The sequence below is a fragment of the Panthera tigris genome, chromosome D3 (genome assembly GCF_018350195.1).
Source record: "Panthera tigris isolate Pti1 chromosome D3, P.tigris_Pti1_mat1.1, whole genome shotgun sequence".
Taxonomy (NCBI): Eukaryota; Metazoa; Chordata; class Mammalia; order Carnivora; family Felidae; genus Panthera; species Panthera tigris.
The window spans coordinates 54,714,394-54,995,473 of record NC_056671.1 but is presented as its reverse complement, the minus strand read 5'-3'; the positions used below and the strand labels follow the sequence as shown (position 1 = coordinate 54,995,473).

Genomic DNA, 281,080 nt, shown 5'->3' with positions numbered 1-281,080 from the left:
ACTTTCTGGAGGTCAGAAAGCAAGCCAGCAAGAAAAAGACGGTGTGTTGTGCTTTCTGTAGAAATGATTTCTTCTAAGAAAATTACCTGTTAGAAGCAAGTAAATGAGCTAAAATCTAATCCTAATAACTAATAACAATAGTTAGCAATTAGTATTTATTTACTGAGAGCCAGGCTTTATTTTAGAATGCTTTCCTTGCATTATCTATTTAACCTTTTCAGTAAACTTATGAGGTATAAAGTGACATCTCATCTTACTAAAGACAAAACTGAAAAAGAGGGGAAATAGCTCACCCAAAGCCCTGAACTTGCGAGAAATCAAAGCTAGTTTGGATCAGGTCGGTCCTTTGTTCTTACCATGACTGCTCCCAACATTCTACTCAGAAGTGTATGGTAGTGTCCAATCTGCACCCAGGATCCTTATTCAGTTGCAGTTGCTGCCAATAAAACAATAAATCCACTTAAAATTGCAGTATGGGGGAGCCTGGGTGACTCAGGCAGTTAAGTGTCTGACTCTTGATTTTGGCTCAGGCCATGACCTCATGTTTCCTGGGATCAAGCTCTGTGCTGGGTTCTGTGCTCACAGCATGGAGCCTGCTTGTGATTCTCTCTCTCTCTCTCTCTCTCTCTCTCTTTCTCTCTCTCTACCCATTCCCCATTCACACGTGCTCATGTACTCTCTCTCTCTCTCTCTCAAGATAAATAAATAAATAAATAAAAATTGCAGTATGAACATCGAAAACAAACACATGCCAAACCTACAGTACTGTGTTCCCCTTTATTTCTAATACTTAGAAATGGAACCTTAGGAGCTTTCTAAATGTAGTTTTTCATATTTTTTCTCTATCTTCTTTACAATCTTTTTGTTCACCACATAGTTCATTATTCTTTTTCCTCCTGCTTCCCTACCTAGAAATTGACTTTGACTCTTTTATGTTGTTTCCTACAAAAACGCTGCCCTGCTTTCCTTTTAAGATCAACTGTCCCACATCTCTGTCTGATAATGTTAACTTCTTATAGCATCCACAATGGAGTATATCTTTGAACTGTCATGGAAAGAATTTTATTTTCCTGTGTAAATTCTACTTGCTTCTATGCCACATCCTTTTATCCTTCTTTCCCATGTCCAACAATGGCAAAAGGCCAGTTCTAGTTTATATAAAATGTATATTTGCCACCTGGTGCTTTTCCTGATTTAAAAAATCAGTTTCTCAACATGGTTTAAAATAATTTTTTTTTTATGGAGGCAATGTAGGTTCTTAGCAGAAACTTGGAAATGGTAAGGTATAATAACCTCTAGATTATTCAGTGACAGCTTTTAAATGCTACCTTAATCACAATGGTGAACATTAAGGAAGGTTTTTGCCAGATGAAATGGGAAGTTGAAGGTCACAGGAAGCTTGATATACTTAATAAAACTAACTTTGAGTTTCACAAGCATTAAATCAGATGGTTATGAACTATTTCCTTGAAAGATGGGGAGGAGATCATCAAAGACTCACATTTCACACAGCAGTCTTTTCCCACAGAAACTAATAAATCCTATGCTGAGTGGTCCCCGATAACTACAAATGCCAAGATGTGGCCGGTTTCCACCTCAGCGAACACGAACCAGCGAGGGTGTTCTTAGAATGGACTTTATCTACTGAAGAAACTTTGACCAGATCTGAATGTAATCAAAGAAAGAAGACCACAATTTCTCTAGTGTTTTACCTGTGTCCAATCCTGTCTTGGGTGGTTTCATACATTGTCATTTAATTGAAATCCCCTCAGTAACCTATTGAAGGTGCTGATACTGTTGTTTCTGTTTATGTAGATGACAGAACAGAGGCTTAAGATGCTACACTTGGTTGGCAAATAGAGGAATGAGGATTCAAATCACTGGAATCTAAAAAACAAACAAATGAAGAGACAAAGAGCAGAATCAGACCTCTAAATACAGAGAACAAACTTGGTTGTCAGAGGGGGGAAGGTGAGGGAATGGGCAACATGGGTGAAGGGGAGGGGAAGATACAGGCTTCCAGTTACAGAATGATTAAGTCACAAAGATAAAAGGCACAGCATAGGGAATACAGTCAATGGTATTATAATAGTGTTGTATAGGGTGACAGTGGTAGCTGCACTTGTGATGAGCACAGCATGACGTATAGAGATGTCAGATCACTATGTTGTACACCTGAATCCAATGTAATGTTGTATGTCAACTATACTCAAAAAAAAGTAAAAACAAAAACCAAATCGCTGCTCTATCCAACATTCAGCTGCCCCTCAGAAAACACAAGTGAGCCTCATTAACGATTGACACAGAAGGACCAAGCATTAAGTAAGTGCATGCAAACCAGAAATGTCTTTGTGTCCCCAAATACCAACTCTTTATCTTCATTGATCCTTAACATGGCAGAATAAGGTAGTTTTGTGTTGTTGTTGCTTTTTTTTACTCTTGACATAATATTAGTATTTTCTCCTAAAATGTAAATGTTCTAGAAACAGGTTACAGACTATTCTATATCAGTCATTGATGTTTTAGTACGAATACCTGTTTCAACTTCTTTCTGGAAGGCAACTTTGAATAGAGGAAAGTAAAAGGGGTGCATTATGGGTAGGTCGAAAACACACTTTAAATACCAAACTGTTAGCTCTGTATGGCTACCTTGTGGACAGAATATCAAGCACCTTCTCAATGGAATATTAGAAATATAAAGAATATTGTTCTAAGATACCATCATTTAGACTTCTTTATAGAATTTATTGTGTTTCCACAGTTCTAAACTTGATGGAGGAAATCCTTCCCGGTAGGTGGCTAACACTTGTCCAGTATGTTTTAAAAGGAAGTCCATGTGTCTCCTGTCACCTGGGTTTATTTTACCAAAGAGAAAATAGTTGTGATCTAACCTTTGGAAAACCTCCAGATTTCTATTTCTTTTCCAAGGAGCTTTCCGCTGTTTGTGAAAAGGAAAACTAAAGAGCCCAAGTCACTTACGTGTTATAAATAAATAAATAAATAAAATCCAAAACTGTAGTGATTCTTTTCACTCGTTTATCTCTAGTACGAGTATTAAGGTACTTTTCCTATGTCAACTAGTGTAAGAACAAAACCGTAACTAAAGGGAAAGACAGTGAGGAGCTTTTCAGCACTGGGAGAACAGTGTTTGATAGTATTTATTGCTTCATAAGTCAGTTTGGTAACCATAATTAATAATTAACGTTGTATCTCTAGACAACCTTTTTTTTTTCTATTTGGAGGGTTTTCTATGCTCTCCAAACACAGCTGATAAATGGAAAGCCCTGAAATCTACTTAATATCTAAAATATGCTTGTCTACAGTGGCAAGCAAGAAAGTGCTTACATATCCTATCTCTCAAGCCGTGGTGGAGGGTATTGTAGCTATGCTTCCTGCTCTGTCAGCTAAACCCACAGAAGATTAAATGCTATGTACATAAGAGCCAGTTAGCACAGGTCTGTCTCAGAGGCTGACAGGTGTTTCCATGAAATTTTGTCCCACCTGTCATAGTGCGCAGGGAAGCCGGCACCTGGCAAACTAATAAACAGCACACTCTTTAATTGCATTGAGATGGCACAAGCGGCAGCTGCTGCGGCCAACATTGTTAAGTAAACAACAGGTTTTGCACCTGCTGGAGCAAAATCCTGACCTTACTATGGTCAGTCATGTGACACCAGGTAACTCAGGCAGCCTGTCCTGACGACGCAAGTGGCCTAGGAGATCAGGAGCAGTCCATCTGCACTGATTCTTACCCTGGGTCATGTGATATTTGCCCCCCGGTTGCCTCCAGAGGTCATTTAATTCAGCCCCTTCATGTGAAAATCAGAATAATTATATTTGGCTTGTGGACAGTTCCTTTTAGTTCTTCCTTCCTTCCTCTGCCTTCTTTTGAGGATGATAATGAGAAAAAAATGACTTAGGTCTAATTTTCCATTTTCTATGTTATCAACAATACCTATTTACAGATCCAGAATGGAAGATGCCAGTCGGCCAGATGAACATTCTACCAGGGACTGCTCAAAGCTTTCAGACCATGACCAGAAACATGAGGCTGAGGCAAAATATATTTGTAAACAAATAGGACAGGCACCTTTTGCAAAAAGAGATCGTTTTCTCTGTTTTTAATGTTTTATTTATTTTTGAGAGGGAGAAAGAGAGAGAGAAAGAACAGGCAGGGGAGGGACAGAGAGAGGGAGACAGAGGATCGGAAGCCGGTTCCATGCTGACAGCAGACAGCACAAAGTGGGGGTCTAAACCATGAACTGTGAGATCATGACCTAAGCCAAAGTCAGATGCTTAACTGACTGAGCCACTTAAGCACCCTCAAAAGAGATAATTTTCAGTGTTTTATGACCTTGTATAGATATCCCTTTACTATGCACTGAGACTGGCCAGCTCAGTTTTTATCTGCTGACACAAGAGTGAAGTCACATTTAATTCTCCCTCCTACTGGATACTCCCCCTTACCCTCCACAAACACACATAGGCTACGCTGAGGTTTTTAGCAGACCTGTCCCAAGGCTTAGTGGCAACACAGGTCAGGCTTTAGGGAATACAGGCCAGAAAGTGGAACACAAACAGGGAATGGAGAAACATGGCCCCAAGGCATTTATGAGAATTTGACCCCTTGTTCACAACTTCCGTATGCTGTTGAAGTCTCTTGTAATGGATGAGGCATTGGTTTTGATTGAAACACACATGCGCGTCTAGGTGGGAAAACATAAACTACATAAGGCTATTTCATATGCCAAATCATTTGATTCTCTCAAACTCAGCATATTATATATGCTGAGCTCAGCATATTATTATATGCCATGTAATCCTCAGAAGTCTCTGACTTGACTATTTTCTGAAAACAGTAAAGGAAAAGGCTTTGGTTGATCAGAGAGGTAGTACATTTCCAACAAGTGAAACACAAAATAAGCAAAGCCTTGAGAAGGAAAGAAAAAAAGGAGTATTGTGAAGCATGGGTGAAAATACACGAGAACATGCGATGTGTTTGATTCTCCTATTTTAATCATCACAAGCACTCAGAAAAGTCAACCGCGTAGAACAAAGATCAGATGGGCCTGAAGGCAAGTGATCAAAAGTCCGTTTCATAGCCTAAAGCCAACAAAGTGTTTGCCTATAGCTTGTTTATGCATGTTGATCAAAAAGAATAATGCAATTGTGAGCTAGTCTAAGTTGGAGAACATTTCCAATGAGATAAATTAATTATTTATTACTATTGATTCGGGACATTTCTGCAAAATCAAAGTATATTTCTTTTTCCTTAACATTTCTAAGAATCTTGTAATAACTCCACAAAGTTGTTACTAAACCAAACAACATTTTTTAAATAGCATTCGTGAAGTAGCTGGTCCAGTTGCCATATCAAACACATGTATTCATATACTTAAAATAACATACAACTTATGTTCCTCATATATAATAAATGAAGCATAATGATAAGAATGTAAATTTTCATGTTTGGGCTCTCTGCTGGGTCATACTAACCACATTAGAAGCCTAGTAGTGTACAAATGGAGAGAAACAAACCCAGAAATGAATGGGGAAAGCTCTAGGGGCCTGTTGAACCCAATCTACTGAAGTTCCAAAGAACAATTAGATTATTTTATCCAATATTTATAGATTATAAAAGTGAAGTGTGAAGAAAAGAATGAAAAAAAAAATCACTCCAATTTTTTCCTCTTATTCCTTTTTTTAATGTTTTGTTTTTTAATGTTATTTAGTTTTGCAAGAGAGAGAGAGACAGAATCCAAAGCAGGCTCCAGGCTCTGAGTTGTCAACACAGAGCCCGACGCAGGGCTGGAACTCACGAACCATGAAATCATGGCCTGAGCCCCAGTCAGACACTTAACCGACTGAGCCCCCCAAGCACCCCTATCTTTTCTTTTAATGCAGCAACATCAAAAGGAAAACAGATATTTAAGATACAAAGGAGGGACCAGTTTCATGATTTGGATTATAGTCGGACAAGAGTAGCACTACTTATTCCTGAAATGTATTGACAAGTATTTGAAGTATATAAATAAAATTATACAATGAAAACTAAGTTTTCATAAATATGAAAGGAGGGCATCATGACACCTGAATCTTAGAGTTTTTGTGTCATGGGTTGTGAGTCTGAGAACATTATTTGGCCTGAGCTTTAGTGTTTTCATCTGTACAACAACAAAAACAAACTTACATTCAAGTAACTATTGTATGAAATAACTTGTAGGAATGACAATGAAAGCTGGGCGCTTACCTGTTCATCTCTCTAAGTGTACCAGTTTTTTAAACATAGATGTGGCTACATCTTTTCAAAACTAACAAAACAAATAAAACTTCTTAAAATCGATTGTTCCTTATATCAAAAAGCCTTAAAAAAAGTAAAAATAAAAACTTGGGGCACCTGGCCAGCTCAGTTGAAAGAGCACGCGACTCTTGACCTCAGGGTTGTGGGATCGAGCCCCATGTTGGGTATAAAGATTACTTAAAAATAAAATATTCAAAATAGAATAAATAAAAACGAAGGCAGAGATAAGTGATACTGCATGTGGGTGAGAAACGTAGATGGCAGGAAGGAGGGAACACTAAACATAGTTTTAGGAGAGGCTAATATCTATAGAGCAAAGAAAAATCACCTTTTGTGAGGAACAGGAAATGGTATGTTAAGGCTTTGTAGCCAAAATTTTGTCTTACATGCACTAGAACCTAAATCATTATTCAATTACAAATTTTATAAGTTGTGATGAGGTTTGATTTACCTGCAGTAAGTTGCACATTTAAAATATACAACTGAATGAGTTTTAACAATTGTGTATACTTATATAACTACCACCTTAATCAAAATATGGAGCATTTCTATTACTCAAAAAAGTTCTCTCATGCCAACAATCCCCTGCTCCCCTCGCATCCTCAATAGGCAAACAATGATCAAAATTCTGCAACTATATTTGATTTCACCTGTTATAGAGTTCTTTCTTTTTTTTGTTACAGACGTTCTTATAAATGGAAGCATGCAGTATATATATATATATATATATTTTAATTTTTTTTAACGTTTATTTATTTTTGAGACAGAGAGAGACAGAGCATGAACAGGGGAGGGGCAGAGAGAGGGAGACACAGAATCTGAAACAGGCTCCAGGCTCTGAGCTGTCAGCACAGAGCCCGACGCGGGGCTCGAACTCACAGACCGCGAGATCGTGACCTGAGCCGAAGTCGGCCGCTTAACCGACTGAGCCACCCAGGCGCCCCATATACTCTTTTATCATACTTTGCCCAACATGTTTGAAAGACTCATCTATGTGACTGTATCAGTATCTTACTTATTGTTATTGCTGACTAGTGTTCCATTGTATCAATATGCTGTAAATATTTTTCATCTATTAACAGACATTTGGATTGCTCCCAATTTTTTGGCTACTATGAGTAGGATGCTACAAATATTTAAATACAGTTATATGTGGACTGCATTTTCATTTAGGTTATCTAGTTTATTGGTATAAAGTTATTTTAATATTCATAATATTTCAAATTTTTAATTTTAAGTTTTCCTGCTTTCTTTGTTTTAATTGAGGACTATTAGGATTTCATTTTATCTCTCTCTGGGTTTTTTTTTGCCTTGTTTCTCTGACTTTGGTTCATTTGTTCGCTTGTTTTGTTTGTTTGTTTGTTTTTTAATGGATGAACCAGAGTTTATACTTCTAAGGCATTTACTCTAGTTAGGGTTATCAAAGAGCTCTCAAATAAAAGAAGGCTAATTTTCTGAGGCACTGGAGTTGGAAACTATGGCAATCCACTGTGATGGAGTATAGTATTTCATACACAAAATGAGCATCTTTCCACTTGCTCCTATGCTAGATATCACTGTATTGACTTGGCTCCAAATTCATCCACCTTCTGCTGCTCTTTAATAATATAGCTGACCTATAAATATTTTTCTTTTGTGAACTGACACCATGTTAAGCTTTGTCAGGTGAATATATTGGAGAGATACTGGAAGAGGAAGGTCTCCTTCCCGGGTTCCGATGTATCTTCTTTCCTCTAGGCTCCTGCACTGTGTGATTTCTCCAGCACCCAGCAGCCAGCAGTTCCCCTGGCATCCACAGGAGGTCCTATGGGTTCAGTAGTCAGTTCTCTGAGGGCAGCTTGCTCCATCACGACAGAGGGCAGAGTACCAGCAATTTCCACCAGTACAGCACCTTGGTGACTTCTCTGCCTTGCAATGACCTACACCATGCCATGAGTAACAAGTTTTGGATACTGGGTTCCAGGACTGGGTCTCTTCCTTGGGCTCTCTATCTTAGCCCTGGGTGTAAATGGAATAAGTAAAAAGTGTTCTTTTATTTCTCCCTAGACCCTCCCCTCACTACATTCTCTGTTAAAGGTAATAATACAGATTTAGCATGAGAGAAAAAAAAAAAAAAAAAAAAAACTCTGGGCCAGGTAGCTTGAAATCTGACTTGGTTTACTCTCCTGTTGGGTCCAGTTTCCAGCCCTGAGTTAATTCACAGACCCAGAGCCCCTGGATTGAAGAAAAATTCTGGTCCCCATGAAGAAGGATCCTGCACCATTGTTACAGCTGCATACTATAAATCTTTACTGAAGGCTTCCCGCAGGGACCTGTGGTCATTTACTAGAGGTATTGTGCATTCATGAACTGGAAATACCCAAACCTTTGGAGAATAACTGGACTTTGGCTCTGAATTGAAGGTAATACCTGGGGACCCAAAATGCCAATGTGGTCAGGTGATAGATGGAATATTAGCTCCAGTCCAATTTAAAATGATCCAAGTTAGTCCCTAGACCCATCTTGTGAGTATGTACCCAGCTCCTAAATGTAAAATTAGAAGAGAGACGTGCAATGGTCAGAATCCGTATATTGGCTCTCTGGTTCATAGAGTTGGGACCATTATTATATAAAGGACCAAGAGAAAGCCCTTGGAACTTCTCCCTCCCTACAAAGGTAGGATACCAGAAGCAACACTGCATCACTGGGGGAATTTCAGATATTAATGTCATCATCAGATATTTGAATGAAGCAAAAGTGGTGAAATCTGTAATATCCATATATTATTCCACAATTAAACCTGTAGAGAAATCAGGCAGACCTTGGAGAATGAATATAGATTTCTGTAAGCTTACTAAGGTGGTGATTTCAATGGAAGCTGCTATCCCAGACATAATATCTTCACTGGCACAGCATGGGTCTTACCACTCCATACGTAGCTATTCATGGTCAAGCCAGAAGTATACCTTCAGAGACCTCTCTTAGGTCTCCTGCTCTTGGAAGAAGTATGATCTGTAAAGATCTTGATCTTCTTGACATTCAGTAAAATACTGCATCGGTCTACTATATTGACGGTATTTGCATATTAGATGTAACCAACTGAAAGTAGCAAGGATATTAGATGCCTTAGTAAGATATATGCGAGCTAGAGGGGGCCATGTGGACAAAAATTTAGGGGCCACCTCAATGAAACTTCTGAGGGATCGGTGGTTTGGAGCACGTAGAGATACCTCGTTCAAGGTGAAAGATAAATTGCTGTACCTTACATCACCTGCCACGAGAAAAAGATACTCAGTAGGCCTTTTTAGATTTTGTTGGTAACTTATAATACATTTGAGTGCAGACCGCAATACATTTAGAGACTCGTCCATGAGACACCAGTTTGTGGTAAAGACGAGAGTCAGAGAAGGCTCTGGTACAAGCTCATTGTGCCGCCCAATCTCCTCTATCACTTTGGCCTTATGATTAAGCCTGTCTTATGGTACTCAGGAGCAAATAAGGCTGCTGCATGGAGACCCTGGCAAGAACCACAGGGGAAAACCACAGTGCGTATCTCTAAGATACTGGAATATCTGTATCTTCATCTATATACTTCTATACATCTATATAGACTTATAGCTATATCTAATAGAGATGACTACTCTTTTCTTCAAAAACAGATTCTTGTTCTGATTTTCTACTGAGCCTTGGTAGAGACTAAACACCTCAGAGTGGGACATCAGGTGACTGTGTGGGTGGAGTATACCTTCATGAACTAGGTTGTTGGAGCCACACAGCCCTAAGGTGGGAAACCAGCAGCCACAACAATCTATCATCAAGTGGAGATGGTATAAAAATTGTGTATAAGAGACTATGCTTGGGCAGGTCTAGAAGGTATGGGTAAGTTGCAGGAGGCGGTGGCATGGACTCCTTCAACATCAAGTAATGTTGCGTTGCCTCTCAAATTCATACCTGTGGCCTCCTGGGATATTTCCTATGACCGGTTGTCTGAAGGGGGGAAAAAAACACCTCAAGTCTGGTTTCCAAATGGGTCTTTACAAGATGATAGTTCTAATTTAAAGGGGATAAATACAGCATTTGAATCCCACAGGACATCCCACTAGAAGCCCTGAACGACATTAGTGACATTAGTGAAAGAAATCTTTACAAAGGACAGGACCTTGAGCAGTTCATCTGGTGTTCACTCTGTCTGGAGTGAGAGGGCCAGAAGTCCAAATCTATGTGATTCCTGAGCAGCTGCTAATGATTTGGCTGAAGGGTCAGGAACTTGGAAAGAATATAATTAGAACATTAATGACAAGTATTCCGGGGAAGAAGTTATGGATGGGGAGCAAGGGCTGTTGCAAGAAAGGCATGACATCCTACCCAGGTCCTTCTTTCCCCATCTCCCCTACTGAACCAAAGTGTTAAATGAGGCTGGATGGGGATAAGTCAATGTGGACAGCCTTAGAACACTAGACAGAAACTTTTGTATCTGGGGAAGGAAATGAAAGTTACCTTTCCTCTTGGCAGTTGGGCAGTGCTGGGCCCAGAATTACAGCTTAAAGGGAGACAGGTGCCCTGGGAAGGCCACCCTCATGCCACCCAAGGACAGTGTCTGCCTAACTGAGACACTGAGACTGAGGCATAACAAGAACCATTCCTGCAGGCATTTTTTGTTCTTCATATCTATCAATAAACTAGTTCTAAAATTTAAACACAAAGCCAAAGGAGCTAGAGTAGCTGAAACAATTCTGGAAGGGCAGGCAGGGATTGGAGGCATTTTGTTGGCTTTTTTCTTTAGCCTACTTTTAAGATTTTTCTCTATATCACTGGCTTTTCAGCAGTTTAACTAGGATGTGCCTGGATGTGGTTTTCTTTGTATTTATCCTGAATACGGGAGTTGTTATTTTCTTTTTAAATCAAATCTGGTCATTTTTATCCTATATTTGTTCAAATATTCTTTTCCCTTTCATTCTTTCTCTTGTTTTTTTTTCTCCTATTCCAATTATATGAATATTAACCTGCTTGATATTAGCTTATTGGGGTTCTGTTCTCACGGTTTTAATTTTTTTCTCTCTTTGCTTCCATTGGATGATTTCTGTTGGCCTGTTTTCAATTTCAATGGTCCTTATTTCTGTTTAGTCTGGTGTTAGCCCCCCTGCCCACCCCACCCCAGTAGATATTGTTATTCCAAATATATATTCATCAGTTCTCGGTTCTCCATTTGGTCTTTTTATAGGGCTTCAAATTATTTCCTGAAATTCTCTGTCTCTTCATTCACTGTATCTATGCTTTTCTAAGGATTTTTTAACATTTATTACAGTTATTTGAAAGTTTTGTTTGATCATTTCTATATCTTAATTATCTATATGTTTGTATTTTATGACCAATTTTTCTCATTAACTATGAGTTTTCCTGCTTTTTTGCATGTCTTTTTTATTGTATGTTGGGCAGTCCACCTAAAGACTGTGTGTGTATATTATTTGTTCCTTTTTTTGTATTAAAAAAGACCACTTTTTTTCTGTTAATGTTACATACCTAGGGTGATATAGGGTAAAAAGCTGTTCAACCTGATTTGGTCAAAGGCTGAGTTGGTTTGGAATGAGGTGGCTTTAATTCCTTTAGCAGAGCTTTGGAATTAGAACACCAGGAATTTAATAGATCTCTCTATCTCTCTCTGCTTGTCAGCCCCATTTCAAACAGCACTGATATATTTGATCTCATCATAATTTGACTTGGGTAGTAGTTGGTTATGACTTTGATTAGACTCCCTTCATCTCCGGCTTCAACTGGCTTGACACTGAGTTAGTTACAGTAGGATCCAAAACGCACAATACTGGAAGACCTAAAGACTTCATATCTGTGAAACCATGAGATTATGAGACCAGGAGGCTTCAAGACTATAGGAATGTGGATCATAAAGCTGCAGAGATTTTCCTCTTTTCAGCCCCACTCCCAGCTTCCCCTGACTCATCAGAATTCCTATGTAATAGCAATACTTGGTAGAAAGAATTGTCTCTGCTTTTGAAGCTCCGGCAGTTTCAAATCCAGCATGCTAGTACATGGGCATGTTAAAAGGTAGCTGGTTTCTTCTTTTTCCAAGCAAACACTGTGCAAGCTTGATCGTCTACCAGTCCTACTGCCTCCCTCAGCAACTGTCCTAACTACAAATACATGAGCTGTCTCTTTCTCACGTAGAAAGGGCTTGCTTCTCTGGACTTTAGTTCTTTTAGGTTTATTGGTATCCAAAGATCTTTACTAGCTTTAAAGAAATATATGATCTTAAAAAAAGGGGGGGTGGGGGAAAGGGAGTGCCGGGGTGGCTCAGTTGGTTAAGTGTCCGACTTCAGCTCAGCTCATGATCTCACGGTTTGTGGGTTCGAGCCCTGCATTGGGCTTTGTGCTGCCGGCTCAGGGCCTGGAGCCTGCTTTGGATTCTGTGTCTCCCTCTCTCTCTGCCCCTCCCTCGTTCACACTGTCTCTCTCTTTCTCTCAAAAAATAAATAAACATTGAAAAAAAATTTGTTGCTGTTGTTGCCTAGAGATGTCTTATTGTTTCAGTGAGAGTAAGGATTATCAAAAAAGACTATAGACATAGAGTGTCCATGCCTAAGCACAGAAAAATACCTTTATTAAGGTAAAGGTCAGATACTGAAACTAATAAAAGTTAATTTTTAAAAACAAAAAGCTATAAATCCCCCTACTTCCTTTTTAAGTATTTATGCTGAGAAGTAAAATTATCACTGATTTCAGACCCCAAAGGTAATCATTATTAACATTTTGGTGAACATAAGTTAAAATATTTCTCCCCTGGAATTTTTTGCTACTTCTTATATGGATATAGCCATATGTTCATATAATCATATCTATATATTTATTAAAAAATAGAATAATACAACACATATTGCTTTTAACTTGCTTTGCTCGCTATTACCTTCCAAATCAAAACATACAGATTTTTTTTCTTAATTGCTATGGAGAGAGCCATTGCACTGGTAAGCCATAATTTATAACAGTCCTCTACTGAGAACCTTTTATGTTGCCTCCACTTTTCACTGCCTTTAATATTCTTATAATTATATATTTAAACATTTCTAAAAGAAGGATTTCTAAGACATAAAATGTAGGTTTTAATAGATAAAAGGGCAGTTTTGTAAGTTCAAGGAATAAGGTGAAGCTATTGCATCTGATTTAATGTTCGAGCTATTTTTTTAATTTTCTTAAAATTTTTTTAATGTTTATTTTTGAGACAGACAGAGACAGAGCATGAGTGGGGGAGGGGCAGAGAGAGAGAGGGAGACACAGAATCTAAGGCAGGGTCCAGGCTCTGAGCTGTCAGAACAGAGCCCAACGTGGGAGTCAAACTCATGTACTGTGAGATCATGACCTGAGAAGAACTCTGATGCCCAACTGACTGAGCCACCAAGGCACCCCTTAATGTTCTAGCTTTCATGTCTTCTACCTAGTGGTTATTCATATAAATGCCTTAATCATTGTTTACAATAGCCTGTGGTTAAGCTTTCTTTTGGGCCAATTTTTTTGGTTTCTAAAATATTTAATACATAATCATAAATGCTTGAAATATTACAGTCAAGTGCAGTAGAAAGAACAGGGGCTTTATGAGGTGTATGTAGCCATGAATCCCCAGTGGGTGATGCACCTGCTGTGTGTAAAGTGGACATAGTGACAACTCTGTGTTTCACAGTTGTTGTGAGGAATAAAGGAGTATATTTGCAAGGCACTTAGACACTGCATAGGTATATACTCAGTAATTTGTAGAAACCATCACTATCTTTCTGGAACTGTTGATCCCAATGGAAAGAGGGTAAGGACCAGAAAAAATTAAATTGAAAAAATTAATTATTAACAACTAACATATGGCTAGAGATAAAAATCAGTGCAATAATACATAAGAAGGATAAATCAGGGTAATGACATGCCAATTTTACTTTTACATTTCTGAAGTGGTTAAAATCAATACCAAGGAAATTGGATTGAAATAATGGGTAATCAATTCCCTTCTTGAAAGGTAAGACCATCTTAAAAGGACTTGGATACAGAAAAGAAGTTTTAGGAAAAATATACTTTCAAAAGAGCAGAGTAAAGCTTTTGATCTCAGAGATAGAAAAAGCTGATGGCTGGGAAAATAGTAGACAATTTAAAAACAAATGATGTCCTTATATACGGGGTAGATTTGTTTACTAAATATCCAAATAAACAAACAAACAACCCCCGTTTCATATTGTACTGCTCAACTACAGAAAGCCAAACCAAACAAACAAATTGCATTCTTTCCCCTTTTTATAACATGGAATCAATCCAAATTTAAGTCCAATTTATAGACGTTTTCTGCCAAAATTACCAGGGCTCAGTGACTGTACTACACCCATCTTCCTATAGAGAGTGGAGTCACAATGGCTAGAGAAATGGATCCTCCTAAAATGAGGCCACGAGGGGAACACTCCCCTGGGACACCATATGACATGGTGAGATGAGAAGGAGCCTGACCTACCGGCCATCCCCTCTTAAGTAACAAAAACACCTGAGATATTCAATTCTCTGCTTCTGCCCATTGGAGCCTTTGCTCAACTGTTCCTGCCAAGCCCAGGAGAGAGAGGCCTTCTAAGCAAGGACTGACAGTCCCTGTCGACTGTCCTCTCTGACACATTCAGAATGTCAGCTATGATTTCCATTTCACCAACAGAGTAATTAATTGCAAATGGAGGGAACAAACTGAACTATGGGGAGAGATATGGGTAGCAACTCCACCCAGATCCCTTTAGTGGGAACAGGAGAAGGGTATCAGAATCTAGCTGTCTACTTTCACCAAATTTCCCCTTGCAAGTCCAGATACAGTGAAGTAGAGAATGGCGAGTGTTGCAAGGATCCACTAATGAGCCGGCAGTGCAGACAAGGCCTCTGCAAGCAAATGTTGTGCTCCCTCCCACTCAACCTCATTCTGTGCATGGAAAACACGGCAACCACCACTCAGTGACCGTGCTGTTACTGAATTTCTCTGTACATGAAGAATAAATAATAAATTAGCTGTAACCATGGAAATATGGCCTGATACTAAAAAAAAAAAGATTTTCTCTGCAAGGGTTAGCATGCACATTCTCTGTATTGCAAACTCTCCCCTCACTGAGTTTTTGATAACTCAGGAACAGGAGCTTTAAACCAAGCTAGATTTTATTCAGATTTCCTTGGGAGCCCTGTCTTACAGTGTTTGGGAAAGTTCTTCTTCTTTTTTTTTAATGTTTATTTTTGAGAGAGAGAGAGCATGCACACGAGCAGGGGAGGGGCAGAGAGAGGGAGACACAGAATCTGAAGCAAGCTCGGGGCTCTGAACTGTCAGCACAGAACCCGACATGGGGCTCGAACTCATGAATCGTGAGATCATGACCTGAGCTGAAGTTGGACACTTATTTGACTGAGCCACTCAGGCACCCCTGTTTGGGAAAGTTTTAACACAAAGCAGGGAGCATCATATTATCTCAATAAGTGTTGTTTTTAGGTCTCACCAGTAGGCTTGAGAAGAAACCCCATAATGAGAAAAATTGCACGGAAAACAGATCCACATACAGTCCACTGTTATTTGTTATTCAGGGATATACTTGCACAGTGTATGTGCTGTGCTTTTCTTCTTTACCTTACACTATCCATTAGCTGTCCTACCAGAGAATATACCAAAATTAAAAAGAAATGGATAGAGTTATATTTCATTAGGTGTCAAAGGTATGGTTAGCACAAAGATACCATCTTGAAAGAAAGTTACTGCATACCATTGTGCTAGGCAGGGAGGAAAGGTCAGGAACCTGAAAAGCCTCTACTTTTGTTCAAAACAAATCGGTGTATTGTTCTCATTAAGATTTTCTTTTTAATTATAAAATACTAACAGTTGTAGAACATCCTTAATTCATTTATTTGTTCATTCAACCAATCAACCACCATTCACTAAGTGTGTGTGTGTGTGTGTGTGTATACCCCGGATTATGCTAAGAGCTGAGAACTAGGACTAGGACACTCCCTGCCTTTCATGGTTCACAGCCCAGGAAAGGAACTGAGACTGACAGCCCTAGTGAGTTTCAAGCCCTGGACAATATTCAGGGATTGTGTCTTGCAGCAAACATGCAGGAGGTTTCTGAACTGTATTTTATAAATGAGGACACCGAGGCTCCGAGACGTGAAGCCATTTACTTGGGGACGTTCGGCTACTAAATAAAAAAGGGTGAGATGCAACCCAGTCCTTGTGACTCACGCTCTTCCCACTGTGCCACACTGCCTCTAAAGGGAGACACGAAGATGGGCATAGGACAGCCCAGGGGGAGATGGACAGCTGGGCAACACAATGCACTGTGTCTTCTGCCCTCTAAAACAGTACATGCAGGTTAATCAGAAGGAAAGTCAGTATTAGGCCTGCGTGTTTTTATATTTCTGCCTGACATTCCAGATAAAAGTCTTTAATTCTGAGCATCTTTGAGAACACAAAGCCTTGGAGCTCTGAAGCATTGATTCACTAAGTGCTTCTAATTAAATGGTTTAATAGGCAGTCCTTACACAGTAACAGTCATGAAAAATTTACATATGCTGTCAATGCCCCACCCCCTCACTCTCCGCAGATTCTGTCTTTTCCAAGAGCGAGTGGACTGTGCTCTCCCTGCCCCCCAGACTTCTGTATTTGTGCTCTCCTAGCTTCTTTGCTTCTAATCGAAATCCCTCTAAAGGCCAACATTAACAACCCACTTCTACTCCACTTTTCCCAGTTCTTTGTTCCTCTAGTATCTCCTCACTTCCCTCTATCTTCAACATCTGCCTCCCACCAACAACCCCCCCCCCCACCCTCCTCCCCAGCCCTGGAGGAAATTCAGTTCAATAAACATGTGAAAGTCTCTTCCATTTAAAAATAAAAAAGAAAGCAAAACAGAAACAGAACCAAAAACCCTCTTAACTTTCTATGAGCCCTTTTCTATTGTTGTCTTCCTTTTTTTTCTCAGTTCTGGGAAGTTTTGTCCATATATGCTGTGTTCAATTTCTCACATTTAACTCACTCCTCACCACTGGTGTTGTTGCCTCTGGCCATTCAAAAAAACCCAAACAAACAAACAAACAAACAAAAAACACCTCTGAATTATTGTAGAACTCTGTGTGTGTGTGTGTGTGTGTGTGTGTGTATAAAATGTATCACAAAATGCTTTGGAAAATCTCAACCCCATGATTCCAAATGTTCTGGACATCTTTAGATCCTGACTTCTTACTAGTGCTTTTAGCTGCGTATGATACTGCTGATAACTTGCCTTCTATGACATGTCTTTTTGCTCCTTTTTTACTCAAACCATCACTTCTTAGTCATATTTTGGAGTGCTTATGCATCCTGTCCCATTTGTGTAGGGGTTCCCTGAGTTCAGTCCTCAGACCATCAGTTTCTTCTCTCTACACGCTATCCAAGAACATTCTCATTGATTCTAATGTTATGAATAATTATAAGTTGATGACACTCTAATATTTAGGTTTTACAAAGCTTCAGAATCATTTGTTCATTTGCATACTACAATTACAGTTTTCATGTCTCACAAGCACATCAAAGACAATATGTATCAAGTTGAATTTTACACCATCTCCCTACATGGGTTCTCCCCCTTTGTTTGATAACCCAGCTCTTGATGCTATTCTACGGTCAACACTGAAAGCCAAGGGTTCCTGTGGTCTCATCCTTCCCTGTCCTTTATCCACCCCTTTTCCATAACACTCATCCTCTAAAGGGGTTCCCAAATCCTATTTAGTCTAGCTCTCAAATCTCCCCAATCTATCTCTTATTAATTCTGCTACCATCTCTTTCCTGAACTACCACAAGGTTCTCTATGAGCACCTCCGTCCTTACTTTTCTTGTTCTCTGCAGTGACAAGAGAGTAGTTTATCCAAAACATAAAACCAACCATGTCTCAGCATTGCTGAAAATCCCTCACCAGCTTACACCCACCTCTGGGATAAAGCCCAAACTCCTAAGTGAGGCACAGGAGGCCCTCCGGTCCCCACCTCCCGTATCCCTCTCCAGCCTCCACCCCATCACCAACCTTACTTGTACTTTATGCTCCAGCAACAATAAATTGCTTAAAATTTCCTGTCTATGCCATACTCTCATCTATCTTTATATTCTTCCTTTGCTTGGAATATTTATCTCCATTTTCTTTGCCTGGATAAGCTCTACTCAATATTCAAGTTTCAGATTCAGCATTGCTTCTCCAAAAGCGATTTTCACCCCCAAATCTAACCTAAGTGATAATTCTCTGTGCTCCAATAGCTACCCCTCTATCATAGTATGTATCACATTATTTTGAAATTTCTGCTTCAATGCCATCTTCTCATCTAAACTAAAACATCTTGAGTACACTGACCATTTGTAATTAGTTGCTTATTTTTGTAGCCTACCCCAAGGGCTTGCCTATAATAGGAGCTTTATGCTGAAATATCCATTAAAGCTTTGCTGAAATGTCCATGGCAGCTCTGCTCCTGAGGAATTTGTTTTTCTATGTTTTAGTTATTAAAAAATGAGTCTAGTTCTGTGGTCTAACTGAACCAGATGGAAGATTCACAACATTCCCAAAACAGCATACTGTTTCTTTGATTACTTTTAGAATAATCAAAAACATTGTGGCTGGTTTGCTATGAGTTTCCATTTTGGAATCTCTATTATTTCTTCTCAGGATTATTTTGAGATATCCCCAAAGATACCTAAGGCATAGTTCTCCAAGGGAGAAAACAACAACCACCACAGAACTTTATCCATTATTAATGCTTTGAGGGAAAACAAAGAACTTTACAATGAGTAATAGGCTAAAACATTATTGAGATAGCTCTCTAATATTTGCTACTATCCTTTTACTTCATAATTAAAGTATCCAGTTTAAGAATATCTAGAAATCTAGATGGTAGCTACTTCTTGGCTGAAAGTTTTCCATTCAGTGCCCAAACACACATAATATATATTCTTGAATTATAGGATTAGTATTATTTTATGTGACAGTGATTAGTGATTATTTTTAGAGTCTCAAATAATAAAACCTCATTTTTGTGATGATTAGAATTTTGCAAATGGTTTGCAGAGACATTATCCCATCTTTAAGAGAACGCTTTAGTAGATATTGATATACCTATTTTATAGCTGTAAAGCTGAGAGGCCATTGAGAATATTAAGCCAATGTATTTTATTCCCTCCATTGAGTCATATTTCTACGTGGTGTTCTGTCACTATAATTTCTAAAAAAGAAAAGGGATGAATGACCCACTGGGAAGAAAGAGGCCATCCTGTAGGGTAAAGCCACAGCAAAATGACTGAACAAGAGAAGAGTCCAGACTTTTTGGACCTGGGCAATTCCTGGGATGAAGAAGGATATACAGTGTTACAGCTGATAAAGAGACAAGATTCTCATGGCCTCCCTCTTTTTGAGATAAAAGTCCACAAACAAAATTGTTAGAAATGTTGGGGGGAAAGTCAGGGACAGAGGGGCTTTTGGCCAATTGACTAAGATTCTGAGAAAGACTTGTCTCCCAGATGAGCCTCTGCCCCGATTGGAGTTACGGGAAGGAAGGTCAGATACATCCCTAAAGAGGCTGTGCAGGTCTGAAGTTTCATCAAGGTTAACATGGGGCTGGGTCAGCAGAGAGGACTACCAAAGGTCATGGACCCACCAGCCACAGACCTCAGCTGTCGACATTTGCTAATCAGGTATGCAAGTGACACCTCTGGGAAAACATGATAAGAAACAGAGCACAACAAAAACTTGGGAACATATATAAGGACTCCATTATATCTCTCTACTATAGAATCACATATACCCCTCCTCCCAGATGCCCAGAAGCTATCTTAGAAAAGAGCAGGGGAAGAAGAAAGGAATTCTTTGGTTTGCAGATGGATTTTCATGCACAGTATTGAAGTATGATTCATAGAAGAAGAAAAAGTTGGATTTATGAAAAATTCCTACTCCGCCAAAGACATTATAGGATAATTAAAACACAAGCCATGGTTTTGGAGAAAATATTTCTGAACACAATTTGACAATGTACATGTATTGAAACTATATAAACAACCCTTAAACCTCAACAATAAACAGATAACTCAGTCAAAAAATGGACAAAAAAATCTGAACAGAGGAATTACCAAAGACCATATGGAGATGGCAAATAACCATATGAAAATACAAACATCAAATGCCATTAGGGCATTGTGAATTAAAACCACAAAATGCCATTATACATGTATTAGAATGGTTAAACTTCAAACCTGACAACACTAAACACTGGTGAGAATGCAGGGCAACAGCAATTCTCATTCATTACTGGTGGGAATGCAAAATGGTACTAGATTTTGGAAGATAGTTTGGCAAATTCTCATAAAGTTAAATGTAGCTTGACTATGTAATCTACCAATTATGCTCTTATTTACCCAACTGATATTTAAAATTTAGGTTCGCACAAAAACCTGCATGCAAATGTTTAGAGCAGCTTTATTCATAATCATCCAAACTGGAAGCAATGAAGATGTTATTTAATAGATGAATGGATAAACTATGGTACATCCATTCAATGCAATATTATTTGGTGATAAGAAGAGATGAGCTATCAAGCAAGATTCCTTTCAATTATATGACATCCTAGAAAATATATAACTATAGAGTCAGTACAAACATCAGTGGTTGCTAGGGGTTTGGGAGAGGAGAAAAAAGGTGAATAGGTGAAGTACAGGGTATATTTAGAGGAGTATAATTATTCTGTATTATACTGTAATGATGGATATATAACATGCATTTATCAAAATGCATAGAACAAAGAGTGACACTAATGTAAGCAAATTACAAAATAATTTATGAGGCCAGGGGATTTCAGGATAGTGTAATGTATGAAATAGGATATATATATATATAAATGTATATATGTAATATATGCAGGATATTACAAATGTGTAAAACAACTTCACTGATAAGGGTTGTAGGAAAAGGTGCTGACCTAAGTGACTTTGGAAATGAATGGTTTGTTAGACTAAAGGTAAGATGAACTTGCCTTGTACTCTAGTTGATAAAATTGCTTCCTATTTTGGCACAGGAATGCACTTCTGATACTGCTATACGTGTATACTGGAGCTGGCTATTAAATAAATGGATGGCAGATGGAGGGAGCCAGCTTTCTCACTGTAGAGTGAGAATTTAGAGATAAGCAAGGAGAAGAGACTAGGATGATCCATGGAATAATGGATTCGAATTGGAGGTATTACAACGAAGTTACATTTAACTTAATATAGAAATGGATACTTACCCGTAAAAAAATATTTTATATAGGTGCACATAAGTTAGAATACCCCCTTTTTTACATGCTCTAGAACCAATGACAACCCAACAGCAATGAGCACACCTACTGACTAGATCTTGGTTTCCAATACTATTCTCCAATAAAAGGAATAAAGATTCCTTGGAGAAATGGCTGATTCTAGGACTGGAGCAAAAAATATACAATATGAGCCTTCAGCAACTTTTAGTACCAAAAAGTAAGCAAATGCCCCCCATCCTCCCTGCCAAAAAAACAAAAACAAAATTCTACATTAATGTAAATATTCCAAAGGAATACAAGAGACAGCTAAAGGAGCTCCACAAGGCCAAAGCTGAAACAATTTGTGTAATAAAATAAATACAGTAGTACTGGATTATAATTTAAAATATAAAATAAATATCAATGAGTCCATACTGATATAAATAAATGATTGAATAAATACATAAATGGAGAAAAGAGACAAATCTCTCTTGAAATAATTTATATAGATACTCCAACTTCAAGAAGGATATAGTGAATTAACTTCACAGATGACATGACACTTTACATGGAAAACTCAAAAGACTCCACCAAAAAGCTGCTAAAACTGATACATGAATTCAGCAAAGTCACAGGATACTAAATGAATGTTGCATTCCTATACACCAATAATGAAGCAACAGAAAGAGAAATCAAGAAATCAGTCCCATTTACAGTTGCACCAAGAACCATAAAATACCTAGCAATAAACTTAACCAAAGATGGAAAAGATCTGTATGCTGAAAACTATGGAAAACTTATGAAAGAAATTGAAGAAAACACAAAGAAATGAAAAAACTTTCCATGCTCACTGATTGGAAGAACAAATATTGTTAAAATGTCAATACTACCCAAAACAATCTAAACAGTCAATGCAATCCCAATCAAAATTGCACCGACATTCTTCTCAAAGCTAGGATAAAGAATCCTAAAATTTGTATGGGACCACAAAAGATCCCAAATAGCCAAAGTAATGTTGAAAAAGAAAACCAAAGCGGGAGGCATCACAATCCCAGACTTTAGCCTCTACTACAAAGCTGTAATCATCAAGACAGTATGGTACTGGCACAAAAACAGACACATAGACCAATGGAATAGAATAGAAACCCCAGAATTGGACCCACAAATGTATGGCCAACTAATCTCTGACAAAGCAGGAAAGAGTATCCAATGGAAAGAAGAGTCTCTTTAGCAAATGGTGCCGGGAGAACTGGACAGCAACATGCAGAAGAATGAAATGGACACTTTCTTATACCATACACAAAAATAACCTCAAAATGGATGAAAGACCTAAATGTGAGACAGGAAACCATCAAAACTCTAGAAAACAGGCAACAACCTCTTTGACCTCAGCCACAGCAATTTCTTGCTTGACACGTCTCTGAAGGCAAGGGAAATAAAAGCTAAAATGAACTATTGGGACCTCATCAAGATAAAAAAAAAAAAAAACTTATGCATTGCAAAGGAAACAATAAAAAAAACTAAAAGGCAACTGACAGAATGGGAGAAGATATTTGCAAATGACATATCAGATAATAGGGTTAGTATCCAAAAATCTATAAAGAACTTAACAAACTTAATACCCAAAAAACAAATAATCCAATGAAGAAATGGGAAGAAGACATGAATAGACATGTTTCGAAAGAAGACATCCAGATAGCCAACAGACTCATGAAAAGATGCTCAACATCACTCATCATCAAGGAGATACAAATCAAAATCACATTGAGATACCACCTCACACCAGTCAGAGTGACTAAAATTAACAACTCAGGAAACAACATATGCTAGTGAGGATGTGGAGAAACAGGAACCCTCTTGCACTGTTGGTGGGAATGCAAACTGGTGCAGCCTCTCTGGAAAAGAGAGTGGAGTTTCCTCAAAAAATTAAAAAAATAGAACTACACTATGACCCAGCAATAGCACTACTAGGAACTTATCCAAAGGATACAGGAGTGCCGATTCATAGGGGCACATGTACCCCAATGTTTATAGCAGTGCTTTCAACAATAGCCAAATTATGGAAAGAGCCCAAATGTCCATCAACTGATGAATGGATAAAGAAGATGTGGTTTATATATACAATGGAATACTACTTGGCAATGAGAAAGAATGAAACCCTACCATTTGCAGCAACGTGGATGAAACTGGAGGGTATTATGTTAAGTGAAATAAGTCAGTCAGAGAAAGACAGGTATCATATGCTTTCACTCATGTGTGGAGCTTGAGAAACTTAGAAGACCATGGGGGAAGAGAAGGGGAAAAACAGTTTCAGACAGGGAGGCAAACCATAATAGACTCTTAAATACAGAGAAAAAACTGAGGGGTGATGGGGGTGGGGGGACAGGGAAAAATGGGCGATGGGCATTGAAGAGGGCATTTGCTGGGATGAGCACTGGGTGTTGTATGTAAGCGACGAATCACAGGAATCTACCCCCAAGACCAAGAGCACACTGTATATACACTATATGTTAACCAACTTGACAATACATTACATTAAAAAAAAGAAGAAGAAAAAAGGAAGAAGAATGTAGTGAATTGAATGCTGGCTTGACAAAAGATATATCTGCCTGGAATTTGTTAGTGTGATCTTATTTTGAAAAAAGGTCTTTGCAGATGTAATTATGTTAAGGATCTTAAGATGAAATCATCCTAGATTATCCAGGTGGGCCCTAAATCCAATAATAAATGTCTTTATAAGAAGAGGAGAAGACAGAAGACAGAGGAGAGGGCTCTGTGAGGATCACAGCAGAGATTGGCATTATGCTATTACAAGCCAAAGAATGCCTGGAGCTTGAAGATGCAGAAAAGGATTCTCCCCTAGAACTTTCTGAGGGACCCTGCTAACACCTTGATATCAGACTTCTGGCCTCTAACACTGTGAGAAAATAAATTTCTATTGTTTTAAGCCACCAACCTTGTCATAATTTGTTATGGAAAGAAACTAGCATTGGAAACTAACACAGATGGAGGCTCCTTTAGTGTTGTATTTGCAAAGTGACCACTTTTCAAAGAGTGTAGTACAGAAAGGAAAAAAAAATGACTAACTTTGTAGTAAAGAAACCCAACAAACACTACCTCAACCACATGATCAAGGTCAGCCTCAACAGTGATAAATCATGTTGATAGTGTTAACTCTTAATATTGTGTCATGAGAATGGCATTTTACCCCTGTTCTTTCTCCTCAAAACCCGTATCACCAGTCTAATCATGAAAAAGACATAAGACAAATTATTGCAGTGGGGATTTCTATAGAATACCTTACCAATTCTCTTCAATACTCTTACAGTCATCAAAAATTAGGAAAGTTCCAGGGAACTGTCACAGCCAACAGGAGCCTAAGAAGACATGATGACTAAATGTAATGTCAGAAAAAGACATTAGGTAAAATTAAAGAAATACTAGGGACTTTAGTTAATACTAATGCATATAGTTTCATTATAATGAATATACCATATAAAATCAGATGTTAATAATAGGGTAAAACTGAACACAAGGTATATGCAAATTCTATTGTCTACTTAATGTTTATATAAATCTAAAACTGTTCTAAAAAATAAAATCAATTACTGGGACGTCTGGCTGGCTCAGTCAGTAGAGTGTGCAACTCTTGATCTCAGGGTCATGAGTTTGAGCCCTATACTGGGTATAGTGATCACTTAAAAATAAATAAATAAACAATTATTTAAAAAAAATAAAATCCATTAAAAAAAAAAACCCTTCAAATAATTAGATCAGACTAAGATACCATGTTTGACTAAATTTAATTTCTGAACTTCCCTCAGCTACAACATAAAGACAATACATTTTAACCAAAAATAACACACTCTTCTTTCAAGCAAGCTACATTATGCTTATAGAAAATCCTGTTGAATATGTGAAGTAGTAAATTTCAGATAATCTGAGAAAGGCAGGCTGTATATTTCAGGAGGACAGTACAGAGAGAAACAGTGTGGACACAGAACATGCAAGATATATAGTGAAGACAATGAGTCAATTTCATTTCTGTAATGGTTCAAAGAACCATACTCAGGAATGAAATGAGAACAAAGTGAACTCAATTATTCACATCAAGAGAATATTTATTGCTGTGTCTTTTATGAGCTTTGCCCAGTGTCTTCTGGTCATTGTGGATCAAAAGCTTAAAGGTCTCACCTGTAATTTAAATTGTTATGGTTTGTTACTGTTTTATAATCTAAAGGCTAAGAAAAATGTAATTAGTTCACTTTACCACAGTAAATTTTTAACATTGCAGTAAGTATCCAATATCTGAAATATCCTCTTGCTTTCAAATTCTAACCATCAGTACTTATTTCAAAGCATGAATAGTAAAAGTAGAGAAGACAAAACTTAAAATTGTTTAAATTGCCTATTAGTAGTTACAAAGGTAAATATTATACAATTAACCAAAATCATGTTTAGTGATTAGCTGTGCAAATTCAAAAGTTAGTTGGAGGATATTATGACTATAATAATATTAACCCTATGAATGAAGTACAATAAAATTAACTCCATATTAAATGTATAGTATATGATTTCACATATATGTAAACAAAAATGGTACAAGATATCTAGAATAATACATATTTATTAAATGATGGCAATTTCCTTTCACTAAATATACACTTCTGGTTTTTACAAAAATAAATAATTACTTAACTCTAGTTGATTTAGCATAAGAGCTGATTACAAGCTAGAAAATAAATGAAAGCTAATAAACTTCACTTTTAACCAGCAGAACACATTTGCTTTTCAAGTAAGATGCTCTTCAGTTAAAAGACTAATATAAAATAATATTAAGTACATGAAAACTCATTCAGTGGATTTAATTTGTCAAAAATTTACCTTTATCCCTTGACTCAAATAGCCTATGGGGTGAACAGTCAGATAAATTATAAAGGCAAAATGAAAACACAGAAACCCAGGATCTGAAACTAAATTTAAAAAGCAAGGAAAAGGAAAAATATCATTTGTCAATGTGCGCCACTGTGAAATGAACTCCTTTCATATATTTGGAAATTCCCAGCCCATATGCTTTTCCCACAAGTTCAACAAATTATCCTCCTCAATGTAAGCTTACCTGTCAGAGGTATCCATATTATGGCTTTCACTGTCCATTTTTTTCCAGGAATTATTAACTTCTAAAAGAGATTATTAGAGTTACACTACCAGCCAGACTATAGTAAAAGCAGATGACAATCACATACTTCAAATCTCTAGACTATGTATATCAGAATCACCTGGGTTGCCCATTGCATATATGGATTCTTGAGTTCCATTCCTGATATACCAATTATGATGGCAGAGACTCAGAATCTATCTTATCAATGAGCATCCAAGTTGATTCTTGGCACACTAATACTTAAGACCTTTGCTTCATGCTAATATAATTGATTATAATGTAAGATAGTTGAATCACTGTATTATACACCTGAAACTAATGTTACACTATATGTTAACTAACTGGAATTTAAATAAAAACTTTTTTAAAAGGACATAAAACTAGTGAATAGGAACTAAAAGTGCTAACAAATAAAATATAAAGGTTTAATCAACTAACACCTGTATTTGTTTGTTCACAAAATTAAGTGAGAATATGTCTAAGAACAGCACAATACAAATTAAGTAATAGTGATAGGGATCAAATCCCAAATGTTTTAAGACTGGTTGAAGACAGTTTGCATTTAAAAATATGCTTCTTTCCTTCTTTTTTTCATTCTTAAGAAAAAGCAAAACAGTCTCATATTTGAACTGATTTTGAGATCAGAAAAATAAACAGTGCCATATTTATGGTATATAACTGATTGCTTTGTTTTTATTGTTATCCCAAACCATTATTTAAGCTTTGTCTTTGGTAATGATGGTTATACAGAGGAAAATAAAGCATGGTGAGGAGAAGAGAAGGAGGTGAGTGGGGAAGCCTATTTTATACAGGTGGTCGGCAAGCATTTAACCTTATAAACACATAGAAACACAAATTTTAATTGGTCTTAACACATTTCCTGTGATTTTTACTCAGTGTTAGTAGTCTCATCAGTGATATAAATAAATGTATATCAACCATTACACTAATAAATTTTTACACTAAATAAAGTCTTACACTAATAAATTTTGATTAATTGTTTTTCAAACAGCTCAGAAATGTAATTTAAACAAATATGTGCTAAGTTATTTTACATGTTCTTAATTTAAAAACATAAATCGCCTATGTTTCTAAAGTGGTCAATAGAAGTCAATCAAAAGTTTACCTCTTTTCAGTATGAAAGGAGTTAATTCCAAGAAGAAAGAAGGAAAAACAGATCTCAATATATCTTTGCAGTTACAGTCTTTCAAAATCAATATCTGACAGCAACAAGCCAAACAAAAAGGGTATCATAGAGACAAGAGTCCTAGGATATACACATACAAATTAAGTGAAAATCATGCATATCCCTCTAAACTCAAATGACAGCTTTGTTCAGAAAGTATCTTTACAGGAATAAAAGATTCCGAGACCCAAATCTCTACAACTGACCAATCCTTGCCCTACTCTCCAAATCCTCCAAAGTCCACTTCCCTGCTTCAGAATGAATAGCCCGTAGGCACCAGTTTATCTGTAGGATTTTCACAATTCCTGAAGGGTTTTCCATTTTGTCCTGTTCGGAGCAACCGTTGTAGGTCACCGTGGCTCAATCAGAATTTGAAATATGCCATTTTTCCCTATGAGTACTTTTTTTATTCATTTCCCTTTAGTTCTTAAATTACTTTTTGACATTGCCCTTTCAAAAACTTGATTTCATATTGGCTTCAACTGTGTGAGTTACTTTTCAATCAAAAGATATTTCCATTTTATATTTGTTTGACCCGGTTCTACTGGGGCTCCAAATTGCCTTGCTTTGTGTTGAGGCATCTCAACCTCTATCCTTTCCTGCATTCATGTCTTCTTTGGGAAAAACAACCCTGTTACAGCCCTGAAGACAATTCAAGTTTGCTTTACCCTCCTACCCAAATACAAGAAGGAGCCACCAGACCAGTTCTTATTGTATTTTCCTTCATTTTACAATAAATATTTTATAAGCTTTTCCAAAAAAAAATTATTGTTATGTCTATTCACTCTAACAATTAAAAAAATAGAGAGGGAAGAAAGATCATTTTCCTTATTCCAGCCACATCATGTATCCAGTGATAATATTTTGATGTGTATCTCTCCATTCTTACCTCAAGGTTTTGGCAAACCTCTGCAAATACTGATTTATATATTTGACCTTTACTCTTATTTGGTTTTCTAGATGTGGCTTGATTTCTAAAATTTATTTGCACCAGGATTGGGACTGTTCCTATATTGTTTTTTCTTTTTTTTTTTTTTTTCATGCTTTTGCATGTTTTCTTTTAAATCATACTCTTTGCTTCAGCTATTAGCTGACCTGCCAGTACCTTTTTGTCTAGCTATGCCCTATTGAACTGCAGCTGTCTGCCTTCTGGGGATGTCCAAATGTAATTTGGCCTCATCCTTAGCTTTTCTTTTCTCTGAGGGTTAAAAGTGACTGGATCCAACTCAGTGTACAGGTGTTAACGATTGCCACTGTGTGGCAAATGTCTCTTGCATAGGACTCCTGAAACATTAGCTTTAAGAGGCACTCTTATATAGCAAGAAAGAGGTTCCAGAATTTGTGGAACAAACAGGGTATATGGGGAAATTACTCATGTGGACCCAAAATGTCTTAGTGATGATCTATTGAAACGTTTTTCTATTATTTGATATAGTTTAGCTGGTCATTTTTAGAGCTAAATCATCACTCTTTCTTCAAGATAGGCTGATTTTTGCCCACGAATGTGTTCCTCAAGAGCAACTTTGCTGCTCAATTAGCTAGGTGAATGATATATGTAAAACAGATTGGGCAGCCACTGGGTGGCAGCAGAAATTTGAAAAATACACAGCATGAATGTATTTTCTTATTGTTTTATTCTATCTCTTACTGTTGTGCATACTAAAAGACAACATTAGCTTCCACAAAATGTCTTGCGATACATAAAATTCACTCACTTATTTCTCTAATGTAAACTAGCATATTCAACTATGAGAAAAAATATAAAACATTAAACCTTATGAGCCAATATTCTATGACTATAATATACATTTTTAATATTACTCAGGATGACTTTAGATGGACATGTTATTTTCCAAATAACTAAAAATTGGCATTACTTCTAAGAACTTTATAAAACTGCTAACAGAACTCTTACATACTCAAAGAAGAAAACTTGAAGAATTTACAAAAGACAAAGAAAAAAATTACTAAAAACTCCCAAATCTAAATTAATCATTGACAGTCACTATATATATGTATATAATATATACGTATATATTATATATACGTATATATTATATATGTATATGTTATATATAGTATATACATATATATCATATATACATATATACACACACACATAGTATTTTTTGACGTGTACTTTTTTTTTCAACAATAAAGTCTTTCTTTTTACATAATACTTTAAACTGCTGGGTTTTTTCATTTCATACAGTATGAATTATTTCCCCATGTCATTAAATATCTTTTACAATGTTGTATGTAGCAAATGAATAATATTCCCTCATATGGTTAGACTAGTTCATAAGCAATTTCTTCTGGTTAAGCATTTACCAATTATTTACCAATTTTTCTAACATTTACTCTTACAGACAACTGTCGCTAATTGAAAAGTCAAGATAGCGGATGTTTTTCAGGTTTCCGATGTTAAGTGGTAAATTAATATTTTATATAGGGAGAGATCCTGAACTGAGAGCGAATCAGAACCTTCTGATCAGCATTACTTGGACTGATCCTAAGTCAGAATGTCAAGTTTGAAGCCCAGACTTCTGGGATATTTATGTGAGCTATTTAAAAGCATACTAAAGTTTAGAACCACTGGCACTCTGATTCAAACTATATAGTCAGAGGATCTCAACAATAACATTAATAAGGAAGTGCACAAACTTGGGAGAAACATTTAAATTTCACTCGTCTCCATTTCTTCCCTTATTAAGGGGAAACGATGACATGTCCTAAGGTTGGAGTGATGTCAAGGGAATACTGGTGTTTATTGAGCCCATTTTCAACTTTAAAATGCAGGCTTTGGAGACACTATGGGCAAGAAAACCTTCTTTAAATACTAGAGATCATTTATTGTGACTGTTACAAGCAACAAACATTATGCTAAGCAATTTACACGTATTGCTATCCCTCATAGCAATATGGCCAGGTTGCTTTAATATGGTGCAATTCTTAACTACAGGTCCTAAAGTGGTATATGTGTTGTTTAGAGGTTTTGGAAGGAAATGTAGTAAAATGCTCCACCAGACAAAAACATCCCTGCTGACAGTTTCTTTAAAATGTATAGCTACTCACAACTAGAAGGGGGCTGTGGCAGAGAAGCACATTCTGATGTAGTTCACCCAAACTGACGTGGAGCTAGAACTGTGTGGTGTAAGAAGGGGGTCGGTTTGGGAGACAGAGAACCCTTTCCAGGTGACTTAATTTGTCTGACTTTACTTTTCTTCTCTGAAAATGGGCATCATACTACTTTCTTGGCTCTCAGAGGTGGCTTTCGTCCTGGCAAGGCACCAGATGATACAACACATGAGGCCCTTTTAATATCTTGCTTGGTGGACACGTAATCCAACGTTTTATGAGAAGCCTAATGACATGGGCAAGAGGAAAAGTAACTTATTTTAATCATTTACTAGGAAACTTACACTTTCTTCTCATGGCGGGCCTTTGGAAACAGCTGATCCCATCAGTCATGCAAAAATCTTGGTAAGTGCAAGGCGTAGGAAGTTGACTATTTGCCTTTAGTAAGAACCTCTCCTACTTAGAGGGCCATTTTGAGAATGAGAGAGACGTTAGTGTGAATTATCTACCAGAGCACAGTGAGACCTAGTGCCTTACATTTGCTCTTACCGATAACCCAAAGGCCTCTCCATCAGATATCCACTTGGCATGCTCCTCTACCTTCATACCTTCTTCAATTCTATACTTAAAAATAACCTTCTATATTAGTCACCTTGCGCGGCCACAACAAAAGATCATGGACTGGGTGGCCTAAACACAGAAGTTAATTTTCTTATGGTTTTGGAGGCTTAGAAGTTCGAGATGAAGGTTCTGGCTGATTTGGTCACTGGTGAGATTTCTTTTCCTGGATCGTACATGTCACTTCCTGCTATGTCTTTACATGGTGGGGAGTGGGGTGGAGAGAAAAAAACACTGATACCTTTTCTTATATGAACACTAAACCTATGGTATCAGGCCCCACCTTTATGACCTCATTTAATTGTAATTACCTCTTTATAATTCCTATCTCTATGACAGTCACATACGGGGTCAGGCCTTCGACATACGAATTTTGAGGGGAGACACAGTCCATACCATTTTCTCAGTGAGGAAATCTTCCCTGGGAACCCCGTATACATTTACAACTTCCACACCGCAATACTCCATGCCCTTACCATGATATACCGTCCTTTGTAACACATGCCATTTTCAAACCTACTATATATGTCATATATTTATCTCGTTGCTACCTGTCTCCCGACACAAGAATAAAAAGTTAGGAATTTTGACTGTTCATTTCAGGATTATAGCACCCATGATACAGCCTGGTACAGAGGAAGTCAACAATATAAATACTGCTGTGCACATGAATGGACTATCCTCCGTTATGCATGATGGAACCAGATAGAGAGACCAACATAGATGAGATACTACACCAGCTGTTCAGTAGGTCTCAGTTGTGTTACATAGACAAGGCTCAGTATGAGTGAATGGTAGCTCTCTATAAACTATAACTCAGGAAATGATTGCAAAAGAATGCAGAAATCTGTATTGTGCACAGTCAAGGGAGATATTTGTTTCTCATGCAGGAGCGAGCCTCTTCAGATTTGCATAAATCTATTTGCTGAACCATGGGTCAGGAAATCACATTTCCCATTATTAAAGTTATCATTCTTTCTTGGCCATATTTATATGAGCCAACTGCGAACCTTAAGAACAGGTCCAATCTATGTGCTGAAGTATGTTTTGAATATCCATCCTCACAGGCAAAGTAGACAAAGAAATATCCCATGACAATAGTTTAATAAATGACCATGTGTAAGAATAGCCAATTGTAAAGCCCAGGTTTTCCTTTCTGATAAATTAGTTTGATATTCACTTAAAAAAAAAAAAAAAAAAAGACATGATTTACTAGGTCTCGGCCAGAGAGCTTTCTAAGTCATCCAAAATTTTATTAAGCTTGCAAAGGTTTTTTTAAGCATCCCCTCATTAATTTGGATGTAAAATTATAGGAAAAATAACCTCAAGTTTAACTAGAAGATAACGTTCATTTTCCTGCTAAGGTCTAGTGACAAAACACTGTTAATGTACATCGCAACCTATTACTGCGACGGTGGAATCCAAAATGAAATGAGGAGACGCTGACTTACCTTGTCTGGTGAATCAAGCAGGGCACGAAATCACAATCCTGAAGCAAACCATACCATCTGTGTTGTTTTCTCCAGATGAGCCAAATTGGGTGACAGACCATTCTCCATACAAAGGAGATTTCCCTCTTTTTAGTTTTCTATTTTGTAAGAAAGCATAATTCCCCCAGTAGAAGATGCAGAAGAGTACTTTGCTTCCTGTATTGCCTAAATATCTTGACTCTGAACCTAAAGTAGTTAAGTTAAATTATGACTTCAGAGGAGATTTTTCTCTCCAAAACTTCCATTTGCTCAATTATTCTCCCATTCCACACCCAAGCGGTTCTGGAAAATAGGATGTTTCCTGGAAAAAATATATTTAAATGGCATTTTGTACTGGAATTAAAGTTACGTTTTTTTTAAATGGCATTTTCTGAGAAAATTCCTTTTATTTTATGACAGTGTTTTTTGATACAACTCTGAAGCACTAAAGTAATGCTTGGTAACTATTTTTCTTGAAGACTCAAGTCACCAGTAAAATCTTTTGTCCCCTATAATGCAGCACCTAGATGGGGTGATCAAACAAAACAAGTTTGCTCATCGTAGGTTGGGTAAATCTTGGCACCAAAAATGACCCAGTTGTTGGAATCCCCTTACAAGTACTGAGGGTCAAGGAGTACACTCTGCTTGTATTCAGTGAACCGACATACTCTCCGTAGGTAGAAAAGAAAGTTAAAGCATCTCTTTGGGGGAAATAACAAATTTCTCATACAATATACACTTATTAATGTATTACTTTGATATTTCATCAAATAATCACTTATTAACATACTTAAAATATTCGCTTGCCAGGTGGCTTTAAGAAAAATAGTATAAGAGTTGATCAAAGATGATTTTGTCCTCTGGGGAAGATGGTGAGTCAGACACTGAATAGGAATGTGAACAGCCCAAAGTCGTGCTCCTACCCTAGTGGCGTGAAAACATGCAGAGGGCAGAGGCCACTGGGAACTACTGAACAGGCTTCTCTGTATGGTAACAGCTACCACTATGTTCCCAGTTACAGGCTAGAAAGAATGAAGCAGTAGGATTCACTTATCCAGTCAATGTTTGCTTGGAAAAATATTGATATAGGTGAAGTTGATCTGTGGCACCATATATCCTGGTGTTATCTGTCGGCCGTCTCATCTATGCTCTTTCATTTTCCCCCGTGACCAAAACATTTCCCTCTTGTGATCACGAGCAATGTGGGAAGCTTTGATTTCTTACAAGTAGTAGATGAGGCACTGTGAATTTCCTGACTTCAATCCAAACCCGCAACTTACAGGTGCAAGACCCGCTCTTTGTTTTCTTATCCGAACTCCATTGAATAACATAAGTAGTCAAAAGCAATGTCTTCTCCCTTAAAAAAAGAATAGCCCACATTGCATCTCATATCAGGACACGGCAATTTTTTGCTGTAGTCCCTGTAATACAATTTGACTCTTGAATGTAGAAATGTGTGTCACATTGATCTAATAAAAGTATTAAAATGTCAATGACCACCAAGGACATCTGGTGCCACAAACTTGTTTCCATATGTCGTTAACTTTTACAAATCAACATTACCAACATCTAAACAAAATCCTAGATCCATGTAAGAAGGGCCTGGGGACAGAGCTCTAAAATGTGTAAAAGACTATACACGTTGCAGAAATCATTATCAGGCAGGACTGTGTCTTTAGTGATTAGCCCCATTCAGCAGAAATGATGGGGAGGCTGACAGGGAGGAGCATGCCCCCGCCCCCATACTATGTCAGGTGTGGGCAAGGGATGTTCCTCTGGAGGTTTTGTTCTCATCCAGCGGCAGCCCTGATTGGTTTCACCCACTTGGTTCTCTCTTCCCCACTGCACCTTGTACATGTCTTGATTATACTCTTGTCATATTAAAATTATTTTATCATCCTTCCCACCAGCCAGTACTTTTTTTAAGTTTGGGACCCTCTTATTTTTCTCAGAATCCCCAGTATATAGAAGTCTGCACAGTGGCCATCGCATCTCGTAGCAAATAAGAGGATAGGCTTTGGTCTCTGAGCAATGCTGTTATACTTCAGATTTTTGCTGTGTATTCTTTTCTTTAAACTCTTTAAGCCTCGGGTTTATTTATTATATGGTTATAATAACAGTGCCTACCTTAAAGAATTTTTCTAAGGATAAAGGTGATAATGTGCTTTGCAGCACTCCGTACTAGCATTTCACAAGTATTATCTACTATGTTTTTAAGTACAATCTGCCTTTCGGGAACAACTCTGGGAAATTGCTGTATTTGCTTAGTATACTGTTAGAACTCTAAAAGTTTATTTATATGAAGATAATTTGTGATATCTCTTTCATATTCAGACAATGAAGGCTAAAGACTTGGGAATGATTTATTGAAACATTAAGTCTAGGCAACCTATAATTAAAGTCTTCGAATACATTTTCTAGGATGTCTGTTCAATTGCCTTCTGCAGGAGAAAAAAAAAAGCCCAAATTGTTGTATCAACTTCTCTTCTGGCTAAGTTCTTTCAAAATAAAATACTTATCTTTGATGACAATGAAGCGTCTATGTGAAACTTGATGAATCACTGGGCAAATTACTTGTTCTCAGATAAGGCCTATGATGGATACAAATAAGTACTTCAGATGCTAAGAGCAATTTTTACTCAAACCAGGCCACACTAATATATTAGGAATAATAGAATATTTATATAAAAACTGTATAACCATACCAATTTTATGAGAATAAATGAGTCAAAACTATATAAGCATTCAGATCAGTTTCAATAAACATCGGCTTAAAACTCTGGACTGTTCAACTTTCTCTAATGAATTTTGAAATAAAGGATGCCTGTGGAGTAATGCAATGAAAATAAAAAAACTTCCACGTTAAATAAAATTAAGAAAGCACTTTGTAAATATTTTAAGGGAAAAAATAGGACAAAAAAAGGACTGCCATCTTTGTAGTGAAAATATCAGTTAGAATTATCCATTTTCCATTGACTTACTTGGATAAGTTGGACTTTCATTTTTATAAATGGAGGAAGCAGCATATTTTGTTCTTTTCTTCCCCCCTCCAAAAGTAAACATACTCTTTCGCCATCTGGTGGCCAAAGACAGCATTTTCCATGTAGATGAAAACAGCTGAACTCAAATTTAGCCAATCATGTTTAAAGCTTTCTGATTCATCTTACTGTAAAGATATGCGTATTTTTTTAACCAGCATAACTGACGCAATTTTGTTTGAATGATTCACAGCATTTTCTGCAAATAACTGTAGCTGTTAATATTCAATGCAAGATGAAAAAAATTAACCCAATTGTTTTAAAAAACAATTTGGAAAGTTAATTCATTTGGAAAGTTAAAATTAAAGACGGTAGTTAACAATTTGACCTGAATGTCTTTCAGTATAAAGAATTAGCAAGATCTTTAATGAAAACAAGGTCCAGATATATTTTTAAATGGTAAGCACAACAGATACTGTGAATTTCAAATAGGTTTCAGTTTTGGACAGTTTTAACAGTAGTTGGAACTGTATGTTGACAATTCACCAAACCAGAAAGGGTAGATAACTTAACAGTATGTGTTTTTCTTCCTCCCTATAATCTTAAGTGAAATTTCCAATGTATTTAACACATTTTATGTAACTGCATTTCATTAAAAAATTAAAAATGACAATGATTTACTGTTGAATTTCTTTATTTTCTCCAGAATATTTTAATATTGAAACCCAAATTGTTACTTTGAGAAAGGGATAAACAGAGAAACATGGAAGAGACAAACATTTCATTTAACTTATGGTATTGTGAGCAGTCACTTTTGTAGGCAACACTTTTTTCTTTGTAGAAAAGAAATAAAAAAACAAACAGCACCATTAAAGAATGCATGATCCCTGAATTCTAAACAAAACACTGTCTAAAAATTGTTTAAATGCTCGTTGCACTCAGTCACATTTAGTCAGGTATCAAAGCAAGCATAACAGTATTAAATTGTAGCAGTCTTACTGAACCAACTGCTCTCCCTTCTGAGGGTTTTACACACCTTTTCTGAGTTTTTCCTGTGGGAACAATATATTCTTTGGTAGAGGACTGAAGGAGGGTTTCTCTTTTCTGTATGCTGATAGAAAATGTCTGTATGTTCAGGGCCTTCGCCCCCAATCTGTGTTTGTCATGCATGTTATGTTTGGGTTGATTTCACATTTTGCTGTTACACTGTAGGAGTAATACCGCCTTTTTTTTATTTTTATTTTTTAAAAAGGCATTAAATGGCTAATGTCAAACAGATGTAAACATTCAGAATACTGACCAAAAAAAAAAACAAAAAAAAAAACCCCACACACACAAACACACATTTAAAAAAAAAACAAAAAATTGTACTGTACTGAAAATATGAATCAGATTAGGTTTCCAGGAAGCAGGGGGGAAAATACAGCAGTACAAGAAAATTATGGCAACCAAGTAAAGCACTTTTCTTTGAAACATTCATGAACAGTACAAATACAACAAAGTTTTTCTACAGTCTAAATTATTCTGCAACTATCAAATATAGTACAAAGCGAAATAGTATGTGCTATAAAAAAGCAGCTCCTTTAAATTATAGTAAAAATGCTTTTTGTTCGCTTTACAGTGACAAAGCATGAGGACTGAAGATTTTTATATTCAGTGACATTTTGGCTACATAGGCCCCTGACAGTCTGATGAGTTCCTTTTCTAGGACTCTTCACATTGTTCTCTAGAAACACAGAAAGACAGTGACTCTGGGCTCTGCATGCTCAGCGGGCGTTGGCGTCCACACTGGAGAGACGACGCAACCCTAAGCCTGGCTTCGGCTTCTCTACCCTGGCACCTCAACAGACCGAGAAGGAACTGGGAAACCAAGGCCACAGTAACTTCCTCTTTTGACATTGGGCGAGGGTTTAAAAATGGGGCTGCGGCGTCACGTATTCGGACTCTTGACTGCGTTACGGAGCACCATATGCACGAGCTTCTTGGGCTTTGAATGCTTATTTTGAGCGACTAAGAACATCTGAGATCTAGAAGTCATCTAAACCTGCTATAATAGCTCATCCCAGAAACACATACCACCATAAAGTCTTTGTAGCAACCAGGCTCAACCTCAGAGGTTTGTTTTCAAGTTTTTCTCCTTCAAACTAAGACCTTAGCAGAGAAATATTATATATAACTGTGGTGCTCTGGGTTCACCAACATTTCTGCTATTCTCACTTTGGAAAAGGAAAAATATTTTCATTTTGAAAATGAATTTGCATCAGAACGTTCTTATTAACATGCCCATTATCTACCTAAATGTTTTTATACACTTCAGGCATATGCATATCATAGAAGAGGGGGATTAGGGAATAGCCATTTTCTTCCTTCCCCTGCTCCAAAAGTGCTACTTAGGGAAATACATCCTTTGTGATAAAAAAAAAAAAAAATTACATGTTACATGTGCAAGTTCTATTCCTGATAGGGATATCATAGTGTCCAATAATCAGGATAATGCACACACTAACATTTGCACATTACACAATAACCATGTAGTAAATAACATACTACCTTTGCACATAGGCAGACACCTGTGGAAATCAGGAAACTAGTAACCTATTTACCTAATCCAAATACACTGGCTTGTGTGTGTGTGTGTGTGTGTGTGTGTGTATACATATATATGTGTATGTATATATATATATATATATATATATATATATATATATACATACACATATATGTGTATATATATATATAAGTGGACACTTGTAAAATATCTGACCCACATTGTACTTCTGAATTTTTCCTTCCATCATTATTTTAGCCCAAAGATATCAACTTTTCAGTTATATAAACCATATGTGAACACAGCGAAGATAAACTGGGGCAAAAAAGAGAAAGGGCACAGAAAAAATACCCTCTTTGGACCTGGGTGACTGAATCCATGCCCGATCAACAATCAATTCTCCCAAACTATGTGAAAAATCACCTACTGTGTGAAAAATCAAAACATACAGAAGGACACTTTATTCCCAGTAACTTGCAGGCAGTATTCCACAAAGATGGAACTGATAATGAGCTCAGCATCACTTCAGGCTCAACTGTATGTCGTATACAGAGTGCAAAGCTTTATAGAATGAAGTGTCTTTCAACACTGTGCCAGTTACTGATGTAGTGATTTTGAATCTGCTGGTGTGGACAGTACCTGACCAAAAGAGCGGCAACTGGATCTGGAAAGAGTTGGCATACAAGTGTCTCCGTTTTAGGGGTGCCCTTCTGTGAGACTAGAGCATGCTTTTCTGAACCAAGATACTACTGCAGGCCAAGCAGCCCACAGAGAGGACGTCACCCAAACACAACCTGGTGCAGAGTGGACTAAGTAAGGATCCACTGGAACTTACCCTGCCTTCCCTGGACCGGCTGGTTAAGTGCACCTGCTAATTTCTCAGTCATGAAACTTTGTTCCTTTCAGTGTGGAAAAACAGAAGCACAAGTACTGAAGCACCAAATCTCAGCCACGGAGGCAGACCCTTCTTTGCTTTTCTTTCTTTTTAAGTATCTTTCACTATTAGCAATTTCTTAATAAATGTGACGTCTGCATCACCTAACAAAATTTGGCAACATCACAATAATAAATATGGAGGAAAAAAATACATGTACCATAGTGGAATACTATTAAAAAAAACCACAAGTGTTCTTTCTCCCCCCCCCCCACCCCCCAGGAATGTAATCTCTGCTCATTCCAGGTAATTTTTAAGACACGTTTTTAAGGGAATGTCAGAAGTTTACATTGATGCGAAAATGTCTGTCATTCTTACCCTGGATACAGATGATCCCTCCCACCCCCATGTTCTGTTTCTTTTTTTTAATTCTACGGCCACAGTCAATCAGTGGGTTAATGGCACTCCGCCTTTTGTACTCTGTAACCTGAAGTTAAATGGGCGTGGTTTTTGCTGCCTTTCATCTTTCCACAATGTGCATGTGCTTTTGAACTTGCTTTAAGGAACAGAGCCTGCTGACCTACAGCTGTTCTCTGGCATGAGGGTGGCCAAAGCATGTGGAATGTAGCTCCCATCCTCAACATTCAGACTTCACTGGATAAACACGGACCATAATTGTAAGATGCAGTATCCCGTTTTCAAAAGCAGTTCCACTCCCCCAAATATGAAGAATGTACTGAATTCACCTGAGGGGGTTAAAAACCCCAAAACATGCGATACCTAGAACGGGTTTTTAAAATAAGGGCTATTTTCGAGTCAAATATATAGATTGTGAATCATGAGAAAAACATTATTCAGAAATCTATCAACACTTCACCCTTCGGTAGTTCCTTTTTGTCATCAATGACACTTTAAAAGAGAGGTGGCCAACCTCTGCGGAGTCGGAAGCCAGAATGTACTGGTGTCATCCATAAAGGGCTACAATTATTTCTGCCCCCCCTCCCTTTTAGTGTTTAGTAATTGTCTTTAGAGTGAACAGAATGAACCAGTATTAACATTACAACCCATTTGTACGTGTTTGCATACACAGCGTTTTATTTGCTTACTTTTAATTTTAGGGCATTTTTTTTTCATACTTGCTCTTTAAAGCTACACATGATGCTCTGAAATCCTACGGGCCTATGGCCCTCTGCTGGTCAACTCATCTGACGGTATCAGGTGTCAAAGGGCTCGAACCAGATTACCGGGCATGAGGCCCACACTGCAACTTCAGGTAGAAGACACATTTCACTACAATGTGTGCACAAGGTCCAAGGCAGAGCCAGACATCCTGCCAGGCTCTGAAAAGAGTGACAAGGGAGGGAAGAGAATAAGGACAGTGGAGTTCATGAATGGCATACCTCCTTTAATGTATCTTTTGAGATAGGAGCAAATACAAGGAATCGTACATTTAAATAAGATTCCCCTTTCCAAATACGATTGCATCACTGTGGTAAAGGTAGGTCCGGAAGAGTCAACCGTGAAAGCCTTTGTTGCAATGGTTAATCTACAAGAGAATGAATCACCAACCACCTTAAATCACTTTTCCCGTTCTCTTTCTACATCTGCATTTCTGGTTAGCAGTAAGTAATTAAAAATGTCCTTTTCCTATCTACACCTGGATTAAAAATAATAATAATAATAATAATAATAATAATAACGAATGGGGTAGTGACCTGTATACACGTGGACAGAAATTTTCCAAAGCTGGGAATGGCAACTTAATCTGTAAAAGACATGCTGATGAGCCACTCTGCTGGGACGTGACCTCCCCTTTCTGGGAAATGCAAGTAAATAATCCCAGAGAGAAAAGATAATCTGTTCCAAAGTAAAATAAATTATCACGATATAAACCACTGAGTTACTCAATTTGTTGCTGCTGACGCCGTTTGGCTTTTCCGTGTTGAAAAGGGATACTGCATCTTTCACCAGCTCTTACCGCACAACCAGGCAAGCCACACAGAGTTTGGAGGGACCTATGCAGTCGTCGTGGCAGAAGGCCCCACAGCCTTTGCACACGATCATGGCTTTCAGCCGGCAAGAGCATTTCAGTTCCAACTCATCCGCGTTGCTGCTGTCGGCAAAGTTCTGCACGGGCATCTGAGCGTTCTGACCAGGCAGGCCCGTGGCAGGACTGGAGCCGCTTCCCAAAATCCCAATGGACTTTTCAATTGCAGATGCCGCCCTTTTGAAGCTCGTGCTACCAAAGTGTATTGTTGGATAATTTCCACAGAGCTGCTGTTGTTGCTGCACCTGCATTTTCTGAGCAGCTAATTGGGTAAAAGGCTTTTGTGGCTCAGAAAGCAAATAGGAAGAGAAATCTGCATTTTTTAGCGCAAATGCTTTTAACTGTTCTTTCATTTCATTCTGGTCATAGGAAACTTGTTTCATGCCCAGTTCACAGCTGCTGCTTAAACCTTCCTCAAAAGAAAGAGGTTCCGATTTTATATTGCTACATATGCCCGTGGACTGTGGCCAACTAAGTCGCTTAGTGGTTTCCATGGCAACCGGCGGTTGCTTCGGATCGGAGGGGACTTCTGCATTAGGAAGAGGTGGAGGTAGCGGAGGTGGCGGTGGGGGAGGCGGGGGCAAAGCCAAGGGTGGGGGGGGCGGCGGGGGCGGGGGATGCACCAGTGCTTTGTTCGGCATGGAGTGCGCGGCCCCTCCCACGTCATCGCCTTCTTTAATGGGCACGTTGGGGGATATCATGTTGGCTAACCTCAGCTGGTGAGGTGCTGAAGAAAGGCCAACGTCTCCCAGCCCCTTTTGTTCGAGATGCCTATTGAAGGCGAACGCGTTACAGCCCACTGGGGTCTTGGCAGAGGCCTGTAATAGCGCGGCGCTGGGGACGGGGCCCCGGGCAGCCATGGGCATTTGGTAAAACTGCTGCCGGTGTGCGATGCCAGCCTCGGGGTGGAAGCTGCCATTCTTATCGACGTGAAATAGGTTCTGCTGGAAGCTACACGAGGGGAGCAGCCGCTTTTGCTGTTTGACCTCAGGGCTGTGAACAATTCTGTTCTGCATGGAGTGCTTGTTCAGCCACTCTTGCTTAAAAGGCTGGCCGTGTCCTAGCTGGTTCATGCCCGAATTGATGACACAAGGCACCCCCTTAACATCTGGCTCCACCAACAACTTCCCTGGCTCACATTTAACTTGCGTATGTTCCCCCACAGTCCTGGCGACTCTCTTTTTGGGGTGGTTTTCTCGCTTTCTCATTTGCAGCGGTGCAAGGGTCCCTGCCAGGTAGCCCTTCCCGTCTGGATTTGGAGAGCTGGACGGCATTTCTACAATGTTCCTCTCTGGTGCCGTTTTACCCGCTGAGGTAGTTTGAAGAGGCAGAGGAAGTCTGTTGATTTCGAGCTTGGCACCCAATCGGGGCTGAGGCAACACTTTTTCCAAAGGCAGGTTGCCCTGGAGCAACTGTGTCACCAGTGGATTGTTAGCCTCCACGGATGAGAGACGGCAGCCGGAGCTCCCTGTGCTGGGGACTCTTTTCAGGGGGTCCACAGCCAAGGAGATCGCCTCTTCCATGGGCCCGGAGGTGGAGGCCTTCACGTTTTGTGCCTGCGGCACACCAGGGGCGACCTCTGCGGCCGGAGGAGGCAGCTCGGGGCCGGGGAAGTCTTCGGTGTCCATTCTAAAGCCCTTGTCCACTTCATGAGGTTCAGACTTCACCGGGAGAGGGACATTTGTCATGAGATTCCTGGGGTGAAGTTCTGACATGTGTGAGTAGCCAGCGTGTTCGCTTTTGATAGGCTTTGGACAGCTCTGCTCTAGGTAGTCTTTCTGTTTACTTGAACCAGAGTGACTAACCAGAGGCTGCCCTGGGCCCCTCATCCCCTCCTCAGTCCAGCAAATCCGGTTGCCTGGGTTGTACTGATTGCTACAGGTGGTGTCTGTTTCACTCTGGAAAGTGGCTGGGCCCCGTGCCTGCTCAGCAAAGCTATTACTAGGAGCAGTCGCCTCATTTAACTTATCTGGAACAACAAGGGGTCCTTCTCGGAGACCTGAACAGGCCGCCTGCATCGGTTTACAGTCTTGCTTTGCCGCGGGAGCAGCAAGGAAACTGGAAGTGTGATCTACGCCTTCGTTTGCAACTGGCTCAGGCCTGCTGATGACAGATACCTGAGGACACGCCACGGGCTGGACGGAGGCTTCTGTCCTCACTGACCTGCCCTGGAGGTCCAAGCTGGCTTCCGCGCTGTCGACGGAGACGGTCAGAGACAATGTGGAGGTCAGCGTGGCGCTGTGGTCAACGATGACTTTACATGGAATCGATCTGTTTATGGCTGCTGGTGCAAAGCCCCCCGGAGGCTGCTGAGGTTTCCCAGAACTGTCTGCCCTGTTTCGAAGCCCTGAATTTTTGTCCAAGCTTTCAGCGCTCAACTTGGGAGGACTCTCGTAAGAGTTTATTGTTAGCATGCTTCCAGTAAACATTGCGACATGTGGCCGTGCAGCCAGGGCGTCTGTGACTGCTACCGACTCCCTGCAGCCGAGGGCGGCTCTCACAGTGGTACCCAAGGGTCCGGGGGCCTGTTCTTCACTCCCAGGCATGGCTATCTTCTCAGAAGGGTATCTGCTGTTAACTCCCGCTGGGGGAATCAAGACAGAGCTAGTGGAGAGATGGCTGGGCAAGTTATTCCCGATGGAGGGAGTTGGCACAGAGGTGTACTGACTGGAGACTAAGTTACTAGCACTGCTGCTGGACAGCGGCGCCTGCTTGTCATCCATGGGGCTCGATCCACGGCAGCCCTCTGTCGTGAGGGGGATAGGAGTGCTTTCGATGCATTTTGGTATGATGGCTATGCACGGAGTGTCAGTTCCCTGGATGGTTTTTAACATGCTTCTATTACAAGCAGAAATCGTAGTGTTTGCACTGTCCACAGACATTAGAACGGAGGATTTATCAACAGAACTCACAAAGGGATGTTCTTTAACTGCTCCCGACATAGCAGTGCTGCAAACAGACACGGGGACAGAATTTTTATTAAAAAGCATGGGCACACTGCTATTTTCAGAAGAGGTAGATGAAACAATTTTCTCAGATAAATGCGACACAGGTACATTTTCGTCAGAGCTATGCACAGATAAGTCAGTGGCAGTTTCTGGAAGTTTAGCTGGGTTAAGAGACTGCTGCAATACAGTGCTGGTCTCCCGGAGGTGCGCAGACTTGTTGCTAGGAGATCTGCAGTTTGGATTGACAATAATCACGCCGGTAGACCCTTCGATTTTTGTTTCAGGGGCAGAAGAGACTTCTAAGCTGGGAGGCCCATCCTTTGAGCCGAGCACAGGCAACCGGGACTCTTTAGTGTTCTGGAAGAGGTGGGCTCGGGCTTGATGCTTTGCGAAGAGCTTCGCCTTTGTCTGCTCTTTGATGTGTGCCAGGGTTCTCGCCTTTCCACCCTCTCCTGGGCTCCCCATGGCTCCGGAGACGATGCTGGCCGCGGCAGCCACAGCAGCGGCTGCCGCGGCCTCTCGCTGGGCCCTTGCCTGCTGGGCCCGGGCCTTGATATCTGCAAGGGTCCTGGCTCCTGTGTTCCTCCCACCGCCGACCGACGTGCTAGGGGATGCGCGAGACTCTGGTTTGGAGACTGGCTGGCTCTTGATAATAAAAGGTGGCCCAATTTTGGAAAGCTGGATCTACGGGAAGGGGAGAATGGAAAGATAAAGCGCTTGATACAGGATCACAGAGGAGGCATGAGGAATGTGAAAACGCAAGAGGAAAGAGGAGCTGCATTCTCTCTTAATGTGGCACCAACTACACCTAAATCCCCGAATGGGCCTTCAGGGTATAAAGCAACAATAAATGTAGCATGAACGTGAAATTAAAATTTCTAATCTCTGTTTTTCATCTACAGAAACATCAACCGGTAACTTCATTTGGTATGGAAATGAAACATCTTCTTAATGCCTCATATAAATGGAAACAAAATCCATGCTTCTTAAAATGAGGTTAGCTAAAAAAGACTTAGAGATATTTAGCTTTTAAATTATCTTCCTTGCTGGCATAGCAAACTGGGACCTTAACTCTACATGAGTTGTCCTCTTAATGTGACACAGAGGAAAAAAGCCCTTAGCCAAGAGGTCAGGAGACTAGAATTTTCATCCTGGCTTCACTCAAAGGAAATCCGTGATCTTAGGCAACTCACCGTGTACCTCAGTTTCTCCAAGGACCTCCCTGGACCAGAGACCCTGTGGTTTTTAGGTACTCCCACTCCACCTAGCATGCCGCCTCATACATGTGTAATAAGCACACAATAAGAGTTTGCAAACTCACTTGTAAAATGAGACTAGTTATTTCTGGTCTATTTCCTTCACAGGGCTCTTATAAAGATGGAATGAGACTGTATCTGTGTGAGTGCTCTGCTTTCCAGAGGGATTTGAAAGCATTATCTTTTCATGAAAGCAAGGGTGACTCTGGTTTTCTGCCTCTAAAAGCAACTATGGGTTGGGCAGTTTCTTCTGATACTGGTAATCCTCAATTTGCTGAATTCCATAAATACCCCAACCCACAGTGACCACCTCCTCATGCTAATGAAAGAGACTCAGTCATCACCAAATTCACGAGGCACAAGGCCCAACACCCAACATCCCATAGCAATGGCTGGGATGCCCCAGTCACTAAAAACATCCTTAGAGTCACAGATTTGTAGAGCTAGAAGGGTTCTGGTTAAGGCACCTCATTGTACAGTTGAAAAAACTGAGCCCGTGGAGGCTGCCCTGGGGTCATATAACTAGTGAGTGACAGTGAGAGTCTTCGGGCTCCCCATTCAGGGCTGTTGACGGTACTGTGCTTCCCTTGGTTTTGTCTCTCTGGACAAAGCTTTTCCTAGAACACTTAGCTCTCTTCTTAACACATGTGTATTTACACTATAAACCCCTGACACTTACTAGAGGATCCTTTCAGTCTCCAGTTATGCTTTGGAACTTTGGTAGAAGAAATTATCTTACTGAGCTACTTATTTCTCATTTTCCACCTCGCGAGGTCTCTCTTCTAATCGAAAGGCTCCAAAGGGGGGGAAAAATGAATTTAGAGAGGAGATTTTGTTTTTTACTTTTAAATATTTCCTTCATTAAAAAAAAAAAAACCAAACTTTCTAAAAACATTAAAAAACAATTAAGCCTGGATATACTGAAGAGCTCAAGGTTGAACAAACATCAAATATGGTATCTATCTTTACATAAAGTGTATATTACATTGAAAATAAGCTTTTGACAAGAAAAATTAGCCTGCTATGTTTAAAAATATTTCCTATGAAAAGTTTGCTTATATTTTTCCCACTGCTTCAGAAATTAAAATGCACAGTAGAGTTTTAATTGCAGCTTAATGTTCATCTTTCACATCTCTAGAACCTTATTTAATAGGTGTTACTTTATTAAATAGAATAACTACAGCTACACTCTTCGAAGTCAGCCTTATGGATATCATGAGTCACATACAAAAAATAGATTTCAGGTTAGAGCAAAATAAAGAGAAAGAGATTAAGAGAAACAAAGCTAGAATATGTTTATAATTCTAGACCAAACCTATGGTGCAATAATCCATTTTATTGTAAGACAATATAAATGGACTGAGATGAAAGCACCAAATAAATATAGATTATATTGGGTAAGATTTTTTATTATTATTATTAAACAGAGTGTTTCTTTTGAATTAACCTCAATTTTCAGTTTACTTAGGCAGAGTCAATTTATATAAAAGGCTTGTTTTCTCACCTTTAATTCCTACCTGGGATCAAAAGAAAATATATAAATAGGAATGCCTGACTACAGGTTTTATTATTTGTAAAGTTAAATACTTCTTTACTCTCTTGAAAATAAAAATAAATAAATAAATAAACAAACAAACAAATAAATAGGATCTGTATACCTCTACATCTACAGCATTTTCCCTCAGGGTGTGTTAAGCAATTTCACTGAATTATTGAAGAAATATTTAATGAGGTTCTTCCATATGTCAGGTCCTTTCTGCTAGGCAGTGGTGGTGGTCAATGTTTGCTGGAAAATAAACCGATTACCTATACCTTCACCTCCTTAGTGCACGCCTCTGACTTTTGACTACTTTCCCTAGTCCTACTGGACTTTTCTAGGACACTGAAGTATCTTTCAACTTGCCCCAACTGTATGTAGGTCTCTGTCCTATGCCTTGGAGTCTCCGAAAGACCCTGTATCTCATGGCCTATAGGTTCCTCCAGGCCCTGTTCTCCCTCCTCATTTCTTTTTCCTTACATGCTGAGGTCTAAGTACATATATGTGTGTATCTAAAATTATCATATGAGCTCAGCGCACAGCCTTAAAAAAGATCATTTAATATTAGACTGGTGTTGGAGTATTAGACTGTAAACTGCTACAGAAAACCTGGAGGGAAGAAAACCTTATTTAAAATTAGAAAACTAAGCATCAAAAAATAGGAAAAGCCTATCTATGGAATGGTCTTCATTGTTATTATTATCATTCCATACCTTGAGAGGTGGAACCCTGGGCTCCTCTCTGGGGGGCTGCTCTTTCTCAGGGGGGCTGCTGGACGATATGTTCCGCACTGACTGATCATCTTCTATCCTAGCCCTCTTTTCCTTACAGATTCCAAAACTGTGCTGCTCTGCTGTTTTCCTCTTTGATATCTCGGATTCTCTACTTTCATTTCTTATCCCGTCGGGTGACTTGGAAGGCTCGGACAACTTGGAAGAATGCAAGGTCTCCAATCGGTTCTGTGAGCTTCCTTGCTTATGGGGTTTATTTCTAGAGCCTTCTGAAAAGGAAGCCTTATCCACTGATGAGGCATACTGTTTGTCCTGTAATTTAGCTGATGGAAGCTCGTTTCCCTTACTCTCTGTCTCTTCAGAAAAGACCGGTAACTCCAATGGTGAAGATGCCCCTTTCTTCTCTGTTCTTTGCAGGACATTATGATTTTTAACTTTTATCATTTCTATAGAAGGAAGTTCTGGAATCGAAGCAGGATAGGGCTTCTCAGTTTCAACGTGTGATTTACAAGGCTGCTGACTCAGAGTCTTACTGTGCAATTCTTCAGATGGAAATGCTTCAGGAGAAACGGAAGAACCCATATTGACGGGTTCAGGAGTATTTGATAGAGTCCTCTGTTGAGAGAGAAGGCTCTCGCCCAGGGGCTTGGCAGGGGCAGAGCCTTCATCTTTTTGTGGGGAGAGTGGTTCTTCAGAGATGGAAGGGGACTTTCTTTGCTGATGCACCATTCTGTCATTCATGGAAGAATTAGAAATTGGAGATGTTTCTGAAGGAAGAGGCAAACTGGATATAAAAGTGGTCTCAGATGTGAGAAGCATGGAAGACACTGAAGACGTTTCTGAGGTCAAAGGTAAATCCGACATGGGTGACGTTTCTGATGTTAAAGGTAAATTTGATACCGGGGATGCTTCGGATGTTAAAGGTAAATTGGACATGAGAGATGCCTCTGATATCTCAGGTGAAGTGGATACTGGAGATATTTCTGACATCAAAGATGCATGAAGGCTTTCATCAGGGGGGTTTCTCTGGTTATATTTGTCTGCATTTTCAGTGCTGGACACCTCAGAACAAAACGTTGTCTCAAGGGAGGCTGGAGTACATGATTCTTCTGAAGTGGATTGGGTTTCCCCTCCTGGGGATGTCAGGCTGGTACAGGCTCCCTCTGGGCTCTCGGAAGAGAAGGAAGTTTCAGAGATGCAAGCATTTTCAGAAAGCTGTTCATCAGGCTCACTCTGTAACTCCATATCTATGGCAATTCCTTCACTGGGAAATTGGCCTTCTAAAGAAGACGACCCTGTCTTTATTTTTGGAGTATTGGTCTCTACTGCAGCTTCTGGCTCCTTATGTTCTGTGTCACTGACATGAGTCACAGATGAAGTGGAAGGAACGAGAGAATCACAGACCTCTAGTTGATCAATAACAACCGACATTTCTTCCTGGGGAGATTCTGATTTCTCTTCCACTTTAACTTCAATATGAGGCAAAGTTTCTAAAACATCATTCATCATAACACAGGATTCCAAGTTATCTTCAGGAGGTGCTACCTGGGGCTCTTCGTGAGAGTTGGCTGGACTTTCAGACCCCTCAGAAAATTCAGGTATCGTCTTATGATTTTCATCCTGACATTCGCAGATACTAGTCTCTACCTCTTCAGCAATTTCCTCCTGAATCACAGATTCTTCAGGGATCAAGATATCTTCTGGTTCTGATTCTGCCATTATGTCTTTACCTACATCTACCATAGCACAGAATTCCGGCTCTGGTGAAGTTGGACTTTTCATGCTTTTTGGCTGTTGCTCTTCCAAGGGAGTCTGTGCAGAAAGACCTGGGAAGCCAGTGGGTCCACATGAAGAACTACTTTCAGCGCCATCATTGTTTGGTCCAGAAGTAAGCTTTATTGAGTCCTCTCTTGACATGCCCAACCTGAACAGAAATTAGAAATATTAAATTACTGTCCAACCACAAAACACGAAAGGGACAACTTGGAGATATGTATAGAGTATTCAACGGAAGTAAATGAATCAAATTGATTTTATAATCACTAAATAATACGCTTCATTTATGTAAACTGGTTTATGATGACTTAGTTTTTCTACTGCTTTTATAATTGTAACTAAAATAAACTCTCCTTCTGGTTAAGAAATGTATTATGCATTTTTATATTTACCTATTTATCTACCAACTTATTTATTTTTGGTATAGATTTTTATTCTGTAAGTAAGGAGATATGAACTTTGCCAAGTGTTGGTAAAAGGAATAAAAAAAAATAATGTACTACAAAAGATTAGAAAATATTGGACAGAAAAGCAAAAGAATGTATAAGATCTAAAATTTAAAAAAAAATTTTAACATTTACTTATTATTGAGAAACAGAGAGAGACAGAACATGAGCATGGGAGGGGCAGAGAGAAGGGGAGAAAGAATCCAAAGCAGGCTCCAGGCTCTGAGCTGTCTGCACAGAGCCCGATGCAGGGCTCAAACTCACAAACTGTGAGATCATGACCTGAGCGGAAGTTGGACACTTGACCAATGAGCCACCCAGGCACTCCAGATCTAATTTTTTTCTTATCAGAAAGTAGCAATTCTAATCGAAAGCAGCACAGTCTTCAAAGGATGCAACATAAGCAAGTAAGATCAACGGAAGATGGGTATGGTGTAAAATCTTGAAATTGAAATGATTTCCAAAGATTAACTTCTCTTAAACCAATGTAAGAGGTGTTACCTTATTTTAGTCTCTAAGTGTCTAACTTAAAAATAATATGGGGGCGGGGGCGCCTGGGTGGCTCAGTCGGTTGAGTGTCCGACTTCGGCTCAGGTCATGATCTCACAATCTGTGAGTTCGAGCCCCACGTCAGGCTCTGTGCTAACAGCTCAGAGCCTGGAGCCTGCTTTGGATTCTGTGTCTCCCTCTCTCTCTGCCCCTCCCCCGCTTGTGCCCTGTCTCTCTATCTCTCTGTCAAAAATAAACAAACATTAAAAAAAAAACAACAATATGGAAATTTCACTAAAATATAACAAACATATTTGGGGTCGACAAAGTTGATTCTGCTAGGTTACATTTGTATGAGGCAATTTTGTATGAGGCAAAATTCTTTCATGCGATCACTTTCTGTAAAGATATTCCAGACAAGATAGCAAAGAGTATCAAGAAAAAATCCAATCTGATATTCATGTCATAAGGAAAGTTCATCAGAGTTACAAAGATATTGTAAATCACTATTTCCTGTCATACTAAGTCATACTAAGTATGCCATACTCAGTTATACTAAGTTAACGTACTAAGTTACGATGTCAGCCTCACATGGTAGAGAAATATGCTGTTCTAAATGAAGTTAAATTAGAGTACAGAAAATTACAAAGACAAGCAGAAGACAGAACACTTCTCTCTTCTGGGGAAGACATATTTGAGCGAAGAAATACAGCTATAATAGTATCGAGACAGGAATATACCTCAGTGAAATCTTCAACTGCTTACCAAAATCCTCAAAATGAAAGGGAAATAAAGTTGAATACAGTTTTTGGGGTGTCACTGCCTTCTTTACTAAAATTCAGAAGGTCTTAAAAGAAGACAGAAGATAGTACCCTCAAAGTTAGTCTCTTTTCTTTCAACTTTCCCTGAGATGGGTTCAAAGTAAGCTATAATTTATAACTATCCTACACTGAGAGGAACAGAACAACTACATTACAGATAAATTTAAAGCAGAATAATCAACTAGAAATAAGGTCCCTTGGGGCTAGGCCAAGCATCGATAGTAGGTTAGGTGTGGAATATACAGTATCCATCCACTGGCAGCCAAACTTCTGCTAGTTGGTTGATAAGGATATAATACATGTATTAACTTGTATTAAATATAGTTAATATTAGTAAATACCATATATGTATATAATATATGCATATGTATATATGGAAAACAGCACCGTACAAAATATGCCTATGTCAACATTTTATTATTTTCTCGAAAAAAAGAGATTTAAGATGGTACAAGGCATAGCAGGTTGATCTTCACAGCACAGCACATAGCACCACAAAGGAAAACACTGAAGTCCAGAAATATAGACTGCAAATCAGCAGACCGATGCCCATAATTCTGACTTAGCATACATATGGCTGATCTCTAACTAAAGAAAATACAGGACAGTACTCTGTTATAAGGAGAGTAAGTCAGTAAGAAACAAAATAAACAGCTCAAAGAGCTGAAAACCAAAGTAGACAAATCTTAACTGAGGGGAGTTTGGACGGCAACGTTCCTGGGAAAACTTAAAGCAGGGAAAAGGCACAGGTCAACCGAAAATTATCTGACACTAGGAGAAATAATCTCTCACATACTAGGGGAGCGTAGGTAATCTAGAAGTGACCAAATTAGAAGGGCAGTCAATGAAATGTCCAAAATACATCCGTTAATCCAATGTGTAATCAAAGATAGAAAAAGTCAAGGAAGAAGTTCAGTGACGTAAGCGGACAGAAACTCTATGGATGAACTACAGCAAGAAAAGGGTCAAATAAAAGAACCGTTTGTATTCAGAACTCCGGGATGATGACAGGGACCCACGCTTACTTACAGTATTGTAGCTGCCACTCCCCAGGGCATATGCATGAGAGTCTGAAAGCCCCCCAAATTTTATGTAAAAAATATATATGTGTGTGAATTTTTCTGAGAAGGAACTGCAGCATTAAGACACTGAGCAAATTACTGAACCACACTGTGTAAACCTGGGAAAATCAGTTTCATTGCATCTCAATTTCCTAAACCCATTTTTAACGTAAGAATAATAACGGTATCCACCTTATAGGACTGTTGGGCGGGTTAAGCGACATATTCCCTGAAAAGCTGTTAGAAACGTATCAGAGCCCAGCATGCTCAATGACGACCCGGATGAAGGAGAGCTCTCTGTAACACATGGTGCCTCGGGTACAGGCCGCCTGAGGGCAGAGCCTAGGCAGCCCTACAAACGCCCGCACCTCAGTGTCTGGCACAGATGAGATGTTGGAACAATTTTTGCTGCATTCAAAAAAAGTAAAAAAAAAAAAAAAAGAGGGCCTGACACTCAACAACAACTAAGGACCAGTGCTTTGGAGGTAACTGGCTCAGTTATCTTTGCCAGCACTGGAAAGGGTGCTTTCAACATTTCCTTTGTCGACAAAAGGTGAGGAAGCCTCCTGAGTGGTCTTCAGGGTCATCCTCCAGGGTGCTTAATCCCGCTCGGCACCAGCATGACCTGGAGAGAGCCTAAAGATGCGTATTCCTGGGCTCAACTCCTGGAGACTCCCAATCATTATGTCTGGCATGGGTCCTGGAAAACTGTATCTATTTTTAAAAGCCCCAACGAGAGGGTGCCTGGGTGGTTCAGTCAGTTACGCGTCCAACTCTTGATTCTGGCTCAGGTCACGATCTCACGGTGTGTGAGATCAAAACCCATTCCACACTGACAGCAGGGAGCCTGCTTGAGATTCTACCCCTCTCCTCGCCCCTCCTATGTGCTCTCTCTGTCCCCCTCTCAAAATAAACATAACATGACACAACACGGCACAGCACAGGACAACACAACACAACACAACACAACACGACCTAACATCTCCAATGAGGACTTTGATGCAGCCAAGCTTGAGCAATATGCTGGTGACAAAATACGAAGGCATAGAAGTAGTCTGCTGCATTTTTAATTTTTGAGAAAACACATGAATTATCTCCTGTTAGTTCTGTTTAAATATGTATACGCATCCATGGTTCTAGGAGAGCAAGTGAACACAAGCCTTCCTCCTTGAGGGTACTGCTAGTTAGGACACTCCACCAATGCTAGCCTCCTCTGAGTAAGCAGGCTGTTAATCATAGGATTCCTTTTCTTTTTTTTTTAATTTTTTTTTTAACGTTTATTTATTTTTGAGACAGAGAGAGAGACAGAGCATGAACGGGGGAGGAGCAGAGAGAGAGGGAGACACAGAATCGGAAGCAGGCTCCAGGCTCTGAGCCATCAGCCCAGAGCCCGACACGGGGCTCGAACTCACAGACTGCGAGATTGCAACCTGAGCTGAAGTCAGACGCTTAACCGACTGAGCCACCCAGGCGCCCCATGGGATTCCTTTTCAAGAAGAGCACTCAGATGAGCCTCTTGACATCGTTCTCCCTGTTTACAGGGGGAAGTTTGTGAAATTAGATCAAATGGTACGGATTTTGTTACTTGCCACCACCTCAGTATCATTTACACGAAACGACAACTCTTAAGTATTAATTGTGCATATGGGAGTTCAAGCACAAATTCCTTTCTAAGGAGGATCTAAGGCCACTGTCCACTGTCAGCTCCTAAATCCTTCCTCCTCCCTTAGGGACCCTATGGTCTCAGAGGCTCTAATTCTGCTCCAGTAAGATATGTCCCTTCTAAATGTGAGGCAGAGGCGAAACTCCTTTCAATTTAATTCAGTCACTACCACACTTCCATGTGGCTTATTTTAAAAAGAAATGCACACGCAGAAAAATAATAAACTAAAAGCTGATTACACTGACAAAGGAAGATGGAAAGAGTGAAGAGTAATACCTCAGGCTGTCCCCCAGAACAAGGACTAAACACGTGTATATGCACAGTCAACATTTTAGGAAAAAATGTGAGAATCGAATGTGTCTAAAACTATTTATCTCTGAAGTATCTGTTAATGAATATGCTTGGATTAAAAACAGGAGATTTTTACTAAAATCTAGTTAAGAAAGCCATAACGGACTTCTATCAGATTTCATGTGCAATTTTCAGTCCGAAATGAATTTTCATGGACAGGTTATAAACCCTTGAAAATGCATTTTTTAAAACTTTAAGTGCTGATACGCTGCTATAATTTTACCTGCGATTTCTTACACTGAGGGACTATTGCCTTTTATGGCAGCCTTATTAAGCTTTACAGCTTTTCGTGTGCCATGTGAAGCAGAGAATTACACTTTCATTTCCTTCAGAGAGAAATGAGAAAAAAATGCTCTCGTACTTACTTTTCTCCATAAAACCTTTCAAAGAATTTTTCTTTCCAAGGTTCTGTTTTCTTTTCCTTCTCAATTTCTTGCCTTATCCGCAACTGCATTTCTGGAGTAAACTCTCCTAGAAAGAAAATGTTTATGTATGGAGTAAGAGTGGCCGTAGCTTCTGCCAATTAATAAAGAAAACACGTAATTAATTTGAGTAAACTTTTATGGATGTTGAAAAGAAAAGGCTGAGTACTGATAATATTTCTACAGCTTCTCTTTTTATGGACATCGCTCAAATAGTCATTTAGCCCTAGATGAACTTTAAAACCCTCAGCAAATTTACTGTATGGTAGGGGCTGCGGATGAAATAGCGTATATTCAGTGCCCTTAATGAAATCAGTCTGGTGGGAGAAAAGGCACACAAATTGACTATAATATAATGTCGAAAGCCCTGTATGGGCCATAAGAATAAAGGTAGAAGAAAAGGCACTTAATTCTGCCTGAATCGATTAGGGAAGACCACATACAGGAAATGGCTCTTGAGTTAGCTTCTGAAGGATGACCAAGCTTTTATAAAGTAATTAACTCACAAGGCACAGAGATGTGAACATGTGTATTTATGTTCTTTTGAGTGGCCAATTGTAAGCAGAATGTAGGAGTAGGAGGAAATGAAATGGGAAAGGTAGGCTGAGGCCAATTAGCAAATACATGGTTTAAAGAGAGTTCTAGGGGCACCTGGGTGGCTCAGACAGTCGAGCATCTGACTTGGCTCAGGTCATGATCTCACAGCTTGTGAGTTCGAGCCCCGCATTAGGCTCTGTGCTGACAGCTCAGAGCCTGGAGCCTGCTTCAGATTCTGTGTCTCCCTCTCTCTCCGCCCTTCCCCCGCTCATACTCTGTGTCTCTCTAAACATTAAAAAAGTTGAAAATAAATAAATCGAGTTCTACATTTTCCCTACAAGTGACAGAGGGAGGCCCTGATGGCATTCACTCGGGGAGAAATATGGCCAAATAAGTGGCTTAGAGACAAGATGAAGACACAAGAGAACTCCAGCCAGGAGGCTGTCGAACAGCACAGAGGAGAGGCAGAGAGGACAGTCAGGCCAGCGGCTGTGGGGATGCTCAAGGGGATTCAGATCCACAGCACAATTAACCGTTCATGACCAAGTCAGCCTGGGGAGAAGAAGAGGACCAAAGAGATCATCAAGTTTCAAAGTGAGGAGCTCTGAGGACAGTGGTGACATTAGTAGAGATGGGGAACAAAAGGGACAGCAGATGGTAAAGGGAGGATGGTGAGGTTAATATTGGCATTATGGTTTCAAGGTGCATGCTATCGGCTAGGGTGATCCAGCAGGCATGTGGAATAGAACGCAGGATTAGGAAAGAGGAGCCAAAGCCAGAAGGTTTTTGGCATATATGGGCCGTACACCATGGTGGGGAAGGAGGCTGGTTAGCAGATGTGCACAGCCCCAAGAGAAAACACCAGAGAAGAAAATGGCAGAGACATCAACATGCACCATCAGACGGAAGAGCACAGCTCCCGTAGGAGGCTGAGGAATGGCTTTCAGCCATGTGGCCGCAGGAAACAATTTAAAATATATTATGAACATCTCAGGTACATGGTTTCAACTTGGATGAGGTTAAAAAAAAGAGAGAGAGATTGCAGAAGGAACGTGCAATGTCAAGACTAAGAAGAGGACACTGCCTTTGCCATTATAAAACCCTTAGTATTCTCCAGGAGGGATTATTTCGGTTGCCACACCCACCTAGAACAATGTGAGCAGTTTAGGGAGTAGAAATGCGGAAGCACTGGTTATTTTGAGTCTTTCAAGAAGCTTAATGACTAACAGAAGAATAAGGTGAAGCGGTGGTTTTAGGGGAAGAGAGTATTAAACGAAGATTCTCTAGGTTCTAGGACATTAAGAGAATACATAATGCCTCAAACAAGCGATTAAAATTCCCACTCCAAAGGGACTCGAGCTACATCAGAAATTGTTGTTCTGTTCCAGATAACCTCACGTTTCCTTCAAAAACATCAGACATCAAAAATGCCAAGTATAACAAAGAATTAGTGAAGCCATTTGGAACAGATCAGGAGTTTTTACTAAATTCAAGTTTACTTCAGGGGGAGAAAAAGGCTCGGAAATCAGAGAAAGGCGTGAAGCTCGGTACAGTGTGTGTACTCAAACATGTCAAATAATAATGGAAAAGAGAAATTTACCTTCTGCCAGTCGCTGTTTCCATCCTTGTGCTGCATATGCAAAGAATTCATTATTCAGAGCTGAAGAACTGAGGCGTAAAATTCCATCACTTCCCATCTAGGAAATAAGCCGAAGAAAACAAGACGCCATCAAGAATAACTCAAAACAAAAGTACACGGGAAAGAAGAGAAAACTGAGGGTGGGGCAGGAGAGAAATAGCGCGGGGTAGAAGGGAGGACAGGAACCTTGCAGAAGGTGAATCTCCTGGTAGGAAAAGTGCACTCTACATCGACTATTATATTGACAAAAATACATGAAGTTAAAGGAACTCTTTATAAGGCATTTCCATCACAGGTGGTGAGTATAACTACCGATCCCGATGTGTGGGATTTCATCAAAAACAGTTTTATACCTTTTATCATTTCAATATGCCTTAAATGGTACCACATTAAAAATCAACATGTTTATACCTTTAGATCGTGTTTATAAATTAAGTTTTCTAAAATCTGTGGAGGCTAAAGAAATCCAATCTGGTCACTTGGACTCTTTTGCCGGCTGAGGTTTAGACAACAAAAAGTTCTAAAACATTAAAACAAATACACCCACACTGTCAGATATACCCCGCCCCTCTCTCCTCTCCAACTGGGAAGCACACAAAAAAAAACAGGTAAATAGTAAAGTGTAAAACAGGGGCAACTTTATGCTACTAACCTTTTTCCTCAAACATACTCCTTCTTTTAAAATTCACATGTAGAAGGGATTCGGATAAGCATCATCAAACTGGATGCTTTTACCTTTCCAGTTATTTACTGCACCTTCCGTGTGCATGTAGTCTGCTTGCTGACACAGAGAGTGAAAGAATCGGCCATTGCCCTTGGCTGGCCGCCCAAGCGGTTGAGGAGTAAACATGGAACACCACACCATTAGGTGGGTGGGAATTAAGAAGGGCAAACAATAAAAGCTGAGGGATGACATCTAGGTGGACAAGAATGGTGAGGAAGAATGTGATGCCAGAGGCAAAACCGGTGCAGAGTCTTGCAAGATAGGATCTGAACAGAATGGTTTCAGAAATAAAGCACGTAGTGTTACTGTCACCGTGACCAAGAGCTAGCTCTACTGCAGAGGCAGGACATCACAGACAACCGTAACGGGACCACGTAAGAAGGTGCGAGGTGCTTCAGCCTGCTGGTCAAAGGCCTGGCAAACTGTAGCTCCAATTCGATTTTCAAAGATTTCCTCTTATGGCCATAGACACACTTCACGTGTACTAAGCCCCAATTGTCACTGCTACCTGAAAGCGTGCCCAGAGATTTCTCATCCCCATGTTCGTTTGTTCGTGGCCTTTTCCACACTCCATGTTCACCCCTGAAATACCACCCCTTTTTAAAAATTTCACTCAAATGACACCTTCATGAATGTGTCAGCTGAAGCATCGTTCAGGAGCAAAGCAGAACACTGAATCTCAAAGTAAATATTATATAATTACTCTAAATTGGATAACAGTAGATCGAACTCAGAAGAGAGACACTGTGAATAAACATGAGGGATGTTGAATGCTGCCATCACGACATCCACAGGGAACCGCGGAGCTGACATTCTGAGTTTCTTCATCTAAGAAGATACTGATAACCATGCTAAAATATTCAATACACTTCACAAATCTCAGGGAAGACTCCATTCATTCATTGAACTATTGTTTACTCACTCACAGCTCCTTCAGCCTTTGTCAACAGACGCTTATTAAGCCACTCACGTGAACCCATGTACCCGGCTCTTGTATACAGTGGCAGCAGAGAAAAAGCCCCCGCCCGTGTGTCGAATATGTTCTACATATAGCAGATACTTCGGGTCCCCGTGTATCTCTTCCACCTGCCTGAGTTCAGCGTGGCTGTAATACAGTTATATCACCAAGCCAGCATCCCACCTCAGTGTCCTCCCACAGCCCCAAGATCCGAATGGGTAAGTTACCCAGCCTTCCCACCTTCTGACTGGACAGTTCTAGGACTCCGGCTTCTGGAATGCCGTATATATGCACTGAACCGATGGATACCGTTTGGTCGTGTGCTCTCAGCAGCTGGACTACATGGGCCTGGGAACCAGACACAAGACTGTGCCAAACCCTGTAAAATTAAAAGTCCGTGCCCCCGGGGGAGAATCATTTCTACTATGTCAGGGTTTCTCAGCCTTAGGCACTACCATCACTTAGGTCTGGAGACTCCTTTATTGTGGTAGCTGCCCTGCGTGTTACAGGCTGGTGAAGAGCATCCCTGGCCTCTACCCACCAGATACCAGTAGCAATTGTGACAAGTTGAAGCGTCTTCCAACATTACCAAACGTCCCTCAGAGGCAAACTCATCCCCAGGTAAGAATCATCGCACTATTGGACACGGGCTCCACCTGAGCCAAAACTCTGCCTGGTTACTTTGTGTCTCTCAGGTATCAGCGGGCAAGGGGAGGACTTACTGGACAGGTGAGATAATCAGCCCTAACCATCACGAGGGAGGGGGACTGCTGCCATAGCGTGGGGGCAGAGAGAAGGATGTGGGGGGGAATGCTGGAGATTCCCTGGGACATATGTTGGTGCTTCTGTGTCTGGTGGTAACAGAGAACGTGGATTATAGCAAGGACAGTCAGAATAGGAAAGGCAGCCAAGGGCTCAGACTCCTCAAGGATGGCAGTTGGGGCCACTGAGCCAGGCAAACTAGCAGAATTACTGGCCGAGTGTAAGGAAATTCAGAAATGGGTGTCAGAGGAGGGAAATGATAAGCTTCAATTACAGCCTTAAGACCAGCTTGAGACCAGTAGAGCCTGCAGCTGGTCCGCTAACCCCCTGGTCAAAAGTCTTGGTCTGCCCCCCCTCCCCACCCCCACACCAAAGTATGAGCAGCCACTAATTAAAGTGACAGAGTGAACTTAACATGAACCACAACAAGGTCTGAGTGGTGCAGAGGTAGACCAGACGGGACATTTGTGATTCCACATCTAGCCTACAGGAATACAGAATATCTGGGGCAACAAAGCGCACTTGCCCGGCTCATGCCTACAAAACTCTAGGACTTTCTCGGATGCAGATACAACCTGGAAGTGCAAATCTTGGTCCTTGGGGCAACACCCAATCTATGAGAGACGAGGGTTTGTCATGGTGAAAGGTCCTGCTTTCCTGCAGTGCTGGGACAGTTTTGGGACTCGTTCTACACATTTTCCTAGAAAGTCCTCCATAGAACCGAGACCTGGTTATCCGGAGGGTTTTTCCTCTCCTTGTCTTCGCATCATCTAATCCCTGGCTTCTTCTTCCAAACTGACTATACTTAAGTTCTTATTCCAGGCTCCACTTTTGGAGGGAAGGGGCAGGGGAGGATCCTAAGTAAGACTGAATCCAAGGGGTTTGGGCTTTATCCTCTATGTGGAAATGGTCCAGTGAATGTACCATATAAGGTAAACCTGAGCCTTGAGGCAGGGGTTGAATCAGCACGGTGCCTCAGGCTAGTGGCCTCCAGATCCAAGTTAGCCCCTTGACATACCCCTGTATATTAATTGCCTTTTTGGTGTGTGCCACAACGGGAGAAAGGTCTAAAGCACTGCTCTAGGTAACGAGAACTACCATTAAAAAGGTCTAAGCCTAGGAAAAGCCCCCAAAAGTTTGTGCTTAAAATGATAATTCTGTCACCTTTAAAAAGGATGAAATGGAGAGGAATGTAGAGATGCAAAGGCATCGCTAGAAGGTAATGGAATCCTTGCATGAAAGATAATAAAAGAAAGGCAAATGTGAGATATTCAGGACTGGGTGCAGGGCTTCAGGACTGAGCAGGTAAAGGCAGCAGATGCCAAACGGGGTCAGTATGCTTCCTGGAAATGGGGTGGATGAAACGGCAGCTAAGCTTCAGAACAAGTCTTTAGGCAGCGCTATGAAAGAGGTCTGGCAAAGCCCAAAGGATGCAGAGAAAGTCCATCAGAATGATACCTCTAAGAATCCTGAAATGTTCTGTGAATATTGACTCTGAATGTCTGTGCATGGTTTGGGAGCCTTGAGAAAAAACTTCACTTAGGAAGACTAAAAGGGAAGAGGTTTTCTTATTATGCAGATTTTAAATAGGACTAGTAGGTGGAAGGCAAGTCCCCTGAAGAGGTAAAGAAATTTACTTGCTATGAAGTGCATTTATAGAAGGTACAATGAATAGGTTCGAATTTTTCTATATTTGAAGACATGCATGGTGTCTCATCACCTTCTAGAGTCCATGCAATTCCTAGGTTGCCTAGATGGAAGGTACTCAAATAAATGTTTATTGCTCCCCTTGCTTTGTGTAATGAAAGATTTAAAATTTAACTCTGGTAGCTGATATGCAGGATTTTAGTTGTGTGTATTTCCCAGGCCAAGGGCATGATTAGTTATTAACTGAAATTTCGGCATAATTTTAAGACACAAAGAAATACCAGATCCAGATTAGCTCTGACAGAGTCTCAAGATTTCAGCGCATGAGGATGTGAGGCAGTGTGAAATAAACACATTCAAAAATATGGAAGCCAGCCCTGAAGGAAAATGTTTTTCTTTGAAAACAGAAAAATAATATTAACTGCCAGACTTCCAGCCTGTATGAGACAGCGCAATTAAACACTAGGGCTAAATTGGACCCAGGAAATACAAGCCAATAAAACTTTTAAAATACACTATTAATTTTATGGCCTTTAAGAAATACTGTCCAAAAGACATAACATTTTAATGAGCTGGAACAATAAACATTTCTGAAAGGTTTACTTATTTATTTATTGCTGAGCTATAAATTCTTGTTTTTCAGAATACCCACACTAGAAGTGCTCATTCTAAAATCTCCCTCAACCCTCTCATAATGAAGTGTCTAACTAAGCTGTTGATAAATTATGCTTCCTTTTTAATTAGGAGGGGAAAAAAACTTTGAACATTTTAGTTGTTACAGAGGAAAATAAATATTAGTAAAGGGAAATGCATTCGTGCAGAGATCGTTTCACAAAGGTTTAAACTTCTTATTGGTGAGTGTATCATTTGCCTTTGATATTGATTTTAACAACACCCATTTTGTGGGGTGGATGTCAGTGGAATTCAAAGGGCTAAAATGCCAATGCTACTTGCATACTATCCAGTTTTTGAAGTTTGACAAATTTTAATTCTGTACACGGATACATCTATGTTTAATAATAATCCTTTAAATGTCTAATACATTCTTTATCACTTTTTTCTTATTTTGGGTTTCTTGTAAGTGATTCAGAATGCATGATATGTGGGCTGCAAAGTGGAACAGTGAGAGATGTGTCGGGAGAGTTAGAAAATAGCCAGACAATAATGGGACACCGAGATATACTAAGCAATGTGGATTTCATTCTACAGACAATGGGTGGCCATTCAAAGTGAAGCCACATCATGCTGAGTGCACCCAGGTAAGCAGGCTGCTGATTGAGATGGGGTGTTCAGGATGGGCCTCTCAAATGCTCACGATTGGTACGGGACGTTCACAGAGGCACCTGGGAGCAGCAAGGAAGCAGTCATGCAGCCAGGTGGGGAAGAGTGCGCTAAGTGAACGGCCCAAAGACCTGGAGACATGCTGGGGAGTAGTGGGACAGGAGCTGCATGGACAGAAACACGCTGGGCATCAGACCCAGCGTACTGACTGGCGTTTCCCCAACGTGAGCTGGAAAGCCTTGGAGGGATTTTGCTCTGAGGAATGGGAAGTTCTGGCATTTCAAAAGGATAGCTCTACTGCTGTGTTTAAAAAAGACTTTAGAGTAGTGCCATCCAACAGCAATAAAAATGTCAGCCACATGTGTGATTTCAATTTTCTAGTAACCACACTGAAACAATAAAAAGAAACGTGAAATTAATTCTCATACCACCTTTTATTCAACCCAAACTATCCAAAATGTTACTGTTTAAATTTATAATCAGTATGAATTCTGATATTTTTCATTGTTTTTGTATAATAATTCTTCGATATCAAGTGTATATTTTAAAACACCTCAGTCCAGGGGCACCTGGGTGGCTCAGTCGGTTAAGCGGCCGACTTCGGCTCAGGTCATGATCTCACGGTCCGTGAGTTCGAGCCCCGCGTCGGGCTCTGTGCTGACAGCTCAGAGCCTGGAGCCTGTTTCAGATTCTGTGTCTCCCTCTCTCTGACCCTCCCCCGTTCATGCTCTGTCTCTCTCTGTCCCAAAAATAAATAAACGTTAAAAAAAATTTTTAAAATAAAATAAAATAAAATAAAATAAAATAAAACACCTCAGTCCAGATTGGCCATATTTCTGTTGCTCATCAGCCACTGGTGGCTGCTGGCAGCTACTGCATGGGACAACACAGTTTTAGACGATAGAGACTTCTCAAGACACACGTATGTAGTTACTGTGATAATCCAGAAAAAGATGACAGTAGCTTGCACTAGGGTGGCAATAGGAGAAATGATGAGAAATGCTTGAGTATGATTATATCCTGACTCAGGATCAACTCAGTTTCAACTCAGGTTGAACCCACAGAAGTTGATGATGGATTGGATGTGTGGTGGGAGGGAAAGAGAATAGGCAAGGATGCCAACAAAGACTTTTTATTTGACTTTGTCAATTACAATTATGAAATTTTCTATTTACTGAAAGGAAGAAGACAGGGGAGCCTGGGTTGCTCAGTCGGTTGAGCTTCCAACTTCGGCTCAGGTCACGACCTCACGGTCTGTGAGTTCAAGCCCCGCGTCGGGCTCCGTGCTGACAGCTCAGAGCATGGAGCCTGCTCTGGATTCTGTGTGTCCCTCCCTCACTCACATTCTGTCTCTCTCTTTCTCAAAAATAAACATTAAAAAAAGAGAGAGAGAGAAGAAAATGGGAGGAGGTTTGGTTTTAAACCAATTAAGGCTGAGATGCTGATTATGGTTCCAAGCAGATACCTCAGATCTATCATTCTGCATAGAGTGTAGGGGATGCCCTGAACATAGGCAAGTTTAGGGACAGGGACTCCTCTGTCAAGAATCATCAAGAGAACGCCAAGGTATAAATGATGAACTCTTAAGACTGTCAGGGAATGGGGGTGCCTGGGTGGCTCAGTCGGTTGAGCTTCCGACTTCGGCTCAGGTCATGACCTCACGGTCTGTGAGTTCAAGCCCCGCGTCGGGCTCTGTGCTGACAGCTCAGAGCCTGGAGCCTGCTTCAGACTCTGTGTCTCCCTCTCTCTCTGACCCTCCCCCATCCATGTTCTGTCTCTGTCTCAAAAATAAAATAAAACATTTAAAAAAAAAAAAAAAAAAAAAGACTGTCAGGGAATGGAAGTAAAGAGAAGGGACCTGTTCAAGAAAAAGGTATAGGGACCAGACTAATGGAGCTGAGTGCATATGCTGTGGGTGGTAAATGAGACAAAGGTGTAAATGAGGAGTTCCAGGCATAAGGCCTGGATAATCTCGTGGATGGTGGTAGCAGAAATCAGGACAGGAAAAGGCACATGGAAGAGCAGTATTCTGGACAAAGAAATGACGGTTTTTGCTCTGGATATGCCGATATGAGGATATCTTGAAGGCATTCGAGTAAAGGTATCTAATCAATAACCAAGACTTAGAGAAAGAAGCTCAATGGCAAGGGATGAATCAAACAAAGAAAACTAAGAATTCTTAGCAAAGAACGTGTATTTGAAAACATGGATATGGATGAGACCATGCAAGAAGAATTTACCGAAAGAAAGAAAAAAAAGAAAAAAAAAGATGACTTTAAAGCAGAGACCTAGGAACACTAATCTAGAAGGAATGGGCAGAAAACATAGATCTGGCTACGAAAGCTGAGCAAAAGCTGTCGGGGGAGGAGGAAAATCCGAACAAGGGGCAGAGAGGCAAGGGAAGAAAGTGATCCGTACTGTGTGTGTGCTAGTATTTACCAAGCCGTGTAGAATTATTTAGGTCAGCAGTATGTGCAGCAGACTATAGAAGTTGCTGTGTCCAATAAAAAATCCCACAGTCTTTAGAGCAAAGACAAGCCAGGTAGAGGGAGACCAAACAGAAGACAAACGCAACAGCCAAAGAGTGATGAGCAGACGAAGTATATAAGTTGTCATCACTGATCCTCTTATACCTGATCAAGCACCCAGGGCTCTTGTACTATGTATCCAGTAAGAATTAAAGTCAGTGTATTCATGGTCTCTAAAGGGTAATTTTTCATTTTTTACCTTATCATCTAATAGGATTCAGGTGGCTCAGGAGACTCCAAATGCTCAAGGTTTATCCATAAGGGAAGATGTAATTCTTATGCATGAAGTTAGACATAAAAATGAAAGAAGGTTGCCGAGAGACAGTGTCAGTAAGGGGAAGAGGACCAACGACAGACTAAGAACAATTTGGCCAGTGACTTTGGAATGCTATTTCCGAAACTGCATTAAGATAATATTCCCCAAACTGTATTTTGCAAAATAGGAATTTTAACAGGTAATTTTAATTCTAATGGGTAATCCATCTAAAAGGAAATGGATTCTGCCATCCAACAAATATGGCTTGTATTTACTAAATGTGATTAAATAGTTTTCTTTACCAAAAGTATTTTCTAATATACTATAATTTAAACACCCAAGAATATATCTATCATGCAGTCTTTCCCCAGTTTTTTAACCCTGTAATCCTCTGACAGAACAATGATCAATATCTCATGGAACAAGTATTCTCCAGAACATAATTTGGGAAATGATGCATGAAGAGTTGTAAGTCAGTCAGAAGCAATCAAATGAAATAAACCTAAGCACAATGAATTTACACAGAATAGATACTAAATCCCTGTTGAATAAACGAACAAAAATTTCTCTCAGATCTGGACACAGGATAATTTTTGTTACATTGCAGAAATCAAATGTCCAAAGTAAATAAATAAAATAGTGAAGATAAAACTGGAGAATATTACGCTAAGTGAAATAAGTCAGGCAAAGACAAATGCCTGATTTCACTTACATGCGGAATTAAAAACAAAACAAAAGAATAACAACAACAACAAAAAACCCCACGCTCTTAAATCCAAACTGGTGGTTGCCAGAAGAGAGGTGGGTGGGGGATGGGTGAAATAGGTAAAGGGGAGTAAGAGGTACAAACTTGCAGTTATAAAAGAAATAAATCACGGCAATGAAATGCAAAGCATAGGGAACATAGTTAATACTGTACCAATGCTGTATGGTAACAGAGGGTGACTATACACATCGTGGTGACACTGAGTAATGTATAGAATTGTTGAATCACTATGTTGTAGACCTGAAACAAATATAGCACTGTATGTCAACTGTACTTCAATCATCAAACAGAGGAGCAGCTAAGCGATGTTTTTTAAAGTAGTGAACACTTACAAAGAATGTAACGGATGATGTAATAAGCTTTAGACCATAGGCCTAAACAACCTCAAGTTCAAAGCCCACTTCAGGAAAACAACCATTTGGCATTTCGTTATAAAAAACACATCAGAATTTAAGTAAATACAACAACTTTTCTTTTAAAAAATAGAGATTGTGATTTTAAAGTTGTAACCAAGACGATTTGGAATTACATGGAGGTTAAAGAAGAAAGAATATCATACCAGGTCCATCCTCTTTCCACCTAATTCAATTTCCACATAGAATTAAGCTTAAACAAAAAGGAAATCTAGAGAGAATATATTACCTCAAAAAAAATCAACATTTAGACAGAAAAGTAGGAGGCTTTTGTGTCATCACTGTTATGACAGGGCTTTAAAGGTGATTTTATCATCAAAGCCTCTCTTCTAAACTGATGCCTTTTCCATTACTTGCTGCTCAGGGGATCACTGCTGAGCACTAGGGCAAAAAGGACAAGGGAAGAAGTTCAGCATGGAAGGGCTTGGGGGATGGAAGCTCCCCCCCTACTCTGAACGAGGCCAGGAGTAAGGCTTAACTAGAATGAAGTTCTTCAAGCAGAGGAATACAAAGGGAGTACATAGCACCAGTTAATTATTCAACGAGATTTTTGTGTACATAAATTGCAAAGGGCTTTGAAACTAAAGAAGATTATAGGATGGCGTAATGGTAACTAATCCTGTGGGAACTGCTTACTGCCTTCTCATTAACAAACGCACAGAAACATATATGCATATTTATCTGTGTAGCTGTATCTCTACGGGTATATATGTGTATCCATGCATATACATATATGCATATAAGTGTGTGTTTGTTGGGTGTATACCAAACACACCCAACAAACACAAAATTTTCTCCTTCCTCTGGAAACACAATTTGTAAGCATTCCAACCACTTGGCTAAGATAATGGTCCTCTTTTAAATTCTAAGAGAAAGTTGTCTCTCCCAGCAGATGACCTCCCAAGCCTCTAAGTCCACGGAGGAAATGTTCAATCAGAGGTTGTAAGGCCATCCCCTAGAGTACGACATGTTTGCAAGCAGTTTCGCGAGACCCAAGCAATGGGAAAAAAGAATTCCTTAGCAATAAGAGAAAAATAAAAATTTTCTCATAATTACTGCATATACAACCAGGAAAACCACATTTTTTGAGGGGAAATATATGAAAAAAGAAAGAATCTTTATATTGATTCTTAAAAGTTTTCCATCATTGAGTTTTAATTACTATACTTACATGGGAAATGCCTTAATCTTCCATACAATATTATTAACAACAATAATCATTTTCTAATGACTTTATTCTACGTTTTTACATACTGCCACCTTTTCTAAGAATCATCCCATTTTCAGATTTTACAGGGAGGAACCTCTTTTCAAAATGCTGTACTGTCTTTAATGTTTTAGCAGTTTGCTCAGAAGAAATAGAGCCTGTGATGAAACAGGTGAGAATAAATGAAATAACGACGTCTGATGGCAAAAATAAAGTCACTGACAGATTAAGCTTTGTTCAACTTCTCAAAACTAGAGAAGTATGTTTTCATGTTTATATGGTTCATCTCTTTTATTTAATTTTGTGGATAATTGGGACAATTTGACAGGGCTTGATGAGAAATTATTTCTTTATACAAATGCAAATAAATAAAATTGGAACAAGTTTTAGCATACGTGAGAATGTGTATATGTCTTAAAGGAGGATCTCTCTTATAACTGTATTTTCATCAACGTTCCTTCTGTGGGCAGGAAATAAAGAAAACTTCCAAGGTATCCAACCATGGAACAGAATACTAATGCTTTATTTAGTGAAAATCAAGCTCATGTTCTTGTATAGATAAAATAAGCTTATGTCATAATGTAGTGGGAAGCAATGACTCACTGTTTCTACTTGTAATACACTGAACAGCTGTGTTTAAGTGACTATCTATTAGTCACTCATTTCTTTAACAAACATTTCATAAGCATCTACTACGTGCCAGGAACCATGAAGTGGACAGCTTCTGCTGCCACAAAAGCCTAGCTCCTAGAGTGAGACAAGAAAGGGTAAAGTCCCTTTCAATAGTATAGGACCCAGAGAAGAAAAAAACGCTATGAGAACCCCTAGGCCTGGGTGTCTGGGATGTTTTTAATTCCCCCTTTGTAATCTGTTAATATTCATGCCCGAAGGTACCTCCTTCCTCCTCTCTCTAGTTTAACAATGGCTCTCAATCCACTTTTGGTCAATAATAATAACAACTAAAATCAATAATTATAATAACTGTCACTAATTTCATACCTACAACAAATCCTGAGGGTAGGTAAGTGGTGAAGCAGGACTTAACCCTCCAAAATGATACCTCTTTATATCATATGTCTTCCTTTAATTAACATGCAGGCATTCATTCTTCCACTCAAAATCTTCATATGCTAGGTGCTAGAAATACACCAATAAAAAATATATGGTCCCTGTCCTATAAAGTTATAACAACAAACTGTGTTAAGATTCCTGAAGGAAAAATAATAAATAATCTAAAAGAATGTTCTAGGTGCAATTGTATGCAGGTAGGATTCTCTGAAGTATTGATATCTAAGCAGAGATGTTTAAATGGAGGACGGAGAGGCATGAGCTCTGAGGTGAGTAAAGTAGAAGTCCAACAAAATATTAGCAAACTGAATTTAAAAATACACTAAAAGGATCATAAACCTCAATCAAGCGGGCTTTATTCCTGGGATGCAATGATGGTTCAATATCTGCAAAGCAATCAATGTGAGAGACCACATTAACAAACAAAGAATGAAAACTATAGGATCATTTTATTTTTTTTTAAGTTTATTCATTCATTTTGAGAGACACAGAGATAGTGCGAATGGGAAAAGGGCAGAGAAAGAGGGAGAGAGAGAAAATCCCAAGCAGTTCCTCGCTGTCAGCGCAGCGCCCAAAGTGGGGCTTGAACTCACGAAACTATGAGATCATGACCTGAGCTGAAACCAAGAGTTAGGTGCTTAACCAACTGAGCCATCCAGGTGCCCCTGATCGTTTTAATAAATACATAAAAATCATATGACAAAATTCAACATCCATTTATGATGAAAACTCTCAACAAAGTGCGTGTAAAGGGAAAGTACTTCAACCTAATAAATACCATATATGACAAACCCACAGTTAACATACTCAATGGTGAAAAGGTAAAAGCCTTTCCTCTAAGATCAAGACAAGAATGCCCACACTCATCATTTTTATTTAACACAGTACTGGAAATCCTAGTCACAACAATTAGGCAAAATTAAAAAAAAAAAAAAAAAAAAAAAAAAAAAAAAAGGTAAGAAAAGTCATCCACATTGGAAAGAAAGAAAGTAAAACTGTCACTATTTGTAGATGACATGATTCCACAGATAGAAAACCAAAAACTCCACCAAAAAAGACTAGAAGAGGTACTAAATGAATTAAATAAAGTAGCAGGATACAAAATCTATATACAGAAATCTGTGACATTTTAATACACTAATAATGAATTATCAGAAAGAAAAATTAAGGAAATAATCTCATTTACACCTGAATCGAAAAGAATAAAATACCTGGGAATAAAATTTAACCAAGGAGGTAAAAGACCTGTACACTGTAAACTGTAACACTGATAAAGGAAACTGAAGGAGACACAAATAAATGGAGAGATATTCCATGCTCATAGATTGGAAGAATTAATACTATTTAAATGTCCGTACTACCCAAAGCAATATAGATTTAATGTAGTCCCTATCAACATTGCAGTGGCATTTTTAATAGGACTGGGACAAATAATTTTAACATTTGTATGAAACCAAAAAAGATCCCAAATAACCAAAGCAATCTTGAGAAAGAAGAATAAAGCAGGAGGTACTCATGCTCCCAGATTTCAAAACACACTACAGAGCTACAGTAATCAAAACAGTATGGTATTAGTATAAACAGACATACAGATCAATGGAATACAATTGAGAGCCCAAAATTAAACCAGCACATATATGGACAATTAATTTACAATAAAGGAACCAAGAACATACAACGGCAAAAGGACAATCTCTTCAATAAATGGTGTTGGGGAAACTAGACAGCCATGTGTGAAAGAATGAAACTAGACCACTATATTATACCATACACAAAAAATTAACTTAAAATGAATTAAAGGTGTGAATGTAAGACCCCAAACCATAAAATTCCTAGAAAAAAAACACAGGAGGTAAGCTGCTTGACACCAGCCTTATCAATAGTTTTGTGGATCTGACTCCAATGGCAAGGAAAAGAAAAGTAAAAAAACAAGACAAAATACAACAAAAACAAACAAAACCCTTACAAACAATGGTTTGTGTTTACATCAAACACAAGTTTCCTCATGGTGAAAAAAAAACATCATCACAACAAAAAGGCAACCTACTAAATGGGAGATTTTGCAAGTGATATCTCTCACAGGGCTTTAATATCTAAAATATATGACGAATTCATACAAGTCAACAATAACAAAATAACAACAGCCTGATGAAAAAATCGGCAGAGGACCTGAATAGACATTTTTCTAAGAAAGAGATACAAACGGCCAACAGGCACATGAATAGGTACTCAACATCACTCATCATAAGGGAAATACAAATCAAAACCACGATGAGATATCATCTCACACCTTTTACAATGGCTATTATTAAAAAGAGAAGAAATAACAAATGTCCACAAGGATGTAGAGAAAAGAAAACCCGCATGCACTGTTGGTGGGAATGTAAGTTGTTACAGACACTAGGGCAAACAATATGAAGGTTCCTCAAAAAATTAAGAATAGAACTACACTATGATCCAGATGTTCCACTTCTGAATGTCTATCAGAGGAATACAAAAACACTATTTGAAAAGAGATATAGACCCCTATTGTTTACTGAAGCATTGTTTACAATAGCCAAGACATGGAAACAACAGAAGTGTTCATCAATGCATGATAAAGATATGGTGTGTGTGTGTGTGTGTGTGTGTGTGTGTATACACAGACATTAAAATATTACTCAGCCATTAAAAAAAGGTTAAATCTTGTCATTTGCAATAACACGGATGGACCTTAAAGGTATTATGCAAAGAGAAAGAAGTCAGATGGTAAAAGAAATATCAAATGATTTCACTCATGTGGAATCTAACAAAACAAAACAAATGAACAAACAAAACAAAAACAAACTCATAGACACAGAGAACAAATTGGTAGTTACCATAGGCAAATGAGGTGGAGGTGGGTGAAATGCATGAAGGGGGTCAACTGTGTGATGATGGATGGTAACTGGACTTTGTGACCATCACTTTGTAGTACACATGAAAATATCAAGTTATAATGCTGTATGCCTGAAACCTATATAAAGTACCAATTTTATGTTGAGAGAGAGAGAGAGAGAGAGAGAGAGAGAGAGAGAGAGAAGCCACCAAACTCTGAAAAGGGAGGTAAAGAACCATGTTATAAAGGAAAATGGAGTGAATGGTGGTAGCTGAAGGAGTATGTGACACCAAGATTTGTTGCTATTGTGTTTGCCTGTTTACCGCCCCCCCCCCCCATTTTTTTGATGGATAGTCTTAGCTGACAAGGTCCACCTCTCTACAGTTTAGTTTCATCACATGTAAACTAAGAATTACCAACTCTTTACTTCAAAGAGCTTTTGTGATTATTAGCTCAATAAATATATGCATAATGCTTTGAACAGTGCTGGTTTAGGGAAAGAGGTCAAGAAGTGGAGCTCTAATACTAATCATTATTATTTAGTAGAAGGTATGGCAGACACACCCTAGGGTACCCTAGTGAGTCACACCTTTGTATAATCCCCTTCCCTTGAGTATGGTAAGAACCTGCAATTTGCTTCTCGCCAATTGAAAACAGAAAAGATGATGGGCTGTCACCCTCTTGATTATGCTACATACAACTCCATCTTAACCAACAGAGGCAGAAACACTCTCCTGCTGGCCTCGAAGAAGCAAACAACCAACCATGTTGTGAATTGCCTATGGAGAGAGGTGACCTCAAGAGTTGGGGGCTTCAACCCTACAGCTGTAAGGAAGTGAATTCTGCCAGCAACCTAAATGAGCGGGGAAGAGGATTTCAAGCTGCAAATGGGAATGCAGCTAGCCAAGACCCTGGTTTCAGGCTGAACAGGGAAATCAGCTAAGCTGTGCACAGACTCCTGACCCATGGAAACTGTTGGGTAATAAATATGCGCTATTTCAAGCTGCTGAATTTGTGGTATTCTGTTACACAGCACAGAGAACTAATACAGGAGAGGTGAGGAAAATTTTTTTGATTGTTTCTTCTTTATCAGTTGAGAGAAAATTATCTATTGGTGTGTGTGTGTGCGTGTGTGTGTGTGTGTGTGTGTGTGTGTGTGTGTGTCTGTGTCTTGGGGATAGGAGGAGAGAACACAGGAATAAAAGGATTATCAAAGATAATGGAATATAAGAGCAGACTGATCTCCATGAGGGCAGTGATTTGCATGCCATGACGGAGTACGTGCCTAGTAAATATTATTGAATGAACTACTTTGTTGCAGTTTAATTCTATTTATTATTTGATGCATCTATGTGAAACCCTATCCAGTCTTTGGATGAGGCAGTGCCCACAAGACACTTTTGTTAGGATATATAGACAACTGATTTTGTAAGGAGCATACAGGTAGCAGAAGACACTTTCAGTTACTCTTTAATATAAAGTAACAAGGAGGAAAAAAGGCAGACAAAGGATTTCAGTTTTTGCCTAGGGATCATCAACACTACCATTATGTTAATGTAACATAACATTCCAAAGTGTGAACAATTTATCTCTTCAAGTTCAATCAATCTGTTGTATGCAAACCAGAAAATGGAAGCCAAGTGGGCTTTAAACTGTGTGTATAACCTGGCTCCTCTCATATCGCCCTAGAAATTAAAAAAAAAAAATCTGATATATGGAGACCTTTTTGCTGGTATTCTCCTTAGGTAAGTAACCCAGCATGCCACAGTGGAAAGAGGGCAGGCTGGGTTTAAAGTTAGAAAATTGAGCTGCTGATCCCAGCTCTGCTTTTTCATAGCCACCTGAAGATGCTCCAGTTTTGTAATAGCTTTGAGTCTCTGTTTGTCTCATTATTCAAATGGGAAAAATCAAACACACTTGCAAAGCTGTTATATGAATTCCAAGTAATAATTTTAAAGAACCCAATATACTACCTAGTGAGTAGTGAAAGTGTAAGACACTACATATGAAACATGAGAATTTAAAAGATGTTGTAATTTATAATAATGCCAACCATTGTTTATACGGTGCTTAGTTTGTGATCTTTCAAATCGTGGAATTCTCAAGTATGTCCTCTTAAGTTTACATCACCTGAACACAGATACTGTGATATCTAAGAAACAACATTTGGAGGGGACTATCTACTCTGAAACTAGGCATCACAGCTGGAGAGGCGTAGGCTTTGCTGCCTTACTGCTAGTTGGTCACATGACTTCTACTACCTCCCTGAAAACTCAGCAACTTAGCCAGGAGCAAAATCAGTTCTACTACCCACGCCATAGCTGATTGGCCATGAGACCAGTACACGGCCAGACAAAGTTGTCACAGAGGAACACAGTATGACTTCAGATAATCACCTTCTCCTTGTTTAAGGGAAAGAGATAAGGTCGGAAATACCAGAAGATATCCTTAAGAAGAATAAAGATACCCCAAAATGATAGAGCAAAAGAGATGAGAGGTTTAACTCCCTCTTCCTCCCCTGCAATTAAAGTTCCCCTTGCCCCCCATGGATTTCTATTTCTTGCAACCTGAGAAAGGCCAAACTAACATAACTAGAAAGTATTACACTGAGTATCTATTAAACATTTTCCACTTTGAAGAGAGTGTGCAGTTCATTGGAGAAGGAAATTCCATTTGCAAAAACAGCCAAAGACCATGAAAAAAGTTGGACTGCAATGCAAATTAATAACGAGCCAGCAGCTCAACTTAAAGCACACTGTAAGAGTACAGTTTCATACAGATAAGGCTCTAAATCAACTTTTAAATTTTCCTAACAAAATCCAAACATGCCACCTAAATCACATGGACACCAAGCACCTAGATGAAAATCCTAAGACACACAACTCTCCTGTTGTTAGTAATAGAGAATGCCTGCCAGTCACCTAAAATTTGACATACTTATGTCACGGATTAGTGACATACATGCTAAATCTTCATTCCTTTATTTCTTCACTTCCCAAAAGACATTCTATGATAGTAATCCATGAGATGTTCCTAGGGAAATAAGAGATTTTATCACCAATTAAGTTTGAGAAGCATTGTTTAACACCAAGTTCAACAATTTTATCCACTACCGAGCTTTGGAGCCTTTACTATGCAAATGAGTAAAGCATTTCTCAGACTCCTGTAAAGCCAGAGCTACAGCTCTCTACTGGATAATTCTGTGGAACTGAAGTTCTACTGATTGTGTTCACTACAGGAAATGTTGCCTTACAGTAACAAGGCAACTACTGTGGCAACTATAGCAAGTTAGAGCACTGGAGAATCACAAAGCTAGACTCTACTTTATTACTCTATTCCTGAACTGACACATCTTTATAAATTCCAATTTAACGAACTCTCAATCTGTTGTCAAAGGCCAGAATACGAAATGACCTTTGTGAACTACATCGCCGCCATTTTTACAAAATTGCCATTGAAACATTATTCAAATGCTGTTTGGCACTTGCTCCATGTAAACCAATGACTCCTTTTTCAAAAAAAGAGGTCTATATGACTTTCTGTGCTTGTCTTTTGCCTTTGATCTCAGCAATCTTTAAAATAAGCTGTGTGCTCAAATTCAGGGACTTCACTCAAGACATGCTCAGTAATGACCACACTGTATTCCCTTTATGCTCAATAACGACCCTACCGTACCCCCTCTCTTTATTAGCTGCCATGCATCTCTTTACCTGTATCTCAAACATTTCACTTTTTAATCCTATGTATCCCGATACTTTTTAAATGTAAAGAGATCATAAAAAGTGAAACCAGTTTTAACATTCTTTATTTTCCTGTAAACATTTCATAAATACCAAGAAACATATTAACCTTCCTAAAACTACACATAAAAACAGAAACATCATTGCTAATGACAACAATATTACTCAAAGATAATGTTTCAGGAATTAATCACATGTATTTTTGATAACTGTTAAGTCCACAGTGGGTCTACTCCCTGCAGAAAAATCATCTTTCCTCCAATTACTACGGCTTGAGAGATAATAGAAAGCAGAGCTGAATGCGATCAAATGTCTACATGATATGTATGTAAAAGGTTGATGTGATAAGCAGAGAGATAATATTCCAGCTGATGCACAGGCCTCCTGTGAGGTTTTTTAATACATTAATGCACAAGGCAGACCCGTATGTGCCACATTGGTCTCACAATGTCAGGAATGAATTTGTAGGGTTTTTAGAGAGTTTTCTGGTTCAAAAGCAGGAAACAGGACAAAAATCTGGACAGAAGAGACAGCTTAAGAAGTCTTGGTAAATTCATGCAAATTTAATTTTTTAAATGTACACATGTGCACAAGCTAGTTAGCTCCGTGAACTCACGCAGGTCTGTAACATGGTACTTAGCACCAGCATATGGACACCATGAAGAGCTTCACTGGGAAGCAGGAATAGGTAAAAAAGTGTTGTACTCAACTTCTTCCCGGTTAAGTAACTTTGCCAATTATAAATCTTAACTAGACCAGTCATCAAAATGGACAAGGATCTTGAAAAGGTCCCTACCAAGAAAATGGATTCAACACTAATGAGAAAATTAAAGCAAACCAAAATACAGTAGAGCTAACACAGGTTCTTCTGGTATCTACCTACTAACTCAGGAAACAAGTTGTGGTCTAAAGCCAAGTTGGGTAAAACCTGGAAAGAATAAAAAGGATGCCTGCTTCTCAAGGGAAATATGTAAGCAATAAGAAATACCCTTGGCTCACTTTAGAGTCAGAACTAACCATACGTCCTTGGGCAAGTTGCTGTAACCATTTGGAACTCATATAAAAGGTCTGTAAAATGAAGTGATTAAAATAAAAGATCGCTAATGTTTTTTCCAGACCCAATGCTCTACGGCACAGGTAGAGCAAAGGGGGGAAAATAAATGACAGTAATCCCAAAGATCAAGCCCAAAGAAGCAACAGTTAAAACAGGGTAAAATGGGGTTGGAAGAAAGCAGGTGCCTACAAGTGCAATGAGTGTTGTGATGCTATGAGCTGGTGGCCACATGTACTGAAGGTAATCTGAACCCTTGAAGGCGGCTGTACTAAAACATGTGAACTCACCCTGCTGAGATGCAAAAGATTAGGGTGTGCATGTGTGTCAAGGACTGAAAGAGCAAAAGGCAGGATGAGTTTCTGGGGGAGAAACCTTATAAAAACAAGACATGCCACTTGAAGTGTATGTGTTGTGGGGGGAGGAGTATTTTTAACAATTATGGGGGGCGTTGCTGGTCTTTAGCGGTCAGAGAGGAAAGATACAGAGGCCACGTTGTGCGCTCATGGTCACACACACAATGGGGAATTTCCCTGTGCTCCACAGGCCTTACAAATGACTTAAGAGAGCATGTAAGTGTGGAAAACTTCGTATACAACTGCTAGGATGATCCAAGATTAGACTATCATTGCATCTTGCTGCATGGATTTTAATATATACTGTATTTTCTTTCTAGGAATGTACCTAACATGTATGTTGAGGGAATACAGAAATCGTTGTGTTCAAAGGTTTTATAGAAGTTGTTCATGGAAAATTGCACTGCTAGAGTTAACTCCGGTTTTCTAGACGACCTATCAGTCTCCACCCACAGCTACAGCCACCACAGCCATCCCACATGTGTGTGTAGTAATCCTACTCCCCACCATGGCTGCACGGATGCTTGTGTCTGACCGCTGATGTACTAGAACATAGAAGGTTTAGTAATCATAATGTCTTTTTTTTTATTTCTCTCATCTATGTTACTGTATGTTATTTACATGTTTAAAATGCGTGTGTGGGAAAATTACATATTCTGTGACTTTAAAGGCTGTCAATGGACTTTACAAAATATGTATTTTAGAATAGGGTCACTACCTTCAGAGCTTTCATTCTAAAATTTTTTAAATGTTTGTTTATTTTTGAGAGAGAGAGAGAGAGACAGAGTGTGAGCAGGGGAGGGGCAGAGTGAGAGGGAGACACAGAACCTGAAGCAAGCTCCAGCCTCTGAGCTGTCAGCACAGAGCCCGACGCGGGGCTCAAGCTCAGGAATGGTGAGATCGTGATCTAGGCTGAAGTCAGGTCACTTAACCAACTGAGCCTCGCAGGCACCCCCAGAGCTTTCATTCTTTAATCACGGGTTTTACATGTTTTGGGTCTACAGTGGCTTTTCTGTATTTGGTAAAAACTACAGATGAAAACGGTAGTTTGTGTGTGACACGCTACTGTCTCCTAAGTATCCGTTCTGTACTTCATTCTCGTATGTAACAAATACCTCCCACAAGTTTGAGCAGCATTAGCCATAATATTTTGAGATTCTTTTACAGTTCACTGTGACCACAGGATAGAGTTCTCATGTAAAGATGTAAGCAAACGTGATATGTGCATCTTGTGGGTCACTTCTGTAAGCTCACCTTCCACAATCCTCGAGCTGGAACACACATGTGTGAGCTTCAACTATGGAATGAGTCACTGTGAGGGCAGAACTGTTTAATCACCAGAGGCTAACGACCTGTCTACTCGTACACTGTTATGTAAGGGGAGAACTGTTACCCTGTTTAAGCTGCCCTTTTTTGGGACTCTTTGTTACAGCAACATAGCTTCTACCTTGACTGATGCATCCCGAAAACAAACAACAGAAAGACAAATTCACATGCATGTGCATGCACATGCGCGCGCACACACACACACATACTCACGGGGCAAAATGCGACACAAAACTTCAGAATTTCATAGAACTTAAAGCCTTTCTTGATGCTCTGAGCTAAAAACATGGCAGTGGTTGGGCACAGCTAAAGAGTCTCTTAGGAAAACTAGCTTAAAAAATATCAGAGGAGTTTTTGTTTTGGAGCAGACATAGAGAAACTCATTTCGTCAGCCAGTATCACAATCTATAGGTGAAACATGAGAGCACTCTGAAATATAAAAGTATGATTCAATGATTGGCTCCTTCCCCAATAACCTAAATTCTTTCAAATCTCTTATCTCTATTTTCAGGCCTGCAAGCAAGAAATCTTAATGAATGCCACAGTGCATTTAGCTGTGTTAATGCAAATACCAAGTAATAATCATCTCGACTCTAAAACTGTAATATAATTCTTCTTTAAATGAAGGAAATTACTCAAATGCCATCATCCATATTCTTTTTCAGTCATTTATAAAGGGTGAGTTTCAAAAGCAAACATCTTACAACAGGCATATGAACTAGAAAACAAAGAGCCAAAGACAAACTTTATGATTAACCACTACAAACGGGCTTTAAAAAGAATACGAGAAGAATTTTATCAAAACAATAGCAACTGTAAGATCAACATTAGTTCTCAAATTTTTGCCAAAACAATATTATGTTTTCTCTTTCTATATCTTTCTTCTATTATCTCATCATAGCAAGTCATAATACCTACAAAATAATCTATTGTCCATAAACTAGAAATTGCAACAGTATGTGGAACTAATGAATTAATTTCATATAGTATGAAAATGGATTTCATATTCTATGACTGTATCACCAGTTTTTCCAGCAACTGCAGGAACGGATAGAATTTTAATCTTTTTGACAGAAGTTTTGCATTGCTGAATGATACTCAAGTGACTAGACCACAAACGTGAGAATGTGGGAGCCCTGAAAAGAATTCTTAGGGAAGCAACACTGTAAAAATGCAGCACTATCTCTGCAAGAGATTCCTACCCCCCTGCCCCCAACACAGAGGGATCCAATCATACCATATGCTCTCATCCACAGGACACATATGACCTATGTGCAAACAATCAAGTCAACCACCAAATTTTATTCAAATGATAAAGGGGAGAAATTGCTTTTAAAATTCCGAGCTGTTTAAAAATCAGTTACCAGTGACACAATTCATTATCATAATAACTGAAAAGTGTTTCCATCTAATTAAATAATAATTGTACACTGACAAGGCAGCAATTAGTCATTTGGGAATTTAGAGAGTCCATGGTATGGCTTCTACTTCATAAACAGGAATACAATGGAGTTATGAAAACACTGCATACAATTCAGGAAAGGGAGCCAAACTAAAGTTTAGAAGAAAATCATGTATATTTTGAAGGCCTGTTTAAGGCATATGGCACAATATCAAATTAAAAATTAGATGGGAAGAATACTCACCCAATTATAAAGACAAAAAAAGCAAATGCGAATGCTGAGATTAGAAATTAAAAAAATGATGTATTTCGCCAAAAGGAATACAGAAATTATGGCAATAAAATAAATGCTAACATCTGTTTACAAAATAAGACGTAATTTAGTTAATTTAGAAATCAATTCAAGAAAACCATGATATCAACACATTCATCTCAAATGACAAAATTGCTCTGTTGGGCTAAAATACAGGAAACTAAATTGAAAATCTAAATGAAATAATAAATCTGAAAAAATGAAAAACATAACATTTTAAAACAACATTGTGGAAAACAACACAATGATACACATGAAATTTAACTGTGTTTTATATATATATTTATTTTACCATAACATTTTAAAAATTTTTATAAAAGAAAGGGTTGGTAAAATATTTTTTTCAAAAAAAATCAAACAAAATTTCCCAAGTATTCAGGAAAAGACATAGAATGAAAAGTTCAATGTGGTCAGAACAAAGTGAAATTTCATTTCTTTCATTATATAGTTAAAGCAATAACTTGAGGTACAAACCTCTTATGGCTGAAAGAAAAAAAAGGATAAAATGAACTTTGTTGATCTTCACCAATAGACCCATATTTAAATGAGCAGGGAATTGTAAATTAGATAAATCAAGGACAAAAATACAAGGAAATTTTACATTGGTTGGAATCAATACTATTTAAAAAGCCAACTGTAGAGATATATACCTTTAAAAGGACTAAGAGGGAGAATCTACTTTTTGTGTCTTTGAACATATATTCCAAAGCTCATAGGCATCCCTTTCAAAGTGAACTATGATCAGATGAAAGAGAAAAGCCTCATTAAAAAAAAAATGCTAATTTTGAGAAACATTTTTTGGTCAAGACATTCCAATGGCGGACACAATTTTTTAAACTGAAACTATTGCTAATCACACTTTCCTGGCTGGCCTTAATGAAGTACCCACGATACAGCAAGGAGAAAAATAACACATTTCAACCAGAACAAAAGCCATGACTCAGCTTTTAAGTCAGACCGACCAACCTCAGGACATGGCAGGTGAGGGGTAGTGGTGGGTGTGGAGGTGACTGGGAAGTAATGGAGGGAAGGACAAGCAAGGTGACTCTAGTTGCATGTGTGACAGAACAGATAGGCTTACTGCACAGCCAAATTACGGGAAGAACAGTGGTTTTAATTTTTGCAACTTTTTATTGAAGTGTAACATAAATAGAAAGTGAACAAATCACAACTACATAGATTGATTCATTTTCACAAACTCAACACTGTCATGTCACCAGCACCCAGACTGAGAAGCAGAACAGAACACCACTCAGAAGTGCCACCTCCCAGGTCCTCATCCCCAAGGATAATATAACACCATAGATGTGCTCTGCTTGCCTTTGACCTGTGTAGTGATGGAATTAAACAGCACATGCAATTTTCTACGTCAAGGACTCTTGTTCTATGTGTTTCTGCGATTCCTTCATACTCCTACGTGTAGCATTAGACTGTTGATTCTCACTGTGGTAAATTCAAACACTGAAATACTCTACAGAAATGTACCCATTTTGCTGATTGTGGGTATTTCAATCGTTTCCAGGTTTTGACTCTTGTGAACAGTATGGCTGCAATAAACATTTTTGCTCATGTCTTTTGGGAAATTTGTGTGTGTGTGTGTGTGTGTGTGTATATATGTACATATATATGTGTACATATATGTATATGTATGTGTACATATATGTATATGTATACATATGTACATATATATGTGTATATATACATATATACACATATATATGTACATATATGTATATATATACACACACACACACACACACACACACACAATTCCATTGGCTATAAATGTGGGAATTTAAATGTTCAACCAACTTTAATAAATACTGTTAAATCATTTTTCAAAGTGGTTGTGTACTCCCACCCAAGTGACAGTGCTGTGTGCTTCACTTCTTCATCGATACTTGTCATGACCCATGAAGGGTGCTTTGTCTGTAATATTAGCCATCTTCCTGGGTGTGTCTTTGTACTGTGTCATGGCTCATTTGTGTTCGCTTGATGACTAATGAAGCTGAGCCCCCTTTTTTAAATGCTTATGGGCCTTTCTCATAACATACTTTCTGAAGTGCCAACTCATGTTTTTTTGCCTAAAGTGATAAAAATGATTAGGACTAACGAGAAAATGTAATGAAATTTTTGGATCACAATCCACCAAATTCAATGTCACCAATGAATGGCAGCCCCAAAGACAAAACAGAAATTTATCAAGATACTAGTATACACAATAGCATGAAAAATACTTTGGGATAAATAAATCCAAATGAAAGATGTATGAGACCTCTCTGCCAGTGGTTCTCAACCTCTCAGCCTTGGGAAACTTGCCCCTAACAAGACATTGGCAATATCTAGAGAAAACTTTTGATTACTAGCACAGGAAGTGGGGGACCTGACTGACCTCTGGTAAAGGCCAGGTATGCTGACAAACATCTTACAATGCAGAAGCCAGTCCTCTCCAAGCCTCGCCCTCACCCCCTCCCAACAAAAGATGATCCAGCGCAAAGTATCCTTAGTGCTGAGGTTTTAAAACCCTGCTGTATACTGAAAACTACAAAAAAATTTCAAAAATTAACAATCTAAGTAAGTGGGGGCAAGAGAGTATACAATGCTTACAGACTGGAAGACTTAACTATTATTCAAATGTCAGACGGGTATGAGGAAATTCTTGGGAGGTAGTGAATATGTTCATTATCATCACTGTAGTAATTGTTTCATGGATATATACGTTTGCCAAATTTATCGCCTTGGACACTTTCCATGTGTGCAGGTTATGTTATGTTAATTATACTTCAAGGAACTTAAATTTTTAATTCTCACCAAGTCATAATTTACAAAAACTGAATCTAAGAGAAGCTGTACATCTGCTAAAGAACTTGAATCTGTAATTTCAAGTTTTCCACAAAGAGATATCCAGACCTACATAGCTTACAAATTAACTATTCCAAACATTTAAAAAAAGTAACAATAACCTTATATAAACCATGAATCAAACAGAATACTTATTAAGCGATTTTAAGAGGTCACAGCATTACTTTTACCAGCAAAACCTGACAAGGACATTAGCAGAAAGGACTATGGAAGACCAAATGCTCCCTTGATCATAAATGTAAATATCCTCTACAAAATATCAGCCAATTGCGTTTATACATGTGTATTGTTTATTCTAGGAATACAAAGTTTGTTTGATATCTGAAAAGAAATCAGTCATTTACTACATTAACATAATAAAGGAGAAAACAATCATCATCTCAATACAAAAATATATCCTTTGTGATTAAAACTCAGAAAACTAGGAAAAGAATGAAACCTCCTTAGTATGATAAAAAGCTTCTTTTAAAAACCATTAAGCATTTAAAAGCATTAAGCTTCCTGCCTAAAGCTGAAACAGTAAAATCTTTGTCCCGGGAGCTGAAAACAAGAAACAGACAGCAGCCAGCACCACTTCTCCTCAACAGCCGTACTTAAGATATTATTCAGTGCAACAATGTAATAAGGACAAGTATTTTAAAAGAATAAATAAATCATAATTATTATAGACAATTGTATACTCAGAATCCAAAAGAAACTACACTTTACAGTTAATGACTTAGCACATTCATTGGGAAAAATCAATATACAAAAGTTTAGGCCCGTATTATTGACAAGAAGTAGAATCAATTTAGAACAGTAGCAAAAAATCAGCAGGCATGTAGGAACAAATCTATTGAAAGGTGCACAGGACCTTTCCTAAGGAAACTATCAATGATGATTGAGAGAAATTAGAGAAAACCTAAATAATTAGGACAAAGTACATACATGGGTGAGAGGACAGCATGTGGTAAAAGTTTCAATTCTTCCCTAAATCGTTCTATGCATTCCCTGATCAAAATCCATGCACTTTTATGGAAACTTACACTATTATTCCAAAACTTCTGTGAAAATACAAAGGGCCACTGAGAGCCAACGGAAAAAAAAAAAAGTTGGTCAACTGCCTCTACCCGATATTAACCTACCAATTATCAAAATAAGATGATTTGGTGCAAGAAAGGACAAAAGAACAATGTAAAAGAAGTGTCCATAATAGATGCACAGGTATCTGGTCATTTACTTTTTTTTTTTTTTTAACGTTTATTCATTTTTGAGAGATGGAGAGAAACAGAGCATGAATGGGGGAGGGGCAGAGAGAGAGGGAGACACAGAATCCCAAGCAGGCTCCGGGCTCTGAACTGTCAGCACAGAGCCCGACACAGGGCTTGAACTCCCAAACCCTGAGGTCATGACCTGAGCTGAAGTCTGATGCTTAACTGACTGGGCCACCCAGGTGCCCCTAGTCACTTATTTCTTTTAAATACAGGTGACATTCCATTGCAGTGGCAGAAAGGATTTTTTTTTCATGATAAAACATGTTTGGCAAATTGAATATCATAGAAAATAAACCAAACAATCTGTGCCTCATCTTCACAGTTATATTCAACTGCAGGGGATCTGTAGATCTAAATCTAAAGGTATCATAAGGACATTTTTCATCATGACACAAAAAGGCTTATTAACAAAAATCAAAAAATTGGGGTACATTAAAATTAAGAACTTCTCTTCATTAAAGGACATCATCTGGAGAATCAAAAGACAAACCAAAATGTGAGATACCACCAAGAACAGCCAGAAATCAGTAAGAAAAGGGTGACCCAACAAAAAAGGTGGACTAAAGACGTGAACTGGTAGTTCATGAAAAGGGATATCCAAATACCCAAAACCATTAGTAATCAGAGAAATGGAAATTAAAACCACAAACAAAATTATAAAGACTGACAATAACCCATCATGGTAAAGATGTGAAAGAGTCTGAATGCTTACCTACTCCTGATGGAATTAAGGTAAGCACTTTGGAAAGTTGTTGATTACTATTTTAAAAAGTTGAATACATTTAAACTCTGTAATCCAGTAGTTAGACCCACAGTCATCTACCCCAAAGACTTTTGTACTTTGGTAAAACAAAAACATAGACAAGAAAGTGTGCAGAGCAGTACTACTCAAAGCCTCAAACTAAAAATATCCAAATGTCCACCAAGAGAATCAATAAGGAAATTATAATTACCCAGTGACATACTATACAGCAATAAGAATAAATTAATTACTGCTACACATTACAAAAGGTATGAACCTTGCTAACATACTATTGAGCTGAATAAAACAGACGACATACTGAATGACTTCATACAGACACAGTTCAAAATTAGGGGCGCCTGGGTGGCTCAGTCGGTTGGGCATCTGATTTTGGCTCAGGTCACTATCTCATGGTTTTTGAGTTCGAGCTCCTTGTCAGGCTCTATGCTGACAGCTCAGAGCTTGGAACCTGCTTTGGGTTCTGGGTTCTGTGCAGCCCTCCCCCCCACCACCCACCATGCTCTGTCTCTGTCTCTCTCTCAAAAATGAATAAACATTTTGAAAAAATTTTAAAAAAAATTGATAAAACTGATGGTGACAAAAGTCAAGATAGTGGGTTTCTCAGAGTATTAATGGAAGGGGGCAAAAAACATAATAAAACAAAACAACAACAACAAAAAAGAGTTCTGAAGTACCAGAATAGGTTCACTCTTTTTTTAAAAGTCTGTTTGCCAATTCAAGGGTGTGCTCATTTTTTTTTAAATTCACAAAATGACACAATTAACATACACACATTTGTGTGCATGCTACACTTCAGCAACATGTTTAAATATAAAAGAATAATTATGTTTTCCCTCCATTACTCCCTCAATTTCAGAAATAGCTGACATACAGAACAGCCAGGATTCCATAAAGAGGGTAACCAAGGAAGACCTGCTACTGATAAAATGAGAAATGACCAAAAGTACATCGGGGGCTTGTTTAGTGTAACGTAAGCTTAACATTTTCTATAATTATCTGTAGTTTGGCCTATGTTCAAAAAAATCTAGAGTTCAAACAGTTTTGGTGCTGAAGATGGATCCTTTTATATAAAAGTAAAAGCTTAGAGTAGTTAACTGACCACATTTTTAAATCTAAATAAAGTTGCCAATCACATGTGGCATAAGAAGCATATAGTTTCAGTTATATATATAAAAAAATTGCAGTGTTATCTTCACGTTTTGGAAGTGGATCTCAGTGGTGGGATAGTATCCCAATACTTTTTATTTCCCAATGAAACACACTCTTAATGGATGTTAAAAACACAAAGTGGGGGGCACCTAGGTGGTTCAGTCAGTTACGCCTTGGGCTCTCAGTTTCAGCTCAGGTCATAATCTCATAGTTTCTTGGGTTCAAGCCCCACGTGGGGCTCTGGGCTGATGATGTAGAGCCTGTTTGGGATTCCCTCTCTCTTCTGCTATCTCAACCCCTCCCCTGCTCACACTGTCTCTGTCTCTCTCAAAATAAATAAATAAACTTAATTTTTTTTTTTTTAAACCACAATGGGGGGACCTGGTGGCTCAGTCACTTAAGCATTTGACTCTGGATTTTGGGTCAGGTCATGATCTCATCGTTCATGGACTCTGAGCTGACGGCGTGGAGCCTGCTTGGGATTCTCTTTCTCCCTCTCCCTCTGTCCTCTCTCTCTCTCTCAAAACAAATAAATAAACTTAAAATAAAAAATAAATGGTCGCTTCATATTGTTGTAAAGTAATCTTTAGTAAAATAAAATGTAGGCATATATATTGTAAGATATCCAGAGAGCAAACATATTCCTCATTTCTTAAGAAACAAATGCATATAATGTATTGAAATATATTAATATATCTAAGCTATTAAACATATCAAACAATATCTGAACATTAGTAAGAGTTTATTCAATTCTGTTTCATAGAGTGTTTTTTTTTTTTTCCTAGCATCCTTCCTTTCCTTTCAATGGAATCTCTGAATAGATAAAACATTAGATGAATAATTTAAATGAGAACACAGAGTACAAAAAGTAACATTCTGGAAACTATCCCAAGAGAAGATTAAAGAAAATGGGGAAACTGAACCACTTGAAGCATTTTCTCAACCGTCCATTTAATGCATTCTTTCTTTCTTCCTTTCACTCACCATTTATTTAATGATCTTTGTGTACAAAATACCAGATTGAAATAACCAAAGTTTTGGCACTAAAACACCAATTAATAAAAACATATCTATAAAGGCTTGATTACTCTAGGAAGAAAAATAAATGAAACATATATTCTAAGTGTCACTGTCACCTCTGAACTCCCACATTTCAATGACATACTTCTGTTTTAGAACTTATCATACTATTTTCAAAGACTGTAAATCCTTGAGTACAGGCATCTATTCAATAATTTTATCCTCACTTCTACCAAAGAAACAGGATACTTAGAAATAGGCTTTATGGGCTGCAAAATGCAATTTTATTGTGACCACTGAAAACCTAATATAAACTAATTACACCATTCTCCAAAGCAAATATAAACTCCCCAAAATCATGAAAAATGATGATAGATTAAAGGTACAATCAAAAGAAATATCCCCCTTCTTTGAGGAAAAAGTACTTTAAACAATTACTACAGGTAATTAATATAGGTATTAATAATGGTAACTGCCAAGCTCTCTGCACTGTTTGCAGATAATCTATGCTTTAATACAACTCTGTCTTTATAAGCTTCTGTAATATAAAAAAAAAAGCTTAGCAAAACTGCAACTTCTCACTGAAATATAAATGTGAAATATAATCTAAGATGATAAGACAAATATAAAACAGGTTTTTTTTGAGGCATCTTTACTCTTAGAAATAAGATATTACATTGAATTTCATTGAAAAATTTATTACCTACTACATAATAGCATATATCAAAATACCCATCCATTATTAATATGTCACTTTTGGAAAAAAAAAAGGGTAGTTTATTTAATTAACAACTTTGGCATACTTGGTAATCCAGCAGAAAAAAGCAATTTGAACTCAGTATTTATTACCGTATATAAAAATTACATTAAAAATCTAGTTAGTGATTTTCCACTTCCAGAATGGTGTTGTGAGTAGCTGTATGAACATGTTTCCCTAGTGAAACAACCATAATAGTGAAAACTATTTTTTTAAAAAAAATACTTAGGGGCTCCACAGTGACCCATTTGGTTGAGCATCCGACTTTGGCTCAGGTCATGATCTCTCATCCATGGGTTTGAGCCCTGCAATGGGCTCTGTGCTGACAGCTCAGAGCCTGGAGCCTGCTTGGGATTCTGTGTCTCCCCCTCTCTCTGGCCCTCCCCTGCTTATGCTTTCTCTCTCAAAAAATAAAATGTTAAAAAAATTGTTTTTAATATTTAAAGTTTCTGAAACTTGTCCTAAGAGCATATAGCAGATGAAGAAACAGTTACTCAAAACCTCTACCAAATCTTTGTAACCACAGCAAAAGTCTGTGCCACTTAAGCCCCAGCACACTCCCTCTACTCAATAGGTTTCTGTGAGGAAATTCCTTTGCAGGTAGTTGTAGCCAAAAAGAGAAATCTCAGCTTCCAGTCAAGGAATGTAGTCTCTCAGAGGAAGGGGCAAGCCAATTTCATTTCTCATGCCCTCTAGCCCTGAGTTGCAGAGGCTAAATTCTTGAGAAGTATAGCCAAGGACTCATGGGGTCTTTTTCACCACCTTTTCTAGGGTGGTGGCTCTACCACTGGCGTAACAGGCCAATAATAGTGGGGCGCCAAATGCCCTCACTTGAGCTCACCTAGAGGCTGAAGGTTCTATCCCAGCAGAGGCAACGTGAGAAAGACCACAGGCTGCCACACCTACCCAATGCTCAGCTATGAAAGCAGAAAGGCCACACCTGTTCCCAACTCTGGAGCAGTGGCTCTATGACCAGGCAGAGAGGGAGGTCATAAGAACAGAGTCTCCAAGTTGTCCCAAAAGGAACTGATTTTATTTAAAACAGAATGTAGCGGGGATAAAAAGAGAACATAGGGAAGTTCAAGACAAAGGGTGGTCCTGAAACCAATGGAGGTTTTGTTGGTGAGCAATTAAAGGAGACTCATAGCTCTCTGAGAGCAACAAGCTAAACCAAGGCCGACTAATTTACCGGAGAGAACCAGGGACAGAAGTAGCTAAGAAGAGCCCTCCTGGGGGGCCAAACAAACCTCAAACACTGGTCTAAAAATTATCCCTGCAAAAAGGCTCTAATTTAATTGGATCAGACTCTGGAGAAATTTATACCCCAGGGCATTGTTGAAAACAATAAAGTAATTAGGCAACAATTAATGGAGCCCAAGGGTTGGGTGTGATACCAAAAGAGACTGTAAAATTTTTGAGCACAGTCTGTATTTACCCATTAATTTTATCCCCCTTGCTTTCCAAGGAAACAGAACTCTTAGAACAGGCTCACAATGTTTATGAATGGCAAACGTAATTTCATTGTGACCATTGAAAACTTAATATAATTATCTCATTTCCCAAAGCAAATACAAACAAACCCCTCAAAATTATGATAAATAATGGTACAATAAAGGTATAAACAAAAGAAATACTCTTCCTTCCTTAAGGAAAAACATACCTTAACATAGGTATTTATAATGGTTTAACAGAGAGATCAGGGAACAGGGAACAAGACAAAGAGAACTCCAGCATAACTGAGATCTCCGCCAAGGCTGTGCTCTTTGAGAAGCAATGTCAGAGGCTTCACACTGCAGGGAAAATCAATTTAAATAAAATAATCCAGCCAAGACTCTAAACAAATAAGTAATAAAACAACAACAAAAACATTCCCAGAGATGGGAGTGAGGGATCACTATACAGATTGTACAAGATAGAGCTTAAAATGTTCAGAGAGAGAGAAGGGCAGGGAGAGGGAAAGGTAGGAGGGGGAGGGAGAGAACTGCAAAGAAACAGGAATGACCCCCGGAATGGAAAACAACCAAGAAGAAACAGTGTGGTGAGAGACCCTGACTTTGGATTCAACAAAAAAAGGCTTCAAAAGCTTCAAATATTAAAGATAGATATCTTTAAATAACTAAATGAAACTTTAAGTAAATTGAGGAAGGTATGATGAAAATGTCTCATCAAATAGAAAAACATCTGGGGGGCGCCTGGGTGGCTCAGTCGGTTATGTGGTTAAGCGTCTGACCTCAGCTTGGGTCATGATCTCACAGTTCCTGACATTGAGGCCGAGTCAGGCTCTGTGCTGACAGCTTGGAGCCTGGAGCCTGCTCCGGATTCTGTTTCTCCCTCTCTCTCTGCACCTATCTTGCTCATGCTCTGTCTCTCTGTCTCTCAAAAAATGAATAAACATTTAAAAACATTAAAACAAAACAAAACAAAACATCTGTGAGATAATAATTATGAAACAGAACCAGTGAAAAATTCTGGATTGAAAAGTGAAAAAACTACAATGAAGATTTCACTAGAGGGGCTCAACAGGAAATTTGAACAGGCAGAAGAAGCAGCAAACTTGAAGACACAGCAATAGAGATTATGTATTCTAAAGAACAGAGTGGAAAAAAACCAAAACACAAAAACAAACCAGAGCCTCAAAGAAATGGATTAATACAGTAGGATAAGTACAGAGTCACAGCCAGACACTTCATAGTAACAATGCTGAAAGTCAGAGAAAATTTTGAAAGCAGCAGGAAAATGACTTATGTCCAAAAGGACTACAATGACATTATCAGCTGACTTCTCATCAATCCAAAAATGAAGGAAAAAAACAAACAAACACAACAACATTCGCAATAACATTAAAAAGAATAAAATAGGAAGGGATAAAATGAACAAAAGAAATGTAAAACTTACTCTTTAAATAAAACAAAACAAAGAGTTAAAGAAATCAAAGATCTAAGTAAATGGAAAGACATCCTATGTTGATAGATCAGAAGACTTCATATTAGGATTCCAATACTCTCCAAAGTGAACTACAGATTTAAGACAACTCCTATCAAAATTCTAGTTTCTTTACAGAAAATGACAAGCTCATCCTAAAATTCATATGGAAATTCAGGGCCCCAGAATAGAGAAAACAATATTGAGAAAGAAAAACACAGTTGCAGGAGTCACAATTCTAAAAATACAAAGGGAAAAGTTTCAAAAAAAAAAAAAAAAAAGATTAAAATACTTTGGAGAATATTTGTTCTTTTCATATTGATGTAAAGAATATATTCTTAAGCTAGACACCAAACTCCATAATTACAAATGAAAATGTAAATGTTTTGCAGAGATACTAATAACTAAAAAAAAAATAAAAAGACTACAGACGTTTGTGGGAAAATAGGAAAATCTTTCAAACTGCTCTGTCACTATAGCATTTAATTATATGAATACTATGCAGACCCACCTCCCTCCTTCTGGCTTGCTTGTTCACACAGCCCTACTCGGACCATTCTTGACTCCTTATGACCTGCTATCCACTCATCCCTTTGCTTCCACTCAGTCTATTTTTCCTCTTCTTGCATCATTCCCTTCCTTTTCCAGTTGAGATTTTCTGATCTCTTGTGTTAAGATTCTTACTCTTATCATTTGGATACACATATGACAAAGGTCCAATCCTTGGCGGACCTTACCATTCTACATCTACTTGTGGTAAAAATTCACTCTTCTAAGAAATCAGGTTTGAAACTTAGGTCTTCAACTCTCGGTCACTTATCACTCTCCAGCTAGCCTACAGTGCTTTTTCAGTGAACTCACTTTCTCACTCTTCAGTGACTTTTCCAAACTCCATTCTCCTCAAGCTTTTTACCTTCCTCCCTGTCCTCATCCTACCCATCACTACCTGTCCATGCTTTTGATTTCTACTTTTGTAGAGGAAATAAAGAACCCATACTGATCATATAGGAAACACCCATCTTCTTCACCCACTTTCTTCGTCTCTTCCAGTTTTCTGGGAAATGGTGCACTGCCTCCTTTCTAAGGAAAATCTCTCCACTGGTACTTTAATCACTACCTTCTCTTCCCCTGCCTTTTAAGGGATCACTATAGTAAGTAACCAACTTCCATTTTCATCTTGATTATTTAACAGCTCCCTCTCAACAGGATCTCTATTCCTTTGATAACTAAACATGCTAACTCCTCTCCCAACTGAACAAATAAATCAAATAAACAAAACTCCACCTTTATCTTTAAATTATGCTGTTTCCATTATCCTCATGATTATTCTACTTCATAACCAAATTTTTTAAAAGGCATGTGTCTATATTTTCTCCTTTGCTTCTTTAACTCAATCCTCATTGAACACTGAACTGGCCTTCTTACTATCAAATAAATGAAACTGGTTCTAAAAGGTATACTAATTAGAATGGAGATATAATCACCATTCTTAGTAAGTGATATGATTAGCTGGGAAACTCATGAGCATAAAACAAAAAACAATTGAAAGTTATCAAATACTGAGTAATAGGATGGCTAAGAGACATACAGCTTTCTTATATACCAAACTAAACAACTGTATTATGGAAGAAAAGACCTTGTTTTCAATAGCAATCTTTAGAAACACATTGGCCTCAATGTACTCAACAAGAAATTCTAAGATCTACTGCTCCATTTCTCTATTCACTTTACGTATAAGGGGAAGATGGGTGTTCTATCCAAATTCTCTCCTTCCATTCTCTTTGGAAGCCCCTCCAAACTGGTATATCCTCCCTACCATGCCTCCAAAATTGCTCCTGTCAAGATTATCAGTGAACTTCATTGACGAAATAAGTTAGTTAACTTTCAATCCTCATCGTATTCAATACTTAAGTATTAATAAATCCCATCCTCCTTCTTAAATACTCACTCCCTTGACTTCAGTGACACACACTTAGTGTTCAGGTCCCTTACTTCACTGGCTATTACTTTTCAGTCGCCTTTGCTACCTTAATCTCTTTTATTCAGCCATTAAGATGTGGAAATCACAAGCCTTAATCTTGGGCTCTCTTCTCATTCTATTCTATAGTACGTATCACTTATATCCATGGTTTTAATTAACATCTAGATGTTGGTGGCTCTCAATTTTTTTTTAACTCCAACTTTGAACTCTATTTTAACCTTCACCTTTATACAACCAACTTCTTATTCGAAATTTCCACATAGATCTTTCAAATGCACCTGATACAACATGCTCCACAACTGAAAACATGCTCCTCCAGCCTTACCTACTTCAGTAAAACTCACCATCCAACTGATGGGCTAACAAGACACTGAAGCTGAGATAAGAAACCAAGGCAGTTACTGTTCACAGGAAGTGAACCAGAGCACAACAGAGAGAAAATTCTGGCGTTCTTCCGCGGAGTGCTTATCAGTGCGAAAATGTGAGGAAGCTACCAGAGGCTAGGCAAGAACTACTTGAAATGAATAGAGGTGACAGGGCCCAGTGCTCACAGTGTCTGTTCCCACCTGTCAGTCTGGAAAAACACATGCCTCAGCTATGAGAGGAATTTGCCAAAGATTGAACACTGTTCTGGTTCCACCGAAGGTATCTTAAGGTTTTAAGGCATCAAACTGTTTCCATGTCACCCAACAGATGAGGCTCCCTCAGATGCCTCCTCAGAAGCTTTGTCTACAAAATTATATTCCCAGGGGCTCCGTGAACGTGCACTACTTCCAATGCTAGACGCTAAGCTTGATGAAGGCAGATACACAGCAGTCTCATATAATATGATAGCCCAAATGGCCATCACATTGCATGGCCCACTATAAATCTTCAATTAATACTTGTAAAAATTACTGGATTCTCATAAATCTCCTTGAGTTTATTAACAGATGTTGTCAAGATCATTTTTACCCTCTTTTAGTAACACTTATTCTTGTTCTCTGAATTGTCACACTGGGGCTCTTTTTTGAACGGCTGAATCTTTCCTGTGCCGCATTACTGATCCCTATCTTTCCATCCTGACCTCTTGGTCAGCAGGTGTCGGATCAGTATTAGCTGCTGAGATGGTTTCTAGAAGAAACTTTGTTGGACTTGGTACAAATCCTTCAGGCTCAGATAAGGGATCAGGGAAAAGGACATGTTTACCCGATTGATGCTTGCTCAAGTAGAGGTTTGGCAGATGTGAGGAGTAGGGATTGATTCTTTAATAAAGAACGTCTTAACCATATATTTAAGGATACATCAATGAAGCTAGGCCTCCCTTTAGCTAGCAAAACATCTAGCTTTTGGACAGAGAACACAAGGCAACCCCCCAGCAAGTACAGACCGGAAACATCATCTGCAGTGGTAGGTTGCTGTTCAGAGACTAAATGCTAGCAAACATACTCAGAGAGCAGGCGTGAGTATAGAGATCTTTGCCTCTGGAAGGCTCCACTCACCCTTTCCTCTTGCCTGACCACTCGCTGCTGGTTGTGTCTGAGAGAAATCTACAGCCCCTTTCAGTGAGACCCCACAGAGTGTTCTTCCCCAGGCAACCACTTTCATTTTAGTAATCTCTTAGCCCAATCTTGTCTCACCTTCCTTACCTCCTGCAGAACTTACTCCCGGGTTTTGGCATCTGGATGGCATTCTTCCTCTAGGTTTTGGACTGATAAAGAAATATACTGGGAAAAGCCAGGGTCATTTTAGTGAGAATTTAGAAGCAGCTGAGGGAATTATATAATGTTGCCACCTTAATCTAGAGCCTCAAACATTACTACACTGTTCACTTCCTGCTTATAATTGATTCTTTACTTCGTTACAACGATCTTTAATAAGTTTTCCAGAGGGCGCCAATATCTCAGGCAACTACATTTTTTGAATAGGGCTTAATAACTACCAGGAGTTCTAAAGGTGATTTAATGAGTGAAATCCGTTTTCTCCTTTCTACCCTTGAGCCTAATTTAGGGGTGAGTCACTGGAGGACAACCATTTATCACAGTGTGTGGTGATCCAGGTATTAGGATGTCCCTTATTAAAAAGACAGGCACTAATGTGTAATCTGCCATCTGCATGACTCCCTTTCTCAAACTCTACTCCCTTGTATGATAAAACAAAGGTAAACTTTTTTACTCTTTGTTCTCATATAAACTGAATTAAGTGTTACACGTACACATATTACTTTAAATTTTACATAACAAAGTAATTTTGTAACATTAGATTACAGAATCTAATACTTGATCATCCAGTATGCCAGTGGTAATTGATCACACGTGGCCAAAGATACCCTCTCAGGCCATGAGGGTGCCACTCAGTATCTTATACAAAGGAGGAAGAAAGTGGTTTAATGCATACAGTAGGATGTTCTCCTGGTTAAATGAGTGTGTTCCTCAACTTCCTTATGCACAGGATTGAAAGAAACTCCATTTGTCAAATTTCCTATTGCATGCAATTGCTTGTACATAGGTACTTCAATCCAGTTTGCACATTATTTGACATACTTTGAAGCTGACACTGATAAACAGGATTTGATGTTAACTCTCCAGTTAGCTAAGAAATGGATAATATCCAGATGGAATTACTTCCCTCCATATGCATAAAGCTCAAATGGCGAGCATGGAAATATCAGGAGTGGCCTGCAAGGATATCTTTGGCCATGTATGATTTACTATCACCAGTAAGTGACTTGGACTAGAAGGAATATTGGATTTCCTAAGTACTTTAAGATATGCTTTCAGAAGCAGGGAAAAAGCCAGTGTCAGTTCCATTAAAATAATTACATCTCAAGTACACACTTACTTTAACCTAAAGGCTAAAGATACTAGTATTTTTTCATATCTTTAATACTTCTGAATTTTTATAATCTGTTAGGTAAATTGACATTTCATTATAAACGCTATTTGTAGAATAAAATAACGGTATAATTTTTAAATCAATATATACAGTACATAGAGCAATCTCTAAGAGGAGCCTGAGTTATTGCAAATGTATGAGCTATTTCCATGGAGGAAAAAGATGGAAAGCCCTTTCCCATTTGCATTTATAAAGGCTGCGTGACTTCTTTAAATATATACACTGATGCCAACAGAGCCATCAGAAATCAATAAATCACATTCTCATGTGCTGTAAAATGTCTGACACACACATTCATTTTCCTAGTCCAAAATTCTCTGCAAAAGGAACTGTGTAAATGTTCCATTTTAGTTTAATGACATTCTCCACAGTTAAAATTACGTGCATTATTGCCAGTGAGTGCAAAAACCTGAAGAGCACAAAGCTAGATAGGATTTTAAAGAGGCTACACAGTACATATCCTTCAGTGGCTAGTCATTTAACAGACCATAGAGACACAGATATGAATGCAGAACAAAATTGGGAGATTAGTAAGGATGGATTGAAATGCTGCAATTACCATTTGGAGAAAAATAATAGGCATAATTTATTTAGAAGCAGTTGGGGAATGGTCTTGTAAGTATTTGGAGAGACAGCCCTAATAGCCCCAAAACCACCAAATGGAGGCAGAGATGAACACCACTTACAAATGATACAGATGACAGAAATGACAACAACCTATTCATCAGTGATGTTCAATTTGAAAGTGTAATAAAAACCTAAATATGACTCCACTTTAGTTGACATTTATTCTGCCAGCTGCTATATATTTTTAAAAGGTCACAGAATGGTTCTATGTAGGTATAGTTTAGGAAGTACAAATTCTTAAAGAAAGGAGGGATCTGCTATGTGTGGTCGAGGAGGTTCTAAAAATTCCCCAATCATATTTTGCAGAGAAGTATGCACAAAGCCATGTCTGGCTGCAAACACAATCACTGAACTTATTCAGGTAATATTCCTACATGGGAACTGAATAAAGAACTAGCTACAACTCTACCTGTTTACTAGCACTAACTAATGCTGCCCTCGCCTCTTGGTTTCTCTGCAGTTGATCTCTGACCAAAATGCTATGGCCAAAAATAGCTTTCGACCTATGTGTTTGCCAAAACCTGATCATATTGGAAATGTGTTATTTTGAGATCCTACACCACTTCATTCAACAATATATCTTTCTTCCTTTAAAGCCTTATTTTCCTCCCCGAGACCTCCCAACTGGCTCCAGCTCCTCTGACCTTAGCTTCTCTCCCTACAGCCTGGACCCCATCATCACCACTCCAACAAGCATATCATATGTCTTCTAAAATCTCTCAGCTCTTTCCATGTGAGCCTTTGAAAATCTCTAATCTCGGCAAAACCCAACTCCTGGCACATCTATTACCAAACTAAATGCATAAATATTTAGCATTGCTGGATTGAAGATCCTGAGTAGACCACTTGGATTTCCACTGCCATCTAACCTAAAATGGGGTCTCAATGCTGTTCAGCAAACACTTTTGCCCCAGGACGGATCCACAGTACAACCCTTCAGGCTGCTTGCCAAAAGCTCTCCCGAGACCCCTAACCCTCTAGTGTCTGAGCAGGCAAACATACCACCACCGGCTGAAAACCCCTCACTTCCCACTGTACCCTTCACATTTAGCTATTTCTCCTCTCCTTTCTTCCTGCTTCTCTTCTCTCTGATCTCAGAAATCAGTACTTTTTCCCCCCTTAAACCAGCCTCTTCCCCAATATAGTCCATCCCATCCCATCCATTCTAAAACTTGGTCAATAAATCAAATTCACTTTCTTCTATCTTCAATTTCTCCTATCAACTGCCTCAATTTTTAGGACAAAAACATGTTTAAGCCTACCCTGGCTTTTAAGACATAACAATCTTTTGCTATTCTCCAATGCACAATAAATACTTACTGCCTAATTATATATATATATATTCAATTCCTCCTTCTCATCCAAATCCAATTACCAAGTCATGATGATTTTATTTCTAAAATGTCTGTGTTGGATTGACTTGTGCACCCCACCCCACCCCCCAATTCCTGTGTCAAAGCCCTAACCTCCAATGTGTCTGTACTTGGAGACAAGGCCTTTAAAGATGAAATTAAGCATAAACGAGGTCACAGGGCAAGGCCCTAATCCAATATGGCTAATGTCTTTATAAAAAGAGGAAGGGACGCTAGGGATGTGGGCACATAGAGAAAAGGCCATGTGAGGACACAGCAAAAAGGAGCCTCTCTGCAAGCTAAGGCCTCAGGGAAAACCAACCATGTCAGCACCTTGATCCTGGACTTACAGCCTCCAGAACTGTGAGAAAATAAATTTCGTTTTTTGAGCCACCCAGTCTGTGGTATTTTGTTATGGTAACAATAGCAAACTAATGCAGTGTCTCAGGAAGTAGGCCTTTCTTTTTCATTCTTTAATGGCTTTGGCTAAAGCCATTGTTATCAGCCATGTTACACCAGCTTACAAGTGGATTCGCAGCCTATTTTCATTCATTCATTCAAAAAACATTTACTGAACACTTACTATATGCCAGGCACAATGAATAGAAGAAAGCCACTGTCCTGGGGCTTTTATTCTCATGAGGGAAGACAAATGAACAACTACATAAGCAAGTAATTATTGACTATGGTTAAGTTCTGGGAGAGAAATAATCAGGAAAATAAGTCAGAGAACAACTGAAGAGGACACTTTGGATGGGAGGGAGGACGAAAAAAGCCTCTATGAAGAGAGGACACCAACTGGGTAGATAAGAATTAGCTGGCCTTGCTGAAAGCTGCTGTAAAGCATTCCTAGCAGAGCTCTTAGGAAGTACAGGGGTTAGGAACAGGAGGTTTAGATGTGAGGGTCAGGAAGGAAGACAGAATGGCTAAAGCACGGTCGGGTGGGGAGTGCCAGATCTCTCTCCTCTACTTCATGCTTTATTCCTTCAATGGAGTCCTCTTTTACAGTATACATCTAATAATGTCATGCTCCAAACATAAAACCTTGATATGTCCTACATTGCTTACTAACACAGGAGGCCTTTTTTAAAGATTTGTTCCAACCTTCCCTTCTAACCTCAACTTACCCACCCCATACCCACCATCTCAAAATACATGTTGACAGATAGCATATACTTTTCTGCCTGTGTCTGGGTGGGGGGCAAGGAACACCAGGTAGAAGAAAGAGCATGAACTTGGGACAGTCAGACAAATCTGTGTTCAGAATTTGGCTCTCATGTTTTTACTTGGAAGATGTTGGGTAAATCTTTTTCTTCCCCCCCTTCCCTGATCCTTATTTTCACATAGATAAAGTGGGGTTAAAAATACGAATTCTTTGGAGAGTTATAGTAAGGATTACTGATAATTTATGTAGGAGGCTTAGCACTATAAGTAATCAATATTACTACTGGCACATACTGTTTCCTCTATTTGGAAGGCCCACCACACTTCTTTTCCTGGTAAACTTCCTCCATCTTTCCAGGTGCAGTTTATTTTATTTTATTTTTTTTAATATATGAAATTTATTGTCAAATTGGTTTCCATATCCAGATGCAGTTTAGAGGACACATTCTCTTTGAAGCATTCTGTAACGCCCATAAAATTATCTCTTCATTGCTCCCATAACACAATGCATATATTTCCACCATGGCACAGTTCTATAACAACACAGGCTTTTACATCTCTCTCTCACTTCTATAACCATCACTTCTCTCAGGGTTGGAACTGTGACTTATTGTACGATTGTATTATCAGTGCTTACCTGGCACATAATAGGTGTTAAGTAAACATTGGTTGGATGAATGAATGCATAAACTATATATTCCATTCCTTCCCCAAACCACTAGGATTTGCCTATATACATAATATTCTACTTCTTCAATAAATCTGTCAGTGAGGAGTCCCAGCAGGCACAGATGGCTAATTCAAGTTAGCATCATTTGAAGACAGTAGATTAAAGAGACTACTTACAAAGAAAAATATGGTCAAGGTGCAAACCACCAAGGATAGTGCAGTAAACGAAACCTAATAATACGGAGCTGTGTTTGACCTGAAGGGTAACAGGAGAAAGAGTTTATCAGAACTTGGACAGACAGAGGGTTGTACGGAGAAGACCTTCTGATAGGAGCTGGTTGATGTTTGCAGACTGTGCTGACCACACAGAGCAGGTACAGGGCTCAATCTCATTCTTCTTCCTTCACCCAAACTCCTGTTGAGGCTCCCTAATAGCTGAACCCAATTAGAATCCATGGGGCCTTCTCCTCCCCCCTTACAAGTCATTCAGGCCTGAAACTTAAAACAATATAGGCCTCTGTGCCAGAAAAGCAGAGGGACCCATGATGCTCCAAAGTGGGATCACAGAGCCTATTTGGTGAGGGAGGTATCCACGGAGGGAAGCCTGGAGACGAGGTGCAGAGGCATTGCACAGTGAGGAACACCTGCATGGAGGAGGGGCCCAATATGCAATGTCAGAGGTCAAGCAGGAAGGGGAAGGTGCCCAAGCTGGATGAGTGGATAGGTGGCCTGTCAAGGAGTCTGAGCCTGAGTATAGTGAAGGAGACCAACCACACGGAGCTGTATAGAAGCATGGCTACTACCTATAAAGGGATTAGTCACATATTTAGATATATTAAGGGTAATAAAAACTGGGTTTCTCACTGTGTCAGCTACGGAAAGGGAGAACACTAGAATAAACCATGGGTATTAGATTAGGACTGGAGGTATTAGTGTAAACTCATGGTTTACAAGACGTACACATACATATAGAAATAAATGTCGATGTAAATTATGCTATGTTTATATATTCCAAAAGACTCATCCTCTTTCTTCTGTATGATGATCCTTGTCTCCAAGACACAGGAGTATTCACATACACACACACGTACACACACACATGCACTAACTGTACACGTGCTGTGAGATCCTGATTCCTAAATACCATCGTCCACTAAAGGGAACCATGGCTCCTTTAAGAAAGGGTTATTCCAGTGTCTGGGCAAGAAAAGTATAAGACTGGAACAATGTGATGTGCTTCAAAGTAATGGAGTGATCAGAGGGAATGGAGACATGTCAGAAGACACAGGACTCAGCTTGAACAGGCTCCCAGTGACCAAGTGTGGGACAATTCAAGCATAGTCATCTACTGAAAAAATAGAAAAGGCTGAACTCGTACATATACAAATAAATGAATACATTGAGAGTCTGAGGAGAAAGGATAGTTACATAATTTAAAAGAGCCTCTTCACAAAATATTATTTAATTACAAAGAAAGAAGAAGTAATTTTGGACTGGAGAAGATTGCAGACAAATTTTAATCAAATGATCAAATGAGCATCATCAATATTGGGACAAATCAAAAATATGTGCCAACTAAGAAGTTCAAGGAGAAGAATACATCATCATTTATCCTATTCCAGAGGTATTCTGAATGTAATCACAAGGAAATAGCACACAAACTCAAATTGGCTTATAATCCCCAAAAGTGTCAAAATCATGAAAGTCAAAGGAAGACTGAATAACTATTCTAGAAATGAGACTAAAGAAACATGACAACTAAATGCACTGACAGATTCTGTACTGGATCTTGCTGCTATAAACGACATTATTGGGACAACTGGCTAAATATGAATACAGCCTAAGAATCAATCACATGGTAAAAATGATCACTGTTAATCTGATCTTGATTGTGTGGATTTTGCTTATGTACGAGAAATGTCCCTGTTTGTAGAAAATAGAACCTTACCATTATAAAATATTCAAGGAAGGGGATCCTGGATGGATCATCAGATGCAAACTAATTCTCTAATGTATCTTCCAATTTTCTAAAAAGTTTATGATTGTTTAAAACTAAAAAACAATATGGGAGGCATAGGTCCTCCTGATGCAGTTGTTCATACATGGTTTAGCTTCCTGGAACAAAGTGGGTGAAGAAGGCTGAAAGGTGGATCTAGGTGGACAAAGGAAAGATACCCCAGTTACTCCCCAGTGACCTCCTAATGTCCATTTGACACTGTTGCCTGTATACAACCTGCATGTGATGATCTCTTAAGAATTTGCTATTTTCTGTCCGTTCCCTGGTTCTTTCCCACACTCTTTCTTACCCACATCCTTTCATGAATATGTCTTTTATATAAGACTATATCTTGCAGTCTTATCAAATCCCATAGTTGACACCATAATCTACGTAGATGTTCTATGTAGCTATAATCTAACTCCAACTTCTTCAGTTTTAAAACTTGAATATGTAATTGCTTCTCGACATTTCTTATGTAGAAGCATCTCAACCCAACATGTTAAAACCAAACTCAATACCTATCCCACTACAGTGGGCATTGTTAATGGACTACCAAGACTCTCCCTCACCCCCAACTGCATATCCTCTAACACAACTTCCTAAAAACTAGATTTCTAAAGTGTCCTTAACCTCTCTCACAGTACACCATTTTACTTGAGGAGACAGTGAGCACACGAGGTTCAAGAATAGATCTAGCTGCTTTAAACCAATTTGCATATTACATTTCCTTAGCTAGAAGTGTTAAGAAGCGTTCATGTTATCTAAGTAGTACCATTAGAGTGAATCTTAGATCTTTTCCTTTAAACACTGGGACAGAAGTATTTTCCCCATGAATATGAACCAAGAGTCAAGTACCCATTTTTTGATTCAGGTAACCATCCTACCACAAAGGGATTAGAATAGTACCAACAACAAAAAAAGACTATTTTTAAAATTAATTCATTAATAATGAAATGGGTTCTGGACAATAAGTGGATCCCAGGACCAACAACCAGAAACCCACTCTAACTTCTATCTTCCAATGACCTCAGTCAATAAATCCCTTTATATTTAAGTCAGTTTGAGTTTGATTTTGTTACTTGCAGTCTAATGTGTGAAGGAGAGTAAAATTAAATATAAAACTAGATGTGAAAATGGTATACAACAACTAGAAGTTAAAAAATATACATGTGTAATTTAGATATGATATAATGTGTGTATATATATATATATATATATATATATATGTACATATACGTGTGTGTGTGTGTGTGTGTGTGTGTGTTCTAGGATAAGCAGGCCTCTGTAAAAGAAAAAAAAAAACTAGAAATATGGAAAAACAAAATACCAGACACATTGGCATAATGACAGTAGGCACTGGCAAGCAAGATAAATGGGAAACCTAGCTTCCATATTTTGGAGACATAATAACTGAATGATCCCCAGCTCTCTACAGTCCAGAGTCAGAGGCTGGTAGGGGCTGCTTCAGGGGAGAAATCTGGTAGAAATCTGGCAAAGGAAGGAAACGAGAAACCTGGGGCTGTCAAATTCTGTAAAAATATGTAAAGACAAGCTTTCGTACAAGCAAAATTGTGAGGTATTTCACGTAATTATAGTACTTTCTACTGAGTTCAAATAAATCTATGTAATCAGATTCTATTCACATTCCTTTTCTACTCATTCTGGCCCAGAAAATGGTGGGATTCATCCCCATTCGGATATTTCTAAGCTGTCGTGAAACAGCACTTTTGGGAGCTTGCTGCATCAGGTCCTGCCCCTTTCTGATAGGAGAGAGGGCTCAGCTCACCTCCAACAAGGCACACAGACACAGAACTCTAAATTTCTCAGTATCAAATGTTGATAGGCCCACAGAGCCTTTCTGTCCTCCCAAGTCGCCCTAGATAAAATCTCCAGTTGCCTTCTGGACCTTTTACAACCTTATCCCTCAGGCAATCTGTCATATATTCCTACTTTTGTAGGTTGAAACTATGTCTGGAATTCAGTCCTTTCTTTTCATTTCCAAGGCCAATGCCCAAGGCCAGACCCTTATCTCACATCTCAACTACTGCAATTGTTTCTTACCCAGTCTCTCTTGTCTTATCTTTCTGCCTGTCCTATCCATCATTTACAGGGCTACTAGCTCCTAAGAGAAAATATGGAATGCATTTTATTTACCCCTTTTTTCTCCCCTATGTCCAGGCACAGAAATATTTGCTTAAATTATTCTATGCATCCCATTTCTCATTTGAAAAAAATCTCTGACGGTACCCAGTTTTCAGAAGAAGTTCAAAGAACTTAATATGCAACCACATCATGAGACATTGTAAACCATACTCCCCTTTAGAGGAATATCTCACCCCTCTGCCCCCACAGGGCGGTCCAGTCACACTGAACTACTAAATCTTCTCGAACACAAAAGCAGCATATCTTTATAAATGATAGGCTCTTCCTCTACAAAATTCACTTTCCTTTGGCTATACTTACAAAACACCTATTAGTTTTTCAAGGCTCAACTTAAGTATCCTATCCACCATAAACTCTTCTCCAATACTAGTTTCAGATTAAATGTCATCATCCTCTGTGCCTTCAGAAGGCTTTCTTTATACTACTATCTTGATGTTTCAGTTGTTCTGCTACATCATCTGGGCCAGGTTTACCCAGTTACTAGACTTCTTACCTAGTAATGAGCTAAGTCAACTGTATTTCAACATGAAGTTAGCTGTTATTTCCCCACAAGATTTATTCTAATATCCTCTGTATTTAGCAAAGTGTATATAGTACATAATACATGCTCGGTCAGGACTGCTTGAATAATTTACCAGTGGACTAAATGTGATATGAGGACAGGTATTGTGCCTTATTCATTGACACTTCTTATAGTGACTAGAAAAAAATGAGGAACAGCAACTGCTGTTACAAGCTGAATAAAATACTGGGCTTAGAATGGCCTTCCGGGTTACCAAAATATTCAGCTAAGTCGAGGACAATTTGTCATTTCTTCATTCAAAAAGATTTACTGAGTATCTTTTACACGCTAAATCTTATTCCAGGAGCTGGGGATAGAATGGTAAGCACGAGAAACCACATGCACATTGAGGCAGAGGGAACAGTTCTGCAGCTTAGAGATCAGGCTCTCCCACCTCCCCAAAATAAAGTTTTCCTTACCTCCTGAGCTCAGTTCTCAGCCACACAAATTTGAAACCTGTGAGTCATTAGTGCCTCCTCCCTATTTTATCAAGTGTTATTTGACAAAATGTAAAACTGCTACCACTGGATGATGGTGGTGATGGTGATGATCACATGATCTTCCTCTTTAATTTCAGTGCTATTCTCCAAATCCAAGCCCTCATTTTGCCTTTTTGGAACAACTAAAATTGCTTCCTAACAACTCTTTCCACTTTTATGCTTCCCATCTCTAAATTTCCTTTCAATACTACCAGAACAATTTTCTTAAAAAGCAACAATCTTACTATATTATAGCTGTGCTCAAAAGCCCTCAATGGCTTTGCAAACACAGGGAGAACACTGTTCAGACTCTTTAGCCTCATACTCAAGGAATCTTCCAAAACTGACTTCCAATTTGTCTGTCCAGATTCTTTCGCACTGTTCTTCCAACAATCTAGACTCCCACAAAATTAGCTTTTGATTTTATATCTTTGAACCTTTCACTTGGTACATTTCCATCCACCTTATTCAAATTCTGCCTACATCTCAAGGCCCAATTCAAGGACCTTAACTTTGTCTCTGATTTTTCCCTTCCACATAGGAAAGCTCAATATACTTTGTGCTTTCCCCTCTAAGCACACCTGCTTCTACCTCATATTTTGATTATTCACAAATACAGCCTATGTATCCAACCAAAGCATATTTAATCATTAATAAATACTTCACAGGCACTTACTAACTTTCCATTACTCCAAAGCACCTAAAACATACCATATTGATAGTAAATATTAAACAAATTTCCATGGAACGAAAGTAAACTCTCAAACAGAAATGTACCCAAAATCAAAATAATCTTTTCCTAAATATGAACAATAATCTCCACCAAAAAGATACATTCGAGTGGTAGAAAACCATAGCTCATCACATTTTAAATATATATGAAAGGAGACAGCTAAGTTAGAAGAAAATAGAATCAAATAAAAAGCTAAGAAAATTTATTCAAAGTAATATGGAAATATTGAATCAATCTCACCCATTTCAGTATACGGATGTATCTCTCATTTTGCGATGCAAATACATAAACACACACACACACACACACACACACACACACACACACACACACACACACACATTATGTCCATCAACTGGAAACTACACATGGTGTCAAAATTTATTGAAATAAGAATCACAAAGAAATTTTTCCTAGTTGCCATTTAATAACTTTTGTGAAATTTAATAAAAGTTTATGTGATGAAATATTTTTTCCTTTTCTTCTCTAAGGAAACAGCTTTAGATGATTGATGCCTGCTATTATGGGTCTATATTTGTATTTCCTTATTTTAGAGGCTTTTCAAAATACAAAAATAAAGTTAAAGCATTTCCAGTTATACTAAAAAGAAAAAGATAAAAGGTGATTATTTATAGGCAATCATATTCATGATGATAGACTCTCAGAAGGCAACTGCAAACATAAATTTTAAATGCTTTTTGGAAAGAGTTGAGAATAAAAACATTTACATAATTTCTTAGAAACCCTGGCTTTTTATTGCTGCACTTCAATATTCCCTCCAGGCAAAGGAGCAGCTACTTCAAAGATTTATTTGATAATGGAATGTTTGATTTCTTTGTTTCCCCCTTCCAATGTGGAAAGGTCTGTTGTTTTCTCTCTACAGCAATGTGCTATATTTTAAAATTTGAACTGGCTCTCTACTGATAATAAAAATGGCTCTGTTTTGGTAAATTAAAGAAACACACCAATGCTAGCAATGAATATATATATTATAAATACACTATATTTTTATAAAACGGTCCATCCATGTATCAGTCATCTTTGATAACAGAACTGCCATTTCACAATAATATATCTAGTGACTAATATCAAATGTCTAAAACTCCTACTTACCTGCCTATCCACTTCTGGGAGCAAAAGCAGGAGGTATTGTTGAAAATGCTGAGGTAAGGAAGCAAACGTATGTTTATTTATTAATGCCCTCAAGTTAGTGTTGACAAGAATAGATCCTGGGGTTTCTATGTCAATGTCCTCAGCTTTGGTCCATTTCAAGTGTCCTGTGATAAACAAGCAAGAGCATTAATTCCCTGTAGATTGGGAAAGACATGCACATGTACATACACATATATGTACATATCAACCATATTCGATAGTATGTTTAATTCTGTCACTTTTAAAAGTGGCATTTCAGAAAAACTCTCCAAAGCTTCTTTGGGTACCTGTCTTGTCTTAGTTGTCTTTTATTTTCACAATGTATACTTCACTCCATACCGTCCACATAGTTTTTACAGATGCTACTCAAAGTAGCACCAGGTCTAGAAAAGGAAGTATTTTAATTATGGTCTTCCAATTAATCAGAAGTGTAAAATACTGTGGGAGCATAAATGGTAACAACTACAATTTTTATAAATCCTGTAAAACCTAGGATTAAGAACGGTTCTATTCATTTTAACAGAGATACTGATAGCTAGCTGATAGCTGTGTGATTCCCCATGTATCAGGTGGAACGCTAAGCACTGGGTTGTTTCAAAAGATTCCTATTCAGGGCAGTTGGAGGGTAACAATTTAAAAAGTGATTCTTTGTAAAAAATACTAGCTTCAAGGTCTAAAACACCAATGCATTTTGAAGGATAATTTTACAACTCAAGGTACACTGACCTCCAACAGAAGGCTGTGCGTAGAGTTCACAACTCAAAATTATAACATACAAGAAAATAATCCACTGTAAGGAATAGTCGGTTGATGCATCAAACAGAAGAATTGTCACTTTCAGTCACGTGAGTTAAAAGAACACCTTGAATGTGAGTTGTTTTATCAGGGTATGTTTTAAATCAAGGGCCAGCAAATTACGGTCCATGAGCTATATCCAGTCCAATTTTTGTTTTGGTAAATAAAGTTTTACTGGAACACAGTAAATGCCCAATTGTTTAGCTACTGTGGAGGTCTGCCTTTGCACTACAATGCAGAATTGAAGAGCTGTGCCAGAAATAGCATGACCTGTATTTACTCTCTAGCCCTTAACAGAAAAAAAACTGTCAACTCTTGTTTTAAATAATTAGAGACAAAAGACAGAATAAAGCCATTATTAATAAACAGGAAACCATGATAAAAGAACAGGCAGCTTTGAAACAGAATCAGACAGAACGTCTAGAAATGAAAATTTAGTTCTTCAGTTAAAAAATGTAATGGACACAATAAAGAATTACTAAATAATTAAAATACAGAGTTAATGAAAATAGCTAGAATGGAGCATAAAAAAATGATGAGTCAAAAAACAGGATAGTGAAGAAATACGGGGATAGCATAAACAGTCAGAATGAACATCTATAGGAGTTTCAGAACAGTGGACAGAAGACCGGCAATATTTGAAGAGCTAATGACCAAAGTTTTTAGAACTGAAAAAATGGCAAGAGTTCTCAGGTAAAGCGATACATCAAATCTCAAGAAGGACAAATACCCACTTTCGTCTGATGTGTTGACATTATAAAACATCAACAATAAAAAGGATATTATAAAACAATTTTAACAAAAATAAATTATGTCCAAAGAGATGACAATAAGAACACAGAAATCTTATCACTAAATAACAGATGGCAGTGGAATATCTTCAAAGGGGCAAGAGAATGTGAGCTACAATCTAGAATTTCATTAATAAGAAAGTCTCTCAAAAATGGCAATGATGGCAATGAGAAAAGAACATTTTTGTATCCAAAATGGAAACTATCCTTTAGAGAATCTCACTAAATAATCAGTAGTGGATATTCTCAACAAATGAAAAATTAAATCGAAGAAGGAATGAATGGGTTGCAGAAACAATGGTAAACTAAAAGACTAATAGATCAGAGCAACTCCAAGTAAATATAAATAGTGAAAAATAATACTAATAATTAGTAAGAGTTAAGTAAAGAAAATAAATAAGTTAAAGAGGAAATAAATTGGAAAATAACTGCATGCAAGATGTGAAGATGTGATTGAAATAAGAGCGCTATCAAACCCTGGCATTATTTGAGAAGGAAGAGGACAATAGCCTAGTTCTTTACTTGGTTAAAATTGTGTAGATCTCACAGTTCACAAGTATGACCCCCGCATCGGGCTCTGTGCTGACAGGTCAGAACCTGGAGCTAGTTTCAGATTCTGTGTCTCCTTCCCCCTCTCACGCTCTGTCCCTCTCTTTCAAAAATAAATAAACTGTAAAAAAAAAAAAAAAAAAAAAAAAGAAAAGAAAAAAGAAAACCTCTATAGGTAACCACTAGAGGCAATTAAAAAGAATTATAACTTCCAAATAAATGCATGGAAGGAAATCTCAATGAATCAAATGCAAGGCATAAAAGTAGAAAAACAATAAAAATTAAGTCCAACAAAATCAAAATAATATAAATGGATTTTCATACTTGATTTACAAAGTAATGCAATCCACCTATGTGATGCTTACAAGAAATATACTTAATGATCATGAGGAATGGATGAAAATGAAATAAAGACATACTAGCCAGAGACTCAAAACAACAAAATAATACAACAATATTAACATCAGACAAGATACACAAAGGTAGAAAACCTTACTGGGGATGAGAAAGATCACTCCTTAAGTATAAAAGGAGTAATTCACTGAGAAGATATAATGACCTTAAATCTGCATCCATTTAAGCAGCACATCATTCAAAAATTAAAACTGAGAGAATTAAAAAGAGAAAGTGCCATTACACAATGCTAGTGAGAAGTCTTAACATCTCCTACCAGAAACTGAGACATCAGACAAAAAAACTTGTCTTAATACAGAGAACTTTAACAACTCAATAATCAATGTTGAACTAATGAATTTAACATAGGTCACTGCACTGAGCTGTTAGAGAAAGCAATGTTTTGTCAGCACTCAAGGAACAGTAAAACAAACAAACCTGACCTATGAGTCTCCACAAATACTGATGAACAATATAAAACTTCATCTAATTAGGTAGCAATAACACAAACACAGCAACTCTCCAATCCTCCCATACCCATTATTTGGACATTCAAAAGCATACTTTTAAGTATTTCATAAGTAAAAGAAAAACAATTCAATGGAAATTAGAAAAAATTTGGATTCTAAATGACAGTGCCAAAATTTGTGAAACACAGCTCGATTTAAAGGTAAATTTTACCAATTATAGAATAGAAAAAGAATTGAAAATTCAAAGTTAAGTGTACAAATGAACTATGCAAAAACTTGAAAAAAAAGGATTACAAAAATAAGAGTATACATTCATGAAACAGAAGGACAATGAAGACCATAAACAATCAAAAAAGGGTTTTATGTCTCGTTTTGTTTTTTTTTTTATTAGGCTAATAAAATAGATATACTTCTGGTGAGAGATCAAATAAATAAAGAGGAATGAAAGGTAGGGCCATAAATCTAGATATAGCATACAAGGCAGATATAATGAAAAAGAGGTGTTAAGTGGTATAATACTATGACTTTATCCAATATCTTTGAAGACTAACTATTTTTAAGTTTATAAATACTCCAATTCAAAATAGAAATCCTGAATAAATTTGCAAAACCCTTTAAAAAAATGGATAATTAGGCAACCTCCCCTACCCCACATACACACAAAACACATAAACAGCTCTAAAGATGACTTTTACCAAAACATTAAGGAGCTCTCTTAGCACTTCATTTTGTACATATTCCAGGGAATAGGTAAAGAAACAAAGATTTCCAATTCACTTCATGAAGTTAATATAAGCTTTATTCCAAAATAAGGACAGGGGTGCCTAGATGGCTCAGTCAGTTAAGCATCTGACTCTTGGTTTCAGCTCAGGTCATGATCTCATGGTTCGTGAGTCTGAGCCCTGTGTCAGACTCCACGCTGACAGTGTGGAATCTGCTTGGGATTCTCTCTCTCCCTCTCTGTGCCCCTCCCCTGCTTGCTCGCTCTCTTGCTCTCGCGCACTCTCTCTCTCTCTCAAAATAATAAACTTAAAAAAATAACTGGGCGCAGGGGTGGCTCAGTCGGTTGAGTGTCTGACTTTGGCTCAGGTCATGATCTCACAGGTCATGATCTCACAGCTCGTGAGTTCGAGCCCCGCGTCGGGCTCTGTGCTGACAGCTCAGAGCCTGGAGCCTGCCTCAGATTCTGTGTCTCCCTCTCTCTCTGCCTCTAACCCACTCGAATTCTGTCTCTGTCTCTCTCAAAAATAAACGAACATTAAAAAAAAAAAAAGAACAAGGCCAGTATAAGAGAACAAATATTCAGCCAACCCCACTTACAAAGACACAAAAAAGGTACAAAAGTTGTATCATTTAAAAAAATCTAAAGCAAATCTGACATTTATTTAGTCAAGGAGATAGGTATATAGATGTCTGCTTTATTCGTACTGTATCTGTATTTTTCTGTATGTTTGGTCTTTTACAATTAAAACAAAACAAAACAAAAAGTCCACAAGGAGAAAAGAATTAGGGAGAAGTTTCTGTTGTCAGCAACAGAGGCAAAAATAAAACCTAGAGACAAAAAGGGTGACAAATATAGGAAAGGAGTCTACTTAATTCCCATTTATGGCCTACATATTCTCATATGAAGGAGTTGAGGTCATTTACCAAGAGTGATTCTGACTGGGAGGAAGGTTGGGGAAATGAGAGAATTATAAGACTTTGAACCATGTTATAAGCAATATGAGAAGCAGGACCTTTGTGGTTGGTTACTATTTAGTATGGTTCAAAATCTTCAAGAATATCATTGATGAAGGAAGATTCAGAGAGGTATATAATCTTTTATGACAAACCCAAAAGATCTATTTCAAAGATGTCCAACTAAGCAAGAATATGTTCTATAATTTTGGAACAAAGACAGAGCAGAGAAACTTCTTGCTAAATTTGTAGCCATACAGGATGTTTAATTCCATTTTAATTATCCTTACACACTTACTCTTAATTGGCTTAAGAACAATCCAATTATATCTGATTGTCTTATCTCATTAAAGCTGGTACCTCATCTCCCTACAGCATTCAGAGGAAGAAAAAGATGTCATTTTAGTGTCTAATTCCTGGACACTAGAGACTATAAAGTAGCTGCAGTCTGGAGAAGGAGGGATGAGAAGCATCAGTCGCCAAACTGCCAAAGTGAGAGTCTATGACATACACAAAGACACTAGGCTGGCCGCATGATAAAAATCATGGGGAAATACATCCAATCGGGTCAGGGAAATTCTCTATTAATTTTGCCCAAGGGGAGTTCAAAGACCACCAATCTGAGTAAAGGCTGCTGACTGGAGCAGTTGATCAATGGGTAGTCTGTCGGCTTAAAGACTCCTATTTCGAAGAAGGGAACCCACAGAGAACTTATGCATAAAATGCACAGAGACACAGACATAACACTAACCCAGAGGGAAGAGGCACATGCAAGAAGCAGACCAGGGTCTTTCGTTGGAAGAGGCACTGCCCAAAGAAATACAAAAAGTTCAAAATGAAAGAGTTCTTTATTGTCGCAAAGAAATAAGAGAGGAATGATTCTAAAAGAGCACAGAGAATAAAAACAGGCGTTCAAAGAGTCAGTGTAAGGTAGAGGGGATGGAGAGAAATTATCAGAGGACAAAAGCTAATCATCTACAATGTGATGCAATGTAAACTTCACAAATGAGGCAATTGTATACAAAAGTCTATCGAGTAGCACTGAATCTATTAAAACATAGTACCGACATTAAAAAACTATGGGGATTATTGTTAAAAAACAGAATATAAATGTTAACAATGTTGACGTTTAAAAATAATAAAGCTAACAAAAATATGGAGTAGGAGGGACTATAATTATTCCCCTGTCCTTTATACTATACTGTCCGAAATTATAACGAGTAATCAAAAAAATCAGTTTTTCAGAGTTTAATATCTTTGGAGACAACTTGTAGCAATGAACGTATCTTGTGGCGATGTTTAGCAATTTTGTTTTTTTGGTTTTATTTCTGTTCTTTTTATTATTCAGCTAAAATTAATTAAATTTAGCACTTTTAATTAAAATGGTTAATACAGTTTTTCTAAGATGATCTCTGGCTGTAGATACACATTAAGCAATGTAAAATCACCTTCTTCCACCAGGTGAGGATAAGAGAAATCTGAGTTAGAAGAGGTCCTTCATCCCACTCTGCTGGCACCTTGATCTCCGACTTTCAGCCTCTAGAACTCGAGTTAAGATGCCAGAGTAGTAGGAGGACTCTATGCTTGCCTCATAACTTGAACACTGCTAGATAAATAACTGGATCATTCTGAACACCCAGGAAATCTGCCTAAGGACCTACAGAACAAGCTGCATGACCAGGAGGAGAGAAGAGGCCACATGGTGGAGGGTAGGTGGTGAGGAGATGTGATTTGGGGGAGAAAAGGATCATGGGTACTGCGGAGAGGAGGGAGCCCTGATCACGGAGAGAGGAGACAGAGAAAAAGACAGAGGGAGCATCGCACAGGGGCTCACACAAGGAAAACTCTTCTCCAATGCCACTGACTGGAAAATGAGAGGGGCTGCTTATCTTCAGTGTTTACAACCAGCAGAGCTCCAAGACTGGAGTTTCAGAGTTCTGCACCATGGATGGTATGGAGCCAGCAGGCACTGCAGTGCTTCTGTGGAGAAGGCAGGCAGAAGCCCAGGAGTAGATGATGCGGTCTGAGGATCCCCTGGGGCACACTGGGCAAGATGTTTCCCCTTCTTGGAGTGCATCTGGGAGAGGTGGCATTGCCACACAGGGGGCAAAAGAACTGGCAGGCACCATCGTGCTGCCCCATTCATTGGCACAGGCATAGTGATACCTGCTGAGGGTGGCTAAGCTGGACTCGGGCTTTTTGCTGTGCTTTCCTCTGAACTCCAAGCTCCTGCGTGTTGGTGTGACTGCCCTTCTAGGATAAACCAGCCTCAGCTCCTCAGTGGCATGACCTTCCCCCAGAGGACCAGCACGGTCTGAGCCACGCTGGATCCCTAAAGTTTGGAGTTTTGAAACTCACCAGCAGGTCTGATAAAACATGGGTTTACTGTGCTGCTAAGCGAGCAGACGGCCCTGACACAAATGTCTCAGATCCCTGGGACTCACGAGGGGAGACCGTCTGCTCTCCAGTGAGGACTTTTCAGACAGTGGCGGGTGTGAACGCACCGGGGACAATGGAGAGGGCTGGTGCCATTCTTCTCCCCTGCCCATCAGCATGACCGAACGATAGCGACCAGCCCAGCACCCACAGTGGAGGCCAGAGCCACTTAAACCAAGCCCTGTCCCCCTGCACTCTGCAGGTGCTTCTTTACTAGGGCAAATGAGTGTGAGACACAGAGCAGCAGGTTCCTCCCCCAGAAGACCAGCACAAACTCCTACCAAGCCTGCTCACCACAGACTGCTGTAAAGCTTCAACTCTAGTGGCAACAGATTAGGCCTCTTAACAGGCAGACCAGAACACACCTAGTTAAGATCTGGCACATTCTGGACAAGGTCCAAACACTGCCCACTGCAGGCAAGGAGACGTTCTCCAAAGGACTGACCTCAGAGAAACAGCAGCCCAACCACGGAACATAGCATACACCAGAAACATCTCCTAAAGCACCAGGCCCTAAGAAGTATATGACCTCTTCTTAATGAAGCCATTACTCCCGGGAGCAGGAAACACAGGCTCTCCCAACACAGCGAAGAAGACAAAGGCCTAGACAAAGTGCCAATATTTTTTCCACCTGTGCCAACTCACCATGTTATCGCGTCTATTCCATCAGAGAGATACTCAGGAAATATTCTCAAAATTTTCATACATAACCATGGTCAAGAACAAAAAATAACCAAGAGAAGACAAAAAAAAACCCCTAAGTCGCAAGTAATGGCCTCCCATTCTGAGTGATGCATTTCTTTTAAGTTTACTTATTTATTCTGAGAGAGAGTGCATGAGAGAAACAGAAAGAGGCGGGGGGGGGGGGGAGGGAAAGAGAGAGAGACAGAGAAAGAGAGAGAGAGAGAGAGAGAGAGAGAGAGAAAGGGAGAGAGAGAAAATGAATCCCAAGCAGGCTCTGTGCTGTCAGCACAGAGCTTGAAGTGGGGATTGATCTCACAACTGTGAGGTCATGACCTGAGCCCAAATCAAGAGTCAGACACTTAACTGACTGAGCCACTGGGTGCCCCATGATAAATTTCTCATAAAAGTTTCAACACTGGGGTGCCTGGGTGGTTCAGTTGGTTTGAGCATCTGACTTCAGTTCAGGTCATGATGTCACCGTTCATGAGTTCACGCCCTGCCACTGGACGCTGTGCTGAAAGCCTGGAGCCTGCTTCGGATTCTCTGTCTCCCTCCCTCTCTGCCCTTTCCCTGCTAGCTTACGTATGCTCTCCCTCAAAAACAAACACTAAAAAAAAAAAAAAAAACATTTAAAACAAAAAACCTTCAACCTCACTATCAGAAGAACTAGAATGACTGAGGGATACTAAAGCTCAATTATTTTTTATTGTGGGCTCCTAACTGTCTCCAGGGAAACTGGCATATGAAGGGACCTGACAGAGGTCTATGGTGCTTTCTTACTGCCGTGTCCTCAGGGAAGCACACCAGAATCCCTTGTGCCCGGGGCTACATGCATGAGCTTCCAAGACCCAGGAGACATCTATACCTGAATAGGGTGACTATCTTGTAGTTTGACTAGTTAAGTAATTGCCAGACAGCAAAAGGAAGCACCTAGGGGACAATCAGAAGAACTGTATATCCTGCTAAGGAAATCTCACGATAAGGATGACAATTGAGACTGGATTTGGACTGGATTTACTTTAAGTTAGAACAGACTTACACCATTTGTTTTAATTCAGAATGATAGCAACAGGAGTTTTATACATTTACTGCCACCTAGAGAAGGCAAAGATAGTTAAAACTAAATGTCTAAAACTGTATGAATTAGAAGTCTAGCTCTGATGGGGAAAACGCTCTTCCTGTCTGGCTGGCTCCTGGGTGTTGGCTGGGTTCATCTTTCCTTGCACTGGTTCTGCAACTCTACAAGAATGACCGGAACCCCAGGAGCACAGGACCATTTTTATTGAAGGATATGTAAGTATGCTGAAGCCTGTAGGATGCCTCATTCATCCAAACTTACAAACCCATTCAGCTACTTATAAATAATCCACTCAAACCTTATCCAGCACCTGCTAAACCAGAGGCATATAATGGGTGTGTGAGGACCTCAAAGACAGACATGAAGGTCCCTATTCCCAAGGAATTAACAACTTAGCGGCAAAGAGGGAAGAGCAAAATGCAAATAAATATGCCTGAAGAACTATTCAATACCATCCTGATTCTGAAATGCTTCACAGCGTGGAGAATCTTTTACTCTGTAAGATTCCTAAAGTCACAGAACATCAAAAATATTTTTTAAAGTTTTTATTTATTTTGAGGGAGAGCCAGCATGCATGAGAGCTGGGAAGGGGCAGAGAGAGAGGGAGAGGAAGAGTCCCAAGCAGGCTCCATGGTGTCAGGGCAGAGCCCGATGCCGGGCTTGAACTCATGAACTGTGAGATCATGACCTGAGCCAAAGCCAGACACTTAATCGACAACTGACTGAGCCACCTAGGCGCCCCCAAAACATTACTTTCTTAAAAAGACGTGGGTCATTGTCTAGAAATGGTTACATTAAGGCTCTTTCTTTTATTTCATTTACATTTTTTCACTGTTTATTTTACAGGAGGCTTCATAGCACTGCTGACTTCACTTGCACAGGATAAGCTATTTCACCCTGTTTGCTGGTTAGGCATCAGTCACCTTTCTTTCCCTGTAATCAGCTTATTTTTGACAGTTTTTTACCTTAATTGACTTAATTTTAAGTGCTATCTTCTTCCTCCATCTGCTTGATTTTACAGGATCAGCCAGGATGTCTTAAGAGTGGCTAGCTTTCGCTTCATGTGTAACTAGTGTAGCTGCATTTGAACACTGACAGCAGACTCATCCTGTCACAGAGTGTCCTGCTGCTCCTCAGTGGGGCCTACAGGTCCAGGGCATGGGCTAGATGATTTGACATAGATAGCCAACACAATGGTCAAGTCCAGAGTACGGGCTAGATGATTTGATATTCAGATACCCAACATAATGGTCAAGTCCAGGGCACGGGCTAGATGATTTGACATAGATAGCCAACATAATGGTCAAGTCCAGAGTATGGGCTAGATGATTTGACATTCAGATACCCAACATAATGGTCAAGTCCAGGGCACGGGCTAGATGATTTGACATAGATAGCCAACATAATGGTCAAGTCCAGAGTACGGGCTAGATGATTTGACATTCAGATACCCAACATAACGGTTTAGACTCTGGAGTTAGCTATGTCTTGGCTTTTATCTTAGCCATGTCATTTACGAGAAGCCTCCTTAACCCTTGGGGCCTCAGCTTCTTCAGCTGAAAAATGAACATAATTCCACTGTACATAACTGAAGGCAGTATTGAATGAGATAACTTCTGTCAAAATACCTAGACCATGGCATTAAATATGGGCAGTGAATATTATTTCACTTCTACATTCTTTCAATGATGTAGCTTCATTATTCTACTATTTTGCAGTCTTAAAAAAAAGGTTAAAAAGAACTCGGTGGTCTTCTTTATCACCTTTGTAATTTGCTAACAAGCCAGCTGAAATATTCTGACAACACAATTTTTAACATGTAAGATGTTTACTGCCATGTAGGGCTTCTAGGTAACAATAGCCGGAATACAAGAGATCCTGACTAAAGACCTGAACACCTGACAGGATCCTGATCACCTAATACACACTCCACTTGACTTCCAGTACTGAAGTTAGCTAAGTAATTAAATAGGGTGGCCCCTGTGCCTTGAATTTTCTTAAACTCATGATATGGCATTGGCTTTACTGAGGTTGGTAGCAGGCCATTTTTAACTAAAGGTCACTGACTTTTAAATTACTTACGATACAATAACATGACTTTTTTTTTTTAGTACATTCTTTACATGTCACTCTCCCAGTATAGTTTTCTATTTTAGAAACTACTTCTATTAAATTACAAACTTTACAATACCCAAAAGACTAGAAAACAAACAAACAAACAAACAAAAACCCATCAGTATATACGTAACTGAGGTTATACACAAACACATATTCATGCATTGGGGCTACACAAAAATTATAAAATTATTTAGCCTTGGAAATAATGCAAAAGAGGTAATTATACTACACGCCAAGAATGTAAAACAAAAATAAATTCTGCTTCCCCAAAGAGATCTTATCTGAAGATATATAAATCCTATTCAAAGACTTTTTATTGAAAGCAACAGGGTGCCAGGCTGGCTCAGTTGTTTAGAGCATGAGACTCTTGATCTTGGGGTCATGAGTTTGAGCCCCATGTTGGGCGGAGAGATTACTTTAAAAAGTTAAAAAGAAAGAAAGAAAGAAAGAAAGAAAGAGAGAGAGAGAGAGAAAGCAAGCTCGCTCCCAGGACTTAGCAAAATTCCTGGTATATATGATTGATAGGCAATCAATAAACCCAGATCAATAAACCTTTCCTACAAAGTTACTAACCTGAACTTTATTCTATATGTAAATATAGAATCAAGTTATAAAGTTAAACACTTGCTTGAATTCTATAAACACATGAACTGCAAATAAGAATTACCCTAAGTTGCCAAGAAAGTAAGTGGCAGAACCAATAAAAAAGTTCGGGTCAGTAACTTTGTAGTTTCTACCAACCATTTTACAAAACATTACAAAGATCCAGGTCATTATCGTTACCCTTGCTCAGAGGTGAAATAACTGAAAGAAAGAAGCCATTAGGTCCAGACATCCAACAAGGCAGATTCGGTAGAGAATTACAATGTTCAGCCCCAGATGTGTTTTCTTTTTCATCTTTTTCATTCTCATATTACGTCTTCCCTGAATGCTGCTGTTGAATTCCTGGTGAAAGTTATCAGGAAGGAAATCTGCAGAGGAAAACCTGGTGCTGAGTCTCAGGACCCAGGGACTGTGTCTCCCACACTTGTCGGCAGTTTTACGCTGTTTTTCCGACAGGCACTGCTGAATATTTCAAGCAGCACAGATGACAAGCGAGGCAGAGCAGTTTTACTGCAGCAGGACCCCACTGACAATGTCCTCTATGGTTCAATGAACTCTTTACAGAAAGTTGTCTTTTTCCCCCAATACAGTATATCCCAATAAACTGAAACCCGGCTGCAGGAACAAAACATGGCATAGGAGATAAAATCATGACTTGGCAGATAATTTCTTGAATACACAGATCGTTTTAAATCTCCAACCTTTAGCCTCTGCTTCACCCAATAATATCGTGTACAGATTCAGCAATACACTTAAGACCAATCTGTTGGAACTGTATTTTCTTATTTAGTATCTTTTTTGGTTTAAATAAACTAGAAAGAATTTTAAGTTTCCTTGTTTATCCATTAAAAAAATGTCCTAAGAATTTTCTGTAATTTCACTGAAAAAGATACAAATCTCTAAAACGTGAAATGTCATAGGCTATTGAACACTCACCCAAACCAGACTTTTTTAATCGTTTTAAGTGCTGACTTGTTTGTTTTCCAGTGGGAGATTTTTGCCCATGTTTCATTTCTTTATCTGAACTGTCTGCTTCACCATTTTTAGATTCGGAGCCTAAAAAAGGAAATAGTTATTATGTCATTATCTTCCTCTTGCTGTCCTTGAAAAGAAAAATCTAAAATTGTTTCAAAAACCATAGATATAATCTCCTTTTCTATAAGTTAATTCACTACCTTTGGCCACAATCTGATTCCTCTACTGGATATAAAGAGAAAAGCCCAATAAATCAATCAAACAGAACAAAAAGCAGGAACAGATGGCCTAATAGTGGAGTCAAAAACACGTTCTCTGATCTGATAGCTTTTAAAAGAAACACTCAGATCTTTTGTAAAAACACACGAATAAGCTTCAACAATACTATACCATTTAGAGACCATGCAAGACAGAGACAGAAACATGAAGGCAGAAGAGAGGCTTGAAGAGAAGGAGAGAGCAAACCTCTAGAAATAACTTTATGCTGAAACAGGAACAGAAAATACACACATCAACCTATAATAAATAGAATGGTACATAGCTGATAAAGTGACAGAAGGTAAATTAGAAGAAAAGGTCAGGGCTGCGCTGAGGTGAGAAGAATGTTCCCAGAACACAGAAACTAATAAAGGATGCCCGATTTTGCCGAAGACTGAAAAACAAATTCACACTCACGGAAGAACTGCTTTTGATGGCATTACACACCAGCATGGGGTCCACCATTAAAGTTCAACATTCAAACAAAAGCCAAAGCCACAACAAAAAAATCCACCTAGCAGTCCCACACATTTTCTTGCACCTATTGACATCAGCAAATGAAGTCCTTTGATGATGAACGAGCTGGTGCCTTTTATTTTCTTAAGAACAAAATGCCCTGTTAGGTTTGAATCACTGAAAGAGTCAAAAGTATAAAAAAATTAAAATGAAACCTCAAGTAGGAATATTATTCAGTTGCAGAGCAAATCTGTGCCATCTCTCACAGTGAGGAAGTCTCCTTCGGGCAGAAACTGGCCAAGCATACAATATTTGAGCTCTTTACCTGAAGGCGAATCCGACTGCTCATCAGACACCTTTAATGGTGTCAAAACAACACGAGGAACAGTCTTGTTTACCATCATTGAGACTCCATTTCTTCTTTTCTGCTGCTGCCTCAAAGCCTACAAAACATGATAATAAAATATAACATAAAACTATAGCCAAAATGATTTCTCATGATCGAATTCAACGGTCCATTTGCCCACCACTAGATACCACCTCTTAAGAGACTTAAATTCCACAGAGTCACTAATTTATCCTGATTCTTAATGTCATTTTCATGTCATTTTCCCTCAAAAGCATAAAATCAGGCTTTGGCAAAGGGTATCAACCTGAGAGCGTTTTGGGGTATAATTCTGAAAACAAAGCAGCACTTAAAGGTTTGTTCTACCTCGGCAGCATGGCTTGGGAGCCCATGGAACTTGAAGCCATGGCTCCCAAGTAAAATAAATGCAAAATAAATGTTTCAAGACCAGGATAAAAATATATGTGTCTGCACTTCTCTTGCAGGTGCGTCCTCTCCAGTGCACTGCTCAGTCAATCAAGTTAACACCGAGTGTCATCAGTATGTACAGCAGGTAAGGACTACAGTATTGATGCACTCACTCAGCCGTGGGGAGCGCTGCACAAAATCACTGAACATGGCAGGAATCATTTATTTCTGTGAAGGGAATCAGTCCTAATCTTGGAAACCTTGCAGCACTCGGCTTCTGTCTGCTTGACTTTGGGCATTAACCTTCAGAACACGAACATGACGGCGTTCTGGCAAATCCAGGAAAAAAAAAATTGATACGAGAATAAATCTCTCCAAATGGGAGTGCTTTGTGTTTCATAAATGAATCAACCACAGCGATGATAATGTAATAAAAGACATTTAAAAGTTCTGAAATACAGCTTATCCAGTGGATCGCTTTACACAGAAAATTACCTGTAATAAAAAGGGTATTCAGCACACGAAACTGAAGAGACATTAAATTCCCAGTTACAGGGAGGCTAAAATTCCTCAAAAGGTTAAAAGGCTGACCACAGACAGTCTCAAACATTTTTATTCCTGGCTTCTGTGTCATTTCTACCAATTTTATAACAACTCAGTTACTTGATTAATGTTCTTCGACCAGAAGTTGTCACAACCTCCTAAAATACTGCACTGACTATATATCCCCTGCTGTCAGAAACAATGTCACTGTATTTGCAAAGGGTATTAGTTGAATGTCCAACTTGTAGACCATAAGATTTAGCAATCAAATAATTACAGAAGTGAAAAATTAAACACCACTTAAATGAGAGAAAGCAGATTCAGATGAGATTTAGAACCAGATGGCAAAGCGAGCGGCTGGGGGAGTCTATTACAAACGATACTGTTGGCTATTAGTAACACAAGCAACTTCCCTTCAATTCCTACATCTCCTGGGCTTTTGTCAAATACGAGGCACCATGTGGGGACAAGAGATCAAACCCAAATAAAATGCCCTCCTCCTCACCTTTTGCTTGCTGTCAATAATATATTTAATGAGAACATGTGTGCCATAAAATATTTAGGACATTTACTACTTTTTTTCATCAAGGTGTACATAACTGCATAAATGTCTATAGCCTGGTGTAAAAGCTCAAAGCCCTTTATAGACATTAACCTATCAATCCAATAACAAAACAGAATGAGGCAACACAGTGCCTCAAATTACAATCAACACCATTTTTGCCTACTACGTAAGACTTCACAAAACAATAACCTGTGTACAAAGAATGATTAATTTTTAGGAGTCTATACATCATAGATTTCGACTATTTCCCTTCGCAATCCAAGTGAGTATTTTAAAAAATATTCATTTTATGTTAGGGTGGATAGGTATATATTTGAAAATACCGCTTAAGAAAAAGAGATTAAACACAGGTGCTACCTAGAACTGGAATCATAAAGTTAAAGATGCCATGTCTTTTCATAGCATTTTTGGTAGATAATAACTAAAGTAATAAACATTTTGTCCTGAGAGGACTCTACTATAGAAAAATTAGCAGCGGGACAGACAGCACACATGACAGAGATGGAGGAGGAGGGGGAGGAGGAGGGGGAGGAGGAGGACGACCACGACGGGGAGGGGGAGGGGGAGGCAAGAGGAAGAGAACCACCACCACCGGCCATGCCAGCACCACCCAGAGCGTCAAGGTGCAGCCAAGGTAGGGAAAAAGGAATACTAATCAGTATTGAGACCATTTCAATGATTTTTTAAAATAAATACGTACACAGAAATTTGAATGAATATTTCTTAACACAGTATTTTTAAATACTGAAATGAAACAATGTCTCTCGGTGACCAAAACTAAATGTCCCCAATTAAAAAAATTATTTTAAGTGTATTTAAAATATGCACACTTTCCTGTTTTACTTCTGAAAAACATGCATTATATTTGACCCCAAGTAACATTTCTACGGGCAGATAAACAAAAATTGGGAAGTCTTTGTTTACTGCAAGGCCAGTGACAGCAGTGAAGCAGCAGGCTATGAGGCAAACTCAAGGAGTACCACAGTTCAGTTATTAGAAGGAGCATCTTGATCACATTTACTAGATTCATGGTCACTTTAGGCTAACTTGCAGATTCCAATTCACTTCCCAGAAAGCAGGATTTATTTGACTCTGGACACTAAGGACACCTTCCAAGCAGATCAAAATGTGGATGGAGGTAGAGGCAAACCGTGCTAAGTGAGGGACTTGGGATCGTGTGGGCTCCAAACAAGAAAACTCTGGCACTTGTCATGTCCATGAGGCTGGCTGTAGTACAATGGTTCCTGTATTAATAGCGATCCCTGTTTTCTTGTTGTAGGGTGTTCGTCCTGCAAGTAACGAAGCTAGTCGTTCATGGGTTGTTTGGTTACATAACTCTATTTCCGCAACGGCGGGCACATCCACCACTCACACATATGCTGCATGTCTCCTCACAATCCCTTGAAAAATGTGCAGTACTTTTTTGGAGCACATCGGCTGGGGTGAGACAATGACAGTGGGACGCGGAAGTGAGTGGGAAAGCACATATCCCGTTGGAAGAGGCAGTAAGTACTCAACAGATGCGACACAACTAGATTTTTAGGTGAGTCTTCCTGTTTTTAAACAATGTACCAGACAAAACAAAGATGACTGAGCTAAACTCGGGCTGAGGGCACTAACCTTCGAGACCTACTACGCACCTATCCCAATGGTCCTCACCTCACCAGATAAATGAGTCTAACCACTGCCCAGCAGAGGGCTTATAATGTGAGGATCTGTAGAGGAACAGGGACTGGCGCGGAGCCATCTTACTGACTGTGTGGTGCACTGGGTAAGGGCAAGGTTGCAGAGGCAGAGAAAGAATTAACTAACCAGCTGAGTAAGGCTGGGTAAATTACTTGGGCAAAATGTCCCTATAAAACAGAGACGACAGTGTTGGTAAGATGTTTTAAATACGAAATCACAGAACAATATTTAACACTATTTGTAGCACATAGTAAATATTCAATAAATGTTAATTATATCTATCTAATTTACTCATTCTGTAACGAATGCATTTTTTGAGGACTTACTGTTGTAGTCCGGTATACGCACTGCTGATCCATAGCAATGAATAAGACAAAAACATTTTTGTCTTCATTATTTCACATTTTAGCAAAAGACTGACAAGGAATCACAGAAAATAAACATCATAGTTTTACACACACACACAAGTACTAAGAAAATTATGCCAGGATGATGAGGGAGAATAACTGGGGTGGGAAGGAAAACCTCTTGGGGGGTGACAGTTGAGAGGAAATCCAAATGACAAGAAGAACCAGCCACGTGAAGATGGCAGAATCTCCAATCAGTTTAAAAAACAGTATTGAGACCCCTATCAGGAAAATTCTTTGGCGGTTCAAGGAATAAATAGCCAGGGTAGCTGGAAAAAAAGACTAGGAAGATTACAGAAATGGAAAAGAATTCCCCGAAATGATTGCCAAGGGTTTATTAGGAACAGGGGATTTATGGCCAAAGCAAAAGGCAGCTGTACAACCCCAGTCTCTTCCCACAGCCTACAGTGACCACACTGGTACTTGTGCACTGGAGATGTGAAAGAGGCCTCGCAAAGAGAAAGCGCCGGGTGTCTTCCAAGAAATAAGTGTACTCTGTCTTTACACACTTCTTCGGCATACATCTATAAGGCTCCACTGCATGCAGTACATTGCACCCCACACCTTGGACAAGCTTCCCAGCAGTTCTGAGCATTTTGAGCCCTTTAGGGAAGGTTCCTTTAACACTCCAGTAACACTTCTGCCTCAGAGCCTCTGCATGAATTCTTTTCTGTGCATGTACGCTCTTCCCTCAGGCATCTGAATGGTTCATTTCCTCATATACTTGAGTCTACTCATTGCCTTTGCCCATCTGGGCTGCTAGAACAAGGTAACACAGACTGGGTAACCTGTAAACAACAGAAATTCATTCTACACAGTCTGGAGGCTGGAGGCCTGAGATCACAGTGCCAGTGTGAACCTGTGAGGGCCCCTCCTTTAGACCATGGGCTTCTCTTTGTATCCTCTCGAGGCAGACAGGGGCTAGGGAACTGTGGTAGGGTCTCTTTTGTAAGAACACTAACCGCGTTTAGGAGGGCACGGCCCTATTGGCCTAACACTTCCAAAGACCTCATCTTCAAATACCATCAAATCGAAGATTTCAATTTATGAAATGTGGGGGACACAAACATTCAGGTCACAAACTCTTACACTGCATTTCCCACCATATTCTCCATCCCTAACACCCACTATGCCTTATTCTCCTCCCATGGAAAGTATATTATACTGTGTAATGTCATTTTCTCTTCTCTTCCCCAACCTAGAATACAGACTCTATGAAAGACAAGGATTTTCATCTTTTTTTTGTTCACTAACATATTCCCAGTGACTAGAAGATGATATGGGCTATACTAGGTGCTCAGTAAATATTTACTAAGTGTAAATAAAAAACTCATAAAAATAATTTTAATAAAAATAGAAAAGCTCTCATCTATTTCTCTGTAAATTATATTACTGGTTTATTCAAAAGGCAGAGATTGGCATGGAACAATCAAGAAATAACTTTATTCTCCTAATGTTGCCTTCATATGTGTTCTGACCAATTTCCCTTTTCCATTTCTGGACAATACTTTACATACAACATACAGCTTTTCGGGTCATCTTCAAGTATTTACACAGTCTCATTTTTCAGGCTTAAAAACATGAGTTTGACTATAAAGCCTTCTTTCTGCTCTCCCAGATCACACCAATGCTTCGGGTCAAAAACTACATTAGTTAACAGATTCCTGATTTTACTCTTCCTCCATTTTCTTCCTCCATATCTGGGCTCCCCAGGATTGGGAGTTGAAAAGGAGGTGAATAATAGGTCAAAGTTGTCTCATCCAGTATTACCACAGTCACAGAATTACAATCTTTGGGGAGGCAGGAGGCCAACTGCTAGATTTCGATGGCATACATTATCTAGTTATATAGATAACGTTACCTATGTACTTATCATCTAGTTATAACTATATATGTATATATATATATACACACACACACACACACATATATATACACACACATGTAAAAGTGTGTATGTACATATGTATATATGTAGGTGTGTGAATACAAATAAAAATAAACATATAAAATATAAATGAGAAATATATATATGTATACATATATACATATATATGTATATACACATACATACATACATATACATACATATATACATACATACATATAAAATCCCATCCTTCATGAATGTTTCTGTCCGAGTCTTTCTCTCACTTAGACTGTGCCTCCTTTCACCAAGAGAGAGGATGTAGCAGAGCTCTATACACTTTAATAAAATCTCCTTGGTTAATACTCCTCCAAATAAATCTTGAGCTATTTTTTTATATCAACTATTGATCCATGATCAAGGGCTGTCTAGGCTTCTTTCACTAAGTCCTTTGAGGTTGTGTCTGGCACCTCTCTTTACAACAGGTATACGTGTATCCCATTGTCCTCAGTTTTGAGCTTTAGCTAAAATTCCAGAAGAACAAGAAAATTCCTGTTTTATACCCTGCTACAAATATCACAGAAGTTAAATGTAACTTAGTTTATCATTATATAAATTTGGATATCCCAAGGCCTGGACAATAGAAAGCCACATAATAGATTAAGAAAATGAGACTAGGAGAGTCACTTTAGATGGTGGTGGGAGGTTTGTTCTTCACAAGGGTACCCTAAAAGGGAGATTTTATTTCGTTGTGATAAATTACAAAAGGTGGCTTTTTCTACTTCACACCAAAGGTCTCAATTAGCTAGAGGCAGCCCTGTTGATCAATCTATAACATTGCATTATTTTGACACTGACATTATGTAATGTCTTAACGTATTAGTCTTGATTCATTTTAGGGGGATGATATCATTGAGGTACTTCCAACTAACCAAGTCTTAGCTATACTTTGAAATGCTAATGGAATATCTCATTGAACAAGTTTAAACCCTGTAATTTCCAAGCCAGGAACACACGTTATCAAAACATAAGAAGATGGCAAGTGTAAATGAGTCTACTATGAAGGAATATACCTTTCAGCTGTCCACGTATATAATGTCCAACACACCCAAGCTACACAGAGTACATGGCACCAACCAAGTTTAATACTTCCAGGTACTATTCAGTATGGAAAAAAAAAACAAAAAACAGGCTTCAACTTGGAAATGAACTCACTTTCTAAGTAAGTTCTAAAGGAAAACATAACAGGAAACAAACAGAGCTAAACCAGTCAGGGAAAAGTAAAGATCCTATCATACATCAATTACAATTCTGGCTTTAAGCAAAAGGATAGAAATCAAAAGATGCTGACTGAGCATCCTTTTCTCTAGAGATGTATTGTGATATTCTCTTGTAAAAAGGGACCCAAAAAAAGCCTTTAAATAAACATTTCATTTTGTAAACAGAAAGGCTTGTCAGATAACTCTAAAAAAAATTGAATGGTTCTCGTTTTACTCTAATGAAAAATAAAATAAAACCTAAAATCACAGGCTCTGCACTCACTTGGAATTTGCATAAACCAGTAATGCCTGCTTTATTTTAATAGAGAAACAACACTAACAATGTAACTTAAGAATGCACTGAATGCAATAAGTCCTTTACTGAAAAATGTGAAAATACCACACGCTGTGAATGCTAAAATAATTAGAAATACACACATACAAAACAGCTGGCTGTGTCAGGCACCACCAACTTGCATTGTTGCTAGTATGATAAATGTCAACGCCCATGTTCAGAAACTGCCATCGCACAACATAACCTTTGGAATTTCACAGTAGTGGTCAAACATATAAAGCTAAAGCAAAATACCAAGACCATATCTGCTTTGTGATATGAAGAGGGAAAAACTGCCTAAAACTGCCACTTTATGAAAAAATTCTACCACCCTAAATAAATAATGAAGGAACTCAAATAAAATAACAGCAACAGCATAGAAAGGTTCTACTCTGCACCATGTTTCATCCCATAACAGACTCATCCTTCCTTAATGTTACATTTGATTCTGCTGTTTAAAAACTTCCAAAATTTAATCTCTCTTAATTATCCTTCTTTAAAATTCAAAATCTAATCATTTCATACTTTTTAAGATCATTACAACTAAAAAAAAACAAGGTGGAAAGAAGACAGGGAACAAGGTAATAATCAGCAATCTGCTACTCTCCAGAGGCTTCTGAATATGTTTTATTTGGAATATGCTTATTCAGAAAAAAATAATCTACTGAGATGACAATATATTATTCAGGTAATTGTATCTAACATATGATGCTAACTAACATTTTGATGATTAGAAAGTAAAAGGGACCCAAATATTTAGGAGCAATGACAATATTCTGTATCAACAGGCAAGGGACATTCTAGCCTCCCTATCGTCCAGCCTATAATTACACTGCAATCCGGAGTGCTGCGAAGTACAAGAGCCACTCTCTATGGCAACATGCTTCAGGTGGGGGTGGTGGTGGGGGCGGAGACAGGGCCTCAGATCTGAGAAATCATGTCTGGCTTAGTTTGCATGAAGGCTTATTTTAAATTATTATTATTTTTTTTGCTACATTTAGTCTTACAAAGCTACTGGGTTTTGTTTATTTTCTTTTTTTCCACCTACTTCTTTCTAAGATTCTACATGGGCCAATATACACTTATATTACTAGAGTCCTATTGACTCAGAATATACTTCTAGTAAAAAAAAAGCTATATATTTGATATAGTTGAGTGTCTACCATTATAAGTGTTGACGCTGAGCATAAGCAGTCTGTGTTCGAAAATAATATTAATGACTTTGCTGTCTTGCTTTCCTTACATTATACAAATACTGAAGAATGTAAATGTCCTTGGATATCATACTACATACTACATACCATATGCTAAAAGGCAGTATTCGTTAAGAGGGAAGAATCTAAAACTATGATTCCGGGTTCAAATATCATCTCCCAAACTCACTAGCTGGACAATTGTGGGCAAGTTAGCTAAAGTCTCTGGGCCTTATTTTCCTCATTTGAAAAATGGGAATACTAGTACACACATTAAAGGATTTCTATAAGGATTCAATGACATAGTATATATAAAATGCAGAGCATAATGTCTAGAATTCAGAGCAGTAAATATCAGCTAATGTAATTATTATTAGGGTCATTCAGCTGGCCCTGCATTCATGAGATTATGACTTATACATGCATTTATACACACAAGAACATATTCACAAGTAGAGAAAACACACACACACACACACACACACACATATATGTATGTATATATATATATGTGTATGCACACATACATACACTTAGAGCGAATTCTATTTGGTCATAGCCATCCAACTATCCAAAAGAAAAGAAAGCTGCAAATTTGCTGAGGCTGCTACAATTTAAAATGCTTCATGTTCAGTCAATTTTTGAAATGCTGTCTTAAGAAATTCAGCAATTACAGGGAATCTGGGCAAAATTCTGCAAGAACAGCTTTTTTCTAAATGTATTTCCAATATGAATTTGATTATTAATCTAACATTAGCATATCTTTTACATATTGTGCCATATTCTCACTGTAGCTAATTTGCTATTTGGTTATATAATATGAAATCTTAAGAAATTAATACTCTTCTAGGACATGAAGAAGCTTACAGGACAGGTTTCTTAAAACAAGGCTTAAATCCTAAGCAAGCAAGTGGCAGTTCCCATGAGCACATGCTCTACAGCAAAACAAAAACACTAACTCAAAGTTAAAAAATGTTTTAGTAATGGCAAAACATGTTCCAGTAATACGAAACATGTTCCAGTAATATGAAACCTAAATGAAGAAAGTAAAAAATAATGGGACATAACAATACATGGATTTGAATCTCTATCTTTACATTCATACACAGGGATGTTTCATAATGTACATAGTTTTTAAATCACTGCCCTTCAAAAGTATGACTTTCATTTATGATTGTATCTATGTTTCTTAAGTGCTACAAGTACCAGTATCCAGCTTTACATCCTTTGTTCTATCCCGGTTAGTATTTTATTATCTGCATCCTATTTGCCGCCTGAATGAGCCTTTTCCCAGACTTCCCTGTCATCTGTCCTTTATTTCATCAATTAAAAAGGGATCTCAACACTGAATTCAATTTTGTTCTTTGATTTAAAACATTTCACAAGACAGAAATGGCAAGCTCACCAAAGATTATTTGATGCAACACTAATTACCTTAAATACAATACCAATGAAAGGAAATACTGCAATTTCGATAATTAGTAGAGAATAGAAAAGTAATTTTAATTCAGTACAAAAATGTTGAGTTTCTTTCCTAAGTGTCCTTGTTTGAAGTAGAGGAGAAGGTACATGGAGACATTCTAAGTCTAGGAGATTGGATATGACTATTAAGAACTTTACTGGTTAGTGAGACTTAAAAAAAATTAACTTTATTTAAAAAACATGATTTCTCGGGGCGCCTGGGTGGCTCAGTCAGTTGGGCGTCCGACTTCAGCTCAGGTCATGATCTCACGGTCCGTGAGTTTTAGCCCCGCGTCGGGATCTGTGCTGACAGCTCAGAGCCTGGAGCCTGCTTCGGATTCTGTGTCTCCCTCTCTCTTTGACCCTCCCCCATTCATGCTCTGTCTCTCTCTGTCTCAAAAATAAATAAACATTAAAAAAATAAAAAACAAACACGATTTCTCTTTCCTTGTTATAAATTTATCTCTAGAATGATACTTCTCTTCCTAGACTTGGTAAGGGCCTGAAGGAGGTAAGATTGAGGGGGCTGTCACAGAAGGATCAAAACAGGAGTGCCTGGGTGACTCAGTCAGTTAAGTGTCCAACTCTTGATTTCAGCTAAGGTCATGATCCAAGGGTCATGGGATCGAACCTCATGTAGGGATCCACAATGAACATGGAGTCTGCTTAAGATTCTCTCTCTCCCCTCTCTCCCTCTCCCTCCCTCCCTCTCTCTCTCTCTCTCTCTGTCTCTCCCTCCCTCCCTCCCTCCCTCCCTCTGCCCTGCTCAGGCTCTCTCTCCTTCTCAAAAAAAAAAAAAAAAAAAAAAAAAAAAGGATCAAAATAAAATATGTAAGAGATGTAAGAGAAAAGCAGTTAAACAAGGGAAAGCCATGAATTTTCACATGAACAGCCACATACATAAGCTTTCCACTTACTGACAGTATTACCATCCTGCAATGTCCCCATCTAACCACGGCATCTCCTTTCCTCTTGCACACACAATTCAGAATCTGCCAGTGTGGCAGCAATAGCTAACATTTACTGAGTGACTATAACGGGTCACTCATTGTACCATGTGCTTTCAACTTCTCACCTCACTTAATCCTCAGGTCATTCCCATGTGAAAGGTACTATTATTTTCCACATTTTCTAGAGAAGAAAGTCGAGATTCAGGGAAGAAAAGTGTCTTGCCAAGAGTTGCAAGAATTCAAGCCAGGGTATCTCAAAGCCTGGAGGCCAATCTTACAACCATTCCCTCCCATCACCATCTCAGGGCAAGGATGCAGAATTCAAGACTGCTTATGTAATATCAAGATGATACTGCAAAATTAACCAAACACTCGCTGATGGACATTCTTGCTCAAAGTAAGCCACAATTACTGTTTTTCTTATTTGTAACTTAATGCATCTCAGTAACAAGAAAGAAATTATCTATTTATTTTTTTACATCAGCTATCAGTTAGACATGAGACCACAGAGGCATTATTCTCAACATATGCAATGCATTTATGAACCCAGTATGTTTACTATAAACCTTACTCAAGAAAATCTTAGTATAAGTTTTTATGATTCCAAGGACATTTTCCCTCTTCTTTTTTACATCAAAGTTCTCAGCCAAGCCTCTCCTAGTTTTCAGCATAGAGTAAAATTAGTGTGAGAATATTATGGAAGTGGTTGAACGTAGGACACGTCTGTTGCTTTCTGATTGCTGTGTTCTTATCTATTTTTCTTTCTCCACATAACACCTTAAGAAGGTAGAACAAAGAACAAATGCCAGCTCTCTTACCTGTTTAAGAGCCTTTTTGGTGTGTTGTTGAAAGGAAGACACTAACTTGCTCTGCACTGCTGTGTTAGCAAGGCTTGAATCTCGAGTGGAAGATGCTTCATCAGTTACCTGCTTTGCACAAACTAGAGACACAGAGAGATAATGATATTACTAATTTGAATTCCTTTTTTTATACCCACTGTAATTAACTCACTTGGAGCTTCTCTCCAATTGAGAATGGATACCTAAAATAAAGCCAAATAGCACAGTAAAAAGAAGAGTATCTAGATTTGAGAGAAGAAATCGGTTAACAACTGTGTGGCCACAGTTTCATGTAACCTCTCTACACCTCCGTTTCCTTACCCACTAATTGATGATAATTTCTATGTCATGGGGCTGTTGTGTGGACATAAAAAAGAAAAACATAACATGTGCCTCAAGACTTGGGCAATGCATAGTATTTTTGAAGAAACAATGTAAACTAACGAAACTGTTTCAAATCTACCAACCTCCATGTTGTTCTTCAATTTACCAGCCCTCCTTCTACAGACTCTACGGCCTACTGTGACACGTTTATCTTCTCCTATGGGCCAAGACATCTACCATGGAGAAGGAAAAATAAAATCCGAGATTCTGGATGTCAATTTAAGACAACTGTGTTCAAGGAAACCATGCCCTCTTTAGATTACCACGTACTCTGCCCACTTGTACCACAGTCAAGCTTTCCTGTCACCTATTCTACAGAGGACATTTTCTTCAAAAAGGCTGCAGAAGAGCCAGTGTCTTGCTGTCATGGGTGACAAAGGCCCACATTCACTTTCTTCTCTATGATGCCTGGATTATAGCTAGAACTCCTCTTCAGTCCTCAAACCTTCCACCCGAGAGAGAAGGTCAACCACTGAGTAACTTCGGCAGCAGCACGGACGCTGGCCCTTTTCTATGCACAACAGAGGGGAAAGAGCTATTTGGAAAATCAAAGTAAGGAAGCACTGTAATTAGTGGCAGAATGGAGGCATATGTCAAAGGCAGGAGGCAAGAGGAAGTTAGATGGAAAAAAATAACTTGAGAACATATTGGAAAAGCTCAAAATATGACTTTTTAAGGGCACCAGGGTTAACATTAATCCAAGAAAATTTCCAAGGAACAGTAACTTGAGAGGATTCTGACCTGAGCTCTAGAGGCAGGTGGAGGAGTAAAAATTGTTCTAGTCAAAAATGGAAGCATATGCACGTGCATAGTGTTGAGAACACTAAAGCTGCTTTAGATAGACTCAAGCACATGCTGCCTAGAAATTAAAAATGTGGCTCATGAAAGAGAATGTTAGGAAAAAAAAGAATTAGTCAAGTTTTTTTTTAATACAGAAATTAATCAAGGTACTGATTACTAAACAAAATGAACAAGTTTTGGACCATGAAATAATTGTTAGTTATTAATGCCAAGCACTTTACATATGTGATCTCATTTCACCCTTGCCACTTCCTTGCTGCTTCCTTGCAAGATGGAAAGGCATTGTCTCTGTTTTTGAGAGAGAAAACTAGAGCTTAGAGAGGCTCAACTACTTGTCAATAGTATCACAGCCAACAAAATAGCAGAGATGGGAGCCTGGGCCAGACCCATAGTTTCCCACTTAAAATATTCGGCCTCAAAGCCCCACAACTGATGCAAAAACTTAGTGTCTAAAGAAGTTTAATTTAGTTGCATCCTGTTGAAAGTGCTGTAACAGGAAGTTAATAAGGGCAGGGAGATCAAGTCATTTAGTCACCGACATGAAAAAACATGAGAGCGAACGGCCCAGAGAGTACTAGGGTTGAAGACGCAAAAGTATTTGCCCATGGATGGAGTCAGAGAAGCCCCTGAATTAAAGATCAGGTGATACCATACGACATTTTTCCTTAAAACACTCTAAACGTTGTAGTTAAGAAACATTTTATAACACTGCTTGCATGAACTATGGCTCCTAGGTTTTTCTCCCTGAAATGATCACTTAAATCTTAACACACTGCCAAATCTTACTCAAGAAAGATTAGAAATCAATCATCGGTTTACATTCCAAAGATAAATTGACTTTTATGGTGATTATACACATGGTCTTTTCGATGTTCTGAGGTCTCTATGAAGTGTAACAAGCCGGGAACTGAGAGGAATGTGGCCAACAGGTCAAATGATGCCAACTACACGGGCCTCAAAGCCGAGCCACAAGCAAAGTGGGCATTAACAAATGCGTTTCATTACTTCACGTTCTTAGAGTAGTATTTCCACCTAGACAAATGGAAACTTACTGATTAGTTAAAAAGGAGAACAAAACGCAGATTTTGGATTTTAGGGAATTGGATTTTAGGGAATTTATGGAAAACAGGAGAATGCTTCTGCATATTGAACATCTACACAAATTTACCAATTTGCTTATTAGGAAGTACTTTTATTCCTAAGTCTTTCAAAGGTAAACTCCAGTGAGGCAGGATCAAAAAATGACAAATGCTGGGGCACCTGGGTGGCTCAGTTGATTAAGTGTCCAACTCTTGATTTCAGCTCAGGTCCTGATCTCTCGGTCATAGGATCGAGCCCCACATGCAGCTCTACACTGAGCATGCAGCCTGCTTGGAATTCTCTCTCTCCCTCTCTCTCTGTCCCTCCCAATAAAAATTTTTAATTTTTTTTAAATGACAAATACCGAATTAGTACGTATGTAATTGAAGCCTGCTATTCCCCTCATATTCTTCTGACTGCAGCAATAAGCAGTACACAGCTCTCCTTCCTGAGGATGACAGGTACCTTACAACTCACTCTATTTCTCTCTGACCTAGAAAGTCACTGAATATCATGATACCTATTTCAGTATCAGAAAATATATTGCATTGTTGGATTTAAATTCACTACTGCACTATGTCAATAGTGATTCACATGTATTTTGTGCTTCCAAAAGGAAGATTCTGTTCAACTTAAAGCCCAGAATTTCAGATGGAGGGCAGGGCGATAAAACGAAACAGCATCAAGGAATCCTATGAAGTTTTTTTCTCAAAATGACTCATTTTCCTTCCACTAAATTCTATTTTGCTCTATCTTCCAGTCCATCCTACACTCGAGAGAAGCATCATGAGGACTCCTTCCTATATAGTTTATTTCCTCCCTGATCCCCTCTTCTGGAACTTACTCCTATCTCCTGGGACAAAACCATTTTTTCCCCTAATTATTTATTTCTAGTAACATAATTATAGAATCTTTAAAAAAGTAAATACAATAGTGGGGGCACCTGGGTGGCTCAGTCGGTTAAGCATCAGCTCAGGTCATGATCTCACGGTCCGTGAGTTTGAGCTCCACTTTGGGCTCTATGCTGACAGCTCAGAGCCTGGAGCCTGCTCTAGACTCTGTGTCTCCCTCTCTCTTTCTGACCCTCCCCTGCTCACGCTGTCTCTGTCTCTGAAAAAATGAATAAACATTTAAAAAAAATTTTTTTTAAGTAAATAAAATAGAAAATAAAATCTCTAAGTGAGTGTTCCTTTGGGTTAAAAAAACCAAATACCTTATTTTTAAGGAAAAACATCAAGAATAAAATGAACAAAGACAGGAAAGACTAAAATGCCCAATGCAGTGCATCCATAAGCTCCAAACAATGCACCTCCATGTGTGGTGTGTACGTGCCTGTGTGTGCTGTGTGTGTATATGTGTGCACTGACAAAAATAGACCCTTAGCACGCGCATATGAGGATTTTATTCATTCTTCTGCCATGTATCTGGTGAGGGTGGCTGAATCGAAAAACACTCACTAAGTAGCTGGATTGTGGAGGTTCACGCAGATTCATATTCTGACAAAACACACGGTTTTCACTTTTATTTAATTCTTGCAGCTTTCTTAATAACAGATGTGATAAATAAATAATACAGGGCTCATTTTAAACAGTTGCCTGAATATTTATATAAGGGACTGAGCCTGGCCTATGAAATACAAGCCAAAGAAAAACTAATGTTAAAGGAAGGACCAGGGGAAATCCCTTGTATGTGAAATTATAACAGAAACCAGGAAACTGAAGAATTAGGGCAGATGTTTTATCCAATAAATATCAAACACTGACAAGCAGCTTAGAAAGTGGTATGTTCTTGGTATTCAAAAACGAATGCAGATTTTTTTCCCCCTAACTTCACTGGCATGATCACAAAATGATGTCAGGATTTATACCTCAAAACCCTCCAAGACTGCCTGCCCTTCCCATAGGTGGAAAAACCAAAGACAAGAAGACATTTTTTAAAAAGGTACAGAAGTATTATTTCTGTCTACGATTTGCTTGGCTGCCAAAACTAGGCAAAGCCAAAGACATACTTAAATGCTCATCTGCTAGCTTTAAATTCAAACAGGTAATGAGATTATCAGTATTTGTTTGTCAACCACTTCCAATCTCACTAACACTCACATTCCCAAAGCCCTCATTCAAAATATTCTACTTAGAAGGCTCAGGAGCAAAGAGAAAGGGAGGATTACAGGTCATCATGAAACAGTCCTGAAGGCTGGAGCAACTGGTGACTGGCCAGCAAGACTGGATTTCTGACTCTAGAGTCTCCATGCTGTCCTCCTCTCTCCCCTTTGTCATTCACCATTCAACTTGAAGATGAAATTGAATAGAAAATACGGGTTAGGGCTCCTATTTTTAAAGCTGCGTGACAGAGAGAAGGTATAGGACATTCTCCCCACAATGTAATTACTAATCCACTGAAAAGGGTACAGGAGGGCTTCGACCTTTAAACCGAGACCTAAAGAAGGGAGAAAACAGAATGCAACCTTGACTTTGTCTCTCTTTCTAGTTTCACATCTTGTCTGCCTCCCCAACTCCCATCGTCTCGGATCCAGCCAACTGAGACCCTGTGGTATTTCCTGAACACAGTGACTTGCTGTATTTACTGTGCTTGCTCTAATCATTCGTCATTCGAATCCCCTTCTCCATCTCTTCGCCTAGCAAATTCACCTTGGCAGACCAAACTCAAACAGCTTCCCCCAAAGCCTTCCTGACTGTGCCAGTCTCCGAGGTAGGCTTACTCCTCCTTCCTCCATGTTTCCTTGGAACTTAGTGTATGAATTCATGGCATTCACCGCAACTGGTGCTTCTGCCTGCCTCACCAGCCACAGCTTCAGCAACTCAGGACTTACTTATGTGCAAAGACAGGCACAGAGCAGTTGATCTATAAAAGTTTATTACACTAAACTGTGAAATGTGATTTTCATTATATTTATCTAAAGTATCTATTTTTAATGTTAACTTTCGATTACGGCTTTTTAAATTTTTAATGTTTGTTTATTTTTGACAGAGAGACAGACAGAGCATGAGCGGGGGAGGGGCAGAGAGAGAGAGAGGGAGACACAGAATGTGAAGCAGGCTCCAGGCTCCGAGCTGTCAGCACAGAGCCCAACGTGGGGCTCGAACTCACAGACCGTGAGATCATGACCTGAGCCGAAGTCGGACGCTCAACCGACTGAGCCACCCAGGCACCCCCAATTATGGCTTTTAATAAGAATTCGTGAATGGGGATGTCAGCAAAGTACAGTTTATTGTTATGGAAAAGCATATACAAGAAGTGAATTTTTTTTTTTTTTTATCTTAGGAAATTGTTTGTAATTATCCTAAAGTCAATTAGGGAAAATATGAAAACCAAACCACAAAACATCCTATGAAGGTCAGTGGAAAGTCATATGACCTGCCATTCAATGCAGATAAATTCCCTTCTGCCATCCTTACTTGTTGCCTTATTTTAAAAGGAAAGTCACAGTTTGGAGGTTTTGCATAGTGGAATAAAAATAAAGATAATTTAAAAGTCAAAATTAGAAATCACAATGCTTACTTAAAATGGCAGGAGCTATAGGAGGGCAGAACTACAACCCAGACCAGGATCTGTGCACAATACAGTCACTGCAACAAAGATATTAATTGCTGTATCCCACTAAACCACACAGTAAGTAATAGGCTATCAGAGGTAACTGGTGTTTGAAGGTCTAACTCAGGCAGGAAGAAGAGCAGCCTTTGATCCATTCCATTTCTATCAGTTCTCCCTCCAATTACTCCCTTTCAATTTTCTGATCAAACTAGATGCTCTCAAATCAAAACAGTTTTCTGTAGAAATAATCCTGCTATACACTATAAGCTTAATACAGGTTTTATAAATAAACAATTTAAATTGAAGAGCACAGAGTATGTTAGGGATAACACAGTGACACATGGTTAGAATTCAATCACATTTCAAAAGAGAACGAAGTCTTAGAGGAAGCTTATTTATGAATCATTCATTTGGTCGCAAAACTTTTACTGAACACCTTCACGCCAAGCGCTGTTTAAAATGCAGGGGGAAAGCAGTGAATAAAACCCAACACCTGACTTTGAGATGATAAAGCTTTTTAAAAATGTATTTTTTCTAAGAACAAGGATATAAAAATATTAATTCTATGTGAGGAAAACCAAGTGTACGAAAACCTACCAGTGATAACTAAAATTTGTTCTGAAAGATCGGTAAGTAAATAATTCAAAAGTATCCCCACATGACAAATAATAAAAAAAGCTTATGTTTGGATTATGTGTGTTTTATGTATCGTACTTACATTTGAAATTGTTCATATCAGACGTTCCAGATATACATGGCAACAAAATACATGCCAAAAACTTTTAAATGACTTAATGAGGACCAGGCAAATCCATTTGACCCCCAAATCACATCCATTTGACTCCATTTCTTTCAGAGAAGAGGTAATTCCTTAATTATTTTTGGATCCAGACTAAGGAGAACTCCCCTCTCTAAAAGCATTCCTTATTGCAAGATGGGTATAGATATCTGGATTTAAACAACTTCCCTCATTGCAATAAAAGACAAAACTCAAAGTGTATGAGTTGCCAAGAAAGGCCAGCAATTAGATAGAGAAACACTAGCAATAAAATAAAGGAAACAGCAATTTTTCCCTAAGAAAATTTCAAGGGAGAAATTGTCTACTAAACACTGTAGGTATTGATACTTGATAATATTTGCACTATCATCTATGAGTAAGATATAGCTAATATAACTGAAATTTTTACTGTATCATTAGCTCAAAAATGCCCTCTCTTTAGTCAGAAGAGGTCTGCCGAAAAGGGAGCAAAATAAAACAAAGGGAATGGTGAATCATATGATAATAACGCTAGCAATGTCTATCAGTGACAACACGCTCCAACAAGATGTAATCAGGCTGATATCATAGGCTGTAAGTGATGCTCCTCTGATATTATGGAACTGGACAGACGGCAATTTCACTGCAATGTCTGTAAATGGTTCACAGATATTTCGGTTTGCCCTGGACACGACACTGAAGCTCCACAGGTAACTAGGAGGAACATTTGCGCACGAAGGTACAACTATGGGAATCCCTTCTATGGGCACTCAATTTATCACCAGAGCCTTTCAGTTACACTAATATCTCTGGATATCCATAAAAAAATATCCCTTTATAGTCAAAAGAGAAACTCAAACCAGAAATAAGGATTTAATAGGAAAAGCACTTCTATAGGTACTAGCCTTTCACCACCTAATCCATTCCTACCACAGAACCAATATAAATTCCTTTCTCAGAATTAGGGAGAATAATAACACAATGAGCTGCCTGAATGGGGGGGAAACAGTAGAAGCTATTTCTTTTACACTACACAACACCTGTGATCTTCTACACTGTATAAGGTTCTTGAAACATCTACACAGAAATACAGCAAAATCCACTTAGGAAATGAGAAATATCAAGAAGCAGGCAGGGAGAATATCATTAAAATGTTGGTACAGGTCAAGGGTAAATGTTTCCTTCACTCGTGGGCATCACGACTAAGTACTTTATACTTTGACACATAAAAGATAACTCCAGTACACAATAAAAAGGGAGCTAGATAAGGCACCGAGGTGGTTTGCTGAGAAATGGTTATACACTGTCGCTTTAAAAAGGAGAGAACGGATAATCTGGCATCAATGAAAAAAAGTGCTTTACTCTTTAAAGAATAGGTGCTTTGTTCCTATATACTAATTATAAACTAATAAATCAGATAGAAGCTTCACTAGTTAATATGAGTAACTGAGGGAATACCTTTAATTCTGGTTTTATTTGAGAGGGAGTTTGCTTTTATTATGAGATCATACTCTCTTTCCAATCTTTATATTATGAAATACTTTTCTCATAGCATGAGAAAAGAAGGGAAAAGTACACTTAAATGGGTCATTTTATCTGCACTTAGAAAACTTCCTTTTCTTCCATGACTCTAGGCTATTAAAAGTGACCAAAATCCATTTATACAGGAACAAAGTCCACAGTTCAAGGGGAAGTATGTAACAAAAAGAAGTCCCTAATGGGTAAAAGAAATGAAAAATAGTATCCATAAGTAATGTTTAAAAGAGCTGGGATAAGTTATTTGGAGGAGATGAAGGGGGTGGGGTCTAGATGATGCTCAGCTGTTCTCCATCACCAGAGAGTTAAAAAAACAACAGGGAATGAGTTTAATTAAAAGCAAAAAAAAAAAAAATCAGCATAAGGAAAAAATTCTTGACTCTAAAGCTTATCAACAAAGAGACAAATATAAAGGAGACTGAGAGATTCCTATCCCTCTGGACACTTACTATTAGAATAATGTCTAATTGAATTGACTGGTTTAAGTCAAATGCTGGCTTGAGAGCCAGGCTGCATGAACTCGAAGTCATGAATGCTGTGGGTTGGGATGAGAGAAGGAAGAATAAGAAAGAGGAGGCAGAGGAGCCTTGATATCCTGCCAATGGTCATTTCTGACTGTGAAGAGTATTCTCTTTCCCCCGTATTTCCTTCCATACGTAACTAAAACAATATAATTTTCATATACTTAAGTTTCTCTAGGCCACCAATGTAGAACAGGTGTCTCCAAGAGCTAACAAAGCTGTTGAGGAAAAAGAAATGTGAAAGAGAAGACCAATTAGCTTACCCTAAGAAAAGCAGGAGACCTGGTCCAGTCATTGAAAGCGTCATCTGCAAGATTCCCTCATCTGCCAGATTCATTCTAGGAATGGCTGTCAGGTAGAAATTAATCATGAACACAGAGGCTATCCTATGTAAAACCACACAGGAGCAATCACAGACTAGCTACTGAAAAATCTCCAGCAAGACCAGACCAATACCACCACGAGGAAAAAGACACCACCTACATTAGCAAAATCTTCCAAAGTTGCTCAAGACACTGCCTTCACAGCTCCACCGTCCCCTCATTTTCTTCTCCCCAACCCCTTATATAAAATTGCCACTGATAAACTGTCAGTGTGACTGCTCCCTGAGGGCACCTACAGCTTCATTAGTACACTTCTCACTTCCTCCAGGAAGCTCCTCATCTGTATGTAATTGATGTCTCAACAGAGATCCTATCCACACACTTCAGGCCATCTTAAAGCACTTTTCACTTCTGAAAAAAGACCCCTTAAACTGTGGCCTCTGAGCCAACGAAAACAAAGAGTGAGCTGAATAATGTTTCATTAAGTTAACACAACTCTGCCAAGAATCATACAATCAGAAACCCACTTATAAAGCTGGCCATAAAGAATAATGAAAAAAGACCATATAAAATTCTTCAAATGTTGGAATCATTATTTACCCTGGGATCTAAGGGCTAAAACATAGGATATATGTTCTCTATAATTTTTCCCCTAAATAGAGACTTTTAAAATACTAATTCCCCTGCTAGAGTGCTGCTTCCTCCCTGAAAGCCATTAGGGTTAATAACAAGCAGAACCTTTTTTGATCTCTGTGGATGAAAATTGTACATTCTCCAGTTTTTTCCTTTTAAATAGTAGGATGGTTGCTTTTGATTTTAAACATGCAATATAAATTAGGGCCACGAAAAGAGAAATTCATTTTTTTCTTGTTAATAACAAGTTATAAATAGAAGGTGAAGAGAGTGAAGGCTCTGTAGTGATACGATCATTTCATATAAAATATGTATGGGTTCTGCAGCCAGCAATGCACTGTAAGTCAACTTAATATGTGTGAGCAAACTCATGATATACCAATGTATTATCCTCAGAAAACAACTCAGACACAAATATACCCATAAATCTCTGACTAAAATAGCCCATAAAATTCAAAATATTTTCTTTGGGTGACATAGATCTATACTTATATTGGCATAAATGGTCATGGGTTGTCAACAAAGATATATCAAGTGATTCACCTAAATCACTCTTCAATCTCTATAGCTAAAGCCTGTAAAATCTGAAGAGTTTACCTTCTTGAGTCTGCATGTCTAATTCTTATTAACTTGACAAACTGTTTAGTAGGAGTCAAAGAAACGTAACTATAGTTCTGTGTCTTGTAAATTCTATAATCGATAATATACCACTTTTGCCACTCTGTAAAATTTTCAACAGAACTTTAAAACAAAATACCTTGGCAAAAGATCACCCATTTAATAAGAATGTTTCTCTGGCCAACTGACTGCAAGAGGAGGACTAAAGCATTACTGTTATTATCTCAAATCTAAAGATTCAAATATTACTGACTGGAATCAAGCTGCTAAGATTTCTTATTACCACTTTTTGTAAGGGCTTTTTAAAACAAATACAAATTTAAAATATATTAAAAATACTTAAAAAATATTTATCTGCTTACCCCCTTTAATGGTGCAGTGGATGTCAGTTGATCTTTATTCATTTGAAATAACTCTATAATAGCTTATTCTCTGGATTGCCACAAGGCGATGTTACCGATTGATAGTTATTATTCACATCAACACTTCCGGCTCTTTCATCCCAAAGGAGGAATGAGAGAGGAGAAGAAAAAAACCAGATGGTGGGACCCTCCCCTTTCCCTCCCCCTCTCCCCTCTGCCCTGGCTCCCAGGTCCACACATCCCCACCTTCACTCTCTGATTATATTTTCAAAGTATATTTGTACAGCTGTAAGAAGTGCAGAACTTGCATCCATTCTAACTTCTGGTTCAAATATGTATTAGAAACAGATTCAGCAAGGAAACCACCTGAGCTGGCTCAGGACTTTACTATCAATTTGTAAGAAATCATGTGATACCCTACTCCTTAATTTGGATAAGCCAGGGGTTCCTCTTTGTCAAATTCTCAAGTCTATAATCAGAATAGATTTAAACAAATGTTGGAAAAGCAAACTGTAGCAATGACTCCTGGCCATTAGTGTTCCTTGTGATTCCAAGAGAGTTCACAGTGGTTACAGCCTGGCTTTTGGTGTCACATACATCTACCTGGCTTACCACTTGGATGAGATATTTAACATACCTAAGTTTGTCTTCTCACAGGTGAAAGAAAGAGAGAGAGAGAGAGAGAGAGAGAGAGAAAGAAAGAAAGAAAGATTCCTTTCCTTCCAAGAAAGAAAGAAAGAAAGAAAGAAAGAAAGAAAGAAAGAAAGATTCCTTTCCTTCCAAGCAAGGAAGGAAGGAAGAGAAAAATAAAAGTAACAGAGCCTAGAAAGACTAATTATCTCCTAAGAATGTTGTGAGGGTTAAACCATATACATGTAAACAACTTACAGAGGCTGGGTCTTAGAGGCATTCATATTTTCAATATCTAAGTCTGGCAAGGTTCGTGGGCTATAAACAGAAGAATATGGTATTTACGTGGATAGGAAATATAGTTATCCTAAAAGAAGCATTTGTGGTTTGCCATAAGATGCAAAAGTGTAAAAGTCAAGGAATATTCAAGGAAATAAGCTGTTTACTGTCCGTTCAGTGAATCCCCAAAGCAATTTCTCTAATGCAACTTCAAAGGAGAAACCAGAAAATCTAGTCTCGGTCACATTAGCTGGAGATGTGTGGGTATGTGTTATTGTGTGAAGTACCTATCCACATTTCAAATTAGGGGAATTTACTCATCCTGCTTTGTTTTGGTTATTGGCTGAGTGCTCTCACCCTGTCTCCACCCCTTTCCAGCCGCTAAAACCCTCCCACTGTTTCTTCTGAAATTCCGAATTAGTCATTTAGCAAAATCTCCCATTAACCTCCATCTCTTCTCAGAATATTCCACTCACATCTTGGATCTACAACAAAACCCGACTCTCTCCAGTGAACACTGCCACTTTCCCTGGAAGCCTCTCAGGCAGAAGTCCCTCACTTTTCCATACATCTTGTACTACTGGGACTGGAGATGGGATAGGTGGTCTCTGTTTCCCCTTGCTGCTTATTAGACGCCTCCAGCATGCTATCTCACTCCATGAGACCATAGTAACAACTACCGCTCCTTCCTGCACTCATCTACCAACTCCTGGGTTACCCCTCTTCATGTTTTGAAGATTTTAACTCCTAAATGTCACACCCTTTCAGTGCTAGTTCTAACATAATTGCCTGTTTCAATATCCACACAGATGATTCTCTAATACTTTACACCTGGGCTACCACCAGCCTCTACGTCTTTGTGCAAATAAGAAAAAGCAACATTTCCTCCAAGAAGACCCAGCTCCATCCCATAGCACTAGGCTGAGCAAACAGAGGGCTGCTGAATTTCAGCCACTGATAATGGTCCCTTCAGTCAGGCCACTCTGAAGAGGGCGCACACTGCCTAACCATTCATGACAGCCTTAAACCTAGCCCCCTTCTTTCTTTCCTCTCATCTCAGACATAAATTCCATAATATCGTCCTAACCTCAATTTTGTGCATTCCACTCACATCACCTATCCTTCTAACTCATTTTCTCTAGAACACCAAATCAAACAATCTCATAAGGCCAATCTCTTCATCCATTTAATAGATCCCATTTCCTCTCATCTAATCAAGCACACGGCCACAGGTCACCTTCCTCATTATCAAATTCTCCTCAACTGGATTCTCCTCATCCTCATCCAGTTGAGGATATCAACTCAATATCCTCATTATCTAGAATAATTAGAATTATTCTAGTATTTATCTCTCATTTTTAAAAAAACTTTATTTTTTAAAAAAAATGTATTTATTTATTTTGAGAGAAGGGGGAAAGGGCAGAGAGAAAGGGAGAGAAAATCCCAGCAGGCTCTGCACTGCGGGGCTCAAACTCACAAACTGTGGGATCATGACCCGAGCCAAAACCAAGAGCTGGACACTCAACTGGCTGAGTCACCCAGGTGCCCCAAAACAACTTTCTTTTGATTCCACGTTCCCTTCTAGCCATTTTCCCATTTCACACCTTCCCTTTATCTCAAAAATCCTTGAAAGAATCATCTTTTGGGGACTCCAATTTCTGTCCTCCTATTCTCTTGAAACCACTCCACTCAGGCTTGCGGTCTCAGCAGTGGACAGAAATTGTCATTGCCAAGTTCATCACCAACCTCACAAAGCTAAATCCAATGGTTATTCTCAGTCTTCACTATAAGCTGATCCATCAAAAGCATTTGGCACATTTAAGGTGCTTCCTCCCCAGAAACACTTTCTTCTCTTGGTTTCCAGGACAGACATGTTCTTCTATCCATTTATCTTTAGTCGCATTTGTTGTAATTATTTCCTATAATTTCTCCAAGTTCTTAAAATTCAAGTGCCCGTGAGCTCAGTCTTTGGGCTTCTTCTCTCTTCTATCTGCCTTCAGTTCTTTGGTGATCTCATCTGATTATGATCTTTGAATATCATCTATAAACTGACCACTTTTACACGTGTATCTCCAGCAAGATCTTCCCCATGAATCCACGACTGATAAATCCAATTATTTAACACATCCACCTGGGTGTTGAAAATGAAGGTCATACTTAATATGTCCCAAACTGAGTTCCCTATCAACAATTCTGTCTCCTAAACTAATTCTCTTGCAGATTTTCCATCTAAGTTGAAGATAATGCTAATTCTTCTACCTGCTCACACTCAAATTTGGGGGTTATCTCCAGCTCCTTTCTTTATGTCACAGCCATACTAATTTTAGCAGCTGCTGTTAGATCTAGCTTCGTATATATCCAGAATCCAATCACTTTCCAGCATATCCACTGCTACTCTTTTTATTCAAACTCTTATCTGATTATGGCAAAAGCTTTCTAACTGGTCTCTGGTTTTTGTCCTTGTTCCCCTATATATATATATATATATATATATATATATATATTTGTAATTAGTGCTCCTGCTATACTTTAGCTTCTGCTAAAATCTATGTGAGCTCCTTGTCTCTCTAGCTCAAAACCCTACAAGAGTTGAACATCTAATTCAAAGCAAAAGGCAAGATCAAGGCACCATAATATCTGGCCCCATAACTTCTCTAACTTTGTATCTTACCATCCTCTCCTTTGCTCACCCTGGCCTCCAACCACACTAGGCTCTTGATGTTTTTGGAATATTCCAGGAACTCTCCTGCTTCAAGGCCTCTATAATTGCTGCTTCTTCACCTAGAACTCTTCATCCTTAGATACCTGCTGCCTTCCTTATTCCCCTCAGATCTTTCTCAAATGTGCCCCTTTCTTTGACTCTTATCTCATTTATTTTGCCCCATATCACTTTTTTGGAACTGAAGAAGCTATACATTTTACATACTTATTTTGCTTAATGTCTGTATCTCTACCCATCTAAGACCCAGGGGAGGTCTCTTTTTGTTCTTGTTTTTACTGCTGTAACTGCAGTGTTGAAAATAGTACAGGACACACAGAAGCTCAATAGTTTGAGAGAGAGGGAGAGAAGGAAACACAAGTGCCCATTGAAGCCAGTAGTGCAACAAGAGGGATAATCCAGTAAGATTCCCCTTCATCTTTCTGAAGGAGAACAGTTTGCTCCATCTAGCAGCCCCTCCAGAAGGCCAAAAGTTGCTGTGCATCTCTGCCTTGTTCTCTCTGTAACCACAAGGCCCCGTCAAAATTCACAGTACTACCACAACGATAGCATGGGGGTGAGGTGAGTTTTCAAAAGGTGTAAGAATAGGGACCTCAAATTCAGTGAGAGTTGGTTTTCAAAAAAAAAAAAAAAGTCCACAAAGCTAACTTCAGCCCTTTTATTAAGAATCTGTGTTTCCTACTTTAATTCACAACCTCTATTGCAGATCAGATAGGCACTGAAGCAAAATCAGTCTCCTGGGGACTATCAGAAATCATACCAACTTACAGGGCAGGAGTGTCCAGTCAGAATACAAAGGGACTATGTGTGGCCGTTAATAAAATGAATGGCTTTGGGCTATTACTGAAATACGATATTTCTGCAAGGATCCTTTAAGATTTGTTTGTGTAAAGATAATTTACTGATTTCTATGAGTCCACCAACAGAGGCTTTAATGACACAGTCTTCCTCCTGAATCATGATCTGGGTCCACTTTGTGAGACTAGTGGGTAGGGTAGGAAAAAGTACAGCAGCATTTGTGGAACAAAGATTCGCTAAAACTGCAGTACAGGAATTATATACACTAATGCAATCATAATGCACATGTCTTGAGAAAGATAAAAATGAATTAACATGGGCAGAATTCAGAGGCAGAAAATGCCCCCTTAGAATTCTGGAAGGGTTGCTCACTTTTCAAAGGGGTTTCACGAGAACATAACTTATTTGGTCCTTGTTTCATTGTTAGGAATACTAAGATCATCAAACTACTTGCGATCACAGGAAAAAAGAAACACAATCAGAGACAAAACAGCATTCTCTGTCTCACATAAGAATAAAACCACCGGATACCCCCAGTAACACCCTCATCTTACAGGAGAAATATACTGAGAGCACTTGAGAATATTACCCAGAAAAGTCCATACTTTAAAAAATAACTAAAACAAAAAGCAAATAAATGCATATTTTTCTTAGGTGATAATCTTTTGAATAAAAATTACTTGATGCTGAATCTAAGCAAGTGGTAAAAACGTAGAGAAGAAATTATATCTATAACGGTCAGGAATTCAATCTGGGAATTATTGGACTTCTATGTAATTTCTAAGAGTAAGGTTTATATCCTAAAGTTCATCACACTTACCTCCATTTCCTTCTCCACTGGCATTGGCCTCTGCCATTTCTGCGCCATCCAGTTCAGACTCACAGCCTAAATCCAATGTTCCATCAGCTGGGCATGACGACTCCTCTTTCTATATTATTTTTAAAAAATGATGATTTATGGAGATGTACTGGCAACTGAAAACATTTAAAATACTTTCAGAGTCCTAAAGTATTACTACTGTTACTTATAACTTGGAATTTCAACAGATTTACTTAATGTAAAATCAGTCCTTCAAAAAAAAAAAAACTAGGAAAAGTACGCTGCCACAGATGATTTTTTGTAGATAACCTTTTAAAATCTATACAAAAGTGACATATGCTGCTTCCATTTTTTTTTCAATTCTACATTCCTCCTTATATTAGGAAATGGTTTAACAACTCAGAATTTTACCAGTACATTAAATACCCAGGTACCTACAAAAAGCAACTGAAATAATACAAGTCTTTTTGATTAACCTGGGTTATTTTGTGAAACGCACACAGTGATGAGGGCCTAATGCTTAATGGCTGAGAAAGAACCTTTGCTTCTTTGCCAGGTATAACGTTTAGCATTAAAAACAGCCTTCTCAAAGGAAATTAATGACCTTTAAAGGTAATCCATCATTTATTAAAAACAGTGACTTATTTTTAAAATATAAGAAAAATACGTTGACTTATTATTGTTCCAAGTTACACAACCATTTGGAGACCATCGGCTTTTATCCTCTGGAACTTTGCATCTTAGATAACACTTCTCATTCTAGTTGGGAAGGGGATTACACTAAAATAATTAAGACTCAATCATCTGAGTCTTTTTATGTCATTTCTCTATTCTTCTCACACAACAAGAATGCATTATTTAAAATTCCCTTGCTGTTTTAAAACTGAACGATTAATTTAAATCAGCAACTTTTCAAGAAGGATGGATAAACTTATTTTTATAAAAGACAGAAAGGCACACAGGTGTGAAGTCTGTATATCAACTGATGGTCATTAAGTCAAATAGTTTACGGCAACTGTGATCATCTTAAGCTCTTGGCTGATGCCTCATGGCACTCCTCCATGTAAATTTTTAAGAATCAAGAATTTTAAGGAAGCCACAACTATTTTCCGTTACCATATGTTAGACTGAAACCACAGATATGCTTTCCTTGAAGAAAAATGCCATTGTTTATTCTTAATATGAAGTCACTTTTAAGACATCTGAAAACATTTAAAAGGCATAGGGGTCACTTTTCTACCCTTCACCCAAATCTAATTTTGTTTACCTTCACATGTCTGAGAAAACGCATGATACGCAGTAATAACAGACATAATACGCAGAACAATCCAACTTACTTTGAGAGCATAGAGGCCTGACTTTCCAGGGATTTTGAAGAATGTTCCATCCCCTATTCGAGTGTTAGTGTGAAGCATTGCATTCAGACAGGCTAATGGAGAAGTTCCACTAGAAAATAAAAGTGTGCAAAAATGAAGCAGTCTGAGATGCAGTTTCTGTGGCAAAACTGTTCTCAGTCTCTCAAAAAAAGACCTTCTCACATGCCTTTTTAAAATATCCTTCCAACCCTGAAAACATCTACATTACAATAACAGGCCAGTCCAGTTTTGCCAAAGTTAATCAGATGCATCTGTCTTATAGGCTTCAGGCAAAAAGTCTCCTGAATTGAAATTATGCTTTTATTCATAAAGCAACCAACACTCTATTTCCAAGAAACCAAAGCCCAAACGTTAATGTGCTGTTATTTTACAAATAATACCACGAAGCCTCAGTTTTTAAATATTACAGGCAACTTGATGGTTGCACTTGAATGATCAAATAAACCAAGTTCAAGGACAGCTCCATCCTATAGGTTGAAAAGCAACAAAAGAATAATAAGAAACCAGGGAAGAACTGATTTGAAATTACAAGTATTTAAGTTACTCACAGGACTGCATTTCTCACACGGCCAAATAAAAATGTCTATCTGTGTTTATACCTCTGATACAGCTTCTACAATGACATCAGTTGCTCAGATTCGTCAATAAAAAAGTATGTGTTTGGGAATTCTACCCAGTTAATAATTATGTTCTGTAGTAAAACTGCAAGTGACTGAATTATGAAAACAGATTTTTTAAAGAAATCAAACAGAATTAAACTAATAATTAAAAATATCAATGCACATATGTACAAACATTGAAATGCATTCATTATACTTAGAAAGATGTTTATGAAATGTATATGTATGTATTTTCTGGAGTAGACTTTAGAACTTTTTTTTTTGTTTGCAAACTAGTATTTTTGCAAACCAGAAGTTAGAGCTAGTATTATTACTTTCATTTGCTAATGTTGCCATTTACATTTTACTTCCTAATATGCTAAAAGATTGATATTTGATTGAACCAATATTGATTAGAAGCCCTACTCCACCCCATTTGTGTCATATGGGTTCTGGGTATTTAATCCAAAATATTCTCAGAGAAGAGAACCTCTAGGATATTAAGGTTTTGAAATTTGAATTTCTATGACAGAAACATAGTTTTGCTTACTAAAAGTTTCTAAAAACGAAGACTATTAAATCTCTTACCTACTATGAAAACTCACAATAAAATTAAAAGGCTAAATTTGCCAAGTTGCAACAGCATGTGTGTGTATTGCATATATTGTATATATTGCATATATATACATCATAGTCATAAAGGTTTATGAGAATTACAATAAGAAGAACACTCTCATTTTAGGAAGAGGCTTCTCTTTGCCAACATGTCAGTATGATCCCATTGGATCTGACAGGAAGCAAGAGCCCTAACATAAATTTGGTCATAGAACAATGCAGTGATAACACTAAAGTATACGTGGTAATTCTACTGTGTGCATTTATGTAATATCTTTCCTTGGGAGGCTTCTCCAAGTTTACAGACCTCATTTCATTATTTTTCCTCACAAAAGATTTTTTGCTCATATTTCAAGTGGGCTAGGCATACCTTATACAGTAAAATATATTCATCTCTCCCAGAAATATCTCTGTTCATGAACAAATTCCAGATAAATAATGCTGTACATGTTATACTGAACACTCCAAAATACCTATTTTTGTCATTTTCTCTTTAGATAAAAGCACAGACAAATTGAAGCTGGGAAATTATTATGCCAGATTTGTGGAGTTTTAATTTAGTGAAACTGTCAGAAACACAGACTTTCTGTAGGGACTTGGCAAGAAAATGTTAACACTATAAGTAAAATAGAATCCAATACATAGAAATGAAAAAAAATGCAGACTTTTAAAAATGTAACAATAAAATTGCCCACCTAACAGCAAACCTCACACACATTCTTCTTGCTTTTTCCTAAAGTCCTAACACAGATTTAGAATATGAAAGAATACTACAAATTTAAAGACAAAAAGTGCTAAACAAATGCAATTTAACATCACTACAATTTACATTTTCTTTCTAAGGTGCAGTAAATGAAGATAATTGTAGAAGATAAATTGACTACTAAGTAGCAGTTTAATGCTATGCTTGCTGCAAATGTAAGTGATAAGCACCCAGTTTCATATAAATAATAAGCTCTGTGGAGCATGAATATATTATTAAATTATACTGTTTATTAATTCCATAAAGTAAAGATTTACTATGGAAATATTTAAAAATATGTACTTCACAATCACATGACAGTGTATCCCCAAGTCTCAATGACTACCGTCATTCTCCCAAATCATTCCCAAAATAAACATACGAAATCTGTTTTATTTCAAAACTAAACAACATTTGCATTTTAGAAGAATTAGAAAATATTTTGCAATGAAATGCAAATTTTACAACTCAAATCACTGGCTGATTAGTCACTTAGTTTTAAGCTTACAACCTGCATTTCTTTACAGAAAAAAAAAACCCTATATTAGGTCTATTTTTTTAAAAAACAATAAAACATTAGCATCAACTGTTTCATCCAATGCAGAACAGACATAGGAAAATGCATTTTTAAAAAATCCTTCATACTATTTATTTATTGCTATTAGCCTCAACAACCCCATACAGTCTAGAAATTTGGATTGCTTTTCCTGAAGAAATGAATGTCTTCACGAACTATTACTGAACAGTAGTAAATAAAAGTCTTATTTATATGTTTTTATTAATTTCGTATTAAAAAAATAAATCTAGCAGGCATGCCTTGGCCTGCTTTGAAGAAAATATATTTATATATGTTTATGTATTAATATATATTACAATGACTTACTGTGGGCATGAAAGAAGATAAGACAAATATATGTTAGAAATGTATTCTTAGCATGAACAACTTTTACATAGCATTTCATATTTGTAATTAACAAAAAAACACATTTCGTTCACAGTTAAGGCAAGCGTTAATTACCTCAGTTGGAACTTTAAAAGTTAAAAACTCTATAATAAAATATGCATGTGTGTATATGATCTGAAATAACAAAACAACATTTTAACAACAAAAAAAACTCTGAACTTTCAAAAGTTACTTACTTTCTAAAAAGATGAGTTGGAAGAATCGTGATATCCCGAATTATAAAAGGAAAACCAAGAAAAAAGGAAGAAAAGAAAGTTAGTTTTCCAACTTTAAATACAATTCTGCATCTTACCATTTCAATAAACAGGGCAATAAACAAGACACACACTGAACTTGTAGTTTTGGCTGCCAAGGGGGAGGAAAACCTGGGGAGCTGGGGTAGAAGGTGACTCATACTTCCTTCCCTAATGCCTCCACAACGTTTTCATTCTGTCCACAATGCACATGTATTTCTGTATCATAAATATAATTAGAAATAAATAAGAAGGACAGTATTTGTCCCCCGTTCTTTTCTTTCTGCCATTCCCTTTAATTGGGCCCTTTCCTATACACCTGCCAGGGTAGATATACAGCTTATTCTACTTGTTTGTTTTTCTCCCTAGACTGTAGGGTTGTGGAACCCTTCTGGTTTGTTTTCATTTCCCACAACCCCTGAAGCAGAACAGGGGTGGAATTTGGAGGCAGGGGAGCAGGCATAATTTAAACTGTCTAGACATCAAAGAACCCCCAGAGATGCTTTGCAGAGCCCTGGTGCTGTGTGAACTACAGAAAACCCATTGCTTTATCACATCAAATTGCTGACAGAACACATAAAATTTTACTAATAGTGCACACTTAGTGAAGGGAATGGATAGCCTATCTATTTTAATAATTTTAAAAACCACACACACACACACACACACACACACACACACACACACACACCCAGGGAATACAACTGGAAGAAACATATACCCAGGGAACACAATTGGAAGAATATTTATAGACATGACAAAGAAAATATCATAATTGTGGTACTCCATTCCTTTATGTATAAAATAATAATGCTATACAATATTTAAGTAACACAACTTTTAGACTATTTTACTAAGTATCTCTTAAAAATGTCAGATAAAAGCTATTCCCAAAAAACATTTTCAATCTAATTTTTCAAATATGGGAGCATCAAAAAATTAACCCTGAACAACATAAGTCTAAAAACTCAACAAGTTCAAGAAGCAGCTGTTAACAGCATTTATTGTGTTATTAACAGTTATGTGCTAAGTGCTATTAATATAAATTAATAGAAACAATTATACGTTCACTCTCCTTTCAAAAAAATTCTTAATATCTCCTTTCAAGTACTTCCAGTATTGACGGCTTAAAGACAATATCTTAACTGTAAAGGCTATATTTTTAAGAGGAAATTATGTGGGCCTCTGGGGTGCAAGCAATATTTTAGCTCTTGATACAGGATCTTTGTGTTCACTATGTGAAAATTAAATTGTTTACTTAGGATTTGTGCATCTAACTATAGTTATACTTCACCAAAATGTTTTTAAAATCATAAAAATGAACAGTTCATTTTTGGATTTGTCTATTCATTTACATATTCAATGGGCAAGTCATTACTAGTGGAGAAGAATAAACAGTGAGTGTTGATGACTCCTTAACACATACAGGCACACTGTACACCTGATAAATCAGTAACCTACATGATTAAAAAAATTCTAGAAAGTCAAGGCCAAACTAACTTCTTACTCTTGAGAAAAATTACCACCAGCCTGGAACTCTTGAAAATGACTGAAAATAAAAACTTAAAAGCTATATACATTACCTAAATAATCCCAGCACATAAAATTTAGCCAAAGAATGACCTAATGCAACCTTGAAATTTGATTTTGAAGACAAAAACAGTGTTCCAAACTCTTATAGTGCCTCTAAGAAAATCACTAATGAACAGTTTTAACCAGCACAGACATGAGATATAAGTCTTAAAAATATAAAAATAAATAGGAATAACCAATTAACTCGAGAGATGTGTCATAAAAGGAAGATATTTTGCATATTTCCATGTGAAGAATATCCACATGATTTTCAAAATTCAACATGTCTCTATGGTAAAATTAGAAATGCAGCACTGGTACTCTCAGGAGGTAGATATATCGAGGAATGAAATAATTACCAAGTGACACATGTCATGCAATTCTCAAATCTAGAGAAACAATTTCCAAACCTAAGCATGTCTCTGATTGGCCTGAACAATTTTACAAAGAGATACTCTTCTTAGGATAAACAGGAATTTGAACTTAGATCTTTTATTCACTTTGGAGACCTTACCCAGCTACCACCAGGTAGACTACAGTGGTTCATACAACCACGTTCATTAAAGTGACCTTTTGTTTTAGGAGGCAGGGTTCCCAAAACATTAATACAGGACAAAAGTATGCCCAGTATTATTTTAAAATAGTACCTATAAGGAGAAAAAAATAGGCCTCTACAAGTGTCAATTAAAGCCTATAATCCAAATTATAATTTTTAAAGGCCCCCAACTAAAATCTGAGGTGAGGCATCTATAAATCCAGACACTGAATAACAACACAGCACACTATAGCTGGACGTTGACAACTGTCTCTCCCCATGCCATGTTACCACTGCTATACCAGGAGAGACAACAGAGCACAAGGAGTAAGGCTGGGGCTTCTGGAGCCTGTCAGCTTGAATTCAATGGAGGCTAGACCATTTACTAGCTGTGTGACTTCAGAATTGACCCCTCTGGGTCTCAGGTTCCTCAACTACAGAATGTGGTAACAGGAGTCACTATTTCATAGGGGATTATTCTGAAGGAGCAATGACTTAAAACATGTAAAACACTTAGAAATGTGTCTGGCATACTGTAAGTGTTCAAAAGATTGTGAACTATCATTTTTATGAATACTCCTCCTCCTCAAAGAGACCAACATCGAGAGGTACACAAGATGGCTAATGGAAAGAATTTAACTATTTTGTAACTTGTCTGAAGAACTGGTTCAGGTTAAGATTTGGTCTAATTTCATTTTCATTTCATCAGCAAAAATAAGTGAAGACGTGGAATGCATAAACTCCAACCCCATCGCCTTTCACATGTGAATAACAGTGAAAATAAGATATTCAATAAAGGTAGTAGGGAAAGAACAATAATAATAAATATCTGTTATTACAGTTCCCATTTACCGAGCATTTCGAATGTGACCGGGCTTTCACAACTATTATTTATATTCCGTGTAGCCACCATGAGAGGTAAGCATGATTTCCAGTTTCGCAGATATAACTGAGGCTGAGATGTGAAAAATCTTACTGCAGTCAAATAACAACTAAGTGATACAGCTGAAATCCAAATTCTATTCTGATTCCAAAGCCCATGCTTTTTCCACTCTCCCACATTCTTCTCCCCACAGTTGCCTCCTCCACTTAATTAACCCTGGATACTAAAAAAGAAAATGTAGCACTTGAAGGAAACACACAAAGAGAAGCCAGATGCTGGCAAATGATAAACGTGGTTGGTTCCATCCTCACTCAATGCCACCTATAGCAATGACGCCCTCTGGGTAGATTCCATTATTCCAAGAACTAGGCTGCAGAAGATGACATCGCCGTTCATCTTCCTTAGGTAATGCTACCTCTGCAAATTAAAGAAGAAAGAACTTTGAGAGAATATGGTAGAGAATTCAGGCCCATGACTGAGAGGACTCTGTAGAATTGGATCATTAAAGAATAACACGATCCGTTAATTGAATAAACATTTATTGAGCACGTTATATATGTCAAGTTAATCTTGAAATAAATTTGCACTCTGACAGCGCTTTGCACATAAAAGAAATGCAGACTGAGCTCAGCTGAATTCTCTGAATACATACAAAATGACAAGGGATTTAGGAGAAAGGAGCCTTGAGGCATGTGGCACGACAGGAGGAAAATCATTTCAAATTTAAATGTTATCCTTAGTTTATTCCAAGAAGATGACTGAGATGGGTTCATGTGCCAATTTCTTATGTCACCAACTCTAATGCAGGGGCAACCAACCCATGGGCACTGGTGGCTCTTCAAGACTTTATACTATTTCTCCGTTACCACAATCTCAAAGAGAATATTTTCAATTAGGCCAAAAAATATATCTTTCAAAACAAAATGGTGAACTTCATACATTAAAAAACAGACATTACTTCTATTTGGTATGATAAATTAGTTTAAATAATGATTTAAATTTCTATATTCTACGTGTACTCTTCCTCCTCTCCCAACTCGTTAGCAATGGCTAATACTACAGCATTTCTGAATGTGTTCTATAGGATATTAGTCCCAAGTGCCGCGCCCAAAGACTGTCATATGAATTTTGGAAAAGCAGCATACTGTATGCTTTGCAAACTCACCAAATACATTATTATATAATAAAGTCTGTGAAAAAAAATCCTCCTTAACTCAAGAAACCTCCTTAACTCAGTGTTGCCTAAGCATAAACAATTAAAAAAAAAAAAATCTTCCCCACCATAGTATTTAGCAACATACCCTATTTTAGTATGCCAAGAAATATACTTGGGAAAATGCTATACTATATTTATGACTAGGATCATTAGAAAAATCTACCTAGCAGTTGTAACTCCCAGGAATGTTTAATTTTATTAGCTGAATGCTTAAAATCTTATTTTAAAGGTATACAAAGCATGCGTTACTCTGTGGAAAAAACAATGCACTGTGATGAGTATTTTTCACTGTGTATATTTGTAAAATTGAAAAACATATCCAGGGACTTGAAATAGCATTGAATAATATAACGGAAAGTACTATATATTTGCAGTATTACCCAACATAAATATCATCTTACTCATCCTCCCACTGGAGATCTTCCTCCTGATCCTCTATCTCTCTCACTATCCTCCTTCTCATCACACAGGACTGAAGCATTTCTCAGACCCCTCAAATTATTGTGCCTCAACAAAGTTCATCTCTCAATTTCCCTTTTCACTTCCTCGCATCCTAATTCATGCAGTGTTTGTGTCACCGGTGGACAGTGCTACAGCTCCCCTAACTGTGCCTTCAACATCTCCCTGCTCCAACGCAGCCTACCCACTGGTGCCAAAGCAATGCTTCTATTCAGTTAACAAACAAAAACACTGCTTAGACTCCTCAGGCAAGGCCACACACTGGATTTTATTTATTTAATTTGAAAAACGGTGGTTTCAGAAGCACAAACTCCCAGGCTGAAATCACAGTCCTACCTACAGTGTGCTTGGCACCAACCTCATCTTCTCCGCCTCTCGGATTACTCTCAGACCACTCTTCTATAATCTGATCCAACCCGGTAAATCATGTGCCTCCACAGTCTCCCATCTCTCGTTTGCTTCGAATGAAACCCTCTGTCTGCATCCCACTCCTTGCTCCATTTATCACTCAAAATAAAATGTTTAGGGGTGCCTGGGTGGCTCAGTCAGTTGAGCGTCTAACTCTTGATTTCGGCTCAGGTCATGATCCCAGGGACATGGATACAGCCCTGCGTTGGGCTCTGCACTGACCATGAAACCTGCTTGGGATTCTCTCCCTCTCTCTCTCCCTGCCTCCCTCTCTCTCTCACTTTCTCTCTCTCCCCCTTTGCCCCTCTTTCCAGCTCACGTTTTCTCTCCCCCCATCTCTGAAATAAAAAAAATAATAATATTAAAAAATAAATAAAAATAAAACCTTTAACTACCACCTGTATGGTGACACCATTTGTGATCCCAGGACATCTGTGTATTACAATCTCAACACTTTGAATATCTCATAGTTTCTTGTGCATCAACACTTTTAAGCTTATAACTTTCCTTCCCCTACTACTTACAAGTTTGGGAACTCCATAGGGGATAGGCATATATTTATCTTTGTACTATCTGACAAGCAATACCAATGCACTCAGAACATGTTTGTTGAGACGATCACTGCTATAAAGGTTGCTACAATCATGCATTTGTGGACCAGCAATGAATATCATCCACAGTCTATTTTAATTTATGACTATAATCATGGGTGCCAAATACCCTACACTCCACTCAGCCACACTGGCCATCTTATACATGCATACCATGCATTCCTTTCTCTTAGTGACTCTCCCGCCTCAGTAATGTGATTCCAGGTTTCTTATTAGTGAAATGGTCCTAATTTCCCCACTAGGAAAGGCTAGCCAGACTGAACTAAATGGTCAAATGGTGGGAGTTTGGGGAACTGATAGAGAAAGAAAGAGGAAAAAGCATACATTATTTTCCATAGAAATACAAAAGGTACAAAAAAAAGATTAGCTGGTGTCTACCTCTGCCTCCAGAAGTAGAGCCTGCCGAGAATAAAGCTAACCAAAGAAAAGCAGAACAAAACATGCAAAGAAAAGAGTGAGGAAAGGTGGTACCACTTCGACTCCTGCATTATTCCTTAGGGTTTTCTGTGTTCCCCTCACAGGCCCCTACCAGGCTGGGACACTCACGAAACGTTCAGGGGCTGCTGATAAAGTAACATTTCACAATTTACAGAGTAGAACAAAATTTAAACCTTGGCAATACCAAGTACTGCTTGAAAATGTCCAGAAATAGAAACTATGAAATACCCTGGTGAGAATATAAATTGACACAACCAATTTGGAAAGACATCTGGCAATATCTAGTGAAAAACAAACCAAAACATAAGTATGCATGCTCTACAGACCAGCAATTCTACTTTTTGGTATAGGTCCTAGAAAAACTCATGCACGTTCACAAAGAGACATGATTTTTTTAAGAGGAAAAAAATGTCAATAAACTGAATATTCAGCGATGGATTACAGCTATAGACACAGATATACTTTTACCTATATATTCATAGTAAAGCTATAAATTTCTGAGCTACAATAGTATACAGAAAATCTCTGACACAGATTGCCTCTGAGAAAAAGAAGGAAATCAAAGAAGCTCCAGTTCTTTCTGCTAGACTTAATTTAAAAGAAATCCAAAGCAACTACGACAACATGTCCACAACAGTGAACTCCAGCCACTGGTTGTTGGTCTGTGGCATTTTATTGCATTTTCAACATTTTTCAAAACAGAAAATCACTGATGATTTTGTTCTTCTATCTGAAATTTGGCTTCTCTCTAAATCTATCAGATTCTTCCCTTGTGTCCACTTATGTTATTGTTTACAGATTTTTATGCAAGCAAATAAACACATGGAAATTATATGGGAAGTGTAAAGGTACATTATCACACAGAATTCAAAGTAACGAGTTCCTCTTAGGGCTCCTGTCACTAGAGCATGCAACCTTTGATCTCAGGGTCTAGGTTCGCACCCCATGTTGGGTGTAGAGATTACTTTAAAAACATAAAATCTTTAAAAGTAATGAGTCCTTCCCAACTTCCTCCAACTGTACCTCCTACTTAAAATAATGACTATTAAGGATCTATCATGTTTTCTTCCAGAGCTTTTCCTATTTGCATTCATATACGCCTGTATTAATATATTTTAAATTTATTTTTGAAATTTTTAATTTTATTTTCAATACAAATGAGAGCAGTCAGTGCATACTGATAGGTACATGCTTTTTACTTATTAACACAACCAGGAGATTTTCTCACAGAATATCTTCTCCTCTTAACATTGTACAGATTACTGAATATTCTTAATATTCATATAGTACTTTTAATACCCCATAGAGTGGGCATATCATAAATTTTTAAAGTATTCCCTTATTTAATATTTGGTTTGTATCTAATTTTACCCATTAAAATAGTTCTGCACTAAATAATCTGGTATATACTTCTTTATATATGAAGTATAGATTGAATGTTTGTGTCCCCAACCTCCAAAATTTGTATGTTGAAACCTAGTATCCAAAGTAATGGCATGGGGAGGTGGAGGCCTTTAGGAGGTCATTGGTCATGAGAATAGAGCCCTCGTGAATGGGACTTGTGTCCTTATAGAAGAGACTCTAGACAGTTTTCTGCCCCTTTCCCACATAAGGACTCAATGTGAAGTAGGATGTCCAGTGGGCCAGAAAGCAGGCCCTCCCAAGACTCCAAATCTGCAGGCACCTTGATCTTAGACTCTGCTGCAGCCTCCATAACTGAGAGAATCAAATTTCTGTTGTTTATAAGCCACCCAGTCTATGGTATTCTGTTAAAGCAGCCCAAACAGACTGAGAAAATATGTATAGCTATTTCCTAGAATAGATTCCCAAAAGAATTTTTAGATTAAAAGGATGATTTTAAAATTTTGATAGTTACTTCCAAACTACCTTCCACTGAGAATAACTATTTTCCTCACCCTGGTAAATGGTGGACAGTATTAATCCTTAAATTTTTGTTAATCTATCCAAAATGGAGGTGAAGAGGTGATTCCAGGTAGAAGGAGCAGCATGAAGGTGGCACAGGTAGACAAAACTGAATGTGGTGCACAGAAACATGGTTAGTTCTTTGATATTTCCAGAGAGTGAATGGAAGGGAGAGTAGGGTTGGGATCAGCTTCCGGAGGGAAGATGTACACACCATGCCATGCACATGACATTTATACCACACTTTAAATCCCATGGCCAAGAGCTTAGACTTCATGCGAGACATGATAAAGAGCCTCAGAGGACTCTAAGGAGGGAAATGGCCTTGTCCCTTTGTTACCATGAGGATAGATCTAGAATGAGACATGCCTAGAGACAGATCAAGTAGGAGCCTCAATACTAGACTGCAGGGAGGATGACAAGAACGTCACCAGAGCAAGGATGGTAGGGCAGAGATGGGGATAAAGAGTGAAGAAATGCATGAGAAGAAATACAGTGTGAGGAGGGATAAGTGAGACATAAACACTAACTAGATGTGTGAGATAAGGCAGGAGAAGGAACTTGGGATTGCTTTAGCTGCTGCGGCGGGGGTGGGGGAGGACAGTGGTACAATTAGTTAAGACAGATAACAGAGAAGAGATTGGTTTGGGAAAGAAACTATGGTGAATTTAGTGCTGGACTTGCTAATTTAAAGGTATGCATCCAAATTCAGATACATACATGCATCACAGAGTTAATGCTGGGGTTAGAGATAAACACTGGGGAACCATCAGCATATAGGTGATATTTAGAAAGGTGAAAACTGATAGGCACAGATGTAGAGTAATAAAAAAAGAGAAAAATGACTGACTTGAGATTATTATATTCCAACAGTCAGAAAACTACATGAGAAGATATTTCTGAGATGACAAAAAGGAAAAAAAAAAGAATCTTATGAAGGATTTCATTATAATAATGAAGTGTAACTCTAACCTCAGGACATGATGATTTTAGAAGTCAGAATAAATCTCTGTATTCATAGGTAGAAATAACTTATAAATAGGAAATTACCTAGAAGATCTCACCAGCAGGAATTTTTCTTTTAAATACAGTTTTTCTTTAAAAGGTAATATAAGAACATTACAAAATTATCTGTCAATGGATAAAAAGATGAAAAACAATCACTCAAAATCTCCTTAAAACAACTCTGAGCATTTTATAAATTTTCTTCTAGCCTATTTTACTGGTGTGCTTCTATTTTCAAGTTATAATTTGACTAAGCATTGAATTACAGTATTTCATTTTACATGATACCCTCTCCATACTATAAAACCATTGTAAATACATCAAATGTTAAACATATTCTATCAACTTGTTTCAAACCATGGTTTTCAATCTGGCTATATCTTAGAATTTTTAGGGCAATTCTTTTAATGCAAATCTTTAGGCAACTCCAAACTAATTATTAAGTAAAAATCTCTGGGTGGCACCCAGGTATCAGCATTTTCTTATATCTTTCCAAATGATTCTAATTTATGGCCGAGTTTGAGAACCACTGATATCACTGGTAGGCATTTAAATTATGTCCTTTGTAACTGAGACAGCATTAATATGAATCTCTTAGCACATGTTTTTTTCTTATTTTCAAAAATATTTTAAGATAGGCTTGCAGAAGTGGCATTATTAATTCGGGATGTTTAAGTTATGTAATGACCTTTTGCAAAGCCAACTGGCTTTTCAAATGAGTTATTTTGGTTTACACTCTCACCAGTAACATAGAGCGGGAAACATCATTCAGAGTCAAGGTGAAGTGTGTGGACTGATTAATTCATTAGGCAAACGAAGAAACAATCTCCAGTGGTTACTTTACCTTGCATTTCTATGATTATTGGTAAGATCAAATGCTTATCCACATACTTGTTTATTCCTTAGTTTTCTACATTGGAGCTCTTTTGTTCATGTCCTTTTACCATGATGCTCTGAGGTCATTTTTTTTTCTTAACTGTTTTAATAGTCTCTTTGTATCATACCTTCAGCATATTAATTGAAAATGTTTTCCCCACTGTCACTTAATATTTTTGATATGAGCACATAAAAATTTATGTAGTCACTTATGCCCATCTTCTTTTCCTTTGCACTTTGTTCTATAGCTTTTAACTGTGAAAGTCACTTCTTCATCAAAGGTGGATTCACACATGAGATTTGAATTTTTCTAACCTTCTCCCAATTGTATGACTTTTCGTTGGTAGGTTTTCAACCACGTATGTATCTTCCTCAACATAAAATACAACTACCGCCATTACATGTTCAATAAACATTTCTCACTTTTCATGGCTTTCTATGGTTCAGAAAGAAGAGCAGAGTTTTCCTGCCCATATCTGATTCATGTTCCTATTCTTTCTCGGCGGAAGAATCTGGTACTAGTCATGGGAAATTCCTTGGTCAGCAGAATGTCAAAAGAATTCAGCTCAGAGTTTTGCTGGCTCTGGGGAAATTTTTACCTTTAAATGTTTGATAAAGGAAATGTCTAAAATTAACTACACCCACCACTACTGTTAAGATTGCCATTCACACCACAGAACAAATGTCAACTTAACTTAGTTGTGTTCTCTCCTCCTTCCTCCTTTTCCTCTTTCTTTGTCCACTTATATTCTCAAGACAATTTGTTCAGTGGTAGTTATCTGCTTTAATTAGAACTATTACCATAGAAAGATATTAAATAAGCACAGCTTTCTGCTATAAAATAGAAGATTTGTAAAATTCAGCTATCATAGTTACTTGGAAGGGCACGAAACACATCCATAGAATTCATATCGAATTATAAAGTAAAAACAAACTTTACAAAGGGCCTAACTTCTAGGCAAGATCTCTTATGGAAACAATATGCTTTGAGAAAGGAAGAGTAAATACAAAGACCAGTGAAGTTAAGCATCCTTCCCTTCCCCAGACTTAGTTTTGACACTTAAAAATACATCTAAGAATCTGGCAGTAAGCCTAAAAGAAATTTAATACACCTAGTTCTTTAATTTCACCCTCAGGAAAATATAATTCATGAGAGGCAGAAGTTGGGAGCAGGGATGGCAGAAAGGCTTATGTTCCCTACAAGCCATATTGATACTCATCCATATAGGAAAAAAAAAAAAACAGTAAGATAAAGTTAAGAATACCCAAGATCAATGCAAATGTAAAAAGAGAATAAACAATGCTGTTTCAGGCTAATGGTTTTGGAAAACTATAAAATTATACACACATACATATTAATAAATTCCAAAAGTACTGGTACTAATACGTTATATATGCGTTACCTCTGTTTTACAGAAATAAACATCTTCCTTAGGAAAAAATGCGCATTTTGATGACCCATGGGGAGAAATGTATCTTTAGACAAAAGAAGACTTCCTGTACATTATTTTACCGCAATATCAATGTTCTAGCCAGACACACAGAGACCCTCCAGACAACAATTCCAGTGACAAAAAGGGAGAAAAATATGTAAATGTAATAGGAGTAGAAAGGAAGAGAATTGGCGAGCCGCAGTAATTCAAGAAAAATTATTTTCAACCTGGAGCCCTATTTAATCAACTAACTAAATGGTAACTGATTAAGCGGTTGTTAGAATTATAGAGAACTATCTATGTTTATGCAACAATAAAGGAAATAGTCATCTGCCTTCCTTCATTTTTCAATGTTTCAAAAAACAAAACTTGAGATATCATGGCTTCTGGCCATTTGGCAAACATCTTAAGTAAGCACAACTCCAACCCACTCATTTAACCTGAATTAATATTCTTGAGGTTTTATATAGCCATTTAAAGCTTTCAGGAAATAGTTCCTCGATGCACCTGCCACCTAATTCCATGAAATCAATATTTCACTAAAGCTAAGTCAGGAAATCTTAAGGTGCTGAATTCAATTATGACTGTTACTTCATGAGCCACTAGTAGATAAAACATATCATTGAAATTGAAAATCATTACAGTTAAAGAGTTTTACCTCCTTTGGGGGGGGGTGTTTTATTAGGTACCATTAACATAATTAATAACAGTATATCACGTTAGGATAACAATAACAACTTTAATATATGATACAGTACTTTCCTATTGCCAAATGCCAGATAATAAGCACAGAGACAACATTCTCTCTGGCTATGCCTGAAATAAATCTATTGTGATGTGGGAAGAAGCTGCCTGTCAATATGAAAAGGAAAACTGATAGCATTGATTCAAACTTCATTCAAAGATGAAAACAAGTATTTACCGAAACCCAGATATATTACTATTTAAGCAGAAAACAAATATTCACATCTTTAGTCATAAGCACATTACACATGAAAGGCAATGGTAAGCTGGGGTTCCACATAGAAAAGTTTTGTAGACACATTAAAAAAAAAAAAAACTTTTGTAAACAGTAAACACCTGGAATTGTTCTTCAAATGCTGTCTCTTTTCAGATAATTACTAACTACCTGACTGGCCTCCTTGCATTGATCTTTATAATATTCTGGGATCCAATGTGGGGTATCCCAACTTCATTTTCAAAACAAAAGAGAGAATGAACAAATGTCCAAACAGATAAAAATCTAATGTTCTAAACCTATTTATCCCGTAAGTGGCAAACCTTTGGTAATTCTAAAATTGTTCATTTGTCACCTAGCTTGTTAAACTGAGTTTCAAGAAAACTCTAGAAATTTTCAAAACAATCCTGATGCTAGTACATTCCTGTCTTTCATTTCCTCCTTGGTTTGCTCAGGCCGTGTGATAGGCATTCTTTTTCTTCTTTTTTTCCCCCTTTGGGACCCCCACTTCAAGTCTAACATTTGCCTGTGGCTTAACATTTCACTGTGATGGAAAGAATGAGCTTTGGAATCAGCAAGACCCAGACTGAAATACCAGATCTTCCACCTATAACTGTGTGAAGTTAGGCAAAAATACCTAACTTCTCTAGCATCAGTTTCCTCATCTGTAAAATGAACAAACATCACCTACTTCTCAATGTTACTGTGTGGATTAAGTGAACTAAAAAATAGAAACTGCTTGGCTTAGTGCCTGACACTGATCAGTTACTGCATAAATGTTAGTTTCCTGCCCTTTTGCCAAAATGACATTCAACAGACAGTTCTAATGATATTTACAGACACACACATCTGTGTTTCTTCTTTTCAGTTTTTTACCTGTATTCTACTATTAGGCTTAATAAACTTCCTCCAAGCTTTTCATTGCCCTGAAGGAAAATAACTGAAGTAATATTTCATAAATAAGCAATAGCCAAGAAAAGGCACCAAGTTTCTAAAGCACGTGCTCAAAAATTGAAGAAACTCTAGCATATTCTCTGTAAAAACTTTAAATGCCTAGGCAATTTAAAGAGAAACAGAGACAGTATTTGTGCTGCAAAACTCCTTAAAAGTACAACCCAATTTGATTCTTAGGAAAACAGGGTTAGAATAACGAAGTGCTCTCAGTGAAGATAAAGCAAAACATTTACTGGGAAAACCCAGCCATCACCCTCCAGAATATTTATTAATGTAGTCAGGCGACTTCGCTTAGAAGAACCCCAAGGACAAGGGTGAACAATCAGACTACAACTTCAGCAAGAAAGATCACGGAGATGCAGTCAACGTTCACAGGGAAGAAGGGTCAGATATATAACGAAAAGCAAAATAAAACATTTCTATCTAACGTTGCGGTAGGATTTGCATGTACAGATAAATTGGTAGTCAAAATATGGCCACAGTTTACACAAACTGTAACTCAGACAGAGGAATTAGAAAGCACACCAGGGCCTCCCGAATTTTCCCTTTCCAACAAGTCACACTTCTCAGTTTCAATTCTAGTCTGCACTAGCACACTGACAAAACAGAAAAAACGTATGTGAGCGACATCCATCTGGGAATCACCCTCATAACCTTCTACACAGTCATTCGAATCACACTGCCTGGCCTTCAGGCGTCCAGTTGTCTTCTCAAACCCACTCAATGTGAACAGGGGAATGAGTGACAACTACGCGGTTCCATACAGGAAGACCCTCAATGTCCATTTTCACCCGTCACTAGCTGGTACCTACCCGGAAGGAATGAACGGAACCACTCCAATGCAATCCCAGCCACTCCTGCTAGTTCAAGCATTCGGTTCAGCATCACCTCATGACCAACACGAAAGCAGCTGAGGCTCTAATATAATCATCATGGAAAGTTGTCCCAAATCCTTCATTCGAGGAAGATCCTTCATACACACCAACGCTGTCTCCAAGCCATGCCGGGGTCTGAAACCAGACTGGAAAATATTATATATGTGTATATATAGTAAAACTCCCACAAACCACTCTTCTACTATGTCATATTTATTTATAGCTGCTTAATCCATCCTATATATATATAAATATATGTATGTATATGTATATATGTGTATATATATACATACATACACACACATATTGCCTTCTCAAGGTGAAATATGAACATTCAAGGAAAGATCCTTTTCATAGTAGAAGGTAAACTGAAAGCATATGAAGAGCTGGTGCTGCCTGGCAAGGTAGTTGAGGTGGTCCCAAATGGAATATACTCTGTCCTGAAGGGGAGAGAGAAAACACAGTATTGGTTTCTGAGGCTAATCTTCCAGGCTTGGTATATAGGATCACACTATTCTGAGGCTTAAAAAAACAACAAAACAAAACAAAAAACCTTGGCTTTTTTGAGAGATGAGAGAGTAATGCCAGATTAACTCTTGACACTGTTTCATATTACCAAACATGTGCCTTCTTACTCCTGAATCCCAAAGTGGACACCACTTTCATAATCCTGGCTACCACTGCCTTGACTGCATTATCAGAATCTCTACTGATCAAGGAACCCTCTACTTGCTCATCATGCAGACAGAACCAGAAAACTTTCAATGACTATCAACTTCAAATGGTAGGAATAATAATAATAATAATAATAATAATAATAATAATAATAATAAAATCAGTGGAGCCCCAAGAGCTATTATATGTTAAAGAGCAAGAAAAAACCAACTTATTTAAAATATCAATTTCCCCTCTCACTTCTCAATGAATAGGCTCTTAAGAAACAAAGAGATAGATATTATATAGAGTTTTCAAAATTAAACCACAGAATTCACTATTTTTATCTTCTTGAGACCTTTATTACAATATTAAAGACTATATATTTCCTTTTGGTAGCCCTCTCTCAAACTAATGCTGAAAACTAAAACTTTCAATTGCAGCACAAAATCTTACTAAGTTTCTCTATTTCCAGAATGTGTCTGGAATACAATTAAATGGGTTAAATCACTGCAGCATTATTTTCTATGTACTTACCCTCAATTATTATTTGCATTAAGCAAATGGCTATCTGTTTGTCATATATAATTCCATTTAAAATTAATAGAATTCTGTCTTCTAATCTCCATTTCACTTGCTCTACGGGCCAGACTAATCCCATCCTTGTCAGCTACATACAGTAGACACTAAAATGAAAAATCTTGGTAATGTCCATCCAGCGCACTGCCTCCTCTACCCACTCAATATTTACTTTGGTTCCAAAGCCAACTATTCCATTGACATCAAATATCCAGAAACCTGTTAGATAGGTTTGGATCTGAGGTTCCTATCAAACATAATACTCACTATGTTTTTTCCTGGACACTCTCCCACTGATTTCACTGCATCTCATAAAAAGTGACATAGCTCTCAGAAGGAAAATGCAAAACCTAAATGGATCACCTAGGCAAAGGACTTACAAAATACCATACCGAAAAGGAGACCAGCTGGTTGATAGCTCAAACTTACAGTCCACTCGGTGCTCAGCAATATACTATGCTTCTCCTCCTAAAATTTTAAGTCCTCTTGTTTGACACATCGACCCTCTGTTGTATAACTTGAGAGGCTGACCAAATGCAGTAAGTATAATAGTCTTCTCAAACCATCCCTTATACAGATGTCAGCTGAAGATGTGTATAATTAAATATGTTCTATAGAATAAACATGTGCTGAGGTATGCACTATGATGATGTAGGAACTACACAGGATATACAAACATGAGTGAGACAGGTCACTAGCTATCTTGCAATTCATAGTTTAGATGGGAGAGAGACATATAAACAAAAACAACTGTGGTAAAGATACATTTAAAACCCCCCTTTAAATACAGAAGAAGGAACCATATTTCTGCCTGGGAATCATGGGGAAAGTTTCCCAGGGGAGATGACAATTTGCATCTTAAATGATAAGCAGGTAGCAGGGCAGCAGTAATGGTTAATAATCAACAGAAGCTAAGGCATCAGCATACATGTAATTTAGTAGAATCCTGGAAATCAGATCACTACTCAAAAGTAAAATATATTCTGTCCTATATTTAGTGTAACAGACAGTCAAACTATTTCAGTGTAATGGAAAACTCCTAGTATACTATGAACATTCAATAAATATTAAACGAAACTGTGAGAACCTTAATGACAGAAGCACACGAATAATCACACAGATTTTTTTCATAAAATTAATCATTTCCTACATGTTCAAATGGAGACCTCCTCAGAGATAGCAAAGTGGATTTTTCAGTAAAGTCTATTCTCCAAAATTTCATTTGGTGTATTTGAGGCTTCACAGTCACATTTCAAACCAAATTTGGATGACAGTGCAAAAACACAGGACTGTGAGACACCTTTCCCCTCCAAACATACCAATTAGATACTCAGGAGGAGGTACTGTCAGGACACCACATGTTAAAACAGGGAAGCTTAGAACGTGGGAAAGCAGAAGAAATATCACATTGATATCATTTGCTCAAAGGGCTAAAGTGTTCCAAGTATGAAAGCTAACTAAAGAAATACAGTTTCTCAGTTACAAACAGGACCTCCCCAAAGCACCTCATTTGACTAAAAATTATTTACTTGCTGGTATATTGTAAAATGGGAAAACCCTTGCCTAAAGTTCCAGCATTGGTCACTGGCAGACATGTTAAAAACGACTCAGGATCTGCTTAATCAAGTAACAATGGCTTTCAATCTTATCACTGAGTCTGAGTTAAGAACATAAACTAAAATCCCATTTCTAACTTCTCATGAAATTTTAGATAAAAACTTGGGTATTAAATAACATTACATACTTCTTATTGAAAACAACACTTTGGCACCAGTGTGCCAAAACATTACTGTGAAGTATCTTAGAATACAAATTTGACTTGAAACCCATCTAATCTTGATTAATTTCTCCAAATTCTTAATAAGGCAGCAAACAGTAAAATCTCATTAATCAAATATCTTACAATTGACAGCACATTTTCCAAATTACATTATTTTCATAACAATCTTAAGATGCAGATAAAGAGTTACAATTTTCCCCCCATTTACTGGAAAGATTAAAAAATGACTGAATGACTTATCCAGGAGAACGCATTATGTTAGAAGCAGAAATGGAGAATTAAAATTTCCATTCACTCAATCAGAAAATATCATGAGCCTATTATATGAAGGGCACCATGGGGAAGAGACAAATCAATGAGACATGAACCCTACCATTAAGGAAATTGCAGTCCTATTATAACAAGAGAAAATCTGAGCGAGTTTATTAGATGCTACAACAAAGGAACACACACATTATGTTATGATGGAATAGGGTGGATAAAATAATGAATTAGAGCCAGAATTAAACAATCCTTTACTGAGGAAGTGGTATAGGAAACTGGAATTGGGCTTTGGAGGTGGGGGATGGAGGACAAGCAATTGGAGGTCATTGCAGGCTGAGCAGAGACTTGAAAATATATGGAATGTTTGCATAAAGTCAAGTGTAGGTAATTACTTTTTCAAATGTCAAAAATGATACTACATATTTAACCTAAATCAAGCCCAAGAATGAGATTTAATTTAAAAATAGATATAACAGAAGTTGGTCGATTTTCCTCAAAAACTACCTTTCCCTATAGTTAAGGCTCTTAGATTTTAGCTGGGAACATGCCTCCTTGCAACAGACTATTCTCCAGCTTCCCATTCAGCTAAGTGCAACTCTGGATCTGGCCAAGGGACAAGAGGAAAACTGATGCACTCAACTTTCCAAAGATATCAGTAAAGGGACTGCATGTGCCCCTTCTCCCAGCTGCTTCTTGGAACATAGATTTGGTGGCAAGCCATGTTAAGACCATCAGGATGAGGACAAAATCCTAATGATAAGGGAGCAATAAGACAGAAGGACCTGACTTCCTGGATATCCTGATGTACCTCAACTCAGCATTCCTGGACTACCTACCTTTAGAATGTCATGTGAGAAATTAACTTTTATTTTTCTTAATCCCTTATTTCGACATTCCATGATACCCAGGCAAACTTATACACTAGCTTATATAAACAGGCTGTGCTGTAAACACAAATTAAAAATAGTTTCTTGGATCTCAATTCTCAAAACCTAAGAAAAATAATCTGAACATATTTAAATTAATTGCAAAGGGTTTAATATAATTAGCAACATACAATTTTAATAGGCTTTCAAATCTATTTTTACATTTTAATCTATATAACAACCCTAGGCAGAGTAAAAGTCAGAAATCAATATTATCATATTGTAAGTGAAGAATATCATGAATTCATTACAAAAAGAATTTGATAGCTCCAAATTGTATTGAGTTTAACCTCACTTAATCCATAAAATAATCATTACATATATTCCATACTGCACCGATATACTAAAAATCCATTTATAAAGAATGTCAAATGATCTGTCAATGCCAGAAAAAAGAATCAATAAGTGAAAACCAGATTTTTACTTTAAGTTCACATTAGTTTACAATTTACCCATTGGACTTCTCAGTCCACTCAATTTTATTGTGATTACATCTAAATATTTAATTGCTGTCCATTTTTAAAATAGAGAACAGAGGAAAATTTAATACGTAAACAAAAATATATTATCACAGTGTGAATGAAAAAGCAGAGCAAGCTGTAAGAGCCCAGAGGGAAAATAGCAACAGAGAACAATGGGTGCTGGATGACCTGTTCGCATCAACTTGTCCACACGCAAATCCATTCACCCTTGTTTCACATATTACCACCTCTGACAGCCATTCCAAAGAAGAACTAGAATAAGACTATTCAATAAAATGATCTAAGGCATTTGCTGAGCTCACTGGCTGCCTACATCAGCCCACAGAGGAAGGAACGTAAGGTGATTGCAACCTCTTCCCCTGTTCTTCCCGTAGTCCTTTGGGCAAGGTCTTGATGGCAACAAGGAGCCACTGAGGCCAGATTCAAGAATCTTAGATCACTAGCAGAAGTATAAATGACAGTACAATCTCCCTTGCGCCCCTAACTCCTGCCAACAGTGTTACAAATATGTACTATAGGAGGCAAATAAAATCAGGTAATAGAGGGTGACTGGATCAATGAAAACCCATTGCTTCAGGAAAATCAATTGAAAGACATGTCCCTTCTAATAGTACCTTAGAATGGAAGATTTATCTTTTCTGTACACAGACTTACCTTCACTTACTACTAGGCTTTTGCACCTTCTTCTCAAATTCAAAACTGACTGGTCTCTTCTAAGTTTTAAGATGAGTCAAATATCTATTAGTTTTATTATAATGGACCACTCATTTTCTCTAAGCCTTAGTTTATTGATCTGCGAAATAAAAGTTTAAGACCATACGATCTGCAAAGTCCTTACCAGAAAGAAAATGTTATAGTACTGAGTTAAGCTTCATCTCATCTTACATTGCATCTTAATGCAGTAGAGACTGCTCTGAATGCACTATTTTTAAGGAAGCTTGCTTCCAAATAAATTCTCAAAAGAAATGCTTAAAGTTGGGATGGTAAAGACAACAGCAAATGACCCCTTGTGTAAAATAGCCCTGATGTTACCAAAGGCTATAATTCTTCAACTGTTAGGAATTATTCAGCCCCCTATTCTTCTATCACAAGAAACTCTTCTAGGTAAGACTAGAAAATTGCTAGAGTGACCGGGTGGTTCAAAACTGGGCTAAGGGAAAGACTAGATTTAAAATTTAGTTAATTATCTGCTCCTACTCAAACTTCTATAGACACTATTTCACAATTTTTCATCACACTTTTATGAGAAAAGAAGAATATACCATTGTATCCAACATAAATACTAATTTATAAAACTTTGAGGGGCGCCTGGGTGGCTCAGTCGGTTAAGCGTCCGACTTCAGCTCAGGTCACGATCTCGCAGTCTGTGAGTTCGAGCCCCGCGTCAGGCTCTGTGCTAACAGCTCGGAGCCTGGAGCCTGCTTCCGATTCTGTGTCTCCCTCTCTCTCTGACCCTCCCCCGTTCATGCTCTGTCTCTCTCTGTTTCAAAAATAAATAAACTTAAAAAAAATTTTTTTAAATAAAAAAAAATTTAAAAAAAACTTTGAAAATTAAGTTATAGGTGGCTGACTCAAAAGGGTGGTATCTAAAAATAGCAAACTAAATAAATTCTAATTTAAAAAAAGTTAGCACTTCTAACATTAAGGCAGGATAAAATAAGTGAGCAGTAAAATCTGTTCTAAGTAATTCCAAATAGTACTTTCTGCATTCCTGATTCAGCACTTTCCTTCTTAGGGTGGAGGTGTAGGGGGATTCCAAAGTAATCTTTGCTAATCCTAATGCTTCAGAATTTAAGATGTGAGCCATTTAGATTTTCCCACTAGCAACAACCTGTTCCAATACATCGTCATGAATGTTATTTTTTTTCTGTATCTAGAACCAGCAGGTCACCTTCAATAAACACTAATTAAGCAACAAATTGAATAATAATCATTGTACAAATTGTATTTCATGCAGACGTGCTAGAAAAGCACTAAGTAATGAATTCAGGTTAGCTGTAGTGGCCTGACGGAGAACGTGCTCTGCTTGGAAATCTTACATCTGCCTTTTGAAAAATGAAAAATAAAAACAAAAAGGAACGAGTAGCATTTTTACCCCTCCCAGTGGAAATACAACGGATGGATGAGATGAAGAAGGACAGAGAAATGGTTATGATACAGATTACCTATGACAGTAAAGGATATCTGATCATTCTTTGCTTAAGATAATTTCCCGCTGCTTCTGAAACCATACTCACTTATCCATTTGAGCCTCCTTTTCTTCCCCTAGATCCATCTCTTAGAAGGAGAATGATGATGTTCCTAACTTAGCCTACCCCCATGGAAGCATAGTTTACTCAATCCCATCTATTTCCATTCAGTTGTTTTACAAATGGAGTAGGCGGCACCCTCTAAGATTGCCTTTCGGGTTATCTACATTTTGTTAGCAATTATGCTTTGACTGGTCACAGTTAGGAAGCTCCCCAGAAACAAGTTTCAATCTGTAAGTCCAATATCAACAACAGAGTGAGAATCCTATGAAGCCTTTGATCCACCCCTGCCCTGAGGCAGGTTTCCCATTCACAGCATTACCTTGGAAAACAAACAGGAAGAGGGCGCATCCAAATATGCCCCGGTCCTGTCTGTGAGCCCAAATCTTCACTCATAGTCATCCTCCTCACACTGGACAAGCATAAGAGGTAAAAATTCATCTGCCGCTTTGCATTCTCCAAATGTAAATGGGTTATGGAAATGTCTTTTTCACCCTTCAATCCTATTTATAATTAGGTTATAAGCTAGAAGAGTCTCAATACACCTATCTATAGGCTAGACTTTAACCTCTGCAAGTAACATATAAGACACTCAATAATTAGCCCAAAAAGCTTCTAATGGGGATCTGTATGCCATGAGGGGGGAGGGTATTTACTTAATAGAATCACACAACCAGTACTTTCCTGCATCAAAATTGTTTTAGGCTCAGGCTGCAAGTATTGTAAAAGGTTAAATGCAAGTGGTTCTGAATCAGGCATCAAATCCCAGATCTGCCACTTGCTAGCTGGATGAATTGTCTCAAGTTACTTAACTTCACCTGCCTCAATTTTCCTATCAGTGAAATGGGAAATACAGTGCACCGCAATTATCTTTTAAAAAGATAATTCATGTAAAGTCCTTAGCATTGGGCTTAATATAAACAAATGATTTTTTTCATTAGGAATTTTTTTAATCATCAAGCCCCTACTCATTAATTTGCCTGGCATACTCCACAAAGCATGGTGTCTCAATTCTATGCCAAACAAATTAATGAACACATAGATGTGTATTCCTTACCATAATGGCCTTATATTTGTGATGGAAAGACAACACTTCTTGATATGTTGGAATATCATATGTTTTATGAAGAATCCAAGAGAAAATTAGAAATCCCTAAATTTAAAAAATATATGTGTGTGCATCTATACATATACATATATAAGTATGCGTGTGTATATATACATATGTGTGTGTGTATATATATATATATATATATATACATATATATATACATGCATTTGATCATCATGCACTAGGATGAAGACATGCGTCACAGAGAAGAGATTAAAAGACCTAACTGAAAAATGACACAGAAAAATGGTCTGGAACCAGCTTGTTAAATCCTCAAAAACAGAGACTACATTTTATTCATCGATTAATCCAGCAACTTCTACAGTCCCAAGAACATTGCATGAGCTTAATAAATGTTGATAGCATGAATACATGCCTTAAAGCTTCCACAAAACCTCAGGACCTAACACTGTCTGCTGAGTAGGCACTTAGTAGGTGCTGAGTTGATTAACATCATGTTATGATATCTACATCTCCACAACTTTATTTTTATTTCTCTGATGTCCTAATTTGACCACCAATTTCCAGACAAAGCTCTCACCTACACACCTGAGTACTGTGAACCTGGTCAGACTGAAGAGTGCGTACAAGCCTCGCGCAGCACCTACAACAGATCTTAACTTCTTTAAACACACGCACACGCACACGCACACACACATGCACACACACACAAACACATTGATAGAAATCACCCGAATTGCTGGCAGAATCCCAGTCCACAATTGTCAATTTGATTCTGCACAGGCATCTCAGGAGTTGTAGGATAAACAGTCTCTAATTGTCCTGAAAGAACTAAGGCTTGTTCTTAGGAATTACACACTGTAGCTTTTAGAAAACCTGGCTTAACAAAATGTCATAATTTTTATTCTTCTGAAAACAAATGAACTATAAAAAGAAGTCCCCATGTCAGCATATCAACTGTTTTGCATTTGAATTATGTTGTCAACTTCAAAACAACAAAGCAAAACTAAAATCATTTAGGCATGTGGCAATTAAGAGCACAAGCAATGAAATTAAGAGATAAAGAGAAAAATACCACTTAGAAAAAAATCAAATAAAATCACCCCAGTTTAATGTCTATTCCTTTCCAAAGGTTTTCATCTGCATAGGATACTTAGACTCACATACAATGTAATTTTACATCCATTTCTGCTTCTATTTCTGTACTGAAATATTTATAGAGAGCTCAGTATTTCTGGAGTAAATTATACCTAGATCTTGATAAGGCTGAAATCACCTAAATTACCTTTTTTTGTTCAATTATTTGGAAGAATGGAGAAAGAAAGCTTGACAGAATAAAAAGATGTATTAAGAAATGGCTATTTCAAAGCTATAATTGCATTCCTTAGTGAATATTGATGCCTTGAGGGTTATATGTAGTCACCAGAGCTATTTTTACCAAAGGTTGCAAATAAAATCCAAATCAATTTATGTTATATGAATGTACACATTATATTTGAACACAAAATTTAAGCCAGGTATTCTATTGGTTTATACATTAAGACTAATATATGAAAACACATTATTAGGAGTATATAAAAACAGAAGCACGGTACAGTGTTAAGCATATTGTTATGAATACCCTCCAAGATTAATCAGATACTCAAAGTTCTAGAACATAATTCTTATGTTATGCCATAAATTCTAGCAATCTAAAGTTCCAAATTCTGAATCACTATTATGAACTGAAATTTTGTGTCCCCCAAATTCATATGGTGAAGCCCCAGCCCCCAGTGTAGTTGTATTTGGAGATGGAGCCTCTAAGGAAGTGATTAATGTTGAATGAGGTCTAAGAAGGATGGAACCTTGATCTGATAGGAGTAGTGTCCTTACAAGAAGAGACAGCAAAGAGCTCACCCTCTCTCTCTGCACACACACACACACACACACACACACCCAGGAGAGGACATGTGAGGACCTTGAAAAGGGGACCATCTGCAAGCCAGGAAAAAAGCCAACACCAGAAACCTACACCACTGGACCCTGACCTGGGACCTTGAGCCTACAGAACTTCGAAAAATAAATTTCTATTGTTTAAGCCACCCAGTCTAAGATATTTTGTGACGACAGCCTGAGCAGATTAAGCCAATCACTATTAATATGACTTCAGTCAGGGAACTAGGAAGAGGCCTGTTCCGAATTTATTACATTAGCGTGAGGCATTCGATCTGAAAAGTGCAACCTCTCCATTCAGCGACCTGATCTTACAGCCTCTTACGAAACAACGTGACAACCAGTAGAAATGCACACAAATGTGCATGCACACACCCATGACACAGCTCATGAACGCCTCATGGGGCTCTGCTTCTAACTTCCAAAATCACGAGAAGCTAACGGGGGAAATGTGAGAGCCAAAGGCACGTAGTCACCTGTGGCTGCAACATCAGATGCTTGGCTGTTAAGGCTTTAAAGCTGCCGAAGCCCAGTTTGATTAGGTAGTGCCAGGAGCTGGAACCTTGTAGGGTAATGTTTCACACAATTATTTTTTAACCTGGGAAATGCTTCCAAAGTAATATACAATCTTATTCCCCTGAATCACGTTTTCACAATAAGAAAAAAAAAAGTAGGATGGAATAGAAGAATAGGATCAAGAGTTATAAATTTCCTGTCTTAAAAAAATTACGTCATGGAGGTTACAAGTACAGCATAGGGAATAGAGTCAATAATACTGTCATAACGTATGGTGACAGATGGTGACTGCACTTATGATGAACACTGAGTAATGTAGAGAACTATCATATCACTATGTTGTGCACCTGAGACTAAAAAAAAAAGTTAAAGAAAGCTTAATTTATGACAGATTGCAAAGCTATTTTTAAACAATTAGTGATATCCATGTATAAATGTTAAATTCTTTTTTTATTCAGTTTTATACCATTTAATTTGAAACAAGTTAATTATGCACAATGCCAATGACTGACATTTTAAGTGACATATTTTGGGAAAAACCAAACATACATATAAATGACTGGATTGGAAATTCAAAATCCCAGCTATAAAATGTAATGTATGTTTTCATCATTCGCATCATAAAGCCTACGTTATTGGAATATCATGCATTTATTCAGATAACATGTAACTAGAAAAAAGTACCATACCCAATTTCATCTAATTATCACCAAACATACAACTGACAATATCTTTTGATTCACAGTTTACTAGGTGCAATATATTCTCTGGAGTATTATGGATTGTCAGTTAAGAAATCTACCATAAATGGCAGTGTTTGTTTCAGGGGAAAAAAAAGTATTTAAAAAGGGGGAGACTGGATTTGAAGAGACCAGATAAGAAGATACTACACTAAAACTAGTTAAGAAATTATAAGTGCAAATTTCTTAAAAGAAGTTAAGAAACTCTAACTGCAGAATGAATGGCAAAAAGTAGGGATACAAAGAAGGAAAGATGTAGTTAGGCAGTAAAACTAACACTACCTAAGAACCAACTGGCAATGGGGGCATGACGAAGGGAGTTGGGACTGACTGATTGAGACTTCTAATCTGAGTAATGATGAAGAGTAAAATTTTATGTCAGCTAAGAGGTAAATTATTCTCAAGGCTTGCTTACACACTCACATTCACACACCTATACACATACGTAAATAAATGCAGATTGCCCTATGTTTCTGTTTAATAACACCATTGTCTCATTTGCCCCCGCTAAGTAGCTGACTGTGCACACCATTTACACAATGAGAGGATTAGATGTTAGCAAATGGCAGGGGTAACACTGTGAGTTCACACTGTAATTCTAAAATGCCTCAGCACAAACTAGACCACCATTTCAGTGTGAAAGGAGGGATGCCAACATGGAGTCTGGAGATAAGAATTGATTTTGCAGTAGAAATTATTTGTGTTTCTTTCTTATCTCTAGACAAAACATTTCAGCAGCAACAAAGAATCATCTCCTATAGTACTAATTAGAAACGTAAATCTCACCAAGAGAAATGCCAAGAAATTTTATTGTTTGTCACTATACATGGTAATAGAATTTTCTGACATTTATCCCCCTAGAAAAATGCAACATCTTTAATAAACAACAGTATGAAGTGGAGATTCTAATTTCAGCATATCATAACAGAGATTGCAAAACAGAAAACATGCAAAACCTTAAGGCTACTAGCTCAAAACAAATTTATTCTAAGAATTATCAGTAGGAATAAAAAGTTCTCATTGATACCAGAATAATTACAAAATCTTGGGTTGTCAATTGCATGTTCCACATTGCAAAATCAAAACTATGTCCATATTCTGAGTAACACTAAACACAACAGAGACTGTTTGTAAAGCTTTTCAAATGTCCCTACTGTGGTATGTGATTATAGACTGTTGCTCTGCAAATGGCTGATGAAATCTAACAGATTTAAGTAAGACATCTATAATCTTGCAAAATGTACCTCATAAATATCACCCTGCCCCCACCCAACAGAGGGTTTTTTTGTATTGTGTGTGTGTGTGTGTGTGTGTGTGTGTGTGTGTTTTATGACTGCCATACCTCCACCTCCATTAGAAAACTATTTGCCTATTAGCAAATAATATGAAAACCAAATCAAAGTTCATGTTATATTAATAACAGCTATCTTGTAATGATAACACCCAGCACCTAAGAAATTATCCCTCACTGATGAGTGACTGTTCTGCTCTCATGACGTAAAGGCTGCAAGCCTTACTCCCTGACTTTGTGGCCCCTGGATATGTCGCTACTTGAAAGCACATACTTCTTGGGAAACATCACTTTAAAAATTACATGTGCAGAGAAAAATATATCCTGAGGCATTAAAAATCCCTCAGTCCTCTTTGTAAAGGAATTATAACTTCTGAAAAAGCAAACCATAAACAGAAAAGCAGAATTAGGACAACCCCAAATGTCATCCAAACCAACATGGTAACTAAAGTTACTCCTCTATTTCTACAAACATACTTCTAATTACTGGAGACAGGTGCTCGCTTTGGCAGTACATACTAAAATCACTGCAGACAAGACCGTATTCTACAGAAGCACCCTAACTCCGTGAGGAGGTGGGAATGTTTAGCCAAGCAGTCCAAACAGGCGTATCAAATATCCATCCACAAAAGCAGATTGGAATATGCACATTTTAATCCCCTTTATACAAGCAACATGGCTATTTGATTGACTCTGAGATTCTGATCATCTAAAAAGCATTCCAAACAGCTATGCCTTATCAATTGTTCACAACTCAGAAACACAAAGTGATAAAAGCCTGGAAATACTCAGAATCAGCAAAGCAAACATAGATGGACCAGAGGAAAACTGTATTGATAAAAATCTTCTAGGTTATTATACAGAAGGGAATTAAAACCTATCAAATACATTTTAATTAAAAATTCTAGGCAACCATGCCATGATGTTATTTTTTTCAACAAAAACCATATGTCCTTCTGACCTTTTTTAGCCACATGGAAAGAACTTATTTCAGTCTGGCTTTTCCAAATAGAATTTAATCACACACTACACAGTTCATCAATAACATGAAAAAGATACACAGAGCATGATATAGAAAAGCTGTCGTCTTTTTATCATGTCTACTTGAAAAGTATGCAATTTAAAGTGTCACTTGAAAAGAGGAAAAGATAGCATAAAACGTCAAGAATTTCATCACAGTCAAATAAATTAACAATATCACATATACTGAACACATTCAAATACTCGTATCAGCTTTGCCAAAATTATTGGTGTATTTTTTGTAAATTACAAGTTTAAGCCAGAGGCACTTAACAGCGTTTGAAAACAGGCAACCATACAATAACCTTACTTGCTCACATATAATCTGCCAAAGACTATTAGCGTGCATATATTTAATGGGGTTCCCACAAAACTGTTAAGTTTGTTTTGATTAAAACACACAAACTATTAAATAAGATGAAAAAATACAACACATAATGTTAAAAAGAAGCTTCTGACTCTAAATGGAAGCCAAGTCATCACCAAGCACCAGAAAACTAACATTTTTTAATTGTTTTAATGCCTATTTTAGTTTTGAGAGAGAGACAGACAGAGCACGAGCAGGGGTGGGGGTGGGGGGGGGCGGAGAGAGAGAGAGAGAGGGAGGCACAGGATCCAAAGCAGGCTCCAGGCTGCGAGCTGTCAGTCCAGAGCCCGACGCGAGGCTTGAACTCGTGAACCATGAGATCATGACCTGAGCCGAAGTCGGCGTTTAACCGAATGAGCCACCCAGGTGGCCCCAGAAAATTAACATCTTGAGAAAGATTGTTTACTCAACAAATATTTATTGACTATCTGCTGAGTGTTGGGAGTGTTATATACCCTGCCCCTGGAGAGCCCACAGGTGGGCGCAAGTAGACAAACAAGGACAAAATTACAGGACGGTGAGGTCAGCCCTACAGGAGAGCTGTCTGGCACATAGAATGAAGCCCCACCCCCCATGGTACTTGAAACAAATGGCATTACTTTAAATCCAGGTTCACAATGATGATGGATAAAGACCCAATCTCTCTTTTCTGGAAATGCTAGGTACAAGGGTGAACTGTTTGGGGGAGGACCACTACCATCACCTCCCACCCACAGAGACCACCAGAAGGTCATGGCCACCTTGGTACCGTTCACAATAACTCCCCTCCATGTTATCAGGTATATCACAAATCTGCATTTCTTGGAAAACACATTAATAAATACCTAGAAATTAAGCAGCTATGTATGACCTTATGATGAGGGAATTTCTAAATGTAACTTAAGAAAAATAAATACAGTTATACTTTGTTTACTCAGCTACCATAAATATTTGGAAAACATTTAAGAACTTGGGAGGTAGCAAAACAGTACATTAAGTAGGGAAAATAAATGTCAGAATCTGCTCCCTAAAACAACACACATAACAGGCAGGAAAGCCCAAAACTCACTGAAATCATGTACTTTTATTTTTGAGATGATTCCAATAAGCAAACTAGAAAACGACGTAAGAGTGGTCACAGACACACTGGCCGTAAGTAACCGGTCACAATTGGCAGGAGAGAGGAGAGTCAAAGAAAGTAGAAAGAAATGAGAACATAAAATGTATGGTTGGAGGCCCTTCAATGCAGAACTGATTTTACAGAACAGAACTTTAATAGAACTCTGGTCTCTTTCTTTGCCTGTGCCCTTGCCTATTTAACTTGTGAATTCGTTGCAGGTACTTTCACTACTACCATACTGGTTTATCAGTATTTGTAACAACAATTTTTTTTTTTTTCTTTACGGAAGGACACAATAACCGGGTGGAGGGGGCAGAGGGAGGGCTATGTATTCTGAGAAATAGCAGGTTACGTCTTCCATTTCAGTGTTCTTCACTCTTTAAAGACGCTGCTTTGCGTTTTGTTAACTACATATGCTTACAGCCCTTTAATATACCATTCTGGGAAGACCAGCATTTTGAAAAATAGGAAATAATGCTGTTACAATAGTCAGTGTAATTAAAATGCTGTTCAGAGGCATGGTACAGGAATTTTATATCTCAAGGTGCATAACAACTGATCACAGAGTAGTCACTCCTGTTGAGAAGGATACCATAATGAACAAATTTCAAAAGCCTACTTCTAGGAGATGCTTTTTATGTCTACGTTGGCAGATTCCACTGGCATAGAGCCCACATTCAAGAGGAGTTGATATCCTTAGATTTTTACCTCCTCTTTTCTTTTGGCTGCTGCACAAACACTTTCAGTGCCTTCTAAATGGCATAAATATTTTCAGGGTTTTTGACAGCAACAAGGAGAAAATTAATTTCCAGGTGTTCCCATTTTGTTCCCTAACTCCTCACACTGACGTCCGGCTCTGAAGAACAGGATTACCCTTACCAGAGCTGTTCGGCTCGGTCAGCAACTTCTCTCCCCACCGTTGCCTCCAGTTTGTTGGGGGAACAATGATCGAAAATGGTGTCATTACATTATCTCAGCTTCTGTCTTCAGAACGGGCAGGAAAGGCCTCCAACATAGAGATGAAAGTTTGAGCCTAGATGTCCTACACCCCTCTAAATTGTGATGTTCATGGATCGAACTTGCAAAGGATCCATTTTAAACACCTAAAAGCTACTCACCCTTTCCAGTAGTAAGAGTTACAGGTAATACCGATTTGTTTTTAGGAAAACTTGGCCTCAGGAGGATACTCATTTCTCTCAGTTCTATCTCGGTCTCAGTAAAAAACATCCGAAAGGTAGCTCAGCAGCTTTATTTTCACCAAGCTGCAAATACTGTCTGCCAATGGCTTGTAGGTAGACAAGTTCATACAAAAAAACATTCACTCTATGTAACATGGATGATTACACACTCAGATGACAGCTCAATGTTTATTTTACTTTGTAACCAACTTCTTTTTTCTCCTTGAGTGGTATCATCAACATGGCCCTAAACTGATGGCTAAAGCCCAAATTGTCAAATTTGGACAATCAAAGACTCTCCTAAATAGAGAACAATCACAGATAAACAAAATGCAGTATGCATCCATACAATGGAGTATTATTTGTAACAAAAAGGAATGAAGTACTGATTCATGCTACCACATGGATGGACCTTGAGGACATTTTGCTAAATGAAAGAAGCCAGACGCAGAAGGCTACACACATACTGTATAATTCCATTTCTATGAAATGTCCAGAATAGTCAAAACCAGACACAGAAAGTCAAATCGTGGTTACCAGGGGCCGGAGGGAGTAGGGAATGGGCAATGATTACTTGATGGGGATGAGGTTTCATCTAAGGTGATGAAAATGTCCTAAAATTAGATAGTGGTGCTGACTGCACAACTTTGTGAATACACTAAAAAACCACTGAATTGTACCTTTTAAAAGGGTGAATTTTATGGTATATGAGTTATATCTCAATAAAACTGTTATTTTTTTAAAGACTCGCAATAGCTGATCAATGACACTCAAAGTAGGAGAATTCTACATATAAGAGGGCTAAATTTGTAACCACATTTATTGGCACTTGAGGTTTTATCAGAGTGATCCTGGAATCTATCTCTTAAGCCTGTAAAAGCGGTCCTCTTATTCATTTTCAGAAACAAAATCTCCTCTTACAGGAGACAGAGAACAAGGAGTAACTCCAGTGAAGGGCTAATTCATGCAGCAGGGCTCTTTGCGAACAAAGTACATTCTATATTAACCTGCCGAATGTAATTTATTAAGCCAACAGGCAGTTCCAAGGAAATCTTGGGTCATCTAAATATTTGGCAATCACAAAAGAATCTGCAGGTAATTACTTAATTCACAGTCAACTACAGTATCAAAATCTAGATACATCTATTGCTTTGCAATTAATAGCAATTACTAATCAATGAAAATAGAAAATGTACATATGAATACTGACCTTGTTTCTTTTAACCCTTCTTTCTGAATGACTTCTAATATCTGCTTCGCTGTCATTGGTGAGTTGGGGTGTTTTTCTAGTGCCTGAAAAATAAAAATAAAATTCCTAGATTATCATATGGAAATGTACAAAATGAAAATGTATGTGAATCATGCAATGCTTCTTTAAAATTTTAAAGGGGAAGGGGCTGTTGTATCAAAATAAGTTCCAATTTTACAGTTCAGGTGTCCAAAGAGAGAATGTAATTCTTTTCTGGACATTTATGGCAATTTCTGCAACATGGGGGGGTCATTCCTCAAAAAATCGTCACAAAGGCATACACACCAAAAAAAGAAATGTGAAAACAGAAAAAAAGCAAGTTAATAAATGAATATAATTTCCTTTATTAAAAGTTGCTAATATTTATACTTAAAGACAGATTTTCAGGTCATTAAAATGTGTCCTAAATTTCCAGGACCTTGGAAACACGGAGCCTGGACAATACTAACAGCAGAGAACAAAGTGCTGGTTAGAAATAACCTCACTGGATTCACATTTCGATCAACCTCTTTTGTATTAGGGAAAAAAAAAAAGAGGGAAAAAATTCCTTCATGGCCAAAACGGAAAAAAGCATACAGAAACCCAATAAGTCATTACAGTGTGTGTTTTCCAGTTCAGCTCAGTTTCCTTTCTTCTGCCTTTTCCAATTAATTTCAAGTAAACCCCTTCCTCTTCCCATTCAGCCCATCTCAGTTTTATGAACTGAGTCCCATTTTTCTTCCTCTCCCCTTCTGGCCTCCTTATTTTTGAGTGAAAGGGACTTGTTTTAAACAAAGTGTGAGGGATACATGGGACATGGCTAATTATTTCCATGGTCATTAGACCATCAGACCCGGAAATCAAGTTCCTTTATTTACCCAGGGGTTTAACTACATGCTGGGAAAGCAGTAAACAACAGTGCCCACGCTGTCACTAGCACAGACTACAGGGGCCACCTCTGGGTATAAGAAACAGGTCTACACACATCTTCACAATGACTTCCTCCAAGGGTAGACAATACCCACTTAAAGATGCTGTACAGAAGCTTCTGCACATTGTAGAGTTCTAATTTATGATTATTTACTGGAATGATCCTAATTATTAAGAATTAACAGAGCCACCTTAACAACTAAAAAGGCTTCTGAATCTGTTCAAAACAGCTCTGTGGTCTCTCCTACTACCATGGCCAAATTTCAACCAGGTCACTAGCAAAGGTTCTATTCACCAAGGTTCTCTGGTGATTGACATACAGCCTGCCCCACTTCACTATTAGGGCCCCTTTCCTGTTCTCCCCTCTCTCGTTCCCAGGAAATGTCCCCATCTTTCCCAGTCCAGATCAGTCCCTTAGCCGTTGTGGTATGTCCTTGAAAGAATACAGAAATGTGAGCTACACTAGAAAGAGGGGACGGCGACAAGTATGTCAGTAGGAAAGAAGGAAACCTGTCCTCACAGAGGAGGCCGCTGGAGAGCTGAACTGAAAACTGGGAAGGGGGATAAAGAAACATAGGCATAGCTGTATAGGGAAGAGGACTAACGTGTAAAAATGTTCATTAAAAAAAGGCAAGAAGGAAACTGCATCATAGAGCTGAAAAGGGGGAAGATTAGATCACAAAGAAAGGCGGGAAAGAAATAGACGTGAAAACAAAACAGCTGACAAAATTTGTAAAATGAGAACTATAAGTAGAACAGTGCATACTTATGAATTACTGAAAGGCGATGCTGTGGTCACATGGACTATATATAGGGTGGGCATCAACCCAAATGATAGGCGATGCTGGGGACACTCACGGGCTCTCATAAAAGATACGGGCAGAAGGTCGATAGACACAGACATACACAAGTAAGCAAGCAAGGAAGAGGGAAACTGATGGGGAGAGGCACAGGATGGCAGAAAGAGGGGGAGAGGGGACAAAGGAGAGAAAGGAGGAAAATTGAGCTGAACTGGGAATGTCCAAAAGGCAAACTGATTAAATCTAGAAAGGGCCGAAGAGGAAACTCTAGTGTACTGGGCAACGTTTTAACGGAAATTTGGGTGCACTCAAAAGTGGGGTTACTCACTGTGGAGGATTCCCTGTTTCTCTTCCTGAGTACAGGCCCCTCAGCACACCTGGGCAGCTCCTCCCAGCAATTGAGAGAATTTGGATAGCCCTGTCCCCTTCTCTATGACATCACATCCTACTCTACAAAGGAAGTAAAAGTGCCAAGAATTACATCGTGAAGTGGATGAGAGGCAGGAAGGAAATGATGAAGCCACAAAACACCAGAAGCCACCCTCCGTTCCTGCAAGACAGAGAAAGGAGACAGAGAAGGAGAGTTCCTGGTTGTGAACAAGCTTCACTGAACTAGCTGTGTGAACATTAACAAAGGAGAGAGAGAAATTACCTTCACAGAACAAAACATTGATACCATCAAAATAATGTGACACATGGTGGAGACACGAATCAGACTCACAGGCAGCCATACTCAAACACTACAGTGGGAAGAAGCCACAGTCAGAGTGAACCAGCACCCTAGGCCATCAGCAGACTGAGTAACTGCCCGTTGCCCCAACACTCTCTTGGCTATGAGGTGTTACGTTCCCTACACCCTGCAAAATTCAACTTTCTGAATTATCCTTCCTGACATTTTCAAGCACAGCTAATATCTGAATATGTCTTCATGGTTATGTAACACTTGTTTTGATTTTACCACGTTCCTCCAATTTGTTTCCCATCTTGTGCCTACCTCTTTAGAAACTGGGGTCAAGGATGCATTAGAGCAGGGAAGAGAGTAAGATTACTCACAATTTTTAAGACAATCATAATAAGATTATATAGGGGCAATAAATATTTCAGATTATCATGACAGGTTGAAACTGGCTAGGGCAATAATGATGTTAATTGTGACAAAACAGAAAATATAATTCTGAAGTTTTCTATGGATAATAATCATTTAAAATGACCTTATTTGGGGCACTTGGGTGGCTCAGTGGATTAAGCATCCGACTTTGGCTCAGGTCATGATCTCACAGTTCATGAGTTCGAGCCCCACAATGGGCTCTGTGCTGACATCCTGAAGCCTATTTCAGATTCTGTGTCTTCCTCTCTCCCTGACCCTCTCCTGCTCACGCTTGTGCTCTCTCTCTCTCTCTCAAAAATAAATAGACATTAAAATGACCTTATTTTCAGATAGTAAAAATTAGAAAAATGCAAACTCATACCTATATTCTAGAAAACAAAATGTACCCATAAGCCTACAAACAAGAATACTAACCATTCCTAATATTTGTTTTCCTTCTATTTTTTTCTATCCACACATAGCAATTTAATATAATTATAAAAAATATGTGCATATATCATTACCTATCTTATCTCCATATAATATGAATTCTTCAAAATGGGCATCATAATTAACACTTCACCAAGGACAGGCATTTATGCTGTTTTCAAAATTCAATAAATAAAGAATATATTGAATGTAACATTCTTAGAGTATTATTGAGTCAAAGGATGTGAGCTCTGTCATGTCTCTTGATACACTGCCAATTGCTTCCAGAAAGATTTTAACAATTTATACTCTCACCAAGCAGAACTAAATCTGCCTCTCATAACTTTGCCAGTATTCAGCGTTATCTTTGAGTAGTGTTTGACAACTTAGTAGGTCAGAAAAGTAATGGCTTATTGTTATTCTAATTATACTTCTGTAAATACTAATGAGGACAAAGGGTTTTTTTCCCCAAATGAGTATCATATGGGATAGACACCAGATATTTCCTTATTAATGTATAAAAAGTTCTTTATATAGTTAAGTAATATTTGTTGTTTTGAATATTAACAATATTCACATATTGAATATTAACAATATTCAATATAACAATATTAACAATAGCTATTATTTTTGTTGCTTTTGGGGATATTTTAGGGACATATGTAAAGTTTTCTATTTTCACATGAACAATTCCATCAGTTGTTTCCATCGTGACTCGTGTCTTATGTTTAGAAATTCCTTTTACCCAGAGAGCATGCAAATATCTACAAATATGGTTTTCATATTTTTATGGTTTCACTTTTTTTTAATGTATGTCTATTTATTTTGGGGGGGGGAGAGAGAGAGAGCATGCACACATGTGCTCATGTGAGCAGGGGAGGGGCAGAGAGACAGGGAGAGAGAGAATCCCAAGCAGGCTCTGTGCTGTCAGTGCAGAGATCAACACGGGGCTCGATCCCACAAACTGTGAGATCAACGATCTGAGCCAAAATCAAGAGTTAGACACTTAACCAATTGAGCCACCCAGGAGCCCCTGGTTTTACTTGTTAATTTACCTGGATTTTACCATTTTGTAGCATGGTGAAACACTAACTTACGCCCCACCACCTATAAATAAGATTCTCCACCATAATTTGTTTCATAAGTCAATCTTGGTTATTGAGTCACCCTCTACTGTATATTAATATTAGGACAATGAAAACTCTTTTGGATGTGAAACCAAATAAATGTTGGCATCCAATATATAATATCCACAAAAGCAGAGCTATTCTTGCTAAGGTAGAGATGAGAATGCTCAGAGCCCCCATACGTATTCCCTCTAATGGCCAAACCATAAACCACTGTCCCTGGGGCCTGTCTGGGGGCCTGTCAGATCCCCTGATCTTTCAATCAACTGCTGTGCCAACACCACACTGTTTCAAATTGCTCTGATATTATAATACACTTTACTATCTGGATCGGCCACTGCTCTCATTATTCCTTCTTAAATTTTTAATTGTTCACTTCTTTATATTTCCAGATGAAATTTAGATTGGAATTAAATGAGACATCTAATTAAATTTTCAAGCAATTTACACAGTGTTCCATGTGTTTAAGTTTTGTTTTATAAACTGTAATAAGCATTTTATTGTTTATATTTTTAGTTGCGACTATGAATACACTTTTTCATATAATATTCTTGCATTTTATTGCTAAGACATACAAAAGCCACTGAATTGTGATAATTATTATCTATATAAAGAGCTAATTGAATTCTTACTAGTTCTCACAGTACAGAAATACAGAATCATATTTTCTACAAATAATGTGAATTGGGTCTCCTTTCTAATACTTCTATGTTTTCTCTTTCCTATATTATTTACTTTGGATAAAAACTGATCCTTTCTAGTCCCATTCAAAAAAAAATCTACTGAAAACTGAGCTGCTTTGGAATTTATCTCCTCAAAAGCAGGCCCCCAAAACCTCCGAGTTTCCCAAAGAATACCCTTAGCTGGATCTATCAGAAACCTCTGGCCAGATATCAAGGTCTCTCCTATACAAATCAGTCTGCCACAGTGTTCAATCTTTACATAAAATGCCCTTTCTTTCTTTGTAAAACAAACTGTCCTCCAGTGTTAGAGCTGTGTTTGTGAGTCCACTTCAAGCTCACGGTCTAAGAGCTGGGTCTTGCAACTCTCGTGCCCCTGCCCTAAACACTAAACTCCTTTCAATCTCCATAACCTCCTTTCTTCCACAGGGCTGGTCTGCAGTAGGTTTCAGATTCAGCACTACTCTCCAGAAAGGGGGATTTCCATGGCTCGGGACACAAGTCTGTATACAATCAGCTACCTTCAGAGCAGGGGATCCTCTTGTATTTTTCAGAGGACCTGAACATATGTGTAGGACTACACTTCTGGATTTCACCCTCTCTACTTATGTGACTATCTCAGAGCCTATCTCAAGAATATCTAGATGCATGCTACTGTCAGACAAGACAGACATCCCAGAAACCTCCTCCTCCAGACATCTACATGTCCCAGGAAGAGGGAAAAAAAAACTGCAAAGAAAGGGTGGTAATACAGTTAAGAAGAGAGAGATGGCTTGCCATTATCATTAAGGGCACAGACCAACCTAGGAATGGATTTTTCTATGTTTTAGGTTCAAATATTTTTATCTAATAAATAAAATGTTTTGAACATTTTAAGGATTACTCAAGATTTCCTGGGTGTCTCTCAAAACACAAAAGTCATCTCAAGTATCCCTTAGATAAACACATTAGACCAATGTTCATCTGATGGTTAAAATCTCGATCCTTCAGACCCTAAATAAAAATTTCTGAATTTACTTATTTTTAACTTTTTAAATGTTTCTATTTGTTTTTGAGAGTGAGAGACAGAGACAGAGACAGAGAGGGGAGGGACCAAGAGAAAGAGAAAGAGAGACACAGAATCCAAAAAGCAGGCTCCAGGCTCTGAGCTATCAACACAGAGACTGACACGGGGCTTGAACCCATGGACCACAAGATCATGACCTGAGCCAAAGTCAGACGCTCAACCAGCGAAGCCACTGAGATGTCCTCTGAGCTTACTTATTTAATTGCAAAATAAAAAGATTTCTACAATTTAAAATCACGTCATTGATACATGGTGAGATTTGTAGAATCCTAAGTGAGTATCCAGCACCAAGCTCTCTCCCTTTTTCTAACATTATTGCATCTTCCCTTAATCCATGCAGGCAGTTCATTTAAATGTTTAGCTGCCTATGGTCTCATGTCTTAGGTAAATGGTTTAGGGGTTATAACAATAACCATTATATAGTTCTCTATATGATTAAAGAGTGCTTTCACAGAACGTATTTTACTTGATGTCATTCAACGTATATTATTTTATTTGACCCTTACATCAACTCGGTGAGATACATAAAGGAGGCAGGATTAACTTTCTCGGAGATGCACAAAGTGGAAGGGAGTGGAAGTAAGTGGAAGGACAGGACTTGTACACATTGTAACCCTGATGATGACAATGTTTAAATGGAATAAGAACAGTTAACACTTATTAGATAATTCTGTGCTAAGTCTGTAGGAGCTTTACATATATTGCAATAGACTCTGGGATTCATATATTTAACATTCCCTACTTCCACTCTTCTTGAGAAGCCTCAAAGGTCCGTGTCATTCTGATGAAACATGAATCTGGATCACTGGTAGGATTCAGATGAGGAAATCACTCACATAAAAAGTGACAGCACCTTTCCCAACTGCCCAGTATCTGCAGCTCAGTCAGCTTGTTCTCTAACCGTAACGTATGTGGCTACCAGTTAAGGGTTTAAAGATGATCCAGTTTTTCTATTCTACTTGCATGCATTTTATGGGGGAAAGTACATGCTTCAATAGCATTTATGAATGTGTGACTTAAAAGATACAGAAATTTGGTGTTAATACCCTTGAGAATCGGGATCACTTCACTCAGAAGAAAGCAGCCTCCATGAAGATCAAGTGCCCCCAGGTTCAGCAGCCAGTAAATGATGGGTCTGGCCCATCTGACACTGAAGTCTGCTTCTTCTACTAAGTTAAACTGTTTCTCTTCATGAGCACAGGGGTTTTACAGAAACTGAGGACCTCCAGTCAAGATATTACACACAGTACCTACCTCATAATACCCACTTCTGCAATCTATCACTTTAGAAACATTGAGTATTTCTTTAAACTCTCAGATAATGGTTTAAATTGTACCTTCCCTTGGAGCACTTGTCAAGCAGTCATTAATTAGAACTGCCTGTTTAATGATATTCTTCCTGCTACACTGCAAGCATTGGTTCTCATTCAGGTCCACCCTCCGCCCCCCGACCCCGGCTGATTGCAGCACTACTAAGTAAGCTTATACAGAGACCAAGGTAATTTGGGGAGATGTTTTCAGTCGACCTATATTTGGAATGATTATAGAATAATAAAGAAGGTTATGGGCTTTGATGTCAGATGAACCAAGAACCCCTACTCACTAGCTATCTGATCTTAGATATCTAACCTCCCTGAATCCCAGTTTCTTCACTTGCTCATTTATAAAAATGCTCTGAGGACAAAACGAGATAATGAATATAAAGCGCTTATGATTCCAATACGCCAAATGACTGCCTGTGGCAATATGTGCTAATAAACATTAGTTAATACTATTGGTTTGGCAGGGAGAGCTCTGAGAACGTCCTAACATGAGGAGAGCTATTAAAAAAATGATGGACGTTAGATATTGTCTCTCTTTGAGATTTCCTGCATCAACTGCACTTGAGCTTCTGCAAATAAGGCTAGCTACACAGCGCCATTCCTCATCGTGTGACCACAGCCAAACTTGTCCCACAACAGATTCACAGGTAAACCTGCACACGCTGTGTCCGGTTTCATCATCCAACAGTCTTTCTGTGTTTAACAAGAGGGGTTATACAATATGGTACTCTTTCAGACACTGCTCTGTTACCTGGAAAGAAAAGCACGCTACAGGGACAAATTATCCTGTTATGTTTGTATTACAAATCAAGCAAAAATACTGAATACCAACAGTAACAACTTACTTCCAACCATACGCACTTAAAGACAAACTTTCAAGTAACTATAAGTAGTATGATACAATATCCATGAGGAAAAAAAATCTGTCAAATGATTTTACTTGACCAGCCTCATAAAACTGAGCACAACTGAGAGTAGAAAGATGGCTTTCTAAGGCCTAAAAGAGTTCAAAGCGTGATCACTGCCTGAATTTACAGATAAAATTCTATGCAGCGGAGAGGTGACTTCTAATTTTCTGTGGGATTTTGGTAACTTTGTTCTGCCTCATTAAGTCTCTAATCTTTTGAAACAATTACCATTACTTTTAACACAGAGAGAAAACAAAGTGAGAGATACCCAGAATTTCTACAATGTTCTCAAAAATGTAAAAGAAAAATATTAAAAACTACTTAAATGATGTGCATGAAACCTGTTTTAAAAGTAAAACATCTCTTTAATGAAAACGAAATACTTCTCCCACAGAAATCTCCAGGCAGGGTACTCTATTCAAACCCACCAATTATTAAAATGCTTTTTCCATGAATCAAGTAAAACTTCTGCTTTCCTATGACTTCTACAATAGTCCTGGCCTTTGCCTTTGAATGTCACAATTATTTAAGGTTAAATTACAAACGCTTTCCTAACATGAAAGCATAAAGTCAGGTGACTGTGTTATGTGATTTGCAAAACGGGGCCCAATCATTTACTCATGATACACTGCCACCTGTTTGAATACACTGCTAAGAGACCCGTCTTCTTTTATCTCTAGGCTAATGGACCCTCAGTTTCTTCCACCAATCCTCACATAAAATAGTTTGCAGACACTGTCTCGCACATCACTCTTCTTTGAACATTGAGTCTGCCGATGTCACTTCTAATTTACGTGCCTGAAGAATTCTACTAATTGAAATAAATCAGCTAAATACCATTAATAAATGTTCCAAATGTAGTTTGAGTGAAACATAATATACTGAAACTATGACTTCCCTTTCCCTAACTCGTTTAATTACGTTAATACAACCTAATAGGACACTCACTCTTTTTTAGCAGGCCTCATGCTGTCAACCAACTAAAACTTCCAGATCTTTCAACATTTGTTTCTGCAATCACACGTATAATTCTATGGCATGTATTTCCAAACATGCTGGACATAAATGCTTGCTTTATGCACTAGTGTTTGTTTCAATTAATTTTTACAGGCTCTGAAATCTTACTATTCCCAGATTTCTGATTATTCCAGGTTCCAGTTAAACTTTATGGTATCCACACATTTTAAAAGTATTTACCTCAAATTTCATCTCTTTAGATGAAGGTTGTTTGTTCAACCTTATAAAGTTCTTTGGGAATCATCACTCTCTTGTTCAACTGTCTGATTCCCCCTATCTATTTTGTGATATCCCACACATTTGACAAGCATCACTCTGATGTATTCCTTCAAGTCACTCATGATAGAGCTGAACCAAGCAATGGAAAACAAAGCCACAACCATGCAGCTGCTGTTGGAATCTCCTTTCAGACTCATCCCAATTAGCCAATCAACATACTTGGCTATAGATGTTAAATCTTCTAGAAATTCATTTAATTATACCCCAAATGACCAGCTGAAACTCAGCTCCAACAGGAACATCCTCTTGATATGTAAGTCTAATAATCCTATCAAAAATAAATTAATTTAGTTTGACATGAATTAACTTGGAGAATCTATAATGCCTTCCAGGGATCACTACTTCCATTTGCAAATGCTTACAGTCATCTATTTAATAATACAGTCTAGAATTTTCCTGAGATTTGAGATAAAGCTCAATAATCTGTGACTTCAAACACTTTCTTATATCTCTTTTTATAATCATCACAACAGCAAATACTTACACAGCGGTGACTCTGCATTAGGCATTATTCCAACATATATATAAACTCACTTAATCCTCATACCAACCCTCTTACTGTGGAGGGACTGTTATCACCCTCATTTTATGACAGATGAGGTAACTAAGGTGCAATGGAGGTTATTTAGCTCTCCCAAAGTCACACAGCTACAAAGTAGTAAAGCCAAGATTTGAAGGGCGGTGGTTCAGTTCTTGGACAATTCCTCCCCCATTCTTGGTGATTTTCCCCATGATCATCATCATCAGCAGTCCTGAGTATATGTGCAGATGCTTTAGGTGTCTCGTCCCCAAGCTCATATGTCATCATTTCATATCTCATCTAGATTCGATGGATATAATTTCTATGTGACTTTATCACATCTTCTTTAAAAGAAATTTGCACCACTTTATTATTTTTTTCTGCACTATTTTAAAGGGGAAAAACATAATGAAATATTTCAAAGCTGAGAAATCATGCCCAGTAGTAAAGGTGCTACCACTCTGACCGTGAACATCAGACTAATTTCATGGCAGTTAAAACGCACAGGCAGTCAGTTAACTCCTGTTAGTTGAATGAAGGAAATATTCACTTGTCAAAGGTGTTAAGGTTTTACTATTTCTAAACTAAGAGAATTGTCTCCTATGGAAATTCATATAGTCGCATCAGTTGGTAGTGAAGATCTTCAATGAGTTTCACAAAAGCAAGCATAGAACATACATAGGTTTTGTTGTAGAACCTCTCATAAAAATCTAAACATAATAATATAATTGAGCATAATTAGGTAAAGTAATCCAAGTAGTCTTCCCAAGGTTCAATATGATTAAGATTATATACTCTAATGAGTTGGGAGTTTATTTTTTTTATTACTATAGACATAATAACTCTAAAAACCTGGTTTGCAGAGAGGAGAATACAACATTATGAAAATTAAGGATATTAATGTGTATTTTTGTCCACACATGGGAAGCTAAATATTGTCTACATGGAAACCTATGGACAAAGCCAGCATTCTCCTCAAGATAACATTCTAAAGCAGCAATCGGCTGAGACCCCAAATTTCCTTATTTTCGGAATTCTTACAGGGTGTTTGTGTTAGTAACAGAGGGTAGTAATAATGTAATGCTAGAAAGCATTCTGTAATAGAAACATGCTAGGTACTTTTGCAAGAACTTGAATTATGTTAACATATTTCATTCTTACGACCACCTCTCAAGGTAGGTACTGGTGTTACAGAGAAGAGAACTGAGACACAGATGTATTAGTTCATTTACACCAAGCTATTCCCAAGTAAGAAGTCAGCCTGGGATTCCAACCCATGCCCTCAGACTCCAAGTGTTTCACCATTAAAATATACTATCTTACAGCAAATGGTGCCAACTTACTTGGAGGGTAATTCAGCAAGACTGCTAAAATGTAAAAGGTAGGTGGTCCCATTTGTTCACTTTTAGGAATTTTTCTTACAGAAATCCACAGCCCATTCTGCAGGTTCAATGAAGTATTGTTTGAATTTTTTAAAGCACAAGACATAATCTAAGAGGGAGATAAGTAAATAAATGAAGGCACATACATACCATAAAATAATATACTGCCATTGCAAAGAAAATACGCACTGACATAGAAAGATGTCCATGAGAAAGCGATGAGTAAAAACAAACAAGCCGAAGAACAGGATGTATAGACAAAGCATGTATTCAAATTATGTGGTGTCCTTACACACATACACATGCGCACACACGCATCCACACATTAAAATATTCTAGTAGTTAAATATTACTCTGGAGAGTGGTAGAAAAGTTCAAGGAGGAAATGGCATACTTTTATTTATATTTGTGTATGTAGAAGCATAAATGCCTTTTATAATCCTTAAATTGTATATTAATACAGTGTGTCATTTAGCTAATTTATGTCAATATTACATAATATAAGTTACATAACTTATATAATCTATATACCATATAAAATAACATATACCTAATCAATAATTTAAAAATCAGTTCCAAACATAATAAAAATGAATACTCAAACAGCAACAAAAACCATTATGCACCTTATACTGAAAAGCACAGTGGAGAAAATAAAATCTAGGTATATTGAATTTTTTTTAAAGCAAATATTACTCATCATTCAATAGGAGTCAGGAAAATTCTTCAGTGTTATACTCACAGACTGTTTTGAAATGACACAGCATCCAGATGTAGCTGCCAGAAGGAATTAGTTGCAAAATATATCTTGAGATAATTGTAGAAAATGACTTTGTTATATGGAATGATTTGATTCTGACCACTTAAATGTTGAAGAATGACAAAGACAATGATGCTTTCTTTGTCCCAGTTAATAGTAACCTTTTTCTCCTGACTATAGTTACAAAACAACATCACCTCTTCAATAATTCATTGATTTAACAAATATTTACCAAGCACACACATACACCAAAATGAAACACAATAAAACGTGTCACCACCACCTCTAGAGACACCCATCTTCTGGTTTACTACAGTTAGGGAGGGGAGGGTGGCAAACAGCTAATTTATTTAGAAATGGATTTAAAATAAAAGGAAGGAGACCAAGCCATATGCCTTCTTTCATATTCATTCAAAATGCTAATTTAGTCTATATAGAAAGGACCCTTGCCTACCCTATTTCCAGTGGTGGTATTACATGGAAGTAATGATAATCATCATGGTATTTTTTTTTTCTCTTTGGTCACTGTTTTATTTCTAGTACCTGGCACACAGTAGGCACTCAAAAAACTTGCCTAAGGAATGAAAACAAGATGAACAAATGACAAGGAAGAATTGATGTACTGAATTTATTGTCTTGTGGACACAACTCCTTATTCTCTTCTTCTGAAAAATAACCTTTCCTACTTTGATTTAAATGCATATTCCTGTAGATACTTAATGATGGGGTGGTGGGATGGCAGGGGTCAGGCACACAAGGAGGGCCAATCATTGATCTTCCCCAGGACACATTACTTAAAAATTCGAGAAAACAAATCTCAGTTCCTTTCTGATATTAACCCTATGTGATGAGCGCCTCAGATTTGGTAGAAGCCAAGTTTCTATCTATGTGAAAGAAACCAGGCTCAGAAAAGAAGGCTTCTGTACAGAAACAGAGATGAGGGAGCCCTGGACATGTTCACGCCTTCTTTTCAGATGTTGCTAAGGACCTTTGTTCTCCTATACCAGTGTAGGTTTATACACGTCATCCAATAAATTCTTCTCACTAAATTGGTTAGAGTTGGATTTTAGTCACTGTTCATGACCAAATGTTCATGACCAATCTGTGTGTTATACTAATTACTAAGCCCTTAGTTGGTTCCTTTCACAGGATATTTTTTTAAAGTACAAAATATATGTCTGTAAGCCTGACATTAATTTTTTATTCCCTTAGAAGATAAATAAAACAGTACCTACTGCTAAAACTTACTTCTTCATCATCGGAAACCCAAATTCTTAGTGAAATGAAACTTGGGAATGCAGAATGTTTAGCGCTTTGTGAAATACGCACTTTGAACCATCTAGAGACACAGTTAAAAATTTAAAACAACTGTATAAAAGTGGGAACTCACCAGGCAAAGCTAGACATAATTCTATCAGTAAGAGATTTTTATCTAGAACACAACTTTGATGAGCAATAGCTAAAAAAACATTCCTCAATCCCAGGCTTCAGCAAAAGGGCCAACATTTTAAAAATATGAAGCAGGTATCCTAATATTTTAGCGATACAACCTAGAGGCCTTCTGAAGGCCAAAAGGCTTATGTGATATGCGCGTCCCTGTTTCTAACTGGAATCATGCAGAAAAATCCAGCATAACTGTTTATACAGAAACCAAGTCAAAGATCTCCCACCAGATTCACTGCACTCAAGTAATGAAGACATAATTTGAGTATCTGCACAAAGATTTATGTAAATACATTCGTGGGGCAATTACTTTTATATTCCACTTGATGTACTACCCACCTCAGTATTAGCCAAGTTTTCCAACCCTCTCCATCCTACCTCCCTTTCTGTCCTGTTTCTTAAACTATGTGCTGGAGGAATAAAGGCCATATTTATCAGGGCACAAAGGAAACAGAACTGGTTTCAATCAGCCGATATTTGTTGATATGAAATATGGGCTGAGTCTCTTTAAGGAGGTAATGGAGCATTAAAACTTACCTTTGCCAACAAAAGACTCTTTATGAAATCAGATAGTCCCTATTGCTTTTGAGACTTCCTCAGTCCTGATTTTACCAGTTGGGTTCTGCAAACTAGTAGGCTGGGAGCTCATTATACTATAATACCACATTTAGATGTCAGAATGAAGAAAAATGATTAGCTCTGATGTGATCAAAATATCTATTCCTTCGAAAGAAACACAAATAAGAATTACCTATTAACCAACTCTAAATTAGTGGTTACATAAAGTCGTACTTAGATTTTTCCCAGAGGTTGCCATTCAGCATTATTCAATTATGCCTGAAGATAAATTAGGCCAGATGTTTTTCTCTTAGATTCACTCAACTACAACAGGAGGCATTAGCCCCACAAAGAATCAAATCCTCCCCGCAGAAGCTATCTGTAGGAAAAGTGTTGAGAGTTCTATTAACTACTCTGACATTCAGGTTTTACGAGATAACTAAGTCTGCCATCAGGTACAAAGAACATACAAGAGAACAAACATTGGGATACTCTGTAGGTATCCTAGTGCAAAGGGGAAATAAACATAAAACACATTATCTCCATATCACTGCAATTAAAACAGGAAAATGAAAGTCTGTTTTGTGACCACAGCAATTCAGAGGTGGCCTTGCCTATGATAATTATAATTAACATGCCCCCATATAAAAGGCCAAAAAAATTTAAAGATAAGGAATACACTGTGAAAATCAATGTCTCCTGCAGATAAATTGTTTCTTAATGAACAATATAATTTAATATGTATGGGACTATGCACTAATAACTCCATCCCTATTTGAGCATAAGATTGGTAGAAAATTGGTAGGAAATCTGGTTTTGAGTTTTTGCTTCAGAGCATGGAACAGATATGGTTGTGCACTGGTGAGCCGGAAGGGCTGGACAAACATTGTTCATCTGGTTTTAAGATGCATATGGTCAACACATTCCTTGTGGTGTGAATGGCCGCAGGCTTTCAAGACAAGTTTTCTTCATTTTCCCCCCTTTTCCTACATGAAGGAGTAGGGCTCAATGGGGAGTCTGTCAGCTGTCAGGAGTTTCTGTATGCTGTATCTAGAGGAGAGTGGAAACCGGTGGGAACAGCCCGAGGGTGAATGAGCCCTCAATGGAAGGGAAATGTAGACAGGAATCTCTGAGACAGACTGGGAAATATAATCCCTTAGTGGGGGTGCTCCCTCTACCAGCATTGCCCTAGGCCAAAAGAGAGAGAGAAAGAGAGAGAGACAGAGAGAAAGAGAAAGAAAGAGGTGTTATTACAGTGTCTGCTTTCCTCTTCTCAATGGTTTGGAAATCTGGTCATACCTTTTCAATGAAGCACAATTTGTCTGCAATTGGAAACTTGAACTAACTTAAAATGTCCAGGTGCCCTTTTTCTATCTTTTCAACTATCTTGGAATTCAATTCTCTATTAACAATAATTGTTCTACTCCTTCTGGTTAGAAAGTTTTCCTCCTCAGCAGACTGATAAAATGAAAAGCAATTATTTTATAAAGCAAAAATATGAACAGAATTATCTTAAGATAGAATATAAAAGAGTTTCCCTTGTAATGAAAATTCCCTATTGTTTACTGGTTTAAAAATATCAAAGAGTACATACTAGAGAGGATGATTTTACAAAGCAATTTCATGTAATGGAGAAGAAAAAAGGGATTTAACCTTCTTTGCCTCACTTGCCTCTTAAGCATGTAATTATGCATTTAGTGTCTCATAAACAAAGGTAAAAGGTGTCCTGCAACAAAAACACCCATTTTGCTATACAGGCTGTATCTGTCAGGATAGGCAAGGATACAAAACAGGAAGAAAAAACAAAAGAAATGAAAGAAAAGAAAAAAAAAGAACCCTGAAATCTCAGTGGATTAAAACAAATGCTGATTTCTCACTCAACATTTCTATGTCCAACCAAGAACCGGGATGACTGAAATTCCATCTTGTCACCAGCTTCTGTGATCAACACAACCGAGCAAAAAATAAGGGGAATAAAACACTAGCTAGAGGGGACAAAACAACTCACATGGTTAATGCCTAACTTCAAGGGGGCAAGAAGTGCAACCCTACCATTTGTCCCCAAGGAGGGAAAATGAAAGAACTGTGTAGCAGTCTACAGACTAACAAAATAGCCAGTCAACCATTCATTAAAGACAGAGAAAGATTGTTTCAAATAACTTAGAAGACCATCTTTTTTTTTCCCTGTAGACTCTATCCAACACAATTAAAGATATACGAACAAACACACAGAAAAAACTGTAACAAAACACTAAAGTTTATTAAAGTCCTATTGTTTGTTTCTTCATCATCCATTTTTCTGGATGACACCTCTCATGGCTTGGGGTTGCTCTTTTCCCTCAAACTGCCTACCACTATCACCCAGCACCAAAGAGAATGAGATAAAATGTCACGAGAAGATAGAGCGGGAAGATGGGACGAATTAAGAAAAAACCTCATTCTTCACTGCAGCTTTTAACAATGGGAAAAAAATGTTTAACTTTCATGCATCTTACATTTCCTACTATGAAGCTGAACTCAGTAAACAGTGAAGTCTGGAAAAAAAAAAAAGGCAGAGTCACTGGAAGATTTTTAAAAATGCAGTATCTGTATTTGTTCATTCCCCCCACCTCCCGCTAGCAGTTTTTCTTATTCAGTTACTGGAAGTTGGCTTGTAAAGACAGCATTAGCCAAAAAGTGACAAGATACACGTGTAAAAATTGGAGAAAGGATAAGAACTGGAGAACACTTTTGCATTTGTTTAGTAGTGTCTTTCGTTCTTCTCATTCCCTCATCAAACATCCTGGTGGATTAAAGGTATTCTTCTCTTTATACATAGTACCATCTCTGCCTAGAGCAGACCACACAAACATTAACACTCAGGACCATCACCTTCATCCAAAATGAGAAAGTATGGCCAAATTTCCACAAGACTGAGGGGGGAATGGAGGACGTGGGAGCAAAGGAAAAGAAGATATTTCCTGAAGTACTATCTTTGTTTCACTTAAGCTCTAGAAGAAGAGAAATAACATTAGATGAATAAACAAGAAGTGACAGCAATAAGATTGTGATGCCCATATAATTCTACGTGAAATAAGGCTCATTCTGCTGATCTCATCTCAATATTCAGAGAAATAAATGAGGATTTACACTACAGAGAAGTTCGCTCTCTTTTGCTAAGCTCAGATCCTCCAAGGGTCATGGTCAACACCATAAAGAAAAGTTGGAATTTAGTTGGTGAATAAAAATATTTACTTACATCCAGAGTGTACCTGGAAGCTTCATCCAGAATTATATATTTTGTGAATTCAGATCCTAAATTGCATTAAACTATGTTATAAATGTTGTATATAGACTATTCATATCGAATGCTAAAACTGGTCTGTGAGGGAAAATAGAACAGAAACCATCTATGGTAGTTTTTAGCCTCTAAGTCAAGAAAATAAATTTCTGAGGAAACAGATGAAAGAAATCTTTAGAACCTTTGCAAAAGCTGCCTTGGCTTTAATATTTTTTAAATATGAAATGAATGTCATAAAAATAATACCAGGACAAATGAATGAGGAAGTATTTACATTAACACACTTAAGGACCAGAGCCCCAAAACTGGGCAGATGTGGATTTGAATCACTGTTCCACTACTTACTATCTCAGCAAGTTAACTCACCCTCTCTGTAGTAAAGACAAGAGCATTTATAATTTGTTTTCCCAGTATACTTTCCATCTGCTTTTTATTGGTGCTTTTGTGCAATTTTCCTCTGCTCCATGTGATCCTTGTGTGGCAATCAATCATGTTATCTGATCCTGGCCACTGCTGGGAGGGATGAGTACATCAGCCAAGTAGGGCATGGTGAAGACTTCCCTGGGATTAGCATTGAAATAATAATAATAATAATAATAATAATAATAATAATACAATTAATAATGAGAGAAAGATTGATTCCTTTTATACTGGTGTGCTAAGCTTAGAGGAGGCAGGTCTGGGGTGCCAGGTACCACCTTCTCTTGCCCAAAACTTGTCTTAAACTCTGTGTATGAAGACAAGCAAAAAGAAAAACAAAAGTGTAGAGAAAGCAAATACTTTGATGGCATTCTCTAAATGTCTCCATCCACTTAGAACTGAAGTCTACCCTTGGATTTCTCAGTTATGTGAGCCTTTTTACTTAAACTAGCTTGAGTTAAATTTATTTCACTTTCAACTGAGAGAAATTCAACTAAGAAACATTCTAAGTCTAAATTTCTTCACTTAAAAAAATGTGGTTAATATTATAATGTGTCTTTGTAGGTTTGCTCTCAAGATTAAACAATATAACACATATAACAAGTTAGGGCAGTGTCAGGCCTATCAGTACCCAATAAGCATTATTTCTTACTAGCCATTATTATTAATTAGTGTCACTTTAGTAACAGTAATATTTTATGACAATTGACATACTAAGGCTCATTCCTTTGTTATATAAGATTCTTATACTCTTAAAAGGAAGCTATGACACCAAGCTTATAAATATTTCACTTATATGTAAAAGGAGGTTATTTACTCTGCAAACATTTCCAATCTTCACTGTTAATCAATGTACTAGAAAATTCTTCTGTTGGTTTGGAAGTCATAGCAAGCCTTTATAAATCATCATTGTACCTTATTAAAATCAAATACAGAAGAAGGTTACTTTTAGGCTATTGAATTCCTACTACACTACATAACTTTAAATTTATAGCAAAGTATCTCTTGGGCCCTAAGAGGGTTTTTTTTTTTTTTAAAGTTAATTTCCCAAAGGTCAAGGTCCATATCTTATTACATTCCCAAGGCACCTAACATATTAATGGCAGGAACTGAATATTTTCCAGTGCCATTAAGCATGATGACTATCAAATTATTATCCCAAAGTAGTAAAAGGTGCTAGTGAGCTGAAAGTAGACACAGGCTTTCAAAATCCATCAGCTGTCCCGTTGATTCTTGGGAAATTTGATCCCTTCTCTAGATTGTACAGTGCCAATTTAGCATGGCACAGAAATAAATCAAAGAGACATAAGTTTTATAGTTCTACAAATCTGTTGCAAACTTTTAGACTTAACTCTAACAGCTCCCCTGAACAACCCTCTTTGACTTCTTCACTTTATTCAACTATAATCAGCAACATCTTAAAATAAGGTAGTGCATTAGGCACTCAGGAAACAATTATAAACAAGTACACAACTAATTATAATACACTGTCACAACTACAAAGTGCTTTCAGAACACATAAAAGCTTCTCAAGGGAGACTGAAATCTGAAGAAAGCACAGGAATTTACCAGATAAAAAGAAGAAGGGGTGGGTGGAGGATGTTACACAGAGAAGAAACAACGTGAACAAAGTTAAGGGAATGTATGATAAATTCGCAGTACTTTTATATGACTAGAGAAGAAAATCAAGCAGTGAAACTGGAGAAGTATGAATGAAACAAGCCTATAAGATGTTGACACAAGTGGGCTATACTCCTAAATAAAGGAAAGCTAACAAAGGTTTTTGAAAAAGTCGTACTTTGTATATATTGTATATGCCCATGTGGCAACTCCAGATTCACTCTCTGCCTTCCTCCACCCAGCTCTGTGATCCAGCAGACTGACATCTATACATTTTCTCAACAGAGATCCCTGTCCTCTGACTTCTGGATGGGTTCAGCCAACAGGAGGTCAAGTGGAGATCAGCAAATAGAAGGGAGAGAAGTCGGCATACTGATGTGATGAGTGCCCCCAGTAGGGGTGAGAGCTGGCAGTGCTGATATCCCACTACCTCTGGTCACAGTTTGTGTCAGGCACCATTCTCCTATAATCACAGCCCACATCACTGCAGTACCCACTTCCTACTCTTTTTGGTCCCTCAAGACTAAGGGGAGTGACAGCCTCTTGCTGGTGATATCCCTGATTTGCCTCACCCTGATTTGTTCTTTTCTTTAACTGTGCCCTAACTTTGCTTAATCACCCCTTTAAGATAATGCCATCTGTTTCCTACAGAAACTAAGTCAGCCTCAAGGGGTACCATAAACCAGTTTCACCTTTAAAGAAGCGGTTATGGATGCAATAAGAAGAATAATTCTGAGTGGAGGCAAGCCCGTAGTCAGTGAAATCAGTTACAAGGTTGTTACAGCCACTTAATGAGAAAAGGAAAACTACCAGGCATGAACATTAACTGGCATCTTCTAATGTCAAAACTATACTAAGTACGTTATACACATTACTGTATTTAAATATTCCAACCACTCTTTTATGTTATTCCCTTTTAATACACAATGGAAAAATTGAGAAATGTTAAATAATTTGCCCTAAGTCAAATACATAGTAAGTGGCAGAATTGAGACTGAAACATTATCTGCCTGACTTTCAGGCCTGTCATTATTCTATATTCTTTTCCTAACCTATATATGCCTGTATCAAAGTAAATTACAGTGGAAACGGATATAAGTGTAGGATGTAAGAACAAGGATTTGAAGATTTGAAGAAAAGGAGGTAGAACTGTGGAACTCAGTGATTACTGGATAAAAGGGAAAAAATACAAAAAGGAATTAATGATGACAAGAATGTTTCTGTCTTGAACAACTGTGAGGATGGCTTTCCCTGAGAGATGAGAGGAAGAGCAGACTTGCTGGGAGTAGGAGGTGGTGAAGAAATGAGGCATTTGGTTTTAATCTTGTTGACTTTATCACTGCTATGAAGACACAGATGGAGAGGTTTCCACTATGGTACTGAAGAGGCCATATACACCTTTTCATCAGTGCCTAATAACTGAGGTGTAGGTACAGGAGCCAGAGTCTGACAATTAAATGCATATGCCTGTGATTTGAATCTTGAACCTGGATGCACTGGCAGCAATGGCAGTGTCCTATGACAATGCTAAGTCACAATGGTGACCATTAATGATGCCCATAGCAATATCTCAACTAGACTATTCTTGTAGCATGACTGTGTGTGTGTCTGCTACCCAGCCTCTATTGATCCTTGCCTATTTTTCCAGCCTGGTGTTTGGATCTTTCTGAATAATTATATGAACTACTTTATGGTTTCCAAAAGACTCTTTTCTACTTAAGTTACCAAGACTTGTTTTCTGTTTCTGTTGCTTTCAACCTGTAATTCTGACTGATAAAGCTAACACATTCATTGCTGTATCCTGTTCAGTATTATGGAGGTCCTTTTTGCTTTGTTCTTAAAGCATTTCCAAACCATAAGCTGAATATACTAAACTATTAGATGTTGAGTCAACTCTCAAAGATTTCAAAGAATTCATGATCTGGTGGGGATACAATGCAAAAATTAAGTTTCTGTACTACAACATGATTAAAATTTTAAAACATAAAAAAGCACAAGTATACTCTAAAATACACACACACACACACACACAAACACACACAGTATCATGGAAAATAAATCTATCCAAAAACACTTAAGATAGAGTATTAAAACTACAGAACTTCAAAGATAAAGAGAACTTGCAAGAACTCCCAGACACAAAAGCATATCACCTCTTAAAAACTAACAAACTCACCTCAGCCACAGTATCACAACCACTGACACAAGAACATAATGAAGAAACATTTCCAAAATATTAAGGGTAAAAATTGTCAGTTAAGACTTTTGTAACTAGCTAAATTATCACTCAAAGGTGATAACATTGTACCTTTTAGTTTTTTCCTATCAAGTTCTCTACTTTTATTTTAATAAAAGATGTGCTGAGGGGCACCTGGGTGGCTGAGTCGGTTAAGTGTCTGACTCTTGATTTCTGCTCAGGTCATGATCTCAGGTCCATGGGTTCAAGCCCCCGCTTTGAGGATTCTCTGTCTCTCCCTCTCTCTTTACCCTTCCCCCTTTCTTTTTCCCTCTCTCTCTGCACCTTCCCTACTCTCTCTCTCTCAAAATAAATAAATACTTAAGTTTAAAAGAAAAAAGATGTGCTGAGCTGTGTTAGAGATCGCTTTTTGAACTGTAATCTACATATTTGGGGGATAATCTTCCTAAAGGCTGCTCTTGGCCACTTTTATACACCCAATCTGGACTGTGCTCAGATTAAATTTATGAGGATAGGAAAGATTTAGGGTAAGAGTATGAATTACAGGGAGAGAATGTAGCAATTTGCTCATGGTTCTCTTTTTTAATTCTTATAACTTCATGGGAGTCTATAATTTCTTCAAAATGTTAAAGTATAATAAAAAAAGATCTCTTAAGGGATGGGCAAAACAAAAACATTTCAGATATACAAAGACTGTTAACAAACCCAGAGCCCCTCATTAAAAAAAGGGGGGGGGGTGCCTGGGTGGCTCAGTCGGTTGAGCATCCAACTTCAGCTCAGGTCATGATCTCACAGCTTGTGAGTTCCAGCCCCACATAGGGCTCTGTGCTGACAACTCAGAGCCTGGAGCCTGCTTCAGATTCTGTGTCTCCTTCTCTCTCTGCATCTCCCCCACTCGTACTCTGTCTCACTCTCTCTCTCTCTCTCTCTCTCTCTCAAAAGTAAATAAACATTAAATTTTTTTTTTAATTTAAAAAAAGGCTGTTACAGGAGGCAATTTACCAAAAAAAAAAAAAAAAAAAAAAAAAGAGAAAGTACGATTCAAGAAATAGAGTTGAGCACAGAGGCAGATAAAATGTTGAAAATTCACTTCCTCTTGATAAATTTAATTAACTACCTCTGTTGTGTTTTAAAAGAGTACAAAATAAATCTACATAAGGCAGTAGAAGTTAGAACACTTGTTGTGATGTATAATGGACATGTGAAATTCTTCATGTTATGAGGAAAAGCAATCACAATTGTTTCCAATATTGAAAAGGGCTTCCTATGACCTGTTGTTCTTTAACATGAAGATAATCACAAGAGTTTTTAAGCAGAGGAATGATTCAGTAAGATCAGATCTACTAGAAAGAGAAATACAGCCTCTGTAAGATTTTTAAAAGTAGAGACAAAATTAGTTGGAAGGTCAGAACTATGTAAAATTTAGTGAATGAAAAGAGGAAGAGCTAAATGTGAGCTATAATTAAGACAGAATTTACAACTCCCCGCAGACACCATATGTTTAGGTACACATAGATAAGTTTCCCCCATCCCAGACAAGAATGCGGTCACATTTCTCTTTGTGTGCCCAACGTACACTTTTGTGGGGAGTATCTAATAAATGTTTGTACTAGATACATTTCATCTAAAATCTCCAGAATATGTGGAGATACACAAAGGATTTGTTAATATAAGTTCAAAATACAGGGAAAGCTCAAAGATTGAGCTCTCATCATGAGAGAATTGCCACCGAGGAAGGGTTAGATGGCCAAAGGAGAGGAGGAAAATGAAAATAAAAAGGAGAGGGAAGGCAGCATTCTGAGATACACCAACACTAAAGCGGAAACTGAGAGAAGGAGAAGCAAGCAAGCCTAAGAATAGTGATGGAAAGAGAACAAGGAGAATATCAGAGACGTTTGTTGCAAAATGACTTAATTTAATTTCTTGGATTGTTTTAAAAGAGACAAGAAATTAAACAGAAAGGATTTAGGAAAAGACTGCTTCTGGTTGCAAGAATTTGAAGATATAACATATTTTCAAGTAAAGAGATTTTCTTATAAATACTTTTTAAAATAAGATCATCTATTGTGTGTGCCTGGTGGAGGGAAGTTTAGGCTGGAAGGGGTGATTTGGTCTTTGTCCTGTTTTGGCAGAGAGCTCCCAAAACCTTGGAATTTCTTGTGTTGCGAATGATAAAAGAATCTTTCACGACGCTAATGAGGTGACTCCTGGAAAGCACCTAAGGATGGGGTCTGGTTGGCAATAGAGCCAACCGTATGATTAGAAGGTTGGAACTTTCAGTCCCATCCCCTGACCTTGGGGAAGGGAACAGGGGCTGGAAGTCGAATCAAGTGCCAATGACCAATGACTTAACCAATCGTGACTATGTACTGAAGCCTCCAGGAAAACCCAAAGGGGCAGAGTTCGGAGAGCTTCTGGGTTGGTGAGCACGTGGAGACGGAGAGTGCCTCACCTGGAGAGGCATGGAAGCCCCAAGCTCTTTCCCCATATCTTAGCCTATGCATTTCTTTCATCTGGCTGTTCCTGACTTATATCCTTTATAATAAACCAGTGATCTAGTAATTAAAATGTTTCTCTGAGTTCTGTGAACTGTTCTAGCAAATTAATCTAACCTGAGAAACAGGTCATGGGAAGCTCTGATTTACAGCTGGTTATAAGTACAGGTAGCAACCTAGACTTGCAACTGGCCTCTGACGTCCATGGAGTCATTGGAACTTCCAGTCTATAGTCGGTAGGTCAGTCAGAAGCACAAATAACAGCCACCGGGACTTGCTCTTGACTTCTGAAGGGGGTAGGGGACCACGCTTACAGGACTGAACCCTTAACCTGTTGAATCTGATGCTGTCTCTGGACAGACAATGCCAGAACTGAGTTGAAAACTCGGATACCCTGATAGTGTCTGAGAACTGCTTGTTGAATGTGTGAGGATCCCTTCCCTCACTGAAACTGAGTTTCAGAGCACTGAAAGGGCATCATACAGAGTCCTGATGGTCCAGACAACAACTCAGTTATTCAGCCTTGTCAACAAGGTCTTGACAGGAGTGCCTGGTTAACTCAGTCAGTTAAGCATCCGACTTTGGCTCAGGTCATGATCTCATGGTTTGTGAGTTTGAGCTCCATGTGGGGCTCTGTGCTGACAGCTCTAAGCCTGGAGCCTGCTTCAGATTCTGTGTCTCCCTCTCTCTCTGCTCCTCCCCCACTCATGCTCACACTCTCTCTCTCTAAAATAAATAAGCATTAATTTTGTTTTTAAAAAAAGGTCTTCATATATGTACAAATTATATATGCAGTCATTTACCTTTGACATTAAAAAGAAACTAAGAATAACCAACGGCTTCACTATATCATGCATTCTCTATGACTGATCTGGAAAATAAGCCCAAAGATCCTACCTCAATTTCTAACTCTTTGAAACTGTAAAATAGGTTCTAATGCCTTATAGTTAAGAAAATCTTTGAAATGTCATGTCTTCTGAATAAGGTGTAGAGGGTCCATCCTATTTTCCCTCCCTTAAGTCATAAATAATACATTCAGAAATCAACAACCACATAACTGAAGAATAGAACCCTTGTCAAATAGCAATTTTGGAATTCTTTTAAACATCATTACGTAGTTTTTCATGGACTAACTTATGCTAAAGACATGCAAAATAAACCCATGATAAATAAGTATTATAAAATAAATTATACATCTATATACCTAGAAAATTTTTTTGCAAGTTCTAACTGTGTCCACTAAGTATAGATTGCACTGCCTTGCAAGATTCCTGAGGTTCTAAAAGTTCCACCAAAGACTAAGGTCTTGGATGTCACTTAAGTTATACATTTTAGCTATTAAAGCCAATGTTCTGACAAGCCCTTTGGCTCTAACCCCAGGGCATGCATTTGCCTTAAACCACATAAGAATGTGTCAGAGGGCTATATGTCAATCAACCAGGAGAAGTGCCTATTCCCAATTTAATGTTGTCAGTTGCTGACATTAAAACCAGCAACAGTTAATTGTTACCCCTTCAAGTGGGAATACTGAGGGGAGAAGAGAGGTAGGTGTCTAAGTTCAGGCTGATAAAGCTGTTAATTGCTACCCTTTTATGTAGATTTGTTTAATAATGAAAACAATGTAGCTAATCATATAATGTTTCTATTTGTTCCCCAAGGGCTCTTCAGGGAAAGTTTCAATCCGGGCTAGATTTCCACAGCTACCAACTGTGCAGGGACAAAAGCAGAACAATCAAGGCACTCAGTGCTGGCAAATAGCTGAAAGTGGTTCTATACAGATGCCCCTCCTCCTTGCCCTATCAGAAAGGAGCCAGGATCTGCTATGGACAACCTTTGCAGGAGGGGTGCCGGGAGGATTTTAAATTATAAATTAATGATAATAATAATTTCGTGCAGATACTTAATGAAAAGGAAAGAGAGAGAGAGAAATGAAAAGCAGGCAATCTGAAAAGCAGGAAATAATAAGTCTGATGTAGGCTTGGATCCTCCCTATGTCTCCATGCAACAAATCAGCTAAATTCACATCATTTTAAAGTGCCTGTGTTAGTTTCTACAAATCAGAGACACGACACAGTATTTTTTTTTAATCCTGTGCCAGCCTTGCTCCTTATAGACAGGGTGATGATATTGGGCATATCATTAAACCACACATTTGGAGACTGAGTTACTGAAATAACCCTAGTTACCTACTGATCTCCAGAGACAGTGCCCTGTGTATGTTTTCTACAAACGGAATGCATATTACTCACTGATGTTTACTTTGCATCATTTGGCCAAGGCAATGGACAGAATAAAGTTGTGTTATTTGAAATAAAATATTTCTAACATCAATTTTGTTTTCAGACTCTATTACCAAGTAACGGAAGCATTCAGAGACATCCCCAGACCACTGGTGTCCCCTCTCTGTACAAGAGACAGTCATTCTATTTTGTGTTTCTGAAAAAAAAAAAAAATCCTACTTGTACTAGCACCTATCGCACCAGCCCCATGCAACAACTTACACGGTCCAACTGTCCTAAAATCACTTGCAAATCCCCTCCCCCCAATCTGGCCACAATGTAATTTTCAACTTTATTGAGGTGCCTACCCTCTCAAGTCTTCAGATATTTCTAGACTTGTCTGCGCGTTGCCTCCTGAACCCGTCCTCTGGCCTGCGGGGCTCTCTTCTTAGAATGTGCTCCTCTCATGACCTGTTCAATCTTACTCATATTTCAAGGACAAGCCCAATTTCACCTAATCCGCTAAGCCTTCTGCAGTCACCTCATACCACACGGCTTCTCCCTTCTGTGAATCTGTAAACTAGCACCTGCTTGATCATTCATGTGACACCTACAGATGGTGTCTGCTCAGTCTTCCTCCAGTGTTCCTCGTCTCCTCTACTGAACTCAACACTCCTTGAAGATGTGTATCTTCGTATCCTCCCTAGCATTTGAGCTGTCTATGGAGAAACCCTCAAAAAGGTTAGGGACCATACCGCACATTCCCAGTACATTTCAGTGAAAGTTGACATTATTACATAATTAAACATTAAACTTCATTACTTTGTAAGTTTGCTTTTCGGTGGTGAAATTCCTTTACAGGTATGACTCTACAAGTCTAAAAGTGACAGCATGCCAAGAGTCCATTTCTGACATCCGAGGAATCATCTGCTACCAAAGAATTTCTTGAAGAAGAGAAAAACTTAAGAAACAATCAATTCTTAAAATTTCCTTTCATGTCAGCAGGAAATAAAAAATTAACAACCTAAACACTAGGCCTAAGTTCACATTTCTCATTTATTTCAAACACGTTTTTCCCAACTGGAAACTCAAAACAGGCAGAGAGACTGCTAAACTCTTTTCCATCTTTCAAATTGCAAAACGAAAATTTAGGTTCCACATCTGAAAGAAGAGATGATGAGATGCAAACATAAAGAGATGATGTTACATGTACGGATGATAGAAAACAGCTGAATCAAACCAATGGAAATGTAAGCGAATGAAAATAAAACTCCATTTGCCAAATACGTTAGCCAGGCTCATAAGCCAATAATCACCGTCACGATTATGCTCATGTGCACCTTTGGGGCTTACCTCAGATCACAAGTCAAAACGTTCTCAACTGTGAAGGCCTGATCAAAACCTGAAATCTAAGCACCAGCAGCACAGTGAGAAAATGCCAAAACCAGTACCAATGCTCTCTCCTCCATCCCATGTTCATCATTCCTGAATAATTATATTTATTTCTAAAACACAAAGACAAAAGACAAGGCAACCAGTTAAGTTAACAATTATGAATTGTTTTCTATTTTAACAGCTACCAATGCCATTTGGCTTTATTTCACAGAAACCCTAAGAGTTTATTTAGCATATAATGCATTATGCAAAAGAATGTCTGTGCTAAAGATTCACACAGATTTCCTTTAATTAATAAGCCCCACTTAATTTTTAATAGAATATGATTTACAAAATTTCAATTTACTTAAAACCTTCAGTAACTCTGCTATGGCATAAAGAGATATGTATCTGTTTTCTCCTAAGAATGAGGCAAATTTGCCATTAAATTTTTTTCCCCAAAGGTCACCTTGAACTACAAAAAAAAAAAAAGCCCTACTAATAGTCATTATCTTTGGGAATGTACCTAAACTACAAGCAAATAAATCAGCCATGTTACCAAGCACAAAGCTATTGAAGATTGTTAAGATTTATTTTCAGGTGCCAGTGAGACTAAACAAAGATTGTAAGGAATGAAACAAACAGAAGAAACCCAGGGAACAAATTAATACATTGAATCATTATCTTACCAGCAGCATTCCCTATAGAACAAAGTGATGAAACTATCAAAAAGCACTTCTCAAAGCAACAACATTTTCGCATGTCAAAAAAAAAAAAAGAATTAACCTAGAATAAATATATAAATAACAGTATGTTCTATGTTAAGCCAGTAACAAAGAAACCCCTTAGTGCAGTAAAACAAAGTCTTGTCAAATCCCCATTTTTTACAAAGAAGCATGAAGATCCTTTCACAATGGTTTAAACTGTATTTATAGTAACAGAGTGAAGACTTGAGATAAAAGTCAAAAGGATTAAAGTCAAAGCCCCAGCTCGACATGAGTTATGGTTTTGATTTTTATTCTTATTGTGGTCTACAAATATTAAGACAGAAGATACTTCCATGTGATTGTGGGATCCTCTGAGACTCTATAACCTTAGAAGAGCAGATAAAACGAATGAAAATGCATCTGGTTTGGGAGCAGCCTCCATATTAAATGGCAATGCGCAAAGTAACCACCACAACTGCAGAAGGCTGAGGGGGAGTGGGGAGGCTGAAGGCTGAAATTTCTGCAACTGATGCAGGGCAGGAAAAAAAAATGAAAAGAAGAAAGAAAAGAAAAAGAGAAAGAAAAAAAAAGATGTGGTATTACTGCTTTAAAATGGCACCCTGTTAATAATCACAACATTCCTGAAAATACAGAAAAATTATACTACCATTCCTTCTTTCCTGAGCTAAGCAAGCTCACCACATACAAACACTACATACTTCTGCAAGAAAACTGGTAGGGCTTGATAGCTGCATCTCTATCTAAAGCAAAATCCCTGGAGTTGCCACTCAGAGTTTGCAGATTTACGAACCACACACTTTTCTCACAAAGAAAGAAAACAAAATTTCTGTTGTCGACTGGAAGTTCTTACTCTACAGAGAACCATTCTTCTTCCACATTTTTTTTCTTAAAAATGAATGCAAAACTACATTTAAACATAAGCTTTTGGTCACAGTTCAAAAAATGTATTTTGCATTTCCTCTCCCGAAACCCTCTCTTTCAAGATAATCTCTCTCTCACACACACACTCCAGTAGGAGATATATATTATATACTGTATGATTGGAAGGTTATTCTTAATATTAATTTGGATACTCTCTCCTTTCAGTTCCCATATTGCAAGAACCACATGCATATTTTCCGTTCATCCTTAGTCTCTACTTTTAAAATCAGACACCTGGTTTAACACTTGATGTCTCGAGAAAAGGCTAAAAGTCCTTAATAACAACAACCACAGCAAAAGCAGCAGGGGCAGTGTAAAATATGTAACGATAGTATTTTTATATCACAGAAATGCCCTCCCAAAAGGCATTACTTTTTAAATGCGTGTAAATTAAAACTATAATTATAAGAGTAAAAATGGTTTTCACGTAAGTTGGTAAGAGAGTTTAAGTCTATATGTATGCATATAATCATAAAGAAAATACTTAAAAGTCACAATTGCCCAAATGGATCCTTTTCTCTTTTATTCACGAAGTAAGCCAAGAATGACCATAAAGCCACAATTACAAATCACAAATTCCTGAGAAAGATATTTCCAGTACAATTACTTGCTATTTCATTCAGTATTTTATTTCAACTGTCACATTTTGAATACATACACATTTGTGCAACTACCAGGGGAAAAATAACTTGAACCAAATTGAAAAATTACCATAACTACTAGTTCAATATGTCTGGTTAAAATAGAGACATCTGGTCTATCATTAATTCTTTTGTGTTGATGACTCCTAGTGTGTCTTTTCCCATCAATGAACTTTGCAAGAGGAAAAGGCAACTTTTAACAAAAAGATGCGACTCAAAAATCCATCTCAAGATTTATCAATACAGATCTATTATGATTAGATCAAATAAAGCACAGTACTTTCAGGAACAGTAACAAATACTGTTGAATACAAATGGTTAGCTTTAAATTCCATCAGAATAATGTTATTTATTAAATAATTCTCTGCAAGCAGATATAGGTAATTCATGAATCATTATTTTAAAATATTTATAAGTCAACTCTTTCGCTTGTTTAAAACACATACACTGAAGCTCTATAATAATACTTGATTGCCACTCCAAGGAAACTGAATAATGCATTTTCAGAAGCCCTGCACACCCCCACACAATTCTGAATTAATGGCTGAGCAAACAATAAGTAATGTACTATGCTCTAGCAAAAATTCAGTGATAACATCAATCTGGCATCTACTTAACACGTACTGCTTACTTTTCACATATTCCTCACAGATAAGTTTCCTTTCCCAGATGCAGTTCATTAGACAATGACTATCACCTGCCCATTCATCCACAGACAGTGAGTGATTCAGTAATTAACACAATCACAGATAAGGGGAGAAATCATAACATACACTACTACAAATTAAGAGATGAGGTAAAGGGGCCTAGCCACTCCAGCTTCCAATAACTAGATTGCAATTAAAAAGGACTTTTGTCACTTCTTCCTAGGGTAATAGGGTCAATTATTTAAAACCCCTTGCTCCAATCCAGAGACAAACCAGTAAGGCCCTTCAACCAAACTCAGATAATTACTTTTGACAAATGTTCTCCTTGAGCATGATGTAGTTACTCAAAAGCTTTAAAAAAACAAAACAAAACAAACAAAACAAAAACCAACCCACAGTCATAGTAAAACAATCTTTACAAAGTCAACCCAATAACATGTTCTTTGGTCTCGCCCCCCCTACCGCCCCCCCCATATTGCATGCAGTCTGCCTTCTTTCAGCCAATTTATAAAAGATAGTAAGTTGCTAAGTAAATATTTAATTTATGCAGCCGAAACCCTGAAAGGGTGAGCTTCAAATGTAATGCTTTGCATTCCCGTGAGGCACACAGTACAGAAATATCCTTTTTAAAAATCCGTTTACAGCTGTCCTTTAAAAGAAGAAAAAGAAGAGAGAGAAAGAAAAAAGAAAGAAAGAAACCCACACATACACATGCATCAAACCAAAGACGCCGACGCCCCTCTGCCAACCAGCATTTCTATAGAGACATTCTTTCGATGATTAAAACGTAAGCTCCGAAAGGTTAAAGAAAAGCAGCCAAGTAACACCGCCCAGGAAGCCAGCATTAAAACACACCTAGCTGTACACTCTTAATAACCTCCCACTACAAATGACACTGACCCAACTTCACCAAACACACACACACTCGCCCCGACACACACACTCACAAATTGCACACACGTGCACAGAATGTACACACAAACATCGAGCAGAACACAATACCTACAAAACACAAACGAACTTGATCCACACAAAACATGCACGTATCAGTGTGCATACATAATGCACACGACGCGGCACACGGACACGCACGACCTAGCCCACATGCACACGCCCCACAAGTCCGTGTCGGACACACACCGTGCATGCACGTGTAAAATGTATGAACTCACAAACGCCGAACACACACACAGACCGTGCACAGAGAGTTATTGATGAAATTCCGGGAGGTGGAGGGGCCGGGAGGGAGTGGTAATTGCCACACAAAGGTCTCCGGAGCGGCAGAGAGGGAAGTCGAGCGGGCCGAGCGCTCGGAAATTCACCCGTGGCGAAGGCACAGCCGAGCCCCGAGAGCGAAGTACCGGGAGAAGTGTCCCGGGCGGTCCCGGGCGCCGCTGGCGCGGGGCTCCCCGAGATAATCGCTGCGCCCCTCCGCGCGCGCACGCACACACACACACACACACACACACACACACACACACACACACACAGGGGCCCCTGGGCGAGCCCACTCCCGCAGAATAACAAAGAGCAGGAGCCCGGCGAGCGGGCGGCGGCTCGGGCTGGAAGTGGCCGTCTCCGCCGCCGCGGGCCGGCGCGGGGCGAGCGGCGGGGCCGGCGGGACGCGCGGGCGGCGGGCGGCGGGCGGGGGGCGGTACGTACCAGGCGGGCAGCCTCGGCCCAGGTGCGGTCCTTCTTCTTCCTCTTGTCTTTCATGTTTGCATCTCATTGATGGTTCTGATGATGACGTGGGGGATTCCACGGGGTGCTCGGGGTCCGGGCGCGGAGACAATGACCCAGTGACCCGGTGACCCGCACTCGCTCCGCGGGGGGAGGCGCGCGGGCGGCGGCGGCGGCGGCGGCGGCGGGTGGGAGGGATGGAGCGAGGGGGTGGGGTGGGGTGGGTGGGGGCGCGCGGGCGGCGGCGGCGGCGGCGGCGCGCGGCGGGCGGGCCGGGGGCGGGGGCTGGGGCGGCGGCGGCGGGGCCGGGGACAGGGGCGGGGGCGGCGCCGGCCGGGCTCGCTCGTGCGGGGCTCGCGCTGCGCCGCCGCCGCGGCCGCCGCGGTGACAGCTCCGGGGATGCTCCGCTCGGCCCCGCTCACAACAATACACTCTGACGTCACGGGGAATGGCGACGCGGCCGCACACTCGCCGCGCTCACACTCGCCGCGCTCACACTCGCCCTCTCGCGCGCGCACACCCGCGCACACTCGCCGCGCGCCCCCCACTCCAGCCACGCCCTGAAACCCTCGCGAGACCCCTCTCCCTCCAGCCCAGCCCCCCAAGTCCACGGGGCGCTGCCCGCTGGGTGCAGGCCGTGGCCCCGGGGCCCGCGAGGGCGGAGAACCGGAGACACGGTAGCCTTTGGAACTTGTGTACAAGTCCGTTCCGCAACTCGAGGCTTCTGTCCTGTGCGCTCACACTCACACACACACACACACACACACACACACACACACACATTCTCACATAGTCACTCCGCACTACTTCCCTCTGCTGGACTCTTAACCCTTTTCTGCTTGGCTGGGTGGATTCCCAGAGCCTTGCGGCAAGGGTACAAAACCAGCCTCTTAACAGAACTCGTATCGAATGTGCAACTTGACTCAACATTAACCATCTACATCGTCTTAAACAATGCAAGACCAGAGAGACGTGGCCGTGGAGCGGTGCCTTGCTGTGCCTAAGCGCTGATTATGTTTAAATATCGTACGGTCATCATCCCGTAGCGTAAAACGTGAGGCATATGTAAACAACGGCACAGCTAACGCTTGCGTGTTTTTTAAATTATTTATAATTGCCGGGTTTGGGATGCATGAAGAGTTGGGTTGTTAACCTGGTTAGCGAACTACAAAATGTTATGTTAAGACTTGAAAGTTTATTATAACCTTTCCAACTTCTTAGACCACTGGTAAATTGTTTAGGTCAAGAAAATTACTGTTAAGCAAAGAAAAGAAGGGGTCCTATGACCTACACATTAATTTTGCGTGCATTTATCTTAAGTATCTAAAAAACAAAGAGGGCACTCATACTGGATTATTTATGTAAGGTTATTTCCTAAATGTGATAATAATGGTATGTAAATAGTACTTGACATTTTTTCATATACATTATCTCATTTGACCCTTTCAAAACAAGGCGCTCAAACATAGATCTTTATGTCTACTGCACGGAGGAAGTGAAACTCAAAAACATTACATTGCACGTGAGATCTCTTGCTAAATCAGTTTTAAGAACCGAACCCAAATCTTTTGACCCTACTCCCATGCTGTTTCTATTACTCTAAACTGCAATACTTAAAAATAAATACCCCTAACTAGAAATGAACATCTACATCTACTGAAAAAACGTATGCCCAAGAATGAGAACGATACTAGTAAGGTGATTCCTTTGAGAATAGTGTCAAATGACTGAAGTAATAGAAATGTTCAATTACTAAAAATTAAGCAGAGGCCGTTCACAACCATAAAGAGCTGATTATTTTATTTCTTTTAAAAGATTTACTTTATTAATTCATTATAATAGGAAAAAGCTATGCATCCTTTGAAGGAAACATCTCAAAATTACCTCCAGTTTCCTACTTTCTTTTTTTAAAAGGATTTAGAGAACACACTGAAGTTATCCCTAGGGGAAGAATTTACCCATGCAATTTGCATAACTCTATCCAGGTGTATTATATTTTTACTTTACATTTCAAATATATTAAATTTGAATCACGTTCACATCTGCTTTTATTTTCAACAATTCTCTTTATAACTAAAGTAATTGATACATTTCAAAGTACTCTCATACTAATGTTTTTTCTTCTATTCAGAAATACCTATTTTAAGCAATCAGACCATAGCATATAATTTGTTATTTTCAGTGAAATAGTGCTTAATAAAAAGTTTTGCAGCCAGCGAAAGGAAAATACTTCTTCGCTTGCTTTGCGGTAACTTATTATTCTTTAATAAACAATTCTGGTTATCACAGAAGAGAACATATATCATCCCCCTTAAGCGATGTAAATTGATTATACGTTAAAAAAAAAAAAAACTAAAACTAAATGCTATTATTCGTGTACCTGTTCTTTGACATGAGCTAAATATAAATAATCAATATTCTGAAGACTCTTAGATTCTATCTCTACTTTTGGATATTTGAGTATAAATAGTCTGTGGTAGGTATGTCCACTTAAAGACTTGTGTTCTATGCCAAAATAATTTATTTCACAGAGCACCAGAACAGAGGTGGGCCACCATTGTCTAGAAGTTGTTGCTGTTGTTATATTCCTTTCTTCTACATTTACATTTGCACATCAGGCCATACTTTTCCTTATGACAATCTCTCAATAAATGTAGTGGAAGGAAGGAGCATATGAATCCATTACAGTTCTTTTACAGTTTAGTAACTTATATGAGTATCTTTTTAAAAGGTAGAAAATAGTGAATGTCACAAACGTACAAGTAAAATTATGTGAAAATTAAGAAAAATAACTCTCCGCTGTGGACATTAAAGAAGGCTTTCAGAAAGAGATGTCCTTTAGAGTGGGATTTGAAAGATGGGAAGGATTTGAACATTCACGTTTGTAGGCCAGAGGAGAAGCTTTTCCAAATAAAGTGCAGTAAAAGTCAGAACAATTTAGAACTAGAAAAATGCTCAAATGGTAGATGAAATATACCAAGTGCTGCTGGCATTCATTTCAATTTCATATAAGATCACTTGTATTTTAAGAACCCTTCCTTAAAATGAGGAGGAATAACACAAAGAACAGAGCTTCCAGTGAGAACTGCCCTATAGATTCTTCCTTTTCTGAGCTCTCCATCCAATTAGACAGAATAGGGATAGCTCCAAAGTTCATTTGGCATGTAACAGCTCCTTCTCTGCATTACCCAGCTTTCTTTATTCCCATTCCTGCTTTTAGGTTCAAAATTCAACAATTCACACTCCCATTGTGCATGTCTACCTTCACCAATCCCAGCAGACCTTTTCATCTCCAGGAACGTTATTCTTATATTACGAGATGTGTAACAATTGATAAAGACTCAATACCAACCAAACCCAAACAGTAATAAATATCAATTTATATAAGACAAAATACAGGTGATGCTGTGCTGGATAAGGGTTAACGGTCATATGAGACTCCAATACTAAGAGAAGAGAGACCTGAGAATTTGGGGATGGAAGTATCAGGACTGGTCTCAGGAAATACAAGGTTTTACCATGAATCTTCATCAAAGTGTTGACCAAATATGAGGGAGTTGAGGCGTGTTGCAGTCAGGAATAAGAGGCAGGGTTTGCTTTCATTGCCAACCCACACACCCATTGCATGTGGAAGTCTAGAATTAATGGAAGTCTCTTCCACCCTTCCCCCCCACACACACATGCCAGCCAGCAGCACAATATGGAACAGAAGGTGGGTGGGAAAGTAATAAAAGTTGAGAGGAGAGAACGGAGGCAAGGGTTGCCAGGGGGATGGAAGTGTTCTTCAGTGGTCTTGATAACCATGTAACCTGAGTTTTGTTTCTGAAATATATTTATTATGTATAAGCTGAGAATCTCTGAATTCTTCAAATAAGAACATTTAATAAACTTATTTTTCCTAAACATCTATTGTTAATGATCAATCAGGATCTCACTTGTCTGGAAATTCCATGAAGGTGGACACCTTGTCTACTTTGTCTGCTACCCAATTCATTGAATTTCTAGCACGAAACAAATTACTTGTCATCATCTGGTCCAGAATAAATATTTACTGAATAAAAAAAAATAAGTGGGAATTTAGTAAATTGATCCCTTTTATTGTAAATACAAGTCCAGTCAATCAAAATCTATTTCTTTTCCTCATCATAGCAAAATGTTTTCTTTTTCTGTCCCTCTCCTATATTTCACTGAGCAGATCAGGAGTAATACAAAGCGAGGTGAAATAAAGCCAAATATCAGCATTATTAATTATGTATAGTCAGATATTACTGACTGGAGCTCCTAAAGGCTAATGAATTATGACCTTGTTTCTCCTTTTCTAATCCTGCATATGCGATGTAATGCACTTTTCAAGGCTCTCAATATATTCAAAGTCAGTTTATACTATGAATATAAACATTAGCTGTACTCCAGGAACATACAGAAGTGTTTTAACACTATTATCTGAGACTAATTTTATCAAAACTCATGGCAGTTCTTCCACTAGGAAATAAGTGGATTAACTGTGATTATTTTGTTTCTTTACTCGAAATCTACAATAGTTCAATATGCTGAGATTTTAGTGCACTATAATTATATACATGTAGCTAAAAAGAAAAAAACCACTTGTGAATTTTCTTCAAAACTTTTCTGTAGCTGATTTTGTTTGAATTCTCAATGCATGTAATTTTTTTTTAGTTGATTAGCACTATTTTGACACTCATTTTAAATTCTCTGGTCAATCTGTATTATTATTACATTTCATCGCACTGATTAAAAAATAAACATTTTCATGTTTTATGTGGAGATTTAGGCATTCTTAAATCTGAGGAGAAGTAGAATAAAGTGGCTCACATATTTTCATAGTTTTCTTCTTTTTCACTTAAATTGCTCTTTTTTTCTGCTTTATCTACTTCCTTTGTGAAATCACACACTGCTTCTGAGTAGAGCCCTTCATTCAAGAATTTACCTTTTCCCCCTTTAAACCCTTAATTAGGCATAGAGAACACAGTCTGATTTATGGCCTAGTGTTTAACAGGACTCACGCTTAATCCATTACACAAAGAGGGATACACATATTCCCCAACAGCACCACTCATTAGTTTATACAAAATGAAAAAACACTTAGGAAATGTAAATAAAGCTTTGCTCGATACTATCTTCTTATGCATATGTAACGTGATCAGAATATCAACATTACGGTCTAACAGCTTTTTGCTTATTTTCAAAACTACAAATTAGATTTCTCTAGGTAAACTCTAATTCAATCCCACATTCAGTGGATAAGAAGGAAAATTACATGCTGCTAAATTCATCTTTGTGTGGAAAGAATGTTTTTAGTTCACAAAGGAAAAGACTAGAATTCTGATTACAACTGTTGTCTCAGACTCTAATTCACAGGAAAAATGGCCGTGTTACTGATATTCTGCTTGCCTCAGTTTCCACTTGTGATCTAGACATTTTGGATCTTTACTACAGAGTTAATCACCTCTTGGTCTAAAAAGGAGGAGAGTCTCCAGAGAAAAGAATTTTCTGCTAAATAATGCGCATTGATCAAAGTTCTTACCAGCTGATTCAAATGATTCAAATTCACATTTAGGCAAGGTATCCCCAGGGAAAAGAATCAAAGATAGTTATGACATTTAGATAACAAAATAATGAATCATGCATTTGAACAATGGGTGACTTACCAAAGGGTGACTTTTGTGGTTGAGACACCCAAAACAGAATTTTGGAGGCTCCAATTTCTTCCAGTAATTTCTTCCAGTAATTTTTCACCTACCTGCTATGGTAGGTTTTACCGTAAGGTATATAAAGTATACACCATAGGTATTAATCTAGTAGCGGAACTTCCTCTTCATTTGTGCCTAGCACTGAAAACTCAAAGGAAGATACAAGGCCATTCTGCAACTTTTACAAGGATGGAGTGAAGTGAGGAAATAGAGTTCCTTTTGTAACTGAAGAATTCTTATTGCTTTCCCGTTGAGTTTTATTGCAGGGGACATGGCTGATCATCTTAGCCAACACACTTCCAGTAACCATGGGGTGACATGATTGATTAGCCAAATAGCGGGAATAACTGGAAGATCTCTTAGGAGCCCATTGTAGCCAAGGAAATGCCATCCAATTGTCTACTGGTTTATGTGATGAGAGAAAAGAAGTTGGGGGGTGGGGGTGGGGAGTTGCACAGAAATTGCCACCTCCACTCAGAGTCTCACCTAGCAGTGAGGAAAGGCAGCGGAATGGTAGTTCAGAAGAGGGAACAATGACCCTGCAGTGTCTGAAATCTGCCCAGGATTTTCATTGCCCCAGTGACGCTTGGGGTGGGGGGTGGAGCTAAACGTATTTGCCTTTTATGTGAGAATAGAGAGATCCAGAAAAAGAGATTCTTGTTCACCCACTCCCCCTGACTTTCTCTATCACATTTAGGCAAGGTATCCCCAAGGAAAAGGATCAAAGATAGTTATGACATTTAGATGTCAAAATAATGAATCATGCATTTGAACAATATCTGGATTGAGTTGCTGGTAAGAACTTTGATCAATGCGCATTTTTTTAGCAGAAAATTCTTTTCTCTGGAGACTTTCCTCCTTTTTAGACCAAGAGGTGATTAACTCTGTAGTAAAGATCCGAAATGTCTAGATCACAACTCCTCTGCCTCACCCATAAACATTTATTTAATTTCCATCTCATAAAACTAATTCCTTCTCCCTTTCTATTTGTGGGCTTATTACTGCATTCTTTAAACAGGTAAGGAGTGTTTTGCTCTTGTAAAAAAATTTTTTTAAGTCTTTTTATTTCTGTTCTTTTTTTTTACTTGAGGTATAATTAACATATAATAAAATGCACAGCTCTCTAGTGTTTTAATGACTTCTGATAATTGTATACACCTCAGTAACTATCATTCACAGCAAATGCAGAACATTTCCATCACTTCTAGAATGTTTCCTTACGCTATTTTCAGTCATTCCTCACACCTCAGAGAAATAACCACTTTCAGACTTCAATCACCATAGATGAGTTTGGCCTGTTAATAGCCTGTTAATATTTCCCCCTGCCTGTAGCTTGTCTATTCATTTTTGTAATGGTGTCTGGTATTTAATGAGGTCCAATTCCTGATTTGTTTCTTTTATGATTAGGGCTTTTGAATATTGTCCAAGAAATCTTTGCTGACCCCAGCTTCAAGAAGATATTCTTCTATTTTTATACCCAAGTTTTGATATTTTCTTATACTTTCAGAAATCGTATTTGAATTTTATTTGGGAGCTATTTACTGATGATATATAGAAATAAAACTGGTTTTTGAATGTTGATCTCATAGTGTCATCTTGCTAAGTTCACTTATTGGCATTATCATAGATTCAAGGAAAATTTCTATGTCCATAATTATGTTGTTTACAAATAACAGAAGTTATACTGCTTTTCTGATTTAATGCATTTTATTTTTTCTTGCTTTCTGTAGTACATGCAAAGCTATTAATTCACCCTACTGTTTCTCTGAATCCATTTTATTAAAGTTTTATCAATTTTATTGAGGTCTAATTTACACACCACAAAGTTACCCAATGTAATTATAAAGACGGATGCTTTTACTTTTGTAAATTTATATGGCTGTGCAACCATAAACTTAATCTATTTTTAGAAACTTTTGATCACCCCCTCAAAGTACCCTCATGCCCAGATGAAGTCAAACCCTGCTCTTACCTCTAGGGCATGTAATCACACAATGTGTAGTCTTTAATGGTCTGGCTTCTCTCACTTAGCATAATCTATTTTACATATGTCCATTTTGTTGCATGTGTCAGTACTTTGTTTCTTTTTATTTCCACCTGGTATTCCACTGCATGGACATACATTTTTGTTTGTCCATTCACCAGTTAAAGGACTTCTGGAATGTTTCCAGTTTTGACTATTGTAAATACTACTCCTATGAATATTTGGTATGGAAATTTTTATGTGGACCTATATTTTCATTTTTTCTTTATAAATACCTACAAGTAGAGCTACTGTATCTTCTCATAAGTATATAAACTTTTAAATTGCTATATCTTAGTTTAAATATATGTTTACATTTTTTTAATTTATTTAAAAAAAATTTTTTTAACGTTTATTTATTTTTGAGACAGAGAGAGACAGAGTGTGAACAGGGGAGGGGCAGAGAGAGAGGGAGACACAGAATCTGAAACAGGCTCCAGGCTCTGAGCTGTCAGCACAGAGCCTGATGCGGGGCTCGAACTCACAGACCGTGAGATCATGACCTGAGCCGAAGTCGGACGCTTAACGGACTGAGCCACCCAGGCGCCCCTATGTTTACATTTTTAAGAAACTGTCAAACCAGTGTCCACAATGACATTCATTCTTTGATGAAATGAATATCCAAATATTTTTCCCATTTTTATTGTGTCACTTATGTTATTATGAGTTTTAAGAGTTCTTCATATATTCGGGGTGCCTGGGTGGCTCAGTCAATTAAGCCTCCAACTTTGGCTCAGGTCATGATCTCACTGTTTGTGAGTTTAAGGCCCGCGTGGGGCTCCGTGCTGACAGCTCAGAGCCTGGAGCCTGCTTCAGAGTCTGTGTCTCCCTCTCTCTCTCTGTCCCTCTCCCATTTGCATGCTCTCTCTCTCTCTCTCAAAAATAAATAAACATTAAAAATTTTTTTAAAAGAGTTCTTATGTATTCTTTATATGAGTCATTTATCAATTATGTGATTTATGGTATTTTCTCCCAGTCTATGACTTTTCTTAATTTCTTAATGGTATCTTTTGAAGAGCAAAATATTTTGACTTTGATAAAATCCAATTAATCAGTTTTTTTTTTCTTTTATGTAGTAGCTATATGGTATCATATCTAAGAAATCTTTGCCTAACCTGGGGCACCCGGGTGGCTCATCAGTTAAACATCTGACCTTTGATTTCAGCTCAGGTTATGATCTTACAGTTCATAAGATCGAGCCTCGCATCAGGCTCTATGCTGACGGCACAGAACCTGCTTGGGATGCTCTTTTTCACCCTCACTCTGCCTCCCCCCATTATGCTCTCCCTCTCTCTGTCTCTAAATAAATAAACATTTCGGGGGCGGGGGGAGAAATCTTTGCCTAACCTAAGATCACAAGTATCGTTCTTATGTTTTCTTCTAGTTTTCTAATTTCAGCATGTAAATGTTTGTATATGATTATGAGTTTTAGTGTAGATTTTGTGTATGGTATGAGGTAAAGTTATCAGTTCATTGGTTGTGACATATGGATATCCAATTATTTCAGTACCGTTTGTTGAAAAGAATATCCTTTCCTCCATTGAAGTGTATTGGCACATTGGTTGAAAATCAATTGACCATAATTATGTAGATATTCTTCTGGGCTATTATGTTACATATATATGTATTCTTTATCTCTCTGTTGAGAGAGATCGAGATCTAGATATTCTCTCTATATACATATTGTATTTAATATATATATTTTTATACCAATATCACATTTTGATTATGATAGCATTATAAATTTTGAAATCAGGTTGTATAAAATCTTCAGTTTTATTCCCCTTTTGAAGTTGTTTAACCTATTCAAAATTCCTCAAATTTCACCTAAATGTGAGAATCAGCTTGTCAGTTTCTGCCAAAAAAAGAGGTGGAAGGAAGCTGCTGGTATGCAGCCCCTATCAAAGCTCTCCTCTGTTTTCTCCCTTGTGTCACTTTTGATGAGAAATCTGCAGTAGCCCTCATCTTTGATCTTGAGCAACTTTAGTATAAAGTTTTTGGGTAGTTTGCTTTGTGTTTCTTGTGTGAGGTTCATTGAGCTTCTTGCATCTGAATTCACAGTTTTCACCAAATTTAGGAATGTGTCAGCCATTATATCTTCAAATGGTTTTTCTACTGAGTATTTAACGCTCCCCACCCTCCCCACTAACTGCACGTTTTCTTTTTTTTTTTTAATTTTTTTTTCTTCAACGTTTTTTATTTATTTTTGGGACAGAGAGAGACAGAGCATGAACGGGGGAGGGGCAGAGAGAGAGGGAGACACAGAATCGGAAACAGGCTCCAGGCTCCGAGCCATCAGCCCAGAGCCTGACGCGGGGCTCGAACTCACGGACCGCGAGATCATGACCTGGCTGAAGTCGGACGCTTAACCGACTGCGCCACCCAGGCGCCCCTAACTGCACGTTTTCTAAAGAAAGGGGTGATGTCTTTATTGCCAGCATCGTAGCATTATGATTAGCCCAGGGTTCAGTACATATCAGCTGTTAAGCAATATCTGAATGAACTAATACACGAACTGCTAAGCACAACAAAGACAGCATTTGTTCTACTCACTTGTTTTGATTAAGTAGTGTGTCTCCGAACATCACATTAGTGGGATCATATACCGTCAGGTGGATCTAGGGTTGCAAAATTAAATGCAACCATCAAGCCAGGACACTCTAATAAGACCTCACCATTTTCCCTTGCCTTTTTTTTTTTTTTTTTTTTTTTTTTGTAAATGCTGTCATTCTCACATTTGAAAAGAACAAGAAAAAGACAAGGAAAAAGTGAGAGAGAAAGTTGTGGAAAGGGAAGAGAAGAAAGGAGATAGATTTGGTCTTTCCTTTTCGATGCCTTAATGACCAATACGGAATTTTTGGACTATCACATCTACAAAGCTACATTAAGAGGACTTTTATTGATTTATTTTTATGGATAAATATAGTCAAATATTTGTCCATGTTAAAGACTATACATATGTGGAAATGGATGGTTCTTGGGGTTGTTCCAATTGTAACAATAGCCACTGTTTATTGAGCACTTATGCCATAGGGGCTATTATAAGGTCTTGTCTTGTAATTTGCAAGAATGTTATGAGTATACAACATTATTATACCCCTTTTAAAATGAGAGAGTGAGATTGCGGAGAGATTAAGTAAATCTTGCAAGAGTTCATACAACTTGCGAGTGACAGAGCTGAGATGAAAACTTTATGCAATGAGTCAAAATTTTCTCCAGTTAAGTGCACCTCAACATGTCAGTGTGCATTTTTTCTACTATAAAATATTTGCCTCTTCTGTTTAATAGTGAAAATAAGGCTACATATTTTTAGGATATCTAGGATTCTGCTGCAGTATATATGCCACAAAAAAAGATACTGAGTCAGTTAAATTATTTAGATAACTTATCCATATACATTAGTAAAAGAAGCATGTGCTTCCCTGTTTTCTTCATTTTGTGTGAGTAGGTATGTTTATTTAAAATAACATATGTGCAACTTAATGAAAGTGCATTCCATAATGTAAGGAAATTACAGTAGTTTTATTTTCCAGCATAGCAACAAGATATAAATAGATACTAATAAGTAAAATTAGGTTAATTGCTGAAGAAAGTATAATTCTTAATAAGGTTGCATTATATAAATGTGTGCACATGTAGAAGTCCTTTAATATACATGGACTTTGCTGCATCGGCGTGGAAAATTGTCAGCTCTGCCCCTCCTAGCTGTGTGACCACAGGCAACTCTCTTCCCGTTTCTGAGCCTCAAATTCATTGGCTATAAAATGAGACTAATAATTTGTTACTTATGATAAAGGACCAGATAAGGTAATATGGGAAAGAGCTTTGAAAACTGGGAAGCACAATACTTTCCTTAGGTATTTAATAATTATTGTGACTAATAATCATCCACAATAAAAATATATTCAAGGAAAAAAATTAAATAAAACTACATAAAATTAAAAAAAATATCCAACACGTACTTAACTTTCTTAGGATCTTTGAGACAATTACTTTTTAATAAACTTAGCATTTTAGAATAGTTTTAGATTTATAGAAAAACCAATGATAAACAGTCTCCCCATGCCCCACACCCATTTTCATTTGTCACAAGTGATGAATTAATATTGATATGTTATTAATGAAAGTCCATACTTCTTTCATATTTCCATAGTTTTCTCCTCACATCCTTTTTCTGTTCTAGGAACTCATCAAAGATTTGACCTTACATATAGCCATCAAGTTTTCCTTGGCTCCTTTGGGCTGTGACAGTTTCTCAGACTTTCCTTGTTTTTGATAAGCTTCAGACTTTTGAGGACTTCTGGACAGATATATTTTCAGGTATTTTGTAGGATGCTCCTCTCCTGGAATTTATCCAATATTTTTCTCATGCTTAGATTGGAGTTATGGGATTTTTGTGAGGAAGATCACAGAGGTTAACCACCATTTTCATCACATTGTTACAAGAGTACATGCTATCAACGTGATTTATCACTGTTGTTGGCCTTGATCATCTGAGATGGAATTTGTCGGATTTTTGCACTGTGAAGTTTCTTTTTCCTCTCTTTTCCATACTATACTTTTTGAAAGGTTGTTAGTATGTGCAACCCACACTTAAGGAGAGACAGGTACATTATTGGATATTTCTGCATAACAAATTGTATATCCTCCACATTTTATTTATTTGATCATTATGAATATCATTAAAGTTTATAAACCAAAGGAAATTTATTTATTTTTGTATTCAAAATGTTCCAAATTGGCCATTGGGAGCTCTTTCAAATGACCTCTATATCTTTTTGATATACCCCTATTATTGTATTTTTTTTTAAATCATATCTCTACTTTCTAGCACTGTAGGATGTTTTAGTCTCATCTTGTATATTTCCTGTCCTGGTCATAGAATCAGCCACTTCTCTAAGAAATCCTCATTCTTGTATGAGAGAATGGTATTAGAAACCAAGATTTGAGTGCCAGGTGTGAAAAACACCTGAGGTGTTTTTTCTAGCCCTTCTCAACTGACAGAGTAAGGAAATATATGTGTGAATACTAACCTAGGTACATACATGTATCTCTGTATCTGAATGTAACCATCTGTATGTATGTTAAGCTAAACATGAATTCATATAATTAGTCTTCAAGAAATTAATTACCACATGGATCATTCTAGCCTCCTCTCCTTGGCTATTTATAACCTTCCACTACGACAGTGAGAAACCTTGTTCCCACCATCTGCCATGTATTTATTTAATTGTTCAATTCCAGTATACATGCAAAGCTATATTAGAACTATTACCAAGCACTGCCATGGGGGGGGGGGGGGAAACCTTCAACAAAAACATAATAATGTTGCCCTCTACCCCTTTAATGACATTGTTTCATACATTTGTAATAAAGCTAGATTCCTTTGTCGTATTCTGCATTCCACTTTGTTATTCTATAATGTCATGTATCCACCATTATGGGATCATACTGTAAAATTCTTGAAAGAATTCTCTGTGCTTCATGTATTCAAACCACTGGCTCATCCCCCTGAATCCCTGGCAAACACTGATCAGTTTACTGTCTCCATAGTTTTGCCTTTTTAAAATGTCATGTAATGGGAATTGTACAGTATATAGCCTATTTATACTGACTTCTTTCACATAACAATATGCATTTATACTTCATCCATATCTTTAATTGGCTTGATGACTCATTCCTTTTTGTATATTCTGAATACTATTCCATTATATAGATGTATGACAGTTTATCCAATCATCATTCAAAGGGCATCTTGGCTGCTTCTAGTTTGGGGTAATTATGAATAATGCTACCGTAAACACTTGGGTTTTGTGTGGACATAAGTTATCAACACATTTGGGTAAATACCAGGAGTGCAATCGATAGATCATACAGTGAAACTATTATTTCACTTTGTAAGAAACTGCCAAAAACTGTGTGCCAGAATGGCTGTAAGATTTTACATTCCCTCCTGCAAGGAATGAAAGTTCCTTGTTGCTCTAAATCCTCACCAGTTGTTTTTCTGGGTTTTAGGCATTCTAATAGGGGTGTAGTCATATCTCATTGTTGATTAAATTTGCATTCCTCTAAGGACAGACAATATTGAGCATCTTTTCATATGCTTATTTGCCATTTGTATGCCTCATTTGGTGAATTGTTCATACATATCTTTTGGCCAATTTTTGTCCATTTTTTTTACTGTTGAGTTTTAAGAGTTCTTTGTATATATTTTTTTATTTTAATTTTTTTAATGTTTATTTATTTTTGAGAGAGAGAGAGAGAGAGACAGAGCATGAGTAGGGGAGGGGCAGAGAGAGAGGGAGACACAGAATCTGAAGCAGGGTCCAGACTCTGAGCTGTCAACACAGAGCCCGACGTGGAGCTCGAACACATGAACCGTGAGATCATGACCTGAGTTGAAGTCGGACACTTAACCAACTGAGCCACCCAGGCGCCCCAAGAGTTCTTTGTATATTTTAAATAGAAGTTCTTGATCGGATATTATTTCGTAGCTAGGTTCTCCCAGTCTGTAACTTGTTTCTTCATTCTCTTAATAGAGTCTTTCTTGGGGCCGAAGTTTTAAATTTTTAATTAAGTCTAATCTACCAATTTTTTTCTTTCATAGATTGTGTTTTTTTGCGTGTTTTGCAGCTAAAAATTCACCACCAAACCTAAGGTCACATACATTTTCTCTCTTTTTTTTTTTTTTTTTTTGCTGAAGTTTTAGAGTATTACATTTTACATTTAGATGCATGACCCAGTTTGAGTTAATTATCATGAAAGGTGTAAGGTCTATGTCTAGGTGCTTTTTTTTTTTTCTTTTTTTGCATGTGGATTTCCAATTGTTCCAGTATAATAATTTGCTGAAAAAGACTATTCCTTTTCCATTGACGTATCTTTGCAACTTTATCAAAGATCATTTGAGACACAATTATTTGTTTGTAGTTAACTTGGTTGTTTAAAAGATGGTGCCATGAGGTCAATATTGAAGTCTTAGACAAAGCAATTTGGATTCATACAAACAAAGTGTTTGGAATATATGTGCCTCTGTATGCTGGGAGTTTTCTAGTCTTCTAACTCTGCCTGCTGATGCGCCGATGTACATTCTTGCTTATAAAGAGAAAATATTGTAAGTAGTTTACTCAGGTAAACCCAGTACCACCAAATATATATTGTGAAGATGGTGGGTTTTTATTGCCTTGCTGGGTGTAAATCAAAACAAAACAAAGATAACCAGGGGATAGGTAAGTATGTGCTGAATTAGCAGCCAAATAAATGTTGAATACTCTGGAAGTCAGTTGTTCTTTCCCAGTATGCAGCAGAATCGCAGGCTGCTTTTCATACTGCAGCACATCATCCTGGCTCCTGGAGCTAGGGGGAAGGGTGCCATGAAAAACTGAAGGAAAAAATATATATATTCTGCTGCTGGGGTGCATTATTATCCCAGTGCTTCTCAGCTCCCAGCAGTGAGGAGTCAGCCTCTTGCCCTAAACTTTATGGCTATAGTAACTTACGCTACCACACCCCACCAACGGATGAAAATGTTTCTGATCATCATCAGGTATCTTTTTCCTCCTAATAAAAGAAACACCATGCCTTGGAATTCTTGCAGCAATAAAAAAAAAATTAAACCACAAATGCCTAAACAAAACAACAAAAACCCTATTCACATTCATTTTTGCAAGATAAGTCACTTCTATTTAAAAGCAAATAAAAATAGCATCAGCCCAAGCTCTGTCCTGCCCCATAGCTTTGAAATACAATTGAATAATAAAAGAGGTTATGATGATGTCTATCTCTGAAAGTGCAGCGTCTCTTCCTTGAATACACAATTAACACAAAGGCAATAGGTACATCTGTAACGGTGAGTTCATAAAACCCACTTCGGAGCCCAAGTCAATGTCAACAAATTTCTCTCCTGTGAGATGTGCTCCTTTAGAATTTTGTTGGCTTGTCAGCTGTTTCATTAATATTTTATAACAGAAAGTAAATGTCTTGAGATTCCAGAATCATCACAATCTGCCCCAGCTCCACGCTATTGGTTATTATAATGTCATCACAATCCTTTGATATATGTATAGAAGCCTCCTTATAGGGAATAGTTTCTATTCTCAGTTTATACATATGCAGAAGTGAGAAAACCTATAAAATTCAACTTTAATGCAACTGAAGGTTTGGAAGGCTGTTCTGGAAATGTGTGTACATTTTTGTCTTCTGCATGGTTCCCATGGCAAAAGGTATTCAGCACCTTTTTCAGGCAACTTCAAGCCTCTTGAGTTTTTCATCTTTTTTATCTGGCCTCCTGTTTACAAATTGATAAAGAAAATATTAAAATGGAATGAATATAAATAGCAGCTGTAGAATGTATTCTGCCAAGAATACATCCCCTGTTAGAATTGCTAATGTATTAGAACAGTTTTATAGGGGAAAAAATACTTTTTATGACATTTCTTAGTGTAGAATCCACTCTAGCTGTAGTTGAAACAGGATTGTCTATATATACAGAGAAATATAGATTAAAGTGGGAAATTTAGGTAAATAGTAGAGAAATTTCCTTTCAAATACACGTTTTCATATAGCAGGGGTCCAGTAATTACTAATGGAATAGAAGTGATATTTAGGAAATAAATTACTATTAAAAATTAATTTTTTCATGCTAGATGTATGCATAAAGAGCTTTAGTCTTCACCTTTTTTACCTTAAAAGTGTTTAAACAAAGCTAAAAGCCGAATGAATACACGTACATAGTCCACTTAGATTCAATAATTAAAACTAACATATTGTTATCTTTGCACTTGCTCTATGTGTGTTTGTCTCTTTACGTGTAAATAGCTTTAGCATGAATTTGTGAGTTTGTGATGAGGAAACTGTCTTGTCTCCTGTACACATTGGTGTGGAGTCTTCGAGTACAATTAGCTTTAGGCAAGACCCAGTGGGGACTTACAGGGTCAAATGCAGGAGTTTTGCAATACATTTTGCTGAGCATACGTCCCAAAGAGTTTAAAAAAAAATCGAAATCCACTATATGTGCCACTATACCACTATAGGCAATATTTATATAATAGCAAATCTATGTATTACTAAACATACATAAATTACAAAGTTAAAAGAAATTTCTAAAGATTAAATATATAAAAAATAAGGATTAAATAAAAAATTTAGACCACAAATACCTGAATAAAACAGCAACTTATTATTTTATTTTCAATTTAATGATACCAAATATTTTTGCTGTCATCGAATATCAAATAATTAATATTAGTTTGTAGTGAGAGCACAATAATTAAGAATATTACATTATTTTTAACAAAACAGTTTAATTCTAAGCTAACTTCTTAATTAACTAATTGAATTAGAAATAAGGCTAGATTAGTTCTAAATTAGGTTTACTTCAAGCCCTATTTTTAATGGCTATAGAACTGAAAAAAGTACTTCACAAAAATGCATAAAACTAATGGAAGAAAGATTTCATTGGCTGCATTTACTAAATTATGATACACATCTTTCAACTACATTTACCAGTAATGAAAAGGTTTTTGCTGAAGTTCACCTAACATATTTCCATTTTCTTCAATGCCAATTAGTTGCCTTAGCAAACTAATTGGAAGGTGTTGGATTTTAATCATTTTAGCAAAGTGGTTAAAAATAAATTCCTAAAATTTTTCACTTGGAAGATTAACAGGTTAGAAAATTCTGTTTCCAAGCATTGCTTTGTTTTTAATTTGACCAGATATGAACATCTTTTCTTTAGAATTGAAGTATTTAATATTATTCCAGCAAAAAATTCACTTAATGATAATATTTTCAAACATCTATTTTCAACATTCTCTTTTATTCTATGAGATTCTTTTGAAAAGTAGCTATTTTATCAATTATTGTTAAGATAGGACCTTAGAGCAATATAACTAAGTACGTATATTTTTTATGTTTTAATCTCTGTAGATAGTATACTTTAAAAATTTTATTTTAAGTTTACTTATTTATTTTTGAGAGAGAGCGCACACATGTAGGGGAGAGGCAGAGAGAGAGAAAGAGAGAAAGGGAGACACAGAATCTGAAGCAGCCTCCAGACTCTGAGCTGTCAGCACAGAGACCAACGTGGTGGGGCTTGAATTCACTAACTGTGAGATCATGACCTGAGCTGAAGCCGGACACCCAATCAACTGAGCCACCTGGCTCCCCTGTAGATAGCATACTTTTGACAGCCATGTATTATCATATAAAAAATCTACAAAATTGGAACATATTTTTTTTTCACAAGGAGTTAGAAAATTTACTATAAGCCAAGGTTCTAAATGTATGTTGTGCCTGATGCACTCCCTCCTTAGAACTGCGGGGAGGAGAGACACTAAGGGCAGTTGAGTGATCTTAAACACCTCCCTGTTTTCTTTGTCGATGGCTGCTTCAAGCCAAGAAGAGTCCATAATAAAGTCACCTTGACCATCAATGACTTGTTTATGCTCTCAGAACCTTTGTTTTTTTTTTTTACAAAATATAATTTACTGTCAATTTGGCTTCCATACAACACCCAGTGCTCATCCCAACAAGTGCCCTCCTCAATGCCCATCACCCACTTTTCTCTCTCCCCCACTCCCCATCAACCCTCAGTTTGTTCTCTGTATTTAAGAGTCCCTTATGGTTTGGCTCCCTCCCTCTCTGTTTGTAACTTTTTTCCCCCTTCCCTTCCCCCATGGTCTTCTGTTAAGTTTCTCAAGATCCACATATGAGTGAAAACAAATGGTATCTGTCTTTCTCTGACTGACTTATTTCACTTAGCATAATACCCTCCAGTTCCATCCACATTGCTGCAAATGGCAGGATTTCATTCTTTCTCCTTGCCAAGTAGTATTCCATTGTATATATAAACCACATCTTCTTTATCCATTCATCATTGATGGACATTTAGGCTCTTTCCATAATTTGGCTATTGTTGAAAGCACTGCTATAAACATTGGGGTACATGTGCCCCTATGCATCAGCACTCCCGTATCCCGTGGATAAATTCCTAGCAGTGCTATTGTTGGGTCATATGGTAGTTCTATTTTAATTTTTTGAGGAACCTCCACACTATTTTCCAGAGTGGCTGCACCAGTTTGCATTCCCACCAACAATGCAAGAGGGTTCCTGTTTCTCCACATCCTCGCCAGCATCTATAGTCTACTGATTTGTTCATTTTAGCCACTCTGACCTGTGTGACGTGGTATCTCAGCGTGGCTTTGATTTGTATTTCTCTGATGACGAGTGACGTTGAGCATCATTTCATGTGTCTGTTGGCCATCTGGATGTCTTCTTTGGAAAAGGGTCTGTTCATGTCTTCTGCCCATTTCTTCACTGGATTATTTGTTTTTTGGGTGTTGAGTTTCGTAAGATCTTTATAGATTTTGGATACTAGCCCTTTATCAACTATGTCATTTGCGAATATCTTTTCCCATTTTGTCAGTTGCCTTTTAGTTTTGTTGATTGTTTCCTTTGCAGTGGAGAAGCTTTTTATCTTGATGAGGTCCCAATAGTTCATTTTTCTTTTAATTCCCTTGCCTTTGGAGATGTGTCGAGCAAGAAATTGCTGCGGCTGAGGTCAAAGAGGTTGTTACCTGCTTTCTCCTCTAGGATTTTGATGGTTTCCTGTCTCACATTCAGGCCTTTCATCCATTTCAAAGTTATTTTTGCATATGGTGTAAGAAAGTGGTCTAGTTTCATTCTTTTGCATGTTGCTGTCCAGTTCTCCCAGCACCATTTGTTAAAGAGACTGTCTTTTTTCCATTGGATACTCTTTCCTGCTTTGTCAAAAATTAGTTGGCCATACATTTGCGGGTCCAATTCTGGGTTCTCTATTCTATTCCATTGGGCTATGTGTCTGTTTTTGTGCCAATACCATAAATATTGTTAAAATGTCAATATTACCCAAAACAATCTGCACATTCGATGCAATCCCAATCAAAATTGCACCAGTATTATTCTCAAAGCTAGAACAAACAATCCTAAAATTTGTATGGAACCACAAAAGACCCCAAATAGCCAAAGCAATATTGAAGAAGAAAGCCAAAGCGGGAGGCATCACAATCCCAGAGTTCAGCCTCTACTACAAAGCTGTAATCATCAAGACAGTATGGTATTGGTACATATTTTTATTAAAAAAGGAAATACATAGCTCATCTTTAAGCTCAGTGATTCTTTTAAGTACTTCTCTATGGATTATCTCTTGGATAATCTTCCTGTATGGTATCATGGTCAGCCCTGATAACTTTATAAGGTGTTATAAAGATTTTACTATTTAAGATCGTGTATGCTTTCAGTCCATTACTTCACAGTACACTAAATAACTTAAAACTAAATAAATGATTTAGAGGGCCCCTATCAGGCCCTTCATGTCATATCACTATTTTTCTTCTTTTCCTTCATTCTTTTCATACATACACCAGCATCACCCTATGCATTAAAAATAGGTACGTGTATATTTTTTCCATTGTCTTTCTTTGATCAGAAAAAAAAGTTATAAATAAGGACAACCTAATTGTTTCCAGCTCCTCCATACCATGATCTTACAGGTTCCCCGGGACATGTGCATCCTTTTGTAAAGACCACAGCTATAAAGGATATTTCAAACTTGGATGTGATTCAGGCAATCTTTAGTATCAGGAAGTACAATAAGTCTTGAAGAACATCTACTTCATGAAGTCTCACCTTGGATCAGGGTTCAAGAAGGCATCTTTCAAGGAGATCTGCCAGGAGTAACCCACCAGATCTAGCCCTTTGGAAAGAAGGTTGGCAAGAAAGAGCATGATAATACTTCAAACAAACTGTCATTTATGCTGTAACAGAGTATTGTACCATGCAGCTCACAGATTAAAAATCAAGATGATAGCAATCAGATAGAGCATGCAGAAAACAGAAGCCAAGTATGCCTGAAGGGCTTGCACCGGCATACCTGATAGATCTTTAGCTCACAATGGAGAAGTTGGATGGGAAAGGAGTGGGAAGGACTGACAGAACATAGTAGCCATGGTGGGCTATTAGATCCCACATATGAGTTTGACTATTCCAATTATAACACATTGGGTGTTATAATAAATGCTATGCTATGTACTTTTTCCCTCGGTCAGAATTGGCTCCAAATTTTAAGGAGATTGCACCTGTAGCACTTCCGAGAAAGAGCCAAGAAAGTGACTGATAACAATGTAGAAGGAAAATGCTATAATATCCCATAAGATATTATTTAAAATATTTGTGAAGCCTTTGAAAAGTAGTATGGTGAAACTCAGCCAAACTTCACATTCAGTGTAATTGTCAAGTTACTTTATGTGCTTATCTTTACCTATTGCATTATGATTTCCTGCAGGGACTACTGAATAAAAAGAACTTCAGATTCTGACCTAGATTTGGAAGAAAATCCCACCATACACAACTGTGTAAACTAAGGAATTTGTATAGCCATTGTGAGTTTCTATTTCTTTAATCCCTACCTCACAGGTTTCTTCTGAAGATTAAATAAAATATTTTAAAATTCTTAACACAGTGTTTGGCAGATAATAAGTGCTTAATAACTGGTAGCTATCCTTAGTGTTACTTTTAAGATCTCAATATTCAATAAATAAAAGAGTGAGTATATCTAATTTCAAATGTTCATATTTTTAAAACTATGTAGGCTTACACTGAACTGATCTATAAAATAAAGAGGGTAGTTATGGGGACTGCAGATTCAGGCAAGATACAATAGATAAGGTATATTTTTCCCCATTCCTCTTGCAAACTACAGCTAAAAACATTACATTATGGGCATTACATAAAAACCAACATAAGAAGACTCTAAAAGGTAGAGAGAAGGAGAAAGATTCGTAAGAAACTTTGGAACCCAAATCCCAAAGCAATGAATTCCTTCAGTTTTGTTTTTGCCTCATCTATTCCAAACAGGGTATTGGAGAAGTAAACTACCCAGAAACACCAAAGGCAACAGGGAAACAAACAAACAAACAACAACAAAACAAACAAACAACAAAACCATCAAGGTCAAGAGAAGGTCAAGCTAGGCCAGAAAAGGGACAGTCTAGTAAGACAGACTACTTTAAGAGAATTACTGTGCTATTCCATTCAAATACCCCAAGAAAAAAGCTGTTGGCTGCATCACTATCCATGCTAGCAAAGGCCACATAGGGAGTCTATACTTACTCTTACCTAATTATAATGAAGTGCCCCAAACCCCCTTGTCTCTTATCTCCCCTGTCTCAAGACAAGGTTGTGTCAGAAAGCTGAGTGGGAATCTGGGACTTTCAATCATTCCAAGTATTAAAGAGTTTCCCTACTTCTGCAATATTAGTAAAAACCATAGAGGGAGCCCAGACCTTCTCCCCTAACTGGTCATAACAAGTTACTCTTTTCCTTCCCTGTTCGGGTGGTGTCAGAAGAGGCCTAAGGGACAGTCAGGACTTTCACCAGGGCTCAGAGTTAATAGCCACACTCTCATTGCAGAGGCTATATGGAGAGCCTGTACTCTCACCCTGTCCAACAGTAACAAGGAACTCCTCCCCTCCACCAGGAGGCTGAGTGAAGAATCTAGACCTTCCAGGATCATGTGGCAGTAAAGAGGCTGAGTCTTTATTTCCCCAATGGGAGCAGTGTCAGAGGAGACCTGATAAAACACAAGATTTAAATACTTTTTGGGGTGCCTGGGTGGCTCAGTTGGTTAAGCATCCGACTTCCGCTCGGGTCATGATCTTAACGGTTCGTGGGTTCGAACCCCGCCTCCGGCTCTGTGCTGACAGCTGAGTCTGGAGTCTGCTTCAGATTCTGTGTCTTCCTCTCTCTCTGCTCCTACCCTGTTCACGGTCTGTCAGTCCTTCTCTAAAAAAATAAAAATAAACATTAAAAAATTAATTAAAAAATTACATTCAAATAAGTTTGTGTCTTACAATACCCAAAATGTTCAGGTATACATCAAAAATCACTCATACTGGGGCGCCTGGGTGGCCCAGTCGGTTGAGCGTCTGACTTTGGCTCCGGTCATGATCTCGAGGTCTGTGAGTTCAAGCCCTGCTTCGGGCTCTGTGCTGACAGCTCAGAGCCTGGCGCCTGCTTCGGATTCTGTGTCTCCCTCTCTCTCTGCCCCTCCCCCGCTCATGCTCTGTCTTTCTCTCTCTGTCAAAAATAAATAAACATTAAAAAAATTCACTCATACCAAGACTCAAGACATCTCAACTTGAATAAGTAAATGTAATTAATAGATACCAAAGCAGAGATGAAACAGATGTCAGGATTATTTAGCAAGGAATTTAAATCAGTCATCATAAAAATGCTTCAATGAACAATTATAAGCACACTTTGAACAAATGAAAAAAATAGTCTCAGCAAGAAATAGGAAATATAAATAAGAACAAAATGGAAATGCTAGACCAAAAATATGTAACTGTAATTAAAAAAATAAAGGGACGAGTTAAACAGCAGAATGGGGAGGACAGAAGAAACAGTGAACTTGAGAATAAAACATTAGAATTACACAATCTAAATAACAGAGAATAAATAGACTAAAATGAGATGAACAGAGACTAAGGATATGTGGGACTTTAACAAAAGATCTAACGTTTAGTATTTGGTATTCTAGGAGAGAAGAAGTAGGGTAGAGCTGAAAACAAAACAAAACAAAACTCAAAGAAATAATGGCTGAAAACTTCCCATACTTGGCAAAAGAAAAAAATCTACAGATTCAAGCTGTGTGAACACCAAACCCAAAGTAATCCATGCTAATTATGCACATCATAGCCTAACTTCTGAAAATTAAAGACAAAAAGAATAAAATCTTGAAAGCAGCCAGAGAACTAATGCATTACTTACAAGGGAACACTGCTTTGAATGAACAACAAATTTCTCATCAAGAACCATGGAGGCTGGAGGGAAATAACACATTTTTAACGTGCTGAAAGAAAAGAATCCTCCAGAATCCTCTACCTGGCAAAAATACATAAGACATTCTCAGATAAACAAAAACTAAGAAAATTTGTTGCCAACAGACCTAACAAAAATGAATGGCTAAAGGATGTTCTCTAAACAGAAAGGAAATGATAAAAGGTGGAATCTTTGAATATTAGGAAGGAAGAAAAAACACAGTAAGCAAAAATATGGATAAATACAGTAATGTGATACCCAGAGTAACCACTAAAAAAAGGCTATACAAAGACACTAAAAACACTACGCATAAATAAAAATGGAACTCTAAAAAATGTTCCAATATCCCCAGAAAGGCAGGAAAAACATGTCTTTTTGTAGACATATATAAGATTATTCTAAAATTTGTATGGAAAGGCAAAGGAATTACATATATTTTGTTCTTTTATTAAAAGTGGTATGTTAAAAATCTTTTATTATTAGCATTTATGTCTAACTAACTAACATACTAAATTTTGTTTTAAAAAAAGGAATAAAGTATGAGGAATTAGTTTACTCTATTTCACAAATTTTACAGCTACACTAATAAGTCTGGGTGCTATTGACAGAGGGATAGATCCATAGATGGAACAGAATAGAGGGTTAGGAAATAACCCAAATAAATACAGCTAAGTCGTTTTTGACAAAGCTTTAAATGTAACTCAATGGAAGAAGAATAGTGTTTTCAACAAATGGTGCTGGACCAATTGGATATTCATAGGCAGGAAAATCAGCCTCGAAGCTCACACCTTGAATGAAATTTGCTAAGAATGGCGAGCATTTCATGTAGATAGTTGTAGATCTAAAACTAAAACAAGGGTGGGGACAGGAGTGAAACAATAAAACAAAATAAAAACAGAGCTTGCAGTTCTGATATAAAATAAAGTAGAATTCAAATAAAAAAGCACTAAGCCATGAGAATAAAAGACATATTTTAAGTCTAAAACCCACATTTTACAACATCAATATAGCTTTTATGAATATTTATGCTCCAAATAACACAGTATTCACCTTTAAAAAGCAAAAGATGGGGCGCCTGGGTGACTCAGTCGGTTAAGCGGCCAACTTCGACTCAGGTTATGATTTCATGGTCCATGAGTTTGAGCCCCGCGTCGGGCTCTGTGCTGACAGCTCAGAGCCTGGAGCCTGTTTCAGATTCTGTGTCTCCCTCTCTCTGACCCTCCCCTGTTCATGCTCTCTCTCTGTCTCAAAAATAAACGTTAAAAAAAAATTAAAAAAAAATAAATAAAAAGCAAAAGATGGAAAGAGAAATAGACATAAATGCTAATAATAAAAGATTTTTAACATACCACTTTTAATACAAGAACAAAATATAAGTCAGTGCGCAGAAGACCTAAACATCAAATTTGACACTATGATAATAGAGATTAAAACTTGTTTTAGATCAGATCTGAGAGGATGTCTGATAAACAAAAGGAAATAAAAGTAATTATCATGATATAAAGTAATGATGTTTACACTGTGTTTCCATGTCTTCTTTTTTAATATTCAAGACTATTTATTTATCTATCTTCAACCTGAAAGAACTTATTGTGTCTAGTATCACACTATAAAGACTTAAAAAATACATTAGAAAAATAATGAATATAAAATAGGATGAGTTTGAACAGCTAGATATAGAGTTGATGTAAAATATGAGGGGATCCTAGGTGGCTCAGTCGGTTAAGCATCTGACTTCAGCTTGTGAGTTCAAGCCCTGTGTCAGGCTCTGTGCTGACACCTCAGAGCCTGGAGCCTGCCACTGATTCTGTGTCTCCCTCTCTCTCTGCCCCTCTGCCACTCACACTCTATCTCTCTGTCTCTCTCAAAAGTAAATAACACATTAAAAAATAAGAAATATATATATGATACAATTGCAGCATTGCAAATAAAGACTAAAGCTAAAGTATGTATTTTCTATATCAAAGACACAGAATGGCATGCATTACAAAATCCTTAACTTTGAAAATAAATCATATAATTTCTGTTCCAGTATCCAAGTAAGGATCCCACGTTGCATTTAGTAGCTGCATCTCATTAGTCTTTTCCAGTCGATGACCGCTCCTCAGTTTTTCTGTCTTAAAACATATTAAACATACATTTTGCAAAAATTAATCATAGTTTGCAAAAAAGGTATCATCGATTTTCACAGAGAAGTGTCATAAAGAATACTGTCATGCAATACAACCATGCATGGCGTTTGCAAGGGGCTAGGTGGATGGGAAGTAGGGAAGTAGGGTATAAAGCTTCAGTTATGCAAGATGAAAAGTCCTAGAGATCTACTGTACAGGATAGTACCCAGAGTTAACGATACTATATTGAATACCTAAAAATTTTCCAAGAAGACAAATCTTATGTTAAGTGTTCTTACAACAAAAATAATGATAACGATAATAATAAAGATGGCAGGAAGAAACTTTTTTAGGTGATAGATATGTTTATGGCATTGTTTGGGATGGTTTCATGGAGTATATGAAACTCATAAAGTTGTATGCCTTAAATATGTACAGCCTTTTGCATGTCAATCATAATTCAGTAAAGTGGTTTTAAAAGAAGAGATTAATGAGGGAAAGCAGGAAAAGTGAAAGCTCTAGTAGGTAAATAAACTTTGTTCTTTGAAAAACGACACAATATTCAAACTTGAAGCTAACTTAATAGGTGAAGAAAACATTGACTTACAAAATAAGAAATGACATAAAGATAAAGACACTGAAACAGAAGAACTATTTTAAAAAATCATGGAAGAGGCTACTTGGAAAACCTCTATGCAAATAAATTTGAAAACCTAGTTTAAATTAATAAATATAGGAAAATAACATCAAAATTGGTCCCACTAGAGACAGAATCTTTAAAAACATTAATTTCTGTAGAAATTTTTAAAAAGTTAATAAGGAACCACTCTACAATAAAGCACCAGGTCCAGTTAGCTCCCCAGGAGAAATCTGCCAAATATCTAAAGAACAGATATTTGAAATGCTGCATATAATGTATTAAGTGGAGTAAACAAGCAAACAAAAAATGCCCTCGAATTTTTTGAAGCTAGTTTAAAATTGATAATTGAACCAAATAAAAATAGCACAAAAAAGAAAGTTACAAACCAGTGAATAAAAAATTCATGAAGATAAATCCATTATGTAATGACAACAAAGCGGCATTTATTTCAAGAATGCAAGGTTGGCTATCACCCTCTCATGGTATCCATATTCATAATCAGGAAAAGGGAAATATTCCCACTCTCCTTTCTATTACTCATCTCTGTACGGGAGGTGTTGCTCAAGGCAGTTAGAAGAAATCAAACAGAGAACTATGAGCTAGGAAAGAAGTAAAAAATTCTCTAGCAGCAAAAGATATGATAGTCTACCTAGAAAACCTGAATCAATTATCATATTGTCAAACAATAAAAAAAAGAGTAAGGTAGCGGGATGCACAAATAGTATACAAAAGTCAATAATCTCCATATATATAAATAACCAGCCAGAAGATAAAATGTTAGTGGAAACCCCATTTTCAGTCATTGAAGAAAATTAAATACTTAAAAATAAATTTAATAGGAAATGAGTGAAACCAATATGAAGAGGGGCTTGAAATATTTCTAACATCACAAATATAGGTTTGTGCAAGGGAATCAAAACAGAGCCAGTCAACATCATAAAGATGTCAGTTCTCCCAAAAGTAATTTGTAAATTTTATACAGTTCAATAAGGTACCAATAAACTAGTTTTATACAGCTAGAAAACTTGATACTAAATTTCATGTGGAAAAACAATCATGGAAGAATAGCTAGAAAAACAATGAAAGAGATCAACTCTAAGAAACTTGCCGCACAAGACATTAAAACATATGAGATAGCTTCTATAATGAAAGCAGTAGAGTATTGGCCCATAAATAGACTAGTGGATAATACAAATTTCAGAAACAGACCAGAGTACATATGAAAATAAGTACATAATAAAGATGGGATCACAAATCACTGGGCAAAGATAGGACTTTTAATAAATGGTGCTGAGATAACTGGCTAGCCATTTTGAAAAAGATGAAGATACATGTCACAGACCATATATCAGAAAAAACCTCCAAATGGATCCGGAACCTAAATACAAAACATACGTACATATGAGTAGTGAAGGAAATATGCTTAAGTTCCCCAATAACGTGGGTATAGAAAGGGCATCCTAAATAGGACTCAAAAAACAGATGACATATTGAAAAATTAGTAAACTTCACCATATTAAAGAAAACCTTGGCATGACAAAAAACAGTAAGGCAAGTCTAAAGACAAGTGACAAACTGGAGAAAAATTTACAATTTACAGCACAGCCAAAAGGCTAGTATCCCTACATGAAGAACTGTGATTGGCTTCGTAGTGACTGTATTAAACTAGAAGTGTTGGGGTAATTATTCATTCGTTTCTGAAACTTCCTTGCATTAATTGTGTCTTTTATATGGAATCATCCATGTGGTAGTTTTAATTTTTTTTTTAACGTTTATTTATTTTTGAGACAGAGAGAGAGATACAGAGCATGAACGGGGGAGGGTCAGAGAGAGGGAGACACAGAATCCGAAACGGGCTCCAGGCTCGGAGCCGTCAGCACAGAGCCCGACGCGGGGCTTGAACTCACGGACCGCGAGATCGTGACCTGAGTCGAAGTCGGACGCTCAACCGACTGAGCCACCCAGGCGCCCCTGTGGTAGTTTTAAAGAAAACATGCACTTCCACGATTTGACTTACAGTTGGGTGTAGCTATGCTAAGGACTGTACCTTAGGCAAAATTGTCTTTTGGAAAATTGAACTGAGAATCATTTGATTGCAAAAGTCATAAGCACAGCCTGATTTGATGTTAATTGGCCAGGTGATTCAGGTTTTAAAAGTAAACTCCTTTGCCTCATCCCCTAATCAATTCACTGCTCTGTCTTTGAAGTTCTTCTACACATTCTGGACTAGTCTCTGGGTAAATCCACCACAGTCTCTTTGACTAAATGGATGTTAATGAAAACAATATTGAGCCCTTTCTTAGCTAAATTACCTCTAACAAGACATTTTGGAGTTAATTTAATGAAGTGCACTAGGAAGTTAAGTAAGTGGCTTTTTTCATTAAATGAGGCAAATTGGAAGAGAATAAACACAATAAATACTGTAAGGTGTGAGGGCTTTTATTGTCTACAAAGTATTTTGAAATCCTTCAAGTGAAAATGTATACTGCTGACATTAATCACTTCTTTGTCTTATCTCCCTGAATATTAAATGGACAAATTTGTCTATTGCTATTTTGATCTAGGATGATTTTAGTAATTCCTTTAAATCATATATTAATAATATATGATGTCGCCATGTAACCTTAATAGATGTACCCGAATAGTATCCTGAAGTAGAAAAGGTTGCATTTTTAATTTATTTTACCAATAGGAATACATGTGTTATTTTCAAAATGTGAGTTAGAGATAAGAGAAATTGCTTGGCTATCTGTCCTACTTCTAAGAAATGCCTTTCACACACTATATTTGCATATTAATTTAAAGTTTACATAGCACTTTCATGTCCATTACCTTTTCTGATTCTTACAACAAAGTTGAGACAAAGAAGTAATTTTCTTTTCTGTTTTAGATAAGAAAACAAAGGATCTAAGAGATTAGAGGGCATGAGATTATATTGCTGGTATTGCTGAACTTTTCCTATAAAATAGAGTGCTTTCATGTCAAATAAAGTTTATTCATTAAATGGTCTGGGGATAAATTATTGCTACAGGCATAAAACAAACAGCTGACATTGCCTATTTAATATAGACCGTCCACTATCCCTTTGTGGAATCGACAAATGCTTCACAGGAAAGATTTCCTGATATTTCTTTAAGTAGTCTGCCTGAGTAAGCGTCAGCAGTACTTTAATTGAAGTGCATATATACTTTCACCAAACACTACAATCTATTTTTAAAATAGGAAAGACACAGTGATACACTCAGTCCCAAAACTTGTCGACTTGCCACACACACATGCTGTACTATTGTGTTGTATTGGAAGCAGTGTGTTTAACCATTGGCTCTCCAGAAAATCAGAAGTCCTGATTTGTGGGGTTTGACAGTTCTGTTCTGTAAATCTTCTCACCATGTCTGATTTCTAATTTCTGGCATGGTTGTCACTGAAGGCAGAGTTGGAAAAAGATGTGAACTATTGGCTCTTGTGGGTTAGTGCGATCCAGCCCCAGCACATCACTGGTTGGAAATTGCCATCAATTTCAAAGAGTCTGAAGGTAATATTTGGAGAAGTAGTGGAGCATATCCTTTTGGATTTAGATTAGCTTTTGTATCTTGCTTGGGTCACTTGATATTTCCACCTGATCCACAACCAATGTAAGACCAGACAAATATAAAAATACAAAGATGATTACTTCCTACTCCCATTTCACCAGAAGACTTTCAGAAGTAGAGCTCTGAAGTAATCAGGAAGCTAAGAATTTAGTCCTCCTGGAGGCACCTGGGTGGCTCAGTCAGTTAAGTGTCCTACTTCAGCTCAGGTCATGATCTCATGGTTCATTAGTTCGAGCCCCACATTGGGCTCTCTGCTGTCAGTACAGAGCCTGCTTCGGATCCTCTGTCCCCCTTTCTCTCTGTCCCTCCCCTGCTTGTGCTCTCTCTCTATCCAAAATAAATAAGCATTTAAAAAAAAGAGGAATTTAATTTGCCTGTGCCACAGAAAATATGACAGCCCACAGAGCTCCAGTGTAACAGAGTTTGAGTACAAGAGATCTTCCTTGTACTGCACAAATAGGACTTCCCTCTCAAAAACTCATAGCTTAGTTATGGTCATGGCAAAATATTAGACAAGTTGGGCATGCTCTGTCCTTCCGGGATCTACAATCTAGCTGGGAGAAGGACTCAAACACAAGTAGCAATAAGACATGTCTTAAGAGGAGGCATTTGAAGTATAGCTTTGATGTAATAAATGTCTAAGTGCTTACCCACTGGACATCCATTTTTGAGATCTCCTGTTTCTTGTCCTTTCTCTTCACACAGATCAATAAATTATTTGTGGTGGTTAGAATCGTGATTAATTTAGATTTTTCTCTGGTTTGATATGTTCAACATGTTCTACTAACACCAACATTGGAGGAAGCTGGCACATTGCTTCTAAATGATAACTCTAACTGTATTAACCAGAACTATCCTCCTTAAACTCACACATTCTCCCCAAAACTGACCTTGCTATACCTGGATGGTCTTATGTGATGATAATCCATGGCAATTCCAAATGGTTTTCTGAAGATCTTCCTGGAGGATCTGATGAACATATCATCCTGAGAATATCCCCTTGACCTCTGAGTGCTTTATGTCTAAATATTGGGAAATGTCCTTCAGTGAGGAGAAATTATCCTTCTCCTCTGTCTGGGTGACCTCCTGATTTTCTATCATCAAAAGTGAAGGCTGAAAGTAGACAAGATAAACTCTGTTAAAATAGCTAGGTGAAACTCAGAATTTCCATTATAAAATTGTCATTGTTTAACTATGGGCTTCCCATATATCAATGATTTTCAAAGTGGAAACCTCAGAGCAGAAACATCAGCACATGGGAACAGAGTCTCAGCCCCATCTGATATTTGCTGAATTAGAAATTTTAGAGGTACAACCAGAAATCTATGTTTCAATAAACTGTCCAGGTGATGCTGATGCAGGCTTAAGCTTGAATGTCACTGTCTTAGAATAATGATCTTTAATGTGGAAGGTCTCCACCCCCCATCCCATGGGTTTTCTTCCACCATTGGTTTATTGAGTCAAATTTGAGAAAACACTATAGACAAAAATTTTATTGATGTTCTTTCCGTATCTGGACAGATTTTTCCCCCTGATTCTTTTTTCTCCTATATTAATGAAAATCTTCAAATGCTATCTACCTGTTAGCTTTTAACTTCTATGAGTACGTCAGGATAAACTCATTTTATTGAGAGAAAGTTACCTGAATCCTCTAAGACTTCTGAACCAGTTTAAATAGATTTCATCCCACTTTAAACACAGCACAAGTAGATTTGAATAAAACGCAGCAAGGGAGTTTTAGAGAGGGTTTTATTTTGTAGCTAATAAAGGGTGAGGGGAATCCTTCCAGAAATTTCTGCCTGAATTTCTAGTCTAACACTTTTATGTGAGGGGGCTCATTAGACTAAATTTAAGTACTAAAATGTATGTGAAATCCTCTCTTTCCTGATCTTCAGAATGTGGTTTAACTTGCTGGCTCCCAGGTATTTGGAAATTATTTTAGAAGAAAGTGCTTTACCACATGTGTGTTTACCTGAAGATCTGGCTCCTTCCTGACATTGTTAGCTGCACCCATTTAAGAGAAGCCAGTTTTTTTAACTACTTAAAAAGTCAACAAAATCCTGGCTTAGGAGGCATTTTTCTCCTCTTTTTTCAGATGTATTTGCTTCTTTCTTCCCTGCTTGGATTCTTTCCCAAACTACCTCTCTCTTTTTTTCAATCCCAACTTAATTTTTATTTACTCCTTCTCTCTTTTTCTGACTCTACTTTTTGCTCTCCAGGTTTTATCCTGGTCTCTTTGTCATGCACTGGCTGGCTCCAGTCATGGAAACCTTATATTTACTCTTTTGAGATCCATATTTGAAAACAAGCTCTTTGACAGAGAAGTACACTTTTCATAACTAGACGAATCCCACTCAGAGAAATACTGACTTTAAAAATAACGACATTATTAGTTCTGGTTTCAGACAAACAGGAAAGGAAAAAACTTTGCCCTGTTGGGAACTAGCCTCCTGGAGTTTTTTCCCCTTGCTTGCTCGATGGATTGTAACTTTTTGAGGGTAAGTTCTCAAAAACAGAAAGCTTTAATACTATCCTCTAATGGATTTCTACTCACTTCTCATCATTTTGTTTACCATTCTTTACAAAGCACAGATAATGTTTTCCTTGCTTCCTTAAAAGACGTTATTCAGACTATTTGAAGGGCCTGGAATCCAGGAAACACTGTAATTTGCAGTGTTTTAGTATCTCAATGAAGACATTTTTAATTTGTTATTTTAATATCTGAATATCCTACATAAAATCACAATATTTTGCTCTACATTTTCTTTGGCCACATAAATGGCACATATCCCTGGAGATTGTTTTGCGTTCTGCCTGAAGTTCCTAGAACCTAGGTCTACTTTCCCTTCCGCTGAGTTACTATGATGAAGTACTGGGCTGATGTATATCACCCTTTATCAGTAAAACCTGCCATCTCATTTGCATGCAACACATGGAATGTTTATTTTAAAGGTCCTTAATTTGAGTCTTCCAGTTAGGTGAAGCACGTCAGTGTCCTAATCTAACAGTGCTTTAAGGTTGAAATACTATTTAATATGAAATATTCATTTATCAGACCACCAGTTCTTTGGTCCTTCAGTTTGTAGGTGCTCTTGTAATATGCAAATATGTGGAGGATTATCCTACAGCTCCCCTCTCCTGTCGGTGGAGTTGAGAATTCCAAGACACTTTCTTGGCACCCTGTAGATTTTGTGTCTCCAGATTATGCTTCCTTCTCATCAATTTTGTTGAATAAAGTCATTCTATTCTACATTAAGTAAAGAGGCAATGTGTTCATTTTGGTTTTTACTCTCACCTGTGGGGATGAGAAGATAATAGTTTCAAATATAAAAGGATTTAGTTATAGATTCTATGACCGACCCAATTAAATAGATTTTCAGGTTTCTGCACATGTATACTTTGAAGAATATAAGTACTTAAGTATAATTATAAATCAAATAAATCTAAAATTATTATTGAAAAAATTAAAAAGGAGAAAAGCAACTGTGCACATACTAAAATTAATAAGCATTAGCATCCCATGTTATTTGCTTCACAAACCTGAACAAAACAGAAATTATAGGTACAGTTAAAATTTCCATTGTCAAAAAACAAAACAAGAACAAAAACGTTTCCATTGTCCACCACTTCCTTCCCTTCCTTTCTTCATTGTTATGAATTTGACGTAAGTTCTATCAGTTCTTATTTTATATTTTCACATATTTATGTGCATCCATAAATAAAATATAACTTGTAGGTATTTTAACGTTTTATATAGATAGCATATTATTCAGTCCTTCTGCAACTGGCTTTTAAAAACTTTATTCTTGGGGTGCCTGGGTGGCTCAGTCAGTTAAGCATCCAACTGTGGCTCAGGTCACGATCTCGCTGTTCGTGGATTCGAGGCCAGCTTTGGACTCTGTGCCGACAGCTCAGAGCCTGGAGACGGCTTTGAATTCTGGATCTCCCTCTCTCTCTGCCTTTCCCCTGCTCGTACTCTTTCTCTCTCTCTCTCTCAAAAATTTTTTTAAATAAAACAAAATAAAAACTTTATTCTTGCCAATGTATAGAACTACCTTATTTAAATTAAGTCTATTTATTTATTTTTGGGAGAGAGAGTGAACAGGGGAGGAGCAGAGAGGTAATCCCAAGCAGGCTTGGTGCTGTCAGCACAGACATCATAAACCAGCACAGGGCTGGAACTCATGAACCGTGCGATCATGGACTGAGCCAAAATCAAGAGTCAGATAGTTGCTTAACTGACATACCATCCAGGTGCCCCAAACTACCTTATTTAATTTACTGCTATATACTATTCCATTTTGCTAATCTTCTCCTATTTTTTTTTTTTTACTTATTTACTCATTGGCAGCCAGGTTTTGCTCTTATAAACAATTTTACAGTGAACAATCCTGTATATGTATTACCCTATGACCCAACAATTTTCAAGATACCTACCCTAATGGAAAAATACTTCCTACATGGTAATAGAGACACAATACCAAGCTGAACAAGGTGTGTTGAATGAAGTGCCAATGTACATTTCTACATGAATAGTTCCAGTTTCCTTACTTATTTGCCAACACATAATGGTGTCAGACATTTACCATGGGTCAAAACCGAGTGAGAGATTTCATTATGATATTATTTGCACTTTTTCTGATCCTCAGACTTTTTGCTTTCTGCATTCCCTACTCAAATACTTTGTTTCATTGCATTTTTAATCTTTTTAAAATCTATCTATAGGAAGTCTCTATATATCCTAGGTATAATATCTTTGTTAGTGTGCTGCTTATCTTTCAAATTTGATTATAGGATTTTATATACATGACTTTAAAAAAAAATTTCACTCCAGTATAGTTAATATACAGTGTTATATTAGTTTCTGGTGTACAATATAGTGATTCAGCAATTCTATACATTACTCAGTGCTCATCATGGTGAGTATACTCTTACCCATTATCTATGACACCCATGCCTCCACCCAACTACCCCCTGGTAACCATCAATTTGTTCTCTATAATTAAGAGTCTGTTTTTTTCAGCTTGCCTCCTTTTTCCTTTGTTCATTTGTTTCATTTCATAAATTCTACATAAATCATATGGCATTTGTTTTTCTCTGAATGACTTATCTCACTTTGCATTATACTCTATAGATCCAACCACATCGTTGCAAATGGCAAGATTTCTTTCTTTTTTATGGGCTGAGTGATATACATGACTTATTTTTAATTATTAAAAATATAGACTATAATGTCTCTTCTGATTGATCATGAAAGCATAATTATCAATGATTCCTGCTTCAGTTCTTGACTTAAAATTCCAGCTTAATATTCAGGTTGAAAAGAAGTACTTTAACTTTTAGGGAAAATGTATTTGAAAGAATGACCTTATTGGGGAATATAGTTATTATGCTTCTGTGAATAATGACATCAGTGAGCTTTGAACTGTTAAAAGATACAGAACTTTAAAAATTATATTCACAAACTTGCGACATTTTAGCACTGAAAGGACCCTTTAGAGATCATCTTTCTCCCTTTGCACATGATAGAACTAAAGTCCAGAGAACGTTGTAGCCATAGAGCCAGTATCCATGGAGGTATATGGGCAAAACCAATGTCTGTTTATTCCCAGTTCAGGTCAGTTTCCATTAAATCACAACCAAAACAGCTCCAAAAGCCAATGGATGTATTTCACTTTTTAGAATCCAAGTGTATGGTATTTCTAACTAGTGGGCTTCCTTTCTTTCTGGTAATGAGTAACACTGGACAGTTAGGACTCTGATTTTAGGTAACACCAACCTTCTTTGTAATGAGGGAAGAAAAGAGCATGATTAATATTAGGCCCTTTAAAACAGTGAGTTAAAAGGAAGGACAAGTACGCACATTCCTCCACACACACTGCTCTTCCTGGTGACTCCACTCAGCAGGGGGCAAGGAACAGAAATGACTCTAACTTGAAGAAGTTTTCCCTAATTCAGCCCCTAGAAAACTGTTTTCACATTTAGAGAAATTCTCTTGCAAAGGCTGAATTAATTCAGTTTTCCACATGCAAAAGTTAAGTTTTGGATGTTGTTCATAACATGGAGAATGTTAACCACGGAGTAATTGCAATGTAATTGTCCTGTTTTAACTACTTACTTTTTCCTTTAGAGTATCCACATTACAGATACACATCCATTCAGGACTCAATTTATCCATTCAGTCTTGTTGTTACTTTTCCAATCGAAAGAACCTGTGGTTAGTATAGGAATTAAACAAATAAGACTAAGAATACAGTTTTGGGTCAGTGTGCAGCTGTTTTGAAGAGTAGTTGAAATACTCTCAAACATAATCTGAGGTTTTTATCTCCTGAGCAGTTTGTAAGAAAGAGTCCTTTCATCTTTTTATGCCGGTTCACCATTTATTTACATTTTTTAATGCTATATTTTATTGTTCTTACATCAAGGACTATACACCCTTTCCAATTTGTTCATTTTCGATCAAAATAAAACTAGAGGGTATTAGAAGGAGAAAGAAAAAAAAAGAATTATCTTAACGCTGTAGTAGGCTCACATAGGAAGGAAATCTACATGACAATCAAGTATGCATATGCAATCTCTATACCATAAAGCACTTCGAGTCTTAGAGGTCCATTTGTGTCTCACATGATATTCTCCAGTTGCCATGGCAATTACTCGTTTTCATTGGGTAACTGAGCGAATGGCCACATCTGTTCTTCCTGAGCTCTCTTTTCCCCCACCTAACACAGAGCTTAGGGAATAGATTCACTTCTTAGTGCACAAAGATTTACGTGCAGAACTGTCTCCACATCAAGGAGAGACCATAAATCTCAGGTCAGAAAGTCACACTTGCCCTTGAGTGCCTTCCTTTTTTTCTGCCCAAATGTTCTTCTATTCTTCTACAAACACAACTAAATATGCATTTATTCAATAGAAAAGGAGACATAACATTCCCCTTAGGCAATAAAGAAACATATATATTTGTAAATATATCGAAAAAATGGTAATTTGTGCTGTTGGTACAATGATATTCTGGAATTTGAAATAGAATATTCCTATGGGTAGACTTAGATAATTGTTTTTTTTCTTTTAAGCAAATGTCTTAATTGATAAAGTCCTCTTGGTAAGTATTCAGATATTTTAATTTGGGTGCCAATTGTAACCAGAAAACATTTTTGCACCTTGATAAATCTGTATTGGCCTCAATGAAATAAGTAACAGTTGAACTCGATCAATTCTTTCCTATTTCCTGTACCTCTGGAAAGAGAAAAGCGATAACAAAGATGCATAGAGATATTCAGGCCAACATTCGACTCACTAATACTGAGAGGCATGAAAGAGATTTTTTTTTTGGTATTTCTTCTATATCTTTTTTTAAATCTGAGAATTATAGGATACCAGCTGAGAGAAGAGACAGCATAGGGCTTCTATTATTCCCTCTAGTAGTAAGGTATTTTCTAGGGCTAAAGCCTTATATTCGTATCCTTTTAAAATGGTAGAACCTACTCTGTCTCTTTTGCTAGATTTTTCTTGGGAGGATCAGGTTGAATTGTCAAGATCTAAGAAATATTCTAATGATGGTGTTGTTCTGGATGATATAGAGTTTTCTTGAATAATTCTAGAAAGATGAGGGAAGTCTGAAATTCTTTGGTATAGGAAATCCTAATGGCCAACTACAGTCTACCCAATTTGAGGGTCAATTGGTTTTCCAGATATTTTCACAGGATATTAAGGCATAGAGTTTAAGAAGCAGAAGGACTCCATGGTGATAAAAAAAAAATTCTGGCTAAGAAACACTGGACACCTGTTCCTCTGCTGACCTTACAGTTCAGCCACACCTGAGGAGATAAAGGAGGCAAGATTAAAAAAAAATAAAGTGAGCATATGAGTACACAGGCAAGGATGAGCTTGCTCCTAGTGAGAGGATCCAACAATAGTATCAAGCAAAATTCAAGATTCAAGTTGTTCACCCATATAGGCAGGAAATTCAGACAGGCCTAGGCATGTCACGGTTTAATTCTTCTTCCTGAGGAGTAGGTCTGACCAAGATGTCAGGTAACACTGGTTGAAATGCAATTCCATTAGCATTACATGTTATGGTTACCTAAAGTATCCAAGTGTAGGACGAGCTGAAAGGTGAGCTCAAGCTATGACTTGGAGAGTATTGAGGTGCAAGGATGAGAAATGAATTCTCTCCTCAGCATGAGGCTAGATTCAAGAGACCAAATCAAAAGGTCAGAAGCCAGATTGGCGCAGAGAAGTAGACTGTTGGAAAGATGAGCATACTGAAGGCATCACTCCCAATAGGGCTAGTGTGCCTCTGAGAGGGTCAGCCTGATTTAGTAATTTTATTATTTTTTCTTAATTTTTCTTAATTTTTTTTTGAGAGAGAGACAGAGCATGAGCAGGGGAGGGTTAGAGAGAGAGAGGAGACACAGAATCTGAAGCAGGCTCCAGGCTCCAAGCTATCAGCACAGAGCCCAATGCAGGGCTCGAACTTATGAACAGCAAGGTCGTGACCTGAGCTGAAGTCAGTTGATTAACTGAGCCACCCAGGTGCCCTGGGTGAGCCTGATTTAAATGTACAATATCCAGCTAGTCATTTGGAAAGTTTGAGGGATCAGAGTAAAGAGCTAAGAGACTACTTTGTCAGTCATGGTGGTTAGGAAATTTGCACATTATAGGCATTCATGTTCCTCTGCTAAATCCACAGCTAAAAAATCTTTAGCACTGGCTAATTCATGGATTTTGTGATTATCACAGAAAATAGGCCAAAGAGCTAAAAGGCAAAAGCAGATTCCTCAAGTCACCATTACTGTGGGAGTCAGAAGGCATGGGGTTTTATGTACTTAACAACTTGCCTATCAATTATCACTCGCATTTAATATTAATAAGTAATATTAAGCTAATATGTTGGGTGTCTCCCCTCCTTTCTTCTTTCATTCATTAGAGTATGTATACTGTGTATAAGACAGACAGAATGCTAGGTGACATGATGATAAATACACAAGTAAAAGTAAAGTAAGACCCAGTCTTTCCCTCAAGGTGCTCAGAACCTTGCAGAGAGAGATGGTACACAGCTCATTCTACCAATCAGGACTCTCCTTAATCACTTTCTCTGGACTATCTCTATTTCTGCCTTTTTTTTTTTTTTAAGCCCTGACCCGTCATCTATGCATTTGCCATCTCCTTTTACTTTTTTTGATTAGTACTGCCTTTCTTGTCCTACTCTAGAGGTTCCCCTTCATATGTGCCCCCCCAGTCCTTACCCTTGGCACCTTTCCATTGGTAGTTGGACTCTTATGAGAACGTGACAGGATAAAATGCACAGATTTACATTTTACTTGCGTTTTCAGATTGGTTTCTGAGCAACAACATTGACGGGGACTGATGATGGAGATAGGTAGGTTGAAATGATTGTAATTTAAATATTTGCTATTTGTGTAATTAGAATATTTCCCTAAGGTTGTTCTCAGATCCCATTAGACGGTAATTCTGCAAAGGCAAGGATGGGGTCCCTTTTATTCATGTTTGTAGCCTCCGTGCCAAAACAGTGCCTCACACATAGTAAACAATATTTAATGAATGAATGCATGCATAAATGAACAAACAATTAAATAAGTGAATAGTGAAAGGCAGGGCAGGGAGAAACAGGAGGGACTGGAAAGGCATTACCGATGGCTCTTGGGGTGAACGAGAGAGTGCCTTTGTTTGCATTTGGGGCATGTTATAGGAAATGAAGCATTAAAGAGCCTTGAAACATGAAACCGAAACTTTGTCCACTTCAGTTTCTCTTGGAGATGGTCCTTGCTCACCTTTACAGAACTCTGAAGGAGTTCTCAGAAGGATCAAAACACTGTATTCAGTCATCTTGCAGGCTTTGGAGTCAGCCAATCCTGGCTTGCATGCAATAGCTCTGCTTTTATTAATTGATCTGGGGCAAGTTACCTCATCTTCTTGATCCCCTGCTCCTTTATTTGTAAAAGCTGGAAAACAATAATTACCTGCCAACATATCTGTGAGGGCTAAAAATGAAGTGCCCAGAATCATTCCATATAAATGCCAACTAGTGTTTTCCTTCTTTACAAGGCTCCGTGTCCCTCTTGCCCTTTCCCACTGTCTCCCCACTCATCATCAGGCTATTTTATTTCCAACTCAGTTCATATTTTCTTTGTTGATGGTAAAAGTAAGCTATTTAAATAAATGATAGCAATAATAGCACATTTGAATTTTAAAGAGAATTCTGACAAATAAATTCCAAATAAAATGTGTAATTTCAGACTAGAGCCAGTCAGAGCCAATAACAGAAGACAAATAATATGAGCAAACTTCTGTAATAAAGAACTGAAAGTCTCAAGTTGTTCTTTCAAAGAACCCTCAGTTCTTATCAGTCATAAACTTATATTTACATAATAAATGTAAAAATGAGGGTTTCAAATGATTTCATTAACATTAATCCATCTTCACAATTGATGCTATTTTTTTTTCCATTTTCAGACATAAAAGTTAGTTAAATTACAAAAGAAATAAAACATTCTTCTTTGCATCTAAGTTTGATTGATTTTTCTGAGGGAAATCTCTGATTTATTTAAAACAATTCTTCAGGTGAAATTAAATGTTAATTACCAAATTATTAGTTCACATTTTAGCCACATCGATGAATACATTTTTGACACAGATTTATAAACTTTTCAATGAGCAATGGCTCAATTGTTATACAACAGGGTATTTGTCTTTCATATGTATGAACCAATGAAAAATGAACAAGTTTTATTCAATAGTACCTTTCTACGTTTATCTTCATTGACTAAAAGTATCCCCTTGATTCTTCTGTATATTGATCAAAATATTGTGACAATGACGTAGAGAAGGAAATTATCCTGCTTAAAATACTGGCAAAAACATAGTTACTCTGCACCAAGCTTTAATGGATATGTCAAATAATTATCCTTTAAAAAAAAACCCTGTTTTCTTTTAAAATGCCAAGAAGATACAGTGAATTCACTACCACATCCTGCCTAAATGAACTAATAATACTGCATTAAATATGAGAAGATAAAATTATAATGGAGATTTGTATGAAATTATCTTTGTGTACTTATTTTATCTGTGAGTAAAAACACTCTAATTCAAGTGAAAGGTAAATAAAACACAAGTTGTAAACTAAGTAAAGGGCAATGCTTTCACCTGAAATTTTAGATTTCCTTTTCTTTCAGGATTCAAATCTGAGGCTGAAACACCTATCATCTCAGAGAGAAGTAGGAATCATAAAGTGATCTAGCTGGTTTTTTTTCCTTTGTTTCTTTTTTTTTTCCTGAGTATAGTTGACACAGAATGTTACCTTAGTTTCAGGGGTTCAACATAGCGATTCAACAACGTTTGTGCTGGGCTCTCCACAAATGTAGCACCATCTGTCGCCATACAACTCTATTACAATACCATTGACCATAATCCCTATACTGTACCTTTTATTCTCATGATTTATTCATTCTATAACTGTAGAATCTAAAAACCAAAACCAACAAATACACAAACAAACAAAAAGCAGAATCAGACCTACACATACAAAGAAGCACTTTGTCTTCAGTGCTGTTACATCAAGGCTTTTCGGCAGGATTGAAATGACAGTGTCTTCAGGCCCAGCCTGCCCCGTGTTCCTCATCACAGCTCACTCACTGTCTGCAGTCTTAAGATGTAACTCGGATATAGAGTATTTAGTCAATTTGCCTACTCTACTTTTTTTCTCTCTCACACAAAGTACGTTGTGAGCAAAAAAGTTGTTTCTCGCAATTTCTTGAAGTTAACCCACTGTATGCCTTTGAAAATGACAAAGCCTATTCTTCTTTCAGCTAAGACTGTTCACGAAGAAAAAGTGCTTTCTCCCTAGCTATGAAATGGATTGATGTTTTTAAAACCCTCAAGGAACTTCTGCTGGCAGCTAAGGTTGCAGTTTCAAAGACGAAGTAGATGTAGTATGTGTTTTTACGTAGAAAAATGTTCTTGATTTCTACTTGAAGAAGCAGAATCGCTGTGCAGCAGGTGTGGAAAAGTCAATGCAATTCATCAACATTTAAAAATTGATTTTGCTAGTGCTTAAATATTTTAAAATTTAAATTATGTTATTTTAAAATATCAGTACATTTTTTAGGCCACTGTAGCATTGCCGTAAGAGGTGCTCCAGCTACGAATGATCACACTGCTGTAATTTTTAGGAGGTTGTTTAGAACTGGAAAAAGCATTAAGCACCTATTTAATGGAGATGAAATACATTGGAATATCTAGACACATACATTGGAAATCTGTCTTATGGGAAGAGAAGTGAAGGAATAGAAGGGGGAAGAAAGCAAGGGAATAAGAAGAAATCAGATTTTTTATTACCGATTTAAAAGCAATGTTGTCCTCTGATCTGACCCAAGCAGGGTGTCCATCTAGAATCATGACCTTCTTCAATAATCCCAGGTAGGTGAGAGCTTTAGAGACCTTCCCCACAAATCTTCTACTGTGTTGTATGCTGCAATAAAAGCAATTCTCAGACAAATTCTGCCACAATTAAATATTTATTAGTGGGCAAGTATAAAAATACTAAGCAACTATTCTTTTTGACTTGGTGAAGTCCCACCTCTCTCTCCTTAAGGAATTGTGATAAGTACTTTGCATGAAACTTTTATTGGAGGCAGATGCTCCAATATTCTAACAACACGATAAGATCATCATCTAGCCAGTTGGGTGGGTACAGGATCCTCATGCCTAAATGAACTAACAATAACAGCTATTATAAATATTTCAAGATAACATTATATTGGAGATGTTTAAATGAAATTATCTCTGTGCTTATTAGGTTGGGGAGAAAAATTCTAGTTGAAATGAAAGGTAAATAAAACACAAGTGTAAACCAAGTAACAGGCAGAGCAGAACAGAGTCCTAGGAGACTTGATCTCCTTTCTGAGGAATCTTTAAGCCGTGTTCAGGCAACAGGGCAGACACTCGTACAATATTACTAACAATTCAGTTTGATGACAAAATTAGTACATCGGGGTAACAAGAATTTTAACAGTATCAGTTTCCTAATCATGAACTTGCATAAAGACCATTTCCTAAAACCATATTGATTCTTCTTTCTCATGTGCTCTTCATCCACTCAGAAACTTAACTTTGGTGCATTGTCCTGAGAAGATCAAATCTGAATGTTTAACAAAAGGACAATATAAAATACTGTTTTGACAAAGTGTCCTTTTAATTTCAACAGGGATGTTTGCCTATAACGTTCTTTTTTTGTTTTTCTTCTTTTTTTGTAATACAGTTTTCTGGTCTCGATATCAGGGCAATGCTTTCTCATTAAGGCACATATTCCCCTTTTCTCTATGGTCTGAAAGATTTTGTATAGGAATGGTATTATCCCTTATGAACTGTCTCACAGAATTTACTATTGAAGCCATTTGAGGCAGTCTTCTTATGAAAAGCTTTTTACTTATAAATTCAGGGTTTTTTTAAAAATGTTTATTCATTTTTGAGAGAGAGAGAGACAGAGTACGAGCGGGGAGGGGCAGAGAGAGAGGGAGACACAGAATGTGAAGCAGGCTCCAGGCTCTGAGCTGTCAGCACAGAGCCCGATGCAGGGCTCGAACTCACAAACTTCCAGATCATGAACTGAGCCGAAATCAGAAGTTCAACCGGCTGAGCCACCCAGGTGCCCTATAAATTCAGTTTTTTAAAGAGACATGGGGCTATTTAGATTTTCTATTTTTTCATTGGAAACGTGTTTTAAAGATTTTTATGGCACATTGATAGTGCCTTCTCTAGAAGTTAGCCATCTACTAACACACACCCCTTCAGGGTCTCTACCGAATGCCTTGGGTGTTCACAGATTCTGTTTTCTGACTGACTAGAATATGCATGTGTCTAGTTCTGGGTGAGCTCTGTGAAATATCCAGCTTACTTTATTTTTTAGGCTAATTTATTTTAAGAGACAGAGAGACAGACAGAGACACAGAGACACAAAGTGGAGAAGGGGCAGAGAGAGGGGGGGAGAGAGAGAGAGAGAGAGAGAGAGAGAGAGAGAGAGAGAGAGAGAATCCCAATCTCACCATGAGATCACGACCTGAGCAGAAATCAAAAGTCAGATGCTTAACTGACTGAGTCACCCAGGCACCCCCCAGCTTACACCTTCTTGGTTATTCTTTGGACAGACTTGACATCTGGAGCCCTTTTCCTGCATGGTTCCCTCCTCTTTGTTCCAATGACTTTGTTCCAATTTCTCCTAGGATTTTGATCTCTCTCTCCTCCACTCAGTAATACTGCCTGCCATGGTTTTAGCTCCCCTTCCCAGTATCACATAGCAGAAATGCCTTTAGGCAAAAAGCTGGAGAGATAGTGGTACCTAACAAAGTAGTTTATACCCTGTGTGTATATATTACTAGGTTTTAAGTACAATTTTCTAATAGTAGGTTTACCTAAATCAGATTTCTTTTGATTGCTACTCAATGGAATGTTTTCCCTTTTTAAAAAGTTTTTACTTTTGGATGTCTTTATTCTTTAGATATTTCTCTTATACACACCACATACCTTGATTTTGTTATCTTCTTACTCCAATTTGAAAATGTCTTTAACAGACAATTAGTTTATTTCTTAAGACACTTTATCTAACTCTAATATTTTGGTTTATTACTTTATTCTATGTTTTCTATGTCTACTTTAAATTTATTTTATGTATTGTCTTCAACTGTTATCTGTGTCTCTCATTTCTGACAAGATGATCTATTTACCATACTTTCTCATCCCTCTGCCATGCCTTCCTTCCTTCCTTTTGAGTTTGATGTCATCTAATTTTGGGTTAATATGTATACATTTTCTTTTCTCTGATGCTCACTTGTGTTTTTAAAGAAAACAAATTTTACTGACTGACATATTTAATTTCTTTTCATATTTCTTGTAATATCTCATAGATTTATTGAAGGATAAGAATATGATTTAAAATGCTGCCAAAAATATTATCCAAAACTCTTTTATTTTTTTATCCCATTCCCATTTTATTTTTCTTCAATTTTAATTCAAATTTCAGTTAGTTTCCATAGAGTGTAATATTGGTTTCAGGAGTAGAATTTGATGATTCAACATTTTCATATAACAGCTCATACTCATCACAAGTACCTTCCTTAATGCCCATCACCCATTAGCCCATCCCCCACCCAGTCCTCTTCATCAATCCTCAGTTCTCTATTGAGTCTGTTTTATGGTTTGCATCTCTCTTTATTTTTCTCCCCTGTGTTCATCTGTTTCATTTCTTAAATCCCACATATGAGTGAATTCATATGGCATTTGTCCTTCTGTGACTTATTTTGCTTAGTATAATATACTCTAGCTTCATCTACATCACTGCAAATGGCAAGATTTCATTTTTGATGGCTGAATAATGTTCCATTGAGTGTATGAAGATTTTATATATATATATACATATATATATACATATATACGTATATATATATGTATATATATATATGTATATATATATATGTATATATATATATGTGTATATATATATATATATAATCTTCTTTCTTTATCCATTTAGTCTATAAACACTTGGGCTCTTTCTATAATTTTGCTATTGTTGATAATGCTGCTACACACCAAAGCTATTTTAAATGCAAGTCTTCTTTGGGAAAAGCCAAAGTTTTGAATTCATGTGAATATTTTTTACCAGGTCTTCATATTTGAATTCATTTGGTTGAGTCTAAGAACCTGTGTTCAAATTTCTTTCTTTTGATACCTTCAAAATACTCTTCCATCTTCTTCTTGCTTCCACTGACATTGAAAAATGTGTTGTTGATCTGATCTTTTCCCTTGGTATGCTCCCTCTTTTTAAAACTTTTAGAAGTTTCTTGTCTCTGATATATTCTTTAATTCCCAGGGTTCCCCGCCCCCCGCCATTATTTCCTTCCTTTATTTATTTTAATTTTTTAATGTTTATTTATTTTTGAGAGAGAGAACATGAACAGGGGAGGGGCAGAGAGAGAGGGAGACACAGAATCCAAAGCAGGCTTCAGGCTCTGAGCTGTCAGCACAGAGCCTGACACGGGGCTTAAACTCACAAACCATGAGATCATGACCTGAGCCGAAGTCAGACACTTAACCAACTGAGCCACCCAGGCGCCCCTATTTTCTTCTTTAAATTATCTGTGAATGCTTGCAGTATGAATTGTTTCATTTATTTTTCAATTCCAGGAATCTTTCTCCATTATTAAAAAAAAATGCCTCCTTTCAGTTTCTATTATGCTCTCTTTCTTGGGTTTCATTTTCCATATATTTTAAAATCCTTTAATTCTATTTTCCATATCCATAAGCGTGTATAAATATTTCCTTTTTCTTTATCTTTTACTTCTTCCTTCTGGATATTCAAGTGAGCTTTCCAATTACTAATTTCTCTCTCACTTATATAACTTCAACCTGTATAGTCATTTTGCCCTTTATATCAACCATCTTGTTTTCAGACAGTTTTTCCTGTTTGCTTTTTAAATGTACGCTTATTATATTTCACATTTAAAATACCTTATCTTTTAATACACCTTAGTTTATTAGATTTGTTTAAAATTTTTGCTTTGTTCATTGCAATGCTTTTGTTTCTGAAAGACTTTCATGCAGTGCATTCTTTTGCATTGCAAAAGTTGTTCTCTTCAAATATCTTGTTTCATTTTGTGAGGACATTTCCTCCGGGAGGTATCAGTTTTCCTGTGTGATAATGAGTATGAAAGGTCAGACCTCAGGTTATAAAACCCTGTACGTTCCAAGGGAGGAGAAGGATATGGTCTGTGATTACAGAGGGTCCAGACACCAGAAAACCACAAATAATTACTCTTCATTTGTGAAAAATTTTCTTACTAGAGTTTCAAATTTTGTCTTTTGGATAGAAGTCAAATTAAGAGGGATGACTCCTTATGTTGTTCAATTAACTGTTAAAGAAGGTGCATTAAAATCTGCATTACATTGTTCCAGTAGCTATTAAAGAAAGTTCATTGAAATATGTTTGGGTCACCATTTAGTTTTGTCAGGTTTTGTTTTGCTACATAATTGTGCACACATAAACTTAGGATTTTTATGTCTATCTGCTGGATTGTCTTTTTATCATTATCAAAGGTCTCCAAGCAACTGCTAATGCTTCTCATTCCTTTATTCTCAAATGTTCTGTGTCACAGCATTTATGATGTATCTCTTCTAATTACCATGTTATTTTTAAAAGTGGAGTCTGATACCTTCCTTAAATGAAATCTTTGCTTCATTTAAATTTAATAATTCGTATACATGGAGCAATACCTACCACCCTGCAATCTGCTTTACATGTGACTGATCTCCTTATGTTCCCTTCTCTATCCTTTCTGGTCTTTCTTTAAATTAATAAAACATTTTAAATCATTTTATTTTTCCATCCTTAACTGGCTATGCATTCTTTCACTATTCTTTTAGAGGTATCTTAGAGAGCAGATAGGCAACTTAATGCATCCAAAAAAATGACTAACTTTATCATTTCCCTGATAATGCTAGATTCTGGGACACTTGAATTCTATTTACCGATCTCTCGCCGTTGGTCCGAATATTGTCACACAGGTTAATTCTGCATGCATTTTGAATTCCACAACACATTACTATTATTATTTTGTATAGTCAGTATACTTTTACAAGTACCCACCCACCTACTTACCATTTTATTGCTCTTCATCGTCGTCCATTTCCAAGTAGCTGTTTAGAATCATTTTCCCTTTGCTAAACATTTTTTTCTTGGTTAGTCTGGCTAGAGGTTTACACATTTAATTGATCTTTTCAAAGAACCAGCTTTTTGGTTTCATTGATTCTGTCTATTGATTTCTTTGCTTTTGATTTCATTGATTTGTGCCTTGATTTTTCTTTTCTTCTGCTCACTTTTGACTTAATTTGCTTGCCATAGCTTAAACTGTTTTCCTTTCTGTAATTTCCTAAGGTAGAAGTTCAGATTTTCTATTTTAGGTATTTTTCTTCTCTAATATGTGCATTCAATACTATAGATTTCCCTGTAAGCATCACTTTTGCTGCATCCCACAGATTTAAGTTGTATCTTCATTGTAATTTAACTCAAAATATTTAAAAATTTCTCTTGAGACTTCTTTGATCCCCATGTTATTTAGGACAGTATTATTTGATCTCCACTATATATTTGTTTTTCTGTCATCGATTTCTAGTTTAATTTCACTGTGATCTAAGAATACAATTTGAACGATTACTATTGTATTAAATTTGTGAAGCTGTGTTTTGTGGCCTAGAATGTGGTCTATCTTGTTGACTATTCCATCCATGTGAGCTTGAAAAGAATGTGTATTCTGCCATCGTTGGATGTATTATTCTATAAATGTCAGTTTATAGACTGAGTTGATTAATGGTGCTGTTCAATTCAACTATATATATTTATTGATTTTTTTCACTGTTGGAATTACTGATAAGGGAGTGTTGAAATCTCCAACTATAAGGGTGGATTTGTCTATGTCTCCTTGCAGTTCTATCATTTTTTGTATTGTGTATTTTGACATTCTACTTTTAGATACATACAGGTTAAATATTGTCACATCTTCTTGCAGAATTGACCCTTTCATCATTGTATAATTCTTCTGATTGTCCCTGATTAATTTTCCTTGTTCTGAAGTCAGCTTTGGGTGAAATTAATACAGCTACGCCCATTTGCTTTTGATTAGTGTTAGCATGGAGTGTCTTTATCTTTCTACATTCCTTAACTTTTAATCTGTCTGCGACTTTATATTAAAACAGCTTTTGGGGGATAACAGGTAGTTGGGTCTTGTTTCTTTTTCCTCTGACAGTCTCTGTCTTTAAATTGCACATTTAGGCCACTCACATTTATTGTTATTATTGATATAGTTGGATTAATATGTACCACGTTTGTAAGCATTTCCAATTCGTTACAAGTTTTCTTTCTTTCTTTTTTTTATTTTTTTAAATGTTTATTTATTTTTGAGAGAGAGAGAGGGAGAAAGAGACGGAGTGTGAATGGGTGAGGGACAGAGAAAGAAACGGAGACACAGAATCCGAAGCAGGCTCCAGGCTCTTAACTGTCAGCACAGAGCACAATGTGGGGCTTGAACTCACAAACCACAAGATCATGACCTGAGCCAAAGTTGGACATTTAACTGACCAAGCCACCCAGGTGCCCCTCTTCCTTCTTTTTTTAAAAATCTTCTCCTCATCCTCTTCCTTCCCTGGTTTTAACTATTTTATATTTTTCCATTTTCTATCTTCTCTTTTTTTTTTTGACATTTATTTATTTATTATTGAGAGACAGAGAGAGACAGAGCATGAGCAGGAGAGGGGCAGAGACAGAGAGAGACACAGAATCAGAGGTAGGCTCCAGGCTCTGAGCTGTCAGCACAGAGCCTGACATGGGGCTCGAACTCACAAACTGTGAGATCACGACCTGAGCCGAAGTAGGACGCCTAACCGACTGAGCCACCCAGGCACCCCATATCTTCTCTTGACATTGATTATACTTCCAAAAATTTTTTGTTGTTGCATTAGAATTTGCAATATACTTTTTTAACTAATATAAGTCCCCTTTCAAGTGACAGTCTGTCACTTCCTGAGTAGTATAGATACCTCAAAATAGGTCCTAGACCACTTGAATACTGTAATACTATATATATTCTAATCTACTATAACGGAGTAGTCCCAATTTCTCTTTCCCACCCTTTACAACATCTCTGCCATTCATGTTGTTTATCCATTAACTATAATCACCCAATACATTGCTACTATTATTACTTTGAACACTTATTTAATAGCAAACAATAGGAGAAATAAAAGGTTTTATTTTACTTTGACTTATGCCTTCTATAACACTTTTTCTTTCTTCATGTAGATCTGGGTTTCTCTGGGTTTCTGACCTACATCATTTCTCTTCTCTTGGAAGAACTTCTCTCTTACAAGGAAATTCTACTGGCAATGAATCCACTCATTTTTGTTTGTCTGAGGGAGTCCTTATTTCTCTTCATTTCTGAAGGATACTTTAGCCAGATATAGAATTTTAGGTTGGTATTTTAAATATACCACTCTACTCTCTTACTCCTTCCATTGTTTCTGATGAAATCATCATCTTTTCCCCTATATATAGTATGCCCCCTTCTCTCCCAGCTGTTTTCAATATTTTCTTTTTCTTTAATATTTGGAAGTTTGTAGATGATAGGCCCAGGTTTTAGAGATAGAGATAGAGACAGAGATAGAGATAGAGATAGAGATAGAGATAGAGACAGAGATAGAGTATATCCTGCTTGATGTTCTCTGCAATTCCCACATCTGTCAGATCTCTAATTTGGTGTCTGACATTAATTTTGGAAAATTCACAAAGATTATTACTTCAAATATTTCGTTTTGTCTTGTTTTGTTTTGTTTTCCTCCTCTGGTATTTCAATTACATGTATATTGTACCTTTTGTAAATGCCCCACAATCTCATAGTTGCATATTCATAATAACAATAATAATAATAATAATTATTATTATTATTATTTTCTTTGCATTTCACTTTGGGAAGTTTCCACTGATGTGTCTTCAAACTGCTGGTTTCCTTTTTGTGCAACCTACTGATGAGCCTAGCAAAGGCTCACTTCATTCTTTTACAGTATTGATTTCTAGAATATCCTTTTGACTCTTAGAGCTTCCATCTTTCTGCCTTAATTATTCATCTACTATGCATGTTATTTCCTTTCTTACTAAAGCCTTTAACATATTAATCATAGGTATTTTAAAATCCCTAATATTTTCAAAATCTGTGTCATATCTGAGTATGGTTCTGATGCTTGCTTTATATCTTTAGATTGTTCTGTCTTGCTCTTCAGCATAACTTGTAACTTTTTGTTGAAAGTTGAACATGGTATATTGAGTAATAGGATCTGAGGTACATAAGCCTTTAGTTTGAGGATTTATATTAATCTAGATAATATATTAATCTAGCTCAAAGTTGCACTATGTTTAGGTGTGCACCTGGATGGCTCAGTGGCTAAGTGTCCTACTCTTGATTTCTGCTCAGGTCATGACTCAGGGTTGTAAGGCTGAGTCCCCCATCGGGCTCTGCACTGAGCATGGAGCCTGCTTAGGATGCCTTCTCTCCCTCTCTGCCCTTCCCTCACTCATGCTCTCTCTCTCTCTCTAAAAATAATAGATATAGATATATAGATATAGATATAGATATAGATATAGATATAGATATAGATATAGATAGATACTAAGTAAATTTTAAAAAGTTGGGCTGTGTTTAATGTTTCTTGTAGCTGTATACACAGAGATTTCAGTTTTCCTTAGTGTTTTTGTGTTTTCTTCACTGTTGTCTTTGGGTTTCTCTAAGAATTCTTTCTTGAACAGATCTGGATCTTGCAGCAATTTTAGCTGCAATTCATTGTTCTTATACTGTAGGCCTGTTGATGTAGTAGTAAGGTGAGGAGGAAGGGAAGCCTTCTATAATCTTTTAATTAAAATTGATCTTTAAGTGGGCCTAAGTCTCTGGGCTGCGATCTGGCAGGATCCACGGAGGGAAAACCTATGAAAGTGTGGGGGTCCCCAGGAGTGTCTCACCCTAAAGCTAGTGAACCCTCAGCCTCCAGCAATTCATTAAAATTTCCATTTAAGTGTTTCCACCAGATTGGGCTCTAGTATCTTCAGCTCCAGGTAAGCAGTTCTGAATTGTGACTCTCTGTATCCACGTCTCTCTCTAGTTTTCTGGGTGGTGTTTTGCTCTGTGTCCCCATTTCTACCTTGAGTCTATGAAAAGTCATTGGTCCTCAGTATGTTCAGCTTTTGTCTTATTGTAGGGACAGAACTGATGACTTCTAAACTCTTTACAAAGCAGAGCTTTATAAGTTTAATTGTTTTATATTTTTAGTGAAGGTTTGCAGGCAACATATAGTTGCAGTCTCTATTTTTTTTTTTTTACCTTCATAAAGGTATACTGAAGAATATTCTCGCTGGGTGAAAAATTCTAGGTTGGCAACTTTTCTTCTCAGTTCTTCAGTTGTGTCACTTCACTGTGTTCCAGGGCCCATCACCACTATTACTATTCCTTCTTTGAAAGTAATATGTTTTTCCTTTCCCCTCCTCCACCTCCCTCTCCTCCTCCTCCCCCTCCTCCCCCTCCCCCTCCCCTCCTCCTCTTCCTCCTCCTCCTTCTCCTTCTTCTTTAGAAAGAGTATGCTACACATCCAGTATAGAGCCTGACACCCCCTGGGATCATAACATGAGTTGAAATCAAGAGTCTGGATGTTCAACCTACCAAGCCACCCAGGCACCCCTCTTTCCCCCTTCTTGCTGCTTTTAGCATTTTCTCCTTGTCACTGTTGTCCAGCAGTTTTACTATGCTATGCCTAGAATAGGTTACCTTTTAATTTATGCTTTCAGGGATTCTTAGAGGTTTTTGAGGATGTTTAGTTGTGAATTTTTTCTAATACTGCTTCTGGTCCATTCTCTCTCTTCTTTTCTTCTAAGATTCTTATTACACATTTAATAGACTTTAGGCTTAGGCATTATGTTTTATGTTCTAGAATCTCAGTTATGTATTTTTTTCTTATTTAGTTCAAGTGTCTGGTGAAACTCCCAACATTTTCATGTATTTTCTACAACTTTTTCTCTATTCTCCAGAATAGGTTAATTATAATTATTTGAAAGTCTTTGTCTGCTGACTCCAACATCTGGGCTACATTTGATTCTTTTATTATTTTATATTCATTTTTCCATGGCTTGGTCATATTGTCTTATCTCTTGGCATAGCTAATAATTTTTTATTGACTCTTTCTGATGATGTTATCATATCCAGAGTATTTTACCTTTTCTAATGCTAGGCAGCAGAAGTTGGGTGCTTGGTTGCCATTTTCATGAGGCTTAGTCTACCTCTGGTTTGTCCTGACACAAAAGCCTAGCCTTCTGGGGCTTTTCAATGAGAGCATGCTTGTGTTTATCAGGACTCCTTTTGCTGTTTAATCTTTGCCCTCTTAGCACTGCAAGATGACAGATAATTCTGTATCTCTTTGAGAGGTTTTTGGCTTAACTTTTTAATTTTCTGCACTGAAGAGCTTCAGAATTATGTGTTTAAGACATCAAGACCCCACATTTTTTTGCCTTTGTCTCTCCAATCTTGTGTGCTTGCTGAGCGCTTAGCTTTCCCTGCAAAGGCCCTCTGTCCTGTGAAGCCAAGAGTCAGCCTATAGCACCAACTCCCCCATATCAGTAAAATCTTCCCTTGGTAAAACTGGCTTCTGATCATCAGTTCACTGGTCATGGTATATTCACCAGGGCCACTTCCCTGAATGTTCTTTGTTTTTGTGAGATTGCATACAATTGAGCTCTGGTTTCTATTACAGCTTGTTCACTTCCTACCCCAGATAGCTTCAAACTTTAGCAAATGTGTCATCTATTGAGATTACATTTTTTTCCACTTCTGGCTAATTTAATGACCCAAAGTTCTACTATTTCCCTGTGGGAACTGCCTCCTGCAGACACCTGTACCAGAACTCTGCATCAACCCTACTGTGACAATGGTGGGGCAACGGTGGGGAGGAAGCAAAAGCAGAACTCCAGCTACACTATTCTTACTTTTTTCTCCCACCACAATCCCAGGCTGCCAACTCTGTCCTAGCTAAAGTCTAGAGTCAACAGCCTCCTAAACACACAATTGCAAAAAAACACACAATTGCAAAAAAAAATCCCCTTACTACCCTAGAGGACTTTTACACTTCTCTTTCCTTGGTATTTTCCCTATCTAGTTTGTGTGTGGTTACTCTTGGAAGAGGGAGCAAACTATTAAAACATTTTAACATCTTATAAGAAAACAGATCAAGGGATGCCTGGGTAGTTCAGTCGGTTAAGCATCTGACTTTGGCTAAGGTCATTATCTCATGGTTCGTGAGTTAGAACCCTGCACTGGGCCCTGTGCTGACAGTGTGAAGCCTGCTTGGGATTCTCTCTCTCTCCCTCTCTCTCCACCCCTCCCCTACTCGTGCTCTCTTTTTCTCTCAAAATAAATAAACTTAAAAAAAGAAATATTAAAACAAAACCGATCAAGAACTAAGTTCACTATATTAGTTTATTTTTTGTAATAATGTGATAAGTTTATAAATTTATGTGTATTACTATCTATAGATAATTAAACCTCCCTAACAATGAAATAACTATTTTAAAATAAAATATATATGAAGAAAATATTCAAATAAATGTTAACTCTTCAATAGATAACAATTCTTATTCTTATAAATGTTTTTACTTATCTAAGCAATGTTTTTTAAGTTTTCTTTACCCAGTCTCCTGCGTCATAATGTACATTTCTCTGTGTGTATATGAGTGTGTGTACATGTGTATGTGTGTGTGCAAAGAGGGAGGAGGTTGTTAAACCCACGTTCATGGGCACTTTTCACATCTAATGAATTTAAATTTCTGGAGGATGGGACTCCAAAATTTACATTTTTAACAAGTCTTCTCTCTCAAGGATATTCCGTTTCGTATTACATCTTAAGAGCCACTAATCCTTAATCCCCAATATACACATATTTCTTTTCTAAAGTGTTCATACAAATGCAAATGCCAAATTGTTATTAACATCATTGTCATAATTAATTTAAAATGATTAATGAACATGGCTTTAGTTTTCCCGGTTTAATTGTTTGCTAATGACACTAGTTTAATTAATTGTTCATGTCGACAAATATATGATTCCTGTTTCACAGCTTTTCATAATCCCATCCAGAAAGCAGATCTTTTATCACTGAAAGGCATGGCCCACCTGTCACCAATTTATATTGCACTGACTTACTAATTTGATACTATCTGAATAGTGCTTTATTCATTTCTATCTTCAACATTTTATTTGGAAAATTTTCAGTCTAAACATACCCAAAGGACTTATATCTAGTAAATTTGCCTAAGTACGCACAATCATTGACTCCACCAGTGAAAATGAGCACCTATAGTAACTCAGATGAACACACATTTCTTAACAGATGGGGTGGAGAATGTGGAATTATATTCTTCATATGGAATCCTCTCCTCAGAGGTAAAAACTATTTTTTTTTCCTCAACCCTTAGAACAACAACAAAAAAGCCTAATTACTTTAACTTTCCCTGGAAAAGTGAATTGAATAGTTCATTGCTTCCAAAGTCCCTAAACTTATTCATTAGAAAGCAAAGGGATTTCTTCCATGATTCTTTTGTGGTTTTTGATATCTCTGTCTAAGCAAAAGGTTAAAAAACAACAACTAAACATTTCATCTCTGCTGGGACATCCTGCCACAAATGCATTATGTGTGTGCTTATTCGCTTAAAGTCTTCAGACCATGCCTGTTTTGTTCACCTCTTTACAACTAGCCATTAGTACAGTCCTTAGACCATGATAGGTACTCAGTAAATACATCTTGAATCTTTGAAGTTTGGGTTACTTCTTACAGTTTTAGAGATATTACACTGTCATCCCTACATATAACCTACAGCAAGATATATTTTCCTTGAAATATTTTCCTGCTGAATTTTAAGCATGTAGCAACTAATTATCTTTACCCAAAAGCTTGTGTGTAAAACAAAGTACTTACTCATTTTCTTTCCTGTTTATTAATTGCCATGATTTTGGCACTGTGTATCTATCTCAAAAGGATGGTGGGAAATTTCTCTCTTATCTCACTGCTATTTTTACTAGTTCAGGAACCAAAGTATGAACTCAGCAAAGCATTGGGAACTGAAATGCAGATTTGGAGAAGAGAAAATTTAAAGGCATAAATGACTGCTGACATATGAATAAAATTGTATCTCCCCCAAAAGTTCAGCTAAGTATTACCCCACATATCTGGGAAAGACATCTGGCTTCAAGATGGCAATCTAAATAAATGAAAAAGACTGAGTACAGATTAAATCTTGATGCTATTAAAAAATCCGATCCTGCATGTATATAAAAATTTAAAGCAAACCACTATTCTAGAAATAGACTGTAAAACTTCTATATATAGAGAGAAGTAAATAGAACAAAAAATGCAATCAGGCCAATAATAGAATGTTAAAAAACAAAAGAAAAAGAGAGTATCATAAATATGAACCACCAAATAAGACAGCAGGAATAAGTTCAAATTAACAATAACAATAAATAGAGTTTGGTTAAAGCATGTCAGTTCTTTGTACTAAAAATACAACTATATTTTGTTTACTGGACTCATGTCTAAAACAAAATGACACAGGCTGGTGGAACATACAGAAAAAGGAAAAATATCCTAGCAAATACTAACAAAAAGAAAATAGTTTACCTATTCAAGGTAATTCAAGGCAAAAAGCTTATTAAAAGGATCAAAGAGAGATACCTTTTTTTATAAAAGGAACTCTCCTCAAAATGATTTTTAATTTATTATTATTAAAAATATTTTTAATGTTTATTTTTGAGAGAGAGAGACAGACAGAGCACAAGCAGAGGAGGGGCAGAGAGAGAGGGAGACACAGAATCTGAAGCAGGTTCCAGGCTCCAAGCTGTCAGCACAGAACCTGATGTGGGGCTCGAACTCACAAACCGTGAGATCATGACCTGAGATGAAATCAGATGCCCAACTGACTGAGCCACCCAGGTGCCCCAATTTATTATTATTTTTAATGCTTACTTATATTTGGGAGAGACAGAGAGATAGTGTGCGAGTAGGGTAGGGGCAGAAAGAGATGGAGACAGAATCTGAAGCGGGCTCCAGGCTCTGAGCTGTCAGCACAGAGCCTGACATGGGGCTCAAACTCATGAACCGTGAAATCATGACCTGAGCAAAGTCAGACGCTTAACAGACTGGGCCACCCAGACGCCCCTATCCTCTTCAAAATAATATAGTGGTCGTGATCCCTACAGAATAACTAAACTTACAAAATTCAGTGAAAAATGGTACAAATTCAGTCATATTGGAGATTTAAAAATATTTTATTAGTAGACATGAAATATATTAAAACACTAAAAGTTTTGGATATCATAAATGGGTTTGATCTAATTGATAGCTACTTATAGAATTATTTGCACACAAAATAGATGCTATAGTTTTGTAAGCACTCAAAAATTTTAAAAGATAAAAGTAACTGTAGTAGCATCATAATCATCTTGAACAAATTACAAAATAATTGAGAAATAGCCTATGCATTATATATATATTGACCAGTTAGCAATAAATATAAAAACAAACCAGAAAATGAAAGCCTACATCTTGCCTGATAACAATGTTGTCCAGTGCACTTAGGAAAAAAGAAGAAGTCATGGGCTAAAGAAAACATCTTAATGGAAATTGCAAAATTTAGATTTAAAATAAATGACAGCTAACTACCTATATATAAAATGTGTGCAAAACTGTAGCTCAGAGAAAATGTAGAACTTAATGGTATTATTAGAAAACAAAAAGATAAATAGTAAGTAAATTGAGACTTTGTTTCTGATGTCATGTAGGATGGTAGTAATACGATTTTGCTTCCATGGTAATACCAACAGCTATAGCCACTGCCAGGTGAGGAACAAACCCTGCATAGGTGAACACAGGTCTGCGGGAAGTTCTACAGATGGACGTGAACATCAAGTCTGAGTTCAGACAAGCGGAGACTCAATCCGCTTTAGATGGATAGACTGCAAGAATAGGAAGGCATCAACTGGGTTGGGGAAGCCTGTCAAGATCTGGAAGAACCCCCAGACCAAATTGAATCGATCAATCCAACAATTCTTTCACAACAGATGGCTTCCCTTCCCAAATTCTACAAAGAAAACAGGAGTGGAAAGTGGGATCAAACCAGAGGGAACTTGCTTAGTCCTGTGCATTCTGTTGTGGTTGAATTCTAAGGCCCTAAGCTGAATTCACTGGTAAACTGAGTGACTCAAGTATGCAGCTACCCTCTCCCAGTTCAAATAGTGGCTACATTACAGAGGCAGATGTGAGAGGCTGGGTATTCGGGACATAACTGGAGACACCAAACTAATTAAAACTAAAGAAGAGCATCAGCTTAGCTTGACTCTAAGAGGAATCTAAATAATCGGTCTTTCATCTTGGCTGCTACAGAGGAAAAGATGTGCACAGTCTCTGAGGAAAATAAGCCTACAAAATGTTACACTTCAATCTCCATTGTTTTTGTATCCACAATGTCTGAACTAGAATAAAAATTTATGACACATGCATAGGTGCATATTTGCCTTTAGTGTTTCAGATATGGTTTCCTTTTGTTCTTTGAATATATTTAAAATAGCAAATTTTAAGTCTTTGTCTAGTAAGTTCAATGCCTGGGTATCCTCAGGGAAAGTTTCTATTTATTGCTCTTTCTTCCTGAGTATGGCCATATTTTCTTATTTCCCTACATGTCTTATAATTTCTTTTGAAAACTGGACATTTAAAATAGGTTTGTTGCTGCTGTTTGTTGTTATGTTGTTGTGTGGTAGCTTTCCTGGATAAACTCTTTAAAGTCTGTATTATTTTAATATACGGTCAATGAAGTCTATGCTCAGTTATCTTAATGGTTAGCTAGTGATTGCACAGAGATTTCTTTAAATGCCTGAAGCAACGAGTCTCTGATATTTTATGAAAGGTCTCTGTGCCATTTGGGGAGCATTACTTTATTGTTCAGGCAGTCAGTTTACAAGTCCACCCTAACTTTTATTCCCCATTGGTGCAGAACTTCAAGTTCATCCAGAAGTGAGAGGTTAGGGCCCTCTCAGGTACTTCATGGCCATGCCCAAAGCATATGACCTTCCAGATTACTGGAAATATGTCAGAACTTTTCAAAGTCACCTATGTAAATCTCATTCAGAAGCTTTTAAGATTTTGGATCTGTTTGATATTTTTCCTATTTGTGATTGCCATCTCAGGCATCTGGGATATTAAACTATTGTGGCTGATTGTTTTTTGACAAACACTCCCAAGACAAAAGGCTGTTTTCATTGGTTCAGCTCTGTATCAGGCCAAATAAAGACAAGCCTTGCTAGTGGGATGGCTGAGGAAATGTCCAGACAGGTCAAGTAATAACCCTTCTCTAGGAACTGGGCTTTTGAGAAGATCTAACCCTATTCTTTCACCTCCAGAGGCTATTAGGCTTTGCTTTCTGGCACAATTGTGGAAGCAATATTTTTCAAGGTTACCATAGGGCTGATGAGAGAGTCTTGGAGACTAAGAAAAGCAAAAAATCACACAAAAACAAAAGTTTTGTTTTGTTTTAACCAAGATTCAACCAATTTTCTTGAATAAACCCTCCATAGGTTGTTGATGTCTTTGGTTAATTTTCATGGTTCTGAAAATGATGATTTTGACAATTCTTTATATTATCACTGCTTCTATGGACAAAAAGATTGTTGGAAGTCCTTACTGCACCCTTTCTACTGACATCAAGAAAAAAGTTCTTACATTTGACACCAAAAAGCACAATCCATACAGTGAAAAAGTTAGTATGTTGGACTTTGTTGACATTAAATCCTTCCTCTGCAAAAGACTGCTAAAGGGTAGCAAAACCAGTCACACAGTGAGAGAAGTTTCTGCAAACCATATATATGAAAAAGGACTTGTATCTAGAATACATAAAGAACTCTCAAATTTCAGTATTAAAAAAAACTATCAAATTAGAAAGTGGGCAAAAGACTTGAACAAAGATTTGAACAAAGACTTGAACAAGATTTTAACAAAGAGAATATACAGATGGAAAACAGGCACATAAAAATATGTTCAACATTATTAGCCACTAGATAAATTCAAATTAAAACCTTAGTAGGACATCACTACACAACTACTAGAATGGCCAAAGAAAAAATAGTGGTAATACCAAAAGTTGATAAGGATGTAGAAAACCAGATTCCCCCTACATCACTGGTGGGAATATGAATATTTGGTGCTCTGGAAAAACAGTCAGGTATTTTCTTTTAAAATTAAAAATGGACTTACCATATGACCCAGAAATTGCACTCTTATATATACCTGCCAAATTAATGAAAACTTATTTTATGTAGAACCTTGTACATGAGTATTCTTAGCAGCTTTATTATAGTAACCCCAAATTAGAAACTATCCAAATGTATTCCAGTGGGTGAAGAAAAGAAAAGCTACTATCAAAAGGACAAAATCCATGGTTCCATTCATATAACATTGGTGAAATAACATAGTTACGGAGATGGAAAATAAATCATCAATTGCTGAGGGCTAGGATGGGGAACAAGAGTTAGTGTGGCTATAAAAATGTAGAATGGGGGAGTCTTGTGGCAATGGCACAGTTAAGTATCTTCATTATGGTAGTGGTTACTTAAAGCTATGCATGTGACGGAATTGCATAGTGCTATAATCCCAACCCTCACCAACAAACGTGTGCATATATAACTGGGGAAGTCTGAATATGTTCTATCAGTTGTGCCAATGATGATTGCAGAATTACAAATTAAATATTAGCTGTTCATATCAAGCAATGTGTCAAAAGAACAATGTTTGATGAAGATAAGATAATTAGTTATCTACTAAATACTTGGACTCTTTTTTCTCTAGTAACAAAACCCTAATTTTAATATAGTCCTTTTGAGCACCTGGGTGGCTCAGTTGGTTTAGTGTCTGACTTTGGCTCAGGTCATGATCTCACCTTTCATGATTTTGAGCCCTGCATAGGGACCTGTGCTGACAGCTCAGAGCCTGGATCCTGCTTTGGGTTCTGTGTCTCCATCTCTCTCTGCCCCTCACCTGCTCATTCCCCCGCCCTCTCAAAAAAAAAAAAAAAAAAAAGTATATTCCTCTCAATTTTTTTGGAGGTTGGATAGCTAATGAAATTCAAGAAGAAATTGTGGTTTAGGACTTCTGAGAAATTGTTATGCTACTTCTCTCTCCCTCTCTCTCTCTCTCTCTCTCTTTTTCCTTGCGTCTAGTGCTCTCTCTCTCTCTTTTTTCCTTGCGTCTAGTGAGGACAAGTTGCCCACATCTCCAGTGGTAATCTGGGTCTATGAGGAAAAACCAAGAGAAGACAGAGACTTGCTCCTTTATATCCTTAAGTTGCTCAAACAATGCCAGCAACTACTTTCCTCTAGATTTGATTACTTCAGAAATATGGTCCTCAATGTGCTTACTCTAGTCACGTCTCTCTTACTAGCTAGCAGCTGAGTGCAATTCTTAATTGATACAATAATCAAGGCTTATCCATGTATTGTAAAAATGGATCAACATGAGAAATTGTTTCAAAGGAATTCTCTTTGTTTAGAGACTAAAGGAGAAAATCATATATTTTAATGGATGCTGATTAAGAGTTTTATAAAATCGAATACAATAAACATTCATGATAACAATTCTTAAAAAATGACAAGTAGAAAGATATTTTCTTAATCTATTAAAAGCTATCTGATAAAAACCTATGCAAACACATTTAATAATGAAATATTAGAAACATGCTCAGTAATGTCAGAAATAAGAACAGAATACTATCATTACTATTATTGATCATTATGTGAAAGTGTCAAGCTAAAATAATCAAAGAAAAAAATGGTTCAAAGATTGGAAAGATGGTGGCTTTCCTAGAACATTTAAGAGAATCAACTAAAAAATAGTAGAACTAATAAAAGAACTTAGCGAGTTGATTGGGTAAAACTCCCTATGCAAAAGTCATTTTTCTATATTAAGTTGGGAGACTTAAAAGTAAAATAGAGAATAAGGAACTATTTATAATAGTATCCGAAATATAAGATACCTAGTTTAAAAAACCTGAAAAGGGACGCCTGGGTGGCTCAGTCAGTTAAGCGTCCGACTTCAGCTCAGGTCACGATCTCGTGGTCCGTGAGTTCGAGCCCCGTGTCGGGCTCTGTGCTGACTGCTCAGAGCCTGGAGCCTGTTTCAGATTCTGTGTCTCCCTCTCTCTCTGACCCTCCCCCGTTCATGCTCTGTCTCTCTCTGTCTCAAAAATAAAAAAACTTAAAAAAAAATTTTTAAAAACCCTGAAAAATGCAAGATGTTAATGAAGAAAATAATAAAACTTTATTCAATTATATAAATAGATCTAAATAAACAGAGAACCATGCTATGTTCATAAGTGTCAATATTCTATGTTAGGAAAGTATCAGCCTTCCTCCTACCCCCAACGAGTCTAATTGGAGAAATGTATATAAAAAAATGAGATGATTTTCTGCAAAATATTTTTTAAAAGTCTTGCAATATAAAGTGTCAGTAAAAATGTGGAAAACAGCTCCCTTTCTATGCTATTTTTAGGGTATGAATACATTGATTTACTCACTGAGGCAGAAATTTGAAAGTACAATTAAAACTAAATTTTCTGAGCCTGTGACCTTGCAGTTCTATTTCTAGATATCTGTGCCTGAGGGCAAAAGAATGTTCACTGCAGCTTTATTTGAATTATCAAGACATTGAAAACAAACTTAATGTCTTTGCTAAAGAAGTTTAAGTCAAATAAGGAACATACATTTTGTGGAATACTGCCTACGAATTGAAATAAATAATTCACAGGTATCAACACAGATTATTCTAAAAGGTACATATTGTACAATTCATAGCATATGATACAACCAAAATAAAAACAAATACATTAAATGATTGGAAATCCACACATATACACTAACTAAAGGTAAAAAGAAAAAAATTAGAAATGTGCACCAAAGACATACTATTGATTACTTTAGGAAAATGTGAGAGGATACTGGAATTGAGACTAAAGGTCAAAGGGGATTTTACATTTAGGTCTAATTTTTTTGAAAATGTAAACAGGAGGGGCACCTGGGTGGCTCAATCGGTTAAGTATCTGACTTTGGCTCAGGTCATGGTCTCATGGTTTATGAGTTCAAGCCCCATGTGGGGCTCTGTGCTGACAGCTCAGAGCCTGGAGCCTGCTTTGGATTCTGTGTTTCCCTCTCTCTCTGTCCCTCCCCTGCTCATGCTCTCTCTCTCAAAAATAAATAAACATTTAAAAATTTTTTCAAAAAAATGTAAACAGGAATTGGAATTATGCATTAGTTGTGCAATTAAAATTGAAATTAAAGGGTCTGGTGAATATTTGTGTTAGTGGATTGTGATGGTGCTCAGTTAAAGGGTAGAACATTTTGGGTCATGCTGAATTAATACTGGTATATTTGTCAGAGATTTGCATCTGACACAGGTGGGGGCACCAATAGACATAAGTCACCAAATAATGTAGTAAGTGCTATGACAGTATTGGGAATAGAAAAGAGGAAGTTGTTGGTTTCCTCTTAGGAAATACGAGGAAGTAAATTTAAGTCGGAATTTGAGAGAAACAAGAATTTTCAGTGAAGAGGGCCAGAGTGAGCTGAGTAATTCCAGGCCAGAGGAGCAGCGTGTATGGAGGATGCAAGTCCTGAGAGGGTCTGACATGTTTGAAAATAGTATGATTGAAGGCTTAAGCTTATATGTAGAGGAAAAGGCCAAAACACCGTAAGGAGAACAGAGACTGGAGAATAAAAATTGGTGCCAGACTGTGGGGCCTTTCTGCGGTGGAAATACCTATGTTATTTTCCTGATCTCCAAGTTCTTCCCACCATTTTCTACTGTTTCTACCTATTCTCAAATTTCGAGTTCGGATACCATGATGCTTTCCTCATCTACCTCAATCCATTCTGAACTTTCTTTTTCAAAATGTTTTTAGTGCCTATTGTCTGTATCCATCCTTTTGACACTTAAGCACCTTCATTCTGGCAGGTTCTTATATTGTTTCAGGTGTCTTGATTATACAAAAATAAATAAATTGGGTTATGTAATTTTCTTGTATCCTGCAATAATTAAAATGGGTGTTGGGAACATAATAGATTCCTGTATTTTCTAAGCTGAATTGAGAGGAGATGAAGTGGTACTTTCTAGGCGCTCCAACAAAATTAACCATTATTAGGGTGCCTGGGTGGCTTAGTCGGTTAAGCGTTTGACTTCAGCTCAGGTCATGATCTCATGCTTCGTGAGTTTGGTCCCAGTGTCAGCCTCTGTGCTGACAGCTCAGAGCATGGAGCCTGCTTCGGATTCTGTGTCTCCCTCTCTTTCTGCCCCTCCCCCCTCCCCCCTCAAAAATAAACAAACATTAACAAAATTAACCATTATTATAGGCAATAGTGCTACAAAGGGTAAGGGCACAAGGAGTAATTCATTTTAGCATCCATTCTGTTTATTACTTAGCTCTGGTTCTTAGGAAGGTTGTTTACTTTCCTTGTGACTCATTTTCATCATCTATAAAGTAGGGGTGATAATGCATTTAATTTCATTGACTGCTGTATGCTTGGAATATTTTTTTGTTAAATTATTTTAAATCACATAACAGGTACAAATTGATATCATGACACATAAAATACTTGTTACATTTCTTTGGTTTTTTAAATCAAATCAAATCTAGCTTAATTCCCACCTACCAGGTTTATTGTTTATTCAGAAAATATGTTTTCTGAATATGTTTATTCAGAAAAAACATTCTGAATAATCCTCCACCTCTCATTTGTGGAATTAGTATGAACTTTAGGTTTCCACAGAGAAGTCCAGAGAAGTTGGACTTAGTCTGTATGTGTATCATTTAACGTGCTTGTTATTCAGTTTTAAAGGCCCATTTAAAGGCTCAAGCCTTTGCAGCTCTTGACATTTATTCCTTCCATTCCTCCCTATCCAATTCAGCAATTAGCGCTTTGCTGTAAGCCAGTAGTTCTCAGTGTGGGTGAGGGGAATGTGGTCCTCCAGGAGACATTTGGCAATGATGGCAGAGATTTTGGGTTGTCACAACTTGGAGGGGAGATGCTAACGGCATCTAGTGGGTAGGAACCTGCTAAATGTCTTACAATGGGTAGCTCCTGACAACAAGAATTATCCTGCCCAATGTATTAATAGGGCCAAAATTGAGAGACTGCTCTCAGGTACCACTGGTACTATAGACAGACTCGTGGGAGTGTTTCTGTTTGCTGAGAACCAAGGAGTATGACCAGAACTAAACTGGTCCCAGAATCTGCTAAGCCTCCACCTGCTTCAGATAGGGTTCCAACGCTTCCCCTCCTCCTCCCAACTCTGCTAAAATTGTGGGTTCCTTTCAAACAAATACCAGTTTGGTTCTTACAAACAAAGATAGGTTGGAGATCTTCTTAAAAATGGATCTTGAAACTCAAAGCAGGTAGTTACTTTTGTAAAGGAAGCCCAGAAAACAACAGATTGGCTGTCCATCCTACTTCAGGAAAAACAAGATTGGAATTAATATCCCATTAAGTGATCCTATCACAGTTTCCAAATAGAAAGCTGAGACTTGAGAGCAGTGAGGCTATCCTTATTTATAACCACTAAGTTAATAAAGAGCTGTAGCCACAATGGAAAGCTAAG

General features: G+C 37.7%; 1 protein-coding gene across 2 annotated transcripts; it reads right to left on the bottom strand.

Annotated features, from left to right (window-relative positions):
• Window positions 1–40,859: 40,859 nt before the first annotated feature.
• On the bottom strand, window positions 40,860–215,908 carry ASXL3 (ASXL transcriptional regulator 3). Of its 2 annotated transcripts, none has more exons than XM_042962698.1 (13): window positions 215,850–215,908; window positions 183,320–183,402; window positions 172,346–172,348; window positions 148,623–148,731; window positions 147,286–147,394; window positions 131,452–131,573; window positions 119,940–120,057; window positions 118,862–118,981; window positions 106,293–106,456; window positions 57,157–57,253; window positions 54,963–55,068; window positions 47,973–49,914; window positions 40,860–45,150 (listed from the first exon to the last, which is right to left on the bottom strand). In XM_042962698.1, exons 1-13 carry the CDS (start codon window positions 215,901–215,903, stop codon window positions 41,446–41,448), a joined length of 6,732 nt encoding a protein of 2,243 aa, XP_042818632.1. In that variant the 5' UTR covers window positions 215,904–215,908; the 3' UTR covers window positions 40,860–41,445. The 2 variants fall into 2 exon arrangements, with proteins under 2 accessions (XP_042818632.1, XP_042818633.1); XM_042962699.1 differs by lacking the exon at window positions 215,850–215,908 and adding an exon at window positions 185,549–185,872.
• Between the last annotated feature and the right edge of the window lie 65,172 nt (window positions 215,909–281,080).

Coding starts and splice junctions, on each gene's coding strand:
- ASXL3 (XM_042962698.1), bottom strand. CDS start 215,903: ATGAAAGACAAGAGGAAGAAGAAGGACCGCACCTGGGCCGAGGCTGCC. Junction 183,403..215,849: donor GGGCCGAGGCTGCCCGCCTG/GTACGTACCGCC, acceptor TTTATTTTTCAG/GCACTAGAAAAACACCCCAA. Junction 131,574..147,285: donor CAGTGGAGAAGGAAATGGAG/GTAAGTGTGATG, acceptor CTGTGTCTCTAG/TTTGTGCAAAGCAGGTAACT.